We start from the raw sequence: 288,358 nt of genomic DNA, 5'->3' as shown, positions 1-288,358 counted from the left end.
GTATTCCATTGTGCCCCTGACTTATGCCTTGTAGATGGAGACAGGTTTTGGGGAGTCAGGACATGGGTTATGCATTGCAGGATTCCTAGCCTCAAACCTGCTCTTGCAATTCCAGTATTGTATTGTAGCCAATCCAGTTCCATTTCTGATAGTGGGCAATCTCCAGGATGTTGATAGTGGGAGATTCAATGCTCATAATGCAGTTTAATACCCGGAGTGATGATTGAATACCCACTTGTAGGAGATGGAAATTGGTTGGCACTTGTTATCCATGAATATTATTTGCCACTTGTTGGCTTAAAAATGGATATTGTCCAGATTTTGCTGTATTTGGACGTGGACTGCTTCAGTGTCTATGGAGTCATGAATAGCGTTGACCATTGTGCAATTATCAATGAATGTCCCCACTTTTGACCTTTTGGTGGAGGGAAGGTCATTGATGAAACAGCTGAAGATGGTTGGGCCTGGGACACTACCCTGAAGAACGTCTGCAGAGGTGTCCTAGAGTTGAGATGGCTGACCTCCAGAAAATAAACCACCTTCCTTTGTGCCATATATAACTCCAACCAGCAGAGAGTTTTCCCCCAATTCCCATTCATTTTGCTCGGACTTTCTCATACCAAACCAGATCAATTGTGGTCTTGGTATCAAGGACAGTCATTCTCACCTAATCGCTGGAATTTCACTCTTATAGTCCATGTTTGAACCGAGGTTGTCATGAGGTCAGAAACTGAATGGTGCTACTAGAACTCAAAGTGAGCATGAGTAAATAAATTATGAGGGAGGTTCCTGCCTTAAAATCAATGGATTTTCCTGTGTCTGCCTTGTTGATTGTTTCAGGTCCATGCAAATTTGGATGGACCCATTAAGTAGAGAAAGAGTAACCATGTCTGAACACTACTTCATTAGTTCTGTTATCAGTGAAATGACACTCATTCTGTTCAGTTTGGCAACTTATGTTTTGATTGCTTTCATTAAGGGATGTCTGAAGATGAGTGACAGGACCCAAAATGTTGACACTGCTTTTTGTCCACAGATGCTGCCAGACCTGATGAGTTTCGCCAGCTATTTTTGTTTTTCTTTCAGATTTCCTGCATCCACATTTTTTTTTATTCTGGATTAATTTTCTTGAGTGTATATACATATAATGTTTTAGCATCGTTCTTCAGAGTGATGCTGTATTCAGCATTGTGCTTCCCTCATCTGTTGAATCATTCAGGGTGTTTCTGTTCGTGAGTTCTTTATCATCTGTTGTTAAACTGTTTTGACCTTTTGAAAAAAACTTAGGGCAGGATATGTATTTTTGCACAGGGGTGAGATTTCTTATTTGTGAATTAGGCCTACATTCTCCACTATCTGACAGTCCTTGTGTTGAAGAATTGCTTGCAGCACACCTTTAATCTTAAGTGCTAAATTTCCTGGAACATGTGTATATGCATTACTTTGAGAAAGTGAGGACTGCAGATGCTGGAGATCAGAGCTGAAAATGTGTTGCTGGAAAAGTGCAGCAGGACAGGCAGCATCCAAGGAGCAGGAGAATCGACGTTTCGGGCATAAGCCCTTCTTCAGGAATGAGGAGGGTGTGCCAAGCAGGCTAAGATAAAAGGTAGGGAGGAGGGACTTGAGGGAGGGGCGTTGAGAATGCGATAGGTAGAAGGAGGTTAAGGTGAGGGTGATAGGCTGGAGAGGGGATGGGGGCGGAGAGTTCGGGAAGAAGATTGCAGGTCAAGAAGGCGGTGCTGAGCCCGAGGGTTGGGACTGAGATAAGGTGGGGGGAGGGGAAATGAGGAAGCTGGAGAAATCTGCATTCATCCCTTGTGGTTGGAGGGTTCCTAGGCGGAAGATGAGGCGCTCTTCATCCAGGCGTCGTGTTGCTGATGGAGGAGGCCAAGGACCTGCATGTCCTTTGCGGAGTGGGGGGGGAGTTAAAGTGTTCAGCCATGGGACAGTTGGGTTGGTTGGTGCAGGTGTCCCAGAGGTGTTCCCTGAAACATTCCACAAGTAGGCGGCCTGTCTCCCCAGTGTAGAGGAGCTATAATGCTTTGGACAGTATGTTTTCAATCGTGGTTCTGTATCTGATAGTTTAGTAGCCCTGTATTGAGCCTAGAATTAGTGAAATACCCATTGACATAAATATCCTTTTCCAAAAGGTTAGACCTAGATCACCTCTTTCCCGGAAACCCTTTAGGTTTTTCTTCTGCTGGTATGATGTGGAGGTGCTGGTGTTGGACTGGTGTGGACAAAGTTAAAATACCACAGTGCCAGGTTATAATCCATCAGGTTGGGCTATAATTTGGTGTTGTAAGATTTTTAACCTTCTACAGGTATATTAGCCAACCTCAGTAACCTCTTTGTATAGATTGCTGTTTGACTACTTACTTTTCTGTTTCTCTCCTACTTTGGTACATTTCTGAAAGTGATAACTTATGTTACAGACTATTTTACATATTATCACTGAACTGCATCATGAAGAAGAATCATTGGATTCAACACATTTACTCTGTTTTTGTTTTCTCAACAGGTGCTGCCAAAACGCTGAATTCCTCAAGCAACTTCTGTTTTTGTTATAAGCTCAACTATGCACCAACACCATCGTTTTAAAGCAGATCAAATCCAGAGAAATTATTCTTCCATATCAGTTCTTTAGGTTTAATTACATTGCTTCTCCTCAGTTCTGTCCTGTGAACTTTGAATCTTCTTATATGAACACCCAAAAAAATGAAAGCTTCGACTTTCTCAGTCTTTTAAAACTCTGCTGATTTCTAACCAAATACCCTGATCTTTTACACTAAGGTAACTGCGTCTTCCCTGCATTGACCTCTATTTCTTTCCCAGATATAAAGTACATTTGCTTCTAACCTGAAGAGTTTACTTCCAAAAACCTGTCCTAAGAACTTTCACCCTCTGATTTCCAAAGCTATAATTAATCTTTGGTTATTCTAAACCTAAAGCAAGCTAATATTTTTCAATATTTACTCTCCTACTGCAAACCCTATGATTGTAACAATAATATTCTATTAACTCCCCAAGGTTTCTGAGTACCAATTCCCTGATGCACTCTGGATCAGGTCACTGTTCAAAATGAAAACTCTATAACCTTGACTTATTTTTAAAACACTTCACAAATGTAACCAACACCCATATGCCACTAGTTTAAAATCTGAACTCAAAACACTATGTCACAAATCTTTCACCATGTATTATTATATATCGTAAGGCACTTCACAAAAGTGAATAACTGACCATAGAATTCTAGCTGTGTGGAAGAAGGCCATTCAGCCCATCAAGTCTACACTGACACTCCAAAGAGCATATGCATCCCTGGACAGTATGAGCAATTTAACATAACCAATCTACCTAACCTGCACATCTCTGTACTGTGGGAAGAAACCAGAAGAGCACTTGGAGGAAACCCACACATACACAAAGAAAATGTGCAAGCTCCGCACACTGTCAGTTGCCTGAGGGTGGAATCAAACTCAGGTCTCTGGTGCTGTGAGGCAGCAGTGCTAACTATTGAACCACTATACCACCTATGATTGATAGTTTAGAATTTTTCTTGAAATGAATAATGAATGGACCTGATTTTTTAAAAACTGCTTTTAGCACAGTTGCCAGCAGAAGACATGAATTGCAAGTGTGAACCCTTAGTTAAGAAAGAAAAACATGACTGCTAAAGATCTGAAATCAGCACAGAATTATTGGAAATGAGTAGCTGTTCAGAAGTAAATTGGGAAGAGTACAAGCTATATTAATGGGCCAGAGTTTAGAGTTGACCAGCTTTGACTGAAACAAATATGCCCAATAAAGCTGTGACCATTTCCTAATTTTACTTTAAGTCCAAGCTCTAGTCAAGGGAATTTTCATATAGCTAGGAATGGTAATATCATAATGCAGGGTAAGCAGCTAAAACATTTAAATATTCTTATGGACAGAAAACAACAAATGACTTCTACTTTCAATTACATTTTACACAGAAAGAAATAATCGTTTGGGACATATGCATTAAAAATATACAAAACAAAACAAGGTTAAGTAGATCTATCATTAATATATTTGAGAAACGTAACTTTCCACAAGCATACAATTAGGCTCTCTGAGTGAGTAATTTCTCTTAGCAGTAACGATGAACTTACCATTTGGTTAAAAACACAATGACAGCTCAGTTAACAAGGAATAACTTTTTCAAAGATTTGTATGTACAGACAAACTGCATAAAAGGGCTCATTCTCATCAGTTCAGAGATGTTTTAATTGATTACAATCCATAGGGATTTCAAAACCTCACTGCCAGCAACCTCAGGATTTCCACAATTAATCGTCCACATGCACACTCCAAATCTTGCTGTCAACTTGTGGGAAGGAATGACAGCTAATATTGACAACTTCACAAACTTGACTACTGTAAATTCCAGTTCAAGCATTTGAGAAGGATGCTTAAGCAAAATTCAGAATAATGTTTGAATTATTTGTAATTATTATGTAAATTCTGAGATAGTGTCATAGCGATGTACAGCATGGAAATAGAACCTTCGGTCTAATCCGTCCATGCCGACCAGATAATCCAACCCAATCTAATCCCAACTGCCAGCACCCGGCCCATATCCCTCAAAACCCTTCTGATTCATATACCCATCCAAATGCCTTTTAAATGTTGCAATTGTACCAGCCTCCACCACTTCCTCTGGCAGCTCATTCCAAACACATACCACCCTCCGTGTGAAAAAGTTGCCCCTTAGGTCTCTTTTATATCTTTCCCCTCTCACCCTAAACCTATGCCCCCTAGTTCTGGACTCCCCAACCTCAGGAAAAGACTTTGTCTATTTATCTATCTATGCCCCTTATAATTTTGTAAACCTCTATAAGGTCACCCCTCAGCCTCCAACGCTCCAGGGAAAACAGCCCCAGCCTGTTCAGCCTCTTGCTCTAGCTCAAATCCTCCAACCCTGGCAACATCCTTGTAAATCTTTTCTGAACCCTTTCAAGTTTCACAACATCTTTCCGATAGGAAGGAGACAGAATTGCATGCAATATTCCAACAGTGGCCTAACCAATGTCCTGTACAGCCGCAACATGACCTCCTAACTCCTGTACTCAATACTCTGATTAAATTGCCTCGTCAAACTATGCAGTGGTATCCTATGAGAATTTTTGAGTTTCACTTGAACAACATTGGAGGCTGTAGATAGAAAGATTTGTGTTAGAGAGAGACAGAAAATTACAATGGCAAGTGATTAGAAACTCACCTAAGTCGAGATTTTCAGCAAAGGGATGACTCAATTTTCACTTGGCCTTCTGGTGTTTCCCAGAATTCCAAGTCTAGGCATTGACATTTATATTTGTAACTTCAAATTGACTACCTTCTTCCCAAAGAAAGAAAGGAAAGAAAATTTGTTGCTTGCTATCATGTGTCATTAGATTCAAATAGAAAAATAGCAAGAGAAGGAGTTTTACCTATGAATACTTGTAGATTATGTGCTGAGAATAGTGCAACTTCGAAATTCATTAATGAGAGAATGTTGGTAGTCAGGGTAATCTGTATGCAGAAGACAGTGGTGTCAACTACTGCATGCCATGGAGTATTGCCTAAATAATTGATGAAATAATTATTGCAAGGCACTTTCTACTGACTGCCTTTAATTACAATTCAGTTGCATTAATTGAACCTTGCACAAAAAGCTGTCTGCCCACAGGGGTCTGTAACCATTAGATGAAATTTGCCTTAAGGTGCTCCTATAGCACACCAGCCTATTAAAAGTTACCAAGCATTTATGAGCAGTAGCATTTCCTGGTCATTTATATCTAATTTCCCAAACATATCAGCAGCACGGTGGGGGGGGGGGGGTGGTTTACACCTTCATATTCATCGAGAGGAGTGATGACAGCATTAAGAGACTGCAACAAATGTGCGGCCACTTTATAGTGAGTAACAACGTGAAATGTGTCTTAGCTCAGCAAAACATGAGGAGGACTTTATTTCCTTTTTCCCTAAAAGCAGAGTCTCACCTCACACAGACAGGACTGACACTTACATTTTATACACAGTTTATCCTTTGGATTTTTCCCAATAGAGTAATTAGTATCAAAATAGTGGCCAGCAATATAGGTTAGTGTCTGCTACAAAACTGGCTGATTGTGCTGCACAGTGATAGCCCATGAATTCCAAACATTATAACTAGCATGGATTTTTGAGAGATGAGCAGCATGTTGTTTTTACAACAGCTGGCCAGTGGGAACAAAAGGTAAACTTGAATAAATTAATTGCACAACTCATTACCCTATAGGTAATGTGCACTGTTAATTGCGAGTTTAAATTTCCACACAGTGCATTAAGATTGAAAATTACTCATATATTTAGCTATCAAATTTATTCACTTCCTTTAGTCTACAAATTGGAATGTGTAATATTAACACACAAAGCCTAAAGTTTTCATACTGAATTATTTTGTCTGCTGTTTCACCAGAGGTTTGCAGTTGAAGTAATTGTGTTAATGGATTCACTAAAAATAGCACTGAGAATAATAAAAACTTCCAGTGCTGGTTGACTCATCTGTGTCAACTCTTAGTCAGAGGAATCCAAACCAATCATAGTATGCTCCTCTCTTCAGTCTATGCACTCTCATCTTAGGTGTTGATTCATCACATTAGAGGCATGAAGCTTTGACACTAGAGTCACAAGCACTAGGCACAATTTAACATTATCCTATAGGGTAAGAAAGCAGGTAGGAGAAGGGAAATACCTTGGGCACAATACCAGTAGCACAGGTCTAATTAGCGACCGAACCTCGCTTGCTCCCACAGAGATTTTACCTTTGGTCGGAAGGCAATAAGGACTAATCAATTACGGGAAAGGCTGACTTCCAAAGTGGTGAGGGGGTGGGTGTTGTGTCCACCAGGTGAAACCAGCTCAGGTATTGACTAGTCTGGGGAAGGCTAACTCTTTTAGGGCCCTCTCAGTCAATCAAAAGTCTGCCCTAAGGGAATCCCTTCCCTTGGCAAAGTTTTCCCTCACCTCTCACTCTGATGATACTGGTCACCTACCATGCCTTCGCCTGGCAACCTGGTCTGAGCAAGACCCTGATTTACATTCAGCCAGGCTCTCCGTGGCCTTTACCCTTGAGGGAATTGCTATAGGCCTGTCCCCAGTGCCACTGCTGGGACAAAAGAGTGACCTGCACTCGACTGGCCAGCAGTTCTCAGAGGAGATTCTTGATCCCTGATGATGGCAGATGTCCTGCTCATGCCTAATTAATAGCCTGAAAGCTGTTCACTCAATGCAGTGAGTCAGCTCCTTTAGGCTGGAGGGAGGGTGAGAGGTCATCGCACCCCCATGCTAACCTAAACCCACTAAGAGGTAAACAGGGAGGGTAGACAATCGAAATTGACCAGGTTACTCACTTATCCCATTTCTGCCTGCATATCACTAATCCAAATTTTAGACTACTCAATTGAGCAAATAGCAAGGAAATTCACCCAAAGCTAGTTCTTCTGCCTCTTTACTTTTCTCTCATCTTGAATTACTTCAGAGAAGCTTTCAGTTACCTGACCAAATTGCACCTTATGTGACCCACTGTTAAATTTTGTGCCGTGGAATATCTTACTAAGTTAAAAGTAAGATATATTATGTTGTTGATGTTGAGTCTTATATGGCCTCTGATTAGCTTGGGGTTCCATGAAGTAAGCACAGTTTCCACAGGTGCTCAGGCTGGATGACTATAGGAGGATCAAATGGGAGAGGAGGAACAAATGGGTTTAGCAACTTAAAAAGTGGATAAATGTGCAAGCCTGGATGCAATTTTGTTGGTGGAAAAGTAAGGAGATATCTGGGGTACTGGCAATAATTTTCAAATCCTTTTTGGCCATAGGTAAGGTGCCAGAGGATTGGAGGACTGCTAACATTGTCCCATTAATTAAAACAAAAGGAGAGAGATTGGGAAAATACAGACCAGTCAGTCTCTCTGAAGGGCAGAATACATCTGCACTGAGAAAACCATAGGTTAATCAGGGATTGTCAGCATAGATTTGTTAAGAGAAAGTTATCTCTGATAAATTTGATTGAATGTTCTGTGGAGGTAACCTGGAGTGTTGATGAGGCTAATTTAATGTAATTTACATGTACTTTAGCAAGACTTTGATACATTAGCTCATTGCAGATTATTTAAGAAAGTAAGATCTCATGGCATCTAAAGAAAAGTGGCACATCAGATCCAAAGTTGGCTGAATGACAGGAAGCAAAGGTATAAGGTTGTTTCTGAGACAGCACTGCCTTTTTTTAAGATTAGATTCCATGCAGTATGGAAACAGGCCCTTCGGCCCAACAAGTCCATACTGACCCTCCGAGAAGTAACCCACCCAGACCCATTCCACTACCCTACATTTGCCCCGGACTAATGCACCTAACACTGTGGGCAATTTAGCATGGCCAATTCACCTGAACTCTATATCTGTGGATTGTGGGAGGAAACCCACACAGACACAGGGAGAATGTGTAAACACCACACAGACAGTCACCCGAGGTGAGAACCAAACCCAGGTCCCTGATGCTGTGAGGCAGCAGTGCTAACCAGTGAGCCACCGTGCCTCCATACTTTTGTAGTGGTAATTCACAGGACTCAGTACTGGGGCCTTTACTGTAGGCATGTATATGAATATTTTGGACTTAACAATGTGGTGTGTTGGCTATGACCACAAAGTTCAAGAATGACACAAAAGTTGGTTGATTGGCAAGTATTGCGGAGGATAGCTATAAACTGCAGGAAGTTATCAATGGACTGGTTAGATGACAGAGCAATGGAAAATTGAATTCAACTAGCAAAGTATGAGGCATGAACTTGGGGAGTGCTGACAAGCCAAGGAATTACACTGTGCATGCTCGGACCATAGAAAGTATTGGAAATTAGAGGAACTAAAAAGATGTGCATATTCGCAGATCCCTGAAGATAGTAGGGCTGTTAGATTTTTTTATTTGCTCACTGGCTGGCCAGCATTTACAGCCCATCTCGAATTGCTCTTGAGAAGGTGGTGGTGGTGAGCTGCTTTTTCAAACTGCTGCACTTCATCTGCTATGGTGCATTGACCTACAATGCTTTAAGGGAGGGAATTCCAGAAGTCAGAATTCCAGTGGGCAGCATGGTGGCTCAGTGGTTAGCACTGCTGCCTCACAGCCCCAGGGACCAGGGTTCGATTCCAGCCTCGGGCGACTGTCTGTGTGGAGTTTGCACATTCTCCCCATGTCTGTATGGGTTTCCTCTGGGTGCTCCGGTTTCCTCCTACAATCCAAAGATGTGCAGGTTAGGTAAATGGGCCATGTTAAATTACCCATAGTGTTCAGGGATGTGTAGATTAGGGGTAAATGTAGAGTATTAGGGTAGGGGGATGGATGTGGGTGGGTTACTCTTCAGAGGGTCAGTGTGGACTTGTTGTGCTGAAGGGCCTGTTTCCACTCCGTAGGGATTCTATGAAATACTCTATGAAAAAGCATGCTGAGTGGCTTAGAGGAGAACTTGCAGGTGGTGATATTCCTATGTATCTGCTGCCCTTATCCTTCAATGTGGAAATGGTCATGGGTTTGGTAGGTGCTGCCTGAGATGGTAGATAAGAAGGCATATGTGATATATGTTTTTATTAGCTGAGACACAGAATACAAGAGCATGGAGGTTATGCTGGAACTGCATAAAATGCTAGATAGGCAACAACTAGGATACTGCATGCAGTTTTGGTCACCACATTACTTGAAAGACATGTTCAAACTAGAGTTTAACCACAATGCTGTCTGGACTAAAGGGTCGGAGCTAGCAGAAAAGACTGGAGAAACTGGGGATGGTTTCCTTTGTGCAGCTAAGACTGTGATGGGACATGATACAGATGTACAAGATTATGAGGATTATGAGATTATTGATAGTGTGGATAGGAAGGGACTTTTAGTCACAGAGTAATGGAGATGTACAGCACCAAAACAGACCCTTCGGTCCAATTCGTCCATGTCAACCAGATATCCCAATTCAACTTAGTCATACCTGCCAGCACCCGGCCCATATCCCTCCAAACCCTTCCTATTCATATACCCATCCAGATGCCTTTTTAAATGTTGCAGTATTAGTAGAGAAGTCAATAGCTAAGGGGCATAGACTTAAGGTGAAAGGTAGAAAGCTAAGAAGAGAGTTGAGTAAAATTGTTTTTAACTGAGAAAATGGTGGGAGTCTGGAACTCAGTTCCTGAAAGTGTGGTTGAGTCAGAAATTCTCATACTATTTAAACAGCATTTGGGCATTCACCTGTTTTCCATAGCCTCCAGGCCAATGGGTCAACAACTGAACAATGGGATTAGTGCAGTCAGATCTTTATGTTCTGACACAGGCATAATGTACCTCCTGTGCTGTAAATGTCCATGTATCTATGATTCAATGAGTCACACATAGGGCCCACACAACCCCCAATCTGCCCAGTCTATTATGTTGAAGACTATTCAAAAAATGTCCAAGCCAAGGCGTGTGAGCCTGTGTCTGGACAGGATGTTCTCAGCAGGCCTGAGTCCTCTAGTCCTAGCCAATTCTTCCAAGCCAATGGAGCCAGCTATGAAGCAGACTCACTCCATCACAGCTGTAGATGTCAGGACCACACTTAGTGAGAGGGGAAGGATGAAAAACCTACTGTGGGCTCACGGTGATAGTTCATTATAAGGTTTCTTGTAATTTTGTAAATATATATTGACTTGGAATCTTAAAATTCTACTGTGGTTCTTTTGACACTGTCTGACTCGGTGAAGTTGTACCCACATGAGAAAATGCCTTTCTGACATCTCAAGGATGAAAGATGTTGTAATGGCCAGGAACTGTCGACAACATGAGATGCGGTGACTACTGCCAAGCTGTTGTACTTCGATGAGGACAACACTGAATCATGGGATTGTTACAGTGGATAAGGAGACCATTTAGCCCTTGTGCCTGCACTGAGGCTACACGTAATTTTAGATTCCCTACAGATTAGACAGTGTGGAAACAGGATGTGTGTGTGTGTGTGTGTGTGTGTGTGTGTGTGTGTGTGTGTGTGTGTGTGTGTGTGTGTTGGTGGTCGTTATGAGAGTCTGTGAGAGAATGTATGTATGCGTGTATGTGTGTGAGTGTTAAAGGGATATAAGTCTGTGAGAGGGTGTGTGTATGAGTGTGGGAGTGTATGTGTGAGCGTATGAGAGAGGGTCTACATGTGTATACGGGTCTGTAGGAGAGTGTGCTCCCCCCACACATAACCACATGTGTGCACACGCACACGCACATACACGCGTGCGCACACACACACACAAGTTTGTGGAATGAATTTGCACTTGCAGAATTTCATTTTATTTTGCTCAAAAACTGCATGAATCCATGTAAGATTCTGTAAATCTGTTTTTTAGATTAGAATCAGTCTGAACATTGGGGCACAGACAGTCTCACACAGGTCAACTCACACCTTAAATGCATTATCTGGGCCAACATGACACCAATTGTTAAAGTTTATTTGAGAATATAACCTTTAAAAAGTTCTGCAATTTACATATGAAAGAACTGAAACCAACATATTCATTCTAAAAGGTGAGAGACTTAACAAACAACCCAGGTCTTTTTCAATATAGTATATATAATTTCAGTTACATCACACTGTAAACTTTTGCTATAAATTCTGTGTCTGACGATCTTATATTCCACCTGATGAAGAAGCAGTGCTCCAAAACCCAGTGCTTCTAAATAAACCTGTTGGGCTATAACCTGGTGTTGTGTAATTTTTAATTTAGGATTTACACCCTCACCTTAAGAAGGCCAATGGTCTGTTCCACTGTTACTGTGGAGGGAGTGTGGGCAGCACTATATCACCATCCTGAACCAGTCAAAATATTTTGTAAAAACGTCGCCAGTCATGTTGGAAAGGGAAGCAGTCTTCCAGTTTCCATCCCTATATGGCTTAAGGGCCTTAGGAGGGGGGCAGGAACCTAACAGCTGTCCAATATGTACATATCATGAGATATCTGATGATAATCTCCAATCTCTAAAACCTGGCATCATTGCTTACAGACAGGTTGAGCTCTGACAAATCTTTTCAAAAACTCAAAAGGTTGCTCATTGACAGAGTGGAAGCCTTTTCTGTTAATGAGCTCTGCAGGTTGCTGATTGCACATTCTCAAAGCGTACTCTGTATCTGATCGTTTTCATTTTTGCCATTTAAGAACATAAGAACTCAGAGCAAGAGTACATCATTTACACTCTTGATCCTATCATGGCCAATCACCTCAACCTGATTTCCAACTTCCTTGGCATGACCCATACAGCTCAAGGGAACAGAAATTTCCGAGTTTTGCATTTAATATATATGTGTACATATTAAGAACATGGGTTACAGCTATAATCTAGTTCAAGTATTTATTGTATTCTAACATGAATTCCATGTGTTCCTTTGAGCAATTTTTCTTTTTTCTAAATAGCCATTTACTGAACATGGTTTGGAGCTTTCAGATTCACTGAGAAATAATTAGAAGCTGGGAGCAGTTTAGATTAAATCTTCGGTAAATTTCACAGAGCTCTATTGTTATTATGTTGAACAGATGGCAGAGCTAATAGTAGTTTTGTCCAGTTTAACCTTTAAATAATGAAATTACACCCTGATGAGCTACTACCAGGCAGAAATATCAAAAGGGAATGTTTTGTTTTATGATAAATATGAGTCTAGTGTTGGAGTCAGCAGACTTGGATTACATTGCGAATTCCATGGCCTTCACTGACTAGGAGAAAATAACGCTCCATGTGTGTCCATTGTAAAGGACAGATGAAAAAGAGACAAAGAAAAGTGTCAGCTGGTTCATTCAATCTGTCACTTCCAATCCTATTGGAATGACACAACATCATGATCACAATTCCTCATCCGCTCGCAATCATGGATTGTACTGTTGTGAGTGCGATTAAAAATCTTCCTAAAAATATTCAAAGCCAATTCAGGAGAAACAGAAATCTATAAAACCCTCTCTCTCTTGTCTTCTGAAAGTCATCAGAAATGATTCCTAGAAGAATTTTTTAAAATGTTAGTTCTTGGGATGTGGGTATCACTGGTTAGGCCTGCTTTGTTATTGATCCATAATTGCCTTGGAGATGGTAGTGTTAAATTGCAATCCTTGACAGATGGAATCCTTGGAGTATAGGGACTCCCACAGTGCTGTTAAGAAAGAAGTTGTTTGCTATTGTCATTTCCTGTGCCTAGGTCAATGTCAGGAGTTATACCTGGTTTTAGGATGACAGTAAACATAATGTATATCCCCCATCTTATTCTATCTATCTTTTGTGTGCAACTATGCCAGTCTCCTCCAGGAACGTATCCAGTCTCCTAGTGAATGCTTGCGATAAATTCTTGTTCACTGCATGAACTGGTTCATTGTTCCAAAGGTTCATAAGCCTCCAGGGGGAGGTAAACTGCCTGACATCTAACCTGCCTCTGTTCCTGTGTCACTCGCACAAATTACCCTCTGTCATCATAAAACAATCTGCTGGATTTGCTTAAATTTTGATATTGACAAAAAAATGCCATTGAGGTTAGTTCTTTGGGTTTTCAAATTAAATAGAAATGATCGTGTATGAGCGATGTAAGCAGAGCACATTCTGCATGTTTAAAAAATGAACAGAATTTATAAATTAATATATGTGTGACATATAAGTATTTAAAGAAGAATATGAAAAAGAGAACAATGACAGAGTAGCAATGATATTCTAATATGTTGAGCTTTTCCAAAACATATATTATTAATCGTTCAATAATTAAGTTAGATGTGACCTCTGATAACATTATGTTTGTAATACATGATCATCCTTCATGAAAAGTCCCATGGCATATCTTCAAAGGAGTTCTCCTCAATCTCCTGGCCAATATTCATCCTGCATCTGGCATATAATAACAGATTGAATGGTCATATCTCAATGTGCATAAGATGGTGGCAATCTTTCCATCATTAAAGTACTTAATTCATGGTAAAGTGCTTTTGCCTGACTTAAGGTCTTTTCTCTTCTTCTTGAATTCACCTACACCTGCTTTTAATTTGATTTTTTTTGCAGTAAAAATGTTACATAGTTGCTGGTGGATGAGGGATTTTGCTGGTTGTGTTACCCCAGTGCAACAGATTGGAATGAACTAACTCACATTTTGCTTTGTGTTTTGTGTTCCTTTTACTAGGTGATTTCATGAATCTATCCATGAATTTGGTATAAGACAGATTAGTCAAAGAGAAAGCAAGAAATAAAACCTATCTATAGTTTTGACCGTCTTTAAAACACTATTTATAACAAATGAAGGTAGAACACTACAAACATGGTATTCAAAGATATACAGGCACTAATCTTATTGTTATATTAATGAAATACTATTCTATTAATGCTACAGTCAGTACTAGTCAGTCACTCCACAAATATATCTGTAAGTGATTCCAAAATTCACATAACTAGACTTCAGGCCTCTACCTAGCTTGTCATGTGTTTTGCTCTTTCTTCTTGACTCTGCTCACATTGTACTATTTATGCCCACTGAAGAGCAGCTTTATGACATCATCACAAATTTGCTTTTGGCTCCTAGAGTTCTTACACTGCATTTTTTGCCTGTCCATATTTATAAGACAGTACGCATACATGGTGCATTCTTTTTCTGTTGTGAGAAAGGGCCATAGAGTTTGTAGGAGTCAGTGAGGTCTGCAGATGCTGGAGATCAGAGTTGAAAGTGTGTTGCTGGAAAAGCACAGGTCAGGCAATATCCAAGGAGCAAGAAAAACAACATTTCGGGCCAGAGGCTGATGAAGGGCTCTGGCCCATAGAGTTTGTAATACAGCTCAGATCAGCTGACTCCACTGGCTCATATTGAACAAGCAGAAATTACAAAACTGATTAGCAAGCATAATAAGAGCCATTAAAATGTCAATGTTGTAATGATCACAATTTGGATCAAAGAACTAAATTTCTTATGTCCAGGGCATTTGTGATTAAATTTAAATCTGACATAATAACAAAATTATCATCAACTGAGCCAAAATGTCTTATAAATTGCTAATGTAATAATTATTGACTCATTTTATGCTGAGTGGAACAGCAAGGGAATTAATACTCACTCATTGAGCAATTATTCAGATAACAACTTCATGCAACTGCAAATGTTGAGTTAAATGTGTAAATCAAGAAGTTGCTATCCAAGTGCTCCTGCTCCTCTACAAGCTTCTCTACACCTGTACCTTGCCAAGAGACTGGCATTCACTCACTTAAAACCATTAAGTTGTGCTACTTACCAACAGATGCCCATATGCAAGCCAAAGGAAAAGACCTGTCTATTGTAATGTATTTGCAATTTCAATTGTGTGACATAGCTTAATTAATGTCAAAATTATGTTTATGTAGAGTCTCATGCCTTCAAATTTTAATTACTGTTGGAGACTTCAAAAGCCAAAATAGTTAGGGATTTTTTTTTTGTTTTTTTAAATCACTTTGCTGTTCCTTTGTTTTGCTTTGGCTTTGAATTAAGTAGTCTAACTTACACAAAAATCAAAGAAAGAATTGCGGATGCTGAGGACCTGAAGTAAAAGCAGAAATTGCTGGAGAAACTCAGCAATTGTTAATGTTTTGCGTCCAGTGACCCCCTCTTCAGAACTCAAGTTGGTTAAATTTGTTTTCTCTCCACAGATGCTGCGAGATCTGCAAAGTTTATCCAGGAATTTCTGGTTTATTTCAACTCACATGTCCTGGTTTAGTCTCGGTGTGGCTCAGCAAGGATTCTTTAATTTCACTGGTTCAAGAAGCACAGGTTGCAAATCCCCTGTACGTTAACAATCTGCTCCTGAGATTGGAGGACTTTCTTCCAAATCATTATAGCTCACTTAAAGCAATTAAAACATGAATAGGTATAATGTGAGACAATATTTGAAGTAATATGAAGCACTGTATCTGTACCTATATCTATATATACAGAAGAACCTCAATTCTCCGAATATTGGATTATCCGAAGGAAATCTCAAGGTCCCGATAGAAACAATATACCGACCACTGCAGCGGACAGCTGGAACTGACAACCGGAAGCGGCAGATTCAAACCACTATAAATGCCGGAGAAAAGATCACAGAAGCGCTTCACAGGAGGGTCCCAAGCACTGAGGATGTCACCTAGACAGGGGACGAAACGTCTGCTTCACAAATTCCCAGCTCAGCGATCAGAACCACAACAACGAGCACCCGAGCTACAAATCTTTGCACAAACTTCGAAACATTACGTCAAAGAGCTGTTTCAACCCTGATCGTGTCTTTTGTTCACAAGTACAATGATTAAAAACCAACTCGACTCACTGAAATGCTGCCAAGAACAGTCCTGGACAGTCCAGGCACTATTTCTAAATGTCTAACCTCCCGCCTTCTCTCTCTCTCTCTCCCCACACTTTCCTTGGTGTACTATGTAGGGGTGAACTCTAACCCCGACTTCCCCAGATAATCTCTCTAACATTGTCCTGTACAGGGCAGAAATGGAACTTGTCACAAATGTTGGTGTGTGTGTGTGTGTGTGTGTGTGTGTGTGTGTGTCTATGCGCGCTATTTGGCGACTTATCCCACAAAGGTAGCAGCAGTCTTACTGTTGGTGAACAGTGGTGGGGAGGTGTCGGACATGGTGGGAGGCAGGTTGGCCAGGGCGAGGGAGCGGGGGTACAGATGTGGGTGGGGGCGGTGATGTTGGATGGGGTTGGGAGTGGATGGGAGGGTGGTTTTGGACAGGGTTGGGGCTGGAAGGGGTAGCGGTGTTGAGCAAGGTTGGGGGCAGACGGGGTTGGGAGGAGGGCGGGGCATGGATGGGGTTTGGGGGGCTGGGGGTGGGAGCAGACGGGGTTAGGTCGGGCAGATGAGATTGGGGGCAGGCGGTGTTTGAGGGAAAGCGGGGTGTGGGTGCGGTTGGAAGGCGGGCATGGTTTGGGAGCAGACGGGGCGGTGTTGGATCGTGTTGGGGGGGGGTGTCTCCCTCATGGTTTGCAGCTGCCTAGTCTTCTGAACGGGGAGCACATTTAACAGAAAACTCCGAGCCCCAGAGGAAATCAATTAACCAAATAATCAATTATCCGAATGAAATAGTGCCTGCCCATCTCTTTCTGATAATTGAGGTTCCTTTATTATTATTTAAAGGATTGAGGTAACTGTTAATCCCCCAACCTACTAATACCAGTAATTGTTATTCAAGTATAACTCTTGACCATGAGTGTTGGAAGGCTATTCAACTGGAGTGATCTTTAGGATTAACGCTTGGAGGGCAATAATACCTGATAAAAACTGTCCATTGTTTATATAAATTCCCCCTGCTTGTGTTTAAGAATAATTATAACCAGCCATATATGATACAGCATGATTTCACCCTTTGACTGCTGCCAGATGCTGCCATTATTTCTAGGTGACAAGCAGGTAGGATGCTATGTTGATTCTATGATAAGTCTCTGATAGAGTGAAGTATGTAAACTAAGCTGATGATCGAGAGCAGTATTACAGTGTGCTGTACTGTCTGAGGTGAAAAATTGTAACTGCCAGAAGGAGAAGGTTCAGGTAAGGGGTTTCAAGCTGCTCAAAATGCTGACAGCTCAGAAACCAACATGAAACCGCCCACTTCCCATCCACTGGGACACATACTGGAGACGTTTGGGAAATCGCCTTGTATCTTCTGAATAAGTTATTTCAATATTTAAATAGGCAATTAATTGTAGTTTTAACTCACCAGTCAGCAGTCAACAACAGCTAAATGAAAATAACTGTGAACACTGTGACGAGCTATTGGTCAATGGAACTGACAGGCTGGAAAGACTTTAAATAGTGAAACTGCACAGCTGGTGGTTTGCCTGGAGGAAAGGCTTGTACTCACTGCACTTGACATAAAAATCAGAATTCACCACTTCTTGGGTGCTTTACAACTTTTTTGGAACTGATTTCAGTGATTCTTGTCTTAACTCACCTTGATGTTTCAATTAACAGTGTTTCACTGCAGCATGGGAACAGCATACACAGCTCCATTTGGTCATCTCAATGTGTTTATTTACTCACAAAATATGGGCATCACTGGACAGGTAGTGTTTATTGCTTATCTCTAGTTACCCTTGAGAAGGTAGTGGTGAGCTGCTATCTTCAAATTCAAGTTCCCACAAAGCTGCTACATAGGGACTTATAAGATTTTGACCCAATGAGACTGAAGGAACTGTAATATTCTTCTAAGTCTGGATGGTGAGTGCTTTGGAGGGGAGTTTACTGGTGGTGCTGGTGCCATGTATCTCCTGGTGGTGGTTGTGACTTTGAAAGGTGCTGCTAAAGATCCTTGGTGAATTTCTGCAGTACATCTTACAGATGGTACACACTGCTGTTGTTGTGCTTTAGTGGTGGAGAGATGTTTGTGGATATGCTGTGACCTAAACCGTCTGCTTTATCCTTAATGTTTTCAAGGTCCTTGAATGCTGTTGGAGTTGCACTCATCTAGGCAAGCACTGAGTATTCCATCACACATCTGAACTTGTGTCTTGTAGATGGTGGGCAAGTACTTTGGAGACAGAATGTGAGTTAAATACAGCAGAATGCCCGACTGCTGACCTACCCTTGTAGGTATAGTATTTGAATGGTCAATGTAACAGTGCCAACTTGTGGTATCATGCACGTGGATATAAAATAGTGGGTATCTAAATCTAAAAGATTTGACCAGACCACATAAGAGAAAAATTGTCAGCTCAGAATCAAATTCTATATCAGTTATAGATTCAAATTCATAACAGTTGGTTTCTAGTTGAAAATCTTTCTCGATCATCTGGGCATATATTTGGTTTTGCTGAGTTTGCGCCAGGTTTCCAGGATATTGCAAAGTTTTGTATCAGAATGGGCCAGAGATTTTTTTTTGTCCTTCCCAGGCAGTAAGGTTTGACCCATGCAAATTGAACCAGATAGGAATGAAAGCTCTGATTTTTTTTTCACATTGCTGACAGTTGAGACAGAGTTATTTACAGAAATGTCAAGTGAAAAGATCAGGATCAAATACAGAAAGAATGAACAACATTTCATCTATAGATTGCAAATTTACGAATAAATACATTTTAACATTGTCCAACATATTGAGTATTATTAGCTGATTGCTCATTCCACTTAAGTGCAAGGTAGAACATTACCTCAATGATCTAAAAATTATTGTGATTCATTTCAAGTTAGTTTTAGAACAGATAATCCAATGAATAAAATAATTAATGTTGCAAACTGATCATCCACTTTTTTGACTTAAATTGGAATTTCATTATTTCACACTTTCGTATTATAGCGGCAGACGTGATAGTAATGCTCCTGGTACACCACTGGTGTCAGGAGAGATTTAATGCAATATCTTACTAATTTATTGACGACATTGCTCAGAAAGGCGAGTGCCATTCAAAAGTAGCAATTTTTCACTGCCAAAATAAATAAGCAATTAGGCAAACGTAACAGCCTAAAAATGACTAATTCAAAAGCAAAAAAAAACTCCTGCTGATATGGGAAATCTGACATGAGTTGTGATGCTTAACTATTGATTAAAGCTATGGTCTGGATTGCGTGTTGACCAGACAGTCTTTAATCCAATCACTGATGACAGCTGTGCATGGGGTCCCTGCAGAATCCCCATCAGAACAGACTCTGAAGGAATTCCCCAGGAAACTGAATTTTCTGTTATGCAATTCCTCTGCACCAGGAACTCTCAAAGTCTCCATTTAAATTGGACACTTTGGAATGTTCTGCTGAAACTCAGTAAATAGTTAATAAGGAAATGTTAGATTACTAAATGCACAGTCTAACTCCCTGATAAGTATTAAACTGACACCTCACAGCCCAAAATGCATCTTTCCCTTCATCATATTATCCCCATGCCAGGACCCAAATCTTCCCTGCCCAGGGACTCAACACTCAATACCCTGAGAACCCAATGCCACCCTTTCCCTGCTGCCAGCAGTGCCTCCAGGCTCAATGCCCAATCACCCATGTCCCATCCCCAACAATCTCTAAAACCACCACATGCCAGACTAGACACCAACCTACCCCCAACACAACCCAACTTCCTCAGCATAAACTAGACTGGCTTAAACAGTGCAATCCCCACCTGACCCTCATGTCACTTAACATCCGACCCATTTTTCACTTGACATTCTACCTACATGGCATCCTATCACTTACCCAGTTGTCAATCCATCCTGTAGCACCCTATTTACCTGGCAGACTACCCATTACTCATCAGGCATCATTCCCCCATACCCTACTCCTTAACTTAATGGAACCTCACCAACATGATTCCTTACCCATCTGGCACTCGACTTATGCATTATACTCATTAACTGACACCGTTGCCCTCCCCAGCTGGTAGTCTATCCACTTGATAGACCATCCTCCCAGCATCCCAGTGTCACAGTTACCTCATGGAATTATAGTTTGTGAAAGTGGCTGTCAGGACCATTAAACTTCAGAATATAACAATGCTGTGATAGCTTCAAAATTAAGGGGAGAAGATTTAGGACTGCATTGAGAAGGAACTTCTTCACCCAGAGGGTTGTGAATCTACAGAGTTCCTTGTCCAGGGAAGTGGAAGTAAATGTTTTTAAAGCTAAGGTAGTTAATCATTTGTACAGTAAAGGAATTAAGAGTTATGGTGAGAGAGTGGGTAAATGGAGCAGAGGTGATGCAAAGATCAGCCATGTTTTTTATTAAATGGTGGAGCAGGCTCGAAGGGCCAGATGGCCTACCCATGTTCGTAGTTCATATGTTCTTAAAAATGGGCAAGGGTTACCTTTTCTAGTTCTGTGACAGAACTGTCAGAATGGAAGCACTTGAACAGAATCTCCCCTGAGAAATGTGCAGTTTCTTTCTTTCAAAAAAAAGGAGTGGATGACCAATCTATATGAAATTACCATTCCTCAGAAAATGCAGCCCATTAACTATCCTTCTTCCAACATGATATGCATTTCCAACATTTTCTGGTGCTAGCCTAAATATTACTGTTTATGATGTTAGTGTACACAAGCTCAAAATGTTTTGAAGATGTTCATTGCTCAATTATAAGAACAACTAAAGAAAACAGTGTTAATTGATCACAATGCTGAAACCAGAAACAGAAATTCTCAGATTAAAATTTCTTAATTAAGGGATAGCTTGGATTTCTATTGAAAAATTAACTCTCATAAGAATGATAACATTTATCGTTATTGACATGGATCAAAAATGCACAGATATGTGATACTGACCCTTTTATGCATAGTGTTCAACAGAGTAACATGGTACAGAATGGCAAAACATTTGTCCTCACTTTGCAGATGTACCACAGTTAGCTGCAGTGGTGAAACAGTGCAAAATAATGAAATAGGAGTTCTTTCATAATTTAGTAAGCAATGTGTTTCAAAATTAGATGTATCACTTATGTCATTCAACTTTAAACAAATTTTGGAAGTAGGAATATTAGTGTGACTGCACTAATTTTCATAGCTATGTTCCAATGGGAATTGATGATCTTCCAAATTACAAATATCATCTTTGCAGTGCCTGAAAGAGTTTTATTATTTTGAAATACTGATCTTGAAATGCTTGGTCTCCTCTCTTCTGTCATGTTTAACATAAACATATGCAATTTATTAATTGAAACATGGAATGTGTCCCTGTGGAAGCTTTTAGAACTGTCTTTATATTTTGAAATGGCACCAATAAACTGTCATGATGACTGACAAGAGTTAATTGACCTTTGTCTCAACCTTGTGTCAAGCTCCTGCTTAACTAACTATGGCTGGTGTTGTACAAGGGAATAGGGGTTTGAAAGGGTTAATGCTGGGGAATTCATTAAGTATCACCCAAATGAAAATATCATATGGACCTGAGCTGGAAAATAGCTTTGGATGTCAAAAGATTAAGACCTATCTTTGAGATCTCCTGCACAATCTCAGCAACAATGATCATAGTATCAATGCCTAACATGACTTAACATTTTTTCCATTAGAAAATGGCTGCCTGAGTGAAGTCCTAATTAAATGCCTAGAGTTTTTTTCAGGGAGTTCTAGGGTCTATCAAAAGGACCAAGATTACTTACATCTTGACTAAGGAGCAATTCCATGATTCTGCAAAGGCTGCCATTGCTGTTTGCCATGTGTGCAAAAGTAGAGGCAGAAATCAGGAGGCTGGAGTGCAAAGGAATCATTAAACCAGTCCAATTCACAGAGTGGGCAACACTGGCCATATTGCAAAGCCTGATAGGTCATTTCATCTTTCTGGGGATTTCCGACAAACAGCAAACCACTTTTTGCAGCTGGATAAATACCCACTTTCTTGCATGGAGTATTTATACACAAAACTAGTGCAGGGGTCTGTACTTCGTGAAGTTAGACATGAGCCATGCATACCTGGAATTGCGATTAGATGAGGATTCCCAGAAGTATGCTATAATTAATGTCCATAAGGGTTTGTACCAATATCGAGACTCCCTTTTGAGGTATCACCAGCCTATGCCATTATACAATGGATGATGGAGAACACTTTACAAGGTATACCTTAGATCACCATTTATCTGGATGATGTGCTAAGAAACAGGAAGACCAATAAAGAGCATTTGGAGAACTTGGACATAGTACTTAAACATTTTTCCAAAGCGGGGCTACACTTTAGGAGGGAATAATGTGTGTTCGAGGCACCCTAAGTGACGACTTGGGCTTCAGAGTCAAAAAGAGTGGGCTACACCAATTCAAAGATAAAGTGAGGGCAATCAAAGGTGTCCTGGCTCCCACGTCTGTAGGTTTTTCCTTGGGTTGGTGAATTATTATGGCAAATTTATACATAACCTGCTCTCCATTGTGACACCCTAACATTTGCTATTGATAAAGGGTCAGCCTTAGAAATGGTTTTGAAGGCAAGATATAGTCTTTAGGGAAGTGAAGAAGCAGCTATCATTGTCTAAAGTGTTGGTATACTACTATCCCAAGTGAGATGCTGACATGCAATGCCTCCCTGTACAGTCAGGGTATAGTGTTGGCTCCCCGGTGGCCCAATGGAGAGGAACGCCTAATAGCATAAGCTTCTCGGACTTTGTCTGTTGCCAAATGAGTATATTTCCTTCCAGGTAGAGAAGGAAAGTTTGGTGGTCACCTTTGGAGTGGGAAAGTTCTACCAATACATTTACAGATGTAAATTTGTAGTATTAGCTGATCACAAATACCTGCTAGGAGCTACTTAAAGAGGAGACGGACATGTCACCACAGCTTCAGGTCGAATTCAACAGTTGTCTCTTATTCTGAGGATGTCCAATTACAAGTTGGAAACTATCCAGAAAGCCAAGTGGCAACTGTGGATGCATCAACAATATCAACTGTGGGCACAAACAGGTTTCATCTTAGAGGAGAAAATGAGGACTGCAAATGCTTGAGATCAAGGGCTTATGCCTGAAACGTCGATTCTCCTGCTCCTTGGATGCTGCCTGACCTGCTGCGCTTTTCCAGCAACACATTTTTCAGGTTTCATCTTGCCAAAACTAAAACCACTGGTGGTGGTGATGGTGAGGGAAACAAAAGAATCATTGCAACCAGGACCCGGTGAGATCAGATCATCGTAGAGAATGGCATATTATTACGGGGAGTAAGAGTGACTGTCCTGAGCAAAGGTTATTACTACTTACTAGCTGACCTCCATCAGGGTCATCAGGGTTGTGCAAAATAAAGATGGTGGTGAGAATTTATGTCTGGTGGCAAGGATTGAATGCCAACATAGTTGCATCGATGGGGCAGTGTCCAGAGTGCCGATGAGAACAATAATTATTGCCAGCTGCTCCCCCACCTTGGAACCATCGCCCACGCTAGTCCTTTCATGGGCTTTATGTTTTTATTAATTATGGATGTCCATTCAAAGTGGTTGGATATGTATTTGGCCCAAAACATTGATTTTCCTGTTCCTCAGATGCTGCCTAAACTGCTGTGCTTTTCCAACACCACTCGAATCTCTATTGCTTTTGTGAGTCAGCTTTGATTTATGTGCACACGTGAACCTACAAGCTTCTGACTCAGAGCACAGAGTGCAGAAATCTGAGCCATGGCTGACAAATTGATAAGTTTACAGTAGAGCTACAGGACGGAGTAGAAGTCCCAATTCACTGTCACCTCACACAGACAAGGAAACTTAACTTTTAGGTTTTATTGGATGTTCCTTCTAAAAGAACAAGATGGTATTTGGTGAGTCTAATTCTATCCTGCCATGTAAACACATGTTAACTTTACAGCCTCCTCACTGTCTGACTTCATTCCAGTGTCATTGATTCCCTGGATGTAACAATATTTAAAATTCTCTCCTCCATTATCCACAGCCATGCTCTTAATCTTCAAAAGCTCCCTTCGCCACAGAAAATCCCTAAAACATCAAAAATGGTTAAATGATTTGTATACACCTGTTATATATACCTTTTACACATTACTCTGTTTTCACATTGCAACAGCGGCACTGTGGCTCAGTGGTTAGCACTGCTACCTCACAGCACCAGGGTTTCTCCCCATGCCTGCGTGGGTTTGCTCCGGTTTCCTCCCACAGTCCAAAGATGTACAGGTCAGGTGAATTGGCCATGCTAAATTGCCCATAGGTTAGGTGCGTTAGTCAGAGGGAAATGGTTCTGGATGGGTTACTCTTTGGAGGGTCGGTGTGGGCTTGTTGGGCCAAAGGGCGTATTTCGACACTGTAGGGAATCTAAAAAAAATCTAATGTACTGTCAGCAGCTTATTAATCTACACCAAGAACAAGCAACATGGCAGTGTGCTTATATAATACAACATAATGGATGTGACTTGCAGCAATTTTAAGCATGATAAACACCATCCTGGATGCTGTTTTGACTGAATAGATGAGATCCTTAAGGTAAAGAGAGAGAATAGATTGGTCATAAAGGTCTTGGATTTCTGTCTCATTCTGCACCACCATGCTGGGCCAAACAGTAATGATGGAGTTTTTGAGGTGCCTGATATCATCAAATGGGCTCTTTTAAAAAAGTGCTATTAGCTTGGATCAGTGATAACACACTGACCAAGTCACAGAATTTCAGATCCTGAATCTGCCCCAGTACTTCAACATTTATTATGGGCTGGCACTGTTGGGCATAAGATGAGGAATGCTTTATTAATGAAGATGGTATCTGTTCAGGTAAATGATCACCCAGCAAAAAGCAAAGGGAGTTCCTTTGTTATCTTGTATCCTTCACAATGAATAACCAAAACAGATTTACTGGTTATTTGTCTTGTTTGTTGTAAATGGAAACTTCTGATTACATTGGACCTGGGACTGTTCTGGTCTGTAAGTCTCTGCACTTCACTATCTAACAAGTTAAGCCATTGGGAATATTTACCCTAAGAATAAAAAAAAGGAACCTAGATTTTCTGGTAGCAACAATAATGAAACTTTCAGTGCTTATTAACAATGCTTCTCTGACACTGACAGCAGATTCCACACATACATTGTTTGTTGCAAAGGTCTAGAAATTGCAGTAAATGGTTTTGTACTTCTTCAGAGAGTGCACTGTTGATGTCGCTCTCTGACTGTAATCAATTGAATAAATCTGAAATGACAAAGTTTCACTCTTATGATATTATATCAGTCTTCTATAAAAGCCCTCGAAAAAGTTGTTGATTTGTGGTTAAGCAGTTATTCAGTTTTTAGCAAGGTAATGTATGAATATATTGGGATGGGTGATGGCATAGTGGCAATGCCACTGGACTAGTAACCCAGAACTCCAGCATAATGTTCTGGGAACATCAGTTAAACTTTCACTACAGCAGATGATGAAATTTGAATTCAATTATACATTCTGTGTAATCCAAGATGGAGGATGGGAAAAACTTCTGGCTTTAGCAGACTGCTCTTTTTTTTGTGGTATTTTAGGTGTTGGAGGTGATTTCCTCAAATTCCAGGAGCAGTAATTACTGTTTTATATGCTGTTGCATTGTTTTGGAACTTTGGAGAAAAAAAAGCGGTAGTGAGAAAAGAGAAAAGGCTGAGACTGAAATTAAAATCATCAGGTACATGGATAGAGTAAATAGACAAGGTCTTTTCCCTGGGTTGGGGGAGTCCAGAATGAGAGGGCATAGGTTTAGTGTGAGAGGGGAAAAATTTAAAAGGGACCTAAGAGGCAACTTTTTCATACAGAGGGTAGTGTATAGAATGAGCTGCCAGTAGCGGAGGCTGGTACAATTACAACATTTAAAAGGTATCTGGATGAGTATTTGAATCTGAAGAGTTTAGAGGGATATGGGCAAAGTGCTGGCAAATGGGACTAGATTAATTTAGGATATCCATTCAGCATGGACAAGTTGGACCAAAGGGTATGTTTCCGCATTGTATTTCTCAATGACTCTATGGTACAGTTGTTAAAGGGACCAAGTCAAATAGTCAAGGTAGACAAGACTTGGCATAGAATGAGGTAAGAGATAAATCAAACTGCATTGACCTCAATGCAAGAGGCTGACAGGTCAGGAAAATTAACTTAGAGCATGTTTGGGAACATGGGACTGGGAAATCAAGCTATTAGAGAAACGGTGGCTCAGGGATGGACAGGACTGGCAGCTTAATGTTCTGGACGAGAGATGCTATAGGGAGGATAGAAAGGGAGACAAGAGAGGAGGGGGAATGATATTTTTAGTTAGAGATAAGAGTTAGTGTTTTGGGTGGCACAGTGGGTCAGTGGTTAGCACTGTTGCCTCACAGCACCAGGGACCTGGGTTCAATTCCGCCCTCGGCCAACTGTCTGTGTGGAGTTTGCATATTCTCCCTGTGTCTGCATGGGTTTCTCCAGGTGCTAAAGTTTCCTTCCACACTCCAAAGATGTGCAGGTTAGGTAAATTGGCCATGCTAAATTGCCCATAATTCTAGGTACATTAGTCAGGGGCAAATATAGAGTAAAGGAATGGGTCTGGGTGGGTTACTGCTTGGAGGTTCGGTGTTGACTTGTTGGGCTGAAAGGCCTGTTTTCATACTGTAGGGAATCTAATCTAATCTAATAATATTATGGCAGATCTGAGGGAAGATATTCTTAGGAAATTGTCCAGTGAAGTTAAATGGGTGGAATTGAGAAATACGAAGGGGATGATCACCCTATTGGGATTGTATTATAGGTCCCCCAACAGCAGGAAACTGAGAAGCAAATATGTAAGGAGATCTCATAAGATCTCTGTAAGAATAATAGGATGGTAATGGTAAGGGGTTTTAATTTTCCAAACATAGATTAAGACCGTCACCGTGCTAAGGGCTTGGATGGGGAGGATTTTTTTAAGTGTGTACAAAAAAACTTTCTGTTTCAATATGTGGGTGTATTTATTCAAAAAGGAACCATCCATGAACTACTGGTGGGAAAGGCAGTGCTACTGAGTGATGTGTCACTGTTGGTGCACTTTGGGCAAGAGTTCATTATTCTACTAGTTTTAAAATAGTTATGGAAAAGGATAGAACTGATTAAAAAGTTAAAGTTCTATATTGGAGTAAGGCCAATTTTGACAGTATGAGGGCAGCATGGTGACACAGTGGTTAGAACTGTTGTCTTATAGCGCCAGGCACCGGGTTCAATTCTACCCTCAGGTCTGTGTGGCGTTTGCACTTTCTCCCTGTGTCTTTTTGGTTTTTCTGGATGCTTCAGTTTCCTCCTACAGTCCAAAGATGTGTAGGGTAGTTGGATTAGCAATGCTAAGTTGCCCATCGTGTCCAGGAATGTGCAGGTTCAGTGGATTAGCCATGGGAATTGCAGAGGTATAGGGATAAGTTAGGGGGTGTGTCTGGGTGAGAAGCTCTTCAAGGGTCAATGTGGAGTTGATGGACTGAGTGGCCAGCTTCCACACTGTAGGGATTTTATGATTCAGTGAACTTTCCAAAGTTTATTGGAGGAGGCCAATCACACATAAAGAGATGTTTGGGAAGTGGAGGCCTTTAAAAATGAGATAACAAGAGTCCAGAGACAGCATGTTCCTATTAAAGTGAAGGTCAAGACTAGTAGGTATAAGGAATGCTAATGACTAGGGAAATTGAGGTTCTGGTCAAGAAAAAGAAGGAGACATGTATCAGGTTTAGACAGCAAGGATTAAGTGAATCCCTAGAGGGGTATAGGGCAGTAGGAGTATATTTAAGAGGGAAATCAGAAGGGCTAACTTTTAATTCCAGATATTTAGAGTCATAGAGTCAATGAGATATACAACACAGAAACATACCCTTCAGTCCAACTCACCCATGCCGACCAGCTACCCCAACCCAATCTAGTCCCACCTGCCAGCACCCGGCCCATTTCCCTCCAAACCCTTCTTATTCATATACCCATCCAGATGTCTCTTAAATGTTGCAATTGTACTAGCCTCCACCACTTCCTCTGGCAGCTCATTCCATACACGTATCACTCACTGCATGAAAAGGTTGCCCCTTAGGTCTCTTTTACGTCTTTCCCCTCTCACTCTAAACCTATCCCCTCTAGTTCTGGACTCCCCCACTCGTGGGAAAAAACTTTGTTTATTTATCCTATCCATGCCCCTCATGATTTTATAAACCTCTACAAGGTCACCTCTCAGCCTCTGATGCTCCAGGGAAAGTAGCCCCAGCCTACTCAACCTCACCCTATAGCTCAAACCTTCCTACCCTGACAACATCCTTGTAAATCTTTTCTGAAACCTTTCAAGTTTCACAGCATTCTTCCTATAGCAGAGAGACCAGAATTGCCTGCAATATTCCAAAAGTGATTTAACCAATGTCTTGTACAGCCGCATCATGACCTCCCAACTCCTGTACTCAATATGCTGACCAATAAAGGAAAGCATACCAAACACCTTCTTCACTATCCTATCTACCTTTGACTCTACTTTCAAGGAGCTATGAACCTGCAATGTAAGGTCTCTTTGTTCAGCAGCATTGTCGAGGACCTTACCATTAAGTGTATAAGTCCTGCTAAGATTTGCTTTCACAAAATGCAGCACTTTTTCGCAGCAGGGACCGGCGGGAGCTGGGCGGAAGTTCAGGCAGAGCGCAAAGCCTGTCGGGAAGGTAAGTGGGTGCTTGTGTGGAATACTCTACCCCAGAGGGCAGTGGAGGCCCAGTCTCTGGATTCATTTAAGAAAGAGTTGGATAGAGCTCTCAAAGATAGTGGAATCAAGGGATATGGAGAAAAGGCAGGAAGAGGATACTGATTAGGAATGATCAGCCATGATCATATTGAATGGCGGTGCAGGCTCGAAGGGCTGAATGGCCTACTCCTGCACCTATTGTCTATTGTCTATTGTCTCACATTTATCTAAATTAAACTCCATCTGTCACTCCTCAGCCCATTGGCCCATCTGATCAGGATCCATCGTAATCTGAGGTAACCTACTTTACTATCCACTACACCTCTAATTTTGATGTTATCAGCAAACTTACTAAACGTACTTCTTATGCTCACATCCAAATCATTTATATAAATGACAAAAAGTAGAGGACTCAGAACTGATCCTTGTGGCACTCCGCTGGTCACAGGCTTCTAATCTGAAAAACAACTCTCCACCATCATCCGCTATCTTCTACCTTTAAGCCAATTATGTATTGAAATGGATAGTTCTCCCTGTATTCCATGAGATCTAACCTTGCTAACGAGTCTGCCATCCATACTGAAATCCATCCATTACTGAAATCCATATAGATCACATCTACTACTCTGCCCTCAGCAATCCTCTTTGTTACTTCTTCAAAAAACTCAATCAACATTTGTGAGACATGATTTCCCACACACAAAGCCATGTTGGCTATCCCAAATCAGTTCTTCCCTTTCCAAATACATGTACATCCTGTCCCTCAAGATTCCCTCCAACAACTTCCACTCTGTAAGTAGTCTAATCTAAACTTGACTACCACTGACGTCAGGCTCACCAGTCTATAGTTCCCTGGTTTGTCCTTATCCCCCTTCTTAAACAATGGCACCACGTTAGCCATCCTCTAGTCTTCCAAACCTCACTTGTGACTATCGATGATACAAATATCTCAGTTTGGGTCCCAGCAATCACTTTTTCACAGTAAACACTGATGCAAAATACTCATTTAGTATCTCCCCCATCTCCTGCAGCTCCACACAAAGGCCGCCTTGCTGATCTTTGAGGGGTCCTATTCACTCCCTAGTTACCATTTTGTCCTTAATGTATTTGCAAAAACCCTTTGGATTCTCCTTAATTCTATTTGCCAAAGCTATCTCATGTCCCCTTTTTGCCCACATGATTTCCCTCTTAAGTGTACTCCTACTGTCCTTTTCCTTTTGTAAGAATGTGCTCGATCTCTCTTGTCTATACCTGACATATGCTTCCTTCTTTTTCTTAACCAAACCCTCAACTTCTTTAGTCATCCAGCATTCCCTATAGTTACCAGCCTTTCCTTTCACCCCAACAGGGTGTCTCTGGACTCTCATTATCTCATTTCTGAAGGCTTCCCATTTTCCAGCCTTCCCTTTACCTGCAAACATCTGCCCCAATTAACTTTTGAAAGTTCTTGCCTAATACCATCAAAATTAGCCTTCCACCAATTTAGAACTTCAACTTAGAGACCTGGTCTATCCTTTTAGATCACTATTTTAAAACTTATAGAATTATGCTCACTGACCCCAAAGTGCTCCCCCACAGACACTTCAGTCACCTGCCCTGCCTTATTTCCCAAGAGTAGGTCAAGTTTTGCACCTTCCCTAGTAGGTACATCCACATACTGAATCAGAAAATTTTCTTGTACACACTTCACAAATTCCTCTCCATCTAAATCCTTAACAGTATGGCAACGCCAGTCTATGTTTGGAAAGTTAAAATCCCCTACCATAATCACCCTATTATTCTTACAGATAACTGAGACCTCCTTACAAATTTGTTTCCCAATTTCCCTTTGACTATTAAGGGGTCTTTAATATAATCCCAATAAGGTAATCATCCTTTTCTTATTTCTCAGTTCCACCGAAATAACATACCTGGATGTATTTCCGGGAATATCCTCCCTCAGTACAGCTATCCGTTCTCAAAAACGCCACTACCCTTCCTCCCTTTCTGACTTTCCTGTAGCATTTGTATCCTGGAACATTAAGCTGCCAGTCCTGTCCATCCCTGAGCCATGTTTTTGTAATTGCTATGACTGATAAAGGGCTCCTGCCCGAAACGTCGATTTTCCTGCTCCTCAGATGCTGCCTGACCTGCTGTGCATTTCCAGCATCACTCGAATCTTGACTGCCTTCCCTGTTAGGCCTCTTGCATTGAAATAAATGCTGTTTAATTTATCAGTCCTACCTTGTTCTCTGCTTTGTCCCAGCCTGCCCTGACTCGCTTCTTTTCTCAATTGTACCAGTCTCAGATTGATCTCTTTCCTCACTATCTCTCTGGGTTCCACCACCCACTCCACCTCCACAACCCCCCCACCCCCACCCCCCCCCCACCCCCCCCCCCCCCCCCACCTTACTAGTTTAAATCCTCCTCAGCAACACTAGCAAATCTCCCTGCCACTATATTAGTCCCCTTCCAATTCAAGTTCAATCCATCCTTCTTGTGCAGGTTACTTCTACCCCAGAAGAGATTCCAATGATCGAAATATGTGAATCTTTGTCTCATATACCAGCTCCTTAGCCATGCATTCATCTGCTCTGTTCACCTATTCCTGCCCTCACTAGATCGTGGCACCAGGAGTAATCCAGATATAAGTACTCTCAAGAACCTCCTTTTAAATTCCTACCTTACACACTGTAATCTCCCCTCAGAATCTCATCCTTTTCCCTTCCTATGTCATTTGTTCCAATGTGTGCAATGACCTCCTGCTGGCCCCTTGAGAACATTCTGCACCCTCTCTAAGTCATCCTTGATCCTGGCACCAAGGAAGGAACACACCTTTCTGATTATTTGCTTCTGCCGCAGTGACGTCTGTCTGTGCTGCGGGCTAGACAGTTCACTAACACAATTGATCTCCTGGAACCCGACATACCCCTCATTGCATTAGAGCCAGTCTCGATACCAGAAACTTGGCTGTTCATGCTACATTCCCCCGAGAATCCTTCACCCCCTACATTTTCCAAAACAGCATTCTTGTTTGAAATGGGGCTAGCCACAGAAGAATCCTGTACTACCTGCCTACCTCTTTTACCTTTCTTGGCGTTAACCCACCTATATGACTGCACCACCCCCTTTCTAGTTATAGCCTCCCGAGTCACACTAGCCAGTCTCCCTACCTTCCAATTCAGGTGGAACCCTTCCCTCTTAAACAGGTCAATTCTACCCTTAAAGATATTCTAATGGTCCGAAAATGTGAAACCTTGCCCCCGCACCAGTTCCTCAGTCTCGCATTCATCTGTCCTATTCTCCCATTCCTACTCTCACTAGCAGTTGGCACCGGTAATAGTCCAGATATTATTACCCTCAAAGACCTACATTTTATATTCTCTCTGCAGAAATGTATCCCTGTCCTTATCTATATCATTGGTACAATGACTTCCAATTGTTCACTCTCCCCTTTCAGAATACTCTGCACCCTCTCCAAGGCATCTTTTACTCTGGCATCAAGGTGGCAACACACCATGCTGATGTCTCACTGATGGCTTAATCTTAATGGATACATCTTAATCTTTCTTTATCTGTGTGTAAATTTTAAACTCATTCTTCAGTGAAGCAACTCCCAATCCACCTTCTCAAGGACAAGTAGGAATTGGCAATAAATCCTGGCTGAGCAAGTGATGCCCACATCCCCTGAATGAATAACAAAAAAAGTGAGTGAAAGTTTTCAGTGGGTTCTACATCCTGGATTGCAGTCTGTGAGAGTACTGCAATACGATTGGTTATGTTGCTTGGTGATATCATTTTTGCTGATTGCCAGGAGATCTCCTTTGAAATGCCTGATGTATACTGACATCAGAAAAGGGCAAGTCCCTGTCACAGCAACAGCCATATCTTTGTGGGAAGTTTTCATTACTCTAGATCAGCAGAGAGTGCCACTGTTAACCATAAAATCCAAACATTCACATAATTCAATTCACTGTTGGCAGACTGCAGTCTGAATTCAGGAAATGTGGCTACCTTTATCTTTTAGGTTTTTAGACAGTGAGTTACAATGCTGCCATATGGAATGACAGGCACAAACATTAATGCAATTTTGAAAAACAGTCAGTAACATAGCATTATCCAGGATCTTTGGTATTTATACATAAGAAAAAGAATTAAAGCACCAGCTGTTCCTATCTCAGAAAAGAAAATCCAATATTGAAACTTCCCTTTTACCTAATCTTAGACAGAGCAACTTTGCAGATAAAGCTGATATGGACGATTTCAGTCTTAATCCAGTCTGGAAAATATATTGAAATTAAAGGATATGAGCACAGATTAATGTGGATACAAATCAGGAGATCGTACCATGAAGCTACATATTATTGCAGCATCATCCTTGTTTATATTACACAGGATCCAAATGTAATGGTTGGATTATGAGATAAAGAAGGGATTTGAGAGGTGAGGCAAGCAACCAATGGAGCTGAAGGTTTGAAAACAAAACGTAAGTTTAATACGTAAACTATTTTCCAGGCTGCCTTTGGAACATGTGAAAGCGAGGATTAACTTGCACAGGTTTAAATATGACATTTTGAAATAGCAATAAGCTGTCTTATATCAGCTGCAGGATATTTCCAAAGACCTGCTTATATTACTGGTCACACACAAATACTAGCCAGAGATATAAGATGCCTTTTGACAGGGTGGGTATATTTTGACAATTTAAGTGTGTTAACTGGAGCAAGTGGTCCCTCCCAACCTTAAGGAATTCCATGGTCTCGAGGAGACCATCAGGGGACGTTTTGAAACTTGGCTTTGCACTGGAATGTAAAGAACTTGAACACTGTGAGATCACCTATCAGATATGGTTTCAGAACTCTTTTTAATGCAATCTAAGGCAAAATTATCAATCTGACTTGAATTATTGTTAACTTTAAAAATAGAAAACAAAGCATCAATGGCAAAGAAACAGGCCATTTAACCCATCTTGTCCTGTCCACTGTATATTCACGTTTCTTAATGGCACAATTAGGTTAATTTCAGATAGTAAAAGGTTCCAGAATTTTATAGAATTCTGTTGAGAGTTTTTATGCACTTTAAACCACTAATGAAAATCTTTCAGGATTCCAAAAGATTGTCAGAGACTAATTACACTAATAGAACCAACTGCTGAAGATGCAGTTTTCATTTTGGCTGCAGTCAAAGGATTGAAAGTGCTGAATATTGCCAAGAAGAAGCATAATAAATGTTTAGGGATATGAAAAGACAGATTGCTCTCCTGTGTCACAAACTTCTCTACAGTAATGCTAATGTGAATTCAACAACCACTTTAAAATTCATACAGCTCTTGATAAATATTACTTTGTCAAATATCCAAAGTAGTTTCCAAGACATTAGTGCCTGTCTGATCCACAATGGAGATTATAAACAAGATTACTGGACACATTTTATCACATATTTGTGTTTGATATTAAAGAGTGCAATATCACATGGGCTGCAGTAGATTGTGATTGACAATAATATTATTACAAAGTTCCAACCGCCAGTGATAAGATCTTAATTAACCTAGATAATTTAAATATGCTAAACATCTACAGAATGTAAACTAAATAAACAGTGGAACATGCAAAACAAGTTACACGGTCTTCAGTTCTAGGTAATCAACAAATTAACAACCTTGATACCTTGTTGCAATGATCTAAAGGGCTCTTGTGCTGCAGTAGTAGAATCCCTCCCTCTCAGTCAGGTGAGCTGCTCCAGAGATATGTTGTAATATTGCTGAACAGGTTGTTTAAAAAATGTCTTTGCACACTTGTTCTTTGTCCATTAGGACATGCTACAGTAAATAGATTGTTCTAAGCTTTGTGGTTACTCTCACTTGACTTCTAGAATGGTGGTTCTTAAACAACAGTATAAAAACAGGTCAACTTGCAACTGTAAACAGCAATGGAACAACAGCTTTGAAGAAAGTTCATCAACGTGAAATATTAACTTAAAGTCTCTCTGTCTTTACAGCTGCTGACTAAACTGTTCAATATTTGTTGCAGTTTTTGCTTTCAGAGTCATTGTTATACATCATGGAAAAAAACCCCTTCAGTTCAACTCATCCATGCCAACCAGATATCCTAAACTGTTATAGTCCCATTTGCCAGCATTTGGCTCATCTCCCTCCAAACTCTTCCTATTCATGTACCCATCTCGATGCCTTTTAAATGTTGTACTTTTAGCATCACTTCCTCTGGCAGATCGTTTCACATATGAACCACCCCCTGTGTGAAAACATTGACCCCCAGGTCCTTTTTTAAATATTTCCATTCTTATCTTAAACTTATGCCCTCCAGTTTTGGACTCCCACACCCTGGGGAAAAAGACCTTAGCTATTCAACCTATTCATGCCCCTCATGATTTTATATACCTCCATAAGGTCACACCCCAGCCTCCAATGCTCCAGTAAAAAAAGCCCCAGCCTATTCAGCCTATCCCTGTAGTTCAAACTGTCCAATCCTGGTAACATTCTTTTAAGTCTTTTCTAAACCCTTGCAAATTTAAGAACATCTTTCCTATCATAGGGAGACCAGAATTGAATGCAGTATTCCAAAAGTAGCTTAACCAATGTCATGTACAGCTCCATCATGACATCCCAATTCCTATATTCGTTGCACTGACAATGAAGATAAGCATGTCAAATGCCTTCTTCACCACCCTGTCGACCTGCAAGGAGCTATACTTGCACCCCTAGCTTCTCTTTGTTCAGCAACACTCCCCAAATCCCCACAATTAACTGTGTAAGTACTTCCTTGCTTCGCTTTACCAAAATGCACCACCTCCATCTGCTGCTCCTCAGCCCAGTGGCACATCTGATCAAGGTCAAGGTATTTCCTGAGATAACTATCTTCACTGTCCACGACACCACCTCAATAAGATCCTCTCTCATTCTTCTGAACCCCAGTGAGTACAGGTCCAATCTATCCAGTGGATCTTCTCTGGACTGCCTCAATTGCTAGTATATCTTTCATTCGATAAGGGGACTGAAATGTCCACAACATTTCCCTTGAGACCTGACAAGTGCCATGTATTATTCTAGCCAGACTTCCCTATTTTTAAACACCATTCCCTTTGAATAAAAGCCAATTTCTATTTGGCTTCCCTATTACCTGCTGAAATTGGGTGTTGACTTTTTGTGATTTATGCACCAGGACTCCCAAATTCCTGTTGCATCATTCAATGAGATTATGGCTCAATTCCATTTTCAGCTTTTTAGCAATAACCTTGGTTCCCTTTACTGATTAAAAATCTCTCTACCTCAGCATTGACCATATACTTAAAGGCCCAGCCACAGCTGTCCTTCATGGTAAAGAATTTCCCAGATTTCTACAGCCTTTCTCCATTTAAATAATATTCAACTCCTCTCTTCTTTCTGCCAAAATGCATAATGCCACATTTTCCCAAATTATATTTCATCTCACAATGTTTTGCCCACACATTTAAAGAGTTTGCAAATGCACAAAAATCAGGTTACGTCACCTTCAACACTTGCCTTCCCACATTTCTGTTGTCATCTGCAAACGTGGCTCAAATTTTTATCATCCAAGTCATTAATTTATATATTATAAATAATTCTGACCTGTTGCCTGATATCTGTTGCGTTCTGCATCTTGAAAACGTCCCCTCATCCCAACTTCCTGTCGTGCATTAGTTCACCAATTCTCTATTCATGTTAATATGCTACCTCCATCACCATGGGATTTTAACCCTATTAAACAGCCCAATGCATGGTACCTCATCAAAGGGTTTCTGAAGGTCCAAATAAATCCTCTGCTTCCTCTTCATCACTGCTGTCCTTATCTTCTCAAAGAATTCTAATAAATTTGGCAGGTGTTTCCTTTCATGAAGTCATGATGACTGTGTTGATCACATGTACTTCTAAATGCTCCACTATTACTCCTTTATATTAGAATAATATTTTCCTACGAACAGATGCTAAGTAAACTGGCTGAGAAATACCTTTCTTTTGTCTCCTTCCCTTTTTAAATAAACCAATCCTCTGGCACTTTTCCAACGTCTATGATTTTTTTTTGGAAGATTACTCCCAAGCATCCATTATCACCGTAGCAGCTACTTTTATTAATGTATCCAATGTTTGGATCTGTCTTGGGGAGACCTTACAGTACACTCCAGATGGAGTAGCATGCTATGGTCTGCACAACTGAAGCAGGCAAAGAGGGGCTGCGATAGGTAGACTTTGAAGAACTGGGAGAGGAGCATGAATCTTCTGAGTAGGAGGAGGAGGACACTGAGCAGGAAGAACATCACCTTCCACATCATTGAGTTCTGCAGTTTCCGGCACAACAAGTCAAGCAGGACACTATTGATATCTGGTAAATGTGAGTTGGGTATAAACCTATTGTTCCTCAAAAACAATTGGTCCCTATTCATTCCCAGAAACAAATGCAGTTTTTATTACATTCTTATATTTTTTTTTGCTGTTGTTGATTGAAAGCGAATACTTTCAACCATTTGAAGGCTTCCCAGCAGGTAATGGTCCCCTGCTGAACAAGGACAAGATGTACCATTATTCTGGACATTAGGGATAGAGTATTATTCTCTGAGAAAGAGTTCTGGGATGGGATAGCACAAATGGATGAGTATCCTGATTGCTGTAGTCATGGTTACAACAGGCCGATCAGACAGGTGATGATGTAAAATAGCAATACATTTACCAATACCTCTATCAAGTCACCCCTAAACCTTCTTTTCTCCAATGAAAACAGCCCCAAGTGCCTCAGCCTTTCCTCATACGATCGTCCTACCATACCAGGCAAATCCTGGTAAACCTCCTCTGCACCCGTTCCAGTGCCTCCACATCCTTCCTATAGTATGGCGACCAAAACTGCACACAATACTCCAGATGCGGCCGCACCAGAGTCTTATACAACTGCAACATGACCTCAGGACTCCGGAACTCAATTCCTCTACCAATAAAAGCCAGTATGCCATATGCCTTCTTCACTGCACTATTTACCTGGGTGGCAACTTTCAGAGATCTGTGTACATGGACACCAAGATCCCTCTGCTCATCCACACTGCCAAGTATCCGACCATTAGACCAGTACCCCATCTTTTTGTTACTCATACCAAAGTGAATCACCTCACACTTACCCACATTGAACTCCATTTGCCACCTTTCTGCCCAGCTCTGCAGCTTATCTATATCCTGCTGTAACCTGACACATTCTTCCTCACTATCAACAACTCCACCGACTTTTGTATCATCCGCAAACTTGCTCACCCAACCTTCTAGCCCCTCCTCCAGGTTATTTATAAAAATGACAAACTGCAATAGTCCCAAAACAGATCCTTGCGGAACACCGCTAGTAACTGCACTCCAAGATGAATCTTTACCATCAACTACTACCCTCTGTCTTCTTCCAGCCAGCCAATTCCTAATCCAAACCTCCAATGCCATACCTCCGTATTTTTTGCAGTAACCTACCATGGGGAACCTTATCAAAAGCCTTACTAAAATCCATATACACCACATCTACCGCTTTACCCTTGTCCACCTCCTTAGTCACCTTCTCAAAGAATTCAATAAGGTTTGTGAGGCACAACCTGCCCTTCACAAAACTATGCTGACTATCCTTGATCACATTATTCCTATCCAGATGTTCATAAATCCTATCCCTTACAATTCTCTCTAAGACTTTGCCCACAACAGAAGTGAGGCTCACCGGCCTATAGTTACTAGGGTTATCCCTACTCCCCTTCTTGAACAAGGGAACCACATTTGCTATCCTCTAGTCTTCGGGCACTATTCCTGTAGACAACGAGGACATAAAAATCAAGGCCAATGGCTCTGCAATCTCCTTCCTTGCTTCCCAGAGACTCCTAGGATAAATGCCATCAGGCCCAGGGGACTTATCTATTTTCACCCTTTCCAGAATTTCCAACACCTCTTCCCTACATACCTCAAAGCCGTCCATTCTAATTAATTGTGACTCAGTATTCACATCGGCAACAATATCCTGTTCCTGAGTGAATACTGACGAAAAGTATTCATTCAGTGTCTCCCCAATCTCTTCAGCCTCCACATGCAACTTCCCACCACTATCCTTGACTGGACCTATTCCTACCCTAGTCATTCTTTTATTCCTGATATACCTATAGAAAGCCTTTGGGTTTTCCCTAATCCTACCAACTAAGGACCTTTCATGTCCCCTCCTTGCTGCTCTTCGCTCTCTCTTCAGATCCTTCCTGGCTACCTTATAACTCTCAATCGCCTCAAATGAACCTTCACGCCTCATCTTTACATAGGCCGCCCTCTTCCATTTAACAAGGGATTCCAATTCCTTATTAAACCACGGCTCCCTCACACAACCCTTTCCTCCCTGCCTGACAGGTACATACTTATCAAGGACACTCAATAGTTGCTCCTTGAACAAGCTCCACATATCAATTGCACCCTTGCCTTGAAGCCTACTTTTCCAAGCCACGCATCCTAAGTCGTGCCTCACCGCATCATAATTTCCCTGCCCCCAGCTGTAACTCTTGCCCTGCAGTGCACACTTATCCCTCTCCATCACTAAAGTAAAAGTCACCGAATTGTGGTCACTGTCCCCAAAGTGCTCACCTCCCTCCAATTCTAACACCTGGCCTGGTTCGTTATCCAGAACCAAATCCAGTATGGCCTCACCTCTTGTTGGCCTGTCTACATATTGTGTCAGGAAACCTTCCTGCACACATTGGACAAACACCGACCCGTCTAACGAACCCGAGCTATAGCTTTCCCAGTCAATATCAGGAAAGTTAAAGCCCCCATAACAATTACCCTATTACTTTCACTCTTCTCCTGAATCATCCTCGCAATCCTTTGTTATGGTTCTGTTCGCCAAGCTGGGAATTTGTGTTGCAGGCGTTTTTTCCCCTGTCTGGGTGACATCCTCAGTGCTTGGGAACCTTCTGTGATGTTTCCTCTGGCATTTATAGTGGTTTGAATCTGCCGCTTCCGGTTGTCAGTTCCAGCTGTCCGTTGCAGTAGTTGGTATATTGGGTCCAGATCAAGGTGCTTATTGATTGAATCTGTGGATGAGTGCCATGCCTCTAGGAATTCCCTGGCTATTCTCTGAGAACAGACAACCGGAAGCGGCAGAGACAAACCACTATAAATGCTGGAAGAAACATCACAGAAGCGCTTCACAGGAGGCTCCCAAGCACTGAGGATGTCACCTAGACAGGGGACGAAACGTCTGCAACACAAATTCCCAGCTCGGCGAACAGAACCACAAGAAAGAGCACCCGAGCTACAAATCTTCTCACAAACTTTGAGGAGTGAGTACTTCTATCATTGCTGTGCAGAGGATAATACGAGCAGGGCCTCCATAATAGTGTGTGGTACGTAACTAATGACAGCTCATGGTGAGCAACCTTCTGCTAAACTCTCCAAAACTGACACTTGACCAGTTTATGAAAATGTTATGTGCATAAAATCAATCACAATCACTGATAGCAATGCCATTGCCAACCATGGTTGACAGCAGAGTTAAATAATCATATTCAGTATAGCCCAGTGTAGTCCAGACTGGATCACTAGATGTAGCCAGATAAGTTGCTTTCCTCCCTGGTTGCTTTTCTAAATCTTTCATCTCTCAGATTACTACAGCTATAACTAACCTGTGCCTCCATCAGACAAATGAATTTTTTTATATCACTGTCCTCCATCCTAACACTCCTCAATCAACAGCCTTTCCTGTTGTACGGGATTCATCACTTGATTAACTTTCCCTGAGGCATCTTCTTCTGTGAATTGACTATTTAATCCATATCTGGATACATTTTAAATCAATTAATAGAACCAGAGGCTTTAAATGTTGCAATGTTCCATCTATTTTTCCCACTTTTCTTCCCTCCATCTCCTGAGGAAGCAACTCTTGCTGGATGCATTTCCAATCGTTCACACTTCCAGCCCCATCAGTAGTCGATGTGACCATGGAATACCCATTTAATGAGTATTGGTAAGCCTTTCTTTCAAATGGAAAGTCCATCAGTATTTATTGTTGCATTTAAATTGTTTTATGTACCATACACATTGCTTTTTCATATATTAGATCTTGAATTGACCTAAAACAAGCAGATTTTCTCACTAATGTCCAGAAATTTAACTATTTGGTAAATTTGATGTGACACAATGATCAATCAATAATTTGAAAGGTGAACTACCTTGACCAAAGTTTTAGAGCAGATTTTCTCACTAATGTCCAGAAATTTAACTATTTGGTAAATTTGATGTGACACAATGATCAATCAATAATTTGAAAGGTGAACTACCTTGACCAAAGTTTTAGAGCATTGATGTATTTGCTTACTGTAAATATCTACTTCATTCCCTCAAGGACACATTCGTATGTGTGTGTGTGTGTGTGTTTTCAATGAGAAAGCAAAATGCAATATTTCAGAAGGTGTGCACAGAAAATCCTTTCTTGTCATGCAGAAATTCCTTGTCATACAAATTGTCAAAGCAGTTTACCTCCAGAAACATACATTGTTTTAACTGTGACATTGGAATGTCATAGCAGCAGCATATGTAGAGTCTCAATGAATTCATGAGAAGCTGGATAAAATTGATGCCATTTTACAGCAGTCTATGAGTATGAAAGGAGGAGAAAGTGAGTGCTGTAGATGCTGGAGATCAGAGTCAAGAGTGTGGTGCTGGAAAAGCACAGCAGGTCAGGCAGCATCCAACAAGCTGGAGAATCGACATTTCAGACATAAGCCCTTCATCATGAAAGTCTTCTTTCAAATCAGACAACAACAGAATGCAGCCTTAGTAACATTTTATGAATGTCCCCCCAAATAACCTTTTACACCCTGGTTGAATAAAAATCTGTCTAATTCAGTCCTGAATATATTCAATGACCCAGCCTCCACCACCCTCTTGGAGGAGGTTTCACAAGACTGGCTATTCTTTGAAAGAAAAAAGTCCTCAGTATCTCCGTGCTAAAGGACTTGTCAGTGACTCCTCATAGTTTTAAATGCAATGACCAAGACTAGAATTATACCACAGGTTGCATTTATATTCCATCTGGGAAGTGCGAGAAAATGAGACACAATCTATATTCTGTCAGGTGGAAGGCAGCTTTTGCCAGTTGTTTATATGAATGCTCATAGCTCTACTTTTTTGATGGCTTCAGGTGATAGCATCTGCAGCAGCTTCGTTGCAAAATTAAGAAGTGAGGAAACCATGTCCTATCAGTGGTGCTAGACCAAGTAATGCAAAGGAGCCTCCAGAGAGATTCACAAAGCTTGAGAGCATTCAGGTTCAGCTGCCATCTTCACATTGATTCTTCTATGTGGAGGTAACAGTATAACTGACACTTGAAATTGTTTATTCAGTCAGCAGAGGAAGCTGAGTCCTGGATATAAAACCACTAGACTTAGATTTTACTCCCACGTGCACTGGACAATAGAAATACAGGTTTACAGTGAAAAGTGTAAAACATTGCCTTTCTTGGCACCAATTTATAAACAGAAGACAGGATTAAAAACAGAAGCTGAAATAAAAGAAGCATCCGAAAGAAAAAGAAGTCCGGATCACTTCCCCACCATGATTCCTCAGCACCAAAAATAGCCATAAAGTCCGTCTTTCAGTCTGCGAGCGCTCAGCTGCCCCGAGTCCCTGCTCGCTGTCACAACTGGAACGCTACCACCTCTGCCATCAGATACCCAGGCTCAGCCATGTCCTGGATCCACACTGCTGCAGCTGGAGCCATGTTGCCATTTTTTTAGCACCATCCTGACTCGACTGACATCATCGCCACCATCGGTCTGCTGCAGCTGCCGGGTCCTGAAATGGGCTGAAACTCAACACTGGGCCAATCACACCGAAGCAGCCAGGGCCTCGTTCTGACCTACGTTGCTGCCGTTGCCATCTCCTGGCACCGCCATTTCAGCAAAGGAACCCACTGCTGCAGACCTCCCCACTTCCGCCCTGGAAAGAACCCTCTCCTGCTGCTGCTGACTCTCTAGGAAGGGGACCGATGGCACCAGAAAAGGAAAGGAAGAAAAAGCAAGTGCAAAAGTAAAAGAAAGAGAGAGTGAGAAAAAAAGATGGACAGAAGTGAATGAACCCTGGGCTCACATCTGGGGTATGAATGCTCCTACTCCACTGTTGAAATCTTGGAAGCTATTCAATAAATGGTCAGCTGGGAAATCGTATTTCAGTCCAAACATGGGATTGCAAGACGTGTTCTTATAAAATCAGCTCTATCTCTTTTGTTTAATTCAAGCTTGGTTTCATAACATGCCTTGAGTACTCTGTGGAGAAAGTGAGGACTGCAGATGCTGGAGATCAGAGCTGAAAATGTGTTGCTGGAAAAAGCGCAGCAGGTCATGCAGCATCCAAGGAGCAGGAGAATCGACGTTTCAGGTATGAGCCCTTCTTCAGGAATGCTTGAGTACTCTGTCCATGCTGCCTTCTCCCAGCAATTCCGAAGTGAAAGACAGTGACTCAAAAGTAACTGGGGATCAATTTTCACTCAGTACTGTAACAACACTGCAACCAAATTTGGGAACTCAATGTTATGGGAAATAACAATACAAGCCCACCTTTGTTGTATCAGGTTCCAAAAGGGTTAACTTTCATGTTCCATTGTCTCAACCTTCTGTCACACGCAGGCTGTGAGTGGAGACAGAGTGTTCTACCCTCGGTTTTGTAGGGAGCAGATGTATTTATGGCAGTTCAACAATGTCCTAGAATGTGTGCCTAACCAAATCTAATTGTAGTGGTTGCAGTATTACAGGAAGGATATTATTAAATTGGAGAGGCTGCCACAATGATTTACAAAGATATTTCTGGGATTGGACAGTTTGAGTTATAAGGAGAGGCTGGATAGGCTGGGACGTTTTTTACTGGAGCATAGAAGGTTGAGGGATGACCTGATAAAAGTTTATAGAACCACGAGGGGAATGGATAAGGTGAATAGCAAAGGTCCTTTCCCTAGGGTTGGTGAGTTCAAAACTTTAAGCTTTAAGGTGAGAAGAGCAAGATTTAAAAGGGACCTGAGGGGAACCTTTTTTCAAATAAAGGGTAATTTGTATGTGAAATGAACTGCCAGAGAGAGTGGTGGATGAGTTATAGTTAGAACAGTTAACAGGCATTTGGACAGCTACATGGTTAGGAAAGGTTTAAAAGGCTATGGGTCAGGTGCAGGCAAATGGGCCTAATTTAGTTTGGGAAACTTGCTTGGCATGTACAAATTGAACCAACGGATCTGTTTCCATGCTGTATGACTCTATGACTCCATTGTGCAGCGTGGCGGCACGGTGGCTCATTGGTTAGCACTGCTGTCTCACAGCACCAGGGACCCTGGTTCGATTCCAGCCTCGGGCGACTGTCTGTGTGGAGTTTGCACATTCTCCCCGTGTCTCCTCTGAGTGCTCCGGTTTCCTCCCATAGTCCAACGATGTACAGGTTAGGTGAATTGGCCATGGTAAATTGCCCATAGTGCTAGATGCATTAGTCAGAGGGAAATGGGCCTGCTTGGGTTACTCTTCGGAGGGTCGGTGTGGACGTGTTGGGCCGAAGCGCCTGTTTCCACACTCCACTAGGGAATCTAATCAACCTCGTTACCTAAGAACAATGCCACTCTAGAATGGTGTTCCTCTACCATTGATCACAACATAGGCTCTAGATAAAGCAAAAACCTGGGAGGACTATTTAGTAACCTGTACCTAGTCCTAGATACTGGTAGAGGTGGCAAATACCACAGTGCCAGGAGAGACATCTTGGAAAATATCACAATATTCCACTTCATGTTTTGTGATTCAACATAACACAGTTTACCCTGATAACAGATGGCACGCATGTAAGATAAAATACTAATACAGTAGAGCCTCGAGTTACGAACTTAATCCATTCCAGGACTTGGAATTTTTCCCATTGTCTGGATAGCGTAAGAATACTTGGATGTAGCAACAAACGCTGTTCACAGCGCGTGCGCCAAAGACAAACTGAATGAAATCATGCAGGGCCCGAGAGCTTTTGGGTTCAACAAGTGCGTAGCAAAGCAGAACAATGAAACCATGTGGTCACACACAGGCTTTTTTCGTTCGTACCTTGAATTTCGTACGTACGTTGAAGCAAAATTTTAAGTACAATCCTGTTCGTAAACCGATTTGTTCGTGAACGGGGTCGTTCGTATGTCGAGGCGCTACTGTACTATTAAAGGATATTTTCCTGCAGATGGCTTTGTTAGCTGTACTGTTGCCTCTGAGCTATGAGGTTCAAGGTTCAGGTCCCACTTGAGTGATGGCGCCCAGAATAAAGGCTAATGCTCTAACACCAAACCGAGGGAACACGGCACTGCCTGAGGTGCTATTTTATTGGATGTGAATTTAAAACAAGCTGAACCTGACTGCCTGGGTCGATATATAAGATGCCATGACACAATTTCAAAGAACTGCCGGGGGTTATCTGATGTGCTGACTCTCAATCAACATGATGAAAATAGGTTACTGTTATTGTACTGCTGTTTCTGGGAGCTTGCTGTACACAAATTGGCTGCCGCTTCGTTGACCTAACATCAATGACTACATTTCAAAAAAAGCCTGTTTTGCTGTACCACCTGTTATAGTCCTGCTGCTATCCCCTTTTTGATATAGGATGAACAATGATGATGTTGTATTCTCTTCTCTAGGTGCTGTGTTTGAACATAAACTGGCAGCTAAATATTCAGACGTTCAAGATGTAGAAAGGACAGGATAAAATGAAAAGGAGGTGGTGTTGCACAGATAATAAGAGATGGGATTAATAAAGAAAGATCTCAGATCTGAATACTGAAGAATTTGTACGGGTGGGAATGAGAAACAGCAAGGGGCAACAAATATCAGTCACAGTTGTTTATAGGCTCCCAAACAATAGTGATTGTATGAGACATGGTATTAATCAGGAGATTCGAGAAGCATGTAATGTGGATAATATGGTAATCATGGGTGATATCAATCTACATACAGACTTAGCAACCTTAATGCTGTGGAGAGTGAATATGTTTTGGAGTATGTTAGGAATCACTTTCTAGAGCAGTATTTTGAGGAGGTGAGAGCAGTATATTTTAGATCTAGTATGCAGTAAGGAGAAAAGGCTAATTAAAAATCTTGCAAAAGAACATTCAGGGATGAATGACCATAACGTGGTATAATTTAACATTCCATTTGAAAATGAGGTAATTGAATCTGAAGTTAGGGTGTTAAATGATAAATAGTATGAGGGGAAAGAATCTGAGATTGCCAGTAAAATATATTAAAATTTAAGATGGCACTGAAATAATGGATTGCTCTTAAATAAATATTACAACATCCACAGCAAGGTGTGAAAACCAAAAAGGAATGTCAGTCACTCTGACTAGTAAAAGAAATTGAGGATTGTATAAGATCAAGAGAAGATGCCTTTCACACTGGCTGAAGTAATAGTAAACCTGAGGACTGGAAACACTGTAAAATACAGTAAAAGAGGATATAGCAACAGAAGGGAGAATAGAATATGAATGTAAAGCAGATACATGCATAAAAATGTACTACAAGTCAGATAGTCTTATGGTATTGAAATAGCTTTGGCAAATAGGGTTAAGGAGAATCCAAAGAGATTTTATAAATACATTAAGGACAAAAGGATAAACTAGGGAGAGAATAAGACTCCTCAAAGATCAACAAGGTAGCCTATGTGTGGAAACACAGGAGATTGGAGAGATACTAAATGAACATTTTCCATCAGTGTTTACTGTGGAGAAGGACATGGAAGATAGAGAATGTGGAGAAACAGATGTTGACTTCTTAAAATATGTCCACATTACAGAGGCGGAGGTGCTGGATGTGTTAAAGTGATTAAATCCCCAGGACCTGATCAGGTGTACCCTAGAACTCTATGGGATGCTAGGGAAGTGATTACTGGGCCCCTTGCTGATTTGGATAATTGATAGTCACAGAAGACTAGAGATTGGCTAATGTGGTGCCAGTATTTAAGAAAGGTGGTAAGGAAAAGCAAGGGAACTATGGACCGGTGAGCCTGACACTGGTGATTGGCAAGTTGTTGGAGGGAATCCAAAGGGACGGAACTTACATATATTCGGATAAGCAAAGACTGATTAGGGATAGTCAACATAGCTTTGTGGTTGGGAAATCATGTTTCACTAATATGATTGAGTTTTTTGAAAAAGTAACAAAGAGGATTGATGAGGGTCGAACAGTAGATGTGATCTATATGGACTTTACTAAGGCGTTCAACAAGGTTCCTCATGGTAAACTGGTAAGCAAGGTTGGATCACATGGAATACAGTGAGAACTAGCCATTTGAATTCAGAACTGGCTTGAAGACAGAAGACAGAAGGTGGTGGTGGAGGATTGCTTTTTCATACTGGAGGCCTGTGACCAATGGTGTGCCACAAAGATCGGTGCTGGGTCCATTGATTGTTGTGGCTTATATAAATGATTTGAATGTGAACATAGAAGGTATAACTAGTAAGTTTGCAGAGGACACCAAAATTGGAGGTGTTGTGGACAGTGAAGAAGGTTACATCAGAATGCAATGGGATCTTGAACAGATGGGCCAATGGGCTGAGGAGTGACAGATGGAGTTTAATTTAGTTAAATGTGAGGTGCTGTATTTTGGAAAGGAAAGTCAGGGCAGGACTTATACACTTAATGATAAGGTCCTGGGAATTGTTGCTGAACAAATGGACCTTGGAGTGAAGGTTCATAGTTCCTTGAAAGTGGAGTTTCAGATAGATTGGATAGGATAGCGAAAAAGGCATTTAGTATGCTTTCCTTTAATCATCAGAGCATTGAGTATACGAGTAGGAAGATCATGCTGCAGCTGTACAGGGCATTGGTTAGGCCACTTTTTGAATACTGCGTGCAATTCTGGTCTCCGTCTGATCAGAAGGATGTTGTGAAACTTGAAAGAGTTCAGAAAAGATTTACAAGGATGTTGCCAGGGTTGGACGGTTTGAGCTTTAGACAGAGCCTGAATAGGCTGGGACTGTTCTCCTGGAACTTTGGAGTCTAAGGGGTGACCTTATAGAGGTTTTTATATCATGAGGGGCATGGGTAAGGTAAATAGACAAAGTTTCTTTCCCCAGAACAAAAGGGCATAAGCTTAAGGTGAGAGGAGAAAGATTTAAAAGGGACCTAAAGGGCAATTTTCTATGCAAAAAGTGGTGCACGTATAGAATGAGTTGCCAGAGTAAGTGATGGAGGCTGATATACTTACAACATTTAACAGGCATCTGGATGAGTATATGAATAGGAAGGGTTGAAAGGAATATGGGGCAAGTGCTGGCAGATGGGACTAGATTTGTTTAGGATATCTGTTCGGCATGGGCAAGTTGGACTGAAGGGTCTGTTTCTGTGCTATACATCTCTATGGCTCTATGACTCTAAAAACTTCTGTTGGAATGTAAAAAGGAACCATCTGACTGAGACAAATGTGGGTCCATTGTAAGCAGTCAGGAGAACGTGCAATGAAAATAGAGAATTGACAAAGATGCTTGATGATTACTTTGGGCTGAAAGTTATTTTTTTCTTTGACTGAATACAAGTAATATCAAGTTTCTTGGAGATTCACACTGTGAGACCCAGCGAGACTTTTTGTCATTTTCAGAAATGTCACTCATTGATAATCCAAACTACTCCTCTGGCATTCCTCATCTTCAATCTGTCCCCATTTTATTATGTGCTGTTCACCACTCAGCAGTCCTCAGCTGAAGGAGCAGACATCTTGCTGTCAAGTACACTTAATGTGCAGCAAGAAGCAGCCTTCTCTCAATGTCTCAGGGGACTAGGCTCCACAAAATTCCATGGAGATACCCATCAGTCAGGGGATCCTGGCACAGTAAGTTAAGGGCAGCCTGCCACAAAAGTCCAGTTGGGTCTTCTCAGTCAGGGGGTCTGTACTTCTGCCATCCAGGGAATTGTACATGGCTATTCCTTAGCTCCATACCAACAAGAGGGTAGGGCTAATACAGCTGGCAAGATATACAGATATCAGTCATGTACTGACATGGCTGTCTGATTAAGTCGCTCAAGGATGTAGGCTCCTGTCAATCAGTGAGGTCCATACAGAAAAACTAAGGGGTAAGGGCAGGATTTGGTGAGGAGACACATTCTGGAAGAGTCTGTTTTTTAGGGTTGGGGGCTGTATGTTGAAATGATGAAAATATTGAATGAGAGTAATAGTTTCTGAAGGGTGGGGAGGAGGGTAAAGCATGGATTGAAGTGGGATCATGCAGGAGGGGGTTTTGTCCACCATTTGTCCATGATGGTTAGTGTGTGACCAGAACTGGAAAGGAAATGTTATATCTTATCACATCACATGTGGCCATGGGTTGGGGAACAAGACAAACTGCCTGGTTGCACTATTTGGGATGGCAAGGCCAGACAAAGCTTCTGAAAGCATGCAGGTAGGCACTAAGTGAGCAAGCACTAAGAGAGCAAGAGAGCAGCCCTGAGATGCAGCCTGGTCCAATACACGAGCTGGGTGCCTGAAAGACTTTACAGCAGTCTTTCAATGTTCATCGCTGGTGCACTTTGAAATTCAGGAACATGTTTCTCACGTCGTCTGAAAGCGTATCAGAGACGTGTCATGATGGTCTTGAGAGGTTGACAAATGTCTAATGCCATTGTTCAATGATGAGGAATATTTGCAGCCGGTTCCCAGTAATGTTGCGTTGGATGCTGTTTGATCCCGAGCAATTCAGAGGCCCATCCAGGCAGCTGTCGGCGAATTGGCCAGGATTCACTCAGATTTCTAAGTTGATAATTTTGATGACTGGCTTGTATGGCATATTTGGTAAGAGAGCAAGTTGCATATTAATGAGTTAAGTTTCAGTGTTAAATCAGATGTTTTACAAGCTGTAATTCCCCTTAATCGGCAACTCACTGCTACTTAGTGAGAAACTCATCTGGCTCCTTGGAAAAGCATAAAATACCTAGTGCAACGCTCTTGACATTGAGATAACTCTTGTCAGATTTCTCATCCAAATTTTCCACAAATGTCATCATAGTCCATGTGACCCAGACTGCTATAATGTTCCATCCTTTGAGTTCTTCTCACTGAGGATGATATAAGAACTCTCCCAGAATTAGAGATCTAAGGATCTCTACTACAGACTACTATGACCACTAGGACTCATAACAGCACACACAGACTAACAGCCACTCTCAGACAACAACTCACCAGGACAAAGGACCCGATACCCAGCATGAGCAAAACCAATGTAGTGTACAAAATCCCATGCAAGGACTGCACAAAACACTACATAGGACAAACAGGAAGACAGCTAAAAATCCACATCCATGAACACCAACCAGCCACGAAATGACATGACCAGCTATCCTTAGTAGCCACACACACAGATGACAAGCAACATGAGTTTGACTGGGACAACACTACTATTATAGGACAAGCCAAACAGAGAACAGCCAGGGAATTCCTAGAGGCATGGTACTCATCCACTGATTCAATGAACAAGCACATCGACCTGGACCCAATATACCGGCCACTGCAGTGGACAGCTGGAACTTACAACCGGAAGCAGCGGATTCAAACCACTACAAATGCAGGAGGAAAGATCACAGAAGCACTTCATAGAAGGCTCCCAAGCACTGAGGATGTCACCTAGACAGGGGACGAAACGTCTGCAACACAAATTCCCAGCTCAGCGAACAGAACCACAACAGATCTAAGGAACTAGGGAGGATGAGCTGTTGAAGGAAGTTAGAATGAGTAAGAAGATTGTGTTGTGGAAATTAATGGAACAAAATATAGATAATTCTCCAGGTCCTGATATTCTACAACCCAGCGTGTTGAAAGAGCTCTGCATCCATATAATAAATGTGTTGATGATTATGTTCCAAATTTCTGTAGATTGTGGAATGGATCCTGCAAAATGGATGGTAGAAAATGTCACCATACTACTTAAGATGGGACTAAGGGAGAAAACAGGACATTACAGATCTGTTAACCTTACATCATCAGGAGAAGGGTAAGTGCTAAAATCCATTAGAAAGGATGTGATAAATGGGCACTTAGATTGTAATAATCTGATCATGTTTGGTGAACTTGTTGGAGTTCAATGTTACAAAGAGAAATAAAAGCAAATTCATGGACACAGTATACTTGGATCTTCAGAATCCTTTTGATAAAGTTCCCCTCAGGAAGTTATTTAGCAAAAGTAAAACACATGGGATAGACAGAATATACTGATATGGTTTGAGGAACGACTAGCTGAAGGAAAATAGAATGGGGATAAATGTGTCATCTTTGCAATGGGATTTTACCAGGGAGATACCACAAGACTTAGTTACTGAACAACTCTAGTTGTTGAAAACAGGTCTCGATAATTTGGGGTGGGAACTAAATGTAATATGATCACGTTCACAGATGACTCAAAGTTGAGTGGGAACATGTGCTGTGAAGTGCAAAGTGGTTTCAAATAGATTTGGACAGATTCAGAGAATGGGTAAGAAAATGGCATGTGGAATATAATATATAAAGGTTTTATATAATATATGAGGTTTTGGTAAAGAACAGATGTGCAGACAATTTCACAAGTAATAAGAGTTGAGAAAGTGTAGATATATAAACAGGCCTGGAGTCCTTGGCAATAAGTTACTGAAGATTAGGATGGTAATGCAGCAGGAAATTAGGAAGGCAAATAATATGTAAGCCTTTATCTCAAGAGGATTTGAACACAGGAGTAGCAAAGACTTACCAAATTAGATAGAACTTGAGTCACAATGCACCTTGAGTATTGTGTGCAGTTTTGGTCCCTTTATTGTAAGAGAGATATAATTGCCATTGAGGGAGTGTAATAAATGTGCAGCGCCTGGGATGGTGGGACACCCTATGAAGAGAGTTTGGTTAAACTAGACTTGTAGTTCCAGAGTTTCAAAGAATGAGTGGTGACTTCATCAAGAATTACAAAATACTTAAAAGATAAGGCAAGTTCAGGAAAGATGCTTCCCTTGATTGGACAGCTCCGAATCATAAGAAGATAACTTCAAAATAGGAGGGAAGCCACTTAATACTGAGTGGAGGAGACTTTATCTTAATCAGAGGGTGTGAACCTTTGGAATTCTCTGTCCCAGTGGGCTTTGGAAGCTTCATCATTAAACATGTTTAAGGTAGAGATTGATAGATTTCTGACTACCAATAGCGTAAAGGAGTAAGTTGGCAGTGTTGGAAAAAGCTGAAAATGTGTTGCTGGAAAAGCACAGCAGGTCAGGCAGTATCCAAGGAACAGGAGAATCGACGTTTCAGGCATAAGCCCTTCTTGGCATGGAAGTAGGTGATCAACCATTACGATATTAAATGGCAGAGCAGAGTTGATGGGCTGAATGGCTTACTCCTATTCCTACATTCCTATACTTTTAATGGGGATTGATGTCAGATTTCAATAATAATATTCCTTGGGAGAGCACTTTGTGAAATTTTCACAATTGAAGATGCTAAGCTTTTATTATCAGCTCTATCATTACAGCAATACAAATAAATGTTGGCAGAATACAAATGGTTAAATAGTAGAAGTATATTAGACAGACCGAAGGGTTCAGGTACATAATTCTTTGAAGTTAGTGTCACAGACAGACAGGGTGGTTATGAAGATGTTTAGCACGCTTGCCTGCATTGCTCAGGCCTATGATTAAATAAGTTGTGACATCATTTTGTGGTTGTACAGGCCATTAGTGAGGCCTTTTCTGGAGTACTGTGTGCAATTCTGGTTGCCCTGTTATAGAAAGGGTAATATTAAACTGGAGAGGATTCAGAAACGATTTGGGAATGGAGAGCTTGAAATATAAAAAAGGACTGGGACATTTTTCACGGGAGTGTAGGACCTCAAGGGGTGGCCTTATTGAGGTTTATAAAACCATAAAAGGCATAGATAAGGTGAATGATAAGCGTATTTTCCCAAGAGTGGAGTCCAAAACAAGATGGTAGATTGTTAAGATGAGAGGACAAAGATTTAAAGTAGACATAAAGGGCAGTCTTTTTTTTATATACATAGGGTGGTTCATGTATGGAAAGAGCTACCAGCGAAAGTTGGAGATGCAAGGACAGTTACAATATTTACAAGACATTTGCATATGTTCATGAATCGGGAAGGTTCAGATGGTGAAGTGCAGGCAGGTGGGACTGGTTTAGTTTGAGAACACGGTTGGCATGGACTAGTTGGACCAAAGGGTCTGTTTCCATGCTGTATGATTCTATGACTCTATGGCGATAAGCAGAAGATATGAATGCAGGCAGCAGCTGCGTTAAGGAAAAATAAATCACTTATCACTTATGTAAATATGTCAACCGACTGATGCGGATGGTGGCTTCTTACTCAAGAGATAAAAGAAATAAGAAATAACTGGCCTGAAATGGAGTTCTTTAATAAGTTGGGCCTTTACACTGAATATTGCCAGAAAGAATTCTTTCCGAAACCAGTGCCGCTCTTGACATCATATGATTATGCTGAGGTGTGCTGAGCCTCATTGACACAAAAGAAACCATGACCTGAAAATAGCTGAGAGGTGTAAATTAAAATGGAATAATCAAATTTCTCCAGCCAAATGTAAAAGGTATGAGAATTTGCTGACAGAAAAAAAGATTAGTGCATGGATATTCACATTAATTCATCAAAGCCACTGCAGGCTCTTGGATGTGAGTGAATAATAATTTCTATGCTGCCTGCAATTCTAAGTGTGTATCCCATTTTGTAAATATATGAGCTCTTTAGCTTTAAATGCTTTAGCAGAGTCTATTGTAGTGCAAACTTTAATGTTGTCACCCGAATCTTCTGTTTTCTGCCCTTATGCTCCAAGCAGAAATTTGATGTCACCCTATTTTCTGGATTGAAGTGCAGGAAAAAAAGTGCAAGTCAATGCAAACTTGAAAGTTTCATGTATATTATCTCCAGAAAGTAAATTCAGTGACCTTGCATTGCCAGTGAAGAGTCATAGTTGAAGGAAACACACTTGAGAGACTCAATATTGAAGTTATATCATTGAACCATAATTTCTTCGTGAATAGCCTCCAACATTTTTATTGTATTCAGCGGTGAGGATAGGTTTGCATATGGGGGCTGGAGGATGAGGAGCAGCAGACATGACAGAATAGAATAGTAACAGTTGGGAGTAAAGCAGGATGTGCAGAAGATCATACCCATTGCAGGTTCTCAGGGACTTCTACCTCAACATCAAAGCAAGTGATGAAAACCAGACCTTCACCAGTAAGGCTACCACTATAAGCTTTTTTTGCTGCAACATCAGTGGAAATTGTGCACACCAACACTAGGAAATGGACGCTACTGCTGGTAGCTGTTACAATCACTTGTGGCCCTTAGTTTTTATGCCCTGGGCACATATCAGCTGCACTTATCTCTGGAGAGAAGGATGAAGGAAGGTAGCCTGATCGAGGTATACAAGATAATGAGAGGCAGGGATAGAGTCAATAGCCAGAGACTTTTCCCCAGGGCAGGATTGACTGGCACAAGGGGCCATAGTTTTAAGATATTAGGAGAAATGTATAGAGTTTGTAAGAAGGCCTATGGAGTATTATCGTTCATTAGCAGAGGGATTGAATTCAAGAGTCGTGAGGTGATGTTGCAGCTGTACAGGACTTTGGTTAGGCCACATTTGGAGTACTGTGTGCAGTTCTGGTCGCCTCACTTTAGGAAAGATGTGGAAGCTTTGGAGAGGGTGCAGAGAAGATTTACCAGGATGTTGCCTGGAATGGAGAGTAGGTCGTACGAGGATAGGTTGAGAGTTCTCGGCCTTTTCTCGTTGGAACGGCGAAGGATGAGGGGTGACTTGATAGAGGTTTATAAGATGATCAGAGGAATAGATAGAGTAGACAGTCAGAAACTTTTTCCCCGGGTACAACAGAGTGTTACAAGGGGACATAAATTTAAGGTGAAGGGTGGAAGGTATAGGGGAGATGTCAGGGGTGGGTTCTTCACCCAGAGAGTGGTGGGGGCATGGAATGCGCTGCCCGTGGGAGTGGTAGAGTCAGATTCATTGGCGACCTTTAAGCGGCATTTGGATAGGTACATGGATGGGTGCTTAATCTAGGATAGAAGTTCGGCACAACATCGTGGGCCGAAGGGCCTGTTCTGTGCTGTATTGTTCTATGTTCTATGTTCTATGTTCTATGTTCTATGTATAGAGGGGATGTCAGAGGAAGATTCTTTATGTAGAGAGTTGTGAATGCATGGAATGCATTGTCAGGTGGCGGTGGTGGAAGCAGAGTCATCAAGGACATTTAAGTGACTGCTGGGCATGCACGTGGATAGCAGTGAATTATGGGGTGTGTAGGTTAGGTTATTTTATTTTACATTAGGATTAATCCTCAACACAACATCATGGGCCAAAAGGCCTGTTCTGTACTGTACTTTTCTATGTTCTATTTATGTAACACCCCATCTAGCCTCAGGACATCCCACAATGCCATAAAGCCAATGAAGAATAGACATGGTTGCATGTCAGGAAACCAGTATGCCAATTTGTTTAAAACAAGAACACACAAACATAGAAAGCATAGAAACATTAGGAGCAGGATTAGGCCATTTAGCCCTTCAATCTGCTAAATTCTAAAAATTCTGGCCCAGTCAAACCAATTTCCCTTCATACGACAGTCCTGCCATCCCTAGTATTAGACTAGTGAACCTCTGCTGTGCACCCTGTGTGACAAGCGTGTTCATTATTAGGTCAGGATACCAAAACTGCATGTAGCACTCCTAAAGTGTTCTCACCAAGGCCCTGTATTACTGCAGTAAGGCATTCCTACTCATGATTGAAGGGTGACCTTATTAGAAGTTTATAAAATCATGAGGGGCATGGATAGGGTGAATAGCCAACATCCTTTTCCCGGTGTAGGGGAGTCCAAAATTAGATGACAGGGGTTTAAGGCGAGAGGGGAAAGATATAAAAGGTAGTTAAGGGACATCTTTTTCATGCAGAGGGTGTGCGTGTACGTAAAGGGCTGGTAAAGAAAGTGGTGGAGGTTGGCACAATAGAGGTATATGGGCCAAATGCTAGTAAATGAGACTAGATTAATTTAGGCTATCTGGTCAGCATGGACAAGTTGGACTGAAGGGTCTGTTTCCATGTTGTACAACTCTATGACTCTATACTCAAGTTTTCCTGCAATGAAGGCCAATATGCTATTTTCTTCCTTAATTGCTTGCTACACTTACCTGTTTTATTTTCATTGGCTGGTGGACAAGGACACCCCAACCTCTTTGAACATCCACATTTCCCAAGATATTACCATTTCATATAAACACAAATTCAACAACAACTAGATAATGTGTTTTGTGGATTGTCCATGCCATCACGAAAAATTCACTCACTTTTTAAAATAGTGCCATGCAATATTTCACACGAGCAAGAGAAGGCAGGCAGAACTTTGATTCAGTATGTCATTGAAAAAACAGCACCACTACATGATAGAACTCATTCAGTTTTGCATTGAAATATCAGTCTGAAGAATGTGTTTAAGTCAATCTTTCCCAGAGATCCAACTGCCAAGTCAACTTTGGCAAGTGACCATTTTGCAGTCAATTGAATTGAATTTATTGTCATGTGTACTGAGGCACAGTGAAAAGCTTTGTCTTGTGAGCAATACAGGCAGATCATAGAGTTCAGTAGTATAGATAAGTAACTAATAGGTAAACATTGGCAAAAACAAAAACACAGGTAAGGCGAATGTTACAAATTTGTGAGTCCATTCAGTATTCTAACAATAGTAGGATATAAACTGTTTTGAAACAGGCTGGTGAGTGTGTTCAGGTTTCTGTACCTTCTCCCCGATGGTAGAGGTTGTAGAGAAACATTGCCAAAGTGGGATGGATCTTTGAGAATGCTGGCAGCCTTTCCTTGATAGCGTGCCTGGTAGATGGATTTTATAGATGGGACGTTGGCCTTTGTGATTGTCCGGGCCAGGTTCGCCACTCTCTGTAACCGTCTCCGATCTTGAATGGTACAGTTGCCACACCAGGTACTGATACATCCAGACAACATGCTCTCCAGTGCAAATTATAAGGTGAAAATTCTCCTTTTGCTAATTGTAGCCAAGTCATTAACACAGCATTCCCAATCTCTGGTTTGTTATAATTATATGTGACCCAAATTGCCTCAATTAGATTATTTTAAAAAAAGGAAGTAAATGATAAATAGTAAAATGATGAATTGGATCTAATAATAAGTAAATAAATATGTTCATTTCATGACAAGTTCCTGTCTGAAATAAAACAGAAAATTCTGAGAAACAATATGCTTGTTGGTCACCAAGGTTTGTTGAGTGAAATAAAGTTGATGAAGGTCATAAATACCTCATCAGAACTGGACACAAGTATTAAACAAATTATAGATTCAGAGAAAAGGATGGTTTTGAGGTGGGGGTCTTAATGGAGGAAGAGGAAAGAACAGAGGGAAAGGAATTCAAAAGGAAATTTTTAGGTGATCTTTCCTTATTTTTACATTGAACACTACTTTCAAAGTTACAAGTTGTTTATTACTTGTTCATCTTGAATTTATTGTCATGTGTACCGAGGCACAGTGAAAAGCTTTGTAGTTCATCTTGGTAGTTTCTGTTGCTTTCTATCTATTTCAAACCTCAAGACTATACCTTCTATCTCTGTACTGCTGCACCCATGTTGGTATTCTGTAAATCATAATTCCTGCTGCTACCGGAGGTATATTGTCTATAGTTTATTACAGACCCAAGAGAGGGACAAAAGCCAAACTTTGTTTTGAGACAAGACCTCAACACTGTTTTGTCGACAGTCAGCTCATTATGTTGAGCTGCTGATCCTGATGAAGATTTGCTGCCATTATTGTCTGTAAGCATCAGAAACTCCAGGGCCTGTGTGGTCAAGTGCGATTGAGGATACCACTTCCTAGTCGAGCTAGAAAGGTCTCTTGTAGTGAACAAGTTATGATTTATTGAATTTTAGCAACTAGTTAAACATTACAATGATATGACAGACATTGGTTCAGAGAATTTGAGGAAAACATGATGTGAGGTCTCACTACTTTCGGATCGCTTTCTGCACGTTCTGCCCACATCATAGTGGGTGACCTGATGGTATTCCATGGTATTCGACCTCTGTTATGAAGGTGTGCATGTACTGTATCTGTAAGAGAATTAAAAGCTAGCAGTGACAGCACAAAGTGTTCCGAATAAAATACTATGTAACATGTGGTCCAGTTATTGGGATAGCTAGGGTAGCTGGTTGCCTGGAGATTCAAATCACACCAATCAGTTTAAATTATACCCCAAAAAAACCAAATTCCAATCAAGTTTGAATTTAGTTTACTGAAAACTGCCAAGCCAGCATGTAGAGATTGCCTGAAAAATAGATCTCTTAAAGGTACCTTTATCGATAAGTAACCTGTGAAGCAGAATCCCCAAGAAAAAGAAAAGAAGACCAGAATACAGAGCAGAACCAAAAGCTGCCTGGTTTTGAGATAAGAAGTTTTGTTTTGTAAATCTTAATTGAGGGGATTTATCAGATGAGTATTGTAGAAAGGGAAGGTAAAAGATAGGTTAGAGGAAGAAGTTGTAAATAATTGTTAGTTAATCATTATCTGTTATACTTTAAGAAATAAAGTTGTTAACTTTTATTTTAACTAGTTCTTGGCCTATCAAATTTTCACAGATTACTGCCTGGGATAAATCTTTTCTTTGTTGCTGGTTTAAATTAAGCAGGAAAGTTTACCCCATGTTGTAACAGTTTGGAGGCTCATCTGGGATTTGAACTGGCTTAAACAGATTTGAATAGATTTGGAGGTACAAAATTTCCCAGCAGATTTAAACACTTGCAGGTTAGTGTCTGAGATCTTTAAATAAAAGGTAGGTGAGGCAATTTGTTTACTTTTGGTGACTTGTGGTTGATTAACTTAAAAGTGAGAGAAATGGCTCTTAAAATTGCTAAAGAGGTTCTGGGATTTGAAGATGATTCATAAATTTGCCAAGAAAGTTTAGAAGGAAAGAAAAAGGCCATTCTTTTAGAGTTGGCAAGTAAATTACGATTGAGGAAAATGGAGTTAGAAGACAAACAAAGAGAGGGAGAGGAAAGTGAGAGGGAGAGAAAGGAAAAAGAGAGAGAGAGCATGTTCTTGGCTGAGCAAAAAGAGAGAAGAAAGGGAGAGAGAGAGAGAAAAAAGAAAGCGAGAGAAGGTTCAAGTTGCTACTTAGTTAAGATAGAGACCAAAAGAGAACATAGTAACATATATAAATATGTCAAAACCCTGCCACATTTTGACGAGAAAGATGTTGAAGCCTTCATTTAAAAATTGATAAGGCAGAAGGATGGTCAAGGGTTTATTGGTACGACTGGTTCAGACTAAACTGGTAGGCAGAACTAGTGAGGTATTTGCTGCATTGTCAGATGAGGGGTCAAGAGATTATGAAGACGTTAAATGGGCTGTTTTAACTGCTTATGAATTGGTACCAGAAGCATATAGACAGTAGTTCAGAAACACAAAGAAGAACCAGGTCAGACTTATGTTGAGTTCAAAAGGATTAATTGGAGGTGTAGTGGACAGCGAAGATGGTTACCTCACATTACAACAGGATCTGGATCAGATGGGCCAATGGGCTGAGAAGTGGCAGATGGAGTTTAATTCAGATAAATGCGAGGTGCAGCATTTTGGGAAAGCAAATCTTAGCTGGACTTATACGCTTAATGGTAAGGTCCTAGGGAGTGTTGCTGAACAAAGAGACCTTGGAGTGCAGGTTCATAGCTCCTTGAAAGTGGAGTCGCAGGTAGATAGGATAGTGAAGAAGGTGTTTGGTATGCTTTCCTTTATTGGTCAGAGTATTGAGTACAGGAGTTAGGAGGTCATGTTGCAGCTGTACAGGACATTGATTGGGCCACTGTTGGAATATTGCATGCAATTCTGGTCTCCTTCCTATCGGAAAGATGTTGTGAAACTTGAAAGGTTTCAGAAAAAATTTAAAAGGATGTTGCCAGGGTTGGAGGATTTGAGCTACAGGGAAAGGCTGAACAGGCTGGGGCTGTTTTCCTTGGAGCAGAGGAGGCTGAGGGGTGACCTTATAGAGGTTTACAAAATTATGAGGGGCATGGATATGATAAATAGACAAAGACTTTTCCCTGGGATCGGGGAGTCCGGAACTAGGGGGCATAGGTTTAGGGTGAGAGGGGAAAAATATAAAAGAGATTTAAGAGGCAACCTTTTCACGTAGAGGGTGGTACGTGTACGGAATGAGCTGCCAGAGGATGTGGTGGAGACTGGTACAATTACAACATTTAGGAGGCATTTGGATGGGTATATGAATAAGAAGGGTTTGGAGGGATATGGGCCGGGTGCTGGCAGGTGGGACTAGATTGGGTTAAGATATCTGGTCTGCGGCGACAGGTTGGACCGAAGGGTCTGTTTCCATGCTGTACATCTCTATCACTCTATGACTCTAATTAAACGTAGTCATTTTGATCAATGGATGCGTACTTTGAAAATTGCTAAGACATTTGAGGCTCTCAGAGAGATTATTCTGCTGGAGGAGTTTAAAAACTCACTTCCAGAGATGATAAGAATTCACATGGAAGAACACAAATTCAGGAATTGAGAAGGGCAGCAGAATTAGCAGATGAGTACATGTTCCTACATAAGACAAGCTTCCAGCCAGAATTTCGTCCTGTGAGTGATAGAAATTGGAGAAGGGCAGATCCTACACTACTAAACCAAGAGTAGAGAGCACTAGTAAGAATTTACCACAGGATATAAAAGAAGCCCAAGAGGGTGAAAAGGAGGTGAAAGACATCAGGTGCTTCCACTGTGGTAAAATGGGACATGTAAAGTCACAGTGCTGGTCAGTAAAGAAAGGTGCTGTGGGAAAGGATGTGGTAAAAGAAGCTAAGCCAATGGCATTAGTGAAGGTAGTAAAGGAAACCCCAAGAATAACCAAGGAAATGCAGGAGAGTACACAGCCTAGGCAGGGGTTGGGTATGGAGTTAGTACCTGATCTCTACGAAGAATTTACCTCTGTGGGTAAAGTTTACTCAGAAAGAACAGGGATAGAAGGACAAGAAGTTATAATTTTGAGTTATACAGGATCTAACTAGTCGCTGATAGTAAGAGATGTGCGAATATGTACTCTTTCTAATTTGTTACCCAAGAGTGTGGTAATTTGTGGAATAGATGGACAGAAATTTAGCATTGCCCTATGTAAGATCAAGTTGGAGTGCCAACTCAAGACTGGCAAAGTAATGGTGGGAATGATTGACAGTGTCAGTTCCAGGAATTCAGTTTGTCCTTGGGAATGAGTTGGCAGGATCAAAGGTGGGAGTGACACCCTTTGTTGTGGAGAAGCCCAAGGAAGATCAGGAAACTGAGGAATTGAAACAGAAATACCCTGGTATTTTCCAAGTCTGTGTGGTAACCAGATCCCACTATCATATGTCATAGCATGAAATGAAAAGTAAAGAGAAGGATGAAGGACTTGAGGTTCAGTTAGCAGATACCCTGTTCGACATAATGGTGCAGGAAAAACCTGTACAGGCAGAGGGTCAGACAGAGGTGTTTAGCCTGAAAGGCTAAGGGACTTGCAAAAGCAAGACAAGAGAATAAAAGATATGTATATGGATGCGTACTTGAAAAGGAGGCAGAGAATACTCCAGAGGGTTATTACCTGAAAGATAGAATCCTAAGGTGGAAATGGAGACCCTGGCAGGTTAGTTCAGAAGAGAAAAGTGTTGAACTGCTCCAGATTGTGTTGCCGGGAGCATACAGACAGGAGGTTTTTTTTAGATTACTTACAGTGTGGAAACAAGCCCTTCGGCCCAACAAGTCCACACCGCCCCGCCGAAGCGCAACCCACCCATACCCCTACATCTACCCCTTACCTAACACTACAGACAATTTAGCATGGCCAATCCACCTGATCTGCACATCTTTGGACTGTGGGAGGAAACCGGAGCACCCGGAGGAAACCCACGCAGACACGGGGAGAATGTGCAAACTCCACACAGTCAGTCACCTGAGGCAGGAATTGAACCCGGGTCTCTGGTGCTGTGAGGCAGCAGTGCTAACCACTGTGCCACCGTGCCGCCCTGTTACGGGTAACAGTTGAACTACCTGTAAGAGATTGCCTACAGGTACGAAAGACTCAGGCTAAGGTACAAACACATTTTTATTGGCCTAGAAAGTACAAAGATGTGGTTAACTTCCACCGTGTGTGTCATACATACCAAATGGTGGGGAAGCAACAGGCTGTAATAAAACCAACATCTTTGTTGTCAATTCCCACATTTGAAGAACCTTTCACGCGGGTTATAATTGAATGTGTAGGATCCCTCCCGAGAACTAAAAGTGGGAGCCAGTACTTATTAACCATAATTGATGTGTCTACCAGATTTCTGGAGACAATTCCATTCCGGCGTATCAAGGCAAAAAAGGTGGTAGAGGAGTTAATAGCATTCTTCACATGGTATAGGCTACCCAGAGAGATTCAGTCAGACCAAGGGTCAAATTTTACTGCTAGTCTGTTTAAGGAGGATATGGTTAACTTAGGTATACAGCACTTTAAATCCAGTGCACATCATTCTGAATCCCAGGGAGCTTTAGAAAGATGGCATCAGATGTTAAAAACCATGTTGAGAACATACTGTCAGGATTACCCAACTGATTGGGATAAAGGTATCCCAGTCATAATGTTTGCCATTAGAGATGCTGCAAACAAATCTACTCAGCGCACTCCCTTCGAGTTAATATTCAGGCATGAAGTGAGAGGCCCTTTGAAATTAATTAAAGAAACATTGACAGGACCAAAGTCAAAGATCTCACACCTAGATTATGTATTGGAGGTGAGGGAGAGATTAAATAGATTAGATGAGTTAGCTGAACAGCACCTAAAGAGGGCACAGTGTGGAATGAAGCAGGTGGCAGACAAAAGCTCTGAAACTTGCGCGTTTTCCCAAGGGAATGATATGTTAGTACTGTTACCAGTTATAGGAGATCCCTTCAAAGCCAGTTTTAGTAGCACCTTTCAAATAGAGAAAAAGTTGAGTCAGGTAAACTATCTAGTAAAGATGCCAGATAGATAAAAACAAAGGCATCAGGTATGTCATATGAACATGCTAAAACTGTATTATACTAGAGAGAAAGAACTGAAGAAACAGGTGTTAGTTCCTGCCCCGCAGAGTGAGGAATCAAATCCAGATGATGTGGATTTTGATGTGTTTCAAAATAGATTAAAAATGAAGAAGTCCTTGAGGTGTGGGATAGATTAGTATGCTGTCTGTCTCAGGAGCATAGAATGCAGTTGAAAGATTTGTTACTGCAGTATAAGGCCATATGTAAGAATCAGATGGGAAGGACTAATGCTATTGTACATAAAGTACATAAAATACTGCTCCAACAAAACAATATCCCTATTGGCTTCATCCTTTGAAAGCCAGACAATTCCAGATGGAGGTGGAGGCCATGATCGACAAGGACATCATCAAACCAAGCCAGAGCAGGTAGAGTTTGACAATCGTCTTAGTTCCCAAACAAGATGGGACTCAACAATTCTGCGTGGATTATCGGAAGGTCAAAGTCAAAATCAGACTCATATCCAATTCCTAGATTGGAGAACTGTATCGAGAGAGTCGGACAAGACAGTTACATCATCAAGTTGGAGTTACTATGTAAGAATTTCTGTGTTTGTAACCATAAATGGGTTATATCAGTTTAAAGTGATGCCCTTTGGAATGAAGAATGCACCTGCCACATTCCAAAGACTCACGAACAGTGTTATGGCTGGGTTAACAAACTGTGCATTCTATTTGGATGATGTAGTGATCTTTAGTAAGTACTGGAAAGATCATCTGGAACTGTTGGCAGAACTCTTTGAACACCTACGAGAAGCAAAACTGGTGATAAGCTTAAATAAAATGGAATTTGCTATAGCAGAGGTAACATTCTTGGGACATAACATCGGTCATGGAAAGTTGACCCTATGGAATCCAAAGACAAATGCCACAGATGAATTTCCATGACCAACCTCAAAGAAAGAGGTGCTTCAATTCTTTGGACTCAGCGGATTCTCTCAGAAGTTTGTTCCAAACTTCAGCAGTGTAGTGACACCGTTAACTGATTTTCTTAAGAAGAACACAAAAATTTTGTGGACAGAAGGCATTCAACCATTTGAAATCAATATGAACCATCAAACCAGTTTTAGCAACATCAAACTTTCAAAATCTTTTAAAGTCGCCATCGAATGCTAGTGGCATAGGAGTTGGAGCTGTACTCCAACAGGAAGATGAGGATGGAATTGAACTGCCAGTTAGTTACTTTTCGAAGAAGATCAACATCCACCAGGGGAAATACTCCACAATTGAAAAGGAATTATTGCATTTGGTACTGGCCTTACAACGTTTTAATGTCACGAACAATGTGTCGGAGACAGTGGTGTACACGGATCACAATCCGCTTACATTCTTAGAACGTTTTAAAGGCAAGAATATGAGACTATTTCATTGGAGTCTTATGGTACAGACTTTTAACTTAAAAATCATACATGTTGCAGGTTGTAAGAATATAATCACAGATGCATTATTGCAGATTTAACTGATAGTGTTTAGATTAGATTATTTATTTAATGTTATACATATGTAGGTATGTGGGAAGAAGTTGAGGTGAACTTATATTGAAGTTATCTGTATGTTAGGATAATGTGTTTTAAAATATAGAAAAAAAGGAGCCATCTTTTCATTATGATGGTTCATTTTTTTCTTATGGGGGAGATGTTATGAAGGATGTACTGTACCTTTAAGAGAGTTAAAAGCTAGCAATGACAGCACCAAGTGTTCTGACTAACATGCAATGTAACAGGTGCTCCAGCTACTGGGATATCTACGGTAGCTGGTTGCCAGGAGAGAAAAATAGATTTGACTTAGGCCAATCAGTTTGAATTATACCCCCCAAAATACCAAATTCCAATCAAGTTTGAGTTTAGTATATTGACAATCTGATGCTTTGGGGGTAAAAGACCAGGGAAACTTGAACAGATGGGAGAAGAATTGCAAAGCCAACATGTAGAGACTGCCTGAAAAATAGCTCTTTTAAAGGTACCTTTATCAATCAATAACCTGAGAAGCAGAAACCCCAAGAAGAAGAAAAGAAGACAGGAACACAGAGAAGAACTGAAAGCTGCCTGGTTTTGAGATAAGAAGTTTTGTTTTGTAAATCTTAACTGGGGGTGGGGGGGGGGGGGGGGGGGAGGCGGTGAGGGGTGGGGGGTGGAGGGTGCGGGGTGTTATCAGACTAGTATTGTAGAAGGGGAAGGTAAAAGACAGGTTACAGGAAAGAGTTGTTATTAGTTGTTAGTTAATCATTCTCTGTTATACTTTAAGAAGTAAAGCTGTTAATTTTTACTTTAGATAGTTCTTTGCCTCTTGAATTTTCACAGATTACTGCATGGGATAAATCTTTTCTGTGGTGCTGGTTTAAATTAAGCAGGAGAGTTTACATCGTGTTGTAACACCTCTTAGACACAAGTACAACAAAGCCTATTCTAAATATCAATTATTTGCATATATCACTCTGAAATTCCATTTGGTTACCATTCAGGATTGGATTAGGGGTGGGCAGAGTGACAGGTTTGACTTGCCAATATCATCAATGAGAATGCCATGATGGGGTCTTGCAATATTTTTGTTGAATTGGGATGTTTCTGGAGTATTTGCAAACTCTGCTAGTAGCTTCCTATCTTGGTTGGGGCTAAAATCCAACGGGAGAGCCAGAGCATGGGGAAGTTCAAAAGTATAAGAGGAGAAAGAGTTAGTAGAGATTATTGACAAAAAAGGGCATGAAAGACACAAGGTGAATGCAGTTAAGATAATGCTGAAAGCTCAGAAGTTTCATTAATCAAATTGCTTCAAACTGTCTCTTTAACTACTGCTGGTTATTGCCTTCTGTAGTGCAGATATGGTTACTCTAAGCAGATGAAGGCAAACAAATTAGCATTGAGCTGCTAACTGTGACATAGACCCCAAATTCCATCCACCATGTTTCTGCCTAGAGGGCTGGCCAGTTAAGTTGAGGCCTGTGTAAAAGGCCTAGCATGGATAGTCATAGAGAGGTTATTTCATTCCTTTCTTATTGCCTCACGAATGTACCATCCATATTTTTAAAAGAAATAAAGTGGTAGAGAGACAAAAGAGGGGCCCTTGTGACTTGTGTGCTGCAGCTGTACACTGATTATGGAAGCAATTGGTTTGTTGTATCCTTTAGGGAAGGCTACTCTGAACGTCATCTGGCCTGACCTATGCACGATGCCAGCTGTCTACCAGTGAATTGACTCTGAATACCTTCAAGGCAACTGAAAATGAACAAGAAATGCTGTCTTGCTAGAGTCATATCACTATCACAACAAAAAAAACACAGAAATTAAAAGAACACGATCATACTGGATAGCTTTCTTTCCAATTATCAGATCATAACGCACCACACTAACAGAAGAAGCTGGTCCAGTTGCCTTCAAGGTGAGATAACTACAACAACTGAAGACAGGACAAAAATGAATGGAAATGAGAAAATAATTATCACAGCTGTCAGATAGACACAAACACCCAAAACAGAAGTTTGTGTACCACATAGAAATACTGATGAGCTGATGAAAATATTCTCCAAATCTAATTCGAATAAAATCATATGCAAACAATGTAAATATGTAAAAGTGACTGAAGTTACTTCATAATATCAGCCCGTGGTTTGGCATAGTGATATTCTCCCTGCATCTCAGTCAATTGAATCCCATTCCAATGAAGAGCTCTGGCCTCTCAATGCTGGATCATGTGTCTCAGCCACCAAAGGGGATAATTGTACCTGATATGATTCCCTACTGCCAATTCATCACTACCCCCCCACCATGCCCATTTTAGCAAACCAAATTCCCTTGATCAGGTTAACATGTTCATATAAGAAAGGACTGTTATTGTGGAAACAACCCAGAGCACAATGTGAAAGATGGAGAATGAATGAGTTGTCTCATGTGTCATTTGACATGGCAAAAATGAAATAAGCACTATACTGCACTGTGTGAAATTAATTTATATTTAGTTTGAACCAGATAAACTGACATCCAATGGCATTCCCATCACTGAATCTCCCATTGTCAACATCCTGGTGCTTGCGATTGAACAAAAGCTGAGCCAGAAGAGACGCCATCCTACAACTCATCCACTTCATCTTCAACCACATTGTCTTCATCTTCGACAACCAGTTCTTCATCCAGACACATGGAACAGCTATGGAGACCAGAGATGCACCCCAATACATCAACATTTTCATGCACAGATTCATGCAAGACTTCTTTGCTGCAACAAACAAGTTATACACCAGATACATCAACGACATTTTCTTCCTCTGGACTTATGGCGAGAAATCACTGAAATCAATATCAACAAGTTTCAACCTGCAATCATGGACTACACTTTAGAATCAGTCTCATTCTTGGACACACACATCTCTACCAAGGATGGACACTTCAGTACCTCACTCTACCACAAGCTCACGGATAACCTCATGCTGCTACAGTTCTTGAGCTTCCACCTTAAACATGTTAAAGAAGCCATCCCTTAAGGACATATATACAGGGAGAAAGTGAGGACTGCAGATGCTGGAGATCAAAGTTGAAAAGTGTGGCACTAGAAAAGCACAGTAGTCAGACAGCATCCGAGGAGCAGGAGGATCAACGTTTCAGGAATAAGCTCTTCATCAGGAATGAGGGGGTGGCCCAAAGGGGCTAAGAGATAAATAGGAGCAGGGTGGGGCTGGGGGGAAGTATCTGGGAATGCAATAGGTAGATGGAGGTGGGGGATGACAGTGATAGATTAGAAAGGAGGATGGAGTGAATACGTGGGAAGGAAGATAAACAGGTAGGACAGTTCAAGAGGGCAGTGCTGAGTTGGAAATTTGTCTCTAGAATAAGGTGGGGTGGAGGGTAAATGTAGAAACTGGTGAAATCTACATTGATCTATTGTAGTTGGAGGATTACAAGGCGAAAGGTGAGGCATTCTTCCTCTAGGCATCGGATTGCTAGGGTTTAGCCACTTAACTATCTTCCATCTTTATCCCACCCATCTGCTCCACCTTGCTTTCTGACCTATCACGATCATCCCCCACCTCCATCTACCTATCACATTCCCAGCTCCCCTTCCCCAAGCTCCACACCCTTCCCATTTATCTTTCAGACCCCTTGGGCCGTCCCCTCATTCCTGATGAAATGTTTAAGCTTGTACATTGACTCTCCTGCTCCGCGAATGCTGCCTGACCGGCTGTGCTTTTCCAGCACCACACTTTTCAACTGTGTATATATAGGATCTTCTCAGATGGGGAAGAAAGATGCTTAAAGATGCCCTCATAAGAACAGGATACAATACTCAACTCATCGATCACCAGTTGTGACATGCCATTGCAAAGAACCACAATGACCTCCTCAGGTGACAGACACAGGACACAACTAACAGAGTACCCCTTATCATCTAGTACTTTCCCAGACCAGAGAAATTATGCCATTTTCTTTGCAGCCTTCAACTTGTCATTGATGATGACAAACACCTTTGGGCGGCACGGTGGCACAGTGGTTAGCACTGCTGCCTCACAGTGCCAGAGATCTGGGTTCAATTCCCGCCTCAGGCGACTGACTGTGTGGAGTTTGCACATTCTCCCCGTGTCTGCGTGGGTTTCCTCCGAGTGCTCCGGTTTCCTCCCACAGTCCAAAGATGTGCAGGGCAGGTGAATTGGCTATAGTAAATTGTCCGTAGCATTAGGTAAGGGGTAGATGTAGGGGTATGGGTGGGTTGCGCTTCGGCGGGGCGGTGTGGACTTGTTGGGCCGAAGGGCCTGTTTCCACACTGTAAGTAATCTAATCTAAAAAACAAACCTTGCCAAGATCATCTTATTTCTAGCCTTCAAACAACACCAAACTGTGAACAGACTATCGTTCATTGCAAACTACCCAGCCTTCAGGCCAACATCAACTACAACACCCCACAATCCTGTCAGGGAAACCTCTGCAAGACATGTCAGATCCTCAACATGGATATCAACGTTGCACATGGGAACACCATCGACCACGTAAATGGCAAATACTCATGTGACTCAGCCAATGTTGTGTATCTCATAAGCTGCAGGCAAGGATATCCCAAGGCATGGTATATTGGCGAAACCATTGGGACTCTACAGCAACAGATGAATGGACACTGCACAGCAATCCCCGTAAAGAAATGTTCCCTCCTAGTTGGGGAACACTTCAGTGGTCAAGGACATTTAGCCTCCATTCAAGTGTCCTCCAAGGAGGCCTTCAAGGTACGCAACAATACAGAATCGCCGAGCAGAAACTGTTAACCAAGTTCCGTACCCATGAAAACAGCCTCAACTCATCTTGAGTTCATGTTTCACTACATGCAACTCCACCATACTGTTCTGTATCTGTAAAACCTTTCTTACTGTCCTGTTTTAACACCATTTCACTGATAATTTGTTATGATCTCTCTACCTTAATTAGTTTGTACAGTTTTGGATTACTTGTTAGACCCTCAGCATGTGACGCTTATACCCATCATGTTATTCCAGCCATTTGGTTTGTCTCCAGCACGACCTTATTTTTAATTTTCTGTAATTGTCTGTCTGCCTCAATTAATTGGATTATAGGTCATCCCCTTCATTTACTATTAGGCTGATGAAACTTTATTCACACCGTCTGATAATTTTGATCACCTGTAGAGACTTATTACCTGGCCTGTCAACACTCCACTCACACCACTTGTATGATCTTTTGATCTCTCTGCCCATTGATCTCTCTGCCAATAAATTCTGCTAAAAATCGCACAACATCAGTTTATAGTCCAGCAGGTTTATTTGGAAACACTAACTATCAAAGTGCTACTTCTTCATCAGGAAACTAGTGCTTTCAAATAAACCTGTTGGACTATAACCTGATGTTGTGTGATTTTCAACTTTGCCCACTCCAGTCCAACACCGGTATCTCCAAGTTATGAATTCTGTGCCTGTGTGCTTTTCTTCATTTCACTTGATGAAAAGACAGCTCTGTGAAAGCTTGTGATTTCAAACAAACCTGTTGGATATCACCTGGTGTTGTGTGACTTCTGTTCTTGACTACCCCACTCCAATAATGGCACCTCCATATCATATCACAAGGACAGCAGATGCATGGAAACATCATCACCTGCAACTTCTGTGCTAGCCATTCATCATCCTGACTTCCTTTGTTGTTGCTGGGTTCAGTTCCTTGTACCCAGCACCATGGAAGAATGTAGACTGCAGCAATCCAAGGTAAAGATCACCACCCTCTTCTCAAGGGCAATTCAAGATGGGCAACAAATGGTCTCCTAGTTAGTAATACTCTGTAAACGTTTCAAAAGATCATAAGATCTATCCGTGATTTTATGGAGACTTAGCAAATTCCAGTAGGGTTAATTTGTTTGAAGAGGGGCAAACCTGAATGTGTCTCTGCTTGTTATCTGCTTAGAAAATTTGTATAATTATACACTGGGTGTGATGCCCTCAAAGGCTACATTATCGTGCATGATAAGTGCAATCCAGATGAACTGTGCATTGTTAACACCGACAAAACCGATCCCTAGAATCAGGACAATAGGAGAGGAAAGACAATAAAAGGAAAGATTTTTTTAAATTTCAAAAATATACTTTATTCATAAATACTTTGATGATCTATACAACTGGACATGCCATACATATGTAAACATTCCATTTCCTTGCATACCAAAACAGAGTAATCATTCCTATTTACAGGTCTGTACAATTACATTTTTAGCTGAGGCATCAGCAGAGCCCAAATGACTGCGTGGGCCCCCTGTTCTTCTTTAGGCAGGCAGATGTTACACGAAAGATGGAAAAGAAACTCTTAAGTTGAAAGCGTGAGACTGGCTACAAAATACAAGGGAAGTTTTACTGGGGATCCCCTTAGAACCTATCTACAGTAAAGATGATGAAATATTGCAACTTGAGGAGATAGGTTGTAATATGACTTCAAGTCAAAAAGTACTTAATAAAATATAGCGGCAATCATGCAGTGTATTTGATCCACTACTTCATAGGGCAAGTAACTTTAAATGGGGTGTTGATTGTCGCGAAAATGAAAGGGCGGGAAGCCTGAGGCAACATTTCCTAAAACAAAAGCACAGCTGCTGTGTCTGGTTAAATTTAACTGCAACCTCCATCGCTGTCAGAAGTGATCTGTTTACCAGCAGTTATACTGAGCAGAATAACGGGCAAGAGATCGATTTGTGCCAAGGGCTATGCATCCACAGTCAAAGGAACGTTTGATTAGGAACAAGGAATAATCTCCCGAGAGTTTGAAGTTGATTGTAACTTGTTGAAAGATGTCATTGGTATGGTACAGCCACATTGAAAGCACCTTAGTTTAAGACCTGAGCAGAATACATCTTTACAATTAGGAATGCTGGTCAATGAAACTGACTTGTCTATCAAAAATCAAAGGATTTCTAACAAGTGTCAGGCTAGTCTTTAAAACAGGGACACAAGATAAAAAGATATTCGGAATGGTGCTTGTAGTCAAGAATGTAACTGTCCATTGATGAAGTCCCAAATCCTAAAGTAACAATGTATCTGAGGTGCATCAATGCTCCTTCCTACCTGGTGAATTGTATAATCATTGATTGGTTGCAGCACAGAAGGCCATCCCTCTGCAAGAGTAACCCACCTAATCCCACTCCCCTGTCATTTCCCTGTGGCTCTAAAGTGTTTTTATCTTTAGATGATGGTTCAATGCTCCTCAGAAAACCACAGTTGAATTTGCCACCACTCCTAACCTCAGACAGTTCCAGACCAACCACTATGGAAAAGATTTTTTTTCTCATGTTGTCATCGCTTCTTTTGCAAGTCAATCTTTAAATTGATGTCCTGAGGCCATAAAATGTTGCAGAAGTAGATGATTCAACCCGGCCATTCAGTGATTGACCTCATGGCTGACCTAATAATCCACAACTTCAATTTCCTGATTTATCCCCACCTCCTTCAATGACTGATTAAAAATCATGTTATCTCAGCAATGAATAGACACCAACAACCCAGCCTAGATGCCGAGGCAGAAGTGAGGACTGCAGATGCTGGAAACCAGAGTTTAGATCAGAGTGGTGCTAGAAAAGCACATCAGGTCAGATAGCATCTGAGGAGCAGGAAAATCGACGTTTCGGGTAAAAGCCCTTCATCAGGAATAGAGGCAGGAAGCCTCCAGGGTGGAGAAATAAAGTGGGTGGTGGGGGGGGGGAGGTGGTTGGTGTTTGGGAGAAGTTAGCAAAGAGTACAATAGGTGAATGGGGGTGGGGATGGAGGTGATAGGTCAGAGGGGAGGGTGGAGCAGATGAGTGGGAAGGGAGATTGGCATTCAAGATGGCTGCCTGTGGTAAAGAATTCCACAGATTTGCTACATTGTTGAGAGCAAACAAATTGTCTGGTTCTTGATGTTTCTATGAATGGGAACATGTTCCACTCATCTTTTTCTCCAGGCTATATATATTGAAATATACCTCAACTGGCCCTACATCCTCTCAACATCAGCTATTTCCATGTCTATTGGCCTAATACACACTGTACAGAAGCAATGAACATCATAGTGACAGCAGAATGTGAAAAAAAGGCTACTTCAATGTAATCAATGAAAGAAATCAGTCTTTCATTGATAACTTGCCATTATGCTTTCTTAAAAAAAATGAATGTTTGTTACAGCTTAATAAAGTGATAATCATCCCAACTCTTTTAAGTGAAAAAAAAGCTGAAGATGCGAGCACATGAAATCTTGTTCACATAAAGTAAAGCATGTATAATAAAATTTGTGAAATTGACAGCAGGGATCATCAGAGACCTCCAACCTCAGTCAAGCCACATTCAGGTGTTTCAAGTGTGATGGATTTCTGGGTTGTCAAGCAAGCCCGAATAAGTGTTCCTGACTGGATGGGTGAGGGATATAATGGATGAGGGCCAAGATCCATTTTCTTTTAATTGTAGGTAGGAGAAAATCCCATAGCGGATAGGTGGTGCTTTTAAATAGCCTCCCTCTGCACCCAGCAACCCTGACATCCTCTGAACATAGTCCTGGGTCAGAAAGCCTGACTTTGGCCCACATTCTGTTCTAGAATTATGAAACTTCCATGATTGTGAGCAATCGCTCTTCATAGAGACAGGCCAAGCCACAAACTTTCCTGACCCCAGCTACCATCTCAAGGATGAAGATGCAGGCCAATATTGAATTAAGGCTGAACTAATGGTTTATAAAGCTTTAACGTAACCTGCTTACTTTGCACTCCATGCCCCTGTTAATAAAGCTCAGAATCCCCTATGTTTTATTAACGGAAGCAATTATTAAATGAAGCTATCTGATGTGCTAATTTTCAGCCTCATTTTAAAAGAATCCCATGTTGACATCTGTGTGCAGCCATGCATAATTAATTTGATTATCTCCACTGTGTTTGCTTTTTTTCTATAACTGTGCTTCCACTTGTTTTTCGTTAAAATATTCTGAGACATTGGAGAATCCCAGGATTTATGTGGATAAATATCAGCGAGAGGAGAGATCCAGTTTCTGGGGCAAGTGGATGGAATAGTGAATCCAGTATTGGCCTTTCAGCTCTGGGGCCGAAGACCAAGTCTGGCCTAAGCTGACGGCTTAATGGGTCCTTTGTGAAATGAATTTGAATGATCTCAATCTAGTTCTGAGTGGTCTAGGCCTACAGTACAAAACTGATACTAAATGGTTATCATACCCCAAGGCCATGAAATGACCGGTGTGGGAAATGAACGACAGAGAACCTTCACTATAATTGACCTAAAGATGCTTGATGTTAACACTGAGTGACACTTCCAACACAGGAGGGAAAATATCACAATTTGTTTTAGTAAAGTCGCAATCCCATCATATGTTCTCTTCAGAAAATAAAAGAAAATGCTTAACTGTTCCTTCAACGAACCAAAACAAAATCCATTTTATTGCTACGTCACTCTATAGTGTGGGATTTTCTAAGCTTTAAAATGGGTGCTCTACCCACCTACATAATACCAGTTACTACTTTTGTATATGTAGAATGAGCAATATGAATTATGTTATAAAATATTGTAGTTTCTCTATTAAGTTTAGCAAAAGTAATAAACACAAGTATACAATATGAAATACAATTTAATAATCAAAGCTACGTTTTTACCAATGCATGTTAAATCGATCAGAGATTAACAAGTTAATGTGTGGATGATAAAATGTCAATGTAGAATGAGCAGCCTTTGATTTGGTTTAATTTGATTTGTTTTGATTTGTTATTGTCACATGTACCAAGATAAAGTGAAAAGTTTTATTTTTCATGCTAACCAGATAAATTATACCTTACATAGATGTGGTGGCTCAGTGGTAAGCACTGTTGCCTCACAGCGCCAGGGACTTGAGTTCAATTCTAGCCTTGGCCGTCTGTCTGTGTGAAGTTTGCACATTCTCCCCACATCTGGGTGGATTTCCTCCAGGTGCTCTGGTTTCCTCCCACAATCCAAAGATGTGCAAGTTTAATGAATTGGCCATGCTACATTGCCCATAGCATTCAGGGATGTGTAGGTTAGGTGCATTAGTCAGGATAATAGGTGAGGGGAATGGGTCTGGGTGAGTTACTCTTCGGAGGATCAGTGTGGACTTGTTGGGCCAAAGGACCTGTTTCCACACTGTAGGGATTCTATGCTTCAGAAAGGTAGAACAGAATGCAGAATATAGTGTTACAACTATGAAGAAGGTTCAGTGAAAAATCAACTCCGATATATGACAAGTCCGTTCATAAGTCTGATAATAGCAGGCAGGAAGCTGTTTTGAAATCTGTTGGTATGTGCTTTCAAATGTTTATATATTCTGCCCAATAGAAGAGGGTGAAAGAGAGTATTATTAGGGTGGGAGGGGGCTTTTACTATTTTGGTTGCTTTCCTAAGTCAGCAGCAAGTGTAGATAGAGTCATTGGAAGGAAGGTTAGCTTTTGTGATGGATTGGGTTGCATTCACAACTCTCAGTAATTTCTTGTGGTCTTGGGGAGTACAGTTGACATACCACATGGTGATGCATTTGGAGAGGAGATTTTCTATGGTGCATCTATAAAAACTGGCAAGAGTTTATGATGTTTATGCATGAATTGAAACATCTTTCATGCATGTGAAGCTAAGAGTATTATGTATTCACAAATGCTGTTGTATTTCACAGATTTTGGTTCAGCAATAATTCTGTCTTCCATGGAATCTTATTAAGAGAATGCATGCATGGTTTATTTTGAACTTAAAAAAATCTCTGGGTGATTTAAATATGATGATTATGTTGATTGAAATAGTGGATTACATGGATAGATACAAACGTTTTTTTCAACAGTGCTCTCTGGAACAATAAGACACAACATTATGCTTTTGGAATGATATCAGGAAGTATACTCTCTCAAAGTATAGCGAAATCTAATCTAATTATGTGATAGAAAAGGCTCAGGGTGGGTTCAATGCCACTAAAGTGAACGATTTAATCACAGTATCCAAAGATCCCCTCATGACAATCTTTGAAGATAATATGTTGTCATCAGAAAGATGCAATGGAAAATGTTAAATGAAATAACAAAATATGCCTTGCTTATAGATACCAAAGCAATCTAACAGAATCTACTATATACTGTAGTAAGGGACCCCATAGTGATCAGAGCATGGCTTAATAATTCAACCCAATCTTCTATTCTCAGAAAGAAAGCTGTGCATAATTTATTCAGATTCACTAGACAGTGGGGGCCAACCATTGTGTTCACAATACAAAGCCAGCATTTAGTTCAACAAATTTCAACTTGCAGCATAGGATAATACTAATTTGAGCTGAAACTAGAAAAACAAAGTGACAAGCAGGCAAAATGCTTTGCCGGAGGAAGGAAGAAAAATTAGGAATTGGAGTCAATAAAATTGATTACGGGATATTTCTCAATGGGAGGCATCTGTCAGCTGGAAGACAATGCATGTGACAAGATCTGTAGAATATGTGGGAGCAAACGGGGAGGAAATCAATGCTAATTGGCTTAAAATAGCATTTGCACAAAGATATCATTGTGATATTTACCAAAATAAAGATACAACAGAATAATTACAAGATATCTGTTAGATATTGTAGATGGTTGTAATTCTCCAATTTTCATAGTACTGCAATGACTACACCTCAAAAGTAGTCATAGAGACATATAGCATGAAAACAGTCCTTTTGTTCCAAACAGTCCATGCCAACCATAATCCCAAACTAAACTAGTCTCATCTGTCTGCACTTGGCCCATATCCCTCCAAACATTTCTTATTCATGAAATTACCTTAATGTCTTTTAAATGTTGCAACTGTACCTGCATCTACTATTTTCTCTGGAAATTCATTCCACATGTGAAATCATTCTCTGTGTGAAAAAAATTGTCCCATCTGTCTTTTTTAAAATCTTTCTCCTCTCACATTAAAAATATGCCCCTGCTCTTGAAATTCCTCATCCGAGGAAAATGACTTTTGCTATACCTTATCTATACCTCCCATTGATTTTATAAACCTCTATAAGGCCGTCCCTCAAACTCCTATGCTCCAGTGAAAACTGTCCCAGCCTATCCGGTATCTCCTTATAACTCAAACCCTCTATTCCCTGCAATATCCTGGTAAATCTTTTTTTGAAGCTTCTCCACCTTAATAATATCCTTCCAATAACAAAGTGACCAGAACCAGACACAGAGGCCTCACCAATGTCTTGTACAACCTCAACATAACATCCCAACTCCTATACTCAAAAGTCTAAGCAATGAATGCAAGTGTGCTAAATGTCTTCTTAACCACCCTATCTATATGTGAAGCAACCTTCAAAGAATTATGTACCTGAACCCCGAGGTTTCTGTGTTCTATAACATTACCCAAGGCCCTTCTTTTAATTGTGTAAGTCCTGCCCATGTTTGTTTTACCAAAATGCAATATCTTGCACTTATCCAAATTAAACTCCTTTGATCACTCTTCAGCCTATTGATTCAATTGATCAAGACCTCTTTGTAAACTTAGATGACAATAATAATACTAATAATCTCTGATAATCTTCATCTTAGTTTATTGGCAGTGAAGTGTTCTAGAATGCTGTAGGTCATGAAAAGTACATTGTTAATGTAAAATTCTTCCTGTCCTTACTAACATATCCTTTTATTCCCATTAAAGAGACTGGATTGATTATCACAGAGTGGGAGACCTCAGAAACAGAAATGGTAGAATCTTCCCAGGCATGGGATGATGTGAGCAATGGTGAGACATTTGGGAAATTTGCATGAGATTGGCAATGAGGAAGTTGTCAAGCAATGAGGGCTAGTCCTACTTAGCCAGTTTCCAATTGTCCCATGTACCAGATAGAAACAGGATAGTAACGATGCCAGCATGAATGGTAATCTGATGAAGCCTAATCAGACTATCCACACTGGCGTAAAGACCATATCTTTTTTATTTTTTTGTGTTTTTGATTGTGTACTGAAATGGGAAAGGGATTGTGTTTGTTTAAAAAAAAGAATTGTTAAAGGATTGTTATACTTTTTAAAAGCAAGTTACTGAAACTAATTGTAAATTATGTCTATGCTGTTTTGTTCAAGCAGTGGGAAAAGTTGCTTGATGACAGGCTAGCACCTGGTGGGTGTGCACAAAGTCAGATTCAGTTGGCAACAAATAGCTGAGTGTTTTGTGGTGTTGTGACTAGCTGTGGATAACAAAGGCCTTCAGCCTGCCAACAATTTCATGCTTGGCATCTGGGTAGCTCTGTTTCCAGAACCTTGGAATGTTGAGAAGGGAGGAGATGTGTATCTTTGCAGTCAATAGCACCCGAAGCCTGAATAATGCCAGTTATCTTCTCCCAGATGCTGTAAAGGATTATTTTTGACCTATAAGGCAGAGATTTTATTATTTGTGAACCAGTAACCCAACCAGTTACCTCCTCCAAGGAAATGAAAAGTTATGAAGAAGAAAAATTTAAAACAGCCATTCCAGGAAAGCAAAAGTGTCATCTTAGTGAACCCTGTTATTGGGGTAATTGAATCACTTTCCCAGTACTTTTTCCACATGACCCCATTTTTGTTTTGTTTTGTCAATGTCTGTATGTGTGTGTAGGGGGAGTTTTATGAAGGGGTTAGAGTGCTAACTATTCGAACACAATTCATAGATGTTTATCTGGAGCTAATAATGAAGCAACCTTGTAATACATTGTCATCCTTGTTAAGTAGAAAACCATGATCCACGATTTTTTTGTTTGCCAGGGTCAAGTGGGTCTTGATTTCAAGTCCACTACATCAATGAGTTGTGACATTGGGCACCAGGTATCAACATCTCAGTACGTGCTCCCCAAACGACTGCACACGTCCTTAGATCCAAAAGAATCTCTACGTCCACATCAAAAAAGTGGGATGCCAATTTTTCTCTAACAGCTCTAGGGAAATTGACAGGAACTAAACAAAGTAGCTGCAGAGCCCAGCACTTGATTGACTGGGTTTTGAAGATAGTGACGGTACCAAGAATCTTTGGAAGTCCTGTTGGAGAATAAGTCCTGTTGTGACAAGTGAGAGAACATTGATGAGCAGGGTTGGTGCCTAGGTGATGAAGTGAATAGCCTTTGCAGAGAGAAACCATCCATAAGACTCATCAAAGGTGACACATAGCCAATTTGTGGTGAGATTCATTCCAAAAATTTGGATTATAAATAGGAAGCAAACTTGACGAATGTAATGATTTTCAATAGATAAGTTAGAAACTAGTTTCAAATTATTGAATTAGTCTATGGCATGGTGCTCAGGAATACGAGATGACTCAGGAAAGCTATCATGAAAAAATTATTGAATATAAAGTGGGGATCAAATAGTAGGCAACATGAGATCTAAAAATATGTTTCAGATTTAAAAAGGAAACTCAGTTTGGGTTGTAAGTTTTAATGTGGTTATTTTATGAATTGGTACATATTTAGATATTGCTATATACATATATATGATATAGTATAGTATTTAAAAGAAAGGTAACTTTCTGGTAACTGATATATAGTTATATATTGATTATAGCAATAGTCTGGAAACCAAGCAGTTGTGAGCTAAAATTTAACCACAAAAGTGGGAAGCTAAATTCAAGAAATATTTAAATCTGTTTTTGAGCATCAGACAATAAAATGCTGTATTGTCACAAAAACCTTACAGATTCATGAATGTTTTATTTTCAGAAAAGGGAACAGATGACTCCTACATTGTCTGACTCCATGAGACGTTAGTTTACATAATAGGGTTTATACTTAATCTCTATCAAGAAGGACCATCACTTTTCTCATGTAAAAACAAAAGGGGAAACATACATGGCATCACCAATATCAGCACATCATGCCATCAAATTTAAAGAAATCTCATGACACAGAGCTTCATCGATTAGTATTCATGTTGATGGTTTTAATATGTAAAATTACTTGGTAAAATAGACTAGGAAGACTATTGACACAGTATAAATGGGTTAGTGTTTCTTTGCTTGAAAGAAAATGGTGTTAAAATCCATGGAAATGAAAATTGACTGGCATTAACTATGGGGTGGTTGATCTGCATTGCCAACTTTATGCCAGGCAGTACATTAAAAAGCTGCCCCCAGGAGCTTGCCAGGTTAGAGCTATTGGTGAACCCAGCTTCCTACCACACGGAATGTGTTGAACAGAATGTCAGTACATCCCAACTCTAGTGCAATCCTGATATGTACTACTGTTATACAAAGCTGTGTCTCAAGGGCACTAATTTGTAATGTCTAGCTTGCTGTTCCTAATTACAAAATGCAGGCAACTGTAAATTCTTATCTAGGTCAAAAGTAACCTGCAGGGTGTACAATGATGATCGATTTAAATGCCAGTCAGTGGATTAGACACAGGGCAATTTTTTATGACTGAAGAATTAGAATAATTGCTTGAAAATTCAGTTTGTTTATCTAACTTTTATCATTGTTCTGTACAAACTAGCACCAAAAATCAATATTGGTCTATTGTAAATTGCAAGAGGTAATATTCATTTAGCTGCTGAACTAATGCCTTTCCAGTTGAACAATCATTGTTAAACCCAAAATACATGTTTTGATTCACACTTCACAAAAAAATTTAAAATGACAAATAATACTACCTTAATAGCATTATAAACATTAATAATGATAATTTCTAATCTGCATTTTTCACTTTGTTTTTGTAAAGCTCTACAAAACCAATAGTATTTGCTTGAGGGTTGTTCACAGGAATATTGGTGTTCACTGGCTCTACAAGTTAGCTTTGAGTTTCAAACTTACCAGGTGAAGAGAAGGATGTTCACATTTTCCAATGATAGATCAATCACTCAACTGAACTCTAAGCATTGTAATATGGTTCCACCATACCCCACTGCTTCCTAAATGCAGCCTGTTAATGCGTATTATTGAACAGAAAATGAGTGTGAGGGAACAACACTGTTCCTCAAGTCTGGAAACACGACATGGTCACATAAGAAAATCTTGAAAAATGTGATGTTGAACCACTGAAAATGGCAGGTCTCAGTTACACTGAGAAGCTTGGGCTATGACACACAGAAAAAAAAAGTGAGTGGCATTTTGTAGACTACCTCAATCAAGGCAAAATACTACAGATGCTGGCAAACAGCAAACAAGGGAAATAATCAGCTGGTCCACTGACATCTATCCAGAGTGAAACAGAGTTAATATTTCAGGTCAAGAACCTTTCTTCAAGAATGTTTTTTGAACTCCTTTCCTGTTCTAAGTCAGATTGTGACTTTAAACTCTGAAGTACAAATATTACTTCTGATGATAAGGTAATATCATGAACAGATCCTCTGATAGGAAGATTGTCACTGCTGAAGGGTAGACTGGAGTTGTTTGTTGGGGCCATGCAGACTTCCTGATACAACTGACTTGGTGAGAATTGCCCACACAGTTGAAACATTCAATGGGCGAAAGTGAGGACTGCAGATGCTGGAGATCAGAGTCAAGATTAGAGTGGTGTTGGAAAAGCACAACAGGTCAGGCAGCATCCAAGGAGCAGGAAAATCAACATTTAGCACAGAAGTCCTTCATCAGGAATTAGGCTGGGAGCCTCCAGGATGGAGAGATAAATGGGAGGGGATTGGGGCTGGGGAGAAGTTAGCAAAGAGTGCAATATGTGGGTGAGGTGGGGATAAAGGTGATAAGTCAGAGAGGAGGGTGGAGCGGATAGGTGGGAAGGAAGATTGGCAAATGGGGATGGGTCATGAGGACAGTTGCTGAGCTGGAAGGTTGGAACTGGAGTAAGGTGGGGGGAGAGGAAATGAGGAAATGGTGATGTCCAAATTGATGCCTGGGGTTGAAGTTTTCTGAGGCGGAAGATGAGGCATTCTTCCTCTAGGTGTTGGATGGTGAGGGAGTGGTGATGGAGGAGGCCCAGGACCTGCATGTCCTCAGCAGAATGGGAGGGGGAGTTGAAATGTTCAGCCACGGGAAGGTAGGGTTGATTGGTAGGGGTGTCCTGGAAATGTTCCCTAAAGCACTCTGCAAGAAGGCGACCAGTCTTCCCAATGTTGGGGAGACCACATTGGGAGTAACAGATACAGTAAATGACATTTGTGGAAGTGCAGGTGAAACTTTGACAGTGGTGGAAGCCTCCTTTGCGGCCTTGGATGGAAGTGAGGGGGAAGGTGAGGGTGGAGGTTTGGGCGCAGGTCTTGCAATTCCTGTGGTGGCAGGGGAAGGTGCCAGCAGGGGACTGTGGGTTTTTGGGGGGCGTGGACCTGACCAGGTAGTCACGGAGAGAACAGTCTTTGTGGAAAGCAGATCGGGGTAGGGAGGGAAATATATCCCTAGCGGTGGGGTCCGTTTGTAGGTGCCGGAAATGTCGGTGGATGATGCGGTTTATGCTAAGGTTGGTGGGGTGGAAGTGAGGACCAGGGACGGTTTTGTCCTTGTGCAACTGGAGGGGTGGGGTTTGAGGACGTAGGTGCGGGATGTGGATGAGTTGCTTTGGAGGACATCTTCAAGCACGTGGGAGGGGAAATTATGGACTTGAAAGAAGGAGGCCATCTAGTGTGTTCTGTGGTGGAATTGGTCCTCTTGGGAGCAGATATGGTGGAAGCGGAGGAACTGGGAATACGGGATGGCATTTTTGCAGGAGGTAAGGTGGGAAGAGGTGTTATCCAGGTAGCTGTGGGAGTCGGTGGGTTTGTAAAAATGTCAGTGTTGAGTCGGTCGTCATTGATGGAGATGGAGAGGTCCAGGAAGGGGAGGGAGGTGTCAGAGGTGGTTCATGTGAATTTAAGATCAGGGTGGAATTTGTTGGTGAAATTGATGAACTGCTCGACCTTATCGTGGGAGCAAGAGGTGGCGCTGATGTAGTCATCAATGTAGCAGAGGAAGAGGTGGGGAGTGGTGCCGGTGTAACTACAGAAGATGGACTGTTCTACATAGCTAACAAAGAGACAGGAATAGCTGGGGCCCATACCAGTGCCCATGGCTACCCCTTTGGTCTGGAGGAAGTGGGATGATTCAAAGGAGAAATTGTTAAGGGTGAGGCCCAGTTCAGCCAAACGAATGAGAGTGTCAGTGGAAGGTTACTGGTGGGGACGTCAGGTGAGGAAGAAATGGAGGGCTTGGAGACCCTGGTCATGGCGGATGGAAGTGTAGAGGGACTGGATGCCTACGGTGAAGATGAGGCGTTGGGGACCAGGGAAACGGAAGTCTTGGAGGAGGTAGAGGGCATGGGTGGTGTCCCGAATATATGTGGGGAGTTCCTCGATGAGGGGGGAATAGGACAGTATAGAGGTATGGCATGCAGGTCCTGGGCCTCTTCCATCGCCCTCCCTCATCACCCAATGCCCGGAGGACGAACGCCTCATCTTCCACCTCGGAACACTTCAACCCAGGGCACCAATGTGGACTTCACCAGTTTCCTCATTTCCTCTCCCACACGTTACCCCAGTTCCAACCTTCCAACTCAGCACCATCCTCATGACCTGTCCTACCTGCCAATCCATAAATGATATCAGAATAACAGCATACAGCACGCATAAGGCACGTCACTCTTCTCAATTTCTTTCAATCGTCCTGCTATCATGGTTATATTTTATTTTCTCCAGCTGTGTGTTTACATTCCCCTCACAAACCATTCCCAACATTTTATTATTTTGAACAAAACTTTCTAGATTAATCTTTTCTTCAAGCCATGAGATCTATTGATAGCTGAATTTCATACGTTCCTTCTCCAAGCCAGTTAACTCACCATGTGCTGATCACATTGACAGCCCTGAACACCAAGGTACTCAAATACTGGAAGTCTGTTCACCACACATTTCAGTGAAGGACACTTAAATATCTCTGATACAGAAACAGAAATTGATAGACAAGCTCAGCAAATCTGGCAGCATCTTTGGAGAGAAATCAGACTTACCATTTCGGGTCGAGTGCCATTTTCTTGGAATCTCAATAATCTGATTACTGAGGATGCCAGTCCTGTCATGATTACCAGCTTTCCAAGTTTATTCAAAAGAATCATTGTAAAGAAGTGAAGACTTTCATTTCTATTTTCTTTTTTGACAGAATAAAATTATTTTGTGTACCAATATGCCTTATCGCTCATACCACTTTACATTTCTATTCTCCTAATCTTGATACAAAGTATTTGGTGCAAGATTTAAAAAAAGATAATTTGGTTATTTCAGTGAAGGAATTTTTAGCATTTATTTTTAATGGATGAATATTTCCATTAAGTAGCAATCAAAGTCATAAAAGTGCCTACATATATATTCATTGAAGTCAATAATGACAATCACTAGGCTAAGTTCAGTGGATTTTTATTTTTGGAGGGAAAGTGAGATAGCTCTAAAATGAGAAATCCTGGTGAAGTTTCTGCAATACAAAGATTATCTCAGATATAATTAGAAATATAATTGATATTCATGATCTTATCAATCAGGTTTAGATGCCAGATTGTCTACAGAATCCTTCCAGGAAAACAAAACAAGGTAGGGGGTATGTTGTTCCACTTGTGTAAAAATTAAAGCAAAAAATAGAAGCGGAGTTGATTTCCTAACAATTATAACTAAACACATATAATGTTCACCCTTGCTTATGAATAGCAATTTACAGTGTCAAATAGCAATGCTGCAGATCATTAAAAGGAATACGTGCTACAGGGAGGGAAATTACTGTCTTCTCCTCTCCCCACAAATAGTCAGATTTGTATAAAACTTGGAATGATTAAAATAAAACTGTTGTCGCATGTCTCCTGTTTTTCACAAAAAAGGAAATGCCATTTTTAGAAGATAAAATAATTTATCACATTATTGGTACCAAATCAACATTTTTTTCTTCATCAATTAGATTTTAAAAAAAAGGTCTTCAAATATCCCCGGGTCATTGATGCTTTTTAACTTTTTCTTATGATAAAAACATACATTTCAGGATATTGAATTTGTGTTGGATAATTATGTGGATGGCACATATTAGCTAAAAGCAAATGTATAATGCCTTGAACTGTTAGTTTAGTGTAAGATAATTAATAAAAATCTTGGAATTAAATTATAGATATTGTGATCTAGTGTATCCTGTGTAAAGAGAAATCCTGTCTAAATATGCACAACCTATGATTTTCTGTTAAATTAAAGTGACTAGCTCTGTATTGTTAAGGAGCCTTCCCTAGTTAGTGCTTGGGATCAAACTTGTTCCTTAAAAGTGTGATTAGGATTATTGTGGGATTCATTCATTTTGATATAATTGATTAATTACCCTCTTTATCACTGTAGAATGTAAGTCAACAAGGAGGGAACAATTTTTGCTGCATACTGGCTGTAGCTAAATGAAAAAGCCTTGCCTAACTTGCTATCCATGGTCAGAGAGGAACATTAGCACACATTTCACAGACCATTATTCAGGGATTTATCCTCAGTTTCCACATATTTACATCAGCTGCTTCCACTTGCCATCACAACAAATGCTAGTCACCCTCTTGCTTCAGAAGGGTTATTTTATGATGTGGAGGTGCTGGTGTTCAACTGGGGTGCACAAGGTCAGGAGTCACACAATGCCAGGTGAGAGTCCAACAGGTTTATTTGAAATAACAAGCTTTTGGAGCATTTCTCTTTCATCAGTCAACTCCACCTGAAGAAGGAGCAGTGCTCCAAAGGTTTATGATTTCAAGTAAACCTACGGGATTACAATCTGGTGGCATGTGACAAGGATATTTTAGGAGTAGCTTTGTCGATCAAAATTTTTGATTCACATATACTCTACGTAGAGATTGAAGCATCCCAACATGGAAGCAATGTTTCCATTTGTGAGCAATTGCAAAACTAAAAAATTATAAAGATAGAACAGTTGCCAATAAATCCAATAAAGACTTCAGGAGTTCCTTCTTGATGCAGAAGATATTTAACATGTGAAACATGAAACCACATAGTAGTTGAAATATAAAGCAAAGATGTGAAAGCAGATAAATGGCTAATGAATGAAAGGATACATAAAAGACTTAAGAGGTAAGAACATATTCATTTGAACCATAATCGCGAGCACATTCCAGTGGACTGTATGACAGTATTGTTCATTCTGTGTATTTCTAAGAATTGAACAAGCAAGCCAAGCAGTTCAATAGTAGATATGGAAGGTGAGACTAGTATCTTGTCACCAAGCCACCCTTTATTTACTTCTACACTGGCTGTGGCCAGCCAGCTCAGAGTCAGTCATAAAGATGTACAGCACAGAAACAGACCCTTCTGTCCAACCTGTCCATGCCGACCAGATATCTGACCTGACCAGATATCTCAACCCAATCTAGTCGCACCTGCCAGCACTGGCCCATATCCCTTCAAACCCTTCCTATTCATATACCCATCCAAATGTATTTTAAGTGTTGCAATCGTGCCAGCCTCCACCATTTCCTCTGGCAGCTCATGCCGTTCACAAACACCACCCTCTGCATGCAAAGTTTGCTCCTTAGGTGTCATATCTTTCCCCTCTCACCATAAACCTATGCCCTCTAGTTCTGGACTCACCAACGCCAGGAAAAGACTGTCTGTTTACCTTATCCATGCCCCTCATGATTTTATAAACCCTTTAAGGTCACCCCTCAGCCTCCAACGCTCCAGGGAAAACAGCCCCAGCCTATTCAACGTCTCCCTATAGCTCAAATCCTCCAATCCTGGCAACATCCTTGTAAATCTGTTCTGAATGCTTTCAAGGTTCACAACATCCTTCCAATAGGAAAGAGACCAGAATTGCACGCAATATTCCAACAGTGGCCTAATCAATGTCCTGTACAGCCACAACATGACCTCCCAACTCCTGTACTCAGTATTCTGACCAACAAAGGAAACGCCTTTTTCACTATCCTATCTACCTGCAATTCCACTATCAAGGAGCTATGAACTTGCACTCCAAGGTCTCTTTGTTCAGCAACACTCCCTAGGACCTTACCATTAAGTGTCTAAGTCCTGCTAAGATTTGCTTTCCCAAAATGCAGCATCTCACATTTATCTAAATCCAACACCATCTGCTACTTCAGCCCATTGGCCCATCTGATCAAGATCCCATTTTAACCTTCTTCACTATTTACTACACCTCCAATTTTGGTGTCATCTGCAAACTTACTAACTATACCTCATGCTCACATCCAAATCAACTATATATATGACAAAACGTAGTGGACTCAACACCAATCCTTGTGACACTCCACTGGTCACAGGCATCCTGGCTAGTTCTCCCTGTATTCCATGAGATCTAATCTTGCTAACCAGTCTCCCATGGGGAATCTTATCGACCGCCTTACTGAAGTCCATATAGATCACATCTACCACTCTGCCCTCAATCCTCTGTTACTTCAACAATTACAAGCTTGAGACATGATTTCCCATGCAAAGCCATGTTGACTGTCCCTAATCAGTCCTTGATTTTTTTTTTAACTGAGGAGACTCTAAGTCTCCTTTTTTAAAAAATATATGAAACCCCAACACTGCCACCTAACTGTGGTAGTGCTTATATTTTCCCCAGCACCCGTGTTGTGTGTGTGCAGGTTGAGACACAGTGAGAGACACAAGGTGCACGAATCTTTATTCAAATTTCCACAACCAGGAAGAAAGGAAACACCTGAGTGGTCAGTGACAAACAGTGCCCTTCACATCAAAGGGCAATGCTGTGTGATCAAAACAGTGAACGGGGAGGGAAGGGATTAAATCAAAATAGAGTTGGAGGGGGAACGTCCTGGTTATTTTTTTTAACAAGTCCCCCTTTATTTATATGTGGAGAGTCCTTGACACTGATCCAGCTCCCTCAGAGCCAGCTCTCAGAGTGAACAGGATGAGTGAAACTCCTGTTGTTTTTTTTTCATTCTTTTTTTCTTCTACTGCCTAACTGTGGTAGTGCTTATTTTTACCCCACACCCACGGTGTGTGTGTGTGCAGGTGTGAGACACACTAGGTGCACGAATCTTTATTCAATTTCCACCACCAGGAAGAAAAGAAACACCCAAGTGACTAGTGACAAGCAGTGCCCTTCACATCAAAGGGCAATGCTGTGTGATCAAAACAGTGAAGGGGAAAGCAGGAATTAAATCAAAATAGAGTTGGAGGGCGAACGTCCTGGTTATTTTGTTTTTCTCAAGGGTGTTGGTAGACACCACCTGTACCTCTCCTGGTTAAATTTTTTTTTCTGTTTTTTTTTCCTTCTTTTTTCTTTTTTTTCTTTTCTCTTTTTGTTTTTTTTACCCCCCCATACTACCGCCTAACTGCGGTAGTGCTTATTTTTTCCCCAGCACCCATGGTGTGTGCGTGCAGGTGTGAGACACAGTGCAAGACACAAAGTGCACGAATCTTTATTCAATTGCCACCACCAGGAAGACATGAAAAACACCCGAGTGGCCAGTGACAAGCACTGCCCTTCACATCAAAGGGCAATGCTGTGTGATCAAACAGTGAAGGGGAGGGTAGGGATTAAAGCAAAATAGCGTTGGAGGGGAAAGTAAAGTACTCCAATCTCCATGGTGAACACCTCTCCCTGAACAGCTCAAGGGTGTTGGTAGACACCACCTGTACCTCTCCTGGTTAAATTTTTTTTTCTTTTTTTTGAAAGACACAAAGTGCACGAATCTTTATTCAATTTCCACCACCAGGAAGATAGGAAAAACACCCGAGTGGCCAGTGACAAGCACTGCCCTTCAAACCACAGGGCAATGCTGTGTGAGCAAAACAGTGAAGGGGAAAGCAGGGATTAAATCAAAATAGAGTTGGAGGGCGAACGTCCTGGTTATGTGATCAGCCAGGGCTTTCCTGATTGGTGCAGGCTAACAATCTTAATTAAGGATATCATAGTCAACAAGATCCAGCTGGTTCTAATTACTGCAGAAGGCAACAAATTCTGGTCTTGCCAGTCCCTCCCAAATCTTATAACTAAATAAAATTAGCAATGTACCAAGGACTCACATTAACAAATGTTCATTTTTTAAAGTCATTGAGTTCAGTGGAGCAGTTTATATTCAATGGTTTAACTTTTCTGTATTTAATTATGGGAGTCTGGTCACTGGTCTGTGCTTGATTAGTGAAGTCTGTTATGATGTCCTAAAGAAAAGGAAACAGATAAGGTGCGAGAAGTCACTTAAAGAATACAACCATTGTACACAGAGAATGTATCATTTCTACATTATTCTATGATGTACAACATACAACAACATATTTGAATTTATTTCAGATTTGTTTCAGTAAAATAGTTTGTGGGAGGGAATCCTTTAACAGTATTTAAGAGGAAAATCTTTCCAAGTATTCACAACTCCAAAAGCTTAATATTTTTTATTTGATTCATGTCAGATATTTTATTCAGAGGTGTGCATATTCAAAGTGCCTGGAAGATCCTGGAATCCATTGTGAAGGTTGCGATTTCTGAATACTTGGAAGTGTGTGGTAAAATAGGGTAAAGGCAGCGTGGTTTCATCAAGGGGGGGTGGGGGGTCATGCCTGACAAATCTGCTAGCATTCTTTGAGGAAGTAATGAACAGGTTAGACCAAGGAGAGCCAATGGATGTTATAGGGCCCATGGTGTTAGAGGCAAGGTGCTAGCATGGATAGATGCCTATCTGTCTGTCAGGAATTAGAATGTGGAGAAAAAGGGGTCCTTTTCAAGATGGCAGCCAGTGACAAGTGGTGTTTTGCAAGGCTCAGTGTTGGGACCACAGCTAATCATTTTGTACATTAATGATCTAGATGAAGGAACTGAGGCATTCTGGCTAAATTTGCAGATGATACAAAGATAGATAGAGGGACAAGTAGCATTGAGGAGGTGGGGAGGCCGCAGAAGGATTTGGACAGGTTAGGAGAGTCGGCAAAGATGTGGCTGATGGAGTCCAATGTGGGCAAGTGTGGGGTCATGCCCTTTGGTCAGAAGAATAGAGATATGAACTATTTTCTAAATGGGGAGAAAATTCAGAAGTCTGAAGTGCAAAGAGACTTGGGAGTTTTCGTCCAGAATTCGCTCAAGGTAAACTTGCAGGTTGAGACAATAGTTAGGAAGACAAATGCAATGATGGCATTTATTTTGAGAGGACTTGAATATGTACTTCTGAGGCTCTATAAGGCACTAGTCAGGCCATATTTGGAGTACTGTGTGCAGTTTTGGGCCCATATCTCAGGAAGGATGTACTGGCCTTGGAGTATGTTCAGACGAGGCTCACAAGAATGGTATTAGGAATGAAAAGTTTAACATATGAGGAACACTTGAAGACTCTGGGTCAATATTCGATGGAGTTTAGAAGGATACGGGTAGATCTAATTGAAACATACAGAATACTGAATGGCCTGGACAGAGTGGATATTGGGAAGGTGTTTCCATTGGTAGGAAAGACAAGGACATGAGGGCACAGCATTAGAGTAAAGGGAAGACTTTTTAGAACAGAACTATGAAGTAACTTCTTCAGGCAGAGACTCTATGGAATTCATTGCCACAGAAGGCTGTGGAGGCCAGGTCAGTGAATGTATTTAGGACTGAGATAGATAGGTTCTTTATTGTGAAGGGGATCAAGGATTGTGGGAGAATGGGGATGAGAAACTTAACAGCCATGGTTGAATGGCCAAGCAAACTAGATGGGCTGAATGGCCTAATTTCAGCTGCTATGTCTTATGTTCTTCTGGTCTTTAATTATGTTCTGTTTAGTTTGCATTTTGTGCTCAGATTGATTGTTCACACTTAACAATATTTACTAAACTTCATCCATGATAACTTTATCTGGCTTATTTTCCCATTACTTAATGATATTTTTATCTCTTTCTCTTTAACTCAAAATATTGCCATGTATATTGCACAAAACTGATATCTCCACTAGGTTTGCTTTATGTTTTATTCATTTCATTTGCGGTTTTTGTACCCTGGTTCTCTTGCACCATCTAAGTTTGTCTCATTATCCCATATTCTGTAGATCTTGCATTCCAAGTACTCAAAACTTCTCTCAGTTGATTAAAGCTAGTAAAGAAATTTGTCAAGATCACTAAATTCTCACACATTAGTTGATAATTATTTGCTAGCTGTTTCTCTGAGCTAGTTATTTCACAGTGATTTTTCAAAGACTGCCAGGTTTTGGAAATTATCCAAGATGTAATTTGAATGCAGTAGTCCAAGTATACCTGGTTCACTGAACTTTCTTTGCTCCTTCACTTTTATCCCAGTTAAGCACAGTCCATTGGCTAAAATAGGTGCTTTTTATTCAGAATTCAAGGAAAAATGTAACAACCTTCATCTGTTTGTCTGAACTTAAAAAGCCAGCATTGTCAATGGTTCTATCAAATATTTTCAAATAGCAAAAGACTGGTAATATTCAGACATCATCCATTAGCTGTGTTAGGGCAACCGCCGATAAGATGGCAAAATATACAAACCTGTGGGAAGTTGGTTTTGTCTGATGAATGCATAATTACAATTATGTTTCTTTTACATCTTTGCTTGATTGCTAAAATTGTTAACTTCTATCACAGAAAAAGGAAACTTAGGTTACCCAATCATTAACCCGAAAAATTAAGGAGTGATTCTCCTGTGGACATCACACAGTGGTAAAGTGTTAATTCTCAATCCAAATCAGTTATTTCTGTGTTCAGGACATTTATTCAATTGTTCACACACATCCTTGTGTCTTGTTATATTGATCAATTCACAGTATATGTACCACAGGAGAGCATTCCCCCCATCAGACTGTACCAGCTCTTTGTTTTCGGTAGTGAATTCCAGGCTGTTTCAGTCTCCCATGCTTCAACTCTCTTGCCCTCTTTCCTTACTCCACTCCTCCAATGTTCACAGTCAAATCCTGCTACAGAAAACAGACTTTTTTATTGTGTGACAAGATGATTAGATGCATACTTGTGGCATTTTGATACATTCATTGTTTATTTAATCTCCTGAACGATGTGACAGGAAATAAGAGAGGCAGCTATGGGAGTGATTGATCTCCATAAGCCCCTTCTGCTTTTCTCAGCACATTAACACACCTGAGTTAAAAAGGGTTCCTGCAATCTCATCAAGATAAGTCAGGGTACAATTACTCACCTTTCACTCTACAACAGTCCCAGTTGCGTCTTCAAAACAATCATTTTAAGTGAAACAATATTAAGTGAATCAGATTTTCCATGTAAAATCTAAATGAAGTTAAGTTCTCCAGTGATCCCCTCCTCCAATATCAGCCAGTTTCTCAGTCTCTGTTAAATCAATGAACTTTGAATGAATTAAATCCACTTCGATAGGTTTTTGGAAACTAAGGGAATCAAGCAATGTGGGAATAGCATGAGATGGTAGAAAAGCATCCACAATCTTACTGAATGGCAGAGTAAGATCAAGGAGCTAATTGCCTCTCCCTGCTCTAAATTCTATGGTGAAGACACAGTCTGGTTTATAAAAGACACGAGATTCACTGAACCTGAGCCTACATAGTGTGACTAACATCCAGTGTTAGCTATGGCTCAGCTCGGACTGCCCTCATGTCTCTGTGGTATGGCAGGTCCTACTTCAGGGCTTAAACACGATGATCAAGGCTGATACTCAAGTGTTGAACTGAAAGAATGCTATACACTGGCAGATGAAATGTTAAACTAAGGCCTGAGGTGCCTACTTAAGTTTAAGATCCAATAGCATTTATTCAAGAAAGAGCAATGGAGTTATCTCTGTTGTCCTGGTCAATATTTATCCTCAATAAGCTTCACAAAAACAAGTTTATTGGTCATAATTAGTGGTTGTTTGTGAGAAAATTGACTACCATACTTCTCATATTTCAACACTGGCTGCCATAATGATTGTTTGATGATGGTGAACATTTCTATATAAGTACAAGTCTTTCATAGAATCATGGAATGTTACAGTACAGAAGGAGGCCATGTGACCCATCATGTATAGATCAGTTCCCAAAAGAGCTACCCAGCTAATTGGTTAGTTGCTCTCTAGTCTCTTCTAACAACTTAACCACTTTCAAATATATATATAGTCCTCTTTTGAAACCTGCTATGGAAACGTTAGTAGACGTTTCTTCCCTAAAATACATTACAGAGCCAGGTGGGTTTTTACAGCAATTAGCAATGGTTTCAAAGTAACTTTTACATGTTTTTAGAACCATATATATCTCTGCTTAACTCTTCCTACTCTAATTTCACTTTCTCCACTCCATCCAGACAATTGAACCCCCCCCCCATTTCTGGACTCATTCAAATTAATGTCTCCAATTAAAGTTGTTATAGGTATCTGATCAAGTTAGTCAGATAGCCAAGAAAATACATGGGACCTTGGTTCTAAAAATACAGGCAGAGCGTTAAAAACAAAATGCATATGTGGCCAATGTTTATTAGGTGGAAACACGTTCACCGAAGAGAATAACGCAACGGAAAAGAGATACATGATATGATGTCATGATTAACTCGCCTCTGTGACATAACTGTCAGTGGGTTTGGCTGTTAGTAAAAGGGTGGTGTTTCAAGACTATTTTAGGGATTTTTATTGTGCTTAATGAACCAACTTCTGGGCCAGGACGTCTGGATTCAAGTCCCACCTGCTCCAGAGATGTGTACAACATGTCTGAACAGGTTGTTTAAAAATATCAATATTATCATGACAATAATCATAAACTCAATTACTTGTAGTCAAATTGAACTTTTAAACAAGACCTTTTTTCCCTTTTCCTTTTCTTCTTAAGCAGACAACATGTCAAACCTTGGAATTCGCAGACAAATCCCTTCAGGCGTAAAAATGGACAAAAATTGATTTATTCTGGCTGGTAAAATGTAATGCTGTATCAAAAGTTTACATTTGGTAAGTACTCCATATAGATCCAATACTGCAATTAAAAAGTGAACAAATCAAATTAACTATTTCAGTTGAGGTTCTTTACAGCAGGCCCTAATAACGAGGCCTTAAAATCAAATTAACTATTTCAGTTGAGGTTCTTTACAGCAGTCCCTAACAATGAGGACTTATCTTAAATGTTCAGATAGCAACCTCCTTAAAAGAAGGCATTTTAGCACACTTGCTTTCAATACTCAGACTTTTGAGTAAAGGAGTTGGTATGTCATATTGAGGTGATACAGGACGTTGGTGAGGCCTCTTTTGGAGTACTGCGTTGTAGTTCTGGTTACCCTGCTATAAGAAGGATATTATTAAATTGGAGAGGGTTCAGAATAGATTCACATCTATGTTGCCAGGAATGGAGGGTTTGAGTTGTAACAGTAGGCTGAATAGGCATGGACGTTTTACACTGGAGCACAGGTGATTGAGGATTCACCTTATAGAGGTTTATAAAATCATAAGGGACATTAATAAGTTGAATAGCAAAGTTTTTTTTCTGTAGGGTAGGGGAAATCAAAAGTAGGGGATTTTTTTTTAAGGGGAGTGAAGCAAGTTTTAAAAAGGACATGAGGGGCAATTTTTTACACTGAGAGTGGTTCGTGTATGGAATGAACTGTCATAGGAAGTGGTAGGTTTAGATACAGTTGCTTCGCGTAAAAGGCATTTAGAGAAGTACATGAATAAGAAAGCTTTCGAGGGATATGGGCCAAATGCAGGCAAATGGGACTAGCTTAGTTAGGAAAACTTGGTCAGCATGGACTAGTTGGACCAAAGCTCTGTTTACATGCTGTATGACACATTATACTCCAACTGACAACATTTTACTCTTAAAGAAAACATAGCCAGACTCTCTCAGTCAAATTGCAAATCCAACTGTCTTGTATTATGCCTTTTGTAATCTTGAAACACTGAAAAGTTTTATCTAACACACCTAAAAATGGGATAAAGTTAATCAATTTAACTATATATTGACAAACCTTTTGAGACTGAATACAAAAATCTCTTGTCCTGAAAGAAGAAGTCACGTTGGTCAAGTTTAGATATCCTTATCAAAGCATGATTTTTAATGTTGTAAAGATCCAAATTGCAATGACATACATCATACCTGAGCTGAAGCATTGGGATATTGACGGACGTGGAAAAAAGAGGAAGTTTCAATTACATTGTTCAATCAGCTCCTTTATTGAGCAGATGTACTTACAATGCTTTCATTGTAGTTCTTTCAACTCATTAGAGAAGATTGTAATAAAATGTGAATTGAATGATTTCTGTCAGGTCACATCCATTTTATTGAATCATAGTTTAATAAATGTATTCAAAAGCATCTGATCTAAAGTTAATTTCTCATATCCATATAATCTGCTACAACTGAAACTAAAATATCAAGATCTACAATTTCGTGAATAATACAAATATAAGCTTATCGTGCAAAGTAATGAATTGATAACCAATTTAATTTATGGAATTTAATATATCATGTTAAAAGTAATACACTGTTTAAGAGAGTCCCATAAAGCATATTGTTGATGGGGACAGCATCATCTCTCTCTTTCTCTATTGCCTCCACAGCATACATATACTTTGAAAGAACATAAATCAGATGGGATTAATGGAAGCTGTTGAACTATGAAAAGGGCCATTTAGACAGTGAAAATTTAATGAAAACTTGACTAGCAATAAAATAGATCACAAGCAGACAAAATGCATTACAATGAATGGCACTATTCAGTTAAATGTTTGAAATCAGACTGTTCTGATCCTGCAATCTCATGGCAAAATGATGCTGGGATGATTTGATTTATATTTCAACTATGTCATCTAGTTTTATAAACTTGCCCCTTCCTAGTTGCTAAATAGGAATGACAGATGTCAGGTATCCTTAAAATAAATCATATATATCATTGTGCAGTCAGTCAGGGAGGATACTACAGTCTGCAAATCGCATACTTAACAACGTCATTTAGAAAGAAATCTGAATTTTAAACCACAGTGTGGAGATCAGGTCTTCTAGCTTCTATGTATAAGCCACATTACAAACATAAAGAAAATACTTTAATCATTAGTTCTTGCTAGCAAAGTCACTAAATATCTTCTTTTAAAATACTTTGAGTCGGAATATTGGCTTACAGCAGCAGAACAGAATGCACTCCACATGAATTATCAACTCATTCTCAACATTAAGATTTTGCTTTCCATTAATTGAAAAATATCATGAACATTCTTATTGACAAACCCAATAAAATTAACAATGAGACAAGAGAAGATATCTACAAAAATGTTGAACAAACATGCTGTGAACGTCAGTGAAATGAAGATTTTGCCCAACAAAAAATCAGTCATTTCTTCACTGTTGGGAAAGACCAATTTCATGACCTATAATATCTTACCAGAAATAATGAAAACAGGAAATTTGAAGTATTGCAAACAAGTAGCAACTAGAGATCTCACACCTTCATCTGAATATTTAAAAATACTTTCAAGATTAGAAAACAACTCATTTTCAGCTGAAGAATGCTCAAGTACAAAATAGAATAAATATTAGAAGATAATTAAGGACAAACAAAACAATTTCCTCTAATTCTTCTGACAAAGAAGGAAATGCTATTTGTGAGTGCATAGAATTTAAAAACTTTAGTATACAATGCAGAAGAATATAAAGGTCTGGGACTCAGTAAAATTGCAAATGATAATTATCTTCTTAAATCAAAATAAGAAATATTTCCAATAGGCAATAGATGGAAAAACTGAATAATGCATTATTAGAGCCTACTTTATCAAGCCAACTTAAAACTAACATCAACTTCATAATCTCCAGGAGATTTAGGAACTGGTTGAAAGTTTTGTTGAAAACTAATTGTAAACCTTGAAACGACAAGGTAGACACGAGTGTTCACTGCCTGAATAGTAACAGGGTGCAATAGATATTTTCTAACCAACCTGTTCAGAGATGTCATTACACTCCTCTGGAGCAGGTGGGATTTTAATCCGTGCCTCCTGGCTCAAAGGTCTATTACTGACCACAGGGGAGAATTATCTGGTATTTAAATAATTCACCTGTTCTTAATTCTTAATTTCATTGAAACCACTGTAATGAGAATCAATCCAGTTAAATATATTTTCTTTTGCTTTCTTTTTATTTTCTTTTATTTTCCAGTCAATCCAGAAGTACTCATAACACAAAACTGAATGATTTTTTAAAATTCCACATCACCAAATCAACCCTGGTACATTTTTTCCCCATCTATTAACCACCAGCAGCGAATCGTTCGTGTTTTCCAATTACTTAATTTAAGAGCAAAGCCCATTAAGGGCAATGCGGGCCATCAAGTATGAGGAAGAGATAGGGAGAGGAAAAGGGGACTAAATCTAAATGGTGTTGGAAGCATGGATAAAGCACTGTAGTACCTACCTCTCTTTAAAGACATCACAAATATTGATGGACACCGCGTAATCCCTCTATAAGGCGATGCGAGCACAAGCATAGCCATGAAAGATGGGCCGACAGTCAGCAACTATGATCAACCATCAAACCAAGTTATATAATGGATGTGTTACTGACATAAGCTGATTGCTGTCCAGATGGTAAAGTATCCACCACAATAGGGAGGGAACTAAGACAACTGTTGGATAATATTAAATTATAAAGTACAGAACCAAAGGCACCATCTATGCTTTAGATTTGTAGAGGCAGCAGAGGCTACAATTTGATGTTAAAGGTGACTCATTTGAAAATAACTTCAGTGGGGCCTAGCTTTAGCAAGACTGATAAACTTGATATACTTGGACTGAAAAGGTTAAGACAGCCCTAATGAAAATTAAAAGCAAAATACTGTGAAAGTTGCAAAGCTGAAATAGAAACAGGAAGTGCTGAAGAAACTCAACAGGTCTGGCAGGATCTGTGCAGAGAGAAACAGAGATATTTGAGTTCAATGGGTTTTTCAGAATAGAATCTGTTTCAAAGAACAATCGTTGGACTTGAGGAATTAATTTTGTTTCTCTCTGAAGGCTTTTAGGTATAAGAGTGGAATGAAAATTAGATGTGTACCAGCAAGGTACCATATTCTTGGATTCTAAATTCAAGCATAATCTTAATTCATTGATGAGTATTTAGGAACAGCCATGAGGGAAAATAAGGCTAACAGTTTTCTATCATTCCTTTCCACTATTCATACATTCTTTTATAGAAAAATCATTCATTAAAAAGATTCTGAAATACATTATTTATGAAATACAAGCTTTCTCCATTCTGGGAATACCAAATTTTCTAAAGTGATAATTTTCATAAGATCGAAGTCCAATTGTATTTAGTTTTGTTAAAGATTGTCAACATTTAAAATTTGCAATACATTACTCAGAAATTCAAATAACAATTGTTCTGTCTTTTTTGTTTTATCCAAACATTGCCTGTTTCATTCTCCATCCCTACAACCCTCAAATACCTATGCTCTTAATATTGGACTCTTGTACATCACTAATATTCACCACCACCACCATCCCCCACCCCTCCATTGACAAGAAGTGTCTTCAACTAAATTCAACCATCTCCTCCTTGCCCTTTAAATGCTCCTGGCACAGTGGTTAGCACTGCTGCCTCACAGCGCCAGAGACCTGGGTTCAATTCCCACCTCAGGCGACTGTCTGTGTGGAGTTTGCACGTTCTCCCCGTGTCTGCATGGGTTTCCTCCGGGTACTTCGGTTTCCTCCCACAGTCCAAAGATGTGCAGGCCAGGTGAATTGGCCATTCTAAATTGCCCGTAGTGTTAGGTAAGGGGTAAATGTAGGGGTATGAGTGGGTTGCGCTTCGGCGGGGCGGTGTGGACTTGTTGGGCCGAAGGGCCTGTTTCCACACTGTAAGTAATCTAATCTAATAAAATCTCTTGTATTGACTAGGCTTTGTGTCATCTGTCCAAACAGCTACTAATTTGGGTGATACTTGGTACGAAATGTTATTTGATGACACTATCATGAAGCACCTTGGTTTGTTTCACTACATTACAAGTGCTATACAAATGTTTTTGTCATTATCACGTCACAGCGGTTGTGTTCTACACAACACTTCTATTGTTATTCTTCTTCTCAGGAATTCAGAAAATCAACAATTGAATAAAAGAGTCATCTAAGGTGGTAATGTCCATTGAGGTAATATTCTGAACCCATTCATTTGTTGCCATTTTATATAATTCCAGACTTTCTGACATGATCATCCTGATGTATTTTGTAATGGAATGTTCCCTGAGCTTTCATCCAGTGTAGCAGCCATTGAATTTGACATATTGATATCATGGTAAGTATATGTCCCTCCTCAAGTAGGGAAGCCAAAATGTGTGCAATACTCTAAATGCAGTCTCATAAATACCTTCTGAAGTTGTAGCAATAAATGCCAGATTTGCTCGATGAAGCCAATGTTTATGATTCATGTGGAAAAACACCTGTGTCCATTTGAACAGTATGCATTGAAATTACAAACGTGCCAACTGCCATTGAGCCTTCTCTGAATTCATTTGAAAACTGGAGACAAAGTATCTCTTTTGCAGCTTGTCATGTTCAGACTCTGAAAAGAATAAACTACTTCAGTCCAATCCATGTCTTTGCCACAGCCTACAATACCAAGAGAAATGTCAATATTAAAGCTATAGTAACAAAAGCCACTGTTTGAAGTAGCTGTTTCACTCCTCATGTATATTCCAGTGAGATGGAGAAATCAATGCTTTGAGCTGAAATGCTAGCTTATCTCAGTCACTGACAACATAGATGAAGAACACTGGTCCAATTACTCCCCCAAACCCCTACAAAACATTTGGCTGCTGTCCCTCAGGTAGTAAGGCATTGGGAAAATTTTAACTCCCAAAAAAGGTGAAAGTGGGTCAGATGGAAAGTTATCATGTTAAAATGTCATCAATCCACCATCTTGGAACCCTTCCACATTTAACAGAGATGGCAATGAGTCTTCTCTCAGGAAGTAGTTAGGCTTCAAACTTCCATTTTAACATGCTTTAATTACTGTTGGCTGGGCTTCCTAGATGTCAGAAATGAAGGCGGCAAAGTGCAAGTAGGGGAATCTGGATCCATAAGATTAGAGTATTTCTGCCATTGTTAGTGGGTTAGGAGGAGGAAGGTTTTCCTCTAGCAAACTTGCCCAGCACTCTCAAGATTACTTGTCTGATCTCTCAACAAAACTCCATCACAAACTCCACCCTACTGACATCCTTTCTCACTATTCTCCCTCCCTGCCTTACGATCTAATTCCCTCAATTTTTCCTTGTATGATCTGTCGTATGTCATCTGTCAGCCTCTCTCTCCTGAACTCCACTGCACAACCACGAGACCTTAGCCATGGCCTTTAGAATTATAGCGTGGAAACAGGCCATTTGGCCCAACTTTATCAGTCAACTTCCTGGTCCACCAGGTAGCTAAGCCTGCCAATCAAGCTGCCTGTCAGACATAAAGTATGGACCACAATCAACAAAAACAGAAAAAAAAAATCACATGTACCTTGAAGATCCACACCATTTCTCCTCCAGCCTGCAGCTCAAAAACACTGCCTCAGTAATTAACCTGATGATTGCCTCTGCGCTCTTTTGGGAGGAAATGATTGTTGGTGTTTTAACCTGCTCGTCTTCATAATCCCTGCTGAGTTACGGGTAGCTAAAAATCTGTCTTCCCAGTTGACTGTGTCCCATGATAACTTACACAGGTTTGCAGTTATGTTGTCACATCCTTCGTTTCATCTTTATGAAAATTTAATTCCCAAGATGGAAAACAAAATCTCTGAATCTTTTACCAAGTAAAGATGAGATAAAACTATGGGCCTTGTTTCCAACCGGATGATGAGGGATCAGGCAGTTCCCTTATTTTCCCTTTCCTTCTTTGGCCACAACAGGTATTTTAAGATATGATATAAATTGCCAAATCTATGTTTGTTTAAGTGCTTAGATGCTGTGACCATAAAAAACATAGTCAGTCAGGTTTTTTGGAGTTTTATTAAATAGGAAAAAGAGATAATTTATTATACTTTACACCCACATATTATATGTTTTATTTCTTAAAGCTGGGTAAAATTAAAAAGGCATAAAAATCCTGGAAAGTTGGTAAATTGGCTAGTTTCAGGCTGCATGGTCCTAATATTTTGACAAATTATTTATCTGTTCTTCTGGAGTTAGTAGTGTCGGGTCGAATTATTCTAAAATATCTGTGCAGCACCTAAGTAATCAAATTTAGCAGACAGGATTCAACAACTTGTAACTTAGATTAATAGAGCAAGAGAGAGTGAGAGAGGGAGAGAATAGGAAGGAATTCATCCATAGTCTTATTCTTTCAGTGCCTCAAGTGCTTGTTCTGACTTGCAGCGGAAACAGGTGCTTAAACACTTGAAGTTAAATGATAACATGAACTTCTCTCTTCAAATGCCCAGTAACCTAAATATGATCATGGGGTAGAGCATTTCAATGTTAACTTGATTCGATAAACCAGGGTCCGGTTATTCATGGTTAGTCTAATTGTTGTCTGGTCCTTGGATGCTGCCTGAACTGCTGTGCTCTTCCAGCACTAATAATCCAGAATCTGGTTTCCAGCATCTGCAGTCGTTTTTACCTAGTTGTCTACACCCAGTTGAGTATCCAGGATTATCTGGTCACCTTGCTGACAGGTTCGGAAATGGCCCACATTGGTCCACTTTTATGGTTGTTGTTCTAGTTGTGACTTGCCTTATAAGATGTAATAATTTCAATGGCTATTGGAATATAGATGTGTAGCCATCTTTGATTGTACAGTAATCCCTGGTGTCTGGAATGTGACTTCAGTCTATTTTTAAAAGTCCATTAATTGTTTCTTGCCGGTCAATTCAATTTTATATATTTATCAGCATAATTTCAGAACAGATAGAAATGGCAATTCACGCTAACAATACTGTTTGTTGCCTTTTGAATTTTTCCATTCAGGTTAAGATGGAGAGTTTAAATGGGAATTCACCAGAAAAAAGAAAGGAAATATGCAAGTATAGGAAATCAATTTAAATGAAAAGTAAGATTAGATTTTATCAGTTTATTGTTACAAATATGTGACGAAAATAGGCCAAGCACTCACCTTATAAAAATCTTTCAGTTGAAGGAAGAAGAAATATTTTATTTCTTGCACATTGCAATTTTTGAACATTGTTCAATGTATTGTGTGAATAGTGTCAAGTAAAACTTTTGTTGCTACTTCTTTACTCTTTAACACTCATTGTCTTACCACCATAAAATGTACTATTGCCTAACTGTGCTGTGTTGTATACTGCAGCTTTCAACAAGACAATTTTAAAAGATACAATGTCATTGCTGTGTAATTCTGAAATCATAATAAGCTGTAAAATCTGATTTTTCCAGCTAATGGGTGATAAACATCTCACCTGAAAACATCCCTCATCAAGTGATCCTTAGTTTTACACTTCTACAGCTAAAGTCACATTAGATCTGATGAACCAATAAACTCATTGTAGAAATTGATTACTATTAATAACAGATTTATATAAAAAAACAGAACACACTTTCACCAATGGAAATTCATGGAGGGAGAATCTGATATAAACCACATATTAGAGAAAGTTCCATATCAAAGGCCACAGTCTATCACCAAACACTGAAAGTGAGAGGTTTTTGTAATTAGCAAAGACTTGACTGTTAAGAAACTGACACTTCCTGACAAGCATGCATATTTTCCAGATAAAAAAGATTAGGAGGCTATTCAAATTTCTGTGGAATCTAAGACACCTTTTGAAAGAGGCTATCTGGTGTCTTGTGTTGCTGTTTGGTCTGTATCAGAGCTGTCTATCCTAGTGCTGTTTTTCTGCTTTTCCTCATACCCTTCCTCAGGCACTTATCTAATTCACTCCTAAATGTGATTGTCACAGCTTCACCAGTCAGTTCTTCCATATGCTAACAACCATCTGTGTGAAAAATCATCCAAACTCCTTTCATCATTCTATTAGTCATTGTAAATTTATGGACCTTTTTGTCAATGCATCAACCACTGTTAATAATCTTTCAATATTTACTCTGTCAAAGTCTTTCACAATTGTAAACACCTATGTTAAAATCCCCTTGACCTTCTTTGCCTTAGTAAATGCAACTTTATTCATATCTCTCATCATGGCTATATCCTCTTATCATTAATACCATCTTAATGAACTTACAGGTTCTACATGGCTCCACTTTCTATTTAAAGGGGGCAGAATATTACAGCTTGTGGCCTATTCAATGTTTTAGCACAGCTTCTCATCGTCTTGTAGCCATCGTCAATATTGCCATTTTTAATACCACAGAAATGCATTTTTCCTTTAAAAAAGCAAAACATCTTATATTATTGCTATATTTTTTCTGGGAGGCAAATAGTAAAGTTTAATCTCTATTAGTTGAATTACGCGCAGAAATGCAACCTTGATCTCAAAGGAATCTAATTTGTAGGTGCTGTCGTCTTGTATAAAATTATCAGGTGACACTATCTTCAGCACAGTGCCACAAGCGAAGAGTCAAACTTAATAAAGAAACTATAATGTGAATGTTGACACAATTTTTGTACTGTCTAATGTGCAATGGAGTCGTTTGGGCCAAGTATATTCAGTTTCTACTGAGTGATATATCAGTTAACAACGATATAATTAGCCTAAAGAGAGTATGGAATATAAAATTCATCGGGGTTCTAGTTCTAACACAACCCAGTGACCCCTGCTGGTCAGTGTGTGTGTGTCTCATTATATGATCAGGAAATATGAGTTCACGCATGATCCTTCCTGTGTCATAACTTTTCTGTACATCACTTACGCATGTGTGCTTATCCATACTTATGCATTCACACACCCTAGTAAGCACAATCTAATGCTGAGATACACAGACACAGACACACCATTCACATGCGTGCGGTTCATTGTACAGTACTGTGCTACAAATGAAGGACTCTGATTTGGGCAACACACCAAAGGGTTGCTGCCGTTTCATGTCACTGCCTTTGGGTAAACAAAATTGGAGGAAATATATTTCTAACCCGTATAACTAAAGTTCTGAATCACATCTTATTTATGTGTGAGATATTTGACAGAGACAGAGCGGGTGAGAGGGCGACTACTGGTTCTATTGAAGTTTGCTTTTCAGGGTTTTAAAATGTTCATAAAACTCATCACCAGTACAATGAACACGTAATGCTTGAATTGCCGATACTGCTACATTAAATATAAAATCTCTGTATTTGTGTAATATAGAACTCAACAGATTAAAGACAGCACATGCCAACATCATAGTACTTTCTGCATTTTCTTTTTGTTGATAATCATCATTTGGCTATTCCAGGGAAATAACAGCCAAAATGATGCAGCGTTCAATAAAGCTGCAGTATCAGACATTGTTGCTCCTACAAGAACGAAGCACATTTTGTGGATTTATATTGCAACTAGGTGAACTGTTTCCTGTTAGGTGGTAGGAACCATTCTTTCTCGGGGATAATTGAGAAAGACTTGACTGATTTGCATGCAGCTGTTACTGTGAGGGTACTAGCAGCCCACCCTGGATACTTGTTTCCTTTGGTATAGACCATTCGCTGGATAAGTCCCATGCCCCCATGGGGGTGGGCTCTCGGGGTACCAGGACTGGTTTCTCTATTCAAAAACACACAGATGTTACTCCACGCTTCAGATCATTTCGCTGCTGCTGGGCAGTTTCATTCGCTGAGCTGGATTGAAGGAACCGTGGGGTGGCTGGGTTTATGTAGAGCGCTTTTTCATGGGCTGCATTAACTTGGGGGGACTGAAAGCAGCTGCAGGATTAGATACAGAGATGCTTTGAATTCTGCTTCTGTGCTTAAAGAAAGGGATTATGACTGAATGGAAGTCAGCTAACAGCATGTGGTGGGAATCTCAGACCATTCACTCTCCAGACCTGAGGTACCTTATTCTTTTTTCAAAGTCTCTATGATTTGTATACCGTTTATGAGTCTTCTTGTGCAGCTTTAGAACCGTGGTATTAGATGTTTAAGTAAGTCTTTCAGTCAAACGACTGCAGTATATATTGCCACCGATATATTGTATGTATGTGTGTGTGAATGGAGCTCATCGCTAATCCTTAACTCTTTGAAGGGCTTATTTTCTTTCTAAGCAGCAAATGCACCTTCCTTTACGTTGTACAAAATTAACTGTTTGTCAAATCATACTGGACAAAAGACAGGGAAAACGGGACCAAGGAGTATTTCTCAGAGGTATCTTGATGAGAAGCTGATTTGGAATCATTGAGCACTATAATGCAAAATTTACATTTGCAGCTATTAAACTGTTAAAATATCTCTTCCCCCCCCACCACGTTTTTGATAAGGTGCTGAAGCAATTGCTACCGCCAGTATTCCTAGTTATCGCTCTGAATTGCAAAGTTGGAGTGTTCCGAGTATTCTGCTCCCGAGTGAACCGCAGTGTCTTGTTTGGAATGGACGGTAACAGTCTGAAAACAAGAGCTTTCTTTCAGTGTGAGAGCCTTTCAATGAGCTGATTTTAATGGGTAACGAGGGATTTACCAAGGCTTCCTCGTGCTGAAACCACAGATACCCAGATCTCCCGCACCAAATATCTTGAGCATTTTTTTTCTTTCAAGTCTCCTTTTACATAAAAGCTTTTCCCAGTAACGAGTGAAATGAGGTTTAACCTTTTCAGCACCGTTTTGTTTTCCCCCACTGCAACTTTCCAAAATAAATGTTGGATCAATTTGGAAGAAAAAAACTCTGCAGGCACAGGCCACTCAACTGAGTGATGTGAAAACATACTGCTTTCAAAGGTTTGCCTGTATATTTTGATTCAACTCGCTGATTGAACAGTGAATGTGCCCAGTTGCTTTAATCTATCGGCATCATTACCAGATTAAAGCTGTGTTTGAGATACATTACAGTATGAGGTTGCAGAGCATCTGGATGAACTTAATTGCCAGTAGCCAGTACCACAGTTATCAGCTAGTGACCCAGTATATGGCATTTTGCAGTCATTAAGGGCAGCTGTTATCCTATCCCAATTCATGGTTGGATATCCGTTACCTGATTCCGGGATGCTGTTTGCTTTTACTTGCAATTTTCCGTCAATGCCTCACAATGGTTTCCTCTCATCTGTTTAATAATCTACATATAGAGCACTTAAACTGCACATCAGAAGTTGTATTTCCCCGCATTTCTTATGATATATTTTGTGCAACTCATTGCGAAGCCACTGAGTATGGTCTACAGTATATGAAAAAGATTTTTTTTGGCAGTGTGAAAATCAAACGAGCCCACAGCGCACTAACACAAATGTGTGCAGGGTTTCCTTCAAATGAAACTTGTGAAGTGAGTGGGCAAGTAAACGAGGAAAATGTATGGACAAAAATATCCATCAATATTTGATTCTATAAAAAAAACAAATCTAAACTGTCCACTCACAGCAATAGTCACATTGTTGTTGTACAGTATATTATGCTCACTGTTTCTCAATTAGCATTTTGTAATCAACAAATAAACACCATATAAATCTATAATATAAGTGTTTCAGGAGCTGCTGTTATGGGAATTTATTTTAAAAATGCAATAACACTCATCTGGTCATTCAGACCAGACTAGTCTATATTGCATAGCAAAAGTAGAAAAGGGTGAAATATGCAACTTATATGTCATTGGGTGAGCAGTTGTAATCTTATTTAGATGCTTGGTTAGATCTACCTCTGTAACTGATAATAAAAATGGAACTATAACCAATAAAATGAAATTGAAGAGGTGCTCTATTATGGTCTATCTTGAACAGAACTATTAGAGGGAATCTGGACCATTGCCAATTCTTGTCATTGTCAGGGGCTAAACTTCTTTCCAAGATATTGACACATGAAGATTAGTTCTGCTGATTTACTTTTTAATTTACCCTGCTAAGTATTTTACTAGTTGACAGAGAGCACTCATTGTCTTGCAATTAGTGCTGTCACACAGGAAAAGCTGACTGTGGTCTGATGATATTTTTCTATCCTTTTCAATAGAAATTGGATTGTATGAAAATCCCAGTATCAGGCACAACCTGTTATAAATGTTAAATATCGATGGCTGGTTTGATGTCTTGAATGAAGATTTATAAACAGAAAGAAATATCCAAGTAACCTCCAACCATGACTATTAAATCTATTATAATAGTATTGTGCCATTTATTCTAAGAACACACAACAAGCGATTGGGTAAGCCACAAGTTACCACTGATCGGCTTTCTCTATTATTGAAAAGCTGCAACCTCAACTTCATCAGACAGCATATGGTGCAGTATTCTATGCAGCAGCTTATTAATACCAAAACTTATATTAGTTATTATGAATTGTTAAGTCAATTAATTTTGTCAAGCCATGCCTTAAACCTTCACTTGAAGAATATGCTATTGACTCTTCCAACTTGACGCAGCATGTTTCCATTGATTTCCCATTTCACATTAACCCACTCCTAATGCAATCCCCTGTTTAGAGATCTCAGTATCCTGCTACTCCTTTTATCCTCAACAGAATTGAAAAGCAAGACATTCTTACCAGTTTTATTTTGCTCTTCCAGAGGGGGTGATAAATGCTGGGATTCTAGACCCTTGGTGACGAGCACGTCTACCCCGACTATCTCATCCGACTGGCCTCCCTTCACATTTGAGCTGGCAAAATTGTAAATAACAGTGGTGCAACTGGACTGCTAGTACATCAGAGACCCCTTTTATACTGCACTCAGTAAGATTGATAGAGAGAGAAAATATCAGGCATGGTGTAAAATCCACTTGCAAGTCACTATCAGGTTCTTTAATTTTACCAGCTTTGGAAATATTACTAAGTTGCTCAATTGCGGGATGTTCACAGTCCCAGACCAATTTACTACTAAGTCAACAGTGAGATATGCTCAAGTTTCAACGGGTTCACTGGATAGTAAAGAATTGCAGAAACCTCGCCAGTTTTACTCTCCGTGGACCAGAAATGTTGACGTGAATCAGAAAACCTTCATCATGCATAAATATTTAGCCACAGCCATTGACACTATCTGTGATGGGATATAGCTATCCTTTGTTAGCCAAACATTTAGCATTGTTTCTGGAAATATGGAATGAAATTAGAAAATTTAAATTTTTTGGGGGGGGGGATGTGCATGTTGTAGCATTTCATACCACCCCTTTGCCCTTGAGAAGGTGGTGCTGAGCTACCTTTTAGAACAGCTGTGGTTGTTATGATTTAGAAATGCTCTCAATGTCATGTTTGTTATAACACGTTGATATAAGAACCTATATTTCTCATCATTTTTTATGCTATTAGTTGTTTTTTATGACTTTGTTTCTTGAAACTAATGATAAAATAAGAAAATTGCTTTGGTTTCCTTATTCCAACATCTAACTTGTTTTCAGTAAGATTTCAAATGTCCCTGTTTTCTGAGTTATTCCATTGTGTAATTGGGTAAGCTCCCAGGATAGGATATGGTCCAAGCCTGGCTCCATTTATTCTCAATTGATCATAGTGTACTCCATTCTTTATCCTCAGATTTTAAAAAAAACTGTACGTGGATTTGCAAACGAAAATTGTCCTTTGACCCATGTGTCAATCATGGAGATCTCTATCATTTGAACCAGGCGTTAGATGACAATTAAGAGCTCCAGTTTGAACCAGAAACTAAGCTAGGATGTTTCTTTACTCTGACCTCTGCTCTATAATGTCAAAAATGGAATATGTCACGTGTACCTACTGCTGTGTTTGAACATCCCAACTGGTGCAAATGAACCAACCAAGCCAAACAAACTTTTTGACCTCAGCAATCCAATTTTTGATTTTCTGGTGAAGAGCTAGTTATTGGAGGTTTACTCGGCTGATATCTGGGATAGCAAGACTGTCCTATGAGGACAGATTAGTGTAATTGAGCCTAAATTCTTTGCAGCTTAGAAGGTGGAGAAGGAATCCGATTGAGATGCATAAAATTGCAAGATGGCTAGACAGATTAGATGCAGGGATGACATTTTGCCTGGAAATAAGCCAGACAGCCTCAGGATTTGGGATAGATCATTTGGGACTAAGCTATAGCAAGGTTGTTTTCATCAGTGATAGTGAACCTGTGGCATTCTCTACTGCAGAAGCTTGTGGATGCAAACTCATTGAATATATTCAAGAAAACAATGTTTTTTTAGATCTTTTTAAGCACCTCAGTAAGTATGGGGAGAAAGCAGGAATATAACATTGCAACCGAGCATCAGCCGTGATCATACTGAATTGTGGAGCAGGTTCAAAGGGATAAATGGCCTACTCTTGCTCCTAGTTGCTCTGTTTCCATCTGACAACAACCAATATTAAGCAATGTGTCAGTAGTTTTTTTTTAATCTGTTTCTGATGGAACATGTGCAAATTAATGTATCCTTATTATGGAACTTGATGCTGTCATGTCAGGTTAACCAATCCTGGTATTAGCGCAATTATCGGCCATCGTCATAAAAAAACAGCATCTTCCTGTACATTATACCTGCAATTTTTATTGTGTGTTTGTGTGTGTTTTCCTTCAGTGAAGGCATTTCACAAATGGTTCCACCAATCCAGAGTGGCCAAATTTGTGGGGGATAGGAACAAGGAAAGGGTAGTATGTGTCACAGATTTATCAAAATAAAGGTAAAACCAAGGGCAATGAGGAGTCAGTTGGTAAATTCAAGATCCAGCTTGTCATAGTGGAATTCTGATCCAGTAACTATGGACAAAATATGAGATCCTTGTCACATCCCCATTGCTCAGTAACTTTTGCTGCTAGGCATGTCAAATAGAGTGAACATCTACAGTCAGGGTAGCTGAATGCAGCTTCATTACCCGTATTTAAGGGAATTAACTCAGAACAAGATTCTCATTCTTTATCAATAGCCAACCAAATAAAACGCGAAGGGATGATTCTTTGCTCAGTGGGGACTAGTTTTGATCATGCTTCCACCCATAATCAAATACCTTGGCACAATTTGCATTTATATAGTGTTTGTAATTTGACACCAAGGCATATAAAGCAATATTAAGGCAAATAAGAAAGATTTGCATTGATATAACATATTTCGTGACTTCAGGAGGTCCACAGTCATTTTAAAGCAGATAAGTTACTTCTGAGTGTAGTAAATAGTGTAATTTAAGAAACTGGACAATAAATCTGCTCACAAAAACAGCAATATGCTAATAACTAGTTAATTTGATTTTTCAATGTTAATTGAGAGATAAATATTACTCACAACACAAGGGATGACTGTCCTGCTCCTCTGCCGTTGGGATCTTTTGTGTTCACCTTAGAGATCAGATGGGATCTTTGTGAAACACTTCACTCTAAAGCTGGCATCCATGACAGTGTGTCACTGATGTCAGGCTAGAGTTTTGTGCTTAAGTCTCTGAAGTGAGACTTAATCCCACAATTTTCAGATTTATGGGTATGCATACCACAAAGTGAAACAGAAAAAGATAGGCTTTAAGGAACATTGCAAAGGAGGTAGAGAATTGGAGAGCTTGGGAAGGAAATTCCATTGTCTAGGACCTTGGCAGCTGAATGCATAGTTAATATCAGTGGACAAATTTAAATTGGGATTAAAAGGGGAGACATAGCACAGATATCTTGGAGAGTTGTAGAGCTGGAGGAGGAAGAGGAATACAAAGATGAGGGTTGGCAAGTCATAAGGATTGGAAATATGGATCAGAATTTCACAGTCAAGACATTGCAAACCAGAGGATGAATAAGCGCAGAGAGGATAGATGAACAGGATTCTGTGTATATTAGGATATGAGTGACAGTTTTGAATTAGCTTAAATTTAGGGTGGTCAGGGGCTTGGATGTTGGCCAGTAAAACATTAGAAAAGTCAAGTCCATGGTGTGAATTTGCCTCCAATAGGTTGTTGCTACCTGATGTAGCAATGCTAATATTAGTTACCATAATAAAGAATCAGGCCATGAAAATGGGTATTAAAGAACCTGTCAAATATTTGTGAGAACTGACTTCAATGATCAAACATTATATTCCTCAGGCACATGTCCATCCTATTAATAAGCTATTAGTTTGCAACAGAGGAACTACCAGTAGAGTGTCATGCTTCAAGTCATATGACATTTCAATTTGCTCAAGTCACAGCCAAGATACAATGATGATATATTGCATGTTCCTTAAAGATATATTGACCATAAGACATAATGCAACATTCCCCTTTTTCCAGAGATAAAACTTATCCAAATTAGATATACATAGCTATGCAATTACTTGTCAATTCAATAATTGTCCAAATAGAGAAAATATATATTAGAAAGCTACAATTTCAAACTTCAGTTTAATGATTTCAAGGTTTGACAACCCATCCCAATGTGGAGATCACATACCCCTCTGGAGAGATATAAATTGTTCTCATGAAGTACTGCATTTTGGAAAGTCAAATCAGGGCAGTACTAATACACTTAATGGTAAGGTCCTGGGTAGTGTTGCTGAACAAAGAGATCTCGGATTGCAAGTTCATAGTTCTTTGAAAGTGGAGTCGCAAGTAGATAGGATAGTGAAGACGGTGTTTGGTAGGCTCTCCTTTATTGGTCACAGCATTGAATATCGGAGTTGGGAGGCCATGTTGCAGCTGTACAAGACATTGGTGAGGCCACTTTTGCAATATTGTGCGATTCTAGTCTCCCTGCTATAGGAAGAATGTTGTGAAACTTGAAAGGGTGCAGAAAAGATTTACAGGAATGTTGCCAGGGTTAGACGATTTGAGCTATAAGAAGAGCCTGAATAGGCTGGGGCTGTTTCCCTGGAGCATCGAAGGCTGAGGGGTAACCTTATGGAGGTTTATAAAATCATGAGGGGCATGGGTAGGGTAAATAGATAAGATCTTTTCCCTGGGGTAGGGGAGTTCAGAACTCGAGGACATAAGTTTTGGGTGACAGGGGAAAGATTTGAAAAGGACCTAAGGGGCAACTTCTTCATACAAATGGTGTTGGGTGTATGGAATGAGAGGAAGTGGTAGAGGCTGGTAAAATTATAATATTTGAAAGGTGTCTGGATGGGTATATGAATAAGAAGGGTTTACAGGGATATGGGCCAAGTGTTGGCAAATGTGACTAATTTAGGATATCTGGTTGGCATGAATGAGTTAGACAGAAGGGTCTTTTTCCATGCTGTACATCTCTCTGACTTTATGCCTCTTGAGTGACACTTCGGTTGTCTTGCTGCTGGCTGCTATCACTCAACATCAGCAGATAATTAGAATGTTCTTCCACCTTCTCCTCATGCATGACAGGTGTGCTATACATCGATCTGAGCTGGATTCTGGTCCTTTGTGCAGGACCTGGAGTGTAGGGAGGTTAGGAACATGGCATCAATCCCAAAGGAGGGTGCCTGTAAACAGGAAGGTGGCTTGAAGTGTGTATACTTCAATGCGAGAAGTATACGAAATAAGGTAGGTGAACTTGCAGCGTGGGTTGCTACCTGGGATTTCGATGTTGTGGCTATTACGGAGACATGGGTAGAACAGGGACAGGATTGGCTGTTGCAGGTTCCAGGGTTTTAATGTTTTAGTAGGGTCAGAGGTGGGGTAAAAGAGGGGGAGGTGTGGCATTGCTTGTCAAAGATAGTATTACAGTGGTGGAAAGGACGATGGATGAAGACTCGCCATCTGAGGTAGTTTGGGCTGAGGTTAGAAATAGGAAAGGTGAGGTCACCCTGTTAGGAGTTTTCTACAGGCCTCCTAATAGTCCTAGAGATGTAGAAGAAAGGATTGCAAGAATGATTCAGGAGAAGAGTGAAAGTAATAGGGTGGTTGTTATGGGGGACTTTAACTTTCCAGATATTGACTGGGAAAGCTATAACTCAAGTATGTTAGATGGGTCAGTGTTTGTTCAATGTGTGCAGGAGGGTTTCCTGACACAATATGTAGACAGGCCAACAAGCGGTGAGGCCATACTGGATTTGGTTCTGGGTAACGAACCAGGCCAGGTGTTAGAATTGGAGGTAGGTGAGCACTTTGGGGACAGTGACCACAATTCGGTGACTTTTACTCTAGTGATGGAGAGGGATAAGTGTGCACTGCAGGGCAGGAGTCATTGCTGGGGGCAGGGAAATTATGATGCGGTGAGGCATGACTTAGGATGCGTGGCTTGGAAAAGTAGGTTTCAAGGGAAGGGTGCATTCGATATGTGGAGCTTGTTCAAGGAGCAACTATTGAGTGTCCTTGATAAGTATGTGTCTGTCAGGCAGGTCCAGTCAAGGATAGTAGTGGGAAGTTGCGTGTGGAGGCTGAAGAGATTGGGGAAACACTGAATGAATACTTTTTGTCAGTATTCACTCAGGAACAGGACATTGTTGCCGATGTGATATTGAGTCACAATTAATTAGAATGGATGGCTTTGAGGTATGTAGGGAAGAGATGTTAGAAATTCTGGAAAGGGTGAAAATAGATAAGTCCCCTGGGCCTGATGCCATTTATCCTAGGATTCTCTGGGAAGCAAGGGAGGAGATTGCAGCGCCATTGGCCTTGATTTTTATGTCCTCGTTGTCTACAGGAATAGTGCCAGAAAACTGGAGGATAGCAAATGTGGTTCCCTTGTTCAAGAAGGGGAGTAGAGATAACCCTAGTAACTATAGGCCGGTAAGTCTCACTTCTGTTGTGGGCAAAGTCTTAGAGAGAATTGTAAGGGATGGGATTTATGAACATCTGGATAGGAATAATGTGATCAAGGATAGTCAGCATGGTTTTGTGAAGGGCAGGTCGTGCCTCACAAACCTTATTGAATTCTTTGAGAAAGTTACTAAGGAGGTGGACGAGGGTAAAGCGGTAGATGTGGTGTATATGGATTTTAGTAAGGCGTTTGATAAGGTTCCCCATGGTAGGCTACTGCAAAAAGTACGGAGGTATGGCATGGAGGGTGAGTTGGAGGTTTGGATTAGGAATTGGCTGGCTGGAAGAAGACAGAGGGTAGTAGTTGATGGTAAAGGTTCATCTTGGAGTGCATTTACTAGCGGTGTTCTGCAAGGATCTGTTTTGGGACCATTGCTGTTTGTCATTTTTATAAATGACCTAGAGGAGGGGCTAGAAGGTTGGGTGAGCAAGTTTGCAGATGATACGATAGTCGGTGGAGTTGTTGACAGTGAGGAAGGATGTGGCAGGTTACAGTGGGATATAGATAAGCTGCAGAGCTGGGCAGAAAGGTGGCAAATGGAGTTCAATGTAGCCAAGTGTGAAGTGATTCATTTTGGTAAGAGTAACAAGAAGATGGGGTACTGGTCTAATGGTCGGATACTTGGTAGTGTGGATGAGCGGAAGGATCTTGGTGTCTATGTACACAGATCTCTGAAAGTTGCCACCCAGGTAAATAGTGCGGTGAAGAAGGCATATGGCGTACTGGCTTTTATTTGTAGAGGAATTGAGTTCCGGAGTCCTGAGGTCATGTTGCAGTTGTATAAGATTCTGGTGCGGCCGCATCTGGAGTATTGCGTGCAGTTTTGGTCACCATACTATAGGAAGGATGTGGAGGCACTGGAACGGGTGCAGAGGAGGTTTACCAGGATGTTGCCTGGTATGGTAGGAAGATCGTATGGGGAAAGGCTGAGGCACTTGGGGCTGTTTTCATTGGAGAAAAGAAGGTTTAGGGATGACTTGATAGAGGTGTACAAGATGATTAGGGGTTTAGATAGGGTTGACCATTGAGAACCTTTTTCCACGTATGGAGTCAGCTATTACGAGGGGGCATAGCTTTAAATTAAGGGGTGATAGGTATAGGACAGATGTTAAGGGTAGATTCTTTACTCAGCGAGTCGTGAGTTCATGGAATGCCCTGCCAGTAGCAGTGGTGGACTCTCCCTCTTTATGGGCATTTAAATGGGCATTGGATAGGCATATAGAGGATAGTGGGCTAGTGTAGGTTAGGTGGGCTTGGATCAGCGCAACATCGAGGGCCAAAGGGCCTGTACTGCGCTGTATTTTTCTATGTTCTATGTTCTAAGTTCTATGTTCTATGTTCTATGTTCTATGTTCTTTGTAATGCAGCGCCATGATCAGTGATAACTTTGTATGATTTGGGCTGATTGCGTATTTTAGAAACCTTTATGTTATTCAAACATATGTCCTTGTATTTATAATACAAACTTGCATCTTAGTACACAATTTTGGCAGTTTTTTTTAACCTGCTCACTCATCATTGTCTCTTCAATTCTCCTCTGTCTTTGAAAACAAGATGTCCTATATCTCAGAATGTTTAGACAATTAATTAGTGGGTAGGTCATTGGCAGTTGCCTTCTGTGTAGGAATTGTGCTGGTAATGGTTATCAATCCTACAGTGGTGCTGTATTAAAATATAGCAATGCAATGTGAAAATTTTGCTTGCTGCTCATTACTTGATATTCATTGATTTTGCAGTACCAATCATATTTTGCTAGATCGGTAAGTGTGGATGGGTCACTCCAGCGATGACCAGTAAAATGGGTCATTTCCCATTCAATATACATATTTTGAAATTGATTGTCAGTGTACTTTTGGCTATTTGATCAAGGACACAGAATAAATGGAAAATAGCACTTCTCATATAAAATATGATCATTGTGCTAAATTGTTGAATAATGGGAAACGTAGAAAAGTAATCCATCACAAGGATGTAATCTTCCATATGTACTGTGAATAGGTTTATCACTTTCATCCAAGGAATGGCTGGAACATTGTGTGGATGTAGAGGTATTTGTCAAGCCTCACATGTATTCACAGGTCATTAAATATCCTGGTTCTCCCCTGGCCTTCTTGTGCATTCGATATCACGTGCCCCTTGTATAACATGAGAATAATATCTTGTTGTAAAGCTGTTAGTATTAGGACTTCTTTGCCCTTGAAAATGACTTGCTATGACATACAAAGCTTGTCTCTGTATGGTCAAAAAGAACAAATCTTCTCAGGTATTTCTTTAATAAGGTGAGACCATATTTGGATGGTCTTTTGCAACTCTTGTAGTTTATCTTCAGAAGGTGCCAATTGCAACTATTCACACTGACTCTGGCCAACGTGTAACAGATCAACCGTAAAAATCTCTTCAACGTCATAGTCCAGAGAATAAACATGAAAGTCACAAGGAATATCCAACTGGCTTTTGTGTAAATTGGGTAACCTGCTCAGTGTAACACCCTGGTACCTGGCTTATATGTCACTTCAAAGTCATATCCTTGGACCTTGATAAGTAGGTGCTGCAAATATGGTGATACACTCATTAGCAGTTTGGAACCTCTCACTGCCAGTGGCTTACGATCTGTTCAACAGTACATTTCTTGCCAAATAAGTATGTGTGAACCTGCTTGATGCCAAATACCAGAGGTCATGTCTCTCACTATAATGGAACAGTTGGTTTGTGCAGGTGACAGGTATTCAAACCAAAGGCAATAGATTTTTCATCTTGCAAAAGATACACACTTAGGCCTTTTAGCAACGTATCCACATCAAGAATTATGCATATCTTAGAATTGTGATGTTATAGTAAGTAGATGTGGCTGACAGAACCTGCTTGAGGCAATTGAAGGTGTGTTAAGGATCATGCTCACAAACATAGTGGATGTTCTTCTTGAGCAAGTTTCTCAGCAGAGATACCTTGCCCATTAAATCAGGAATCTAAGGTAATAGAAAATTTTAAAATGGAATGTAATGTCACAGATCCTCTTTGTCATCGTGGTTGACATTTTAAAAAATATCTCCAGTCTTTCCAGGATTGGAACAGTTAATCTGCCTGAAATTGACCTGGCACTTGACACTTCACACTGTTAAACCGATCCTTGTCAGAGTTCTACTATCATCAATAGGTGAAGGTTATGCTCATGACCTGCCTTTACCTTACTCAAGACTACAGTATTGTCAGTTATTCAAATGCAGCTAGGTATATTGTCATTAATCCCACCCCTGTATTGCTGACTGAGAATCCAAATGGTAATTTCTGGATAAAGTACTATACAAATGATTCCCTGATTTCTCTTGGTAGTCTTCTGCCAAATGGACAGAAGATAGCCTATGCTTTACACCCAGCTTGGAGAGAATCTTGTTCCTAAAATTTAGGATTTAACTTTTCCAGCATCGGTATTTTGTGTGGGCACCTTTTTAAGTGAGAGGTTGAGGCATCTTAGATCTAGGCACACTCCAGAGTGTCATTTATCCTTAAGACATACATAATAGAGCACTATCAATTTGTGTGATTGTTGACCATCCAAATTATATCATTTCACTTCATCTTGTTCAGTTCCACTGAACACTATTCTTCCCTTGATGATCAGTAAATAGGATTGCATCATTTTTAAGATATAATACTGTATCACCCTTAAAATTGTCAAATACATTTGGATACTGGTAAATTGAGATCATTGACTGATTCAATAGCATCATTTTTGTTTTGTTCTGCCACAGTGAGTATGTTTTGAATTTCATGAATTGTGACTATACTGAGATATGTGCGTACTTGTAGTACAGCCTTTGCTGGACCCTTGATATCTACTAGGTAAAATAGTTTGAAAACCAAGATAAAGTTGCACAATGGCACTGTTGTGTGATTCTGCCAAAGCACAGAATTGGTAATCCCATTAAATGTTGTGAGAAAATCTCTTGTTGGCTGCATCACTGAGTACCTTTGCTCAGGTACATGTCTTTTACAATGTACAGTGGTATTATGTTGGCACTAGTACCTGTGTATATTTTAACTTTTAATGTGTACTGTCCTGTCTTTCAGGTCATAAAATATTAATGGATGTAAAAACTGCTGGTCACTTTATTACCAACAACATGGTGTGTGAGCTTAACAATATGATAAGCTTGGTCATCCTCTGAACTTTGCCTTTCATTTGGTTGACCCTATATGTCATTGATAGTTTTGCATTTGCAAATCTTCTTGACACTTTTCTTGCTGCTAGTCTTGTAGTGTTCATCATCTGGCTTTTATTCTGGGATATGGCTTGGCCTTTAGAACCAGAATGCTTGCATGTGTGTTTCCAATGACCTTGTTGCCACACATTTAACAGACATCAAGAAACGCTGCACAGTTGTTGGGTACATGCAACAAAACCTTGCTCAGTTGCTAAGGCATCAGTCTTCCCAATATTTAATAAAATTAAATTTCTGTTTACTGGGTACTTATTGTTGGATAGGCAGACTAATAATTGAGGAGTTAAATGACATACTGGTGAGGTATAGCTGGGTGTTTTCAATGTGTGTGTAAAAACTGATGTGTTTTCTGATGATATTGTCAAAAGGCAGCATGTCCTTGGTAGATTGAGGTCAAGGTTATACACTTGGATGAAACAGGAGGGAACAATTGTGGGAAGAGGGTCATGTTTGTCTCGCTGTGAAAGGACATATAACAAGGGACATTGAATGCAACATCTCTCAGCTGGACATTGGAGGAGCAGAAGGCACTGTCGTCAACTGGGTTAAAGACTGCAGACAGGATGAGATTGATGAGGAGCAATATTTTCCCACAATCACATGGATGCCATTTGTAACTTTGTTAAGAGCTATTTTGGCAAGGAGAGAAACGATAGGAAGGATTCTAAAACAAAGAAAGAAAAGATATGTGCAATTTAGGAAGATGACAGCACATTCAAACCCAGAAATTATTGATGGCAAAATTAGTGGAAGAGTATACAATTGCTACTCTTGTTTTATCGTGACTGTGTTGATTAACCTCCACTAATAACATACATTGACAATATTTCACTATCCAGCACACATGAAGAAGGGTGACAAGAATGAAGCAGCAGAGTTTGCTGACACCTTTGAAAGCAAATTCCAAGACAAGGATGGAAAGGGAAACAAAACTAGAAGTTAACCTTTAGTTTAACATTTCCATTGCTACTGTCCCTTCTCCAGGGACTTTTGCATGTTTTAAGCCATTTTTTAAGTTAAAAGGGGGAATTATTTGCAGGAATAATTGTAATTACCACCCTATAAATCTTTTCGATTTCTCTACAATTAGTCTTGATTGAGAATTATTGCTCTTTGTCATTCCCTGCCAAGAAAATATCGTAACTAGTTCATCTATTTTTCAAAGCACTTCCTTAAATATTGTGCAACGAAAACTTAAAGATTCTGAAGTAAAATGTTTTAAATGTATAAATGTCTTAAACATCAAAATGCGTGAGCAGTGATGGTTCTGCACATAACAATATTGACAGATAACTGAGATTACTTGATAACATAACAATGTAGAACAAACCAGGCCTCATTGCAATGTTTCATTAGTTTTATATTGTTGGTGAGGAAAGATATTGCTAGCTATCTAATAAGACATATGGGAATACCCTAGTGGGAGTTTGAGCTGTATCTGAACTGAATAAATGACAATATAGAATTCAGCCCAGTCTCATGTTGGCAAAAATAATGCATTGGAGTCTAGAATTCAATCAATGCAGAAAGTCTCAATTGACTGGAGGGAGCAGAGAGCTCACAGGTTGATGTGTGGAGTGTTTTGAAAGAGAGACCATGACAGCACCCAGTGATTCTTTCATTTTCACTTTCTAGAAATGAAGCAATAACTGAAACATCTTTTCTCTCTACTTGTACCGGTTGACATTAATTCTTTGTTTCAGCACTTAAACGTTGTGCATTACTTTTGTCAATTCTGTTCCAAAACACGTACAGTTTATTATCTCAAAAGCTACAATTTTTAATGTAAAATTCATACAGTCCCTACAGTGCAGAAAGAGGCCATTTGGTCCATCAAGTCTACATTGATCTTCCAAAGAGCGTCCCATCCATACAGCCCATAACCTTGCATTTACCATGGCTAAACCACCTAACTTGCACATCCCTGGACTGTATGGGGCAAATTAGCATGGCTAATCCACCCTAACCTGCACATACTGGGCTGTGGGAGGAAAGCAGAGCAGCTGGTGGAAACCCACACAGGTACGGGGAGAGTGTGCAAACTCCACACAGACAGTCACACAAGGCTGGAATTGAACCCAGGTTCCTAGCAATGTGAGGCAGCAGTGCTAACCACTTTGCCATCTTGCAACCTTTTTCTTTCTGTTTGTAATCCCTCCTAGATGCACCGAACAAATTCTGCCTTATCTAAGCCCCTGGCACTAAGGGAGTCCCATTCATTACTGGGGAAATTAAAATCACTCACTCCAACAACCCAGATGGTTTTATATCTTTCCATGATCTGCTTACATATTTATTCCTCTAATTCTAGCTGGCTTTTGGGAGGCCTATAGGCCCAGAGATGGTACTTGAGACTCGACACCCTAAATTCCACTGAAGACCCTAGTTTTCACAACTTAACAGTGGCTTACAGTTAATAATTCAGTTGTTAAACTGTGTATAATGCAATACTTTGTGTTCTTAAACTTGGTAATAGATAACTGATGTAGTAGATAGTGGTAGAAAGACAGCACGGTACCATCAGAGGTGACGGTACCATGAGATACAGTCAGGAGGGAGTTATACTGGAAGTCCTCAACAATGATTCCAAATCCAAACTAACGTTCATGCCAAACAAGTGCAAGGCAAAGATTATCTCCAATGACAAAATCTTCTTTCTTCCCTAGACTTGCAATGGAATTACCATCCTTGAATTCCCCCATTTTCAACATTCTGGACTTACCATTGTTCAGAAGCTGAAATGGGCCAGTCATATGACAGTGTTTTTAAAAGAGCAGGTCAGAGACTGGGAATTCTTTGGTGAGGAATTGACTTCCTGACTCCCCAAAGCCTGTCTACCATCTACAAGAGTCAAGCCAGCAGTATGATTGAATACTGTCCACTTGCCTGAATGAGTCGAATTCTAACTTAGAGGTTCAACACAATCCAAGTTAAAATAGTCCCTTTGGCCTGTACCCCATCCACCAACTCCATCATTAAATCTCTCTGCTAGTGGTGCATCGTGACAACAGTGTGTACCATCTACAGTATGTACTGTGGTATATCACCAAAGCTCTTTCAATAAGTGCTTTCCAATCTTGCTACCTCTTCCACTTAGAAAGACAAAGGCAGCAGATGTATGCCAACACCACCACTTTTAAGCAACATACATGAATTGAAAATATACCATCATTCTTTCATTATTTTTAGGTCACAATCCTGAAATTCCCCATTGGACAACACTGTAGGAACACCCTCACCACAGGGAGAGCAGCTAATGGCTCTTCACTATCTTCAGGATCATTAGCAATTGGCACTAAAAGTTGTCTCTGCGAGTGACATCCACAACAAATGAGAAAAGATCCTAGTACAATGATGTGCGTGGGGTATATCAGTGCAGTACAATGAAGGGTGGGGATATATCTGAGGAGTACATATCACACTGCTACAGTGAGGAGTTTGGAACATACTAGAATGTTACCTGGAGTAGTAGGATATAACCAGGTGATAAATCAAACTGTAACAATGAGGAGTGGAGAGGATTTTAGAGTATTGCAATGAAAAGGGTGTGGTATATGAGTGCAGTGCATATGAGATTGTTATGGACCAGACCAAACTCCCTACAAATATATCAGAGAGATAGCCTAGACTCTAACTTTTATTCTGTTTAAGTGCAAGAGTAAGGTGCTGTGTTTCAGATACAATTTGATTGGTCACACTACTTGGCTTTAAGCAAAACACATTTTATTCTTTCCTCAAATTAAAATGCAAACAGAAGAAAGAAGAATTGGTATAAATTTAATTCTTTTGGAAAACCAACAGAATATTAGATTAATTAACTACAAAACAGCAACTGTTCCAATATAGTAACATCCCATAAACACACCCTTGGCGAAGGAGAAGTCATTAAAACAGATTGCCTCGCATGTGATTTTGGCAGCAGAAAGAGAAGCAAGCTTTTAGCTGTAACATTGAAGAAAGATGTATCAGCTTCCACAGCCAACTTCAAAACTCTAGCAACTACTGAAAGGTAAACTGAAACCCTGGTTCTGTGGGACCCTGACTCCACCCATTCATGCTGCTTCTATTGTACCAACTTTTTAAAAAAATTCAGTGCCTCACCAGCTGTTTATGTTATTGGATTGGAACAGACCACTCAGTAATTCTGTCTCAATTTCTCTTCATTAAAAAAGAGGATACAATGCTCCTTTTTAAAACCATAGCCTTGTCATAAGGGATATGGAGCTTATCCATGTGTAATTGTGTGGAGTGCAGGGTATTATACTGTGTTACAGTGAAAATGTGCTAAATATCAGTGTGGTACAGTTAGCAATGTGTGAGGTAAATAACTCCCCTCTTCAGCCAAAGAGAGAATGGGGCAAAACTGCAGAAACTGTGGGGATTGTGGTTTAGGTGGTAAGAAGTGTCTGAAAAGTCATGGATTTAGGGTTCAGAGAACAGGCAAATGGATATTGCCTTGAGAACGTATGACAATTTGGATTAAATTACCCAGTGGATGCTTATCTTTCATTCACAGAAAAGTTTATCAACAGTAATGAAGTATTTTTTTATGAGACTAGATGGAAAGATCATTTTTAAGAGGTGCTAATGCAAACTATGGAAAAAGTTTGACTCCAAAGTTGGACTTCAAAATTATGCAAAATAAATGTAGCAGCAATTGGAAGGTCAGTAAAGAAGACACTCACAATTCATAACTCAGCACAGATTTAAGCAGGTGAAACATCCTTGATTTTATTAATGGTCTTCAAGTTGAATGATAATCTGATGAAAAGCCTGCTTGTCTTTCTTCAGGAGAACTGCTGGCAGACAAAGAGCAGCTCTGTCTTCCTTCTTCATTCTTTATGGTCACTTAGCAGACCTTTCCGTGACATGACTTTTCTCTAAACATTCCGTACCTCCACCCTCCTGCCTGCCCACCCCAGCATTGCCACTTACCTCCATAGACACTCACATATGTATGATGGTGCAGAAATGATTACAGCTGAGATCCTTGTGGGATGACTACAAATATCACTTCTTCAATCTTGAAGTTATGATTACTTCAAAGCAGGCAGGTAGTGAAAAGCACTGCAAAATCACAAAACACATTATAGTCCTATTACTGTGAAACTCATATTGCCATCACTCGATACAGAATAGAGAGAGCTTCTTCACATTATCCAGGGATGGTTATGTCTTTATGTAGAGTGTTCCTGTGAGTGCCTGAATTGACAAAATAAGAATAAAACAGTCGTGAATGAGTGATTCATTTCCTCCCAATTAAGGAACAATCTGCAAATATTTTACAGTTTCTATTTAATATGTATAGGACCTGCAATCCCTGTGAGTCTTGCGTACATGATAATATCAGTACCTTCACGGCTAAACTCTTCTTCCCCACCCCCCCCCCAACCAGGGCCAATGTTCTAGATCATTCCTCACCAACTCCCTCAGCCTTACTTTCTCTTATTATACCTTCAGCAAGGGATTGAAAGAGTTTAAGGAGCTAGCAACAAATAAGGAATGCAAAGACTTAAATAGACTCAATGCCACCTTCCTAAGGTAATTAAGAATGAGTGATAAATGTGGAATTGGCAGCATCACCCAGTTCTTGAAATTAAATTTACAATGCAGCAGAACCCACTCTTTTATCACGACAAAATGCATTTCTTTCTGACGACAGGCTGAATGCTCAGCGGACTGATCATACATCTTCATCGAAACCATCAAATGTTTCATAATCCTTCAGTTTGCTGCATTTGAAAGTAACATAAATTACTTAAATACAATTGACATATAATACTCCCCCAATAAATGAGCCAGAAACATATGAAAAATATTGCTTCCAGTAGCATTTCAGCTTCTTTGATGCCCTTGTAAGTTATGTAAGTTCTGTGTTATATAAGACCACCTGTCGAGATCAGAGAAGTCATTAAGATGAAGGAGCTGTACTGCATTTTAATTGGCATTCATATACCAACTAGTTTTATGGTTTGCTTTACAATTTATTCTGGAGATGTGAGTAATTTTGGGAAGGTTAGTTTAGGTCTTCTGTCCCCAATTGAGAATTTGCTGGTAAGTTTTTTTTTCTTGACTACTGCAGTCCATACAGCTAAGGTTCCCCACAATACTGTGAGGTAGGACATTGCTGATTTTTAACCTTGTGATAATGGAATAATGGTGATATATGTCAATGTCAGTAGGGTGTGTGCCTTATATATGTTAGTATGAAACTTATATATGGTAGCACTCCATTTTTTGTTTCCTTTGTCCTTCCAGCATTATGGATGTCATGTGTTTGAAGAAGAATTGTGAACTTACTGTCATGTGACTGTTATCTAATCTCCATTAAAACATTAGGGAAATTGTTCGTGCAGTAACCAGTTAAGTCTCAACTTATAAATTGTCCCAACATATGCCAGTGTCTGGCAACAAGTTCAGGAGAGGATGCTGGATACCCACACGATGGAAAGAAATGGGAGCCTCTACACCAGCCATAACTCCAGACTGCAATATTCAGGTAAAAATACATGTTGCCACAGCAACTCAGGATCTTCTGAGAGTGGTGTAGTGGAATATTTGGTTCAGTTAGTTGCAGAGCAGGTGTGGACTAGTTTGGCACCAACAGCACAGATTCAATTAGCTGATCCCTGTGGTATACCCCTAGTCATTAGCTGCCACTTGGAAAGGACCCATTTATTCCTGTTCTTTGTACCTGTCTATGAACCAATTCTCCATCTATGTCAGTATTCTACCTCAATCCCATGAGCTTTAAATTTACATGTTAGTTGTTATGTAAGACCTGATTATAAAGCCTTGTGAAAGTCCAAGTAAAGGACATCCACTGGATGCCCCTTATCAATTACATTCTTGAAAAATTTCAGTAGATTTGTCAAGAATGTTTTCCTTTTCATACATCCATGCTAACTCTGTCCAATCCTATCACTGTTTTCCAAGTGCATTGCTATTTAATCTTTTATAATGGACTCTTGCATTTTTCCTATTACTGATGTTAGTCTAACCAGTTTTTAACTACCTGTTTTCTCTCTACCTCCTTTTTAAATAGTGCGGTTACATTAGCTCCCCTTCAATCCATAGGAACTGTTCCAGATTGTATAGAATCTTGAAAAGTGACCACCAATGTATCCATAATTTCCAGGCCCATTTCCTTAAATACTCTGGGCTGTAGATCATTAGGCTCTTGAGATTGATTGGCCTTTATTCCCATTAAGAATTCCAATGCTACTTCCTTGCTAATGTTGATTTCCTTCAGTTTCTCCCTCTTACAACTTCACCAATATTTTTGGGATGTTATCTGCATCTTCCTTTCTGAAGACAGAACCAAAGTATATATTTAACTGTCCTGTCACCTCTTTGTTCTCCATTATGACCTCCTCTATTTGACCCCTATTGAGATGATTGGAATCAGATTTCACCTTTTTTAAAAGATAAAATGTCAATCAGTGGGAATGCTAACACTGGAGTCAAATCTCAATGAAAAGATTAAAAATTTAACAAGTTGGAAGAGAGACGATTTATGGAGTTAGAAGGATTTTAGAGGGAGTGTTCCATGGATTGCACCTGAGATAGCTAAAGGTTTCACTCCTGTTGGTGAAACAGAGATGGAGGAATACACAGAAGACCAAGAGGTAAAGAGGTTTGCAGTGGAACGATAGGTGAGGCTGTGGCAAACCTATGAAAGAGAAACACTCTAGAGCCTTGAGAATGAGCTAAAGAATTTTGACACTAAATTACTCTGAAGTGTATCATCGGCAAACACAGTAGCCATTTTGTACACTCACCAGATCGCACAAGTATAAGTAAATGAATCACCAGATGATCTGTTTTGACAGTGTTATTTTTGGGAGTTAGCGTGGCCAGACACCAGGAGGATACCTGGCCTTTCTTCAGATAGTGCCATGCTGTTCTTTTTGTCAACTTGAGCAGACAAATGGATGCCTCGGTTTTATATGTGAGCTGAAAGATGGCATCTTCAGCCATGCGACACTCCCCCTGTATAAAATTTATTATCGGGGGGAAAACAGATTCTGAACCTTCTGACTTAGAAGCTTTTGAGGAGAAAGAAAGAAAGGAAGATAAGCGTTATCATAAAAACAAAGCATAAGACAGTAAAAGGATTGTATAATAATGACAAAGCATTGTAAAATGCAGGTTTGTGCAGAATAAATTGAATGGTCGACTATAGTTTGCATTTTATATTAAAGCGCATGAATCATATGTTGACAGATTGAATTTAACACATTCTTAGTGATTTGCGTACTGTTGATGAGTTTTATAAAGCAGTGGATTGAGCTAACTTGTACAGTATTTGGTACATATGTTATTTGTTCTTCTCCTTAATTTCAAAAAACTAGGGTGTGATTTTGAGTTTAGTACGTCGGAGGAAACACAGCCAATGTCAGTCAAGAAGCACAAAAGAAATGGGTAAGAAAGACAAAAGACAATAACAACCTATATTTATGTAGCTGCTTTTGAATGCATTCACAGGATGTTGTTGTCAATGGCTAGACTGAAATTTATTGCCCATTCCCAATTACACTGGAGAAAGTGATAGTGACTTATTGAAAAATTGTAGTCCATTTGATGTTGATATACCCACAATCCAGTTACGAAGTGTGTTGGTGGATTTTGACTGAGCGACAGTGAAATAATGGCAATATATTTCCAAGTCAGGATGGGAAGTGACTTGGAGCGGAACATGGTGGTGATGGTGATCCCATATTTCAGCTGCCCTTGTCCTTTTAGATGATAAAGGTCACAGGTTTGGAACGTGCTGGTGAAGGAACGTTCATGTATTTCTGAAGTGCATCTTGCAGCTGTACATCAGTAATGGAGAAAGTGAATGTTTAAGGTGGTGGATGTGATACCAATCAAGTGGGCTGTTTTGTCCTGGATAATGTCAAGCTTCTTCACAGCAGCACTCATCCAGGAAAATAGATAATATTTCATTCACACTCCTGACTCATACCTTGTAGATGGTTAACAGGTTGTGGGGAGTCAGGGTGTGAGTTACTCACCTGAGAGCCACACTACTGTTTAAATTCACTGTCTTTCGCTAAAAAGACAATTTTAGTGCAGATGAATTTTGTATGTTTCACACTGGTTTCACAAAGCCCATCTCAATCTGCTGCCAGGTCATCATATCGGTAGTTGTCATTTATTGACTAATTATTTTAATTCATGAAGGTACCAGCTAATAAAATCAAATGGCACAAGTTGAATATCAATAATCCATTCTTTAAAAAGTTCTTTCACACGATGAGGGTGTTGCTGTCAAGGTCAGCATTTATTGCCCAGAAGACAGTTAAGATTCAACCACATAGCTGTAGGTCTGAAGTCACATGTAGGCCAGACCAGGTAAGGATTGTAGTTTCCTTCCTCTAAAGGACATTAATAAAGCATATGTGTTTTTTCTAACATGGATTCATGGCCATCATTAGACTCTTAATTCCAGATTATTTTCCAATGGAATTCAAATTCCACCATTTGCTGTGGTGGGATTCGAACCCAACTTGCTAGAACGTTATCTGGGTCTTTGGATTAACAGTCCAGCAATAATACCAAGAGGCCATTACCTCTCCAGTTTACCTTTGTCATAACACCTGGCTCCCAATGGCAGCTGGTGGGAACCAATTTTAAAGCACTAGCATGGCATGCACTTTTATTAAAGATTCAGATTCAGTTGTACATTTACAAATAAGTCAGCAGCAAATGTAAAGTACATGTATTCAGTTTCACACAGCAGTGAGATGGCCTTCCTGGTGGATCAGGAGTGAAGATACGAGCAATGCTTTATGTATGGGAATCTGTTGAACCAGTGAAGACAAGGCAGAACTGCTGCATTAAGCTCAGTTGATGAGAGTACCAGAAGGCCAGGGCATGGCCTTCCAAGGCAAGGAGCATCATAGTGAAGAAGATCATAGTGGGCAGAAAGAGGGAGCTACTCAAGACAGGTAAGAGCAATCTCTACCAACAGCCAAAATGTGTTGGGAGGAGATCAACAGCAATTGAGGATAGGTAAAGGCGGGGCTGGGAAAGTCAAGATTAACTGAGGTGAAGGGGTGATAGAGTGAAGATTGAGCATATAGGTTGGCAGGTCACGAATGCTGAAAGACTGGACGAGGATGCTGAGAAGCTGCTTTCGGTTTACTGAAAAACTCAATCAAAGGGTCACAGAAGGCAAGGATACGATTAGAGATGGAAGATTAAGCTTGATGCAGGAAAGATCATAGATGACAGAAGGAGGGCAGAAGGGTGACAGAGGGTAATAGCTTGCAGCTCCTCTTATCTAAATGTGGCAGGTCTGGAGGAAACACCAAGTTCAGAATCCTGCTTGCAAATAGGCAGAATGATGCTTTTGGCTTGCCACAGATGGTACTTGTCTGGATACCATTTATCTATGAAGGTGCATGTTCGACCACTGTGAGGAAGTTGATGACTATCTCTGTGGCTTTGCTGCACAATTGGCCAAGCCCCTCAACTGTGGCTTGTGGTCAGGTGATTGCTTGTGAGCAACCACCCTACCTCAGAGTGAAGGTCCTGCTGGTTTTACTTTACAATTAGGTCACATAGAAATCTAGCACAAAGATGCAGCAGGTACTCAGAAGGCTAATGGAATGCTGGCCCTTACTTCATGAGGATTGGCATATAAGAGTAAGGAGGTCTTATTGCAACTGTACAATATTGTGGTTGTGGGTGTGTTCACTGAGCTGGGAAGTTGATTTGCAGACGTTTCATCCCCTGTCTCGGTGACATCTTCAGTGCTTTGCAGTCTCCCATGAAGCACTGCTGCACTGTGTTTTTTGGAATTTTTTTGGTTCCGTTTTTGCTGCTTCCTGTTGCTGACTCAGGTGGTTCATTGTACTGACTGGTATATTGGGTCTAGGTCATGCTTGTTGATGGATGAGGGCATGCTTCTAGGAATTCTCTGGATGTCCTCTGTTTGATTTGTTTTATGTTTGGTGTGCTGTCCCAGTCAAATTTGTGGTCCATGTCATCTGTGTGTGTGGCTACTAGTGATAGCTGGTCATGGCGTTTAATGGCTAGTTGGAGTTCATGGATGTGGATTGCTAGACAGGGGATGAAACCTCTGCAAAACAACTTCCCAGATTCTAGATTAGAGTGGTGCTGGAAAAGCACAGCAGTTCAGGCAGCATCAGAGGAACAGGAAAATCGACGTTTTGGGCAAAAGCCCTTCATCAGGAATAGAGGCAGAGAGCCTGCTGGCTTTTGATGCCTGATGAAGGGCTTTTGCCCAAAACGTTGATTTTCCTGTTCCTCGATGCTGCCTGAACTGCTGTGCTTTTCCAGCACCACTCTAATCTAGAATCTGGTTTCCAGAATCTGCAGCCCTTGTTTATACCTAAATAAACTTCCCAGCTCAGCGAACATACCCACAACTATGATAACTGGTACCCAAGCTACAAATCTTTATACAAACTTTGAACTGTACAAGATTCTGGTGGGATCACATCAGGATTACTGTGAGCAGTTCTGGTCCTCTTATTTAAAGAAAGATATAATTTCATCAGAGATAATTCAAAGGAGGTTCACTAAGATAATCCCTGGTATGGAGGAATTGTCTTATCAGCAATAGGTTGAGACTCTATTCACTGAAGTTTAGAAGAATAAGAGGTGATCTCCCTGAGGCATAAGGGATTCTTAAAGGACTTGACAGAGTAAATGCTGAAAGGATGCTTCCCCTTATGGGAGAGTCTAGGACAAGAAGGCATATTTTCCAAACAAAGGGGCACCAATTTAAGACTGAGAGGAAGAGGAATTTCCTCTCCCAGAGGTTGTGAGTTTTTGGAACTCCTTGCCACAGAGAGCTGTGGGGTCAGAACCCTTGTGTACATTTGAGGCTGAGATAGATTCTTGATCACTAGGGGAATCAAGGGTCATGGGGATAGGGCTGGGAAGTGGACAAGAGGAATGTTGGATCAGCCATGATCCTATTGAAAGAAGCAGAGACTTGAGGGGCCAGAGAGCCTGCTCCTTTACCTGTTTTCTTTACAGCCTTATTGCCTTATACCCACCAGAACCATATGAGATGCCTTGGGTTGATCCACCGCCACTAATCCTTCTTATTAATATTGGCTTAAGTAATGATACCAAATAAACAAAGATACACCGAGCAGAAGATAGGTTCAGTCATGATAAACAGAATATGTTTATTGCTTAGTACTTCATAGCTACTTACATTATGTCTGAGATAGATGAGATTCCATGTTAGTCCTTGGGCTATACTTTAGTGTAAATACACATTAACACAACTGAAACACTCTCGTACAACCTAGAAACAACTACTACCCAATAACTATTCCAGGAACAAAGTTAAAAATCACACAACACCAGGTTATAGATCAACAGGCTTATTTGGAAGCACTACTCCTTCATCAGTTGGTTATCCAGGAACAGTTCTGAATCTCCTAATGGTTGGAGCTTATCTCATGATGCAGTTAATGCTTTCACGGGTAACTGTCTTATCCATTATCATTCACTCTCGTCTCTCACTGTAGGGACACATGCCTCTATTTTGACAGGGTTCCCATCAATCTTCAGATAAAAGTTTGACAGCAGATGAGAAGAATTCTGACAAAATTATAGACCCTCATGCTTTGGATAGATAAATTTATTGACATCTCCCTTCTATGGGTCTTCCTGGATCGGACATTATTCTCAGACACCATCTTCTAATGAGTCCTCCTCGGCATTAAATGGAGTTGAGATTAGAGTGGTGCTGGAAAAGCACAGCAGGTCAGGCAGCATCCGAGGAGCAAGAAAATAGACATTTCGGGCAAAAGCCCTTCATCAGGAATCATAAACTAAGTTGGTCAGCAGAATGGAATAGTTCAACAGGGACAAGGACAGTCACAGGAAGCCATAGCAGAACTGAAACTTAGCCTTGATGTACATCAGCAAACATTGATATGGGACCAACTTTACAAAAGCTGACATCGTGAAGTGCTGTGTGACTGCTTTAACCTCAATCTCCTTATAGCAACAGTAGAATATTTCCATTGCTTATACCACATTTTGTTGTATTTCGCACTTTTCTTCTGAGTAGTATTGATTTTATGACAGCATCATATTGTGACCAAGTAGCAAGTGAGAACTAGATTCATGACCAGTGCGACTTGTTTCAAACTGAAATCATTTTATTTCAATTTCTATCTCATCCTGATTAAGTCTCATTGCAACAGCACTGTCATCTGGGAGATTGGCAAACTTCTTCCAATTTCACTTCACATCCTTCATTAGAAGGCAATTGATTCACTCACTGGGAAACATTTGCTTTCATTGCTCAGTGTCTCCTCTACTTCTAAAATTAAAAACTAACTAAATGGGGTAGAAATCGAGGCCTGTGATCTGAATCTGTGACTCTGTAATGCAGAGTACCAGAATGCAAATACTAATGCCATCTAGTTACCAATATTTAGACATTTAAAAACAATTATTTTCATATTCATTTGTAGGCTAATACCCAAGGTAAAAAGGAACACATAGCCAATAGATAGAACAACATATCGTCAGAGTGAATTGCATAGCATGTGTCAAGGCAGGCTTGAAGACTTAAAATCATAGAGTCAGAGATATGTACAGCACAGAAGCAGACCCTTCTCTCCAACTCGTCCATGCTGACCAGATATCCTAACCTAATCTAGTCCCATTTGCCAGCACTTAGCCCCTATCCCTCTAAACCCTTTCTATTCATACACTCATCAGGATACCTTTTAAATGTTGTAAATTTACCAGCATCCACCACTTCCTCCGGCAGCTCATTCCATACATGCACCACCCTCTGAAAAATAAATTGCCCCTTAGATCTCTGTCAAATTTTTCACCTTTGCCCTCAAGTTCTGGACTCCCCAAATCTAGGGAAAAGAGCTTGTGTATTTATCCTATACCTGCCCCTCATGATTTTATAGACCACTTTAAGGTCACCACTCAGCCTCTGACGCTCCAGGGAAAACAGCCCCAGCCTGTTCAGCCTCTCCCTGTAGCTCAAATCCTCCAACCCTGGCAATATCCTTGCAAATCTTTTCTGAACCCTTTCAAGTTTCACATCACCCTTCCGATAGGAGGGAAACCAGACTGCACACAATATTTCAAAAGTGGCTTAACCAATGTCCTGTACAGCCGCAACATGACCTCCCAAGTCCAATACTCAATGCTCTGACCAATAAAGGAAAGCATAGTAAACGCCTTCTTAACTATCCCATCTGCCTGCTACTCCGCTGGTATACTGGATGACAATGGAGATGACATATGATATTCAAACAGCTCCATCTGGAGAATAGTGATGCAGTGGTAATGCACTAGACAAGTAATTCAGCAGCCCACAATAATGCTGTGAGGATGTGTCAGCTAATGAAGTTCAATTCATAAGAATTTGGAACTAACATCCAGCCTGTGCAATAGTGCCATTTAGCTAGCTACATTGTTGTGAAAATCTCTTTTTAAGGAAGAAATTCTGCCATCCTTACCTGGTCTGGCCTGCCTGCATGTGACTTGAGCTACACAGCAATGAGGTTAAAAACCAACCATGACCCCACCCCCCATCACCAAACCATCATCTCCCAGACCATACAGAACCTCATCACCTCAGGAGATCTCCCACCCACAGCTTCCAACCTCATAGTCCGGGAACCCCGCACTGCCCGGTTCTACCTCCTTCCCAAGATCCACAAGCCTGACTACCCTGGCCGACCCATTGTCTCAGCATGCTCCTGCCCCACTGAACTCATTTCTACCTACCTCGACACTGTCCTAGCCCCCCTAGTCCAGGAACAGCCCACATACGTTCGAGCCACCACCCACGCCCTCCACCTCCTCCAAGACTTCCGTTTCCCCGGCCCCCAACGCCTCATCTTCACCATGGATATCCAGTCCCTCTACACCTCCATCCGCCATGACCAGGGCCTCCAAGCCCTCCATTTTTTCCTCTCGCGACGTCCCCAACAGTACCCTTCCACCGACACTCTCATTCGTTTGGGCGAAATGGTCCTCACCCTTAACAATTTCTCCTTCGAATCCTCCCACTTCCTCCAGACCAAAGGGGTAGCCTCCATACCAAAGGGGTAGCCATGGGCACACGTATGGGCCCCAGCTATGCCTGTCTCTTTGTTGGCTACGTAGAACAGTCGATCTTCTGTAATTACACCGGCACCACTCCCCACCTCTTCCTCCGCTACATTGATGACTGCATTGGCGCCACCTCGTGCTCCCACGAGGAGGTTGAGCAATTCATCAACTTCACCAACACATTTCACCCTGACCTTAAATTTACCTGGACCATCTCTGACACCTCCCTCCCCTTCCTGGACCTCTCCATCTCCATTAATGACGACCGACTTGACACTGACATTTTTTACAAACCCACTGACTCCCACAGCTACCTGGATTACACCTCTTCCCACCCTACCTCTTGCAAAAATGCCATTGTGTATTCCCAATTCCTCCGCCTCCGCCGTATCTGCTCCCAGGAGGACCAGTTCCACGACAGAACACACCAGATGGCCTTCTTCTTTAGAGACCGCAATTTCCCTTCCCACGTGGTTAAAGATGCCCTCCAACGCATCTCGTCCACATCCCACACCTCCGCCCTCAGATCCCACCCCTCCAACCGTAACAAGGACAGAACGCCCCTGGTGCTCACCTTCCACCCTACCAACCTTCGCATAAACCAAATCATCTGCCGACATTTCCGCCACCTCCAAAAAGACCCCACCACCAGGGATATATTTCCCTCCCCACTTTCCACCTTCCGCAAAGACCGTTCCCTCCATGACTACCTGGTCATGTCCACGCCCCCCTACAATCCACCGTCCCATCCTGGCACCTTCCCCTGCCACCACAGGAATCGCAAAATCTGCGCCCACACCTCCTCTCTCACCTCTATCCAAGGCCCTAAAGGAGCCTTCCACATCCATCAAAGTTTTACCTGCACATCCATCAATATCATTTATTGTATCTGTTGCTCCCGATGCGGTCTCCTCTGCACTGGGGAGACTGGACGCCTCCTAGCAGAGCGCTTTAAGGAACACCTCCAGGACACCCGCACCAATCAAGTCCTGTGGCCCAACATTTCAACTCCCTCTCCCACTCTGCCGAGGACATGAAGGTCCTGGGCCTCCTTCACCACCGCTTCCTCACCACCAGACGCCTGGAGGAAGAACGCCTCATCTTCTGCCTTGGAACACTTCAACCCCAGGGCATCAATGTGGACTTCAACAGTTTCCTCATTTCCCCTTCCCCCACCTCATCCTAGTTTCAAACTTCCAGCTCAGCACTGTCTCCTTGACTTGTCCAGACTTGTCCTACCTGCCTATCTTCTTTCCCACCTATCCACTCCACCCTCCTCCTTGACCTATCACTTTCATCCCCTCCCCCACTCACCTATCGTACTCTATGCTACTTTCTCCCCACCCCCACCCTCCTCTAGCTTATGTCTCCACCCTTCAGGCTCTCTGCCTTTATTCCTGATGAAGGGCTTTTGCCCGAAACGTCGATTTTACTGCTCCTCGGATACTGCCTGAACTGCTGTGCTCTTCCAGCACAACTAATCCAGAACCTGCACAGCGATGAGGTTACTGTTAACTGCCTTCAGTAATGACTTAGACTGACATTCAGTTCAAGGGCCATTTAGGGATCAACAACAAATTAAGATCTTGTCATTTACACCCACATTCCAGCAAGGAGTATGTAAGTAAGTTGTGTAGGCACAACAATAAACTTTTCTCTTCCACTTCTGAGCACTGAATACTATTAATCTCAATGAGGTAACAACCCACTTTCTCTGCATTGGAGACTGGGTGCTCATACTAGGCTACATATACAAGAGAGATTATTCACTATATATGATTAGTAACAGGAAGGATGAGCTTGCGATCCTGTACAGTTTAAGGGCACTGTTAATCAACATTCTGTAAATTTTGTTTGCGAGCTTCCATGGCTCTTTCTTCAATGATACAAAGATCAACCAATGTCCTGCAGAAAATCAGCTCCTTTGGTCACGAAATTTTTTTTTTAACATTGTGTTGAGTTAAAATTCAAAAAAGAGTAGCATTTTCCTTTGTTAATTTAGTTGATCTCCAAATTCTATCAGCTAAAGCAACTGCATGGTTTTATTTTATAGGTGTGTCAGCATCAGAGACAGACATAATTATCCCACCAACACCTTTTTATAATGAATATGTTTAACGATGACAAGGTGACCATCTTTTATTCTGAAATGATGATTGAGGGTTAGGATTAGCCAGGATAGAGGACATCTCTCTTAGTTTTCTTCAAATTATTGCTTAGGGATCTTTTACATTCACTTGCAACAGGTAGATGGGACTTTGGTTAACAATCTCATCTAAAGCCTGCACTTTGGGAAGTGTGGCTGTTCCTCAATATTTCACTGGAGCAGTAACCTTTGTTTTTATGTACTCAAACCCTGTAGTGGGATTTGAACCAGGTACCTTCTTCTGGTTTAGAAGTGACAGTGCTGCCAGTTGAAACCACAATATATAGCTTATCTTATGTATAGAAATGATGTATATAAATAAAATATATGTTATAATAGCATTTAAAATAAAAAAGACATCTGACGAAGTAAAGTCATCCATGTTAACCTATAGTGGGTTATATGCCCTCTGCAATTTTCAGTACAGGCATGCTATCTGCTTAAAAGCATCTGCACAAAATAATTTCCATGTATTCCTAATCCTTAATATACAATAAAAGTGGAGCTGCCCAGTAGGTCTTCATTAACACTGACTATAATCTTCTTACATATAGTATTTCAATCTGGTAAAATAATGTTGTCTTGCCTCTAAAGGTCAGTTTTGTTCAATGATGTAGACTTTGCAAGCGCACATGCAGATAACATTGTCAAAACAGGCTGCTTTGCTGCAAACCACAAACAAAATCTAGTCCTCCAAGGATTCTGCAGACTACATTAAATTTGTTTCTGCCATATACCACTGGTTTGAGTGTCATGCTGCTGCTGAATCATTAAACAGTGTAGAGAGGCTCAGACAAGTAAACTGAACAGAATGTGAGGCTTGAGAACATTACAAATTGTCCTAATCTTTGACAAGTCCCATCTGTGGACTTAAAACCATTGAGCAGATGCTGGATAAATTATACTGTTGTCTGGGAGGAAGCCTGAGAATACAGCAAAGAGTGAGCAGATTACCCATGACACAAACTGCGGCTTGAGGCCACTGACACGAAGCTGTACTTCACAACAGCTTTTCAGAGTCACTGGCAGAATGGTTACCTCCTTCGGGAGGCATTTAACCCCAGCACCATGCCTAATGTCATGAAACAAAGATGCCATCTCCTAAGTATGAAAGCAGCAATTTAGTGTTCGGGGTGAGCAGGGTTGCAGTGTGGGGGAGGGGTCATTCTGTTTTCATAAATCAAGGCTGATAATGACTAGAGACCGTGCAAACATTGTCACCATTCTGAGGAGAATAAAACCTCAACTTTCCAAATTAATGAGGAAAGTAAATGAACTATTCCACTTCTTTTCTACAAAATAAACAGTACTACAGACCTATCATCGACAGTTTGATATATTTTCATGCAACCTAAGTCCCTACAAAAGCCAGATTAGCAGATGAATTGAAAAAAATTCAGACAGTGCATGGTCTGCTGTGAGACATTTATGCAATTAAAATGTCTCTAATTCAATGATCATTTTGAAAGTCTTATTTGTATCTTAATTTCAAGTTGAAATGATTGAATCAACAAAAAGAATTGGAGATGCAAACATTTTACAGCAGCATCGATCATTCCATATGTTTTGTTGCTTTCAGACCTTCCCACATTTAGATTAGATTAGGTTACTTACAGTGTGGAAATAGGCCCTTCGGCCGAACAAGTCCACACCGACCCTCCGAAGAGCAACCCACCCAGACCCACTCCCCTACATTTACCCCTTCACCTAACACTACGGGCAATTTAGCATGGCCGATTCACCTAACCTGCACATTTTTGGACGGTGGGAGGAAACCGGAGCAAACCCACACAGACACGGGGAGGATGTGTAAATTCCACACAGACAGTTGCCTGAGGCGGGACTCGAACCCGGGTCTCTGGCGCTGTGAGGCAGCAGTGCTAACCACCTTGCCAGATTTCTTGCAAGATTCTGGGAAGAATAATAATTTGGTTGTAATCAGATAATATTCAGAATTTTAATCCAACTGCATTCATTCACTAAACAAGAGTTGTCAATGTCTACTTCTAATCTCATCACATAATCATTAGAGAATTTGACACCGCAGGCAGCATCTTCAATGTACAATCCTTTTACCACAATGGGAACAGTTGGAAGGTGTGTAATAACAACTCAGCAAGGCTGCCCTAGACAGGACTTTGCAAACTTTCAGCCTCTACTATCTAGAAGCATAAGAGTCGCAAATACATGGGAACACTATCTCCTACAAGTTCCCTTCCAAAATACTCACCTGGATCTATATCGACATTCTTTCAAACTTCCTCCTTAACAATGGTTCAGGTAGACAGCTCACCATCACCCACGTAAAGGTTCTGGGAGTGGGCAACAATAGTTGGCCAAGCCAGCAATGCCCACGTCACATGAAAATAAAAGAAATAACACTCAGCCCATGCAAACAAATACGAAGACTATGGAGGAAATTTTACTCACAGAAGAGGCCAGCACTAGGACAGCTGTCCCACTAAGGATAGCAGCTGCCTCTTGAGAGCTGTAATTCCAATCCGCGCATTGTCAGCTTAATAGCCTCGGCAGTGTTACCAATAAAGGTGGCTGTTACTGAAGCTACAGCAAGAACAAGGGGGGGGGCAACATGTTTAGGCACCATCAAAGAGCAGGCCATGGTTTTTAAAATATGCTGATATCTGGAATCTTTAATAACTATCAAAATGACCACTAACTTAGCTTACATTGCCCCAGTTATATCTCCCCCTGATTCCCTAAATCCCCTTACATCGAACTCTGACTGGACAGCCTCCCAACCCTGCTGGGATCCAATATTGCCCTCTCCGGATCTCATAGGTTCTGGTCCATATGTGATATTCCTACATTATAGACTCAATAGCTCCCCCATTCACTCCTTCTTCCCCACCCCTTGTTCTGGGCATCCCTTCCAAACTACCATTCTCCTGGGATCCAAAATCAAAACCCCCGTCTTGAGACCCAACCATCCACCATCACAACTTTTCTTCCAAGACCAAACACCCAACCCATCTGAACTGAACACTACCCCTCCACTCTGGACCAGACCTCAGACTCCTAAATGAATCTGACAACCCCCATCATTCAGTATCTGACGCCACCTCCATACCTCCTGCTGGACTTGAGATCTCCCGCCTAACCCCAACTACCCTGTACATACCATTGCTTAACTGGACCTCTTGCCACATTGTCAACCATGTCCACCTGGCACCTTCACCCTTATACACTTGTCACCATTCCTATCTTGCAACTTACCTCAGCGCATCCTATAAGTGCATTACTCCTACCCACCTGACACTTTATCTACCCACACTGCCCTCCTGTCATCTGAAGCTCACTTACTGTATGTAATTAGATTTGATAGTAGACATCAAAACTGGCCTGCCTGAGCTGCTGGACCTTTCAATTACAGAATAAAGCAACGGAGTGCTAAAGAGGAGGGCATGGTTTGCCTTCCCCCAATTGTTCTATGCTATGGGGCAACCTGTCAGAACGCAATAACAGCTCCACATTTCTGAAGGAGTCCTGGCCAGAATCTCCTGACAGAAATGTGAAGCTGTTTCATGTTAAAATTAAAGGTGCAGAGTGACCATCTGTGTGTGATTGCCACTCCTGGGAAAATCCAATCCGCTCTGTCCATTTCTTGAATTGATAATTCTCAATCCTTTGATCAATCATATTTGGTGGATCATCAAATCAGGTATTCCAATTACTTTGGTATTTAGGTGTGTGTGTTTACGTTCCACAAACTGAATCTTTTTAAAGTTTCTGGCGTGTTTTTTGGAGCTTGTTTAAAGTTTCCAGCTTTTCTCCACCTATACACATCAAACTTTAATTATATCACTGACACTAATTGAGGGAGGTGGGGCTGAGATTGTTAACTTTTCATTTTGACAGGTGTTATTGCTTGTTTTGACATGATTTAGATTTATGTTCATTAATTAATAACAAGTCATAAATTAAAATTGCATGCACCCCTCATCATTTTTCACATCAAGTTTTTCCATTAGCCAATTAATTAAGTTTGCATCTTTAATTCCCTTAATGGTAAGGAGTGAACAGATTCTTCATGTTTGTCACATTCTCCACAATGATGAGTTTGAGAAGGGGACATTCTTATTTAAATAATTATTATTTTACTGCTTGTACTGACTGTCAGACATGACACAGCTACAAGAATGCAAATTATTGTCCATTGTCAACTGAGCGTAACAACCACAAGGATTTCACATTCCACCCTTATCCTGCATGGAGTCTCTTCTGCTCAGTAATGTGCATGAGTTACAAATGGTCTCTGGACTAGCACAAGAGACAAATGGCTTCCTATTGTAAATTCTTATTTAGTATGCATAGAAGTATTGGGCCTAGAAATGGTGCCACTCAATGTCAAATACTTTGCCCATTCTAACAATAATAAATAGTAACTTGGATGAAGTATCGGAAAGTCAAGGCTTGCTGAAAAAATGAAGAAATCTAGGCCAGCAACCATATGCCTTTTACAACTTCAGGACATCTCAGTTTTTGTTTACAGAATGGGTCTTCATCAACCAGGCCCAGCTTTTAGTGCCCATCTTTAATTCCTCGGGAGAAGGAAATGGTGAGCTTCCTTCTTGAACCACCATAATCCAAGATATGTCGGGACATCCATAGTGCTATTCGGGAGGCAGTTTCAGGATTTTGACTTCATGACAATGAAGGAGCAGCAATATTTTTCCAAGTTACGGTGGTATGTGGTTTGCAAGTGGATTTGCAGGTGCTGTATTCCCATTTGTCAGCCGCCCTGGTCCTCCTAGTTGGTAGATGTCAGAAGTTTGGAAGATGCTGCCTAAGGAGCCTTGGTGATTTGTTGAACAAGTGTAGATATTTGAAGTTGGTGGATGAGATGCCAATCAAATTGGCCTGGACAATGGCGTGCTGTTTGACTTTTTTTGCTTTGCAATGGTGCACATTTGAAAGAACTCCAGTTCCTAATGAGCGCAGGGTGAGGTTCCACAAACCAGATACAGGATAATCTGTTTTTGGGCTGGTGTTTGAGGGATAGGAATTGGTCAGAACAGTAATGACAATTCACCCCCACAAATAGTGTAGTGGGATATTAGGCCTGATTGAGCGGAGAGTAGGAGCCAAATTTGGAAAAGCTGACATCCCCATGAAAACCATAGTCTCTCAATGTTGCACTGCAGTATCAGGCTAGATTTTGAATAGGGCTAATGTCATGTCTCTTACGGGAACTGAGGATCACACCATGCTCTTTCACGTTTTCAGATCAACAGACAAAAGATTGCACATTGGTCAACTGTAGTTATTCAAACATAGTGGCATTGTGGTAATATCAGTAGCAATCCAGGCTAATGCTTTGGGAACAGGGTTGCAAATTGCACTACATCAACCAATATTTAATTAATAAAATTCTAGTGACCATAAGTCAATCATTGCATCTTGTAAAATCCTATTAGGTTTGCTAATGTACTTCAGGAAAAGAAATCCACTTCCTCGCCTGGCCTGGCCTACATGTGACTCCAGATCAACAGAAATGCACTTTATTCCTAACTGCCCTCAGTAGGTTAGCAGATTACAGAAGTTTCGGACAATTGGAATGGATAATAAAATCCAATCTTGCCAGCAACTCTCACATCCCATGCAAGAATAAATAAGTTAAAAAAGACTCACAGCGAGCACTGTCCTCTGGTGGTTGCACAAAAATATTGAGTTTGTATTCAGGACACAGAGAAAGAAACAAAGCCAAAACATGTCATATTATTTAGATACCTTTCAATGAATCTATAAGGATAACATGCAGGAGAATTTACAGTCAGTGCAGTGGTATGGTAAGCCACAATTATGTAGCAATGTATTTGAACCCAGTAGTGAGTACTACAGTAAAATCTCAATATATACTAGCTTGTGTGCCTATACATTCAGGAATATATATCAGAAATGTAATATACAGATGTACTGTATATTAAATGTAAGAAATGGTAACATTTGGCATTTTTCTCTGTACTTGCGCTCAACCGCTATTGCACAGACAAAATTCACTATTCAATGAATATCAGTGATGTAAGAGCTGCCCGGTATTGGAATGGGGTGGACACAATTAAAAATCACACAACATCAGGTTATAGTCCAATAGCTTTATTTGGAAGTACAAGCTTTTGGAGCGCTGCTCCTTCATCAGGTAACTAGTCATCTGATGAAGGAGCAGCACTCTGAAAGCTTGTACTTCCAAATAAATCTGTTGGATTATAACCTGGTGTTGTGTAATTTTTACCAATGACTATCAATGCACCCTAAAGCACAATAGTATGTTTCAAAAGGGGAAGTATGTTTCAGTACAAAGGTGTAAGATTAAAGTGCTGGTCTTTTTTTTTCTTCTTATTTACATAGATTGGTAATGTCAGGTTGTACTAAGGTAAATACTTACAGCTTGGGCTGTTTTTCAAGTACAAATTCAAAATAGATCTCTGTTCCTACTCTACCTTACACTTCAACAATGCAACATTGTCCATTGCCCCATGACCCTAATTTTAAAATGAAAGACAGTGAACAGAAGCTTAGGAAATTGGAGTAAATCCAAATGGATCAAGGACTGAGTTTAGCTGGTATGAAATTCTGATCAGGAACAGAATCTGGCCCTGGTATAGTGAATTAACAGTTGAAGTTCATTCTTTAGCTTAGTGTAGACTAAATACCTTGTTATGCTAGGTGAACAATGACCTGATTTTACTATCCAGTTCAAGGCGTTTTTCCAAATAGCCAAAAACAAGACATCTATAAACTAGTTAACCCCAAATACAGATTACTCCGATAATGTTTCATTTAAAATAAAATGAGGATTAGCAATGTTTTTAATTCTCGTGTTAATAATGTTCTTTTGATTCACAATTAGTTTTCAAATTCCAAGATTTTATGTTAACAATAACACTGGGACTAACAGTGTTCACCATTATTGTGGACAGCAGCCTCTGGCTTTTTTATACATGAAAATTGATGAGATGTTATCAGAGATACCCAGTCCTCCACAGGATGCACTATATTAGACCTCACTTATACACTCAGCACTAAAACACATGTAATGTCATCAACATTGGATTCCTATCCACTAGTTATAGAGTCATAGAGTTGTGCAGCACATGAATGGGCCCTTCAGTCCAACTCATCCATGCCGACAAAATATCCGAAGTTAATCTAGTCATGTTTGTCAGCATTTGGCCCATATCTCTCTGAACCCTTCCTATTCATGTAGCCATCCAGATGCCTTTTAAATGTTGTAATTGTACCAGCCTCCACAATTTCCTTCGGCACCTTATTCTATACACGCACCACCATCTGCATGAAAATGTTGCCCCTTTGGTCAGTTTTATATCTTTCCCCTCTCACCTTAAACTTATGCCGTCTACTTTTGGAGTCCCTTATCCTGGGAAAACAAACTTGGCTAGTCACTCTATCCATGCCCCTCATGATTTTATAAACCTCTATAAGGTTACCACTCAGTCCCATGTTCCAGAGAAAATAGCCCCAGCCTATTCAGCTCTCCCTGTAGCTCAAACCCTCCAATACCAGCAAAACCCTTGTCAATATTTTCTGCAGCCTTTCAAGTTGAACAATATCCTTCCCATAGCTGGGAGACCAGAACTGAATGCAGTTTTCCAAAAGTGGCCAAACCAATGTCCTGTACAGTCGCAACATGGCACCCCAACTCCTTTATTCAGTGCACGAACCAATAAAGGCAAAAGTACCAAATGCCTTCTTCACTACCCTATCTACTGTGATTCCACTTTCAAGGAACTATGCACTTGTACACCAAGGTCTCTTTGTTCCGTAACACTCTCCAGGATCTTACCAGTAAGTGTACAAGCCCTGCCTTGATTTACCTTTCTGAATGTCATGGTATGGAGGAGTTGGTGTTGGATTGGGGTTGAAAAAGTTAAAAATCACACAACACCAGGTTATAGTCCAACAGGTTTATTTGGAAGCACAAGCTTTCAGAGTGCTGCTCCTTCATCAGGTGGTTGTGGAGCAATACAATAAGACACAGAATTTATAGCAAAAGATTACAGTGTCATGCTACTGAAATGATATATTGAACAAACCTAGATTATTGTTAAGTTTTTTATCTTTTAGAATGGAAAGCAGGTTTTTTTTCATTAATATGTAAATCCCAGTACTTCTTTTAAGTCACTTTCTCGAGATAACTTAAGGTTTTATAAAAGAAGGTGACAACTCAGCTCAGACAATGCATAAGGTGAGGTTAGAGTCTGTCTGTATCCTAATTTTGAGTCAGACTGGTTCTATTTCCAAAGTGGGATTTACAAAGTATTACATGTATTAACTGCCTGCAATTACTGCCTGCAGATTGTGCATTTTTGAGCAAAATAGAATGTAGCTGCAAATATAGTTCTGCAAATACAAATTCGCCCCATAGACTTATATGTGTGTGCACATGCACGAGAGAGAGAGAGAGAGAGAGAGTGTAAGTGTCTGCATGTGAGTGTGTGCATGTGAGTGTGAGTGCACATGAAAAAAATGTGTTTGTATCTGTGTAAGCTTGGTAAAGTATGTGTGTGAGTGTGGTGGAGTTTAAGACTCTGAGAGGTTGCATGCGTGGGTGTGAGTGTGGGTGGTGTATATGTGTGAGAGGGAACATGTGTATGAGGGTGTGATTATGTAAGTGTGTGTGTGTGTATGTGTCAGAGAGAGTGTATACAGTAGTGGAGTCACCTGTAGTGTGACATAAACCCAAGGTCCCAGTTGAAGCTATCCTCATGGGTACCAAACTTGTCTATCAGCCTCTGCTTGGCCACTTTGCGTTGTTGCCTGTCCCGAAGTCCGCCTTGAAGGATGGTCAACCAAAGATCCAAGGCCAAATGTCAGTGACCACTGAAGTGTTCCCCGACTGGGAGGGAACACCCCTGCCTGGTGATTGTTATGTGGTGTCCATTCATCTACTGTCGTGGTGTCTGCTTGGTCTAGTCAATGTACCATGCCTTGGGGCATCCTTGCCAATAAGCCTGTTGGACTATAACCTGGTGTTGTGTGATTTGTAACTTTTTTCCAGAAGACAGCACCTCACATTTATCTAAATTAAACTCCATCTTCCACTCCTCAGCCCATCTGCCCATCTGATCAAGGTCCCATTATACTCTGAGATAACCTTCTTCACTATCCACTACATCACCAAGTTTGATGCCATCTGCAAACTTACTAACCATTCCTTCTATATCTGTATCCAAAACATTTAGATAAATGACATAAAGTAGTGGATCCATCACTGATCCTTGCGGCAAACCTCTGGTCACAGGCCTCCAGTCTAAAAACAACCCTCCACCACCATCCTCTGTCTCCCATCTTCAAGCCAATTTTGCATCCACATGATTAGCTCTCCCTGGATTCTGTGTGATCTAATCTTGCTAACCAGTTTACCACATGACACCCTGTCAAATGCTTTGCTAAAGTCCATACAGACAATATCCACCACTCTGCCTTCATTAATCTTGTCACTTCTTCAAAAAACTCAATCAGGTCAGTTGGTTAATTTGGCAAGTTAGTTTGATGATGTTATAAATAGTTAGGACTGATATTCAGAAGAAAGTGAAATGTTAACAACATGGTAATTAATAATTATTGCAACATAACTTCATTGTTGCATTTTGTTTGGATGTTGATCAGTGGTGAAGAGACTTCTAAATTCACAAATGGAATGATTTGTTTCTACTTTGTCTATCTCTATTCTCACTCTAGCACATTGCTTTTTTAATCACAATCTTTGTTTAGTTTATAAATTCAGCTTATATATTCACTTTGTATTTTTTGGTTTGGACTCGGAGTGAAGATTCCTCAATTTGCTTGATTGAAGAGACTCACTGCTACTCTCTAACTCACAGATTCCCTGTAAATGGTACAACACTGAATCAAACAACAACTGAAGCACATCTTTGTTCTTAAACCCATGAAATCTGTATTGATAATTGTCAGCAAGGTAAACAGAAAGAGCCATTCCTTCACTACAGCTCACAAAATCCAAGTCATTTTCAATTTCAGATCTCTTCTGTTGTTCATGTGATAAATATACCTCATTCTTCTTGTTTAATTGCACATGTCTTTTTTTAACTTTGAAGAATTTTGAACAGTTAACACACAGTGAAATCTTTGTTTATGTGGCATAATTACTTTGAAGCAAATTGTTAAGTGCCGACTCATGAGATCCCATTGCATGGGTTTATGTTTGTTCAATACCACCAATCTTTGTATTAACAAGAAACACAAATGAAAAGCTCAATCTTTTTTTGAGGAACATTTTCATGATCTGTTTAAGAAACACAGAGCCAGAGTTTCAGAAAAAGTCCTGTGAGAATTCAGCAGAATGAAAACAGAAAAATGAAAAGGCAAAATTGAAAAAAATATAGAAATGATCAAACATACTGGTTTAGAAAAGTAAATTGCTTAGTAGATGACATACTTTTCCGGTCTGACTTTTGTCATAGAAATGGAATGTGTTCATCGGAGAGTTCCAGATAGGTCTCACGCTGATTAAAATATCTTGCAATCGCCATAAAATCTGTACCACTAGCTCAGAATGCCATGACAATTTACAAAAGTTCCTTTGATGCTGGTCAACCTTGAAAGGTGAAACTGAACAATTACTGCAGTGATAGAATATGGAAAAATAAAATTATCTTGCACCTTTCTATTTCTTATTTAATTTATTTCATCAAACATTGTTTTGAATCAATAAAAAGTATACATTTCATTTCAAAGACCAGTGAAAGATGTGATGTCTGCCTAATCCAGTTTAATGAATCGCCGGTTTGAATTATTTAGGGCTGTGCCTTCCATTCACCATAAGCGAATAAATTAGGCAATAAACTAAGGACATGAGAACTTCAGAACATGTCAAATTTATCTTCATTGGCTACATCATTAAACACTGGAAGAGAAAATAAGAAGCAGTTACAGTCCCCCTAAAATAGAAAGTTAAGATCACAGCCTGCCGAGAAAAAGCTGGTCATGCACTATTACCATTGTTTACCTTCACAGGCTTATTCCCAATGCCCTCACCATCATCTCGTTCCTTTGTTGTGTAGATGTTACCCAATGGCTGAATCTACAATCTACCAATGGAAAGAGCACTTTGTGGAATCACTTTCGATGGAAACTGGCAGATAAAGGAGGCATTAATTGACTACTTATTAAAAATCCTCAGCATAATACAAAGCACTTCTTACCAATTCAGACTTTTAGCTTGTCACTGATTCTCCTGACTAATTATTTGACTGCCTTGCTTTTCTTGGCTTTAATAAGTAAATTCGGATCAGTGAAAGTAATTACTGGATTTGTAATATGATTTAGTGGTGCAACAGCAGCAATAGTCAATTTTTTAACAATATTAAATCATGATTATACTTGCCCTTTGCAATTTTATATCATATTTATTAGAAATTGCAATGGACTTTAACATTGCTTTGGAAAAGCAAATAATTTGTTTGCTATACCTTCCAGTGAATCATGTCATCACTGCTTTCTGCATTGATAACATCTCTAAACCATCTTTCAACCTTTAATCAGTGACTCAGAAATTCCAGAAGCAGGGAACCTTACTCACCTTCAAATCCTATTACTCTTGATTAGCAAATTGTTCGAATTACTCATTGACATTGGGGTACTGAGAAAATCAGAGCATCTGGCATCTCTTGAACTCCAACTAGAATGGTCTATCTCTTTAACCTCTGAATTTAAAAGCAGGGAAAGTAGTAGAAGGAAGGGGGAAGACACTAATGAGTGATTCAAAATCAATATAAATGTATAAAGAGAAATAAAGAGAAGAAAATGAACATTGGATTAAGAGAAAGAAACAAACAGGTGAAAGAAAATGTTCCAAAAAAACTCCAGGAAAAAGTCATTACCAGGAGTGAAAATCTAGAGCTTCATTTATTTTCCCTTCCCTTTTCAAAAATGAGTATCATGACAGGATCATAAACTAGGTAATTAGTAAGGTCCTCACAACATCAATTAACAATGCTTAAATGTCTTCAAAAGATTCATTTAAATTTATGGTACAAATACAGCAATTGAGACTCACAGGAGGATGTTGGTGAGCTGCAATTTTTTACAAAGCTGATGTAGGCGTGATGTAAATTGGCCAAAAATGAATGGCAATTGCAACTGAGGCATGACTCTTCTGTACCTGATGTTGCTGATTATTGATATGCATTAGCAATGGGTTTGCATAAACTCTCGACAACATTTCTTGTGCCAGTGTTTCGGGGGGTTGTTTAGCCTAGTTGGTTGCATGGCTGGTTTGTGATGCAGAGCAATGTCGACAGCAAAGACTCAATTCCCATACTGACTGAGGTCTCCATGAAAGGCTTTTCTTCTCAACCTCTCTCCTCACCTTAAGTACATTGACTCTGAAGCTTCTCTTTCTAATGAGAGAACAATCCATAAGGTCTGGTAGGACTATGGCAACTTTACCTTTGATTAATTCAATTTTTATTAATATTAAAGTCACTTTAGTGATACCAAGGTGCAGTCTGAAAGAAAAGATTGTAGATGGTAAAAAAAATCAAGTTAAACCTATCATTTTATTGTCGGATTGGAACTTTTTAAGATGTCATCTGACTCTTCTTTGAATGACAACATTATTATTCACTCATAATCATCCATAGTTACTTACAATAGAAACAATAGTCCCAGTGACATGAAAAGCAATAAAGTGAGCTGACTTGACATTGACTGAAGACACAGAGAAACTACAGTGCTGAATAATATCACAGGAGGATTTAACACATAGACTAATGTATGTTTGAACATGAATAACAGCATATAATTTAATTGAGAGCTTCATAAGATGTTACAAGAGAATTTGTGCTGTTTGTGTTTGTTACAAAATCCAGGCACTGATTTGTACAAACACTTGACTGTGAAATTTATTGTCAATATCATTCAATAAATCTGTAGTAATCTTATTACAAACATTAATCCTTGAGGCTGGACATTGTCATACATCAACTGCATGCAAGTCCCTGGATTCTGGCATCCATCTTAATACAGGAGTCTGACGGAAATAAAAGAGTGAAAATCAAATAAATTAGTCTGACTCCTTGCTCAATATATTCTATAGAATTAATAGATCAGTGGCAATGACTTGCAGGCAGTAATTTCATCTTGAGCTGAATGCTTATTAAAGATAAAAAGAAAGCCTTGCATTTGTACAGTATAGAATGTAATACATCTCTAGGCCACACTACAAAGTATTTCACATGCAGGAACAGAGTTTATGAATTAATACTACAGGTTAGTGCAAGAGAAGAGAAAAATAAACATTTTAGTACTCAGGTTAATACCCAAATTCCCAATATGCGCTTTCATTACATGAAAGTTCTGAGCTAACAATGCAAAATTGTAAAATCTACTCCATAATAAATTATCTTGAAATGCAATAATTGGCTGCCATGTTTCCCATTGTAAGATCCCACAATTAGTAAATTGTGGCAGAATCTTCCCAACTCTTGAACAAAATGGCCATTGGCAAATCATTGGAGAAACTATGGTTAGATCTGCAAAAATGAAATTCTTAACGTAAAGGGGAAAAGGTCAGATTCTCCAACCAATTTGTGAATAATGAAATGAGAATCTTGTTCGTGAGGGGCATTTTTGTGTCCACTTAGATGTATCAGCATGTCAGAATTACCGAACCTCATCTCATTGATGTGCAGTTTTCCCATTCTCATAACTGCTAGATAGAAATGAGATGGTGAAAATCATGAATGTTAAGGAAGATACCTGATGACTGGAGATCACTGTGGCTCCTCCTAGTCTCCATCTTGGTCACCAGTCCTCAACATCTTAGCCCATGGGTAATGACTGCCCTCAACTCCTGTTCACAGATGTTGACATAGGACACATAGGCACATCTCTGAGCCACTTATACCAGTGGATCTGCACAAGTGCACTAGTACCTTTCATTGTAATGCTGCTGCCAGGACATTGTATACAGGGTGAAACACCCCTTTCGTAGATGAGAGCAGTGTGCACCTCAGGCCATCTTATTGACTCTCGTTGTGACTGCTTTAACACTCACAGCACCTCTGTCTTACTTTGTCTTTTTAGATTTTGCCTCTTCAGCCAAAGCTTTAAGGCTCACAGCACATCTGTCTTGTTTCGCAGTTTAGCACAAACACAATGCCAGGCAACTGATTGTGGTTGTCAGCAATGATCAGTCAAAGTGAGTGGACATGTTCCTGTATGGCACCATGCTACATCAAACTCACATCTGCAGCAAGTGCCAACAACACTCCATATGTGTTTCAGACAACAGGTATGTCTCAAAGTCTACAGGAAATAGTTTTCAGTCCGGCTAAGGGAGACAGCCTTCAGTCAGGGTGTCCTGATCTGATCAAGATATTTAAATGATACAACGATTTGAAAGGTTAGGTTTAGGGAAAACGGTGGGTGGCACTGCTGCCTCACAGTGCCAGAGACCTGGGTTCAATTCCTGCAACGGTCTGTGTGAAATTTGCACATTCACCCCATGTCTGTGTGGGTTTCCTCTGGGTGCTCTGGTTTCCTCTCACTGTCCAAAAATGTGTAGGTTAGGTGAATTGGCCATGCTAAATTGCCTGAAGTGTTAGGTGAAGGGGTAAATGTAGGGGAATGGGTCTGGGTGGGTCGGTGTGGATTTGTTGGGCCGATGGGCCTGTTTCCACACTGTAGGAAATCTAATCTAATCTAATTCTTCACTTGGGGAAAGTACAAAGTGAGACAATTTTACTATTAGACTTGTACCGTTCAGAAGGAAAATCATGAAGTCCGTTTTCTACACAAAGTGTAGACAAAACCTGTAGCTCTTTCCCTGGGACTGTGGTGCTGGGTCAGTCAGACCTTTATGATTGAGGTAGATATATTTCTTTTAGCAAGGGTATCTTGATACACACCAAAGTGGGAAAGATACGGTTGAGGTGCAGATCAGTAAAATTCTAACTATATGGTGGAATAAGTTTGAGGAAATGAATGTTGTAAACCTTTCCTTTATGTTCTGAATGCTTCTATTAAAATAAAAGTCAATTCCAAGACATTGGAAGAACCCATCAGTCATGCTGACTTAGCTTTATTTATATAATGTATGCTACCTCAATCTTTTATGAAACTTCTGAGAGAAGATCACAGCTCCTTAATATGCATTTTAAAGTGGTGTTTCCCATTCTTGTTTTGGAATATCAACAATAGGTTTTGAAGTATAGGAATTAAGGATTCATGTTAAAATTGAACTAGTCAATTGACATTAGCACAGGCATTCTATTGATTAAATAGTCCAACTGGCTGTCACAACATAATGCAGTTGTTATTTTCGCAGCTGTAAAGCAGAATTATGAGCAATTTAGGAAATCCAGTATGTATCACATATCTTAGATGGCATAGCTTCAAAAACAATATGCTAAAACTATCAGTTTCCATTTACACTGCTCCTGCTATACAGATTATCAATGCTCTGTGTGAAATATGAGTTCTTGACTCTAACTAGACACAAGGGCACTCATTAACATTTTACTGAGGGCCATATTCACATGTGGTAACTTAATCAAGCTGCTCTTCACAAATCTATGAGAAAGATTTAATTTTATAAATTCAGCCTCAGTGTTAACACAGGTCTCAGTGTTAACACTCAAATATATCCTTGGAGAGAAGGCTCAACAAATTTTACCTTTCTCACCTAATGACTGTTGGAAATTATGGGGTTCACACATTGTTCTGCTGCCTATGGTAAATGAGTTTGAGTTTGTGTCAAACAACTGAAATGGAATGTTTCCGTTCATGTAAAAGTCCTATATAAAGCCAATGGTTTTGATAGTTTTAATATGGAGACATAGATGTACAACATAGATATTGCCTGTTACTTCATGTAAATTGCCACTAGATAGGCAATTCTCTCAATGCTAGACATACTCCTGATCTATGTGCTAATATATATAAAATATAGTATTGACTGAAGGGATTTTTTTTCACTTTATTTTGTAATATTGTAAATATCAATATATTTTTTTCGATTCATTCTTGGGATGAGGGCAACACTGACAAGACCAGCTTTTATCATCCATTCCTAATTGATCTCTGAACAGCTTATTGGTTCAACCGACATTTACAAAATAATGGCAGGTATAAATAGAGTTGATGGTAGTAGTCTTTTTCCCTCGGTTGGGGACTTTCAAGACTGGAGGGAACATTTTTGAGGTGAGAGGAGAGAAATTTATAAAAGATATAAGAGGCAAATTTTTGATACAGAAGGTGGTTCATGTATGGAATAAACTTTCTGAGGAAATGATGGATGCGATTACAACTGCAATGTTTACAAGACTTTTGGCTAGATATATGAATAGAAAAGGTTTGGAGGGATATGGCCCAAGAGCAGGCAGGTGGGAGTAGTTTAGTCTGGGATTATGTTCGGCGTGGACAGGTTGGACCGAAGGACCTGTCTCCATGCTGTATGACTCTATGATACTCTGACTCTATGCGTTAGGAGGGGATGAACTGATTCCCTTCTTTGTCCCACTCCTCCAAATGGTGACAATAAAGTTTGAATTTTAAAAGGGAGATAATATTTCTATCTATCACAGACACACACTCTCTCACACACAGACACACACTCGTGCACATGCGCATCATACATATATACACTGCTTCCCCCAAGCTGGGACTAAACAGTACTGCAGAGTATATCTTTGTCCAAGCATTAGTTAAATTCAGAAAACAAAGTTTACAAATTGATTCAAATGTTGTTCATTGGCCAAAGCCGCATTGTACACAAGCTGTTGAGACAAGGGTGTCATCCTGGATCATTTGTAGCTGGCTGAATTTGTTTTTTCTCAAAACAGTAGTATAGATCTTGAATTTTCCTTGAGTACTCTCCACGTGTGGTGATGAGGTCTTCCAGTTTTTTCAACTCATAAATTTGATGGATGGTGCTTCAGGGAAAGAGAAAGGTAAGGTCCTTTGCTCCTAAATTAAGTTATGACACTGATTTTCTGCATTCACAACCAATATCTTTTTATTGCTCGCAACTGGATCATGTGACTTCCCTCTGAAAGTGTTGTAGATTTAGCATCACAATGTAAGCAGTTTGTTCCTTACAAATGCAATGTTGTTTCTGCTGTAGGTGGCATATTTTGCTTTGCAAAGAATTCTTCCCAAAAAGTTCAAGAGGTGTATAATATATAATGTTTAGTCAATAATGTTAGAAATTAATATTTTGTTTAACACAGTTTTATAGCTATAATGTAGAATGGCTTGGAGTCACATATAAAGCATACAAAGTGAGGACTGCAGATTTCCTTCCCTAAGGACGTTAGCAAACAAGTTGGATTTTTGTGCTAAATTGAATATTGGTTATCAAATTATAGCTGTTATCTGATCAATTTATGTGTCCAAGTTGACTTTCTTTACCCAGCTACAACTAAATGTAATCAGTTAACTTAACAGATGTGGGGATTGTGATATGTGCTTAATCTGCAATAATTTATGGTGAAACAGACAGTGCATCAGATTTGTACAGCCTACTGTTCTAATCTGTAGGAGACAAGGGGAGATGCAGTGTAGCTGGCAACATTGCTGGGTACTTCACGAAAGAATGAAATCTAAGGAATAGTTGATCATGTGAGCAACAGAATGGGAATTACCGATAATCTGCTGTAGGAGACACCGTGTAAGAGCTAGAGGGAAGTAGGTACACCTTTTATCCTCCATGGAGTGATGCAGAGGGACTCTGGAGGCCCTCCAGGCATGTTTTCCAAGAAGATGATGCAGTGCAGGAAGGAACTCAGAGATCCGACAGGTGTTGCCAAAGTGAGTGACTTCATCTTCAAGTAACATATTCTGGACAGAGATGAGGTTTTCTTTGGGTAGCACGGTGGCTCAGTGGTTAGCACTGCTGCCTCACAGCACTAGGGACCCAGGTTCGCTTCCAGCCTTGGGTGACTGTCTGTGTATAGTTTGCGCATTCTCTCCATGTCTGCATGGGTTTCCTCCCACAATCCAAAGATGGCCATGCTAAATTGCCCATAGTGTTAGGTGCATTAGTCAGAGGGAACTGGGTCTGGGTGGATTACTCTTCGGAGGGTTGGTGTGGACTGGTTGGGCCGAAAGGCCTGTTTCCATACTGTGGGAAATTTAATCTAATTTTTTCTTTCCTCTTGGAAGATTGTGAGCCTGTGGAACTCTGTTACCCAGGAAGCAGTGGAGGCAGGGTCATTGAATATTTTGAAGGCAGTGGTAGATAGATTCTTGACTAAACCGAGAGTCATGAAGTATTGGAGGTCAGCAGAAAAGTGGAATTAAGGCCACATTTAGATCAAACATGATCTTATTGAACAGTGGAGCAGACCTGTGAGGTCAATGAGCTTCTTCCTGCTTCTAATCAGTTCTGCAAGAAAAAGGGATCTGTGTAATTGATTGTTGTTCAATATGTTTTAGTGATGTGATTGTCATGTTTGAATAATTGGTACTATGCATGAACATGTGGGTGTAAGGCATGCCGCAGCGCTAAATGCATGAGATAAAATACACGAATGAAGAGGTGCATATTGATTAATAGAGATTGCTGTTACTTGGGTGAGGGGGGCACAATGAATTGAACGATTGACGTGTTAAGTTGTGCAGGTGATGGGTTCTGCCATTTGCTGATAGAGCAGGTTATATGAAATAATTAAACTTCTTCTTAGCACAGCAGCATGTTCTTGGAGCTGCAGCCATGGTACCGGCCTCTGCCCTTTGTGCTTCTCATAGCTTCTTGAGCAGGTGCCTCCTGTCGACATGTGAGTTTTGAATTTCTCTCCTCTCCATCATTTCCATTAACATCGCTAGTGGATTATCTTTACATGTTCTTCCATCCTTCAAAGGATCAGATTCAGCTTCCAAAGCACTCACACTACTTTTTGCACTCACAATGAACTTTCCACTATGAGCTGTAGGGAGCCTTTAATGAGTCAATTACATTATTGGGCCCATTTCTGATTTTTTCAGCCTCAGTGCAGGTAGAGGAATCACCTGCAGCATAGTGTGCACCAACCTTATTGAAGGCCACCTGCCTCATCTATGGCCAAGCCTATGGCTCCAGAATTAGACCATTCAACTACCACAGAACCCACCCCACCCCACCCCCTCTAGACTGGAAGCAAGTCATCCTCCACCCTGAGAGACTGCTAAGGAAGAATAATGTGTATTAAACATCGACAGTGATGCTGATTTTCAGGACATTAACCAATTTGACTCTCTATAGCTGTATAGGAACTGACCCGATTTCCAACAGTAGTTTAAATGGAGGGCAAGTGGATGTGTTTCTTTGCAGCCATGTACTCTGATCTGCCTGACTTATCACTGCATTCACCGCACTGAGAAGATCCTCTGTTCTGTGCATAAGAAAAAAAAATCTCCATTTAAAACACTTCCAACATTTTTTCAGCTGTTTCCTAGTGTCTGAAAATCTATTCTTCTCACCTTTCTGTTTTATCTTCTCACAGAGTATCTGCTTTCCATTTTCTCTGGTTGCTTTGAATGGGTTTTGACTTTCCTTTCTTCCTCATCTGGAGCTCCCATCTGTCTGGTTTCGACGACGGTCTGTTTTTTTTGGTCTGGCTAAAAATTTGCAACATGCAAACCAGACACCAGTTGTCTGATTTTTAAAAATGCAGTTCCTTTTCCTATTGTCACAGGTTATGGTTATTAAAAATGTTTAGTTTTTTAATAATAATTTTCAGCAACAGGACACAAGATTTCAGCGAATAGATTGTTTGATCAGCTGCTAGAAAATTATTGGGAAACTGTTCAGGTCGATAATATGAAGTCTCGCATCTGATTCCTTTACTTTGGATTTTCCATCTAGTTATGCCATTGCATCTGACCCCAATTACATGTTGCAAACTCAGTAAAATCCCAGAAGTCATAAAAAAATTTAAATGAACATATGGTGGAATTTTCCTGCCTTTTGTATCAGGATTGTGCTTTTAGTCTTCAAAGCCCCTTTTTTGAATATAGAGGGGGAGGACCCTGTGTGAAATGGAGCTTTAGTAGCAAAAAGAACCTTTTTAATTATTCTTTGAAATATTTCCCATCCCTATTTGGCACTGTGTTGCATGATCAGAAGGTTTTTGTCAATAATACTTCGATAGTTATTAAGAATATAATGATTTTTTGATGGACAGTTTTAATTTTGTGATTAAATTTGTTGTACATGTTGCTTACAAAAGAGTCCATTGTTGCCCATTGCTAAACGAGAAGTGTTACGTATTTACATGACTACACAGAAACAGAAGCAGATGGAAACATTTTTTCTAATCTTCAATTTCAAGGTAACTGAAAGTATCCCAAGACCTTCCAGGTCCAAGTTGCATAGTTAATTTCTGGACAAGTAATTGACTTCCTTTCTCCTCTACTGTTCCCACAAATCCTCTGAATGCTTTACCCAAATATATGATCAATAAGTTTAAAAGTAAATCTATACGTCGATTAAGTAGCATTTTAATTTTTCCAACAGCTGCCAAACCTTTGACTTTACCTGATCATTGCCCTTTGATCGGTGCCACAAGGGGTAATATTCTAAATCTGCACCAATAGTGAGGAACCTTGCCCGTCATCAGCGCACACTGACAAACTGCCAGTTACAATGTTTTGATGCACCCTGGTGTTGAGGAAGGTTGGATGATACCAACCGAGACAAAGATGATTACTGCCAGTACTCTATTTGTATTTTTTTATGTTTTTGACAATGTTTGTATCCATTTTTTCCAAAGTTTGTGTCACAGCACTTACTTTAAATGTCAAATTATCTCCAAACTTGCCTTTGTATTTTTTTGTTTATTGGTCATTAGTCATCACCACTAGCGATTGGTTCAGTAAAATAGGCCTCTTTCTCATTACGGCCTTTGTTCTGGTCCCCAGTGTTTTGCTGACTAAAACATTTTAAACACTCTGCAAGAAACTGGAAGTTTAAAGGGCTGAAGGGCACCAGAATGTAGGAATTACACCATAGGAGGAGGCCATGCAATCCATTTTGAATGTGGCACCATTAACTGCTCAATAGGCGATACCCAGTGCATCTCACTTCATGCCTTCTATCTTTTATACATATTTTTAATCAACCTGTTTAGAAATATCATGATACACCTTTGAAACAACTTGAATCTGGACCTTTTTTTCTGAGAGGTACAGACACTACCACTGTGCAACGAGACCCATTCCGCCATATGTTTATATTCTTAGTATTACTAAACCTGATCCATATTAAATGCCGTTCTAATGCTTGGCTAAATATCCCTTTGTGATGAAAATGTTTTCATTTAATAACCTTTTATGTACAGATTCCTTTTAGTTTTTGTTTTGATTATGTTCCTTACAGATCAATGCTGATGCACACCCCCTTCCACCCACATTATTATTTGCCAAATATTGGATGCAATTGGTCACTGTTTACCTTCTCAAAGCACTTCAGAAAATCGGAAGCATCCATCATGTGATGGCTTAATCTTTCTTCTTTCAGTGAGAGAAGATTTTTTCTTTCATAACCATAACTCTTCATTATAATTGTGTTGCGTTTTTGTCACTGCTTTTCCATATCTTTAATATCCTTCCTATAATGGGGTCACTCAATGTTAATCAATAATGGCAGTGTTAAACCGAGCAGACATTTCTGGCTCCCACTGTCCCAGTTTTTGACCTAATTTCCAGGTTCCTCAGCTCCCGTTCCTGTTATTGCATTTTCCATACCTATTCTCAACTTCCTGCCCACAATCAGCTAAATTCAATGGTTTTCCAAACTCCTAACATCTGTAACACTGGCACATTTGAGCCACACATAACTAACTTTGACAATATAACATTCTTCAACTGGAGCTATTTTCTTCACCACTTTTTTGAAAAAAAAATCTACTATTCAAAAGGGAATAAAACAGAACACCAAGGAGAAGCTCGATGTAAGTTATGGTAATGTGGAAAAGATATTATCGCACTTCAGTTTGCAAAAGAAAGTCAGTCCTAATTGAAGTGAAGCTGAGAGGCTAAGTGTAGCATGTCTCCCGTGTCCTCTCAGTTACGTACATTTTTGGTTGCAGGATCACTTTGTGCTAAGCAGACAATATTGTGTCTGTTTTTCCGACAGTTGGGATACTTAGTGTTACCCGAGCAGAGGGGCTTCAGTTTCACTGCATGACTCTTAGGGAAATTCAATTTTTCAGAAAAAAAATCAGGGCTTCTTTCTTCAATTCCCTGTGGGTTGACTTTTGGTTGATTTCAGGCTTCACAAATATTTAACTCCTCAGGTTAAGTTTTGTTTGAAATAACCCACTGCTCATATTTTTTTGGGAATGAAGTTAGAAAAGTGGATAATTTGCAAATGTTACTGAGGCAGCCATGCTCAGTCAGTTGCATTCTCATCGCTCAGTGACTTTATTGTGAGTTCATGTCCCATTCCAGAGACTCAACTACTAAATCACAGATCACACACCAATGTTGTACTATTGGAGCGTTGCACTGTGTGAGTTGCTACTTTTTAGATGGCATGCTAAACTGTGGCTCCGTCTCAGGTGGTTGTAAAAGATCCCAGAGAACCATTTGAAGAAGAGTAGCAGAGTCACTTTGGTGTCCTGGCCAAAATCTATTCCTCAAATAACATTATCTAGCCACTATCTCAGAGCTGTTTATGGGAACTTGCTGTGCACAATTTAGTTGCATCCATTAGTTTCCTAAATCACAACAGCTATTACACTTCAAAAGTACTTCATGGTCTGTTAAACATGTGAAAAATACAAATTCCTCATTTTTTAGTATTGCCCATTAAATTTAACCTGATGGAGCCGTTTATATCCCATGGCTTATGAAGGGAGCAGTCAGTCAGGGCCCTGACTTCTACCCACTATCCAGTAATCCCTGGTTGGAAAGTAAAACTGATGAACATTGTTACCCAACATTTAGGGTGCTGATTTCATTGATTGAGTTCATTGTTTGGGGTCAGACTTGGAAGTGACAACTCGGCTATACCACTGAAAAGCACTTGGCATCCATGAAATCATATTGCAAAATGAGAACTTTCAGCAGAGGACAGAAGACAATTGGAAGGAATAGGACTTTTTTCAGAGAAGCATATTATTTTCAATCAGCATGGATTGACGTTGAGTGGAGGTCAATGGAGGTTCTCCATTGTGGAGGAAAAATATAATGTCAGACACCTGGGTTCACTGTTCAATGTTTTTGCTTGCTTGGAATGAAATTTTTGCAACAGGTACACAGCTCATAATCTATGATTCACAGGTAAGTGGTATATTGATACGAGAGATGGAGAAATACTTGTTTATTTGCTCAATCAGACCATTTAGTGGCTCTTATCAGGGGACCCTACTTGACACTAGTGAGCAACCCTGACTGGGATTACTTTTCTCAAATGGGGAGGCCCTGCTTGCCATTGGAAAAATCCAGTGCTGTCTGAATGGGGCTCTTAAATTAGTGTTAATTGCCCACTTAAAGGTCTCAATAGTAGTGGGATGGGAAGGCCATCCACAGACCATGCCACTGATCCCGCCACAGTGGAGAAAACTAAATTAGATTTACAGACATTGACAGCACAGAAGGAGGCCATTCAGCCCACTTACCTGTCATCAAAGATCTAACTACACTAATCCCAATCTCCAGCTTTTTCCCCTCGTCCTGGATGCTACGGCAACACAAATGAATGTCTAAAAGTTACTTAAATGTTAAAAGAATTTCAAACTCAACCACACATTCATGGAGTGAATTCCATACTCTCACCACTTACCATTCCCCCCAACATTTTGTTCTGCTGCAATGACCTCTCAGGTCTGAGTGCAGCAGTGGTTCTCAGAATCAGAAATTGATGCGTTTGCACAGCAACTCTGTGCGTTGGCACTGAGAACAAGGAACCTCTAAATGGCTGCACAGCTACATAGCTTCAAATAAATACTGCCCACCACTCTCTGGTGAAAACATTTCTCCTCACATCTCCTCTTAGCCTTCTATCCCTTACTTTACATCCATGCTCCTTGATTATGGATTCCTTTACTAACAGAAAAAGTGCCTTCCTATCCACCCAATTAAATCACCTCATAATCTTATACCCCTCTTTGTATTCCCAACCTCTGCTGCTCCAAAGAAAATAACGCCAGACTATCTAATGTTTCTGCATAGTTCATACGCTCCAGCCCAAGCAGCATCCTAATAAATCTCCTCTGCATGTTCTCCAATGCAATCAGATCCTTTTCCTACAATATGATGATAGGAACTGCACCCTGTACTTCAGTTGTGGCCTAACCATTATTTTACCATTCTAGCATTTTATTGTATGTAATTCACTTTTGTTGCTGCACATGTATTCTGTGCCCTGGCTAATAAAAATAAGTATTCCACAGGCTTTCTTAACCTACCTACCTGCTACCTTCAAGGATCTGATAAAGTACACACCAAGGTCCTTCTGATCTTCAGTGCTTTCCAGGGGCCGACTCTTCACAGTGTAATCCTTAACTTGTTAGTCCTCCCAAGTGTATTACCTCACACTTTTCCAGACTGGATTCCAAATCATTAATATGCGTCACAAACAGCATGTGTCCCAGCACCAAGCCTTGCTGAACCCACTGGAAACAGACTTCCAGTCACGAAAACATCCCTCTGTCATCCTCCTATGCTTTCAACCAATACTGGATCCAAAGTGCCACTTCACCTTGGATCCCATGGGCTCTTACTTTTTTGACCAGTCAACCTTATCAAAACCATATCAATACTCCTGGTTCCCCCCTCAAAAAATTCAATCAAAGCTGTCAAAAATTTAGCAAATCCAATCTGATTATTCCTGATTAATCCATGTGTCTCCAAATGCAGATATGTTCTATCATTCAGAATTCTTTCTAACCAACTTCCAACTATCAAAGCTAAATTTTGACCTATGACTCTAAATAAAATAGATTTTAATGTCAGTACAGAAAAATCTCATTAGAACTCAAATTACTTATGAGTCACTCGTCAGTAGAGATTCACATTGAGCAAACTAGTTAGAGCACATTGTTTGAAAGTTTGCTGAACAGGCAGCATTTACATTATTAAAAAAATAATTTACCCATCTCTCAAAAACATTCTAACTACAGATGTATTGTGTATTTGAGTTTTTGTAGTAGATCAATTGTTCAGTAAGTAATTCTCTATTGAAAATATAATTGTGTTTGTTTTTGGTCTCCCTGAAGTATTTTTTCACGTGCCATCAATTGTGGTGAAATGTTAAGTCTTAAATATTTGGTCCTTTTTACTAATGTTCTGTTACAACTCAAGATTCTGATGATGTTTTTAATATATTTGCACCTTTTATTTGCTGAAAGATATCCGTGGGGTCCATTTTCTTGTAAGGTTTCGATAGGCAAAATGTTTCCTTAACCTCCATCTGGCCTCTGGGTGTCTGATGAAACATGCATCCGTTCGAGAAACATTTGATCCTTTGACAGTTGCCTTGGCAGCTTTGGCCCTCTTACAAATCAAAAGAAGTGACTGTAGTTATTAATTATTGAACTTCTCTCATTTTTTATGATTTTTTATGTTCGCAGGGGCGATATTAGTCATGGAAAATAGATCATTATGCACCCATGTGTCAAAATCAAATAACCACATTGAATTTTTTAAAAATCGAAAGAACTGTGGAAGCTGGAAATCAGAAACAAAAACAGAAATTGCTAGGAAAACACAGCAAGTCTGGCAACGTCTGTGGAGAGAAATCAGAGTTAACAATTTGGGTCCAATGACCCAGTGACAATAAGGCCTGGAACGTGAACTCTGATTTCTCTCTACGGAAGCTGCCAGACCTGCTGAGTTTTTCCAGCAATTTCTGATTTTTAATCACATTGAATGGTTTGATGTGATGCTTTCTACTCCGTTCCAACAATGTGCTTCAGACAGATTGTCCAGTTCTCCATTGTGATATTTTTCCATTAATCAAACCTGTGTTTCCTAGTGAGATTCACAGTGTGCACATTGACCTGTACTCTCCTGTACCCGTGCAAATATCAGGCAGATAAGACTTTCACCCTGTCTGCCTGAGATAGATTTGAACTAAGATTCTGGAGGTAAAAACACCAGGGGCTAACACAGAATGGCCAATGCCCAACTGGGATTCCATGTAACCTGTGTGGAGGAAAGCCATATTATCTGATGCAAAACATGTTCCAATATGACTGGAGACTCTGCAGTCCTGCATTCCCAATGTAGAGCTTTGGAGGATTAGGGCATGGGTGGTAGATTCATGGTTACAATATTAAAGTCCTGTCTAATAAACGGTCTGATGCTGGCAGTGCAGAATTGGTGAATTGAACTGAAGTAGTGATTATGAGTACAGTAAAACAGGGTGAGACCAATGTGTAGAATATAGGAAATCTAAAATATATTACTTTTAAAAATATATTGCTTTTTAATGAGGCAGTCAAAATTCACACTTGAACAAAAGTGTACCCAAATTAATTTAAAGGTCAGTCAATTTCATTCATTTTATCACATGATCATCAATGCTAGAGTGAATGCAGTAATATTTTACACTACATCTAATAATATACTTTAATTATAGTTTTCATTTTGAGCGCATTGTGAATAAAGAAATGTATATGCTCAGTGATTTGGCCTTATTCTGTTCCTGTGACAGTCAGTCTCCATTTATGTCATTTGTCAGTGAAGAAACAGCAATGAGGAAATATGAAGTCATCTGTTGTATATCATGTTTGAGCATTAGGCAGTTGACAGCAAACTCCAGATCTGAGTCTCAGTCTCAACTGGTATTCACTATTACTTGTCTCAAGAATTAGTGCTGAAAAGATCCCTTATTGAAAGGGAAGAGAAGGAAATTGCCTCATGGAAAACTTGCTCAGTGCTCTGAGCTTGACCTTTCCTGATCTACATAAGAACAATATTACTTCCTGGATTATAATCCTGCCATATGTTTTCAGATGACTATAAATAGCTCTTATGCTCCCAATTCCCTGTTCAAACTATTTCTTTTTCTAAACTTTCTATTACATTTTCTCTATTACCACAGCTAAATCTAAAAGAATGAAGACCCAGATAAGAAGGAATTAATTCTCGAAGGAGCTTTTTGAATAATAAAGATATAACTCAGCCATTATTGAGCAAGTACAGAGCTTGTGGCGCAATGGTTAGCAATACTGCCTCTAAACCAGGAAATTTTATGTTCAAATCCCATGCCAGGGCTAGATGGCTAAGGGAGGTATTTGCATGTTGTTGCTAAACAGGATGAGTATTAGCTTGAATATCCTTTCAACACACACCAATGACAGGCAATTAAAATGGAAGAGTTTCCTGTATAGGAATGTGAAAATTTAAAGCTTCTAAAATCACTGTCTATGGATCCAGACTACAACACATAGAGTGCATGTTCCCAGCAGTTGGCTACAAGGCTAGGTTGGCGATCTGCCTCTGTGTCCAATCTGTGCTTGGAGGCTGCAGTGTCATGGCTAATATATGTCAATATTATGCTTTAAAACTGAGCATGTGGTCAAGTAATTGTGTCAGAGGAGTTAACACTCAAAAACAAGGAGCAATCTCTAACTGTGGAAGTCAAAGCTGGATAAAAAATGGCTTATAAATAGCAACGTCAATCTCAGTTCACAGCCCCAGACGTTACTGAGGCTAGGTTGACTCTCATCACGTCTGAGGTCATGTGGCAGTCTTTTGGAAATGGAAGAATGAGGGGTGATCTATAGATGTATTTACAACTATGAAATGTTTTGGTGGAGTGGATACAGAGAGAATGTTTCCTTTTGTGAAGAAGAGCATAACTAGAAGTCATCAATATAAGACAGTCGCAAAAAATTGCAGTAGGTAATTCAAAAGAAACATCTTTACTAAAATCGGAACTCCCAATTATAGTGCTTGAAACAAATAGTAAAGGTGCATTTAAGAGGATGTTAGGCAAGCATCTGGAAGAGAAGAAAATAAGTGATTACATTAATAACTTAGATCAGGAAAGGCAAGACACTGCTCAAGTAAAGTATAAATACCAGCAACTACATGTTCGGCCAAATGATTTGATTATGTATCACATCCCTATGTGAGTCTAAGTCATTTGTGCAATAGTGTATAAGTATTGATTAAATACAATATGCTCAAGATCCAGCGTGGTGTTGTAATTCACATTGTATTTAACCTCTGTCAAGCTGCACAAATCTGAGCTCTCATGTGCCAATATATGGCCCTGGAATTGGTACTGTCATGTGTCAATTTAGCAAACAATCGATATGCTAAAGCAGAGTACCACTACAGTGGGAACCTGTCTTCTCGGGCACGGAGACATTTTGCCTTTCCAGAGGCACTTTGATTGTAGAACGTGCCCTGTATTGTTGAAAGCAAAGTTACTTGATGCGCCTCTTCTACTCCATATGGGTTATGTATAAAAAGGTTACAAAAGAAATGGAGATGCTTGGGGTTAAATTGGCTGATCCAGTATCTGTGTTCAGGCTCTGCACAGCCTCCCATGACGCAAAGTGGCAGGCCTGAAGCATACCTCCAATCAAGTCAGAGCAGGAAAAATAAGAGATGGCTTTTACCCAGGCATAAACCAAGTAATGTACCATTTATTGCTGTAATGGTGATTTGCTTGCAAGAAATGAAATTTATGCGTTATTGATTTTTTTTAAGAAGTGCCCAACAACATCAATGGAACCAACTCTGGGTACTACTAGACACCCCCCACCTACCCCCTTCCCACCCCAATCCTCTCTATTGCCTTCCCCCTTCCCATTTCTCTTTTTCTGTAAAAAAATTTTATTGGGAAAATGATTTTCCTTTACAAAATTACAAAATCACGACAAAAAGTATAACAATCTTATAATATAATAATAACAGTGAACAAATCACTACTCTTCTCCATAAACCACTGAGGAGAGAAGTAAAATAACCTATGAAAATGACAATTTAATTAATAACTAAAAAAAACTAAATTAAACCAAGTTGAACCAAGGTAAATTAAATTACATTCAGTTAAGTTACCGCACTTAGCACAATCTCACCAAAGCTATCTCACTACCGGTAGGCATCAGTAGACAAGCCCGTATTTGTTTGGAATTCTTCCTCCAGGGCCCCTGGACCGCCAGACACAGCCGTCATGGCTGCACAAAGGCCCTGACCAGTATAGCTGACCAGTCTGCATGTATATAGTTCAGAAAGGGCCGCCACATTCTATGAAACAGTTCAGTTTTCTGGTGCACCATACTCATAAGGACGTCCAGGGGATGTGCTCCATAATGAATCTACATCACCCTGAGAATCCTAGGGGGATTCTCTGATACCCAGCTCATTCAAATGTTTTTCCTGTCTCAGACTGAAAGAATATTAAACAGTTTCTTCTCATGTGCATTCAAAGAAGGTAGATTTAGCAAACTCAAGAAGAAGGATCCCAGATCCACCTTGACCTCAGTTCCCAAAACCCCTTCCAAAACACTTGCTGTGGCACCACAATATCAATGAAGCTTATGGCATGACCATAAACAATGAGTAAGAGTGTCAACGTCTGTCTTACATTTGGGGCACATTGGGGACGCTCCATTCTTAAATTTTGAAAGCTGCTTCGGTGCCAAATGAGCCCTGTGGAGTACCTTCAATTGCATAGCCGTCAAATCGAAATCTTGCTTATGTTCTGCCAAATATCCTCCCATGCCTCTGATGAGATCTCCACACCCAATTCTTGAGTCCAAAGTCCACACAGCCGCTCAATGTTTTTCAAGACATTACCTCCTAACAAATGATAGAGGGTGCTGACTGAGACAGTGCCCATGGACCGAAGCACTCTCCTCTCCATATCTGACTCCAGTACATAAAAGAGGTATAGCCAGTCTATCCGGTCAAAAGCTTTCTCTGCATCCAAAGAGACTACTAAGCCCGAAATTGACCCTTGATGGCATACATGTTTAACACTCTTCTAATATTATTAGCAGACTTACAAGCCTTAATAAAACTTGTCTGATCTTTCTTTACAATGGAGGGCAAAACCCTCTCCAACCTCAATGCCAGCATTTTTGACAGAATTTTAAAATCCATGTTCAGTAACAATATGGGCCTATACAAAGCGCAATCCTCTGTGGCTTTCCCCTTCTTGAGAACAAGAGAAATATTTGCTTCTGTCAGAGAGGATAGGAGGCAGTCCTGACTATACGGGTAGTTGTACATATCCAACATTGGCCCGGCCAGCGTGTCTATAAACTCCTTGTAAAACTCACTTTGAAGTCCATCTGGGCCAGGCGCCTTACCACTCTGGAGTTGCCTCATCACCTTTTGTGTCTCTTGGATTGTCCGAGGGGCATTCAAAAGAGACACTTGCTCTGAAGTTACATCTGGAAGATCCAGGGCCTTAGAAAAGAACTCCATCTTCGCCAATCTGTCCTCACAGCCCTCTTACCAGTTCAGCTCAGAATGGAACTTCCTAAATACTGCATTAATCTTTTTGGCATCACAAGTAAGTGTATCACCACTCTCTCTGATGGATGTGAGAGATTGGGGGCATTCTTCTTTCTGGCCAGGTACGCTAGATATCTACTCAGTTCATCACCATATCAAGTAACCTCTGTTTCACAAAGGAGATTTCCCTCTTTGTTGTCTGGGTGAGCGCAGCATTCAAAGTAGCCCTGAGGGCAGTAATCTGCTGTAACTTAGTTACAGATGGTCTGTCAAAGTATGCTGTCTCAAGCACTGCTGCTATCCCTTCTGCCACTTCCATGTCTCCGAGTAAGAAATAATCAAACCCCTTGCATAGGCTTTGGCAGTCTCCCAGAGCACCAATGGATTACTGTTTGTACCCAAATTAATGGCCCAAAAAATGTCTAAATTCTTGAAAAAACATACACAATAAACTTGCTATCCTTCAAGAGGAAAGGGTCCATGTGCCGTGACCCTGTCCCGTTACCACTGGCCTTGACCTCCATGTACACTGCCGCATGATCAGAAATGGCTATGTTTCCGATTCTGCAAGACAGCATTGAATTCAAAAAGATCAATGGGGCAAAAAAACATGTCAATCCTTGTATAGCACTTATGTGGGTTAGAGAAAAAAGTGAAATCCCTACCCTCAGGGTGAAGACATCTCCACAAATCTACCAATCCCAACTCCCTGCTCAGGTCTACCAACTGCCTGGATTGTGGGGTCATACCCACAAGGTCCCTAGGCATCTTGTCTACTTCAGGGTCAATAAGTTGGTTAAAGCCTCCCCCTATAATTGTATGCTGCATCCCAAGGGCCATCGACCTGGAAAGTGCATGTGTTAAAAATTTGAGGAATGTGCTGGGGGCAATATACATTCCAGATCCCATACTCCTCTCCATGTATTAGAGATTTAAGGATCATAAACCACCCATATTCATCCTTAATTTGGTCTAACAGTTGAAATAGGATATTCTTCTGGATGAGTATAGCATTTCCTCTACTTTTCGAGTTAAAGGATGAGAAAAACACCTGTCCGAACCCTCCCTGCTGTAACTTCAAGTGCTCCTTATTGATTAGATGTGTTTCTTGCAGCAAGGCTACATCGACCCCCTCTTTTTTAAAGCTTGAAAGTATCTTTTTTCTCTTAATTGGTAAATGACGCTCCTTAACATTCCAGGTGCACCATTTAAATAAACGGTTAGCCATAGCCGTCCAAAACAATCCATGACCCCCTGAGAGGAAGAACCCCACTCATAATGCTTGGAGTTAAAACAGCAACCAGTTCATATGAACTTAAAAATACAACTGCCAAAGCTACCAAATCAAAACTTCTAACAACTACTTCTACAACAAATCAACATGTAACACAAATGAAAGGAGACTTTCCCCCCTTGCCCACAGGGGGCATTCATACTACCCACTAACCCCTCCATGGCTCCTTCTAGCTGAAGCCACGCCCCCACCCCAGACAAAACAAAGTAGGAAAAGTTACACGCGTTGTATACCAAGAAAATTAAAAGTGGGCACTCGACCTGTCCTATCCATACGTTAACCCTAGGCACTCCTTGTAGAAAAAAAAATGCAACCCTCCCTCCGCCTCCCCAACCGCTCCCCCACTGTCTCCCATCCCATACAAAAGGAGGGAAATGAAAAGGAAATGAAGAGAAAGAAAAACAAAGGATAACAGAAAGGGAGAGAGAAGGGAGGGGAGAGAGAAAAAGAAATTAACAATTAAGACCCCCACATATTAAAAAAAAACCTGACAACCAATTAAACCAGTCAAACTACAGAGAAATAAAAAGTAAACATTATTGGCCATATTATTTGAGCCAGCCAGTCTGCTTTAAGGTATCCAGGTCCTTTGCCTTTTCCGGTGAGTCAAAGTTAAACACGGACCCTCCGTGGCTGAAACGTAATATTGCCAGATATTTTACGGAGAAGTGAATATTCAAGTCCCTCAGCTGTCTTATTAATTTCATCAAAGGCGTTCCTCTTGCGAATCACGGCCGCAGAAAAGTCTTGGACAAGCATAATTCGTGACCCTTTGTATATCAGAGCCTGTGGATCTTTTCCCAGTGCTCTAGAGGTTTCCGTCACCATCTGCTTATCGCTATAGTGCTAGAGTCGCACTTGCACTGGACGGGGGCGCAGGTCTGACTGGGCCTACACACTGCAACCCAAAGGGTCCGCTCAACCTGTACCCAGCCTGCCTCAACTTCCAGCTTCAAAAACTGCGGGAGCCATTGCTCCAAGAAGCCGATGAGCTGGAATTCCTCCTCCCATTCCGGCAGCCCAACCAGGCGGATATTCTTCCGATGGCCTCGATTTTCAAGGTCGTCGACCTGCTCTTCCAAGGCCCATACCTGCCGCTCCAGGGCCTGGATCCAACCGACGAGATTCCGCCACAGTTTCGGAGACTGCAGTTCATTGTTCCACCTCCACAATGTGCTGTCTGAGATGCTAGATATCCTGGTCGTGCTTCTGCAGCATGCCCAAGATCAGTTCCAGCCTGATCCGGGTCTCCTCCTTTGCTGAATCGATCTTCTCTCGGAGTTTCACGAACTCCGAGACCAGGCTCTGCTCCACAGGTAAGTCCTCTGGGATATTCACAGACGTTGACACCACAGCTGCGGGCGTGTCTGATACTACACAGGAATGCCCTGCTTGTTGCGATCCTCGCAGTTCTTTCCCTTTAATCATTTTTCTAACACACAGTAATTCTGGGCATCGAGAACTAACAACTTCTACTAGAATGGGTAATAAAGGGAGGGTGAGTGCACCACTTTGTCTGGGTCCTGGTGCAGAGCTCAGCAGGGCAGACCCACTGGATCACTGCAATCTTGAATCCCTCCCTCTTCCCATTTCTGATAACTACAACCCTTCAGTGTCCCTCCAAGACTGCAATCGTTAAATCCCCCAATTTAATTACCTGATGCTGCATTCTCCTATAATATGCCTTTAATGTGTTGAGATCTGAAGTCCAATGGTTGGGGCTCTTTCAATGTCCCAATTTGTGGTCAGGGTAATATGTCTGTACTTTAGGGGGATGGGGTAATATGTCCTAAACTAGATGCTCCCTAATCTAGCCAATACATATTCTGTAAGATATTCACCTTCCAAGTATACACTACTGTTTTCAGGTAATAAAGTTCTTGCATTATAAACACGTTTCTTATTAGGTAAATCTATTCTTGTCACACTGTGTATAATATCACACTTGTATTCATTGCATTCTTATCCAATTTCAATGAACTTTGTCTCAGTTAATCTTCATCACTGAAGAAGAAACCGCCACAAGTTTTGTCTTGGTGTTTACTGTTGCCTTGCTTCCAAGATTATTTCCTTCTCGGGGCTGCAGTATTCATGATATGAAGGATGTAGGCTGAGGCTGCACAGTGTATTCATAAAAGGGATAATGGCATTTCCAACTCAGTGATGTGTACAACTTAATTGGGATTAATTAGAGCACCGTCCTTAGATGGAACAATTTAGATTACATTACAGTGTGGAAACAGGCCCTTCGGCCCAACAAGTCCACACCGACCCGCCGAAGCGCAACCCACCCATACCCCTATACCTAACACTACAGGCAATTTAGCATGGCCAATTCACCTGACCTGCACATCTTTGGACTGTGGGAGGAAACCGGAGGAAACCCACACAGACACGGGGAGAACGTGCAAACGCAACATAGTCAGTTGACTGAGGCAGGAATTGAATCTGGGTCTCTGGCGCTGTGAGGCAACAGTGCTAACCATTGTGCCACCGTGCCGCCCACCCAATTTAGTTGGATCAAAACTTATTTTAATCACAAAATTAAGCTTTTGCACCTCAATACTATCTCATAAAAATGAATAATATTTTAGTTATAATTAAATGATTTGGCTGGGGGCTCAGCCTGGCCTTATTATCCACTAGAAATAACTTTCCATTTTTTATGTAATCATGGGTTGGGTCATGAGTGTGTCTTTGACCTTCACTGAATTATTGTATCTTAATTGTAATTGCAAGTTAAGAACTGCAAAGGTAAAACTACTTCTGTGAGATCAAAACAGAGGTGAAAGCAAGGCAGAAACTACTTTGTCAGGACTTTGTCTCTTTTTACATAGGCTAAAAGATTTTCTGTTTCCCCAACTGAGAGGCGAGATGCAAGACCTGTGCTTGCAGTCCAGTTAGATAACAGATTAGATAAAGCTGTCACCTAGCTCACTTCTCCAATCCACTAAGGGCACCCTTCAAAGAACAGTCAAAGAATGCTGCCATTATGTAGGCAGCACACTACCATCTTCGTAAGAGCAGTTAGGAATGTTTATTTAAGTGCTGATGAGTGATGCTCCCATCACAAGAATTAATTTAACAAATTGTAGTTGGTGCCTAGCTCCTGCTGGTAAAAGAAATCCATACCGGTCCCAGTATTGTCCAACTCTGAGAATGCAAAACATTTTCCTTCCCCATTTGTGATCTAACAATATTTAGAAGCCTCAAAGAATGTGTGGCTGTGCTCTACCAATTGTCATAAGGTTTAATTCTAGTTGCCAGAGACTTGTTCACACCAATTGCGTACTTCTCTATTCCTCCTGGTTTCACAGCACTTATGGTATTTTGGAGATGGACCTACGTCAGGGATGCTCCTGAGCTATATGACTCAAGGCAGGAAATTTGATACACTGTTCAGGTGACGCACACTTTCCACTCCTGTATGGTGCAGCCATAGTAGAAATAATTTTAAAAAGTACATATCATAAGTCATGGGATATAAGTCAACCTGATATGTGGGACAAACTCAATTGTCTACCCCTAAAGATCATGTTTTTCGCACATACTTGTCATATATGTTGGCTGCCCTAAGCCATGATGTGGTATACATGCATTAGTTGTCAGCTTCAATATTTCACATCGCAAATAAATGTTTTACTTTCCAATACCTCGGAACTAAGTTCAGAGATCAAGCAGGTGTTAGATACACTTCCGATGTGAAGATGCAGGGACATTCAAAATGGATGTGTGCATTGCACCAGAAGCTGATTACATTTCAAAATGGCAACTACGCACACTGATACTAGTGATTCACTTTTATGGCTGACGTCCATGTTTTGGAAGGATTTTTAAAACCTTTAAAGGTCAACTTAGGCACTGACATCCACCGTAAGGACTTCAATGGTCCATATCAGGCATTGTCCTCCTGTATATAACTGCCCTTGTTGTCAATTAACTACTTCTACATCACTCCTGATAGAAAAGAATAATTTTTTTTTCATTCATGGGACATGGCATTTAATGTCTATCCCTAGTTCCCCTTGAGAAGGTGGTAGGAAGCTGCCTTCATGAACCATTGCACACCACTTCCTGTAGATTGACCCTAAAACACTGGAGAGAGTTCCAGGGTTTTGACTCAGAGTACTGGAGAAAAGACGATGTATTTCCAAATCAATGTGGTGAATTGGCTTGAAGTTGAAATTGCAGGTGGTTGTATTCCCATGTATCTACTGCCCTTTTCATTCTAGATGGAAGTGGTCATGGGTTTGGAAGGTGCTGTGTATGAAACCTTGGTGATTTTCTGCAGTGCATCTTGTAGATTGTACGTGCCGTTGTTAATGAAGGTCAGTAGCAGAGGGATTGAATATTTATCGATGTGATCCAATCAAGTGGGCTGCTATATCTTGAATGATGTCAAGCTTCTTGAGCTGCATCGATCCACGCAAGTGGGGAATATGCCATCATATTCCTGACAGGTTTTAGGAGTCAGGGGGTGATTTACTCACTGTATGTTTCTGAGCATCTGAACTGCTTTGTAACAACTGTGTTTAAATGGCAAGTCAACGTAAACTCCACAAATTGAAAAAGGGCTTCAGTGAATGTCAAGGGGCAATGGTTTAATGTTCTTTTGTTGGTGATGGTCATTTTCTGGCATTTTTATGGTGTGAATGTTAGGTGCCACTTGTTAGCTCAAGCCTGGATGTTGCCCAGATTTTGTTGCATTTGGACATTGTCTGCTTCAGTATAGAATGAATCACAGATAGTGAGTGCTGAACATTTTGTAATCATCAGCAAATATCCCCACTTCAGATGGAGGGAAGGTCATTGTTGAAGCAGCTGAAGATGGTTAGACCTAGGACACTACCCTGAGGAACTCTTTCAGGGATTCCTTTCGTCACACAATGTTTAAAAAAGCCACTGTGCACCCAACCAAAAGCTGACAGTTAGATGGTTCATAGCTTTAGTCCCAGCCATGGCAGATCATGGGGGAATTGGTAAACCACTTTATGGACAGAAAACTGATGGTCAGAATGGTGCAGAGGAGGGATATTCTCTTCCTCCAGGATTGGCAAAGGAAGTCACATAGCAGAAATTGCCAGCCTGGGCTGAGGTCCAGAAAAATACCCAACATTGCCAGATGGATGTCAATGGCCTTCTACATTCCACCAGGGTAAGTCCCAAAATCTTTTCCCTGCTACCTCAGTAACGCTGGATCTCTGCCACTGCATCTACTTTCAACTAAGGCTCAAACCCTACCACTCTCTGTTTTGTATGCAACATAGTTTCTCACTCACTTTTTCCCACTCCAAACCCCCACATTACTAACCCTTCATTGTCGCTGCACCTCCTACTCAGTCACATGACACATCTTACCAACATTTCCCATATTTACCAGCAGAAACAGCAGTGACACACACTTTCCTCTCACTCAGTCCCTCCTTTTCACATATTCCAGGAACAACTGGCCTCAAATATGGCTGATACAGTGAAGACAAATGGTGGGATGTTCATTTTACTTGACTGAATAGTACTCCTCTTCAACTTTGGGACATGGCCATTTCGTTGATATGCAAACCGTATCTTTGCTGGCTAGGTTTCTGGCTCATGCTGTAGGTGTGCCTTTGAGATAGGACAGTGCCATTTAGCAATAGGTCCACCACTTTGACTGATGACTGCTGGCAACCATGACATGCTGCTGGGCTTTGTGTCTGCTCTGAGCGGCAAGCCAAGTCAGAAGTACCATAAACCTTTAAGTCCTGGTAGAGGGGGAAATGCACAGAAAGGCAAGGCAAGACAAGAAATGGCAAGGCAGGGACACAGTAAGCATCAAAGTAGGCACAAAGTGAATGAGTACTGCAACAGCAATCGAGCAACCCTCAGATGAAGCATGAAACAAATAGTGAGCTAGGTGCCTTCTCTTGTTCTCAATATGTCCTTGCAGCAGCATTCCACTGAAAGGTGCCAGTGTCCCCCAAGGTGCAAAGGAAAAGTAGAGAACTGTATTGTCGTTTGATCAGAGATGTGTCACGATGGTGTGGAGAGGTGTGCATTCAATGCCAGTGTTCAGTGGAGCAGCTGTGTGTGAAGTGTGTCCTATGCTACTAGCACCAGGTGTCCAAAGTGGACCTTCAGAGGAGCGAACAGCGAGTTGGACTCACCAGGTATTTAGAGTTGAAAAATGTGGTGCTGGAAAAACATAGGCCAGGCAGCATCTGAGGAGCAGGAGAATCGACGTTTCAGGCATAAGCCCTTCTTCCTGAAGAAGGGCTTATGCCCCAAATGCCGATTCTCGTGCTCCTCGGATGCTGCCTGGCCTGCTGTGTTTTTCCAGCACCACATTTTTCAACTCTGGTGTCCAGCATCTGCAGTCCTCACTTTCTCCTCACCAGGTATTCACTCAGAATTTCATGTTGGGAATTGTCGGCATCTAGTTTCTGTCCGACAGTTGGGAACCTGGGAGATTGCATAACCATGAGGTGAGATTAAGTATTACTGAAGATGATACTGAGTGATAATCCATATGAATAGTCCACTGAGTGCTCACAAGTGACAATCTCTTCTCAACGTGCAGAACCTGGTTGAAAAATGCAAAGGTTTGGTATCAGCATTGAGAAGGGCCTTGCCGGACATCTCACCCAATTTTCCAAAATTTCTCGAATAGCCCTCACCATGAAGAGGCTAGGTAGTTTCCACACGTCAGAATTTTACACAGAATAACAGTGAAATCTACTTGTTTGGAGAGCTGGAACTTCAACCTGAGATTTCCTAGCTATTAGAGGCGAGGATTCCCATTGCTATTCATGTGGTAATTGCGAAAATATGAGGTAATGTGGAAGAGTAATTTGACAAGGTAACTAGTCAGAAATCTCACCCATTCACTTGATTTATAGCAATGTAAGGAATGTTACGATGAGTTGAGCTTCTTGATTGCTTTAGCTATCACTGCCTATGCACAAAGATCAATACTAATCCTCTGATCTGATCAGGCCAGTGTCTAAGGGTTAGTTGTTTCTTATTGATTGGTGAATCAAGGTGAAAGTGCATGACGGATATAGCTATTAAGACACTTATGGAAGTGCTCGTACACATTGTGACTCGTATATTATTTCTAAATGCCTTCATGCTACACATAGCATGTCAACCTGAATCAAAACCAGTCGGTGAGTTAGAAATCAAGACACCTTTCTTTGTGAACAGGGTTTATTAATTACTCAGTCTTACAGCTCCTTCCACACACAAGTCCCAATTATTGCTACTATCTAGGTAGTTCATTAACTAACCACAATTTTCTGCTTAACTATTTGCAATATTAACTTAGCACAGCAATTTATATTGAATTGTTATAAGTGTGGTTTTGTAATGAGTTAAAGAAGGGAGAAACTATGCATGGTAATCATCCTCAAAAGTTTGGATTTCTAAAAATATTGTAAAGTGAGAGGTGGGAAAACCAAATGTTGGCAAATGGACATCCACCTGAGACAAAATTGTTTATTTATTTTTAATCTCCAAATATCCAGTGAATGGTATTCATATGTTCCATCACAGAATGAATAGGAACCATTGATTTTTGTGCACTTCTGGTGGGATGTTGTTATCCAGCACCAAATAATGAGAAGAAGAAGTTAAGAGGAAAACTCATATGGCCAACACAGCATTATTGCTTCATAATTGATGCCGATTAAGACAGTCAAGTTTCACTTAAGTTGGACTTCCATTTCCTTTTGAATAGTTTAGAACTTTTGGAAAATACCAGCAAAATGAAACTAATGAATTGGATTAAGCAACTAGTTCACAATCCCAAGGTGAACAGAACTATAATTCAGGCCCCAAATGCCCCAGGCCTCATGAACAAGGCACTGAAACACTTTCTTAATTCGCTAAGACATTCTTAGTAATGCCATATTCTGGCTCAGTGCAAAAATTATCATTGAATCAAGATCTGTTATATGGCCTCTTCACTGATGAAAGAGCCATAAAGAATTACTGAAAAATAAAGGGTTGACAGGGAGTTATTAAATGGTAATCCAATTGAGCTATTCAGAGGAATTTGCAAATTGAGGTTTATGATCAACAATGGAACTGTGAAGGATTAAATTACTGTTTTGAAGATTTGTTCATTTTATTTGGGGGTTTCTTTCTTTCAGAAATCTTTAAGTAATTTGCAAATAGATGTGAGTTCACAATACAGGAATTACCCTGATTGGGTACTAATTGAAACGAAAGTGTTAATTATTGAATCAGGCCAGTGCAATGATTCATGTTGGGAAATGGAAACATTTACATGAAGCAAAGACATCCATTCTTCATAGAAAACATGGAAAATTGGACATCACTTAAAAGGATAACATTTTACTTTGGCAGCATTGACTGTCCATTATGCATGGTGCCTACTGTTCTTTTCCATTGAAATCAATGATAAGAACATGAAGCAGCTTGGCTAATCCACAAATGAGCTATTGGTCAGCTATCATAATCTTAGCAATTTCTAGTCCAGACTCATCAAATTCCAACATGACAAACCAACAGAAAAGAAACACAACAGCAAACAAAAAAAAATCAGTTTCTGGTTCCAAAGAAGCTGCTTCAGCAAAGCAAAAACGAATGGAAACATGGACTATAAATTTGAAATGCACCTCTCAGGGCTCCATGCTATGGACCATGTAAAAAGGTTAGGTATCCCTTTTCTATATAAGAAGGTTTTTTTTTCACTTTCCAGATAAGTCATCCTTTTGATTACGAATTATCTTGCCTTAGCTTTTTGTTTACAATGAGGTGGCCAGTGAAGGAAACGCAAGCATGCAATGTTGCATATTTGGTTTAAACAATGAAACAGAAGTTGATTATGCAAAATAAGTTAAGAAAATAGAACAAATGAAACCATTTACATGGAACAGAAGTTTAAACATTCTGAATCAAATCGTAAAATACAATACATTAATCCCAACAGGACTCCTTTATGGTGCTCCGACCAGAGAGAAATGTCTTCTCTATCACATCTGTAACATTTAATGTAACAGTGCTTCAGAATCCGATAGCTTCTTCATTGAGTCTCCATTCAGCTAACTCAGAATTTCTCCACTGTAGAACCAGACTTTCTCATGCTCAAATAATCCCTTCAGGAATTTAACCAACCCCTTCCAGTCGAGAACTTACAAAATAAACTTCTTATACTAAAGTAACATAATTATTAATAGTTCTAAACTGTCTCCCCTGTTCAGGAGCAACTGACTTACATATCCATCTCATGAAGATTTCTGCAAACCTGAAACCTAAAGGGCTTTCTTCAGCAATGGTTGTTTTCCTTAAGCCAAAAAACAATTCCAAACATCCTAACAGAGGCCAATTGTAATGTAGGGTTTTTATGAGTTCACTTGTGAAACTCACCCAATGGAAACAAGGCTACATTACTCTCCATTTCTTTCATTCTGTGTTTTACAGGCAATTGCAATGGCTACAGGGTATTTAGAAGTTAATCATTTAAACCCCTTCATAAACTAAGACCAAACCCACATGCCACTAGTTCAAAATTCAAACCCCAAATTAAATTATATTACATACTTTATATCACATTGGGATAATAGCTATATAATGGACAAGAAAGAAATAGTTTCTTAAAGTGCTCAGCTGAACTTTCTGGATCAGTATGGATCCAGTGGCAGTAGGAGAACACTTAAGAGACTTAAGTGATTGTGGTTAAGGCGATCCTGGTTTAGGTTAGTCGGGGAAAAGTACAAGCAACTACCTGGAATGAAATTGGAGATGAGTCAATTTAAGTCAGGTGAAAACAGTTCTTTCTCAGTTATGTTGGAATCAAGTTTTAGTAGCTCCAGTTGGAACAGAACTTTATGCAGCCTTTAAAAAGGAGCCTGTTCAGGTATAGTTAACATGCATTCCCACAAGGGAGCATGTAAGGGCAATCAAAGTCAGAGCTCCCTGAATGGTAAAATAGTTTGAGAATAGAATGAAGCAGGAAAATAGAGGTCTTATGGTCAGTGTCATATTGATGATCCATGAGAAATGATCTGAAAATAAAAGGCTCAAAGTGGAATGAAAAATAGAATGAAAGAGTTTGAAAAGAGCCTGGCAGCTAATATTAAAGAGAACCCAATATTCTTCGATAGGCATATCAATAATACAAGGATAGTGGAAGGAGTGATGGGATTAGTTTGCGACTAAAAACGAATCTACATATGGAGACAGAGGAGCATTGTTCACAAGCTTTGCATCTGTTCTTGTCAAGGAAGAAGATTCTGCCAAAGTCATAGAAGAAAAGCAATTCTTTGAGATGCTTTTATTTGGCTGAAAAGAGATATTTATAAAATGAATGTGTAAAGCTATCTCTGCTTCAAATTGATCAGAGACCAGAACCCAAGACATAATACAAGATGCTAGGCAAAATGAGCACTGAAATTGCAATAGCACTGGTCCTAATTTATTGATCCCCTTTAGATACGGATCGGAGGCAGAGGATTGTCATGATTGCTATACCGTAGTCGAAAAAGAATGTAAGGATAAACCGTAGGTCAGTTAGTTTAACCTTGGTGCTTTTAGAAATGATAATCCAATATATATTTAGTCATCACTTGGGCAACTGTGGATACTGAAGGAAAATCAGGAAGGTAAATTGCATTTAACTCATTTAATTAAATTTACGAGGTAACCAAGAGGAGTGATGGGCACAATTCAGTTAATGTGATGTGGTTATTTTATGACACATAGCTGAGACAGGTAGGACCTTCCTACCTAGAGATAGGGACACTACCACTGCACCACAAGAACCCTTGTTTTCTGTGGTGCATATAATCTTCCTGAAGGTGTTTGATAAAGTGTCTCATAGTAGACTTCCCAACAAAATTGAAATGCATGGAATAAGAGGGAAAATGGCTGTATGGAGACAAAATTGGCTGAGTGATACAAAACAGCAACCAATGGTGAATAGTTACTTTGCAGATTAGAAGAAACCTCAGGGCTCCATGGAATTATTGCTTTTCTGGATATATATTAATGGCTTAGACTTGGATATATTGGGCATAATTCCAAAATTTACAGATAACACATAACTTGTAGGAATTATGAATTATGAGGTTGGATATTGATAGACTTCTGTAAGGCAATCTGGGGGAATAGGCAGACATGTGACAGGTAAAAATTAATACAGATAAGTCTGAAGTGATATATTTGGCAGGAAGACTGACAATGTGCGATGTACAATTATGCACAATTCTACAGGCAATACAGATAAAAGGCTGGGAATTCTGGGGGAGTTAGCTCACCTCTTTAAAGCCTCTCCATCATATACAAGGCACAAGCCAGGAACATTTTGGAATATAACCCAAGATACCCAAATCATTGCAGCTCCAAAGATACTCAAGAAGCACGACAATGCAGCTAGTTTAATTTGTAGTACATCTAAAACGTTCAATATTCACTATCTCCATTATTGACACAGAGTGGTAACCATGTGACCCCTTTACAAGGTACACTGCAAGAAATCACGAAGGATCCTTTGACAATATCTTTCAAACCCAAGTTCTGTGCCATCTGGGATGTGTAGAGACAAGGGAACACCATCACCCACTCGTCCCTCTCCAAGTCATGCACACTCTCTTTGTCATAAAACTCTGGATCTCCCGCTCGAATAGCATTGTGGGCATACTTACAGTGGACTGCAAGGGACTGCAGTGGTTGAAGAATATATGTATATGAGCTAATCATTGAAAGTGGCAGTGCAATTTGAGAAAATGGTTAAAAAGGCTCATGGCATATTAGCCCTTATAAAAAGAGGCACTGAGCACAAAAGCGGGAAAGATGTCATGAACCTTTATAAAAAATAAAGAAAGCCTCAAATGGACTATTGTGTCTTGTTCATGAGGCCACACTTTAGAAATATGGGTGAAGAAAAGATTTATGAGAATTCTTCCAGGAATGAGGGTCTGGATTTATAAGGATATCTTAGAAAAGATATAGTTATTTTGAACAGAAAGAGGTGAGGAAATTTGAAAGCGATGTTCAAAATCCCGAATAGATAGAGACAAATTCTTCCCTTTGGCAGAGGAGTAGAAAAACAGAGGGTAGTGACTTAAGGTAAATGACGAAATAACCAATGGCGGCATGAGGTAACCTATTTTTTAAGATTAGTATTTGCATTGCACTGTCTGAGAATGTGATAGAGGCAGATTCAATTGTGGTTTTAAAAAGCAAATTGACAGGAACATTGAGAGAATAGATTTTCAGGAATTTAGGGAAATGATAAGTAAGTGGAAACAGCTGAGTTGTTTTGCAGAGAGCCAGGAAGGACAGAATGACCACCTTCTGTGTAGTAATCATTCTATGACTCTGATTATAACTGTCAGGGTTGAAGAGGTTCATCTGAATTCCTTACGTGTACTCATGCTGTGAAAGATGCTCTCCATAAGGCTTGGGTTAAGCCATTGCATTGGAACAGAGTAAGGGAGCTTTACTTTGAAGCTCATTATACTTGCCTGGCCTGAGAACACTGCATTCGTGATCCTCTGTTACAAATTGATAAAAGCACTCTGCTTGTAATATTGACGTCCTTCACCCATATGAGCAGAAACTTTGACCTTATATACTGGAAAGTGACACAGATGCTATAACATTGCCTTTAAAAGTCCATTTGAAGCTCTGTTTAAAAAAAAGCTGATTCTTAAATATGTTTCAGAATATTATATACAATATATATACTAATATATTGGTGGTAAATCAGAAAACCTTGTGTAAACAGATACATGGTCTGAATATTAGCAGCAACATAATAATTGAACCATTGAAATTTGATAACATCATAAAACAAATGAACTGTTATTGATGAATAGTTATTGAATGTTATTTTTAGTATTTAAACAAAGTGAAATTTGGCTTTTTAAAATAAATGCTAATGATCATCGGGATTGTACAAAATAGTTAATGGTCCATTATGATGAAAAGAAGTGATACATCACGGAGTCAGGAGCTGAAAAGGAAAGCAACAAAAAAAAAACCAGGAAGGAAAACAAGATATTGTGAATAAAGTGCCTTCCACTGACTGGACTTCAGAGGCCATACAATTGAAGAAAATGTCAATTGTCTTTTTGCCTCATTATAATCTAAATTTATTTTAGACATAACTTGCCATTGTCATGTATTTACACTTCGCAATGTATTCATTTTTAGGACTAAGGCACTACATTTTGGAAAAAAAAGATGCAGATTAAATATACTACCACTACCTTTACTTAAAATAATTTATTAAATATATTTAAATTAATGTACCAACTAAATGCATCAGGAGCAAACACTTCTTAATTAATTTATTGTCACCAATTAAAATAATTGCAAATGACTCTGATGAGCGCAGAGAATTACTTTGGTAAGATGTAAGTTATATTTTTGAGTAGCTGTAATAGAGCAAATGCATTTCCTTTAAGGTAAAAATAATATTTTTTTTAAGCAATTGAAAGCTGAAACAAGATGCTATGAAACTGCTGCTCCACTTCTGAAGTCTTAGGAAATGACACAATAAAAATCGCTGGCCTTGTGATTGTGACAGGTTACTGTAAATAGATTAATCAATATTTACAACATAGTTATTTATATTTGTCACACCACAGTACACAGTTTTACTGCTTGGGGTGACACTAAATGAAGGTTAAGCAGGAAGGGGCAGATAATGTTGCAATAGATGGTAGTTGTTCAATTTGTCACATTCTCCATACTTACCAGCACCTTAATGATCAATCCCAGGCATGACAAAAGACAAAATGTCAACACGAATTTCTCATGTTACACAGTGGCATCAAGTAAATATTTGTGAAATTAACTAAATGAAACTATGAAAAAAGAAAATGAGAAAAATGTATTGTGTTTTAAAAATAAAGTGCTAGAATCTACAAAAATGAAGAAAGTAGAAAGTAATAAATAATTGAAAAACAGGCAGATTATCGTCATTTTCAAATCCTTCCAAGAACCTGACCTACTTAATCTTGACAATCACCTCAAACCTTCCATCCCTTTCAGCTCTCCAACTGTTGTGTTTCATAAGTTTCTTGAGTATGTCTCTCTCGGGGATATAGGAAATGGGATGGGAAAGTAGATTTGAGGTAGAGGCTTCCTCTGACTTTATTGTGGCAGACCTGGGTCAAGGAGTTGAATGGCTTATTTCTGCTCCTCGTTCAGAAGTGATCTTGCAAAATAGTTTTAAATTTCTTTTGCCATAAAAAGTATGGTTGCTGCTGCAAGCAGGACATATCGTTATCCTCTTTACCAATCCATGTCATTTCCCTGGGTGAAAATAGTAGAAAATTCACCCACTCCTTGGCCTGTCATGCTGTTCCTCTGGAACCACATGCAGGAGCAGCAGAGGAGAGTATGAGGTGAAGTCATTCAGCTTGTAATTTCCCCTGTCACTTGATTGAGAAGTACTGGGCATCCTTTAGGAATGGATATTGTCAGGTAAATTACCATCACTGCTATCATATTTGTATGATCCATCTGGTAAATTTGCTGCTGCAATCCTCTTTCCTCATAGGCATCGACTGGGCTTGTTTAGTCTAATGTGGTACAGGAAAACCATTTGGTAATTGAATGAGGAGAGGCATTTATTTTAAACATGATGCAGATTATTGCATGGTACCACCGAGGTAAATGATGGGGATAATATGATGGGGATAACCCTGATGTGGAGGCTCTTACTTCTTCAAGATCTTAAGCTGTTCTTCCACCAATTTTGTACAAAATCACCATAGAAGGTGGCCCTTAAGGCACTTCTCAGTATTAACCCTTCCAGACTCTTACACTGTTGCACAATGAATTAGATTCCAAATGATAAGTCCATGTAGAAGAAAATTAGTCCTTTGACATATCATTTTTGTTAGTGTAATACACATTTATGGGAATGAGTGCAATAATGGATTTATCTTTTTGTTAATGTTTTCAGATATTTTATGCAGTTATCCAAACAGAAATTATACAAATGGGCTGTACTAATGTGTGGTGTATAATTATAATTCAAGTGATGAACATGTGGAAGGACAGTTCCTGGTTGACCTGTACCATAACTGCTTCAAAAGAAAATTCTGATCTAATGAATGTAATTTTTCCTGTTGCACTGTTGAGTATCGCTTCCTCCTCCAGGGCTTTCTCTATTAAAATGAATTACCATTTTCCTGATAGATGATATGTTCACATGATTAATTGATTTCAAAGACAAAATGAGGAATTTAAAGGTCACATTAATGCAAAAGCAATTTCTAGGGGTGAAACTGGTCTCTAGAAGCAGTGCAAGACAAGTTCTTGGTGAACTCCAAGTTGATTTTTCATTACAATAATTTTTATTTTCCACTGATTTGTAGAACATTGCAAAGATTTTTAACTTCAAAGCAAGTAATTTAATGGTAAGACCAGGATATGAGTCTCCAAAAGGGGGTTGAACTGTGGAAAGACTAATTGTGGTGAAAAACCAACCTCAAATTGTCACAGATCCACTCTATGCTGCTGGTGTAGACAATTTCATCCCCTTTATGTTTGTTCTCAGGGCTGAATCTGACAGCTTTTTTGGTGAAATGAAAGCCATGTTGGGTTTGGTGGAATGATTCTCTCTGCAAGGCCGAGCAATTTTTATCACTTTATTTGACCAAACTCATTACATAAATTGGTGCATCAATCCACAAGGCAAGTATCATGCCCGATAATGACTCCATCCCTTATTATGCCTCATTCCCAGAACAATTCACCACTCACAGAAGATCCTGGAATTGACTGGTATTCCTGGCACTGCCAGCAGATTTAAAACGTTATTGCATTCCAGGTCAAGCACTATTAGTCTGGAGCTGCCCTGCATAGTTCCTGACATGAACATGGCAAATAGGGGGAGATCAGCTTTGCAAGCGTGGTCCTGGAACTTCTACTTAGTGAGACAATGCACAGACTTTCTCTTCCCCCCAGCATCAGCAGAGGAGGCCACAATACCAAACCTTGCCAACCTACCTTGAGCTTGTCATCCAACAGTCTCAGTTGCCTAGACATATACACAGCATTGCAGGAAGAAGATCAATGTCCTTTTGCACTCTGCCAGGGTATGGTTTTCCCTCCAGTACCTCACAGTCTCTCTGTCTCTGCCACTAGACCCTTCTCTCACCAAGGCTCATGTTCCACAACCTGCACTAATGTGTGCAACATCTTCCCGACCCTGCCGTCACCCATTTCAATCTGTGACACCACTAACCCTTGTATCTCCTCTGTGTGTTCACTCAGGAAACTCACTCAGGAAACATCCCCACCTGCACTGTTACTAATAGCTGTGCCATCCACTTTTGTCTTCTGTAATACCTCCCTCTCTCTCATTCCAGGACCACTGTAGCCCACAATAGGGCAGAAAGAATCAAGACTGGTGATGTGCTGGTGTCATCTTGATGTGCACCCTTCATCAGCAGAGGATCCTAACTTTGATCACACAGGGCTGGTCTTGAACTGGCATTGGACGTTGCCCTTGGCTTACTGTGTCAGAATTCTCTGTTCACCTGAGGCCTGCTGGCAATTGTGACAAACTGCTGGCTTTGTGTCTGTGCTTGATGGCATGGTTAGATAGCATTAATAACCTGGCAGTTCTGGCTTAGGAGAAAGTGAGGACTGCAGATGCTGGAGATCAGAGTGGTGCTGAAAAAGCACAGCCAGTCAGGCAGCGTCTGAGCAGCAGGAGCGTTGACATTTCGAGCATCAGTTCCTTATCAGGAATGTCACACTTTTTAAGTTCTGGCTGAGAGGGCAGTGTGCAAAAAGATAAGGCAGTGCAATGCATGGCAGGGATGCTGTGAGCATCCAGATAGGCTCAGAGTGAGTGAATACTATGAGAGCAAGTGAAGAACCTGAAATGCAACTTGGTCCAGTTCATGAACTGGGTGTGGATCCCTGAATACAAAGCGCCCATGCTAAAACACTACAATGAGAGTTGCCAATGCAGACCAAAGTACAATATTGAAGTTCAGAAACATTCTATAAGTGGATCATAGAGTGATAGAGATGTACAGTATGGAAACAGATCCTTCAGTCCAACTCGTCCATGCCGACCAGATATCCCACCCCAATCTAGTCCCACCTGGCAGAACCCGCTCCATATCCCTCCAAACCCTTCCTATTCATATACCCATCCAGATGCCTTTTAAATGTTGAAAACATGTGCCGTGAGGGTTCATAAAGAATGGCACATGTTGATGGCCAACATCCATGGATGTCACATGCGTGTGGTGTATGCCTGAGATATTGGTAATTGATGTCCAGTTTGAACCTACCAGGAACCTGCTAAGAACGCTCTCTGATTTCTATATCCGATGGCTAGTTTGTATGGCAAGATTGGTGAGATCACAACCAGTGGAGAGTTGAGAAGTTAACAAGGTATTTAATAAGCAATAATCTGGGTCAAAGGGATCTTTCCAGTTGGGTACTGCTCAAAACTGATTTTTGGTGCTGCCAATTTTCACCTAAAGGTTAACATGGGAATAACCTTTGTTTTATTTTAAGCGCTATTTTGAATAGCAATAAATTTACTGCATGTGTTAAAAGAGATTATTGATGAGGAGGGAAGAAAATTAGGCAGAAACATTTTTTCTTCCTCTGAGGAGCAATCTGAGCACAGTCTGCAAGACTAGTTTTCTGCATGTAATGAAAACCAATGCATCAATCTCGCAAGTTGTCCCTGCACAGTGAGTAAAAAAGCCATTGCACAAATTTACTTTTAGGTACCAGAGTGAAAAGGGCTGGATAATTCTACTCAGCAGCATTTTAACGCGAACACTGAGGTTACCCCTGAAACAAGTTTGAATACAAAACTATGTTGGAGATTTATCCTTGTACAGCAAATCAAATATCCAGCTTGTCTGATGCAAGCATTTGAACAAGCAACATTTGGAGTAAATGTTATTTAAATTTATTTTTAAAATGCCTGTAACCACTGTGAAATTATTATTAACAATTTGTTTTCTTTTCTGTACGATAGTATCTTTGCAATATCCATTCTGAGTGTTGCTTTTGAGAATTCTAATTGCACTCTCTGTGTAGCACTGCACAAATGTATTACCTCTGTGTGTGTCTGTGACTAAATCATTGCTTTAAGTTGATGCTGGAGATTGAAAATTAATATGCATGTGTGAGATGAGCAAAATTGGTCATGCTAGCAATAACATCCAAGATGATCATTCTGTGAAGGTTGGGTTAGCAGTTTGAGTCCAGTTTCCCTGCTGTGTCTAATTCGTTCATAAGCCAAGGTAGTGTGTAGAATTTTTAGCCACTAACCTTTTCCTTTGATACTTGCAGTTTTTGAGACCTGATTTTGTTATTTTCTGCTTGAATTTGTGACCTTTCAACACTCCTGTCCTTGCAGGCAGTAACTCAGGTGATGCTTCTGGTACAGAACTCCTTTGGTAGTTGCCCTAGTTGTCATTTGGACAGTAAGAGTCGACAATGTATTTGACTGTGATTAGCAGCACAGCTGAACCTGAACCTGTTTACACCTGATGTCTGCACACATTCCCTGCCAAGAATCAGTGGAGAGCAATCAGGGATCCTGGCCAATATTGTCTTTTTCTGAGTCTGGTGTTGTTTCAGTCCATTGAGGGATGGGTGGAAGAACAGGGAGAAACTGGGACATTTCCTGGCACCAGAAGTGAGAGAAGCAAAATTCTGCAGCATGATGTTTTGTTCCAGAAGTATGCTGGAATTATGCACAACACCACATTGGTCCAAGTGCCAGATATATATCATGGTAAATGTGAAAATGAGGCTTCTGCATTTTTGCTGAAATCTGTACATGTTTGAAATGTCATTTCCCTAAAAGGGCCACCAAATCATACTTACTGATCAACGTGTTATTACACACTTCAAGGGCAGGTGGAACGTGAATGCAGGTCTCCTGGCTCAGAGTTAGGGGTACCACAAAAGCCCTACAAATTACAGTTAGAACAATTTTCCGAAGTATTTTTACTTAGTATGTGATTGGTCATTAAAGGTTTCTTGATTATTCCACTCGCCACCAGGACAGAACCCCACTGGTCCTCACCTACCACCCCACCAACGTCCATATACATCGTATCATCCGTCGTCATTTCCAACACCTCCAAACGGGCCCTACCACCAGGGATACATTTCCCTCCCCTCCCCTATCAGCGTTCCAAAAAGACCACTCCCTCTGTGACTCCCTCGTCAGGTCCACACCCCCCCGCCAACCCAACCTCCACTCCCGGCACCTTCCCCTGCAACCGCAAGAAATGCAAAACTTGCACCCACACACCTCCCCCCTTACTTCCCTCCAAGGCCCCAAGGGATCCTTCCATATCCGCCACAAATTCACCTGCACCTCCACACACATCATTTACTTCATCCGCTGCACCCGATGTGGCCTCCTCTATATTGGGGAGACAGGCCGCCTACTTGCGGAACGTTTCAGAGAACACCTCTGGGACACCCGGACTAACCAACCAACCACCCCCTAGCTCAACACTTCAACTCCCCCTCCCACTCCACCAAGGACATGCAGGTTCTTGGATTCCTCCATCGCCAGACCATAGCAACACGACGGCTGGAGGAAGAGCGCCTCATCTTCTACCTAGGAACCCTCCAACCACAAGGGATGAACTCAGATTTCTCCAGTTTCCTCATTTCCCCTCCCCCACCTTGTCTCAGTCCCAACCCTCGAACTCAGCACCACCTTTCTAACCTGCAGTCTTCTTCCTGACCTCTCCCCCCCCACCCCTCTCCGGCCTATCACCCTCACCTTAACCTCCTTCCACCTATTGCATTCCCAACGCCCCTCCCCAAGTCCCTCCTCCCTACTTTTTATCTTAGCCTGCTTGGCACACCTTCCTCATTCCTGAAGAAGGACTCATGCCCGTAACGTCGATTCTCCTGCTTATTGGATGCTGCCTGACCTGCTACGCTTTTCCAGCAACACATTTTCAGCTCTGATCTCCAGCATCTGCAGTCCTCACTTTCTCCTTGATTATTTCTGAGCCAAGGTTTGGACAAATGTTGTTCCATTAGATAGTTTTCAGAGTGAGTTTATGGAGGATAAGAAGTGTTTCACAGTGGATTTTCTTGTTCTGATTGGAATTCTGTGGAGCTTATCCTTAAGGCTCTGAAGCTTGGAGGTATAGCAGAAAGACAGGCAGCAAGAGCTGACGCAGGAAGGTGATGGAGACAAGGGTGAAGGAGGCCTCTGCCCAGCTACTAAAGCCCTGTTTCTGAGTTCATTGTCATCCCATTGGAGTTGCATAAGTAAAAGGAAAGAGCTAGGAATTTTCCAACAATGCTGGGATCCCTAATATCGTGGATGATACATATTCTCAACTGGAACCTGTTTGAAACCACAGATAAAACATAGCTATCCAGGCAGTAGCTGTGATATTTTCATATGATTATCCTTGCAGGTTCCCTTCCCATTCCTTGCTTCAGAGTCAAATGTCCAAATGTCAGTTAGCCTTTATGACGCAGGTTCCTTTCATTAGAAACCCTTTTCATGGACAGATCCAACTCTCATCCCATCCACATTCCTGGAAATGGGATGCTTCAATCTCAGTGAATGAGTCTCAATTAAAAACCTGTTCCTCAAACATTTGCGTCCCTGACCCACAAACTGTCCCATTGTTGAGGCAGAGCACAAGTGTTGAAAAGTCTACCTGATGGTTCCATTGTGTGTGTGTCAAGATTAATTGATGTTGACTGTACATTCCACAATTCACAATTCAATTTCACAACTAAGAGGGGAGTTGTCTTTGAGCTTCCTGAGACAAAAGATATGGACCGGAAAAATAATAAAGTGAATAAAAAAGCAAACAATAGAGAAGAGAATACACAGGAATACTGTGACTTGACAGAGGTGGAAGGCAGCAAATTCCAGCAGAGAGACTTTCCTGAACAGTCCCTCTCCAGCCTAGAGTACCATAATTTTCTTTTTCCATTTGATAATAATTCCTAGAATACCTTAACTCAGAACAGCAAAGCATTAAAATATATTTCTACTCAGTCATTCTCAACCTATCAAAGTGATCACTACCTAGCTACACAATGAGTTGACCCTTGGATGTCTGGTCTCTAGAGTTTCTGAGTAAGGACATAGGGCATGCCAAAGCCAATATCAATTCCAAAGTAAACTAAACTAGTTCAGTATGAATTTGGTCTTAGTTCCCTCTCAAAAGCGAAAGAAAAACTGCTCTCAGCGAGGGTCAGATTCAGAAAATGTTTAACTGCTGAGGATAGCATTACATCTCACAAACTCAAACAGATGTGTGATATCTCTACTTATTCTGACACCCTGATGGATAATTGATTTATGTGCTGTCTTGTTAAAGAGCATTTAAAGGGCAGCCCATCAGTTTGAGCAGACTACCATCAATCAAATTTGAACACATCGTGATAACCAATCTGGGCAACCTTCTTTCAAATGTACTCGGTTAACAAATTAGGTGAGGGCTTTGGTTAGTTGCCTCAAGCTGTAAAATAACAAGAAAAGAAAGAGAAACAGAGAAAGTTCAAATAAATTATAAGGGTTAACAAAGGTAAGGTTCCCATTTCCAAACGAGAATATCAGAGATCACAAATATCTCCATTGTTTCCAGAAGTGCAACACTGACTGGCTAGTTGGAAATACACGCTCTATTGAATGTTGATTCCACTTTCACAATGGGGTTTTCTACTGCCTCGCATTGCCTCATCCAATGAATTAAATAATTATTGGCACCCAAATGAACAATCCCAATGTGGCACATGTGGTTTTGATTCAAATGCCAATTGAACATCACTGTTATATTACCCCAAATTATGCAATAACTGGAATTTTCCTCTCCCTGGACACAGAGTAAGTGGTAGTGAAAAGTGAAATAGATACATTTTCTCCAGAGAGAAAATTACATCTCAGCAATTAAATGCTGGGCAGGAAAATTCAACACGGCAACAATTTAAGTCTTTAATTAAATAATTTATAGCAAGCTAAGGACCTCAGCTCACCATCTCCTCAAGCCTCTAGCTCCCTAATGGGGAAGAAATGTGGCTAGTTTCCAAATTTGGAAACCTGCAATGGGGTTAGGGTTAGATTTATGGTGAGGCTTACGGTTAAGATTAGGGTTAGGGTTAGGGTTAAATTTAGTGACCTGCCTAGTTGGGGCGTGGTCCTCATTCTGTTGAGAGCCAGAGGCATGGGTGGCAGGCAAGGCGATGGTGTCTGAAAGCCACAGTCTTCCAATGCCTCCCATCCTCCTGGTCCTCTTGTGAACCTCACCATACAAGAAGAAAAGCAGCTTAACCCTCTCAGCACTGGATCCTCTGATTAGCCAGTAGCTTCTGATGACCTGGTTGAGACGGCAAAGATACTAATCCTTACTCACCCCACAACTCTCAATGAGCTGTTAGGTGGGCAATCTGGTGATTTACCTCATTGATTAAATGTCACCTAAAACACTTGTCCCCAACCTTATGAGAAAGGAAAAATCACATCGAATGGGTCAAAAATTAATGCAACCATGAAAATTTGTCCTTGTCCATTTAAATTATTGGAAACTGCATGGTGCTACAAACATCAAAACAGCATTCCCAATCCACTAGAAATATGGAAATCATATGAAAGGGTTCGTAAGTGGGCATCTCATTAACCAGGGAGCAGGAGAATCAACGTTTCGGGCATGAGCCCTTCTTCAGGAATGAGGAAAGTGTGCTAAGTAGGCTAAGATAAAAGGTAGAGAAGAGGGACTTGGGGGAGGGGCGTTGGAAATGCGATAGGTGGAAGGAGGTTAAGGAGAGGGTGATAGGGCAGAGTGGGGGTGGGGGGCGGAGAGGTCAGGAAGAAGATTGCAGGTTAGGAAGGTGGTGCTGAGTTCAAGGGTTGGGACTGAGACAAGGTGGGGGGGGAGGGGAAATGAGGAAACGAGAAATCTGAGTTCATCCCTTGTGGTTGGAGGGTTCCTAGGCGGAAGATGAGGCGTTCTTCTTCCAGCCATCGTGTTGCTATGGTCTGACGATGGAGGAGTCCAAGGGCCTGCATGTCCTTGGTGGAGTGGGAGGGGGAGTTGAAGAGTTGAGCCACTGGATGGTTAGGTTCGTTGGTCCGGGTGTCCCAGAGGTGTTCTCTGAAACATTCCGCAAGTAGGTGGCCTGTCTCCCTAATATAGAGGAGGCCACATTGGGTGCAGTGGATGCAATAAATGATGTGTGTGGAGGTGTAGGTGAATTCAACTCAACCACCCCGTGGCTCAACACTTAAACTCCCCCTCCCACTCCACCAAGGACATGCAGGTCCTTGGACTCTTCCATCGCCAGACTATAGCAACACAACGGCTGGAGGAAGAGCGCCTCATCTTCCGCCTAGGAACCCTCCAACCACAAGGGATGAACTCAGATTTCTCCAGTTTCCTCATTTCCCCTCCCCCCATCTTGTCTCAGTCCCAACCCTCGAACTCAGAACCACCTTCCTAACCTGCAATCTTCTTCCTGACCTCTCCGCCCCCACCCCCTCTCCGGCCTATCACCCTCACCTTAACCTCTTTCCACCTATCGCATTTCCAATGCCCCTCCCCCAAGTCCCTCCTCCCTACCTTTTACTTTAGCCTGCTTGGCACACTTTCCTCATTCCTGAAGAAGGGCCCATGCCCGAAACGTCGATTCTCCTGCTCCTTGGATGCTGCCTGGCCTGCTGCGCTTTTCCAGCAACACATTTTCAGCTCTGATCTCCAACATCTGCAGTCCTCACTTTCTCCTATCTCATTAACCAACCAACTGAAGAATTGTTAATAGACAGTACAGCGCCTGAATTAGGAAATCAAAATTAGATTGATGCATTCAAACTGGACAAATCCAATATAGAAAATGAAACAAGAAAAAGGAAAAAAGGATCAAATTAAGAGCCAGATATTGTAGATAGAAACAATTATTTTTAAATGTCTTGGATTTCCAATATGAATAGATTGGTCACTATTGAAAGTTTCTTTTAGCTCTAGATAGGTTGTTTAGCAGTATTTAAGGATTATCACATAATTAACAAGGTCACTTACGTAGACAGCTTATCTTTCCATGGCAATTGTAGTCTGGATCTATAATGACAGAATAGGTTATAGGTCACCTCTTTCTATACGAATAGGGAGCATGGGCAAGATGCCATTTTTATATGCTTTACAATGGATTGACTCATCTTGGATAGTCATTTCCAGATTTTCATGCTGAGCTATGCATGAGGGCTTTGCTTACAGGAAGGTGTCTGATTTAAAGAGAAATAACTGAGTACTGTCAGTCCTGTGTTTCACCATTATTATGACAGTAGTGTATGTCCCATTAACCATAGCTCAGGTTCTCAGCAAAATCTACAGCAAAAAAGTAAGGAAATTCTTTGGATGAGAAGTTAAGGGATATTTAAAACTTGTTACAGAAAGATCAAATATCTGTCAGGTTATCATGTTTATTTATATCATGTTTAATCCCCCTGCTTTATGACATTTCAGAATGACTTTAGCTCTTTTAACAGTACATTTGATTGAATACTTTTGAAATACAGCATTTTTCTGGCAGAAGAAAGATGCAAATGATCTCAGTGAAAATAAAACCATCTCTGTAGTACTTCAGAGCCCAAAATAAATGGTTCTGCACATGTGCCAGCGTTTCTGTTATCAAAATAACCCTTGTAGCAAGCTAGAAATTCTGCTTCATCATTGTGGCAGCTATTACCTTGCACAAAAATGCTATTATATTACTTTGCATTAATTATCCCTCCCTCAAACCAGTTCTGATCCATGCAATGCGAATCAAAGCATAGTGATGTGAAGATTTTCAGGTCTTATTAATTTCAATGCATAGACGAGGAATTGAATGTTAGACTTCAATCCAACTCTTAGTTGGTAATCGATCTGCAACTCTCTGGCCCACTTAAATATGTTTCAGTTCCTAACCTGCTCTGTCAGGCAGAAAGACAACAGATGCTTGCAATGATTCTGGGAGGGATGGCAGCTTTTTACGTTGTACAAGGGCCACAAATCTTCCTTTGTATTGTGAAAGCCTAGCTATTTGCACATGCTAAATTGCCAGGAAAATGAAGCAACAGCCAAAACAGATTTGACGGCAAGCTGAGGTAAAGCTGGAAATATGTAATATCAGTTTGGTGACAATCTGGGTTCAGTGGAATAGAGAATGGATAAAAACAAGGGCTGCAGATGCTGGAAACCAGATTCTAGATTAGAGTGGTGCTGGGAAAGCACAGCAGTTCAGGCAGTATCCGAGGAGCAGGAAAATCGACGTTTCGGGCAAAAGCCCTTCATCAGGAATAGAGGCAGAGTGCCTGCAAGGTGTAGAGATAAATGAGAGGAGGGTGGGGGTGGAGAGAAAGTAGCATAGAATACAATAGGTGAGTGGGGGTGGGGATGGAGGTGATAGGTCAGAGAAGAGGGTGGAATGGATAGGTGGAAAGAAAGATAGGCAGGTAGGACAGGTCATGGGGACAGTGCTGAGCTGGAAGTTTGGAGCTGGGGTGAGGTGGGGGAAGGGGAAATGAGGAAACTGGTGAAGTCCACATTGATGCCCTGGGGTTGAAGTATTCCGAGGCAGAAGATGAGGCGTTCTTCCTCCAGGCTTTCCTCACCAGGTGGTGAGGAAACGGCGGTGAAGGAGGCCCAGGACCTGCATGCCCTCGGCAGAGTGAGAGGGGGAGTTGAAATGTTGGGCCACAGGGCGGTGTGGTTGATTGGTGCAGGTATCCCAGAGATGTTCCCTAAAGCTCTCTGCTAGGAGGCGTCCAGTCTCCCCAATGCAGAGGAGACCGCATCGGGAGCAATGGATATAATAAATGATATTGGTGGATGTGCAGGTAAAACTTTGATGGAAGTGGAAGGCTCCTTTGGGGCCTTGGATGGAGGTGAGGGAGGAGGTGTGGGCGCAGGTTTTGCAATTCCTGCAGTGGCAGGGGAAGATGCCAGGATGGGAGGGTGGGTTGTTGCGGGGTGTGGACCTGACCAGGTAGTCACGGAGGGAATGGTCTTTGCGTAAGGCGGAAAGGGGTGGGAAGGGAAATATATCCGTGGTGGTGTGGTCCGTTTGGAGGTGGCAGAAATGTCGTCAGATGATTTGGTTTATGCGAAGGTTGGTAGGATGGAAGGTGATCACCAGGGGGATTCTGTCCTTGTTACGGTTGGTGGGATGGAGTCTGAGGGCGGAGGTGCGGGATGTGGACGAGATGCGTTGGAGGGCATCTTTGATCACGTGGGAATGGAAATTGCGGTCTCTAAAAAGGAGTAGAGAATGGCCATTCTTTCGGAGGGACCCCCATCTCTGACCTCAATTTGCTGTTTTCTCATATTGTAATGCACAGCACACATATCCAATGCCTATTTGAAAGCAAGTTTCTTTTTATAATCATTTACACCAGTTTAAGACATGCTTTTGAAGTGAAATCTTTTCAGTTTCATTACAATCAGGAGATAACAATTCAATGCCAATCTCTGGTGACATGTACCGTCCAATAATCTCACCATAGCAATCAGTGCTATAGTCAGTGATTGACAAATAGCCACTTTGAAACTTCTTTTTTCTCTCAGCACAGATGAGGTAACACAAGCAAATTGATTTAAAGATTGAAGCAATTCCTTTGTTTTAGGACTCCTCGCAGCTGAAGAGAGCCTAACCAGTGGCAGGATGAGAACCTTCTGGGTAGAATGTATTTTTTCCCCAATAGCGTGCAATTAATTATAGTACAATGACTTAATCAAATATATGTCTGAGTCCAATCTTTTGAAAATATTACAGAAATATTTCAGTGAATTGATGCTGGCCTGGAGTACTGTATTTAAGTACAACTGCAGTTACATTCTGTAATTCCCCTTTCAAAAATAAACAAGTCAGTAAATCATCATTGTACGAATAAAACTAATCATCAGAGAGAATCCATTAAAGAATAGTAATAGTAAGAAATGTTTCAGTGTTGATGTTGCTTTAGCATTTTTCAATCTGCTGCAGCTTCTGTTTCCCATGATATCAGTTAAACGCAACTGCAGAGCTCATAGCTCCATAGTCACTTGAAAACAAAACAAGTTGTGTGATTTTAAATGAGTGTTTGTTACTGCAGAATGAATGGTACCTCAGGGAGGTCTTGCAAGTCCTGGTTGACCATTACATGCTGACAATCAGCCAAAAGGAAGCTGCAAAGGGAAATCAGGTGAGGATCAAGGACATCCTTTTGCCCACGTTTTATCAATGTTTCAGACAGACATTTAAATGGACTTGCAATCCAACCCTCCCACCCAAACAGATGGCTGTTTAAATATATAACTCACTATCCACTCTCATCATTGAGTAATTGTCATTGCTGTGGAGAAACGGTTGGAGCATGCAAATCACATTTTTGTCCTACCTTGTCCGATTTTTGAGAGGTAAAGAGCAATGATGAATGATTGGTAAAGTTATCAGGAAAGATCCAAAACATGAAACTTTTCATTTGTTAAAGCAGTTTTGTGAGGCCAAGAATCCATCCTTATTGCTGCAAAATCCACCCATCATACTGCCAGCTTTTCATTGATTCCCTTGAGGATTAACCTGCCTTCAACACCCCGCCTAGTCTGGTAGATATGTACTCATTTACCAGTTTTTAAAGATGAGCTTCAGTGAATTACCCAATTATCTCATTGCAAATATTTAAATTAAGTCCAAATTAAAATACTGCAAGCATAACTTTACCACAAGTCCTTTTCTGAATATTTATTGCAGACCTTTGCTCTGAAAGACCATCTGTATCCCATCCACTGCACTTTCCTACTTCCTCTTTCTGTGATTCTTTGGAAAGGATTCAGTTGTAGAAGTGAGTCTTTTCCTCAAAGCCTTTCTTTCCAGATTCCCTCCAGTATGGAAACAGGCTCTTCGGCCCAACAAGTCCACATCGACCCTCCGGAGAGTAACCCACCTAGACCCATTCCCCTACCCTATATTTACACCTGACTATAGGCAATTTAGCACAGCCAATTCACCTAACCTGCACATCTTTGTGATGTGTGGGAGGAAACCCATGCAGACACAGGGAGAACATGCAAACTCCACACAGACCATCACCCAAGATGGGAATCGAACCCAGGTCCCTAATACTGTGCAGCAGCAGTGATAACCAGTGGGCCACCATGCCACCCAGATAACAGCTATATCTTTCTAAAGCTTTGGCTGTTTTACTTCCTGAAGTTGTACTTATATTTTTCATGAGAATCTTGGCCCAATTTGACGAAAGCGTCTCTTTTACATTGGTGAGACCCAACACAGATTGGATGACCACTTTGTGGAACATCTCCACTCTGTCCATTAGAATGACCCTGGCCAGTTGTTTACCATTTCAATAAACCACCTTGCTCCCATGCTAACCTTTCTGTCCTGGGTCTCCCACAGTGTTCTGACGCAGCCGAACACAATCTGGAGGTATCACATTTTCAACTTTGGCACTTCAAAGTCTTCGGGACTCAACATTTAATTCAATGACCTCAGAGCATGGATATTGACCTTCATTCTTATAACCATCTCCAACCCACCACCACTTAGCCTTTTTTGTGCCATGTTGGCTTTGCTCTCAGCTAAGCTCAGCAATTTTCTTTTTATTCAAATCTACCATTCACATCTATCTTGTATCCTAATCACTTCTCCAACACTCCCTTTTTTTCTTTTGCTTTGGTTACCCTCACCATCTGTTACACCCCCTTCTGTGAAAAGCATAAAACTATCACTTTCCAGCATTTTGCAGTTCTGAACAAGAGTCTTTGGCCTCAGCATGTTAACTGTATTTGTCTATCTACTGATGCTGCTAGACCTGCTGAGTTTCTCCAACACTCTCTGTTTTTACTGCAATTGAAGTGTTGGAAGAATCCCCTTATGAATTGATCAATACTCAGCTCTTAGCTTGAGCGAGATTGGGCCAAGGTTCTAATGGAAAGGATAAGTAGGACTGCAGTAGAAGTAGAACAATTAAAGATTTGGCAAGACGTGGCAATTAACTGAGGAGAGGAAAGAAAGGTTTTGAGGAAAAAGATACATGGACTCTTTTCTGCAACAGAATTATTTCAAAGGAATCACAGGAAGAGTAAGTGGGAAAGCATAGTGGGTGTGATGGTCTTTCAGAGCAAGGGACTGCAAAAAACATTCAGAAAGGGATCTTTTATGTAGGTTTGGTTTCCAGTCACGTAACAAAATGGAACAAAAATGGTTTCATTTCACTTTTACTGATACCAGTATTTTACTTTAGAATTCTTTATCTATTTAAATTTCAAACCAGCATGATGAAATTTAGATCCAGGTTCTTTAGCTTACTAGTGCGCAACATAAGCACAATGCTACTCCACACCAAATTAGGACAACCACTAACAATTCAAATAAAAAAATTAGGATGTGTTTTGTTCTACAGAGTGGTGAGAAGGTGTAATTCAGTGCTATGAGATTTATGTTGACAATAGTGATGCAATTAAGGGGAGGCCTGATGATTGAAATAGAAATAAATGAAACCAGTGAGAGAGATAAAGTTAGAGAAAGAGAAGGCTTATGTTGCTTATAAGGGCTGACAGCATCTAGTTGGGCTAAACAGTCGGTTTGTATGTATGGACGTGATGTAATTCTAGACAAGGTAGGAAATCAAATTCAGTATGTTCTGATATTTACAAGCATAGTGCCTGGAGCATTGCTGGTGTGCCATACCAAGTCTGAACCAAGGCTACTTCAAAATATCAAAGGTCACGGTGATTTATTTTATAATTGAGATTTATACACCTTTTCCTGAATTATTTCAAGTTATGGTTTCCCAGGAAAAAAACAACTCTATTGAGGTGACTTTGCAGATCAATCTGATAAACATTAGACTCCTTGAATAGACATTGGTAAAAGGTCTTCTGCTTTTCCAGCTCTTGGCTTTGTTAATTATTCTTGGCTCCAAGATAAACAGTAGTGTTATCTTTCTTCTCCTTCATTGTTTGATCTTTATTATAAACCCTAGAGGGGGAGGACAAATTAAGATCACGCCACTTCCAAAATGTCAGAAAGGAATTGGCATTCACCTAGTGATTACGAGAAACACTTGACCTGTGTGATTTAGTTTGATTTGTAGAAGACTCAGAATCAATAAAGAACAATAAAGGTGATAGCATTAATGCCATGTAGCTAAAGCAAAATATCAGATAGGAGCACTAGCATTTGTAAGACTCAGTATTATTGTGGCAATAGAAAAATGACATGTGCCATTATTTAATAAGAACTGGTGTCATTTATTTCAGCACAAGGACTTGCGGTTAAGGCTATTAAAAGCTGGAAAGTTTTCTTAATTCATTGTAGATTACCAATTTATTCAAAGGCACATAAAAGTAGTCCATTTATTTAAATGAAATCTGTTTGGATGCCATGGCATTTTGTTAAATATTTTTCTCATGTTACTTTTGACCTCCTTCACAAAACGTCTGTGGGTCTGATGCTAAACTATAGTTTGACGCATGTGCCACAACCACCTTTTTGTAAATTGTCCAGTTAGAAATCCTTTATATCATAATTTTAGTGATCTGGTAATCCATGGACACTGACACCTTGAACAAAAGACTTTAGTGGATAGCGCCAAGGAGTGTAGTCTGTAGTTCATCTTCTTTATCCAAAATCATTTACCTTTCATTTCCCTTATGAAAATCCTTTAGTTCAACAAAACCTTGGAATTGGACATAACAGCTTCTGGCCTGTACTGTGCAAGTCCACAATAAGTGGTATATTGATGCAACTAACCATCAAGGGTAACAAGCTGCCTTTCATTTGAGGCCCTCTGTTGTGTTGCATCTTATAAACTGTCCCACCCCCCTTTGATCCACAGAAGTAACGTCCAACCCATGCTTAACATGAAGCAAGTTCAGTTTCAGCTTCACTTGAACGTAGCTGATGAGCTGTTTGTGCTCCAAGCAGATGCTCCCAAGCAAGCTGGTCACAGGAGTATGGGAAATTAAGTCGCCTCCTACACAGGTCAAAAAATAGAGTTAATGTTTCGGTTCCAATTACCCTTTTTCAGCATGGTTCTAACTTTGTTTCCGATTTTCAACATCCATGGTCCTTTGATTTTATGTTTAACCTATAGGTCAAGCAATGGTAGCTGGTATAGTGACAAAAACAGAAATTACAGAGAAAAATTCAGTAGGCCTGGCAGCCTCTCTGAAGACAAAGCAGAGTTACTGTTTCAAATTCAGTGACCCTTCATTGAAAGGAGGTGTAGTGGGTGGGTGCAGTCAATTCTAAAGGAGGACAGCACCAGCCAGCAGGGGGTTGTAGTAATTCTGATGAAGCCTGAAGGAGCATACTGGATTTTTTGTGGTGTTTATTTTGTATCCTTCACAATATTTGATTTACTAAAGAGATGCCATCAGTATCTAAGAATGTGACATGTTTATTTACAATGATTTAAAACATCCATTTGACCATAAAGTTGCACCCATGCTGATCTCAGCTCAACTCCTTGAACTTTCTTTGTTCACTCAAGATCTGAGTCAGTGCCCAGGCTTAACCAATCAAGCACAGTGAGCATAGATCAGTTACCAAATCAAAACAATCAATTAAACCATTAAATAATATAGAGCATTCCCGTGGAGACTACAAAAATATAGTTAAAAGTTTACGAATCACTGCCAACCTACTTATTATTTGGTACCAATGGATGAGTCCTGCATGCTGCTTGCTCTACCCATTTGAACTTCAAAATTGCAACTGGATTCTTTGGTAATTTTCAACTGCAAAGTATATTTTTCCAGTGAGAAGCAGATGGCTGAAAATCTAAAAATTGACAAAACCACATGAAGGACATGATTTTATGAGGGAGCAAACACATTAAGTGACAACTAATACACTGCTCCACCACCAAGAAAACCTATTGCACTGTGGACCAACCAGCTTATTGAGAGCTCATAGAGAAGTATGGGTTGAGTTTTTCAGCCAGTTACAGGATTCAACACTGGCATTCCGGGTTGCCAGAAATTGCTGGCCAAGAGACGATGGCAGCTTTTGGGCCCTAAGGACTTCTAATGCAGGCCTACTCCTTGGTGAATCCATCAGTGGGAAGACAGTATAGTATTTATACATTTTTTGCATGGCAGGACTCACTGTAGGAGGATGTTTTGGGCACTGTAATCAAGTACAGGGGAAGATTTCCAGATCACCCCTCATACGCACATCCCCTCCCAACCTCATCCATGCCTCTGATTGCACCCGTAATGGTAAAATTGGAGCCCCCAACCCTTCAACCTGGCAGGTCATCCAGGTTTCCCAATGGGGAAGCCAGACACCTTTCTTGTCAACTGGGAAGGCAGATAGTTGAGGAGATGGTAACTTGTGTTCTTTGGTGGCCCTTAATTGAACACTATAGGGCCAAGAAGGTGAGTCAAGGAGTTCACCCAAGGACCTTCCCAAACAGAACTTAATTATTGAGTAGGTGGCTATCTCATCAAGGAAAGTTCACCATATTATTACCCCTAAAATCCCTCCTGGAGAAAAAGAACCTAAGTAAAACATCCATGTATTAATAGACTCAAAAACAATTCACATTTTTATTTCTAGTATTTTATGAATATGTTACAATATGATTCATTATGCAATTGTCAGGAAAAATTGCATGATCATTAAAAAAAATTAATACTTTGACTATGTATTCAGATCACACTTTTAGAAATGTTAATAATGCCTGTCAGAGTTTATGACAAAAGGCAATAATTAGCTGATGTAATATTTTATTTTAATGGCACATGGTTTTGGAGATTTTTTTTCTCATGCTGTGTGTATCATCTACATAATTTAAAACTTTTGGCATTTTTCAGTGTCACAAAGTATTTCTACTTAGTTCAAAATGTTTTGACCAATCAAATGGAGAGGCAAAGTCAAACCCAAAATTAAGAAGTCGTTATATGTTAACAAAGGTTTACTTATGTATCCTGTCCCTGTGTCTAATAACACTGGAGTCAATGAGAATCAAGGGATAAACTCTCCACTAGTTGTAATCATATCTGGCACAAAGGAAGATGTTTGTGGTGGTTGGAGGTCAGTCATCTCTGCTCCAAGATATTTTTACAGGTGTTCCTCAAGTTAGTAACCTAGGCCCAACTGTCTTCAGCTACCTCATCAACAACCTTCCCTCTACCATACAGTCAGAAGTGGGATGATTGCTGATGATTTCATAATGTTCAGCACCATCCATGACTCATCAGAAGCTATCAATAACCAAATACAGCAAGACCTGACAAATACAAGCAAGAAGAAGCAAGCAACATTTGTGCCACACTACCAGGCAATGACTACCTCCAATAAGAGAGAATCTAACCAGCATTCTTGAGATTCAATGTCATTGCCATTGCAGAAAACTCTACTTACTACATCCTGGGGTTTACTATTAACCAGAAACTGAACAGGACCAGCCTTGTACATACTGTGGCTCCAAGCAGGTCAGGGACTAGGAATCCTGCAGCAGGTAACACACCTCCTGAAGACCCAAAGTCTTTCTTCTATCTAAAAGACACTATTCAGGAATGCGATGGAACACTCTACACTTGCCTGGATGATTGCAGCTCCAACAAGATTCAAGAAGCTTGACACCATCCAGGACAAAGCAGCCTGCTTAATTATAACCACATCCACTAACATTCAATCCCTCCATCACCAATCCTCAGTAAAGGCAGTCTGTACCATCTTCAAGATGCACTGCAGAAATTTACCAAAGTGCCCAAGAAGCACCTTCCAAACCCACGACCAGTACCATCTAGAAGGACAAGATTAGCAGATATGTAGAAACACCATCAGATGAGGTTTTCCTCCAAGCCACTTATTATTCTGGCTTGGAAATACATCATCCTCCCATCAGCAATGCTGAGTTAGTATACTGGAAGTTGCTGACAATAGCAAATAGAAGTAGTTCAAGAAGGCAGCTTACTGTAATGAATGAATGAAGAATAATTAGGCATGCATGTGCACTGGGCCCAAAAAAAGTAAAATGAATCATTTGCTACAAATGCTTAGTGTGGTTCATTTAGAAAACTACTCTTTTAAAAATGAGCAAAGTCAAAACCAAAGTGATTCAAAGTGAAAATGAGGTGAATCAAAAAACAATCCAAAAATCTCAGTTTTAAAAGTGAGCAAAATTTCACATGAAGGGTTTCACGTTAGCCCTGGGAACCAAACACTGGTTGCTAGTGGAAGGTTCACTGACGCCAATTTTCCGAATCAGCATGTTATGGCACAGATAGAACTTGCGCCCAGGCCTCCTGGCCCAGAGGTGTGGGCACTATTATTGCTAAACAAGAGCCCCATCAATCTTCCTTCCAAATATGACTGTAGATATAAATTACGTGGCTGGATGGTGAGAGATTATATGGAATGTCACACCTACAGGCAAAAAACAAACTTCAAACAACAGCCTTCAAAGGGAGGAATGGGAGAAAAGAGATTGGGTGTGACCTCTTGTGGTTACAAAGTAACGAGGGATTGATGACAGTAAGCCAACCTTACTGATTATGTTCCAAACAGCAGTCAATAGTCCGACGAGGGAAGGGGCCATATTGGACCTGGTATTGGGGAATGAGGCAAGACAGGTGGTAGAAGTTGTGGTGGGGGATTTCTTTGGGAACAGTGACCACAATTCTGAAAGTTTTAGAATACTCTTAAACAAAGATGAGTGTGGTTCTAAGGGAAGAGTAGTAAACTGGGCCAAGGCCAATTATATCAAAATTAGGCAGGAGCTGGGAAATGTGGATTGGACATCGCTATTTGAAGGGACGTCCACACTTGATATGTGGGAGGCTTTCAAAGATAGGTTAAAGATAGTGCAGGGTAGGCATGTCCCGTTGAAGGCAAAGGATAGGAAGGACAAGATTCGTGAACTATGAATGACAGGAGAAACAGTACAACTAGCCAAGAGGAAAAGGGAAGCGAACATAAGGTCCAGGCAGCTAAGAACAGAATGGGTCCTGGAGGAATATCAGAAGAGTAGGGCCAGTCTTAAACGAGGAATCAAGTGGGCTAAAAGGAGTCATGAAATAGCTTTAGCAAACAGAATTAAGGAGAATCCCAAAGACTTTTATTCTTATGTAAGAAGCAAGTGGGTAACTAGAGAAAGGATTGGTCCACTAAAGGATAATGAAGGAAGGTTATGTGTCAAACCTGAGAGAATGGGTGAGATTCTGAATGATGAGGAACATGATGAATGTTGAGATTAGAGGTAGAAGTTTGATTAGTAGTCTGGATCACATTGACATAAGCAGGGAAGACGTGTTGGCAAGGCTAGAGGTTATTAAGATGGACAAATCCCCAGGACCGGATGTGATCTTGCCCAGGTTGCTGAGGGAGGTGAGAAAGGAAATAGCTGGGGCCCTAACAAATATCTTTGTCGCATCCTTAAACACAGGTGAGGTGCCAGTGGACTGGAAGGTTGCTCATGTTGTCCTCCTATACAGGAAGGGTAGTAGAGATATTCCAGGCAACTACAGACCAGTGAGTCTGATGTCAATGGTGGGAAAGTTGCTAGAGAAGGTACTGAGGGATAAGATCTATTTATATTTAGAAAAGAATGGGCTTATCAGTGATAGGCAACATGGTTTGTGCGGGGTAGATCATGCCTTACCAGCTTAATAGAGTTCTTTGAGGAAGTGACCAAGTTGATAGATGAAGGAAGGGCTGTTGATGTCATATACATGGACTTTCGTAAGGCATTTGATAAGGTTCCCCATCGTAAACTAATAGAGAAGTGAAGTCACATGGTGTGCAGGGTGTTCTAGCTAGGTGGATAAAGAACTGGTTGACCAAAAGAAGACAGTGAGTAGTAATTGAAGGGAGTTTCTCGAAATGGAGAAAGGTGACCAGTGGTGTTCTACAGGGATCAGTGTTGGGGCCACTATTGTTTGTGATATAAATAAATGATCTGGAAGAGGGCACTGTTAGTATGGTCAGCAAGTTTGCAGATGACACGAAGATTGGTGGAGTAGCAGAAAGCATAGGGGACTGTCAAAGAATACAGGAGAATATAGATAGACTAGAGAGTTGGGCGGAAAAGTGGCAGATGGTTTTCAATCCAGAAAAATGTGAGGCGATGCATTTAGGCAAGTCTAATTCTAGAGCGAATTATACAATGAACGGAAGAGCCTTGGGAAAAGTTGACGAGCAGAGAAATGTGGTAGTGCAGGCCCATTGTACCCTGAAGGCATCTGCATAGGTGGATAGAGTGGTCAAGAAGGCATATGGTATGCTTGCCTTCATTGGACAGGGTATTGAATATAAAAGCTGGCAGGTCATGTTAAAATTGTACAAGACATTGGTTCAGCCGCATTTAGAATACTCTGTACAGTTCTGGTTGCCACATTACCAAAAGGATGTGGATGCTTTGGAGAGGGTGCAGAGAAGGTTAACGAGGATGTTGCCTGGTTTGGAAGGTGCTAGCTATGAAGAGATGCAGGCTCTTGAGCAGATTAGGTTTGTTTTCATTGGAAAAAAGGAGATTGAGGGGGGACCTGATTGAGGTCTACAAAATCATGAAGTATATATAGACAGGGTAGACAGAGATAAGCTTTTTCCCAGGGTGATGGACTTAATAAGGAGATCACGCTTTCAAGGTGAGAGATGAAAAGCTTAAGAGGGACACACGTGGCAATTACTTTACTCAGAGGGTGGTGAGTGTCTGAAATGTGTTGCCAGCAGAGGTGGTAGAGCCAGGCATGGTAGATTCATTTAAGACGCACCTGGACAGATAGATGAGTAGGTGGGGAGCAGAGGGAGACAGATGCTTAGGAATCGGGCGACAGGTTTAGACAGTAGATTTGGATCAGCTCAGGCTTGAAGGGTCGAAGGGCTAGGTGGATAAAGCAATTTTCTTTGTTGGTTCTTTGTAGCACACATCTTGTGTTGTTAGAATCTTGTATATTTTGCTCTCAGTCAAGAGGACCAATTTTCCTGCTTCCACACTTCCATTTACACCTTTTTACACCTCTATTTCCCATTTACCACAATGAGAAACCCTACCGTCCTTTGCACTGGGTTCTGCACTCTCAGCTCCCCTAGCTTCTCCTTCTCTATCAAAAATATGAAAAGCATTATTTTTCAATCCCTTTCAGTTCTGAAAAAGAATTATATCAGACTTGAAATGTTAACTGGGTGTGTCTCTCCATAGATGCTGCCAGACTACTGCGTTTCCCAGCATTTTCTGTGTTTGTTTCAGATTTTGTGTCTTTCTTCCTTTGAATAATTCACAAATAAAAAGGTTAAAATGTCAATTTCAACTCTACTGAATTGTGCGAATGATATTAAACATTCTCATGTGTACCAGCCTGCATCTGAGTATTAGTATGCTGCAAAGGTCACAGTCAAAGGATTATTTCCCTGGTCACCCTTAGGTTGCAAGCAAAGAACCTCCTCACTCTGAGTGCTGCAAATCAGTTAAAAAGGGTGAGCCAGACAATATAAGGAGACTGTCTAATTCTGAATGCTGGAATTCAATCGCAGTCATAAAGAATCAAAACTATAGAATTTCAACCAATATCAATGCTATGAGCAACATTCATAGAATCCCTACAATGTGAAAACAGGCCATTTGGCCCAACAAGTCCACACCAACCTCTGAAGAGTAACCCAACAAGACCCATTCTGCTACATTAACCCTTGACTAATGCACCTAACGTACACATCCCTGACTATTATGGGCAACTTAACGTGGCCAATTCACCTAACCTGCACATCTTTGGATTATGGGAGGAAACCAGAGTATACTCATGCAGATGCAAGGGAAACGTGTAAACTCCACACATACAGTCACCCAAGGCTGGAATTGAACCTGGGTCTCTGGTGCTTTAAGAGCTGATCCATTGTCTGGATCAGCTGCCTGCTCTTCATAAACATTTCAGAAACTGATCTGTTTATCTGATTTACTTTTTGTAATTGCTGCTTACTTCTAGTCTATATGTGTATTTGTTAGTTTTGTATTTCTCATGAGTTATAATTAATAAACTCACACATTTTGTTAATTCAGGAAAGTCGGGATAAATTGGCTCCTTTTAAAACCTAAGTATATTTGGATTGGAAAGAAAGGTATGCACAAGGGATGAGATCCTTTTTTAGTTAACATTACTGCAAACAACTGAAGGGGTAGTAAATAAAGACAGAAAATCAGTGGACCTCTCCTCACCCAAGAAGCTTGACATTTTGGGGTATAACATCTGGAGTTGAACTGAATTGGGGATCCTTGCTAGGATCTGGTTATAACAATATTTAACATTAAATGATTCATTAATATTGAAATAATATACTCCATATTTAAAAAAAAAACAATGAGACTTTCCTGACATCATGCAGGAAATATACCTCAAGCAGAGGCATTAGTGGGACTCATCCTTGTGCAGACTCTCCAGAGGGAAGTTTATAAAATGGTTGGACAGTAATCAATGAAAATTTGATACCTGTTGCCAGCTATGGAGCAGAGTTTTACTTGCACCACCACAATCCAATTGCTTTTAAAAGGAGTTACCTTAAATAGTAATGGCAGGCATGCAACATAATTAGATCTTGGTACAGCATAAAAAAGGACACTTTCAAGCTTTGCAGTAGGTATCAGAAGTCAATACCAGTGTACTGAAGCAAGTGAAAGTTTCAGAAAATTAACTATCACTTCACAAAGGATTTTTAGATTAGGGAGAAGAAAAATAAACTTTTGGGAAAGTATTATAAAATGTGTGGTGAGATGAAACATTACAAAAATCTCCATCATTCTCAACACACAGGTGTAAGATAATGAGGGAATGGACAGGAGTGGGGAACTCAATGGAATCCTTGGTTTAGTGCCTTAAATTGAAAATCATTCACAATGAACAAACAAATAATTATCCTGGCATGACCAGTGACCACAAATTAGCTGCTGAAGGATTTCCTTTCATGAGGGCAACATACTAAAATTCCAACGAATGATGCACTCATCATGTTAAATGAAATTTCAGACTGTTTCCATAGTCGCATTGAAAAGTGAGAAGGACACATTTATCACATGGTGTGAAGATTGCCATGTCCATTTGCCAGCCTTTTTTCAAGAAGGCAGCCATCCACTTCCTGGCTTCTAGCGTTGCTGTAAAAACTGCTCTTCAACAAGGCTTGTTTTTTGTTTTAACCAATAAAAAAGAAAAAGCATGTCTGATTCTTAAAAAGAAAGCATTTTGTTCATGAGAGCTGAATATCTTTGGAAAAGTAGGCATTTACCACCCAACAGAAGGCAATGGTGAAGATTCCCTGAATGCAGCAGAGTTGCTTGCTTGGCCATTTCAGGTATGAGTCATTGCTGATCTGGATTCATATATACTGGCCAGATCAGGGAAGGACAGAATTATTTCTTCCCTCACGATATTAACAAACCAAATGGGATTTTACAATCATTTCATGACTGCTATTACCAACACAAGTTTTTTATTCCAGATTCATTTATTTAACTGCGTTTAAATTCTCTAACTGTCAAAAGTGAGATGATGAACACATCTCAAGTCATTAGGCAAATCTTATAGATTTTGAATCCAATAAGATTAATACTAATGAATCACAGAATGACATAGCACAATACTGAACACCAACATGCCTTTCCCCATTGACTAATGACTGCTGACAGCCACGATAGGCTTCATGTCTGTGCTAAACGCTGGTCAAGATAAAAATACTGTAAACGTTATCTGCAGCAGAGTACCAAAAGGCAAAGTAAGGCAGGAATGGTGTGAGGGCCAACGTGGGTGCAAAGTGAACGAGTGCTAAGTGAGAGAGCTTAAGCAGCACTGAGATGCAGCCTGGTCCACACTAAGAGCTGGGTGCCTGCCCCTACATCCTGACATTTCTAATTAAAGATACCAGTTCACTCCAAAGTGCAGCACTGAAACACAGAATGATACAGCAAGTGGATCACAAATATACCAGGGTGATGTGGTGGGGCTGGTAGCAATCATGTAGACAGGTCCACAGATGAGATTGTGCACTGCCCATGGTGCATGCCCTGAGATGTTGATGCCTTGTGTCCAAGATAGAGGTCCAGAGGAGCAAGCAGCAAGTTAGATTTACCAAGTGACTACTCATGTTGGCAATTGTCTAGTTTCAAGTAACTGGATTAGTGGTGCTGGAAGAGCACCACTAATCCAGAATCTGGTTTCCAGCATCTGCACTCATTGTTTTTACCTAGTTTCAAGTAACTGTCTTGTTTCAATCCAATAGAGGGGAGGCTGGGAAACTGGATATTAATGAGGCTAGCTTAGGGAGTAATGAGATGTTAAAAGATGCTATTACATGCAAATACTCCTCACTGCTCATGGATGAGAAAGTCGTCTCGCTATTGAACACATCATTGGAAAATGGGATATTTTCCTCTCAATGTCAAGAAGTTCCTCATTGGCCATCTCATGATTTTCCAAACTTTCTTGCCATGGCCCAGATTGTTCAGAAGCTTGGAAGAGTAGCAGTTGGGAAGTCAAGTTGAGATTGTATAGGACATTGCTGAGGCCACTTCTGGAATACTGTGTCCACTTTGGGATACCTAGTTATGGGATGTTGTCAAGCTGGAGAAGGTTCAGAAGAGATTTACCAGGATGTTGCCAGGGAATGGAATATCTGATTTGTAAAGAAAGACTTGATAGGCTGGGACATCTATCACTCGAGCCTGGAGGTTGAGAGGCAACCTTATAGAAGTTTATAAAATAATGAGACATACAGGTAGAGTTAATGGTAGTAGTCTTTCCCCTAGGATGGGGAGTTTCAAGATGAGGGGGCACATTTTTAAGGTGAGAGGAGAGAGATTTTAAAATAAGAGGCAATTTTTTTTCACAGAAGGTGGTTCTCTTGTAAAAGGAACTTTCTGAGGATGTGGTGGATGCAGATACAATGAGAATATTTAGAAATATTTGGATAGATACATGAACAGGAAAGTTCGGGAGAGTTATGGGCCAGGAGCAGGCAGGGGCAACTAGCTTAGTTTGGGATTATATTCAGCATGGACTCATTGGACCGAAGGGTCTGCTTCTGTGCTACATGGCTCGATGACTCTATTGTGTTTCTCATCAAAGGAAGAACAAGAAAAAATGCCTTTCTTGGATTTTAATGTGTTTTTATTTTGTTTCATTCTCATAAACATACAACACTCATCTTAATGACATTGTCTTCCTTGGGCGATAACATTCAGGATATGTTCTGAGTTTTGACAAATTTAATATGTTGGAATAATTTGTTTTCATGACTGTTTAAAAATGTTAAATTATGTTTTTTACTGTGACATCAACTGTTAATATCAACAACGTTTAATTCTTAATTCTAAATATTTCTTGAAGTGTTTAATCAGTTCATGAAATGATAGTATAGCTTTAGATACATGTCACAAAAACACATTACCTGTGTGCAAATTAAGTTTTTAATTTTGTTTCTTCAATTTAAGGACTTATTGTCAATACTTACAAAGCCATGTTGGTTAGCAATGTAAGCAGTCAGTGATCATTTGATTCAATACTACTACCAAATTGAATAAGACAGAAACAAAATAATTTAGTGAGAATAGACCATCGAGACTCTTCAGTACAAAATAGGCATAGAATAAAACATGGGCCTTGGCCACAGTAAACCAATTAAGATCCAAAAATATACTGTCACTCAACCTTATTGAAAGACTGCTTAGAAATTCAAGAGAGAACGAGGGAGTCTAATTAAAACTTAGGATATTCTCGAGTAGACATCCAATCTTCCTAAAGAGACCTTTGGCTAAATAAACCAGCCTGATCTTTACCTAGTTGAAGCTTCTGATCCAATAAAGCTTCGTAAATATCATGTCTACCTTCTGCAAAGTGATGTACATGCGCGGTAATCTACAACCATTTCATCCATTCCTTAAATATGGTTAAATAATGTCCTTCTGGGTCAGAGGCTGGGGGCTGAATGCTAACATTTGGGATTGAAATAGGGGTGGCAGGCAGCAGTTCAAATGTTGAAAGATTTAGATACAAGTACTTTTTGTGGATTTAAAGACCATAAGCCCACAAGACATAGGAGCAGAAATTAGGCCATTCAGCCCATCAGGTCTGCTCTGCAATTCAATCATGGCCAATAAGTTTCTCAACCTCATTCTCCCACTTTCTCACCGTATTCCTTGATCCCTTGATTCTCAAGAACCTATCTATCTCAGTCTTAAATATACTCAATGACCTGGCCTCCACAGCCTTCTGTGGCAATGAATTCTATAGATTCACCATTCTCTTGCTGAAGAAGATTCTCTTTACATCTGTTCTAAAAGGTCTTTCCTTTACTTTAAGGCTGTGCCCTCGGGTCCTGATCTGTCCTACCAATGGAAACATCTTCCCAACATCTACTCTTGTCCAGGCCATTCAGAATTTATTATGTTTCAATTAGATTCCACCCTCAACATTCTAAATTCCAACGAGTGTAAATCCAGAATCCTCAAGCATTCCTCATGTGTTAAGCTTTTCATTCCTGGGTCCATTCTTGTGAATCTCCTCTGAATATGCTTCAGGGGCCAGTACATCTTTCCTGAGATATAAAGCCCAAAACTGTGCACCATACTCTAACTGTGGCCTGACCAGAACCTTATAGAGTCTCAGAAGTACATCCCTGCTTTGATATTCAAGTCCTTTCAAAATAAATGCCATTATTGCATTTGCATTCCTAATTACTGACTTAATCTGCAAGTTTACCTTGAGAGAATCCTGGACTATAACTCCCAAGTCTCTTTGCACTTCAGACTTCTGAATTTTCTCCTCATTTAGAACATAGTTCATGCCTCTATTCTTCCTACCAAAGTACATGACCTTACACTTTGCCACATTGCACTCCATCTGCCACTTTTTTGCTCACTCTCCTAACCTGTCCAAATCCTTCTGCAGCCTCCCCACCTTCTCAATTCTACCTGTCCCTCTACCTATTGATGATACCTTTGTATTGTCTGCAAACTTATCCAGAATGCCCTCAGCTCCTTCATCCAGATCATTAATGTATAAAGTGAAGAGTTGTAGTCCCAAAACTGAGCTTTGCGGAACACCACTTGTCACTGGCTGCCATCCTGAGAAGGACCCTTCTCTCCCCACTCTCTGCTTACTGCCAGACAGCCAAGTTCTATCCATACTAGCACCTCACCTCTAACACCATGGGCCCTTATCTTACTCAGTAGCCTCCTGTGTGACAACTTGTCAAAGGCCTTCTTGACATCCAGGTAGATAACATCCATTAACTCTCCTTGGTCTAACCTGCTCATTACTTGCTTAAATAATTCTAGCAGATTTGTCAGGCATGACCTTCCCTTGATGAACCATGCTAACTTTTTCTATTTTATCATACACTTCCAAGTATTCAGAAATCTTCACAATGGATTCCAGGATATTACTCACAACCAAGTTTAGGCTAATCATCCTGTAATTTTCCATCTTTTGCCTTACTCCCTTTTTAAACAGGGTGACACATTCGCAAATTTCCAGTCCTCTGGGACCCTCCCTGACCCTAGAGATTCCTAAAAGATCACCACTAATGCCCCGCTATCACTTCAGCTATCTCCCTTAGAACTCTGGGCTGTAGTCCATCTGGTCCAAGTAATTTATCCACCTGCAGGCCACTTAGCTATCCTAGCACCTTCTCCCTGGTGATGGCAACCATACTCAGCTCTGTCCCTTCACTCACTTGAACCTTCGGAGGATGGTAGATGGGGTTCAAATCAATGTGTTTATTGATAGAGTTCCAGTTAGAATACTAGACCTTTAGGAATTCCTGTGCATGTCTCTGTTTAGCCTGCCCTACGATGTATGTGTTCGCCCCATCAAAGTGGTGTCCTTCTTTGTCTGTATGAAAGGATATTAGTGATAGTGGGTCATGTTTTTTGGCGGATAGTTGGTGTTCATGTATCCTGGTGGCTAATTTTCTGCCTGTTCGATGTAGTGTTTGAAACAGTCCTTGCCTATTATTTTGTAATTGTCATTCATTTTGCTGCTTATTTGTTAGGGTCCTTTAAGTTCATTAGCTGCTGTTTAAGTGTCTTGGTAGGTTTGTGGGCTACCATGATGCCAAGGGGTCTGAGTGGTCTGGAAGTCATTTCAGAGATGTCTCTGATGTAAGGTAATGTGACTAGTAAAGAAACTCTTACAGTCTTCCTTTATATTACTGGCGAGTTTACCCTCATATTTAATCTTCTGCCTCTTTTTTTTGTTGTCCTCTGTTGGCCTTTGTAAGCTTCTTAATCCCCTGGTTTCTCACTGCCCTTTGCCACATTACAGAACATAGAAAATAGAACATAGAACAGTACAGCACAGTACAGGCCCTTCGGCCCTCGATGTACTGTCGACCTTTTATCCTACTCTCAGATCAAACTGAACTACATACCCTTCATTTTACAATTATCCATGCACTTGCCCAAGAGTCACTTAAATGCTCCTAATGTATCTGCCTCTGCTACCACCGCTGGCAGTGTATTCCACCCACCCACCATTCTTTGTACGGTGGCACAGTGGTTAGCACTGCTGCCTCACAGCGCCAGAGACCCGGGTTCAACTCCCGCCTCAGACGATTGACTGTGTGGAGTTTGCACATTCTCCCCGTGTCTGCATGGGTTTCCTCCGGGTGCTCCGGTTTCATCCCACAGTCCAAAGATGTGCAGGTCGGGTGAATTGGCCATGCTAAATTGCCCGTAGTGTCAGGTAAGGGGTAGATATAGGGGTTTGGGTGGGTTGCGCTTCGGCGGGGCGGTGTGGACTTGTTGGGCCAAAGGGCCTGTTTCCACACTGTAAGTAATCTAAATAAAATCTAAAAAAACTACCTCTGACATCTCCCCTAAACAGTCCTCCAATCACCCTAAAATTATGCCCCCTCATTGTAGACATTTCTACCCTGGGAAAACATCTCTGGCTATTTACTCCATCCAATGCCTCTTATCATCTTGTTCACCTCTATCAAGTCATCCTTTTTTGCTCCAATGAGAAAGCTCTAGCTATGGCTCAGTGGTTAGCACTGCTGCCTCACAGCATCAGGGTCCCAGGTACAATTCTAGCCTCGGGCAACTGTCTGTGTGGAGTTTGCACATTCTCTCCGTGTCTGCATGGGTTTCCTCTAGGTGCTGTGGTTTCTTCCCACAGTCCAAAGATGTGCAGGTCAGGTGAATTGGCCATGTCAAATTGTCCGTAGTGTTAGTTGCATCAGTCAGAGGGAAATGAGTCTGGGTGGGTTACTCTTCGGAGGGTCGGTGTGGTTCGGTTGGGCTGAAGGGCCTGTTTCTACACTATAGGGAATCCAAAATCTAAAAGAAAATCCATCAACCTTGCTTCATAAGACATGCCCTCCAGTCCAGGCAGCATCCTGGTAAACCTCCTCTGCGCACTCTTGAAAGCTTCCACATCCTTCCTATAATGAGGCAACCAGAATTGAACACAATACTCCAAGTGTGACCTAACCAGGGCTTTATAGAGCTGCTGCATAACCTCACAGCTCTTAAACTCAGTCCCCCTACTAGTGAAAGCCAACACACCATTAGCCTTCTTAACAACCCTATAAATTTGGCTGGCAACTTTGAGGGATTTATGGACATGGACCCCAAGATCCCTCTGTTCCACACTGCCATGAATCCTGCTTTTAGCCCTGTATTCTCTATTCAAATTCAACCTTCCAAAATGAATGATTTCACTTTTCTAGGTTGAACTCCATCTGCCACTTAAAAGCCTAATTCTGCATCCTGGCAATGTCCTGTTGTAACCTACAATAGCTCTCCACATTATCTGCCACTCTACCAACCTTTATGTCATCTGCAAACTTACTAACCTACCCTTCCACTTCCTCATCCAAGTAATTTATAAAAATCACAAAGATCAGAGGTCCCAGAACAGATCCCTATGGAACACCACTGGTCACAGAGCTCCAAGCTGAATACTTTCCATCTACTACCACCTTCTGTATCCAGACAGCCAATTTTCCCTGTAGCCCATGCCTCCTTACTTGTTGAATGAGCCTATTACGTGGAACCTTCTTAAACACCTTGCTAAAATCCAGACACACCACATCCACTGCTCTACCTTCATCAATGCATTTTGTCACATCCTCAAAGAATTCAATAAGGCTTTTGAGGCTTGACCTGCCCCCACAATGCTATGCTGACTATCTCTAATCAAACTATGCTTTTCCAAGTAATCATAAACGCTGTCTGTCAGAATCCTCTCCAATAATTTGCCCACAGCAGATGTACGAGCGACTGGTCCATAATTCCCAGGATTATCCCTATTCCCTTTCTTGAACAAGGAAATATCATTTGCCACTCTCCAATCATGTGGCACTACTCCAGTGGACAGTGAGGACACAAAAATCATCGCCAAAGGTGCAGCAATCTCTTCCCTCACTACCTTGGGTATATCCCATCTGGCCCAGGGGACTTAACTATCTTTATGTTTTTCAAAATTTTCAGCACTTCCTCCTACTTAACATCAACCTGTTCAAGCATATTACTGTCTTTCATGCTGTCCTCACAACGTCAAGGTCCCTCTCAGTGGTGAATAGTGTAGCAAAGTATTCATTGAGGGCCTCCCCTACCTCCTCTGACTCCAGGCACAAGTTCCCTCTACTATCCCTGACTGGCTCTATCCTCACTCTGGCCATCCTTTTGTTCCTCACTTTAGTGTAGAATGCCTTAAGTTTTTCCTTAATCCTTAATCCTGCTTGAGAAAGCTTTTTCATTCCCCCTTCTAGCTCTCCTAAACCCATTCATCAGCTCTTTCCTGGCTACCTTGAAACCCTCCAGAACCCTGTCAGATCTTTACTTCCTCAACCTTAAGTAAGCTCCCTTCTTCCTCTTGACTAGACATTTTACATCCCTTGTCACTTCCTTCACCCTTCCATTCCTTGCCTCAGTGAGACAAACCTATCCAGCACTATTAGTAACTGCTCCCTAAACAACCTCCACATTTCTGATGTGCATTTCCCTGAGAATATCTGCTCCCAATTGAGGTGCCCCAACTCCTATCTTATAGCATTATAATTTCCCCCTCCGCCAATTAAATACTTTCTCATACCATCTGCTCCTACCCCTCTCCATGAGTAAAGGTCAGGGAGTTGTGATCATTGAAATGCTCTCCCACCAAGAGATCTGACATCTGTCTTGATTCATTGCCAAGCACCAAATCCTCTAGGCCTCCCCTCTAGTCAGCCTATCCACATTATATGCTTTCTCTTTTGTTTTTTAAACTATATTTGACTTCCCTTGTCAGCCATGGTTGCCTCATCCTCCCTGTACCATGCTTCTTTTTCTCATGATGAATCTCTGCTCTGCCTCTTGAATTACTCCCAGAGACTCCTACCATTGCTATTTTACTGCCTTTCCTGCTAGGCTCCTCTTCTAGTCAATTCTTCCCAGCTCCTCCCTCATGCTTCTGTACTTGCCTTTTTCAGCTGTAATACCATCACCTCTGATTCTGTCTTCTCCCTTTTGAATTGCAGAGTAAACTCAATCATATTATGAGCATTGCATCCTAAAGGATCCTTTACTTTAAGTTCCCTTATCAACTCTGCCTCATTGCACAACACTAAATTCAGTATTGCCTGTTCTCAGGTGAGCTATACCACAAGCTGCTCCAAAAAGCCATCGTGGGGACATTCCACAAATTCTTTTTCTTGAAACCTACTACTAACCTGATTTTTTCCCAGTCCACCTTTATATTAAAGACCCAATGGTCCCTGAAACTTTGCCTTGCCTACACATCTTTTCTACCTCCTGGTGTATCTTGTGCCCCAGCTCCTATCTACTATTTGGAGGCCTGTACCTAATTCCAACTATGGTTTTTTTCACCTTTGTGGTTCCTCAATTCTACCCACAGATTCTACACCATCTGACAGTGCACCACCGTTATCCATGGACAGATTCCTGACTGTGGGATGCTTTGTCCAAGGGGCTAGGAATGGGCACAGTGCATTTAGAATTGGGCCAGGTATCTTGACTATGAAACACTGCCCACCTGAATGAGTCCATGCTATCTGACACTGACTATCAGGCTGGCTATCGGCCCACATAAAACCAGACTCCTCCTCTTCCTACTGTAAATGAGCAGAGTTCTCTTTACTTTCCTCCCCCAAAAGCTTCACTTCTCTCTGCTACAGTCAGTTGTACAAGGCCAAACAGGTCTTTCTCATTCTGAACAGAACAGTATAAATTGAAGAGTCCCCAGGTCTATTCAGATACATTAATTGTATCCCAATGGCTTACTCAGTGCTCATATGGTTCCTCTTGTACCTTCCATGTGTATCATGTTAACATCCTGACAGTGTAATCAAGTACTGTACATTCTTAGAGGATAACTACTGACCCCAAGACTCTTGTGGTGCAGGACCGAGTATCCTAATCTCTGAACCAGATCATCAGGGTTCAAATCCCAGCTTCCTGGAGGTAAGTCATAACATCTTTGAAGAGGTTATTAAGAACCCCTGACTCTATAAAGGCATTTGTTGACTTAACATGGAGTTACAGATACTTGTGAGAATCTTGACTCACGCAAGATGAAGATATCAGAGCTGTAGCTGCCTGTACATACACTCGCGATAATCATTCAGTGGTTACACCCAGTTGAATATTAACACAGAACATCATTTGATGAATATTAGTTGATCTTAGGGTGTTATGACTGTCACATGACTGTGGCTTCCTGAACATGTAGGAATGTAGCTCGAGCAACAAATTGGTGTGACCTCTCATTCTAACTAACCTCAGCAATAACAAATTGGGTGTAATTGGGTGGCCATGGCATGGGGTACCTGAAGGATTCACTGCTAGGCAGGAATTTGCCAATGTGACCATCAGATTCCTGGAAAGAGCTGGAGCCAAAGAATCTCAAGGCTCTGGTGATCATGACCAGCATTCAAAGTATGTGCCCACCTGATAGATATACTTCCTAAGAGTAAAGGGATCAAAGGGGAGCCAGTGGGAACAGGGTACTGGGTTGGATGGTTAGCCATGGTTTTATTAAATGGGGGAGGAGGCTCAGGGCCGAAAGGCCAATTTTTCTTCCTTTATTTTTGAGATCCATTCTGCAGCTGGACATGTCCCAAATGTCTGCAAATGTCAACAATAGGTTCTTCTGTAATTTAAGCCTCCTGACACATTTCTGCTCAGTCATGTCCAGAAAGTTAATGCTCTGCCTCTGTGCTCAATGGGGAGGATATTGTTTCCTGTCATTCTGTGCTCATCGCCCCCATCGGTGGTCATAGAGCATGTGGTTATAGAGAAGGCTGCTGCTCTTGTTGTTGTGGTTCCTCTTTCTCCTTGTCAGTGAGCTGCATAAGAAGGCTGAAAGCTGGGAAGTTCAGATCAAAGTCAGAAAAGGTCTGGCTTCCACTTGCAAATCTCTTCCAAAACAGCAAAAATGCATTTTCTAAACAAGAGAGGATACACATGTAAGTCTTTCTCCTTTGCAAAGAAACATCTGTCCGACCTCGTTAAGGGTTTTCCTTCCTAGTAATTGCTCAATCCTACCAAATCCAACTATTCCCTTGCTTTAGTCAGACTTATGTGTGCAAGCAGCTTGTATTGGCAGCAAAAGCTTGAATCCAAGGTTAAATATTCAGCCAATTGACTTGCAATATGCTGTTAATCACATTCCCACATGTCTCACTCCACATGTTATAAGAAACATAGAAACTTAAGGCCCCGCTTTATGGACTATTGCCAGTTTCTTGAAACACTGGCCCTTTTTCCTTCTTTAATTTTATGCATGTGTCTATCTAGTAGCTTAAAATTCAAATCCATGGTATTGAGGGTGAAAAATGAAATTGTATACGTCCTTTTATAGTTTCTACTCAAGTGCCACCTGGTACTGAATGGACTTATTATATTTTCACATCAGTTATTTCCAGCTGTATTAGGACATAGTTTCCCTTATACAAATTAGATCCATTTAACTTAGCCTCTGCTATTGTTCCCTACACTGGAAAGTCTTTGTCTGCATTCTCTGTAAATCTTTGACTTAATCCGGATAAATGGAAGGATATTACCTATCAAATGCACAATCACTTTCTTCTTGACCCTGCATTTGGAATACCAATACAGGAGTGATCTCACTAAATCTGTTTTCAAAACTTTACAGATGGATTAAGAGAGAACTTTTGGTGAATTTACCTGAGTCCACTCCAAAGCCAGAAATTAAAGATCTCCACAAAGAGTCCGTTGAACCTCTGTAATGAGGAGAGATTTCATCAACCATATTATTTTCGTGCAAAATGTGGTAAAATTTAACTTGAGGAGTATATCCTGTGGTGCAGGCCTGTGATTACTTTGCTCTTGATCTCAGCTTGCTGAGTCCCTCAAACAAGTGAGTCATTATAATTCCTCTCAAACTGCGTTAGTTCCCATTTTTGTTGGAACTGTAACATTCAAATTCCTGTTTTAAAAAAATCCCACTCTAGAAGAAACAACAATGAAACCAAAAGAGAAAATGCTGGAAAATCTCAGCAGGTCTGACAGCATCTGTAAGGAGAGAAAAGAGCTAACATTTCGAGTCTAACTGACCCTTTGTCAAAGCTAAATAAAGGGAGAAATAGGGAGGTGTTTATACTAGGCTGAGAGAAGGTGAGTTATGGCTCCAGAAGCAACAATGAAAGGTGATTATGATGGGTCTAGTTTTCCTCTGAAGTTGCTCTTGTTAGACAGGCCAGATTTGAAATTATTATGGCAATATTACGCTGATGACACTATCAATGACAACTTCTATTACTTTGCTGATAATTGAGAGTAGACTGATGAGGTGGTAATTGGCTGGGTCATTATACTCAAAATGTTAATTCTGTTTCTTTCTCTACAGATTCTGCCAGACCAGTTGTGTTTCTCCAGATCTTTCTGTGTCTGATTTGTAATTGGCTGCATTGAATTTCTCCTTTTTGTGTACTGGACATTCATGGGCCACTTTCACATTGTTATGAAGATAACAGTGTTGAAACTATATTAGAACAGGTATGGGTGTGGTCAATTCTGGAGCTGAAATGTTTAGTACTATTGCAATATTGTTGTCAGATCCATAGTCATTGGTCGACACAGTGCTTTATGCCTATTCTTAATATCATGTGGAATGCATGAAAGTGGCTGACAACAGACATCTGTGATGCTGGGTGTTTCAGTAGGAAGCCAAGATGAAACACTCACTTGATGTTCTGGCTAAAGGTTGTTGCATCTGCTTCAATCTTGTATTTTGCACTGATATTTTTGGCTCCCTTATCATTGAGAAAAAAGGTATTTGTGGAGTCTCCTCCTCCTATTACTTGTTTTAATATGAAGGGACCTTCCTGGTTGGATGTGGCAGAACTGCAGAGCTTAAATCTGATCCTTTGGTCAATGTGGGATTATTTGGCTTTGCTTATTCCTTGGCATTCAGATAGTCCTGTGTTCTAACATCATCAGCATTGTTTCCTTCAGAGTAGGTGGCACAGTGGCTCAGTGGCTAGTACTGCCTGACAGCACCAGGTTCCCAGGTTCAATTCCAGCCTCAGGCAACTGTCTGTGTGGAGTTTGCACATTCACCCCGTGTCTGTGTAGGTTTCCTCTGGGTGCTCTGGTTTCCTCCCACAGTCCAAAGATGTACAGGTCAGGTGAATTGGCCATGTTAAATTGCCCATAGTGTTAGGTACATTAGTCAGAGGGGGGTGGGTTGCTCTTCGGAGGATCAGTGTGGACTTGTTGGGCCGAAGGGCCTGTTTCCACACTGTAGGAAATCTAATCTAAACTTGGATGATTCTCTGGAAATAATTTATTTAAGTTAGATGTTTAAGTAAGACCTCTGAAGGATCTCTCAATAAGATTCAATCTTTTCAAATACACTTTTAAATATCATTCAAATTTACAGTTTGAAAAATATTGATAATATACAAAAATACAACATACACCACAAGCAAAATCAAATATAAGCAAACTAACAGAAAGTATGTTTTATGAAGATTTGCTCATCTTAGTGGTTTTCAGAAATATTGTCTATTTGGTGAGATTTTGTCAAATGTAAGTGCTAGATTCATAGTGAACTTATTCAAATTTTAAAGCCTCTTTGCCATAAATGCTGATTGATTCATGAGCAATTTATACCAACACACCAACCTGATTTGGGAATCTAATAGACCAGCATTGTTTTTCTTTTATTAAACTCAAGTCAGAAAATTCAGCCATTGCAAAAGATGTCAGTGGTCAGTTCAGTAAACCGATCACATTGAATAAAATTCTTTTTGCATTGATATTTGTAGTATCCAAGTTTGGAAAGCCAAATTGGACTTACAATTGAATAACAATAATATTAATAGCAATTACACTTGCAATTTCCATTGTACCTTGCCATTTATTACTTTAAAGTTTTATAGACAGTAGATTATTTTTTGAAGTGCAGTCATTGTAAAAGACAGAACTTCCATCTTTCATTTCTTACTATTGCTGTTTAATCACAATTACAAAGCCAGAAAGCACAACATCCAATTGACACTCAGCAAGGTCCAACTAAATAAAGGTTATGATATAGTCACTACAGGCTGCTTGCATGTTCTACAGAGACAGTTGGTGGTGGTATGACCTGAAGGTCACCATATCTCAGGGGTGGCGAGAGATTGAAAAGGAAAGTCCTTCATGCTAACCTTAGCCAGTTTAGGAATTGAACCCAGGCTGTTGGTATCAGTCTGCATCGCAAATGTGCTGTCCAGCCAACCAAGCTAAAAACAAACCTGAAGTAAATATATAACCTTTTCAGTCTATGTAGCGAACATTGCCCAAGTGAGAAAGTTGAAACCATGTGAGCACCATCAAATCACCAAAATAGAAACTTTGTTTTTCCCTGAAACCAAAGTTGAAATTGGTATTTGTTGAAAATCATTGGCTACCATTAAATACCCAACATATACAAATTGCCCCAAACACGTGACAATTGACTCACACACCATCTTCCACTGATGTAGCTCAACTCAAACTTTTGGTATATTGCATTAGAAGGAAATAGAGTGTTAGGTTCAGCACTACAATTCCAGGGGATCCAAAAATACTATTCAAAATACTATCCAAAAATACAAAAAACTCTATTCCAGCAAAGACCTCCTGTTCGTTTCTCTGAAAATATATTTTTAGTCCTGTTGCATGTAACCCATGTCCAGTTTAGATTCCCTACAGTGTGGAAACAGGCTCTTCAGCCCAACCAGTCCACACTGACCCTCCAAAGAGTAACCCACCCAGACCCATCTCCCTCTGACTAATGCACCTAAGACTATAGGCAATTTAGCATAGCCAATTCATCCGACTTGCACATCTTTGGATTGTGGGAGGAAACCAGAGCATCCGGAGGAAACCCATGCAGAGAATGTGCAAACTCCGCACAGACAGTTGCCCAAGGCTGGAATTAAACCTGGAATCCTAGTGCTATGAGGCTGCAGTGCTAACCACTGAGCCAGTTCTGGAATAATGTTCTGTGTTGCCAGATTTATTTCCTTACAGTTCAAAACCTACTGAACAACAAGTGTGTCAGTCAAACCAAATAATCCATAATATAATAACTGTGTAATTCTCCCTAATATTAATGGCATTTTGATTATTAAATACTTCGTGTAAACAATTTGGAAGTTAATTCGAAATGACAAAATACAAGAGAGGCAAGGAAAATGCAATTATTTTGTAAACCTCAGTAATTCTAATAATTAGATTCAATTTGTTTCTCATTTAATAGTTTTCTGTGCATTGTATATTTTGTCAACGTGCATGCCAATTTTTTTATAATGTACCATGAAAATGAATTTTTTAATTTCATCTGTTGGAAATCAAACAGATTGTCAGTATCAAATTTTCCATTTTTCTGCTCTCATGTTTCACGTGCGTCAATCAGTTTTTACTTCTAATAATGCCAGTCCTTGAAATGGAACTCCCCAGCAGTTCAAATGACTATTCACATGGTCTAGTAATGTGCTGATGGACCAGGAAAGGTGGGAGATTCAAGCTGCACTCCTGTTTGCATTGCTTGCTATAGCAGATGTGCCTTTAACTCAATTCGCAGTACACGCGCACAAGGCAAAAGGTTACAAGTTCAATCCATGACTCAAACACATAATCCAGACTGTATTTTGCCCTGTACATGGCATTGTTAGAGGTATTTCAGTTGAGCTGTAAAACTGAAGCAATATCCACATGATCTGCAGATGTAAGATTTACCATGGTACTATGTTACATAGTGCAAATGTTCATTCTTCCAACTAAAACAGATTCCTTCATATTAAATCTTCTGATGTTTGTGAGGCCCTTGCTAAAGGTAAATCTGCTGACCTTTGGGTCTGCATAGCAGCAGTGACTACATCTCAATTGCTGTGAAAGGTTTTGGGCTATCCTGACAATGTGAAAGGTGCAGAATAAATGCAAGTTTGCTCTTTTTCAGCCGAGTTACTACTTTCTTCAGAGCAAGAGAAAGAAAATCATGTGTGCTCCTCATTCCTGTACTGTGGCTGAGAAGACTGCCTGTGGCACAATTGCCTGAGGACAAGATCAGATTCACAATTGATGACATCTGCAATTAACTAATCTGCAGAAACACAATGAGGCAGAGAGACAGGAGGTTCTACCCTCCATTCATTTCTTTCTTCCAATTGGCTGCTTTGCACTCCTGCCCAAGATTAGTTTATAGGTAAAAATAAGGGCTGCAGATGCTGGAAACCAGATTCTAGGTTAGAGTGGTGCTGGAAAAGCACAGCAGTTCAGGCAGCATCCGAGGAGCAGGAAAATTGACATTTCAGGCAAAAGCCCTTCATCAGGAATTTTCCTGCTCCTCAGATGCTGCCTGAACTGCTGTGCTTTTCCAGCACCACTTCAATCTAGAACAAGATTAATTTATAAGCAATTGCACATATTCACAAGTGAAAATTAGTAACTATGGACAAGGCCAAAGCATTGTCACACATGGCATCATACTTCAGACACAATGGGGTAGACTATCAATTTGTTGTGGAATTGGGTCACTTTCTAGAGACCATACAGTGGCTATCTCATAAATGTCTTCAAAAGAATGGGGATAAGAACTTTAAAAAATATAACAATGTATGAGTAGGATTATTCTCCTGGCTATCCGTGCTTGAGGTAATCAAATCAAGTGATGAAACTGATGATTTCTAACTGATGATAATCAATTTGAGCATCTTATCTTAAGCAGCTATGCTACCTTTAAATTGCTACCAAGTTTTATTATTTCCAGCAAAATGTGCTGACCTTCCATTTCTTGCCCTTGCATTGTTTCTTGGACTTGATGTGAAGGTTTTGTGCCTGTGATGTAGTGCAATATGTCTAACGGTATCCTTGCTTTTATGAACCAGGGAATTAGGTTAGGTTGGATCACATGGCAGATTCTGTTTTTCCACAGTGTAATTTGTCTTGCGAAAGGCATTTCCCACTGTTTGGGACAGCACACAGTACTTCAGTCTGAATGCTTTCCAAAATTCCATGATTTCCAAAGCAGCATGCTTTATGGGCTCAGCTGTGCTTTCAAAGTGAAACATTAGCTGAATTATTAGAGCTTTCTAACACTGGAGGAAAGTTATAGAAACACACGCAAAAGGCTCTGTTTGTGTAGCCCCTTGTGGCCTGTTAAGGTATGGCATCGAGAGGAAAATAAGAGAAATGTCAGTCATCCATAGTGGTTAGAAAGGGGCAGAAACACTTCAAAGGAAAGGAAGTAAGAAACTCCTGAAATTATATCCCATAGAATTTAAAGCATGAACAGCACTTCCAATGCAAAGTATCTATGCCAGTGTTTATGTTCTCACCCTATCAACATACACTTCAATTTCTTTTTTCTCTAGTTTATCTAGCTTCCCCTGAAATGTTTCTATTCTATTCATGTGGTCGTGAGATTCACATCCTAGCCACCCTTTCCAGGATAATTCTATTGTAATTTCTATTGGATTTATTAGTTATTATGATCCCTAATTCTAGTTCTCTCTACACATGGAGGCATCTTCTCTATTCCTACTCTATCAAAACCCTACATAATCTTTAACAGCTCTGTCAGTACTTCCATTAGTCTTCAATTTATGTTTCCTGATAAGTATAACCTCTCTGTTCTGGCAACATTATATTGAATCTTTATCTTCATTAATCCTATTGAGACCAGATACATATGGGTGATTCTATCTCTTTCTGAATTATTTTAATTTATGCAGATGCAATCCACCTACCGGGGTTATGTTCTCTCAATGTTTGACTAATTTATTTATTTTGTCTCCCCATCTAATTTCAACGTTATTACAATATTTTTATCTTTTTCTGTAATACCGTGTTGATGTTAGTCTCCTTGCTAAATACAGAAGGAAGGCAATTATTTAAAAATTCTGCCATTGTGCTGTCATTGCTTGTGAATTTATTGCATTTATATCTACTTTCCATATCTTGACATTTCTTTTTCTTACTTACTTACCTGTAGAATCTTTTACTTTTCATTTTAATATTCCTGATCAATTTTGTTTCACGATAATTTTTGTTCTACTCAATTGCACTTGCAGACATGAATCTGGTGTCGCATTTTTCATTTGTTGAGATGTCTTTGCTGCAGTCACAAGTTCCTTACCTGAGCCACTGAAAGGTTGTACACAAGACGTTTCTGATAGGGTGAGCATTAATAAGGAAAAAATAGCACAATGCTGCATTGCAACCAACAGATGTGGAGGACATGGATTGAATTTGTTATCTCCCAATTACTGATCTAAATTGCCGACTTGTGAGGATGTACCTGTTCCCTGTCTGTGGCTGAGCTGAGAATATTGATATGACATTCTTCCTCATGGCACTTTCACAAATCTACTGGTCAAAAGCTCAATATGTAATGGCAGAAACCAGAGAGAGAGCGAGAAAGAGAAAGTAAACAAATGAAAACAAATTAAATTTTGTAATTTTACATTTTAAAAAAACATCTCTACGAAAAAAATCAAACCATAAATGTGTATGCAAGAGAGCTTAATTGGGTGTAATTCCCAATGATCTTCCAATGCAAAGTATCTATGCCAGTGTTTATGTTCTCACCCTATCAACATACACTTCAATTTCTTTTCGATTAAAAGGCTGATAAAATACTAGCCATAAATTCTGTGGTAATTTTAGTTCAACATACAAATACAAATGCCATTCAATGGTTACTCAGACAACAAAATGCTGACTTTACAAAATGAATGATGAAGTGATACTGCCTGAACATAACTTTTTGTTAATTATGGTTGAACTGCTCATCACCTGAAGCTGTTCAACCAAGTACACACAAAATACAGCAAGTGCAGTTAGCTTCACCGTGATGCTGACAGCAAGATTTGGTCCAATTTTCTTATCACAAAGCTTCAGTACAGTCATAGAGTCATGGCAATCTATAGCACTGAAAAAGGCCCTTCAATCTATCAAGTCTACACTGGTCAAAAACAAGAGCCTAATTACTCTAATCCAATTTTCCAGCATTAGGGTCATAGCATTGTATGCCTTGGCATCACAAGTGCACATCTGTATACTTTATTAAATATTGTAAGAGGTTCTGCCTCTACCACCCATACAGGCAGTGAGTTTCGGATTCCCACTATCTTCTGGGTGAAAAATATTTCCTGTCATATCCTCTAAATCTCCCCCATCCCTCACCTTAAATCTTTGTCCCTTGGCCATTTATCCCTCCATCAAGGGGAATCATTTTTCCTTGTCTACTCTGTCTATGCCGCCCGTAATTTTATATATCTCAATTATGACCCCCTTAATCTCTTCTGTTCCAAGGAAAATGAGTCCAGTCTACCTAATCTCTCTTCAGAATTAAAACTCTTCAGCCCAGGCAACATCCTGATAAATACCTTCTGCACCCTCCTCAGTCCAGTCACATCCCTCCTATAATTCGAATCCCAGAACTGCAAACAAAACTCTAAATGTGGCCTAAAAAACTTAACCTCCACAGCAGCACAACCTCCCTGCTCTTAAACTCTACGCCAAGGCTAATAAACGCAAGTAACCCATAAGCCTTCTTAACCACTGTATCTACCTCTCCCACTACCTTAAGAGGTAGTTGGACATGCATCGGTGCTTCCCACAGTTCTACTGTTGGTAATGTATTCCCTTGCCTTGTTTGTCCTGCATAAGTGCATCACCTCACACATTATATTGTGAGAAATTTCAGGCTAACTATAAATACTGGAAGTCTGAATATCTAAAGGTACTTCATTGCTGCAGGGAATCGGTTCTGCTTTTTTAATTAAAAGCAAATTACATTCGTTGAGTTATTACTGCAGTTAAAATGGTATAAAGGGAGACATCTGTACATTTATTGGTTCTCATTTTTCTTTTGTTCCTGTGATTTATTTTCTAATTCTGTTAGTTAGAGGCTATGCAGGAACAGAAAGCATATGTATGCATAAGTTGCTCTTGATGGATTGAAACTTCTCACGGGCATTAGGAACCACATGTCAGGATCTTAAAATTGAGACCATTTCCAAGTTCTGAGTGAACAATCTTTGATCACAACTACTGGCCTTATTGTTACAGGAGGCAACTAATTAATAGGCTGCCTCTGTCATTGCCTATTAGAGACAGCAGTTGATCTGATCATAGGATTGCTTTGATACACCCTATTTCAGCATCAGTTTGGCAGGAAAACCAAATATCTTTAGCCTTTTTTGCAAGGTTACCAACAATATCAGTCTTATAGTACATAGAAATCACACCATGTCTCCTGACCTGTGTAGTAGACCATTGGTAGAACATCATTGGCCAATTTCTCAAGGAAGGTTTTGAGGAAAAAGAGCTGACTTGACTGTTGCATTTAAAGTCCAATCATTTTTTAAATGTAGAAACACAAGGCTAAATTTCACAAAGAGCAGGAAGATAACTGACCAGATAATAAGATTTTTTTGATGTTGCTTCAGATAAAAATATTAGTCAGGAATGAAGCAGAACTCCCCTTTGAGAAAATGCCGTGGATCGTTTACACCTATCTTTCTCAGTAATTGTCCATGGAATGTGGGCATCACTGGCTACGTCAGCTGTTGTTGCCCATCCTAGAACTGAATGGCTTACTAGGCAGTTTCAGAGGGCAGTTAAGAGTCAACCATGGTGCTGTGGGTCTGATGTCACATTTAGGGCAGGCCAAGTAAGGACAGCCTATAACTATTAGCGAACTAGATGGGTTTTTATGATAATCAGTGACAGCTTCATGGCACCATTTTCAATTCCTTATTTATTAATTAATTGAATTGAAATTCCATCAGCTGCTCTGGTGAAATTTAAAGCCATGTCCTCATAGCATAACCCTGGGTCTCTGAACACTAGTCCAGTGACACTGCCGTAGAATCACCATCTTCCTCATCCAGGAGGTGGGGAGGTGCAAATAGGGTTTTGGTTCAGCATCCACCCAAAAGACACCTCTTAGAGCTGAGAATTCGTTAACATGGGGTGTTAGTTAACTCAGTTGGCTGGATGGTTTGTTTATACTGAAGAGTAATGCCAACAGTATGGGTTCAATTTCCTGCATTGATTGACATTACAATGAAGTACTCTTCTTCTCCAATCTCTCCCCTCACAATGTGTGGCCACCCTCAAGTTGCTATCTCTAATGAGAGAGCAGCCCTATGGTTTGATAGGAGGGAATCGAGAGAGAGATTCAGGCATCACAGTTCCTCATCAGATCTTTAGATCTTGTCTATATCTATTTCCAATAATGTGCTCACATTGGAAACCTCTCTTGTTTAAATGGGCTGAAAAACTCATTGTCCTATGCCATTCCCCATAATTTATACAGCAAAGTAATTTATAAGACGGTATTGAAGGCCAAGAAATCCAAGAGCTAGAGATGATACTGCTAGGAATTATATTGCTGATGCATTACAAATACTCACAGTGTTTAAATTCAATCTAATTGCCAGTGGCAATACAGGGTCTGCAACTCTCTTGAGACCTGCTGTGCTGAAGCTAAAACAAAAATGAAATTTGTATGTGAGAAGTACAAATAAGTGCATTTGATCTCACCAACATATATCATTTATGATGCAATTTTAAATGTACTTTGGGACTCTGGGAGAAAATGAAGTGTTGGACCAAAATCAAATGAATGTTTAATTCTCTACATTTTGTCTTGGATGTCAAGCTGTTCTCTTATCTGTTTTGTGGTTTGGGACTGTTAACTAAAAGCTTTTGCATCATATTAATTATATGGATATGTTGTATAAGCCTGTTTGTAAAGGTTTTAATAATTTCTGTGATGTCCATTAGTTTATTCTTTACTAAATCAGCACACACAAAAAATAATTATTTTGTCAAGATTAAACAAAGTGATAAAACTTTGAAATTGTATTTTCACAAGAGAAACACATTCTTCTGTGATTCTGCAATCATTGTTTGGCATTAGTATCTGTTTTGCACTTCCTGAAGAAGGGCTTATGCCTGAAACATCGATTCTCCTGCTCCTCGGATGCTGCCTGGCCTGCTGTGTTTTTCCAGCACCACATTTTTCAACGCAGGGAGTGTATTGCCAACTGTGCTGTATTGGACTGATACAATGTAAAGATACATTCTTTACCAATGCTTCATCTTGAATTGTTTTCTTTGGTAATGCCTTGCCATGGCTTCCAGTCTCAGTGGGAGGTCAAGGAGGCCCACCTTTACTGCAGCCAGAACAGGAATCATATTTGAGCCACTACTCTTATTCTGAGCATATGTTATTTTAGACTTGCCCTGTATCGAATGTATTGGAATTCATTATTTTAGAAGGGTTATGGGGAATGAATTTTATGTTCCTTCGAGTGAGGAGATTAATTCTGGGGAAGAAAAAATATTTTGTCATCTTGCACCAAAAATCTAAATCAACACTGATAGGTTTATATGGATCATAAATTCGAGCACCTCTGTTTTGTGCCAAAATGTACCTCAATGCAACGTTGAACAAGCAGCTTTGCAGGATATAACATTTATTGGCTTTAATTGTCATTGAGTTTGGTGCCTTGTCATCCTACTTTAATGTCTTATAATATATTTTTACAGAGATAAAAGCATTTGTCATTTAAATGAATCATGTTGGAATGTATTTGTGAGTGATTCTTGTCTTTAGCCCTTCCATTCTTGGTATCATTCATGGAATCTTAATTGTAACATATAACATGAAAACATCAAATTCACAAAATGAATATTTCCTTACATCAGAATCAGAAGTTCCACACTTAGAAAACTAACATTAATCCTACTTTTTACAAAGCTGTCAAGAACACAGAATAACAGATACTCAAATTTTAATATTGCATTGTGAATGATTATTAATGACAGAGTAATATCTACTCAAAGTTGCCACAAAATTAATAAATAAGCATGTTTTAAATTCTTTATGAGTGATCTTGTTGATAAGATCTTTTCTGTTTATTTCAAAATTAATTTGTAACAGGAGCCTTGATGAACCCAAAACATTTATTATTCAAATTTGAGAGATCTAAGATCACTTCTCTCTTTTTTCCCCCTCCATTTTTCTCTATTTTTTTGACTAGAGATGTTGAATCTTATGCCTGGATCTGTGCCCAAATGATTATCCTTCATGTGTGGGGAAAGAAGCAACTCCTGGCAAAGTACAGAAGCTATAAAAGCATTGAACTAAGACTTCATCCTTTACTCACCAGCTCTCAAAACATGGAGAACATGTGGTAGGTGGGAATGGATATCGATTCTGAACCAGTTTTCCCTTTGATGGTTAAGACCATAAGAGTATAAGAAAGAGGAACAGGAGTAGGCCATCCAGCCTCTTGAACTTGCTCTACTTTTCAATAGGATTGCGGCTAATCTGACATTCCTCACGTCCAATTTCCTGCATTTTCTCCATAACCCTTGACTGTCCTACTGATCAAAAATCTATCTACCTCAGCCTTAAAAATATAGACCAGGACCCTGCTTTCACAGCTCATTGCAGCAAAGAATTCTAATGAAACATAACCCTCTCAGAAAATAAATTCCTCCTCATCTCAGTCTTAAATTGGTACCCCTTTGCTCTGAGATTGTGCCTTCTGGTCCTAGACTCTCCCAAAGTAGTGGAAGTGAAACATCCTGTCAACATTTACTCTGTCAGGTCCTTTAAGAATCATATATGCCTTACTGAGATCACCCCTCATTCTTCAAAACTCCGGTGAGTAGAGTCCCAACTTGGTTAACCTACTATCACAAGACAATCCTTCCAATCCTGGGATCATCTTAGTTCCTGGTTATTGAGGCCATTTACAGAATCATTACCACTGGTTGGCTTACTATGCTTGTCACACACCACAGATCTGGCATAGTTTTCCATGGTTTGTATTGCTCGATTTCTGAGTTTGCATGAATTGAAATGTCACTACCGTTACCATGTTGCATTTCTCTTCTTCTTGTGCTTTTTAAAAACTAAGTATTGAGGTACCGATCATGCATAAGGATCAGTTAACACAAAAAAATCCATGATTCATTTATTGAGTGGAGAAGTTACTAATAGTATGACAAAGTTGGAGAATTTAAACTTATTTCTGAACTTCTTTGGGTCTCACAGCATATTGAACTTGAATCACGTTAACACATTACATCTTTTCCCCTCTAGTATTGTACTTACACAACATAACCACATCCATTTATAGGTGTTCCATAACACATATTACTGTGGATGGTGAGTGTTCCCACTGAAAGAGAGATGTTGTGAAAAATCAGTTCAGTGAGCAATCATTCCAGATTTGGCTATAATCTCTTGTGACCATGCTTCTTAAAAATGAAATCTGCTTTTAGTTTCATAACTATTTCGTGATTACAAATTGGAACTGATGTGAGCAATCTGAAAGTCCTTTCTGATTATCACAAAATATGCTGGCTGATTGCTTCTACGATTTATTTTTCAAGGATTTTCTCACACAGTTATAATTTGGTAGTGACCTGTATGACATTGCTTTATTGGAAATTTGCCCCCCTATCACTTGTGAAGGACATGGACAGATAATAGAAGATAAGGGTTACAATTCGTAAGAGAAGCAAGAGCATGCCTACCTACATGTGCATAGATGATTGAAAGTGGTATTACAAGTGGAGATAGCAGTTAATAAGGCAATTTCATCAGCTTTCTTAATAAGGAAATAGAGTGCAAAAACAAGGAAATTATTCTGAGTTTTCTACAAAGACAATTGTTAGACCACAGTTTGTTTTAATTCATTTGTGCAACAAGGACATTGCTGGCTGGGCCAGCATATGTTGCCCATCCCTAGTTGCCCTTGAGTAGGTGGTATTGAACCAATGCAGTTCACCTGCTGTGGGTTGACCCTCAATACTGTTAGGGAGGGAATTTCCCGGATTTTGACCCAGCGACATTGAAGAAACTGCAACATATTTCCAAGTCAGGATGGTGAGTGACTTGGAGGGGAACTTGAAGGATGTCCTGTTCCTATGTATCTGCTGCCCTTGTCCTTTCAGATAGAAGTGGGCATCAGTTTGGAAGGTGCTGTCTGAGGATCTTTGGTGAATTTCTGCAGGTCATCATGTAAATAGTACACACTACTTTGCCTGAGAATTGATGGTGGAGGGAGTGGATGCTTGTAGTTATAGTGCCAATCAAGTGGGCTGCTTTGTCCTGGATGGTGTCAAGCTTCTTAAGTATTGTTGGGGTTGCACTGATCCAGGCAAGTGGGGAGTATTCCATCACACTCCTGACTTGTGCCTTGTAGATGCTGGACAGGTTAAATATAGTGTACAATTTGGGGCATTACACAATAGGAAGGATATGTGAATGCATTGGAGGAAGTGCAGAAGAGGTTTACAAGAAGGAGCCCAGGGATGAGAGACTTCAGGAATGAGAAAAAATTGGAAAAGTTGGGATTGATTTCCTTGGACAGGAAAAGACAAAGAGGAGATGTGAGAGATGTTTTCAAAGGCATAAAAGGTGTCCACAAAGAAGATAGGAAGGAAGTAATTCTGCTTATAGAAGGATTGAGAAAAAGAACACAGATTTGAAATAATTTGCAAACACCAAATGTCAGATTAGAAAAAGGTTTTTTACACAAAGAGTGGTTCCGATTTGGAATGCACTGTCTGCAAATAAAATGGAGGCAGGTTCAACTGAGGCACTTGAGCGGGCATTCCGTGATTATTTAAACAGAGACGATGTGCAAGGTATGAGGAAAGGGCAGGAAAAAGGCACCATGATAATGCACATTTGAAGAGCCGGTGCTGGTACTATGGGCCAAATGGTCTCCTTTTTCACCATAACATTTCCATGATTCGGTGAAATGTTAGAGGACAAAGAGATGTATCTCAACAAGCTTTACCATTTCTTTTGAATTAATTTTGTTTTTAGCCATTTATATATAGTGACAGAAAGAAAAGTGGAAAAGAGCAGAATCCAGATCAAAATGTCCCCTATCACTTATTAGAAATAAATAGAGGACCCTTACTCCCAGTTAAAACATTTTTTATCTCTGTATTGATGTTTTTGAATGTTTTGATAGTCTCAATGACTGGTTTAGTTCGGCTGATTCATATATTCTTTGCATCTTCTCTAAGTATTGTTTGTGCTAATATTGTGTAAACATGTGTGTGTATGCCTATTTGTGTTTGTGTGTCTCCAGTCTCAGAGAAGTGCCTCCATGATGTTCACCATCTTCGCAACAAAACAAAAGAAATAGTAGAACCATCGAGGATAGATAACAACTTAATGGATGTTAAGGCTGTGATTCAATTCTGCACTGAATTGGTGACAACATATATTGTTAAAATTCCCTATTGATATCACATGAGATATTATCACTTCAGGAACCACAGCAGTTCAAGAAAAAGACCCACACCACTACTCAAGCAGATAAATGCAGCTTTTATCAATATTTTCCATGTGCCAAGACAGAATTAGAAAAAAAGATTTTGAATTGCATTGAATTTTCATAGACAAATGTTTGTGTTTGTCCTGATTCATCGAGCAAAAAGAAAATTGATCTCCATGCATTCTGAGATTTGCATGTGTTTACGCTGTGATCTATTTTCTGTTCTTAGGGAAATGTAAAAACATGTTTTCTTTTTTACAATTGGTTACCTGAAAAACAGAAATGTTTGGACCTTTCATGTATGGTAGTTACATTGTAATATGAAACACAAAGTGTTATTTGCAAGAAAATGCACAATAGAGGAATGTCAAAAAAACTTTAGATTCAGATTGACAATTATAGGTACTTCCAAAATAAGCGGAAAGCAGACAAGATGATACTTAGCTTGTCAATTCTGGTGGGACAAAATCCCAGAGGATTCTATCAAATGATCTCCCACTTCCAACCGTCCAACCAGCACATTCCTGCCATTGGTCTTCTGCCACATTTATCCTCACAGCACAACAACTCTTCATGCTATCTGGATTCCAACAGACTCTTTCCCTACCTGACTGGATAATTTCTGACTGTCAGCAAAGCATCTCTTTTCCATTTTCCTATGTTTATATTATATCCAATGTTTAGTCACGTACATCACAGTCTTCAAGAATCAATTCAAAGATCCCAATCAATACAATTTAATGGATTTTTAAATTTCAGGCATTGAAATGTTCTGCACTGGATGGCTAAAATTAGTCGATGGGAAGTCACATGGAGCACATCCCTTTATTTCCATTGCATTTCCCTGGTGTACAAAGCTATCTACTGCTATCAGTCCTCAAAGCAATACAGACAAAAACTTGTCCCTCTCTGCCTGACAGCCCTCACACTCTCTAGTTCCACAAGTGCCAATTTTCAGAGTTGATGCTAAATTATGTAAATTTAAGAACATAAAATGTTACAGTTATCAAATGTTACTCTCAGAGATAATCTTTCACAAAGTGAACCTGACTTGTTTAATCACCTCGGTAAAAAAATTGATCCCACATGTGCGACCAAAGACTGCTGCTTCATCATTGGTTGCACTCACTTGACATCCACCATCTATTTAAGCATGTCACTGCTTAACTACTCCTCCAACAACTCTAATGTTGTTAACTAAAATCAGGAACTGACACTAGCAATGTCAAAAATTGACAACGTTTTAAACATGTAGCCAAGGCATGTGAAATATGTGAATTTGTAAATAATACTGCAAGATCTCCAACCTAGCATGCTTGGGACAAGGTCACTTCAAGACAAATTTCAAAACTTTCTGGATAATAAATTAATGTTAGATTGCCTAACTACAAGAATGTGAACTGGAAAATCCCATGCACCATCCCATATATCAACTTGATGATTTTCACATTTTAATTTTAATTTTGCCACATTTTCAGCTTCTCTTGTTCAAATTTGGATCACCATAATGCTGAATAATTACCCTCCTCCTACTCCTCCCATCAGCCACCCATCCCTTTCTCTGTTGTTCTGTGTTTAAGGCTCTCAATAATGCCTTTTTCCACCTGATTTTAGACCTTACATATCTCCTTTTTCCTGGCAGCCGTATATGCATCAGCCAACTCACCTAATTTCCCCTCCCTCCCCGCAATAAATGACCATACCATTTCAATCTCTTCTTGGCTATTTTCTTTGATGCTCCCACAATCCTTGCTAATCCCCTGATGTGCTGGTTCCTGACCTTGTCACTTTCCCACACATCCATCTCAGCAGCCACATCTCAGTTGTTGTCCATCTCTTCATGTTGTTGGCCAAATTTCCACACCCGTATAACAAGGCTAGTCTCAAAATTGTCTTGTCAACTCTATTCAGTTTTAACGATACATTTCTATCAGTTAACACTTGATTGTTGACCCCTTAGCGGGCAGGCCAACGCAGATCATTGCCAGTCCCAAGACCAAATTCAATGAGATAGTTAGGGCAGGAATGACATCGGGCCTTAATCAGACAAAATAGAAGCAGGAATAGGCCATTTGGCCTGTTGAGCCTGCTCTGTCTTTCAGTGTGATCATGACTGATCAGTACTTTGTTCCTGCTTTCTGCGTATACTCTTTCGTCACTTCAGCTCTAAGAACTATATTTAATTCTATTATGAAAAAGCTTTGGTCTCAACCACTTTCTATGGCAGAGAAAACAACTACTCTCTGAGTGAAGAAATTCTGTCTATCGTTTGAATATTTTTGCTGCATGCTCAGTGTTGGCACAATTTTTTAAAAATCAGGTCCTTTTGCAACCTGACTCTGATGCAATTTGACTTGATTATCTCCTGAGAATTTGAGTGTGGCACCGCAAGGAAGATAAATGCAATAAGGCAATGTAAAGCCTGTGTCACACAATGCTTAGGAGCCCACCTGATGTTGAGTTAACTATGTCACCTGCGTAGACTCTGCACATTAAAGTTTTAACTGGTGCAGGAAGGATTCTGCACATACATTGATGCACTCTGCAGGTTGATTGAAGTTCCAGTCGGTAAATGTAAAGAGAACCCTGCCTTCCTGAAGTCTAGTGAAAGCAAAACCAACCTCCGTCAATATGTTTCTTTGGTTTTGTAACAAACATCTTAGTTTCCTCACCCCAGATTCTAAATATCCTCCTGATCCTGTGTTTTGTACTTGCACAGGGAGCAGAGATGTTCATGTAGTTGTTAGTGTCCGCAGTATGTAATAATTCTGCTTGTGGAGCACAATCAGTTTTGAAGAAAAGAATGTGCAGTATTACCCAGCAGTGCCTGTGACTGTAGTTGAAGCTAGCTGTGTGTTACTGATGTAGACACACAAGAGTGACTCACGTTTATTGCTAACTTTGGCAGCCGTACAAAAAGCTTATTATGGCAAAGCACAAATTGCAGAACGGGTGCATTTTTTGATGTGGTGAGTGACCTATGTGCAATTTGTATTATAGGAAAGGGGCCAAGGTATTTCAGAACATCATTGTGATAGGGCAGAGTGTATTCATTTGGTTCCAAAAAATCCAAAATGAAATCCTTTCATTATCCCATTTGTTCTATTCATGGTGCTATATAATTCACCTGCCAATTCCCCATATTTTTCCGTTCAATTCAATCCAATTCCCTTTTGATGGGTACAGCTGAACCTCCTTTTTCTCACTTTGTAAGGAGCGCTTTCTGGGTTGTAACAATTTTTTTTAGATTACAGTATGGAAACAGGCCATTTGGCCCAACAAGTCCACACTGACCCTCTGAAGAGTAACCCACCTGGACCCATTCCCAATATTTACCCCTGACTAATGCACCTAACAATTTAGCATGGCCAATTCACCTGACCTACACATCTTTGGATTGTGGGAGGAAACCGGAGCACCTGGAGGAAACCCACACAGACACGGGGAGAATGTGCAAACCCCACACAGACAGTCACCCGAAGAGGAAATCGAACCTGGATCCCTAGTACTGTGAGGCAGCAGTGCTAAACACTCAGCTACCATGCCGCCAACTTGTTGAGCAATAAAAAACACTTTCCTCAGTTTGTTTCTGGTGCTTGAAGCAATTACCAATTGAAAAGTAAAATTTGATTTGCATGGCTGCCATGCATACACAGATGCAGCCTGTGGTATTAGCTGGCTCTGAGGAGATAGGCTGCAGAAAGCATCTATGCATGTGCCGTTGATGACTTGTGCAGTTGATGTTATCATCAGAGCATGTGGTGCTGACAAAGGGCTCGGAAAGCGAGGCCTGAACAATTATAATGAATACTGTTTCAGAGTCTCAGTAATGGGGGTTAGATTAAAATTTTAAAAGACACAGATCAGAGAGAAGGATATGAAAAATGGTTTATGATCATGTTATCCTCATGAGATAGCAAGATGTGACCAGCAGGTTGGAGTTGTTCTCACTTTGTGTGTATTTTGGGTGTAAAAAGAAGGAAAACAAATGCTGGGCCAGTAATTGTTGGGCATCGAGTCAATTTGAGATGGGTCAGAAGGAGAATTCAAGAATGTAATTGTTTACCATAATCTTTTGTGATAATCTGCAGTGAGCAGGTGCAATCGTATATAGGCCAGGCCTTTAGATTTGCTTACAAATGGACCTAGCACTGTTTTCAGTTGGATGGCCAGAGGACACTGGGGTATTCTCACGAACTAGGTATACAGTGCAGAACAATTATGTGACAGTTGGATGCTTCAGCTTCTGTTGTTACCCCCTTAGAGCAAGTGCTATGTCATCCAATTTTTAAACCAAGGTATTCAAGGAAATATTGCAGCATAGTCAAGATATAAGGGAGTAACATAAGGAAATTATAAGGGTGATTAACAGGTTTCAGTTTTAAATTGTATTTCAAGATTCGTGAATTAGCGGTCAAAGATTTGCTGAGTTGTAACTTAAAATATATTCTAGGGTTTGCTATGTGTTCGTTACAAATCATCAGAACAAACAAGAAGTAATTTAATATTTGAAATATGATCAGAATACATTGTGTGCCCAGTAATGATTGATCTTGTGTATAAGTTGACCCCTGAATTTAGCTAAAAATCCAAACACTTTCCACTTACCACCCACTCACCACCAAAGTCAAACTCATTATAGAGCTATAGAGTCATACAGCATGGAAACAGACCCTTCAGTCCAAACAGTCCATGCCAACCATAATGCCAAACTAAACTAGTTCCACTTGCTGCACTAGGCCCACATCACTCCAAATATATCTAATTCATGTACTTACAAAATGCCTCTTAAATGTTATAACTGTACCCGCATCCACCACTTCCTCTGGACATTCATTCCATGCACGAACAACTCTCTGTGTAAAACATTTGCCTCCCATGTCTTTTTAAAATTGTTCTTCATTCACCTTAAAAATATGACCCCTTCTTGATACAAGTCTGCTAATTCACAGAATCAAAACATAGCACACTATCAAAGATAATTGTTCAGGTCCTCATGTCTGTGATCATCAACTCATGGCATTACAGTGACTAACTCACTTCACACTCTGATCCTTTCAATTCCACTCTATAATACAACAATGCAGTATGAAAGAGAGATATCATATACGAACCCATTTCTAACTTAACTTCACTGAGATTGCAGAGCATTCAAATTTTTATGGATGAGCTACAGAAATCAAAATTCAGATAGGAATGTTTGAGATTGGAAGAAGCTGTGTACACGGCTTTGGCAGATCTTTCGAATAAATATACAGATAGAGGGAAACCTAGGTTGTGGCTACAGTTCAAATTATGTAATAGCGAAGTGCATTAATAAAAATCACCAGAATAGACTCACAAGCCTGGATTTTTTTAATCACAAGACAAAGCCTCTCTATCACAGTAAAAATCACAGAAAATGTGAAGTCCAATCCACTGAACTTGTCATTTCAAATTTTTGCAAAGGAGGATTTGGAAACACCCCTGTCTTCACACGTGTTTTTGCAAAGAAACTTGGCCAGATAATTATCAGCTGCCCTCATTTAAGCTCCATTTTGTGTCGCCACTGTTTGAAACCCAAAGCGTAGAGAGCAGATCAAGTTAAAACAGATCAAAACAGGTCAATCACAATGTATTTATTTTGGATTGCCCAGATACTGATTTGGAGAGTTGAGGTAATCTTGTGTCTGTGGGTCAAGGGCATCTTTGATGGAAAGGAGGGGGATATGGAGTAGCAAGTGTGCTTGAAGGTATCAGGTACCTTTTAGGAGTCAAGTACACTCTGTTAGGGCAAAGTGGATGATAACATACACTTTGTGATTCGTAAAAGGAGACAAAATTATGCCTGAAAAGTGTTTAAACCCATTGCAACTGTTAATATGTAAAAGGCCAGACAAACTATCAAACGTCTTTCAAATTCTTTAACTGTCAAAGAGCTGTCAGAAAAATGTGTGGAGTTAAAAAAATTAACTTTTTTTTAAATGCACCTGTTCTGCAAGCCATTAAAGGATTCTGCTGCATGACGGATTTCCCAGTCTATCATTTTCCTAATGGAGTGCTTGACAAGAACACAATTTGATTCACAACTCTTAACTATTTATAGAATAAGATTTTTGTTTTATTTTCCTGAGAGATTATGTATTTAAATGAAATGTTTGTTTTCATAAGGGATTAGTTAAAGGAATTTCAATATATTTGATAATTATTTTGTGTCAATGGCTTTTTTTAAAAATAGTGACAACATGAGGAAACACATAACTACATTTTATGCCAGCATGGCTCCTTAGGTTTGTCCCTGGTGAATAGTCGATAAATTGGTATGGAGAGGGAATGGCAATGGTGGTGAAGGGGGACACGCGTTGGTAGTAAGTTGGCAAAAACACTGTACAGGGCTATTGGGCAGGTAAAGGGCTTAGGACAGTATTCAGGCTATGGGTTGGCATTGATGGGTGGTAGGGAGTATATGGGGAAGGAGACATGAAGGTTGATGGGTATAGAGTGATTTTTGGTTTCTTTGATTGGCAGACCTTGTACCCAGCCTTCATCAACAGAGAATGGCATCAGCTGTCATTCTGGGGTCATCCAGTCTGCTTACCAGGGAACCTTGCTACCCCAGAATGAAAATCTCACATTCCAGGCTAGTTTTCCTTTGGGTTATGTTTGCGAGGCCAGGAAATCTTCCATCTCCATTCCCCTGATCAAGAAACGAAAGTTGGGGATTCTGTTTTTGGTGAATCTATCTGAATTTACATCCAGAAAGAAGAAAAACGATGTGTGCATTGTAAATTTCAAAGTCAGTCTTGGAGGGTGTACTGCGTGTGCGAAGAAAACCAATTTTTTATTGTGACAGAAGATTAAGATCTTACCTAATTTGAAATAACAATTTAATAATCAAACTATCATTTGGCTCTCTTTGCATGGTTTCTTGTGGCAGAGTTGGCCTGAACAGGTTCTGAACCACAAACCCGACAACAGCGAGATGATAGGAGAAGGTTGATTTCAACACTTATAGTCATAAAGATGTACAGCACAGAAGCAGACCCTTTCGTCCAACCCGTCCATGCCAACCAGATATCCCAACCCAATTTAGTTCCACCTACCAACACCAGGCCCATATCCCTCCATACCCTTCCTATTCATACACCCCAGATGCCTTTTAAATGTTGCAATTGAACTAGCCTCCGCCACTTCCTCTGGCAGCTCATTCCACATAGGCACCAACCTCTGCGTGAAAAAGTTGCCCCTTTGATCTCTTTACCAACCATCTATTTCTTTGCTAAATGTTTAGTCTTAGAAACTTGACTTTTATACAGCTACAAACAGTAATCTTATCATTGTTTCTAAATGGTCAATGTGTCAAACTTGCACTTTATTGCTTTGTACTAGCCTGACATATGTATGATATAATTGATTGTATATGATAATGTCATGGTGATATGTAGCAAGGCATTATGGGATATCAGCAGCTATGTGCAACAGGTTGAATAAAGGGTAGAACTGTTTACACTAGTAGGAGATATACTTACAGAGCAGTATTATACACAATAATGGAAAACAAGAGTTGCAGAAGCCTAGCAGAGTCAGACAGCAGTCACTTGTAGGTAAGGAAAAACTATGAGAAGCTACAAACTATCAGAAGAGACAAGAATAGTCATTTCTTCATTGTGCAGAATAGAACACTTAAACCTTGTCACAACAAAAAATAATATGCTTGATGATTTTCTTCATACACTAGGATATGTGAGGAAATGCTTGGGACTAGATTCTTATTAGAACATGTTTGAGAGGCATTTATACACCCAGCACTGCAAAGCACTTCATATTACTGTTGATAGTGGTGGAGCCTACCAAAGGTTAACTTAACATTTGCATTCTACTCAATAAGCTGCTTATCCAGCACACATTTCAGTGACAATAATGTGTATCACATTGTAGTGATTGTAATGAGCTCAGCCAGCTGGATCACATAGAATATGAGTTCCCTGATTGAGGGTGTTAATCTGTTCCAATCAGGGAGCCCTGACTGACAGATAAGAACAAGAGGGCAGAGGTGGGTACTGCAGATGCTGGAGATTAGAGTCAAGATTAGAGTGGTGCTGAAAAAGCACAGCAGGTGAGGCAGCATCCGAGGAGCAGGAAAATTGATGTTTCGGGCAAAAGCCCTTTATCAGGAAAGATAAAAACAGGAGTGTCAGACATCCTGTTCACTCTGAGAGCTGGCTCTGAGGAATCTGGATCAGTGTCAAGGAATCTCTACATGTAATTAAAGGGTGACTTGGTGATGGGATGCTGGCCTCTGTGGAGTCGTTTCACACACCACTGCACAAAATTAAATGATAGGTTTTGAATATCATTCAAAAATACAACCTGACCAGTCAATAATATGAAAAAGTTTGTGCAATAGATCTGCCAACCCTGTGCATCATTTTTTTAAAAGTAGAATAGCATTGACTGTTTTCCAGGGGTAAAAACAATGACTGCAGATGCTGGAAACCAGATTCTGGATTAGTGGTGCTGGAAGAGCACAGCAGTTCAGGCAGCATCCAAGTAGCTTCGAAATCGACGTTTCGGGCAAAAGCCCTTCATCAGGTATTATCACATCTGTCACAAAGAAACATTTCATAAATAGTTCTGCATTGATTTGCACTGAAACGATGTCATTCCACATTCAGTACACTTCTCTGAATTACTTTATTGCCATTTTTAGCGACAGTTAGGGTTCAGATGTGGATTGACACATACAGACATCCATTTATGATTAGCACTTGCATCAATTCTTTTGACTCATCTAATGCCTGCCTGAGTCACTGAAAGTCCCAACAACAAAAACACTAGTGTCACCTCTAAGAAGCACAGGCCATTGTTGAAAGAATACACAGAAATGGAGTGCTGTAGTGCATTTTTAATTTAGCTCTTTGGATATGCCAGCACATCCATTAGTTTGGGCAAAGAAAAGGCAAGGCTCAATGAAGTACATAATGAAGAAATTGGAACTCTTTGAATTGTTTGCTCTGTTTGCTTGGGAGAAGGTGCCTCTTTCTGGGTAGATTTTTATGTGACCTTAGACTGTTGCTATGGTGACGAGCACAGCTAACTCTTTTAGCCAAAGTTGCATAAAGAGTCATTTTTGGCAGGATGAAAAGTAATATGCCATCATTTACTTCATAGGCACGGAAGTTGAATGTGGCCACATAATCCAGTTTTAGCTCACAAGTCACGGAAAGAACTTGCTTATGTCACATCTTTGGACAAAATTCCTGCAGCAGCCATTTCATCAGGCACAGGTGACAGACTACTCTGTTAGCTGCTGAAAATTACCTGAACTAATAGAAGATTAAGGAAAGAAAGTTATGTTCTTAAGAGGTTTCCTTTGAGCATCATTGAGAGTTCCAGCCTATTCTCTAGTCTCAAGTGATAAATGTACAATTTGAATAAAATGACCCTTGGGGAGGAAGAGACAGAATTTCTCCGTGCACTGTATCTAATGAAGTTGCAAAATCACTTATATAAGAGCTGAATTGTAATTGCATCACAGAGTGTAGGGAGAAACTTTTACCCACAGGTTGAGGAATAATTTGAATGCATAACTCCTGATGTTTTAGTGAGCTATTATCATTTCTGATTTGTGAGGGCCTCAGGGAATATGGGAAAGGCAGTGCGAGTTTGGACACTGAATGAGGACAGGTTTGATGATTGACTATTGCTGGGACATTTGAGGAGAGACAGTTATACAGTAATAATGTCACTGGACTAATAATCCAGAATCCCAAGATACTGTTCTGGGGTCATGGGTTTGAATTCCACCATAACAAATGGTGAAATTTGAAATCAACAAATAAAAAACTAGCCTGGCAAGCATGTTACCACTGTGGATTCTTGTGAAAACCCTTTTGCCACGTTCTTTAGAAAAGGAAATCTGTCATCCTTACCAATGATGGTCTACATGTGATTCACCAGACCCACAGCAATGTGGTTAACCCTTAAGTTCCCTCTGAGAAGTTAGGGATGGGCAATAAATATGGCTCAGCAAGTGACATGCATTTCTCAATTTTACATGACTCTCATAGTAGAATCCCTACAGTGCAGAAACAGACCATTCAGACCATCAATTCTGCACTGACCCTCCAACAAACATCACACTTCCCCATCCCTGTGACCCTGCATTTCCCATGGCTAATCAACCTAGCTGCACATCCCTGGACACCTAGCATGGCCAACCCACCTAACCTGCACAGCTTTGGATTGCGGGAAGAAACCAGAGAACCTGAAGGAAACCCATGCAGAAACAAGAAGAACATGCAAAGTCTACATAGACAGTCACCCAAAGCTAGAATCGAGCTCAGGTCCTAGTGTTGTAAGGCAGCAGTGCTAACCACTGAGCCATTGTGCCATACACCCACGAGCAGGTTTTAAGAAATCACTGTTTTAAGTCTTTCCATGAAGGAGGAGACTAGCCTTCAATGCAATTCACTGGCAAGATCAATAAGGAATGAAATCAGCAAGTTTAGCAGTTGTTAACAGCTGCTGGTTATCCTTGAAGCAGAGGGGATGGGGAGGGGAGTGACATTACAAATTCATCTTTTAGTGGTGATCTTTTGCCTTTCACAGTAAGTAGGTAATTCGCTGTGTTTGACATTGAGTAAGTCTTCAAGAATGGACGACTGCTTGTTATATAGGTAAAAACAAGGACTGCAGATGCTGGAAACCCGAGTCTGGATTAGAGTGGTGCTGGAAAAGCACAGCAGGTCAGGCAGCATCCAAGGAGCAGGAAAATTGACGTTTCAGGAATAGAGGCAAGGAGCCTGCAGGGTGGAGAGATAAAATGTTATATATCCAATTCCAAACCAAGGATATTTTGCTTGATTTATGTCCCACATTCACCACCATCAAAATGTTGCTGTGGGGGTGTCTGTGTTTCATACCACTGGGGAAACTTACAGCTAATAATAGATGTTTGCAAATCTGCTGTTCCAGAACATTAGGAAAAGGACCTAACTGAAGCTGGATAGATTGAGTTCACGTATTCTCTGAGCAGGTGCTGTTTGTAGGCCATCATTATCAATAATAAAATGTAATTTCCAAATTTCAGATCTGCTCCCAAACATTTTTCAGATTCAACATTATTAATCAATCCAGTCAGTGGTTCCCATGTCACTTTACTGAGTAATGTCTACTCCTAAATAGCATGACCAAGAAACAAGTTACATTTAATATTGTAGAAATATTCAAAGGTACTTCACAGAAATATAATCAGACAAAATTTGTTACTCATCCAATTAAAGCAAGGAGCTGAGGCAGAGATGGGCGAAATGTGACCCAGGACCAGAACAGTAAAGGTCCTTTATTAAATAAAATGGTACAATAATCTCACATTTGTGTTTCCTAACCTTTTTAAAGATAGACTAATTCCATTTCAATGAGGTAAGTCCAAAAACAAGTCATGGAATCATACGGACAGAGGCCATTCAGCCCAAAGTTTTTTGCCAGTTTGTTGAAAGGTGTTCAGTTAGCCCCTTTTCCCTGACTGTCATCAAATCAACATCAATGAATTGGTTTGCTTGGTGATTTTTAAGAGCATACAATGAAATTTCCGTTATATCCCAATGAGCTCCTCCCCGGTTCTAGCAGATAAAATGCTGCTAAGACCTTATTCACAGGCTAAAGATCTGCTTTTCTTCTCAGCCATTTCTCGGAATCTGGCAGAATCTACATTCAGGGAACAAGACTCAGTCCTGGTCTGGTTGGGTTTCTTTCTCACAGCACACCTCCTGAATAGACATCGGGCTGTGTGTTTGTCATGATTGATCTTCACTGGGAAGTTTGACCCTGTCTGTCTCCAGGCTGGCCAAGAGGACTGTCTGTGAAGCTGGTTACTATGCTTCTAGGTGGAAGGTCCCTTAGAAAATATCTCCTGCTGTTCGCAAATTAATAACATCATTCAGACATAATGAGCAATGATAGCTTAGAGAAAAGAAGTTAAATCAGCATAATCACCCAATCTCTTATCTAGAATGAGTTAATGATCCTACTTTCTCAGAGAGCAATGACACATAAGTACCATTGCTCCACACACTGGTTCTCTTAGCTTTCCATGCATACATCTCAGCCTTCCTGTACAGGACATTAACTATTTAAGAACAAATATACACTTAGGAGTAATATTCTAATCAAAACAAAACATGCAGTTTCAATCTTGTCTGACAGTTAGGTCCTTTCATAATTGCTAATATTTAGTGTGGTCTTTACCATACAAGGGTAAGACCAGAGCTGAGAAATTCTAATTATCTGGGAGCTGCTCTCTTCAGAAAAGACAAAGTGATGATCTTATAGATATCCTTAGAATTATGAAACAATTTCATACGTAAACATAGCTTCCACATGTGGGAGAGATCAGAATTCAGGGGTCACAAATATTAGGTAGTTATTATCAAGTGCTATAAGGATTTGAAGACCAACTAGTGATTCTTTTTTGTATGTGGAATTGTTTGTGATGCAGACCATTTCCAGTATTCTGTGACAATCTAACTGAACAAGCAACTCCAAAAATCAACAGATGGCAACATTCAATGGGAGGGTATTACAAGTTTTTTCAGCTAGGACACTCAGGACAGTTAGGGTTCAGAGGAGACAGAGGTGGGCTGAAGGCTAATACGTCTGTGAAAGAGTGAGCTCTAGAGTCCATTTTAGGAATGCAATTGAGTTCTATTACTGGGAAGGCAGCTGACAAACACAGATACTGAGTAGGGGGACTCAGTGAGGAGTCAAAAGCAGCTAAGTGGTTCTATAATGTTAAAATGACACCATTGAAAAGTCCAAGGAATTAATACGAATTATAGATAGGAATTGGAAACAGGACTCAGTGGAGTTCCTGGGGAGCTGAGAAAGTTGAAAAATCATTCTGGGTTCGGTAAAACATAAGGGCTTGAAATTAATACAACATTAATACCTCAATGCAATGAGAGAATGTGGTTTGAAAGCTGACAAACAGTATTTTCTTGATGTAACTGAGCAAGATTAAAGCCCAAGGTCAGGACTGTCTCAGTGCAACTAATTTTTGGTGACGAGTAGGAGGAGGTGATGGCCTAACGTTATTATTGCTGCACTGTTAATCCAGTGACCCAGGAATGTTCTGGGGATCTGAGGTCAATTCCCTCCATGACAATCCACTAAAAGATCATCTGGAATTAAGAGTCAATGATAATCATCAATCCATTGTCGATTGTCAGGAAAATCCATCTGGTTCACTAAACGTCCTTTAGAGAAGGAAGTCTGTCATCCTAACCTGGTCTGGGCTACATGTGATTCCAGACACTGGAATTGACTTTTAAGTGCCCTCTGGGCAATTGCAAATGGGCAATAAATGCTGGCCTAGCCTGTGACACCCTCATCCTGTGAATGAATAAAATGAAAATTATGCTCATGAATAACTTCTGAGCAGTTTCAGAGTCTGCAGAATGTGAATTCAGGACAGAAGGATGATTCGCCAGAAAAGGAGTAATTATTGAATCGGTCCTTGACAGAAGAGTTCCCAACCTGAAGTTTAAAAACCAGGCTAACAGAAGTGAAAAATTGTAACCCTTTGTGAATTTAACTGAGATTTGATGACTCATCATGTATTAACTTCTGCAATGATTGCTGAGAAATCCATGGGACTTGTGTGGATCACATTTCACGTTTAGTGTGTGCCATGAGGAGTTTGATCATAGTATATTACACATAGTGTCATAGAATCGTACAGCATGGAAACAGACCCTTCAATCCAACTAGTCCATGCCGAACATAATTCCAAACTAAACTCATCTCACCTGCCTGCCCCTGGCTCATATCCCACCAAACCTCTCCTGTTCATATACTTATCCAAACAACTTTTAAACATTGTAATTGTGCTCAAATTCCCCACTTCCACAGAAAGTTCATTCCACACATAAACAACCCTCTGTATAAACAGTGTGCCCCTCATGTCTTTTTTAGATCTCTCTGCCCTCACCTTAAAAATGTGTCCCCTTGTCTTGAACTTGCCCAGCCTCTGGAAAATATATGATCACCTCTCAACCTCCTATGCTGCAGTGCAAAAAGACCCAGACCATGCAGCCTTTCTTTATAACTTAAACCTTCCATACCCAGCAATATCCTGATAAATCTCTTTTGAACCCTGTTCAGCTTAATAATATCCTTCCTATAACTGGGAGACCAGAATTGGACACAATATTTCAGAAGAGACTTCACCAATATCTTGCACAACCTCAATGTGACTTCCCAACTCCCATACTCAAAGGACTGAACAATGAAGGCAATGTTTACCACATATTATTTCTGGGTGTTAGAACTAAATTTAACAAACGTTGCACTGTATTCATAATTCAAATTTAAAGTAAAGATTTACTGTTTATTCAAAGCAGTGGAATATTGTGGCTTATTGAGGTCCTGGATCTGAACTTTTGTCTACTTTAAAAAAAGTGATTACAATCCCTTACCAGATTGTTACATAATTTGGAGAGCTCATCAGGGATTGCAATATAAATTTGTCCCTCCTGTGATTATAATAAATGACATGAGGTAGTTGGGACCAAAGCACAGGTGGGTTTAAAGCGAAGGTAAAAACAATGACTGCAGATGCTGGAAACCAGATTCTGGATTAGTAGTGCTGGAAGAGCACAACAGTTCAGGCAGCATCCAAGGGTTTAAAGCGAAGCTAAGTAACTACATGAGGCTGAGAGAAATAATAAAATTAAGTTAACTGAAGTAAAATTGGAATGGGGATTGATACAGAGAATAAACAATGCCATTTTTCTTTTGGACTAAGTAACCTGTTTCAGTAAATTGCCTTGATATAATATTACATGACCATCTGAATGCCTCTGTGGTAAAAATGGTTTGAAATAACAAAACTTAGAAGCTTCCCCACAGTTTGACAGCTTTCCAATGATCATTGGCCTTGTTTGCACCAGCAAAGTCAGACTCAATCAACAAGCCATTCAACTTTGATTGAGCTCTTCTGCCTATTGGCTCAATATTCAAGCAACACAGAAAAAGCTGCATTGCTTAATGTAACCATGGTAAACATGATCTCTCTTGGAAGATAATAGATCTCAGCAGAGTGGAGCGACATGATATTGTGAAGCATGATTTTAAAAATTACTTAATATCATTTGAAATGAAAGTGTTGATTTTCTGACAAGGCACACCTGGTGAAGAGGCTTAATTATGGAGAGGAAGCATGTATCCCGAATGATTGGGAACTAATGGGTATCACAGATCTGAATTTGAATAGCCCCAGCAGGCAAGACTCCCTGCCAACTGCTGTGTCGGGAAATGTACCTTGAAGTTTCTCTGTAAAACTACAAGACTAATCTTCACAGTACAACAGAAATAACATCTAGCGTGGTAGAGCTTTTATTACAGTCTTTAAGCCAGATTTCTGTGTCTGGCTCCTCCAGGAATTGTAAAAGAAAACTTGCTTTTATAACCAAACAAACCCAGTGAGATGACAATCTCTCTTTAACACCTTAAAATTACCTCCTCATTAAAACAAAGTCAAAGTCAATTAAAACCATTACTCACAATGCACAAACTAATTATAAGGGAACCTTATTATGGCAAAACCTGTCACACACACGCATTTCCCAAGTACCAAACATTTCCTGAGTTCTTGCTGTAAACAGTGGATAGATTTCAATTTCAATAAAGCTGATTAAGAATGCTTTACCAGTTCCCAGAGCTAACAATAATCTAATTTCAGTGTGATGTAGCAAATAATATAAATGACTTCTTATTAGCTGGTGTCACCTTGGTCTCACTGCAGAAACAGATAAACACAAGAGTGCTGCTTTGTCAGAGGAACTTAAAATGTTAAACCCATCTACCAGTTCTATTGATTCAGATGGAAATGAAAGGTTCCATTAACTTCAATTCCCTTAATAGCACCACAGAAACAACATGTGATTTCATCAGAAGTCAACCATAAAGCCCTACGAGCCTTCACCATCATTCAGTCAGATTCTGCTGATCTTTTACCTCAAATCTTATCCCTTGATTCTCTTGGTATCTAAACATTTGAGGATGGTTATATAATACAAATTCATTTTCTCACCAGCAATTTGTACAAAAAATTGAATCCAGTCACAGTAGAATTTGTTCTTTCATGTTATGTTTGAGGCTCTCACTGAACTCGAGATGCTGTCATTTCTCATTACAACAAAGTTTGAAGGACCTCAGAACAATACATGCAATAAAGCATTTTTCAGAGGATTATGAGAGGTTTGAAGGGCTAACCTTCTTCTCTTCTGACCATAACTCAGATTAGTAATAACAGCTTCTTTCCCGAACTGTGGAAATGACACAGCACAGAAGGGGGCCTCATGGCCAATCTTATCTACTTTCTGGGCGGAGGGGGGGGAAGCCATAGCAAAGTGGTAACATCATTAAACTCACAATGCAGGGGTTGAGCACAATGTCTGGCATCATGTTTTAAAACAAATAAGGAAAGCAGTTGGTGAAATTAAATTCACAGACAAAAATCCAGGATTGAGAGCTAGTCTTGTTCATGAATGGTCTTCAGAGAAAGCAGTCTTCCACCTAGCCCAATCCAGCCAACATGTAGCTCCAGGCTCACAGCAGTGTGGTTGACTTTTACCTGTCCTCAGAAATAGTCCGAGCAAACCATTCAGTCCAAGCTGCAATTTAAAATGATTGGGTGTAATATAGAACCAGATGGCAGAGTTTAAAGTGTTCTGCAAAAGGAGCAAATGTAAGGTGAGAAAACCCTTTGTTGTATGGTTCTGAAATGCACAACCTTGAAGTGTGATGGAGGCAGGTTCAATTGAGGATTCAAGATGGCATTGGCTAATTATTTAAGTAGAAGCAATGTAATGGGAAAATGCAGGCGTTTGGCATTAAGTCAAAATGCTCTGACAGTTGGTATAGACATGATGGGCCAAATGGCCTTGTTGTGTACCATAACAATTTTGTGATTCTACAATAAAGTGTATGTTTAATTTATTTATATATCAATCATTACAGATGAGATAAGATACAAACAGAACCAGTCAGCTGTTGAAATAGTATATTGCTAACATATCTCTATGCACAGATTAAACATTGCACTCTAGTGTATACCTCAGTGTATAAACTATAAAGTTATCAATCTAGAATGTAGAATTACACAACATGAAATGAAACTATTTATTTTATTTGTGTACTGTGGAAACTACTTACTTCTGTAGATGAATAATGTGATCCCATAGAGCATTTGCTTCTATGCTCTCTGTAAACTATGATGTGAGAGGCTTAGCTAATTGTGGGAATTGAAGAGGGCTAGGAGTCAGAGTAATTCATGCATTCATAGATTCATATAGTGCAGAAAAGACCCTTTGGCCCATCGAATCTGCACTAACATAACTACCATTAAAAGTGCACCAATCCCAATTTCCTGCACTGGTCCCACATCCTTGAATGTTATAGATGAGCTGAAAAGGTTCCTGCTCACAGAAATGTTGCTTCAGAATCGAACTGACTCACCTTTTAATGATTCTGAAAGCTGCGCTAACGCCAGGGCCCACGGTTTCTCACTGTGGATTTTTCCTTAATCAACCTTATCAAATGTCTGGAGCAGATGGGACTGAATCCAGATCTTCGGGCCCAGAGATAGGTGCACTCGTACTGTGTCACAAGAGCCCTTAGTTTCTTAATATATCTTAACATATAGCATAACATTTCTTAACCCATCAAAGGGACCCTATCTACCACATCTGAAAAAGGGGCGAATCCCAAGCCCACTTTCCATCATTCCTCACCCATTCATTTTAATGTCTAGAGAATCCCTAAATGCCCTCTCACTTGGGGATGCTCCACATCTGGGATGACCACCTGAGAAGTTACCTTGTGTGATTTATTAAGTTAATGGCAGCTCTAGGCTGAAGTTCACTTGTGATTTATATTTCCCCTGACCCTTTGCAAATTCTACACAAGATAATCTTCAATAACCTCAAGAGTACCCTGCATTAATTTCCATGAATTGAATTTGTTTGGATTGAACTTCAAACAACCAGTAGAAGAGTTGATTATTACTATCTGAAAACAAAAACAACTCAGCACCATATCATATTTATTTTCATGAATATTACTGAAATATTCACATTTTGTTGGCACTCTTTATCTCCCAGTCATCAGGATAATTTGTAAAAATACCAATCCAAGGGGAAAGCAGCATTTCTGCTGAATGAGAGGAGAGCATTCCTTGGTAGAGACATTGTGATAGAGAATGTAATAGTTAATGATGATTGATACTCAACAGCCATTGTCTAAAATTTAAACCAAATTGGTTAACTCTGATTAGTCAGTGCATGGCCCTGAGAAAAAAAAGAACAAATTGCTATTACGGATTTTTTTTGAGTTGGAATAGGTGCAGAATGTGCAGTACGTATGTAACAAATATCCTCACTATTTCTCTACGAGAGTTATGGGTTTAGCTGTATCCCATGAACTGCAACAGTTCAGGAAGGCATTTCTTCATCACTGCAGTACGTGCATATGTTCTTTCTTTTTGCACATAATAGGGCCCTGTGTATATATATATAGTTTCCCATATACAGTACATGTAGTTTCCAGTTAATGCAAGTGTGACATAATGTGATCCCAAGTGACAATCCTACAGTGGCTGTCAATGTAATTCTTTGCACACTCAGTATTATGCAGCAATTATTGGCTAATTGCAGAATTACATCCTGTAGAGTCACAGAGTCATGCAGCACAGAAACAGACCCTTTGATCCAACTTAGTTTCCCAAACTAGTGCCATTTGACTCATATTCCTCTAAACCTTGTACCTAGTGCCTTTTAAATGTTATAATTGTACCAGCATCTACCACTTCCTCTGCCATTTCAATTCCATATGCATACCACCCTGTACATGAAAATGTTGCCCCTCAGAAAGTTTTTAAATCTTTCCCCTTTCACCTCAAAACTATGCCCTCTAGTTTTGAATTCCCCTACCCTAAGATAAAAACCTTGGCTATTCACTTTACCTATGCCCCTCATGATTACATAAACTTCTATAAAGTCACACCTCAACCTCTATGCTCCAGGGAATGAAGTCCCAGCCTATCCAGCCTCTCCTTGGAAACTGTTGCAAGTGTTGCCAGTGCAGGCTGCTTCAGTACATTTGATAACTTGCTTGTTGCAAGCAGCAAAAGGAACATACCATTTGCTAAGATCAGCCAGTATTAGGGATTAGAATCTGGCATCACAATGGAAAAGAAATTGGCACACATCATTACTAATTTATTTGATAGGAAGTATTTTTGGTAGAAAGTTATTATCCTCTTAGTGGTGAATAGCAGTCACATTGCTACTGCATAATAGCTGTGTGGAACAGTTAACTTCAACTGTTGCTCAAATGTTTGACATGCCTTATCCATCAAGGGTAATCTGAGGTGGACTAGCCACTTTTCAAGGCCAGTGAGAAATTTACAGTGAGAAATGGCATGATCAGATTAACCATTATCACCCAGGATGGTTCTGGTTTGCTCTATTTCAATATCTACTTAGCACTTTCTGAAGTGTGAGCTGATAATTGCATGGCAAGGTCAAAGAGATCTCTGGGATTTCAATGAATGGTGGTGTATCATTGACTAGCATGAGTTCATGGTTGAGAAGTTAACAGGGGAACAACTGAGATAAAGTGTGAATTGAATCGGGTGAAATAAATTCAACTAGGAGAAAGTGAGGACTGAAGATGCTGGAGATCAGAGTCAAAGAGTGTGGTGCTGGAAAAGCACATCCAGTCAGGCAGCACCCAAGGATCAGGAGGATCGACGTTTCTTGTATAAGCTCTTCATCAGGAATGAGGAATGTCATGAAATGCAACAGTTTCCAGTACACACTCTTTGACTAAAATAAACACAAGGTAGGTATGGAAATAGAAATCAAGAAAGAAGAAAGGTTGAATTAAGAGAATGAGACTGAAAGAAAGAAGCAAAAGTGAGAACTTCTAAAAGATTATTATTATTCCAGCAGAAGCAGGCATACAGTGCTGAAAACCATACAGCCGGACTAAGACAAGTAATTCGAGAACACATTTGTTCGTCTGAGTACTCCAAATAATCAGCGTGTTCTCATCAAGCAGTAGAATTAAAATAGTATCCAATAATATTGCTTGCTCTTGGCTTTGAAAGAGTGAAAAATCATATTTTTGCTTTTAAAAACCTGTCAGATTTAGTTCAGTTGCTGAGTGCTGATGCCATGTGTGTTGTAACAGTGATGACTCAGTGATATGTGAAAATGTAATGTTTAGACAATCAGAGCATTGTACTCAACCCTGACTGATTGAGTTTGAAATGTTTTATTGGCAACAGAGTCAGAAATGAAAAGGTCTGCGCATTGAATGTAATTTCTTATCTGAATGAAGATGATATTTGCTAAGCTCTGATGACAACAGGTACAGTGCACATTCATTTAAGAGATGTAACATATTTTACATTGGTTCACTAGTCTATTGTATTCTAAATCTTCTAATAAACATTAAATCATAAATAAATCAAAACAGAAAATTCTGGAAATGCTCGGCAGCTCTGACCGTGTCCATCTGGAGGGAGAAAAAATATAGTTAATGTGTAAGGTCAATGTTCTGTTATCAGGACTCTGCTAACCTTGTTTCCTTCTCAACAAACCTGCTGAGTAATTCCAACATTTTCTGTTGCTATTTTAAAGTTCCAACATCTACAATATTTTGCCTCTGCATCATGTTGTACAAACTATCTATATGTTATGATGTGGAGGTGTCGGTGTTGGACTGAGGTGGACAAAGTTAGAAATGATACGACATCAGGTTACAGTCCAACAGGTTTATTTGAAAGTACAAGCTTTCAGAGGCTAGTTCCTTCAGCAGGTAGCTACCTGACAAAGGAGCAGTCCTCCGAAAGCTTGTATTTTCAAATAAACGTGTTAGACTATAATCTGGTGTTGTATCATTTTTAACTTTGTCTGTTTGTTAGTTCACTCAAACACTTTTGAAAATAACATGCAGGTACTCTTTTTCAATTAGTTCTTTATAATCATGTCCAGAAAACCCAAAATTGATATGCATGAAACTCATCATCTTCTAATACTTGAGAATATTGATTCTTTAAGACACACACCCTCCTGAGTTATTTCTGTCCTGATTTTGATTTGGAATTAGTCCAGGTTGAGATTTCATCTTTACTTTCCTACACCCACCACCCCTTACATGCAGACACACACATTCTTCTAAGCTCACCCCATCCTTCTAAGGTATTTTTGCCCAAATGGGCACAGAATGAAGAGGACAACAGAGCATTCATGCCCTAAAATTCCATCACTGTTTCTTTAAAGTGAGCTCTGGAAGTGCACACAGCAGTTCTTGCTCTGATCAACTTGCTTCTAACAGCACTGTTGGAACCAATGATGCAGCAACATATAGGTGGAAGATTAAGCCCCAGCTTTTCCTCAGATGCACTGCACTATCATTGTTTGTCCCAAAGGCAATACCTCACCTCTATGAAATAGGGACTGCTGTAATTGTAGTAGTCTTCCATCAAATTGAAGCAGGAATGTCATGTGTAACTTCTGTAGAGTATTATGAACTCTGTTTTCCATTGAATGTACTGTAGCCCTAAACATTTTGGGATTTGTGGTAGGTGATGAAGGAATGTAGGACCAACCTTGGAGATGCCGAAGAGACGGGACATCCTCGCAATTGTATTGATTGTTTTACCCTGGACTCTGCTTATTACAGTTTGGCACCAAAACGCCATCTCACCCTTGCTAGCCCTGAGAAAGGGTAAGTGATGACAACTTTACAAGTTACCCAAACTATTCATTGTTTGTAAAATGATTCTTGAAAGGAACACGATTTTCTACAATTGTCCTCTAAATATAGAAACATCAGGGTGGGAAAAATATAATCCATTGATGAAATACGAGAATTCAAAAAGATACCTTGTCCATGTAATATTTCTGCAAGGTGTTAATAAGCTAATAAATGCATATAAGCTAATAAGTGTTCTGTAAATGCCAATATTGTGATGCCATTTCCAGGCAATTGAAAAGTGTCAACAGCTATCATTTTTCACTTAGATGAAAATTTGAAATAGTTGATGAAATATTTCTGAACTGAAAGTTATAGAAATTTCATTAAACTTTGTTTGGGTTCTTTGCTTTCAGTCATTTGTTTTCTCAATTATTTAAAATTATCTTCCTATACACATTCTAGTTGTGCAGATTTTTGTCTCTATTGTGTGGCTGATAAAATGTAGTGATAAAATTTGACCGCCTCCCATGAACATTTTCCTTCTGCTTAGATTTTAGAAGAAATGTTAGACAGTTCCAGTAACAAGTGAGAGATCCTGACTTTTGGACTTTCCTCTACATGCTTCAGGATGGTGAAAGTATGAGGCAGATGATTGTCTAATTGAAAGGAGAGTTTGAATTGAATATGAACAGTAATTAAATGTGAAAAAGGAAGTACTAAATGTAACTGAATACATTGGAAAATAAATAACAGATCATCAGTGTGAGGCACAGTTAATTAGAAAATTAATCTACACCAGTCAACAACTGAATGAAACAAGACAGCAGTGCAGCAAAAATTCTGGTAGATGAAAGAAGATTGGAGCATAGAAAGACAAAAAGGACAAGCTGGGCCGACAATCTGTCCTATCCTGTCATACAACGGAACTTCAGTTCACCATCATCCCTATCCATCCATATCCCCTCAACAACCAGGTAATCTCCCTTGAGGGCCAAGTCATCAGAGATAATTAAGAGAGTTGAAGCAAATGATTGAGGAAACTCCTGTGGAAATTCAACTGCAGTGTTCTGGGTAAGGTCAGACTGAAGCCTTGTACATTAAGGAAATATATTTCCTGAATTATCTTGAAAGTATTTTCTAATATCTCACTTGCCTTTTCAATAGCCTCATGAAATCCCAAATCTATTAATCCGATAGAACTAAAGACTATTTAACAGTTTTAAATTAATGAATATTAACCACCTTGAGGTGTATAGAAGAATTGTGCATTGATTGCAATTAATCCACTAATTTAATTAACTCTTAAGGTAACACTGAGTATGCTTTGTACAGTATTTCAAGGTTAATAATTTGCATAACATTTTCAGGCCATCCTTTTGCTGTTCAATTGTGGCCAGTTGATGGTCTGGCTTGCTGATGTTGTGTCTATTCGATATGCTCCTCCTCAGCCATTGGTAGATCCTTGACTCATTGTCTGCTGATGCTCTATCTTGAGCTGGTTTTGTCAATGGTGACTTATCATTGCCCTCCACTCTCAGGGGCAGGGCCAGGAGGCAGGTCCCAAATCTATATTGATCAGACCAGGAACTGAACCTTTACTGTTGGATTTATTCTAATCATGTTAGCCATCTAGGCAACTGAGGTACCCAACTCAAATCTAATAAATAAATTATATTTAATTTGTCATTAAATCTCAGGCTCTCTTGTCTCAGGCTGTCTTATCTAAATTATGTGCAATTTAGTTAACGAGTTCACACAAAAATATTTTGAAGCTGACTGACTTCCACCTTGCTGTAAATTAGAGTGGTGCTGGAAAAGCACAGCAGTTCAGGCAGCATCTGAGGAGCAATAAAATTGACGTTTCGGGCAAAAGCCCTTCATCAGGAATACAGGCAGACAGCCTGAAGGGTGGAGAGATAAATGAGAGGAGGGTGGGGGTGGGGAGAAAGTAGCACAGAGTACAATAGGTGAGTGGGAAAGGGGTTAAGGGTGACAGGTTGGGGGGTGGTGGGTGGAGTGGATAGGTGGAAAAGAAGATAGGCAGATAGGACAAGTCATGGGGACAGTGCTGAGCTGAAAGTTTGGAAATGGGGTGAGGTGGGGGACGGGGAAATGAGGAAACTGTTGAAGTCCACATTGATGCCCTGGGTTTTAAGTGTTCCGAGGCGGAAGATGAGGCATTCTTCCTCCAGGCGTCTGGTGGTGAGGGAGTGGTGGTGAAGGAGGCCCAGGACCTCCATGTCCTCGGCAGAGTGGGAGGGGGAGTTGAAATGTTGGGCCACAGGGCGGTGTGGTTAATTGGTGCGGGTGTTCCAGAGATGTTCCCTAAAGCACTCTGCTAGGAAGTGTCCAGTCTCCCCAATGTAGAGGAGACCGCATCGGGAGCAACGGATACAATAACTGATGTTGGTAGATGTGCAGGTAAAACTTTGATGAATGTGGAAGGCTCCTTTAGGGCCTTGGATGGAGGTGAGGGAGGAGGTGTGGGCGCAGGTTTTGCAATTCCTGTGGTGGCAGGGGAAGGTGCCAGGATGGGAGGGTGGGTTGTAGGGGCAGTGTGGACCTGACCAGGTAGTCACGGAGGGAATGGACTTTGCTGAAGGTGAAAGGGGTGGAGAAAGAAATACATCCCTGGTGGTGGGGTCCGTTTGGAGGTGGCGGAAATGTTGGCGGATGATTTGGTTTATGCGAAGCTTGGTAGGGTGGAAGGTGAGCACCAGGGGCATTCTGTCCTTGTTATGGTTGGAGGGGTGGGGTCTGAGGGTGGAGGTTCGGGATGTGGACCTTTTTTCCTCCAAATGGCCACTGAAACTGCCAGCTTTCTCTTTAAATTTCTGCCAACTTGTTATTGACCCTGCAACTAAAGAAAACAGCTGCTTCCTATCACCCTGTCTGTAATGACAATCTATACAACCCGTAATCTTATACACCTCAGTCAAATCCTCTCTCAGCCTTCTCCACTCTGAAGAAAAACAACTGAAGCTTATTCACCCTCTCTTCATAGCTAAACTGCAGCGTCCCAGGCTATATCCTAGTGAATCCGGTCAGCATCCCCTCCAATGCACCTCAATCCTTCCAAGAGTGTGGTGACCAGGACTGCACATAGCATTCCAGCTGTGGCCTAACCAACATGTTTCTTATCAGCTCCCTGCTTTTATAATCTATGTCATGATTGATAAAGGCAAGTATGCCTTCTTAACTATCCCTTGACCTATCCTGTCACCTTCAGGGATCTGTGGACAAGCACTCAAGATCCATTGCTTCCTCTGAGATTCTTATTGATCTGCCATTCATTGAGAAGTTCCTTCTCTTGCTACCTCTTCCAAAGTGCACCACCTCACACTTATCAGGATTAAATTTTGTTTGCCACTGACCTGCCCACCTGATCTCTCCATCTAGATCCGCCTGTAACCTAAGACCTTTTTCCTCACTGTCAATCATCTTAACAGTGGGGGCATTAAGGCAAAGTCCAATCAGTTTAGAGTTGTTTGAAGAGGTAAGCTCAATGTCTTAATATTGCCTGATTGTAATTAGAACAAGTGACAAGTTTGTGTCCTGAGTTTACATAGAACATAGAACATTACAGTGCAGTACAGGCCCTTCAGTCCGCGAAGATGCGCCAACCTGTGACATTAAGGTTGATATTAAAGATCCTATTCTATTACTAAGAAGATGGAGTTCTCCTGATATACAAGTCAATATCACCCAATTAAAGTGCTGTTCATCCCCTTGTCCAGAATAGCTACTGCTATTAGTAATAAAATAAAGAAGTGCAGGAGAAATTCAGCAAGTCTGGTGCTACTTGTCAAAAGAAAAGAAGCAATTAATATTTTGACTCCAATATGAATCTTCTTGAGACCTGCTGAGTTTCTCCAATACTTTATCTTTTTCAGATATCCAGACCAACAATAATTTTACTATTACTGCTTTTAGAATTGCATTTAAAAAATAATTCCTTTGCTGAAGTGGTTTGATTTATTTTGATCTGATAATATGCAACATAAGTGCAAGTGTAATCATGATATATCATATTGCACAGAAATATGATACATATGACACAACTAATGGATGGCGTAATGTGGAGTGCCATCTAGTGGTAGAGTCTGAGTTCAGGTTTTGCTGTGAACAAAATACATAGATGAATTATCAAAAACTCATGTATTCAGTCATTTTAAAGTTTACAAAAACATAACCATGAATTACCTTTTTCAGATGATGGGAGTGAGAATGGCAACCGCAGAGATCTTGGTCAATCATCAGGTTCCAAGGAATATTGTCCGTCAGATAAGGATATTGTGGAGGTGATTAGGACAGAGTATGTTTACACACGGCCTCCTCCCTGGTCGGATATCCTCCCCACAATTCATGTCATCACTCCAACTTATAGCAGGCCTGTACAGAAAGCAGAACTGACAAGGGTTGCTAACACCCTACTTCATGTGCCTAATCTCCACTGGATAGTGGTGGAGGATGCACAGAGAAGAACAACACTGGTGACCCAACTCCTCAAGGAGACGGGCCTTAACTACACACACTTGAATGTAGAGACACCACGCAGTTACAAGCTGAGAGGAGATATTCGAGATCCTCGTTTCCCACGTGGCACAATGCAAAGAAACCTGGCACTGAGATGGCTTCGGGAAATGTTCAATTTAAACAACACGCAGCAAGGGATCATATATTTCGCAGACGATGACAACACTTACAGTTTAGAGTTGTTTGAAGAGGTAAGCTCAATGTCTTAATATTGCCTGATTGTAATTAGAACAAGTGACAAGTTTGTGTCCTGAGTTTACATAGAACATAGAACGTTACAGTGCAGTACAGGCCCTTCAGCCCGCGAAGATGCGCCAACCTGTGACATTAGTCTAATACCCATCTAATCTACACCATTCCATTATTATTCATATGTATGTCCAACGCCCATTTAAATGCCCTTAACGTCGGCGAGTCTATTACGGTCACAGGCAGGCCATTCCCTGCCTATTGCTATTGTAAATATAACCAAATTATGGTCACTATCGCCAAAGTGCTCACCTACCTCCAAATCTAACACCTTGCCGGGTTCATTCACCAGTACCAAATCCAATCGCCCCTTGTTGGCCTGTCTACATATTGTGTCAGAAAACCCTCCTGCACATGCTGAACAAAAACTGACCCATCTAAACTACTTGAACTATAGTATTCCCAGTCAATATTGGGGAAGTTAAAGTCCCCATAACAATTACCCTGTTACTCTCGCTCCTATCGAGGATCATGTTTAGATTCTGATTAAGTCCCAAGCCTTGGCAGAAATTAAGTTGTTTAAAAACATCATCTGAACCCCCAGTTAAATATTCCTGTCTGTTGTGCAACACATACTGTATCCATTTCCAGTCTTTATTTGTTCATGTTCTCCCTCAGCTGCAAACAATCGCTATACACCTGGCATGTGTCTGTTGTGTAAATTAGATGATAATCCTCTATAAGCTGCATTCTCTAGTGTACACACTCTGAGGAGTAATTTTCTATGCACACAATAATGGCAGAAAACCTTGTCATCTCTATGACTCTATAACTGGAGAAGGGTTCTGTACCAACTGTACATATTTATAAAATATCTCCCATTTTACACTTATGCCATTGTTATGTGTCTTCCCACATTTGCCCATTGGTTTAAAAATACATTACACATCAGTATCTAGTAAATGTAGTTTACTTAAATTTTCAAAGGCATTCAGTGAAGTTTCACATGTGAGACTAGTAAGGATTGTCAATGAGTATTAGCAAATTCCACTTTATCCAGAGATAGAGTCTATTGATGAAGGGACAAAATAACTAAGGAACATTAACAAACTTGCCCTGAGTTTTCTGACCAAATTATTAGTAAATTATATGGAGTAGGATATGGGTGAAATAGTTTAACTAAGTTTGGAGATGATACGAAGCTGTAGGGATGGTTAAGAAGGGGAAAGTTTATTGATTCTCTTCAGAGAGTCTTGGTTCAATTACACTGAAGGACTAAAATAATGTGGACACATGTAGACAATGCTTAGGCATTGCCAGAAAGTGAGTATTTTACTGGACTATTTGTCCAGAGATGAGATTTCAAATGCCACATGGCAGCTAGGGAATTTAAGTTTGGTTAATTAAATAGATCTGGGATAAAAATGTTAGTATCATGACTCTAAAACAACTAAATGATTTGAAAGAAACATCATCTAATTCATTAATTACCTAAGGGAGAGGAAACATGCTGTCCTTATCTGTTTGACCTATATGTCACTCTGGTCATCAATAGATTCCCACTTACTCTGCAGTAAGCCATTAAATTGTATCAAGCTGCTTTCTGTAGTTCAAGAAGTTGGCTTACTACCAGTTTCTCAAGGGCAATTGAGGATAGTCAATAAATACTGGCCTTGTTGTTGATATCCACATCCAATAAATGAATAAAAAAATTAAATGTATGCAACATGAAAGAGTAGTTGAACACAGAAAATATCCTATCAGTATGAATCCATTGATAAACTCAAATTACAACTGGTTGCATCTGCAAACCATTGGATCTCAATCTGAACCAGGTAATATAATTTTGTGTATGTATGTGCTGCATTCTGGAGAATGGTAGGTAGATCAAGTTCAAGACATTCAATTCACATTTTCCTGGAGAAAAGGCTGAAAGGAAACATGATGTAGTCTTCAAAATAGTGGAACTTAAGAATGAATTATGAACGTTAATAATGAACAAAGGGCCACAGGAGAGAATAAAACATCTATAGGCTGAATTTGAGAAAGTATCTTCTGCCTGCCCTTGCCCTTACAACCCTGCCATAAGCTATAGGACAAATGATACATGCAAGGGTATCCAAGATCAGGTTGCTAATTCAGCGTTGATTTCTAAGAGGGTCAAGAGTGATATCTGTAGGAAAGGAAACATATGGTCACAGAAATGTTAGCACCAATACTTGATTTGTCTCAAGGGAGGCAGCAGTATGAACTTAACATTGCTTACAGTCATGTGATAGTGGGTCATGTTAGAATAATGCTATTTGATGCCTAGATGGAAAGCTCTGCTGGGCCAAATAACCTCTAGTTAATCAGAATAGCTTACATGTTCATTCAAAATGTCTGTCATTTTGATTTTATTCATTTGGACAGAGAAACAATAAATAACAATACTTGCTAGATAGTATGAAGTTCAACATAGTGGATATCCAAAGAAACCTGGGAGTTTTGATGCATAGATGCATTTAAAATACCATGAACAGAAAATAATCAAAACAGCTAATGGAAAGCTGGCCTTTACATCTAGAGGATACAAGTATAAGAATGCAACCCCTGGTTAGACCCCACCTGGAATGGTCTGAATAGATCTAGGCATCACACCGTTAAGAACGATAGCCAGAAGAGAAAATGCTGGAAAATCTCAGCAGGTCTCGCAGCATCTGTAAGGAGAGAAAAGAGCTGACGTTTCGAGTCTAACTGACCCTTTGTTAAAAACGATATATTGGCCTTAGAGGGAGTACAATATAGGTTTACAAGAATGATATCTGGACTTCAGTGGTTGAGTTATGAGGAGAGATTATACAAATTAAGAAGGTTAAGAGGTGATTTTGATTAAAGTTTTCAAAATATTAACAGGAAAAGACAAGAGTCAATAAAGATGAACTATTTCCATGGGGTAAGGATTCTAGAACTAGGGGACATTGTCTGAGAATTGAGATGAGACCATTCTGGAAAAGGCAGAACTTCTACACACAAAGGGTGGTAGACATACGGAACTCTCTTTCACAAAAGACAGTGGATGCTGGATCAAATTTTAAATCTGAGCAAATAAATGTTTGTTAAGCAAAGACATGAAAGGATATGGACCAAAGGCAGGGATATGGGGTTCGACCACAGATCAGCCATGATCTCAGTGCATGGGGGAACAGGTTCAAGGGGCTGAATGTTCTACTCTTGTTCCTATGTTCCTATGATTTTGCTATTTCAACAAAAGTGGGCTTATTAGTGCATCAACATGACATGAAACATTCCGGTTGATCCAGGATTGGCTTGGTAACATATTTAATTTCTGACTGTTTTCATTAAATGTACAGCCGACCTTTATGATGCCACTTCTTAATGTCTCCTCATTCATCCATTAACATTCCAATCTTTTTTTAAAGCTTGTACCTGTTACATCAGCTTATCTCTCTTTTCCTAGACTGTAACAACGATACATTGGAATCATTTTTACATCTGCCTAGATAATGTGGTGTCACCACCCAGTGATTAGTTGTCATCGCAAATTCCCCAAATAATACGTCTAAGAAAATTAAAAAACACACGATTATAAACTAAATAGAGAGCCTATTCCCAAGTATATATTACAAACTTTGTTACAAACTTAAGCATTTTAAAACATAGCTATGTCTTTGAATAAAAGCTTTTTTTCCCTTAAAACATATTTCCTATGTTTAGCCTGGCTTTATATTAGTTTGAGTCATCAAACGGCAACTATAAAACAATAAACTAATATCCTTACTTTTGATCTGTCCATATAGCTTCTTCCCTCCAGAACCTGTTTTATAACCAGCCATAATTAAGCAAAATATAATTTAATTCCTCACTTGCTTTTTCAGTTCAGAGGTACCAATTACTGAAAATAACTTAATTTTACACAGCTTTTATAATAATCTACTTAGAGTTGTGATACCTCCCTTGACTTTGATGTTAAATGAATGCATTTGCTATACTTTTCTGCTAAATATTAAGAAACTGTTCTTTTCCAGTGACAGTCATTAAGATTTATTATTTTCAAGCTAGACATAAACTATAATTTATTTCTTGATTTACCTTGCTATCTCAACTCTTTCTTTTATCATTGTTAATGCCCTCTACTTTGCCATTGTTATTCCTTTAGATTTCTCAATAAAAGAACAAAATGCATTTTTCCAACAATAGCAAAGTGCAGTCTACATATAAGGACATTATGGAAAATCCCATGGGAGCATTAACTTGAATGCAATTCCTGATTGGTGCTTTAAGCACACACAACTACATAAAACTGATCTTCTGGGTCCACTTTACGATTCCAGTATCCGCCATCGATATCAACATTTGAAAGTTAGAAGCCCTTTGATATATTTTCTGAAGCTTGGATGTGCGTTGACCCATTACAGATGATTTTTACTTTATGATGACATGCAGTTTTTACGTCAAAACAATAGCCAAGTCAGGAATAATGTTGTAAGGCTAGCTTTCACAAGCTCATCTACACTTTGAGCAGGACATGCACCATTATGCCTCAACTTGAAAAACAATGTTCAACCCATTAGGATCATAACAATATGTAATGTAGTTTGCATAAATCACAATGCTTTATGGTCCACAATGCCAGGATAATGATAAATATGGTAATGAGACAGTGACAAATGTATCATATTCTCATCATTTGTTTTTCACTAATATTGCACCTAACTTTGCATCTTTGATAGTTATCATGCTCTTTCATGAGAGTCTGGTCATCAAAGCTGAACCTATTGACTCTTCTCATTTATATTTTGACAATATACCTTCAATAATGTAAGGATTCCTCAAAACAACAAAATAGATAATCTTCGGGCCTGATGTTAACTCCGTGTAAGTGAATGGATTTTCATTGAGTTGGAGTAGCACCCCTTTAGCTGCAGTACCTTACACTGGATAACTAGACTGTGAAACTCTAATCAACTGGATCAAGATCTTGACGCAGAATATCCCTTAGTTGGTTAAGATGAAAACTTGACCAGAAAGCAAGTTGTTGTTATGAAGGTGAAGGAGGTGAATTATTTACACACAACAAATTTCACAAACAGAAAATGAAATGGAAGTTTTGGTGTTTTGAACTGAGGAGAGAATGCTAGTCAGATCACGTGGAGAATTCTGAGCTCTTCTGCTGTGTACAGCCGGAGCAGATCCTCATTAAGAGGGATAACAGAAACAAAATTGCTCTTGGTTACCATGTGCAAGGTCAAAAACATGTCAACAACACATTGTATACCTTGTAATTTTATTTTCCACAAACTGTAATGAAGGGAAAAGCCGCTATTCTGTGCGGTTTCATCCCCAAAGCATTAAACATTGTGGCTAACCCTGAGATTGTCAATTAAGATGAAATGCTCAAATCTTGATTTGTGACTTTCATGTTTTGTATCGCCTCAGATTGTTAGTATGACTGACCCATGCGCAGTTTGCCAGTATCCATTGCACAGAATGTTGGTTTGGTCATTTCAGGTTTTTGTGCCATTCAAGGAATAGATTTTAGATTGGGCACCTCTTCCAAGCCCAGAAATCATGAGGGTCGATGGAAAATCTTCCTCAGATACAAGCACATGTGGGTAGACCTGCAATGCTGGTTAGGCATCCACTAGAATGCGTTGCAGCAAAGACATCGACATTGAGTCACCTGCCACAACTCGGCAGAATTAGGCCTGTCTCCAGCTTTTGTTTTAGGAAGTGGGCTTACTTCAACTTTACCAGCCACAGGACAGAAATCCTGTGCCCTCTGAATGCACTTTCATAAAATATAAAACCATTTTCTTACACCTTTTGTGTTTTATGTTTAAATTAAAATTCTTCAAGACTCAGATAGACAGATTTTTAATCAGTAATTGAAGATTCTTCAAGAATGAGTCTCAACAGCTCTCTGAGGTAGAAAATTCCAAAGAATTCACTCCCCTTTGTGAAAACAAAAATATTCCTTATGTCTGTCTTAGATGGGCAATCCCTTACTCTAAGATTATGCTCTCAGGTCAATTGCTGCCATATTGTTACAGATTCCTATATAAGATTCAGCAAAGGAAATAAATTCTGTGATTTAATGTTTCAAGATTGAGGTAGAGCAGTGCTGAGTGAACTCAAGGAAGGGCAAAATGCCTATGTTACAGATACATAAAAACAAATAAATAGGATAATAAAAAATACAATGTTGACTGCATCACATTGCAACTTAATGTATATGTGTAAGTATTTTCTACAATTATTTTCATACCAACACTGTTATCTTAAGTAGTCATTTTGCACTCAAATCCCATCATGGCAGATTTTAAATTCAACTGATATGTGTGTATGTAAAGCTATGCTCAATAATGGTGTCATGAAACCACCATCAATTATCTGAAAAAGTAACCTGATAATTTATATTTTATTCAGGGAAGGAAATCGACAATGTTCACCTGATCTGTGCTACATGCAGTTCCAGACTGAGAATAATGTGGTTCACTTTGTACTGACCTCTGAAAAGGCTCTTTCAGTTCGAGGGCAATTAGGAATGGGCAACACATGCTGGCCTTTCCAGTGATACCCGTATTGCATATGGATTTTAAAAAGTTCATAAATACAATGAATTATTGTCATCTGGATAACTGTAAATGTGAAAATCTTTACTGATATTACATGGTTTGTGACATTAAAGAGAAGATAAAACATATCCAAAATGAAAGTATTCTGATCTTGAGTCACATCTTCCAATCATGCTAACTAAATAGAGATTCATTTTGATTGAAGTTTTGAGTGCATATTACATGCTATTAAAATATATAAAGGACTAACCTTTTAAATACATTTTGATGGTAATTCTGTTGACTTGATTTCCATGAACAGAACATGTCACCACTTTGTTTTCCCTCACTTTCCATTAGATGCGTGCCACAAGGAAAGTCTCAGTCTGGCCTGTTGCCTTTGTGGGTGGACTCCGTTATGAATCTCCAAAAGTGAATGCAATGGGAAAAGTTTATGGATGGAAAACAGTGTTTGATCCACACAGACCATTTGCCATTGATATGGCAGGGTTTGCAATAAACCTTCGATTAATCCTGCAGAGACCTCAAGCTTACTTCAAGCTGCGTGGAGTAAAGGGTGGCTATCAAGAAAGTAGTCTTCTACGAGAATTAGTGACACTAAATGACCTGGAACCTAAAGCAGCCAATTGCACTAAGGTAGATCCTATATATATATAAACCACACCTACTGTTGAGGTTGTAGAAAAGAATGTATATTTGCAAAGGAAGACTTTAGCACCATTTTTGCCCAAAGGACATCCAAAGCATTTTACAAACAAGTGATTATTTATTGAAATATAGTCACTGTTGTTTTGTAGGCAAACACAGCAGCCAGTTGGCACACAATGAAGGTCTTCAAACAGCAATATGATAATAGGGAAGTTAATTTAACTTTTAAAGTAATATCTGAATGATAAATATTGGACAGGACACTGGCAGAGCCCACCTGCTATTTTTAAAATATTGGCATGTGATTTTCCTATTTCATTTTTTATTCATGGGACATGGGTATCACTGACTGGGCCAGCATTTATTGTCCATTTCTAATTGCTCAGAGGGCAGTTAAGAGACAACCACATTGCTGTGGGTCAGGAGTCACATATAAGCCAGGGCAGATGAAGGATGATAGATTCTCTTCTCGAGGACACTAGTGACATTAGTTTTAATGATAATGAAGAGGTCACATGGTCACTGTTAGGTTAGCTTTTTTTAATTCTGTATTTTTAATGTATTCAAATGTCACCACCTGCAAAGGTGGTATTCAAACCCATTTGGTCTCAGAACATTAGATGTCTTTCTGGCCTCCTAGATCAGTTACATGACCTTCATCCCACCACTTCCCCAAATTCACCTGAGAGTGCAGCTTGACCTTTGGTTTAACAAGTGTATTTGTCAGTGAGGACTGGGTAATGAACACAATCAATAATCTGGCTCAAAATGTGGCCAAAATTGCAGTGCTTTTGATAAGAGCTTTTCTTAAATTCTCTCACATTTCCACTCAAACTCATTTGCTTATCATCAGACTTAAAATGTGCCAAGAAGCAGCATAATCAAGTAAATTATTAGTACACATTTTTCTTTCTAAGTTTTGCTTTAATGAATATTTCCTGATATGTAAGGTCTTGGCTCAATTAGGTACTTCTAATCCCAGTGTCTAGAAAACAGCATATATGTAATTTGGCATCAAGCACCTGAAAGTACTGCAATTTTGGCCACATTTTGAGCCAGATTATTAATTGTGTTCTAAAGTGAAACATTACCCAGTCCTGAGTGACAAATACACTTGTTAAACCAAGGGTCAAGCTGCAGTCTCAGGTGGATTTGGGGAAGTGATGGGGTAGTGGTCATATAACTGGTCTAGGAAGCCAGAACGATATCAAACTACTTAAAATAGAAAAGAAGTGCAGAACCATTTGGTGTTATTTTGGTATTCATAGTCACACAATCATAGAAAAGTTATAGAATCATAGAATCATAGTCAGTGTCTTTACATCCCCTTGCCCCCAAACGAATCAGCTTTGGACTGAAGGGTCTGTTTCTGTGCTGTACAGCTCTCTGACTCTAAAAGCCTCCTCAAGGGCCCAGATGAGTTTGACTAATGGGAATATATCATGGTGATTGTGATCAGGAGGTGGGGGTAGTGGTCAGTTGTGTGGGTAGGGTCATATTGCATTTTTTTAAGTTAGTGCGAAAATAGCAAAAACCTCAGTTTACAACAGCTGTAATTTGTGCTTACAATTCTGCAATCCTTGATGAAGTTTGGCAAATTTTAGGTGGACTGTGCAGAAACGTGTAGCACTACATAATGGATAGTCCTGGCCAGCACATTGAATAATATAGTAGTCCCTGAATACAATGCTGAGACATTGGAGTGAGATTTGAACTTATGATCATGTGATTAGGTAAGAATGAACTAAAGCTAAATCAATTATATATTCATCTCCACACTCAAAGCAATGCTGTTCAGTCCAACTGTGTCTCGAAAATGTAGTATTAATTTGTGCTATCATGAGGGGTTTATAGAGTTAGCAATTATTATTATTGGTCCATAAGTTAACAAGTGTGTTATAATTGGTTAGCAATTAATGTACCTCAGATACCTCATACCATTTTTAATAGTGTCAGAATATTTCCTCAGCGATTTATCTCATAAAATCTTAAATCAATTTATAGTTAATCTCATGTAATACTAAAAAGTCATCAATGCAAAGTAATCTAAAGAATTTTAACTTCCAAAATACTAACACACACCATGCATGTGGCTACAAAAAGCTATTTTTAGGTCGGCTCAAAAACAGCAGCATTATTTTCTATACTGAAAATCCATAACTGAGAATGTTTGCTTTATTAAAGTTCATGATCTTCCCTTTTCTAGGTTAGCTGCTAGATGGATGGTCACAGGAAGAAATATGAGATGGTTCATATTCTGATTCTTTCCTTCCTAATGAAATAATGGACTGGTCTCAGTGATGACATATTTACTTTGTTTGGAAAAATGGAAGAGTCAAAGCGCAGGCTTTCAGTTTTTTCATGATTTATTGCCAAACACTCCATAAGAGCATAAAGAAAAATGGAATGATATATTTGTGGCAATTTGATATATGCAACTACATTAAAATTTAGTTGACCATACAGGCTGCTGAAATGATGCAGCAAACCACTTAGTTCAAGGGCAATTAGGGATGGGTAACAAATGCTAGTTCTGCCTGTAATACCTACAGAAAGAATGAAGAGGAAAATGATAGAGGAAGGGGTTTCATTAACACAGTGCTAATTTAAGTTACGAGCATTCCTTGAATAAACTATAAGGATCAAATAATGATGCTGACAAGCTACAGATGTTTGGAAGGTGAGAGCATCAATTTTGACAGTACAATCTCACAACACTTCGTAGGGCATAAAGGAAAATATAATTTTTCAGAAAGTGCAGGAGATAAATGGGTGCTTATAAATCAGTAATTAGAATGCCTGTCAATTTTTCTATCATTTACCTGAAACAAAGGAGATGATTGCAGCCAAACACTGGGTTGCTTTAAACTTCTGCAGAAAATTACATGGTTTATTCTCTTCACTGTGCCATTGTCTTCTCTGAAAACTCCTATTGCTGCCATACGGGCTGCTGTCAAGTCAAGCTCAAGTTTAATTGTTCATAACATTTTATTCCCTGCAGAAATTTCTTACAGCTTCTCATAGAATCATTGACTCCCTACAATACATTCAGCCCATCGAGTCCACACCATCCCTCTGAAGAGCATCCCACTTAGACCCACTCCCACTGTACTCTATCCCTGTAACCCTGCATTTCCCGTGGCTGGCCTGCACATCCCTAGACAATATAGCAATATAGCAATTGGCCAATCCACCTAACCTTATATCCTGCTATATCTGTTGGCATGTTTCTGTTTGCTCACTTGGTTGAATGAAGTTGTGGTCAAACACTTGTACCTCACTGAATTGACAGTCTGCTCTAAATGTTCATTGTATTTATATTTGTGGATATCTGATAAAATATGCAGCAACCCTGATATTATACCAATCCAATCAGTTCTAACAGGGAAGGGTAACCCGTAAGGCTCAACATAAGTATGAGAAATGACATCCGCTCAGCAACTGAGCAAACAGAGAAAACCTTGGAAGTAGAAGAGATCAGCTCGTGGCTCAGCTTATGAAGCAGTGTTTCAGGCATGTTCACAAGGACACTCAACTATTTCCAAGTGGAAGATTCTTACTCATAATGAGCCATCTGAATGAACAGTCAAGATGCATAGTACAGAAGAAGATAGGAAATAGATCTTTTTTTATGCTGTTTATCAACACTGAGACAGTTATATCAAATAAATGCTGGTACGCTCAATCATGCAAAGATGCACTAAGATTGCACATTTTGTTTCATGTGAAAATGCAGTATTAGAAGCACAGAAAATAAATGATCTCTAATCTCCATTTGGAGAGTTATCTTTCATACTAAAAGATGTTCCAATTCAGACATAATGCTTTAGTTTTGTTATGTTACTGGCAGATTGATTATACATGCAGAGGTTCCAAAAGAAGCTAGTGTCCATCACAGAGAAAGTCAATAATTGTGAACATTCCAGATAATAACTTTGCACTCACACATTGCCTGTGGCTACAACACCCATTAGGTGTTGCCTCTGTGAAAATATTTGGAGCACTTTCCTAGCTAAGGCAGTAAATAACGGAGCTGCTCAGAGGAGGTAGGTTGTGTGTCTGTGTTACCTGATCTCATCTGTCAATGCCAGTAAGGCAACAATTGGCTCCAGTGTTTACGGATAGGAAGGTTGAGTCAGATTTCCATTGCCAATTGCCAAAATCAATTGATGGAAGTGCACCTTTGAGAATACCAATAGAGATTGAGCACTGTTGCCTCCTATAGGCAAGCAGATGTAGGTTCAGAAATAAAGAATAGCATTTTGGATGACTCCAGTACAAAATGAGTAGCCTTGAGAGAGAGAGGGAAAAAAATGAGGGGAAAATAGCATACTGGAAAGGAAATTTTGCATACTGGTTCCACAATGCCATATACCTGTAACATTACTTATTCATCAAAAGATGGACTGCTATTCCTCTCACTCTCTACATAGTCAGTTCAGCCAATAAGTTGCCTTTCTCTGACGTTTGTACTAATTTAATTCTAGCTTGTCTCTCCAATCTCAATACAGACAGAATCATTGCAGAGAAGAAAAAAGATTATGGTGACTTTGGGAAAGATGATGTGTGGAAAATAAGTTAGTGATTTTAAAGATTTATATCAAATGCTGTTCTTTAATTTATTCTTTTACTGTTCACATGCATGATGTAACTTCAGCAGAATACTACAGTGATTCATTCTGCCACTTTAAAGCATGACATACACAGTATAAATCAGAGCAACATGGCCTCAGTATCATCAACCATCTCTTTGGTATCAAACATCACCTTTCCCCTTGCTCACCTTTCCACTGCAACAAATACTTTAAAGTTTGTGTCATATTTATTCCAATTCTGTGTTCAAAGCACCAACCTCCTGGGTTTAGGAGCCTGGGAACATTCATTTTCCTCACATTATAATTTGTCAAAGTGAAATTGTCCAGACTGTGGTGGCACATACACTGTGAATAAGAAACAAATTACTTTGTATGTCCCTGGTGAATACAAAGCCATTTAGCTCAGTTAAAATCTAGTGGCATTAATACATTCTAAAATTGGCATTATTCATGTCTACTCTCTTTCTACAATATCACATTCCTGGTTTCCTTTTTATCTGCTGTAAGATTTAGTATTCGAAATCATTTTCCAAATGAACTTTAATTCTATTTCCAGAACACTGTGTACCCCAACAGCATATAGGAGAAAGATACCTGTTTTGCAGGGCTCTTTTACTTGAACATTCTGTGAAAGGATTCTCCACAAATTTGTCAATTTCGTCATCCTGATTAACCTGTCCTATGTTTATAGTCTTTGAAACATTTTTTAAAAAATAAAACACATTCACTTTTTTTCACTTTCAATGGCTTTTATCCAATAAAAGAAATCAGACTAATGCACGGATAAATTTATAACTCATTCCTGTGGGAGGTAAGAGTAAACCAGAGATACAGGCTAATATTATCAGGACCAGTATTTGAATCCCACCTTGTCAGAGTTTGAATTCAATAAAAATATGGAATAAAAAGTTAGCCTAATAGTGACCATGCAATAATTGTTTAAAAAAACATTATTTCACTAATATCCTTTAGGGAAGTAAACTGCTATTCTTACTCTGTCTGGCCTACATGTGACTCCAGATCCATACCAATGTGGTTGACTAGCAACTGCCTTCTTGTAGTTAGGGATTGGCAATGAGTGCTGGACCAGTTAGTGACATCCCATTTAAAAAAAAGTGAATATATAGAATGTTCAAGTCCTAATATTGTGCAAGAGATTATCTTAATTTATGGTCATAGAATCAGAGATTTACAGCACTGAAACAGACCCTTTGGTCCAATTCACCCATGCCAACCAGATATCCAAGATAAAACTAGTCTCATTTGCCAGCATTTGGCCCGTATCCCTCTCAACCTTTCCTATTCATATACCCATCCAGATACCTTTTACATGTTGTAATTGTACCAGCTTCCATCACTCCCTTTGGCAACTCACTCAATATATGCACAACACTCTGCATGAAGAAGGTGCCCCTTAGGCCCCTTTTAAATCTTCCCTCCTCATCCTAAACCTATACTCTCCAGTTTTGGACTCCCCATCCTTGGGTAAAGACCTTGTCTATTTACCCTATCCATGGTCCTCATAATTTTATAAACCTCTTATCAGGTCACCACTGAGCCTCCAACACTCCAGGGAAAACAACCCCAGCGTTTTCACTCTCTCCCTATAGATCAAACCCTTCAACCCAAATAACATCCTTGTGAACCTTTTTAGAATCCTTTCAGGTTTCACCACATCCTTCCTTTAGCAGGGAATTTAGATTTACATTTTTTTCTAAACATAATCTTGCAGATTGTTACAGATGCAGTGACTTTGTGTATTTTTTTCTCTCTTCAACCTTTTATCCTTTTACAGTATGATCCTGTGACATGATGTCACACACATTTCCCATAATTGTATAATTTTAGTAATTTACTTTTCTTCCGTGTTCAGTTTAGTTCAAGCCAGAATAGCCCTGCTACAACAAGTCCAAATACACCCTAAAACACCCCAAAACATCATTGACATTCAAATGAAAGATGTGTGACAGTGACTTTAAGTGATAGAAAGAAAGAGTAATAGCCATCAATTTGTGCAAAGCAAACTCATACAAAAAGGGATATGACAAAGACCAAATAATCAGTTTCACTGAGGTTAATTGAGGGATAGATAATAGCCAAGACACTAAGGATTACAAATGTGGTCATCTTCAAAATAATATTATGGGATCGACTCAGCTGAAAGTCTTGTTTAAAAGATGGGGTAGCTTAGTTACCGTATTGATATATTGGATGCAAATCTTTAATAATTCATTTGCATTAGGCTATTGATGACGGGGCTGTATATTTTCTTTTGATAGCAAAGGCTAAGAGCTGCTGAATGGTCATGCATATGTTGTTTCAAAACAAAACTTAAGTTTTTTTTTATTAGATTACAGAGTTGCTGCAATGAAAACAAAAATGACATTTTCCCAGAGAAAAAGAATTGACAATCTCCAATAGCTTTTACATGTGGCCTTTTGTTACTGTATGCTCAAAGTTTCTTGGTTTTGAGTATCTATGTCTTCAGGGGCGCAGAGGAAAAGATTTGCCTGCACATAATTCCTCCTTTGGGTGTCCAGGCAATTACAAGAACCCGTAATCTATCACTGTATGGCAAATCACGTTGGTACAGCAGGTTGTTGTGTCAAACCATTGATATATGGAAGACAATGTACCTTATTGGATCTCACTAAGTAATGCTGGTGACCTAATAATGTCAAATTATTCCACAAATTGCTTACTATTAATGCATCATAACGTTGTTAACCAAAGGAAACAGTTGGAAGATAATTGGCAATTGGGAAGAATGAGCTAAAAAATAAATTATGCAGTGAGTTGTTATGATCTAGAATGCATTGCCTGAAGGGGTTGTGGAAACATCTTGAGTGATAACTTCCAAAAGGGAATTGGATTCACACTTGCAAAGGAAAAATTGTCACGGCTATGAGAAAAGAGTAGAGAAGTGAGACTAATTGGAAAGCTCTCTCAAAGAGCTGTCACAGAAACAATGGGTTGTATGATTTTAGGACTGTATTGCCTTTGCTTTTTCAGAAGACAAATGAAGCTTCATTTTAAATGGATCCCTCATGTCCAGAAACCTGCACAATGTTTCAAAGAGAAAATACACAACTTAGTTTTTGCAACCCACACTGTTGGCACACTTCAACACTTCTACACGATTTTGAATAGGAGCAGGCATCAAACTCAGTGCTTCAAAGCAAGATTTTCTATTGGGCTTTGTGTTAACATGAAGTCTATTCTGACCTCCATATTGTTTTCTTCCCATAGATTCTAGTTTGGCACACAAGGACTGAGAAACCTGTACTGGTGAATGAAGGCAAAAAAGGCTTCACAGATCCAAACGTGGAAATATAAATGCACAGGTAAAAATTTGCAAATCCTTGAAAAAGGCTAAGCAAGTTGGTAAAACTAATGAAAAGAACACAAAAGTTGGAGTTGTAGTGGTACAGTGAAAACATGAACAAGGAAGCCATTCATGCTTAGTCTTTAAATTCGCTGCTTAGCTCTGAGCAGGAGAACTCTGGACAATTCTGAAACCATACTTTACAAAGAATGACAAAGCCAGGAAGAGCTTTACCAGATGATGCCAGGGATGTAGAAATTCAATGGCAGCCAGAGATTGGAGCATCTGAAAATGTTCTCTTTACAATTTTGGAGAAAATTTGTAGCTCATGTTGTGGATCAGGTTGTAAGTTTGCTCACTGAGCTGGTGTGTTTGTTCTCAGACATTTCACCACCAGGTTAGGTAACATCATCAGTGAGCCTCCAGTGAAGCACTGGTGTTCTGTCACACTTACTATTTATCTGTCTCACCTCGTTGTGGTGGGTGATGTCACCTCCTGTTCTTTTTCTGAGAGGTTGGTAAATGAGGTCCAAATCAATATGCTTGTTAATTGAATTCCGGTTTGAATGCCAGGCCTCTAGGAATTCCTGTGCGTGTCTTTGTTTAGCCTGTCCCAGGATGGATGCATTGTCCCAGTCGAACTGGTGTTCCTCTTCATCTGTGTGCATGGATACCAGTGATAGTTGGTCATATCTTTTGCTTACTAGTTGGTGCTCATGTATATTAGTGGCGCATTTCCTGCCCATCTGTCCAATGTAATGTTTGTTGCAGTCCTTGCAGGATATTTTGTATATGATGTTTGTTCTGCTGGTTGTTGGTACAGGATCCTTTAAATCCTTTAAACAGGAGCTGTTTCAGTGGGGTGTTAGGTTTGTGAGCTACCATGATGCCTGGGGACCAGAGTAGTCTATTCATCATGTCCAAGATGTCTTTAACGTATGCCAGGATGGCTAGAGTCTCTGGGAATGCTGTGTCTTCCTGTTTAGGTTTGTTGTGTAGGAATTGGCAGACCACTTATCAGGCACCCATTGTTCCTGAATACATTGTACAGGTGTTTTTTTCTCAGCTTCTCTTAGTTCCTGGGCGCTGCAGTGTGTTGTGGCTTGTTTAAATAATGTCCTGATGCAGCTCCATTTGTGGATATTGGGGTGATTGCTCCTGTAGTTGAATATCAGTCACTAGTATCCATACACACAAACAAAGAGGGAAACCAGTTCAACTGGACAATACATCCATCCTGGGACAGGCTAAACAAAGACATGCATGGCATTCAAACCGGAACTCCATTAACAAACATATTGTTTCGGACCTCATTTACCAACCTCTCAGAAAAAGAACCAGAAATGATATGACCCACCACAATGAAGCGAGACAGATAAATAGTAAGTGATACAGAACATCAGCGCTTCACTGGAGGCTCACTGATGATGTTACCTAGCCTGGTGGTGAAACATCTGAGAACAAATCTACTAGCTCAGCGAGCAACTTTACAACCTGATTGTTCTCTTTAGCATGGAGATAATTAAAGGAAGACATAACAGAGTTATCCAAAATTATAATGAGTCTTCCAATAATTAGAAATAAACTAATTCCTCATTTATAAATGTCTTGCCAATACAGAAACAGGAAAGCCATAAAAATAATACAGCAAATGCTGGTAATCTGAAATAAAAGCAGAAAGTGCTGTTGAAGTTCAGTGGTCTGGCAGCATCTGTGGAGAGAGAAGCAGAATTAATGCTTTGAGACTGTTATGACTGGAGGGAGATTGAAAGCAATGAAGGGGAACAAGCTGGAGGATTTAAACGGAAATCCCGTCAGAGGGAAGACCAGAATCTCATCAAGGTCGACATACCAAGAAGAGTAGTGGCACTGAATTAAACACCCAAATAAAAATTGAATATGTGGATGCTGGAAATATAAAGAAGAGTTTTTCCACAGATGCTGCCAGACCTGATGAATTTCTCTGTTTGTTCCATGTATGAAAGCATTTTGAGAGAAGGATAGAATACATTTACAAAAGGATAGAGATACCTCAAATAAATGGGTAAAACATTGATAGATAGGCTATAAAGTAAGAAAATGTGATTTGTCCACTTTGGCAGGAAGAATAGAAAAGCAGGATCTTATTTAAAAGGAAAGAGATTACAGAATTCTGTAGCAGAGAAGGGATTTGGATGTATTTGCACATAGAATCGTAGTCATAGAGATGTATAGCACAGAAACACACTCTTCAGTCTAACTATTCCATGGTGACCAGATATCCTAATTAATTTAGTCCCATTTCCCAGCATTTGGCCCATATCCCTCTAAAGTCTTCCTATTCATATACCCATCCAGAGATCTTTTAAATATTGGAATTGTACAAGCCTCTATCACTTCCTCTGGCAGCTCATTCCATACATGCACAGCCTCTGCATGAAAAGTTTTCCCTTAGGTCCCTTTTAAATCTTTTCCCTCTCACCCTAAAGCTATGCCCTCTTGTTTTGGACTCCCCTATCCTGGGGAAAAGACCTTGGCTATTCACCCCATCCATGCTCCTCATGATTTTATAAACCTCTTTCAGGTCACCCCTCAGCCTCCAATCTATAGCTCAAACCTTCCAACCCTGGCAACATCCTTGTAAATCTTTTCTGAAATCCAGCAAGTTTCACAATGTCTTTCCTATAGCAGGGAGACCAAAATTACATGCAGTATTCCAAAAGTGGTCTAACCAATGTCCTGTACAGCTGCAACATGAGCTCCCAACTCCCATATTCAGTGCACTGACCAATAAAGGCAAGCATACCAAACACCTTCTTCACTATTCTACCTACCTGCAACTCCACTTTCAAGGAACTATGAACCCTCACTGAAGCAGAAATGATTAGCTCACAAGTGATCAGAAAAAAAAACAAATAGGATGCTGACCTTTTTTGCAAGGGAATTGGAGGACAAAAGTAAAGACATCTTGCTCCGATATAAAGGATATTGGTGAGAGCACACCTAGATTACTGCATCCAGTTTTCATTTCCATGTTCAAGGAGGCATGGACTTGCATTGGAGGCAGTTCTGGGAAGGTTCCCTCAGCTGATTCCTGTGACAAAGGAGTTATCTTCCAAGGAAAAAGCTGAGCAGGTTACCCAGCATTCTTTGCAATTTAGAAGAAAAAGATAATGTTAAAGGTTTTAAAGGTAATTGTATTGAAAAAGTTTGAGGTAACTTGACAAGGTAGATGCTGAGAGAATGTGATAATCTAGAACTAAGGTGCACAGTTTAAGAGTGAGGGATATTCCATTTGAGATGGAGGTGAGAGAAGTATTTCTTCTTTCAGATAGTCATTATCCTTTGGGATTCTCTATCCCAGGGAGCAATGGAGATTGGATTCTTAATTTATATGAGATTAGGTTAGACCGACTTTTGATCTACAAGGGATCAAGAGTTATGGATAAGGCAAAAAAGTGAAGTCCTGGAGTCAGGTTAATATAACTTTACTGATTGGCGAAGCAGGCTTGAGGATCCATGTGGCACTCACCTGCTCTTAATTCTAAGGTCCTCAGACAAGTGCTTCAGTAATCACAGAAGTTATAGTTTAAAATAATTTATCAAAGATCGAGAAGCAAAATGAAAAGACTCTCCACAGAGAGATCTTTAATGAATAGAAGCTGTGATGGAAATACAGAGGACAATCACAAGTAATCAACAAAGAATTTATAGCAGAGAGGGCAGACTGCCAATCAAGAATGATGATATTGAGGCAGTTGACCAAAGCCATTGTTGAAGAAATAGATTTGGAAAGTCTTGTAAAAGAAAACCATGGTAGTGATGTTTAGCTAGGTGATTTCCAAGATTTGGAACTTAAAAGTTTATGGATGAAAAAAGTACAGGCAAGTGGAATATAGGTGGAAGTATTCAAAAAATAGTGAAACAAGCCCATAAAGTGGGATTAAAATGTTTTAAACTTGATGCACTGGAAGAAGTATGTATCAGTGAGGACAGGGTTCATGGGAGAGTGGGACTCTGAGGATAGGATGCACAATAATAGATTATTTTTTGTTGTCTTCTTCCAAAAATTCTCTATTTCTGTGACATATTTCAATGTGCCTCAGAAATTAAAATTTTTGCTCAGTTACTTTATTACACATGTTAAAGAGAGGTGAATCAATCACACAGTTGGCCACAACACAGGTTTAAGTTCACCTTAGCACGCTTGTGTTCCTTTCTCCAGTAAGAGTGTAGTTATCTAATTTTTACTGTAACATGAAAGAACCAATTACAAAGTTTTCTTGAAATTTTAAAATAGCAAGTTTATTGCCAGATGACGTGGAAGAAATTAAAAATGTGACAAGCTTTGCCAATCACTCTCACTCATGTACACAGGTACAAATTGACAGGTATTAAAGGAAGATAAAATAACAGAATTTACAGTATTTTTGTCTGTCCTTGAGGTGCAAGGACTTAATCTGAGGCCATGAGTGGTTAATTAATTTCTGGGGCAGTCAGCAGTACAGAGTCTTAGTTATCATTCAAGTACTTGGTGTTCAGGTGTTTCAATTACGATTGTCATTGGGCTCATTTTCTTTTTGACAGGCAGGGGCAGAGTCATCAGTCTTTTGTGCTGCGTCCTATTGGTTCATTTTTCTTGTCTGACAAAGGTTTTTAGAATAGAACTTTATTTGTTTATTCCCTTAATTCAGCAGTTATGTTTTTAGGCTTTCTAGTTGTCAGTGAGGTTTCATCACCAACATGAACATTCTGTTGAAGATGTAACATGAGGTAGAGATGAAGGCCTTTTGTTGGCTGATTTCATTGCCTTTACATAAATTGTTAATCTCAGTTTGGCTGTCTCGTGTCTAATCAACGCCGATTTCCTGAAATGGAGCCACTTGAGTGGTCAGGTAATATCTGTAATCATTTTAAGCCAGTGTTTTTAGTTCCTTTTCAAAACCATCGCAATGCAAGTCCCACGTAATAAATCATATGATGGAATTTTAACATTGCTAATACACATTTTATATAATTGTAACAAGATTTACTTGGTGAGAACTAACATTAACCTTTTTGTCATGATTTGGAGATGCCGGTGTTGGACTGGGGTGTACAAAGTTAAAAATCACACGACACCAGGTTATAGTCCAACAGGTTTAATTGGAAGGACTAGCTTTTGGAGCGATGCTCCTTCATCAGGTCGTTGACCTTCATTAAGTGACAACCACCTGATGAAGGAGCAAAGCTCTGAAAGCAAGTGCTTCCAATTAAACCTATTGGATTATACCCTGGTGTTGTGTGATTTTTAACTTCATTAACTTTTTCATTCAACATATTAATTAATATTTGAAGCAAATTCATGGGTATTTGCTTTCAACCTCTCTGACATTTTCTTTCTTGCAGAGAAATTGACCTTAAACCTGGCTACAAGTTGATTGCTCCATTCTCTCACCACACGTACAATGGATAAAATGGTAGTGGTTCTACTTTTTGGAAAAGCAACAATGTAGATTGTGTACTTATGTGACAAGACAAAGGACAGGTCGTGTCACCAGATAATTAAATGGACAAAGCACAGAAGAGATTTCTGACAAATGAACTACAATAATTAGAGAATGTGTTCTGTGACGTCATTTAACAAGGCTCTGTGACTTATGATAAGGATAGGTTCCTTTGTATGTGTGAGTAAGGTGGCTCCATTGCAATGCATTCTGTTGCATGGGAAAAGGAAGATGCATGCACTCAGTGTGAATACCAAACCAGAAATAAATACTGGCCTTAAAAAGCTCTCTACAAAAGATATAGAGAAGCAGTGAAGAGGATTGGGCCGTAATTGTGAGGTGCTGCAATGAACCTTTTCTACCATTTACCTGAAAAGACCTAAGGAATGGAATGTTCTGGTTTACATACCTCGTGAGCCTGCACCTATTTGTTTATTCTTTAAGTGTATGAATAATGTACTCCATCTTCATTTAGACACATGGACATTGACTCGACTTTACCACGAAGTGTGTAACACTCTGTCAATTTGTAGTGTTCATCCTTTTTTGCAAGGGCTCTTTCATCAGGTGGTCCACCTTAAGCTTGGTTCCAATAATACATGTTCATAGTTGTAAGATCAATGCAGTATGGGAGGTACTTAGCCAGTTTATCCCACTGGACCAGGTTAGTAAAATAACAGTTTACGAATGAGATTTTTTTTTCAGCCCAGCTGAGTCATCTACATTTAAAAGGAATGCATCAAAGATTTTATTGACAAAGGCCATATTTACTAAATGTGATACATGTAGACAGGTAGAGCAATGCTTTTTATTAAGTGGACCTAACTATTGTTGGATGACTTCATTTTTACTGCCATTTGTGAGTGATCAAAAATTATGGAAGACACAGATTTAGGTACGCAAGCCAAGATTTCAGAAGATTAAGGTTTAGTTAGATTGTATCTGCTGCACATATGGAAAGATGGCTGATGGGAACTGCCTAGGTCACCTTGCTCAGTGCAAAAGGATCCTAATTTAAGGTTATTGCATAATTATAGCACAGAGAAGGACTTCGAATACATCCAAGCCAAGACGAACAATAAATAAAGAAAATGTGCTGAAAGTAGTAATGTGATCATTAGCAGGAAGAGAAGCTTCGAGTATAATGCAGTTTTGGAACTGATTTCAGATCTAATGAAGAGTCCCACCTACAGTGTTAACTCTTTAAATTCTCCTTACACACTGGCTACCTGCTATCTCAAGTTTTTGATATTCATAGATGTTCCATTTGTCTCTGACTTGTGACATACTTAACTTTCAGTTCAGGATACTCATACCAGAATTGTTTCATTCATCCAACATTGGTTCCTTCATATTCATGAGTTCAAATTCCTTGACATTTTGTTATGTTCATTTCAAAGTTGAATTCCTTTCCTAGTACTTTGCATGGAGAACATCTCATTCAATGTACTCTTGAGGTTGCAATGTCATTATAACTGTGTAATAATATTGCCTAGATCAGCAGAACTAGCTCAGAAAAACATAGATCAGAAAGTTCACCATGAGCACCTCAGAATCTTTAATACTGTCGGTGTGTAGCAGAATTTTTGTGTGCCTTTGTTCAGTTAAAATTAGTGAATGGAACCATACAAAAGATGCCCTGTAATGAGTGTAGCAAATGGGTTCGAGGTTGGAATTGCTGCAAATTTGTTTGCTTCAAATACTTTTGTGAATATTTAAATTGAGGCTCTAAAGTTGTTAATGCCCATGGAGATCTGCAAAATGGATTCTGAATGAAGAAAGAAATTCTGGTCACATGATGAGATAAGGATTTTCAGATTTCTAAGTTGATAATTAGTAATAAACATATCAGCTCATGTGCTAAATTCTTTTGTCCTATATCATAAAGAGGTTGATAATTTGATAACAATTATGACAGTGTGATTTCAGTTCCATCACGACTTATTAATTGTATGTGGTTTGCTTATGTGACCATGAATTAAGTGGCTTTCTCCCTGTTCATTCTGAAATTCATCCAGTTCCAGTAATCCTCGAGCACTGATTATGGTTAGTCTAGCTGAAAGTTATGGGCCGAATGGCCTAACTTCCACTCCTATGTCTTATATGAGGAAAATTCCTCCATCAGGATATCTTCGAATGAATGCAGCAGCTTCTCTGCATGAAGCCAGTATCCAGGTGAAGCATTCTCAGTATCTATGTGTAAAAGATAAAGCATAAAAAATGCAGAATCAATCAGTTCAGATGTAAAAATGTTTCAAATCACATATCCATGTGTTTATGCATTATTTTCAGCAGAGAGAAGCCAAAGACATCTTGTAATGTTAGCTTGGCTTAGTGGTGGCATCCTTGATTGTGAGTTGAACTGGTATGTTGAAACACCACCTATGGAGCAAAGCACTTAAGATTGTAGACACTCCTTTGCAATACTGAAGGAGTCTTGCACTGTTGAAGGTTCTGGGTTGGTGAGACTTTCATTCAGTGCCTTTTCTTCCTGGTGCAGTGATTCAGATGGATGTTAATACACCATGTGATGCATTTCATTTCTGCTTGCCCCTTCTTGCTTTGTTTGCTGACTGAGTGAACTAGTGATCGATGTAACAACAATTGTGCTTCAAAATAATTCCTAGTGTTTGAATATGGTCTTAAGGATGTTGACTGTGCCTATGGTGGTCTGGAATTGGGGAGAGGATCTCTGAGTGAAAGGTAGGCCATTTAGGATTGAGATGAGAAGGAATTTACTCAGAGGGTCATGAATCTTTGGAATTTTCTACCCTAGAGGACTATGGAGGCTCAGCCATTGCGTATATATGAGATAGATCAATAGATTTCTAGACCTAAAATAATAGGGATATGGGGATAATGTAGGAAAATGGTGTTAGTGCAGAAAAATGTTGTTGAATTAGAAGATCAGCCATGATGTTGTTAATTAGTGGAATAGATTCGAGGGGCTTAGTGATGTACTCCTATTCCTATTTCCTGTATTCTTAAGGAATGTTGACCAGGAGCTGTACATCAAAAGGTTTCTTTCAAGTTCTTCTTTTTAATGGACAGTTGTAAAGTGCATTTACGAGATACTTTCAATGTTGTGCTGCCAAATGGAACCTGACCTGATGATAGGCCCTATGAGAAGTAAGTTCATAGTATTCATACCATTGACTTCAATCATTAGAAAATCAAATTCCACATCCGCTTATAGCTCCAAACCAGACTCTTGGCAGGCCAGGATGCCCACTGGGAATTAGAGTTCGAAAACCATCTGTTACGCTGTCACTATAAACCAGTCCTTCCCTCAAGTATTGCAAAACTTGTGCATTGCCTAACCTGTGTTAGTCAAGCTTTCAGCTTCAGTGCGAAATCTCTGGTCATACTTGAAAAGAAGGTTGCACTCGATTTTGATTGCAACTTATGTTAGTGCAGGCTGTTTACTCGAACTAAAACCTTCTTTTCTAGTCAGCAGAACCCCATTCATAAAGGATCTTCTTCCTCATCATATTGTTGTGTTAAAACAGAACACTTTAACATATTAGTGGAACGTAACTCATTTGAACTGTACTGCCCAGAGGCAATATAAGGCCAATAGCACATAAAAATATTTCATCATAACTAATGCTTCAGAAATACATCAACAACAGCCCATTTTCAAGTTCAAAGATTATTTTCCTGAACGAAAACGAGGAATCTCAGTCCATTCAGTCAAAATAATAAACAATAAGGAAGGGCACAATAAATCCTTGAATCACAGATTGCTTTACTACAATTTTCTAACTTCTAGTTTCTCAGCTATCCAAATGTACCTTTACAAGATCAGCGACAGCAATGCCCTTTTGTTGTATCATAACTGAGTGCCCTCCAATAAAAAGGTTATATGGATTATCAAACAGTCATAAACAATACCCATTCTACAAGGAAGACTTATATTGTACTTGATTATCATCGTGTTAAATGAAGTAGGTCTTATCAAGGTTCACAAGTTTATATTCAGACTCTTACATTTAAGCAATAATGGATGAGGTAAAGTCTTTATGGCAATACATTCTTTTGTGGAGTATTTGCTGCCATCTCTCTGTTTCAGAATTTCTTCACTTTTTAAACCATAGCTTTTTCACAAGATTTTTACTAACTTAGAGAGAATAAGCTTTCGCGTGGAAAGAAATATATTACATTACCGCAAAGCTTATATTCCCAGGAAGTTGAAAATTGTTTAAAAAATAGCTATCCCTCCTGCCTCCACCAGCTGATGAGTCAATCAATAAATTCTCTGACTTTAAGCCATGTTGACCAGGAAAGATGTTGATTAGAGTCATGCTATGTCATTTAATCTCTGTCGGAATAGCAATGTCAGTATTACAATTGACTTCAGGCCTTCGGCCAAAGGGCAATAAAAACCAAATTCAACCAGAATTTCTATTCTGTATCACTACTTAACAATCTGGTGGGTGCTCATTGATAGCTGAGTTGCTTTTCAAATCGAGTCCACATGCATGGGCAACTGACATTTGGTCAAGGTAGCAAAGAGTTGATAACTTTGAAATGATATCCCAGCAGGAAATCATTTCTTCAGGACACAAGGAACATTGGCAGAAAATCAGAAGGAAATTTTTAAGAGAAAGTAGTATCTGTGGAAAAGGTAATTCAGATTAGCAGCATTAATTCAGAAGAAATTGATTGTAATATCTTTACCATTATAATAGCTCAATGAGGATTGGTTCATCCTGCATTATGAATCCATCCTCACCTCATCTGAACTGAGTGTTAATCCATTCCCACAATAATGTGACTGATATTTTATTGCCTTTTACTGCCTTCCAACTAAACTATTCAGTTGGCTTGCCACGACCTTCTCATAGTAACAAGAAATGGGTAATAAATGCCTACCCTGCCAGCAATATCCACATTACAAGTTTTCTTCTAAAGACTGTATTACCCACTGGAACCATATATTATAAAATTGGTTGACTGTCATTCTAAATGCTCTATCTTAAAAACAAAAATTCTTTATAGGATACAATATAAAGAACAAGCAAACAAATCACTAATAGTAAACAATTTTTCTTAAAGTGATATTTCACATCCATTCATCAAGATAGAGCCATTCTTGGCCAGCAAATAATTACTTGTGCCAAATAATCCCTAGTTGTGTGTATCATTCTGAGGAACAATTACACAGTGCATAGGTTTATTACGATGACCAAAAGGTGCTGTGTGTGATAGGAAATCAAATACTTTGGACTGCATGGTCTTTGAATTGTGCAAGTAATTAAGATAGGCAAACATCTTGTGTCCTAAATGAATCTGTATGTGGGTAGAGCCTCAGGATGAAATTACAATAACTGATGTTTACACACCTCCTGGGGAGTTAGAGCAGCGTCTGGACAAACATAATATGCTACAGACAATGCTGTGTCATTAAATTTGAAAATGTGAAGCACAATTTTATTAATGTAATCCTCAGCACTTGACAAGTTACAGCTTTTTCTTCTATCCTCTTCGTAAAACTGATCGATTTATTCTTGTTTTACATGCTTACTGAAGAATTAACTAAAGTTATCTAACACACTACTGTTTGCTAATATCTGCTGTTTAATTTATTTCTATTTATAATTTAAGAAAATGGTTTAATGAAATCCTTCTTTTGTTTAAAAAAGAAAAATTTCTTGGTTAACACCATATGTTACCCTGTAATTCATACATACTGGAATATATATGCAGCCCCTGTGACAGGGCAGAAATGATTAAGTTACTAAACATGTTATTGCCATTGTATCGACAAATTCCAGAGAAAGTGAAGCATGTATAATTAAGACATGTACCAAAGCCAACAATTAGCTACTCTCCTTCATAGTTTCAATACCACTGACAAAAAATGGGGCCTGAAGTAATCCACAGCACAGAAGAAGACATCACTGAACAATCATTCTCCAAAAGCAAGGTTCAGTACTACTCTATAGCTCTCAATAACTCTCAAGGTATAGGAGATATCCAGAGGAAGAATCTGCAAACACATTAATGGTTTCATTTTTGTGTCTGAAAGAAATGTTATTTTCATTAAGGAAATCTGCTTAATTTCCAATCCTTCCACAACAGTATATATTTAAAATCATTCTTCTAGTTTGTGATTGTTTTCTTGCTAACAAGTTGATTGTCTTATTAAAGACACCAAAATAGTTGCACTGTATTTTTAATGTATTAATAGCGAAAGTACTGTTACTTTTACCAGAAACAAAAGTGACCCAGTAATAGTGCACACATTAGCACCAGTGACATTGAGGACTGGTTAGATGCTCCAAATAACATTAATGCTAGTTTGCCAATCAATTTTACTCAATGAAGACACTTCTGTTGCTTAGTTCAGAATGGCTCAATGTAATTATGTAATGGCCCGGTATGTCCTGTTATCCTTTGACTAACATGATCAGACATAGTTATGTTACAAATAAAAGCAGGTTAGAACATAAAAAAGACAGAATCTTAACAATTAATAAATTGTATCCAGTAGCAAAAGTGAAAAAGGAAGAGACTACAGAGAATTCAGTGGCAGTGACATTTTCTTGTTACCAACAAGACTAATAGCTGGACAGGACTTGATCATTAATTGTAAAACATTATCTTAACTCTGCAAAGCATTGGCAAGATTTACACTTTGAATGCTGTGTGCAGTTCTGGATGCTCCACCTTTGAAGTTTAGAAAAGAGCTGAACATAGAGCTCGGATTTAAGAGGAGAGTGTCACGGAACTGGATTTAATATTCAAATGAAAGAACACTGTGAGGAAGTCTAATAAAAATGCCACAAAACATTATTACAGTCAAAGTAAATAGTTATTTGCTTGTGATTGTAGAATGGGATGGGAGAGGGTAAAACAAGTAGAAAAGCAATGAAACTTGATATGGGTCCAATGGCCTGAAGAATATTTCTCCACATTGAATGATGGATGTGACTGATAGACTCCCAGCTGAATAAGAACATAATAAAAGGAAAGGAAAAGCTATTTACTCTGTTGAAACTCATCTCTTTCAATTCTGTGTTGAGAACCACCTTGCAAATAGCTCAATATAGAAGGGCTAGAATTATATAATTTACACCATAGATGAAAGGATTTTGCAGATCTCATGTATACCCATTACTGACTCTTGAATACAAGTTTTCTACTTCGATCGCATCTCCTTACTTTTGCCCCTACAGACACAAATACACTCTGGACATGATGCTGTCGGGATCAGTGAGATAAATGCAGAATACCACTGAGCAAAGTTTTGAGAGTTGTGAGGCTGGATTAATATTCTGTGTGATTATTTTTAAAGGTCAGTGAGTTATTTCAATCTAAGCCATTTACAGGATTCCCTACAGTTCATGTGTCTCTGTTGATGATTGTTTATGATCCCTGGCAGAACAAATGCCAGGTGGCATGTGGAGAAAATGGGTTTGAAAATTATCCTGAGTGGCATTTTATTGAACTCATTTTCTGTACAGACCAGGCCAGAGATTGATCTGCAGGTCACAGATTCTCCATTTAATATAGTGTTAATGTCTTTTGTCATCTGTCTCAACCTTGCATACTACAGAAATCTCATTTGATATAAAAAAAGGAAACGCTGCAGGTGCATGACAAATCCACCTTCTGATATGTTACTATCTGAATAAGAGTTTCATTAAGGATGCTCAATCTCAACAATGTTCAAGGTAGATGGATTAAATTCTTAAATGCAGCAGAAGCCAGTTAGCGTGGTTAGGGATTGTGATTCACCAACACACAGTATACAACATGCAGCTTAATTATCCTCAGTGCTCACAAGGTTATAGCTGGATGATTCAAATGGCCAATTCCTACACAGTACCAATACTGTTCTCCTTTCCATAAAACACACAATGGCTGCATTTCTGTTTACAGTTTGCACAAGTGCAAGATTGCATTCACATCCTTCTTCAAAAGCAGCTCAGGCAATTGATGTTGCATGCCTGAATCCAATAGCTGAGACTGATTTGTGTAAACTTGCCCCTTCCAGCTGGCAAATTAGAAACAGGATTTATTGTTGCTGATGCAAAACCAGATTTGGCATTAGAATTACTCGGATACTTGCATCAATTACAGCCAGAAAAAGTTCTTCTTGATGCCATTCTGAACACGTATAGTGCAAACAATTCAAACCAATTCCAACATTCTATTTTTTGTAGTCGGTGAGCTATGACAATGAGAACAAGTGCAGGAGTGAGGAAGAACAACAGCTCCCTCAACCTGTGACAGAAAAGTAATTCTTCAGGAGAAATATCACAGATAGAATGTATTCAGACACTCAAATAAACAGGTATTTATATCACCTGTCCAAACCCCAGAAAGTACACATTACATGACAATTACCTCTGCCATATCTGGGGAGGGCTTTCTGGTAGCTTTCTCAAAATCCTAAATGAGATGTAAAGCTTAAAATACAGATTTTGTGTTATCCACTTTCTCCTTCAACAAAGTTCTCAACCAACTTAACACTTATGTATTAGATCGTGAACTTTAATTTGCGTGTCATATTTGCAACATGCACTGTATACTTTACATAACCCATACAACAACACCTTGTTTTGGAGTCCCAGAGTAAGACACTCAGCTGTAACTAGGTGAATTCATGACAATGACCCATGCAGGATGTGTCTCTCCTCTATAATGCTTCTGCAATAAAAGAACTCTCCAGTAATATATTCATTTTCCCCTTTCTAAAACTTTAGGGTGACATTAAGAAAACTCCCATCTTATATCTTGAAGTATTTGAAGTTAATAATCAAAACTTGTTACAGTCAGAAGGTTATTCCAAATGCATTCTTTATCAGCCCCTTTCTTTGCAAGAGCTTCAAATTGTTCTATTTGAATTGACTGTTTTACTTTACACCATCTTTTCCTTTTAAACCTAGTGCGACGTTCTGCAGTACTATGATTAAGAACCTATGAAATATGAGGAGTGGGCTTTTTGGCACTTCGAGCAAAGTCAAGAATTCGATGAGGTCACGGCTGATCTGCTACCTCAGCCTCATTTCCCTAATTTCCCCAAACTCTATTTACCTCTGTCTTGAGTATACTGAATGACTCAGCATCCTCAAACTAACTGGGTAGAGAACTCCAAATATACACAATCCTCTGAGTGAAGAACATTCTCATCTCCATCCTTGACAGTCGATTCCTCAAAGCAGTGACCCATTTTTCCAGATTCCTCAAGCAGAGAATTCTCAGCATCTGTTCGATCAATTACCTTAAGAATTTTAAATGTTTCAATTGAGTCAACTTGAATTTCATTCATCTAAATTCTAGGAATATATAAGGTTAGTTTATTCAATCTCTCCTTGTGCAACAAATTCCCCAGCCTGGGTGCCAGTCTCGTGTATCTTTGTAACATTCATTTTAGCGCAGGTGAAACCACTCCTTAGACAAGGAGACCAAAACTGCACACAATACTCCAAGAGTGGCCTCACAAATTGCCTGGTGTGGTTAATACAGCAATAAAAACAAACAAAATACACACTGCATTTCTGGTGGACTTGTCTGATTTTAATGCTAGTAATTTATTTTTGCTGAAGGCTTTGCTATATAAAAAAAAACACTGTTTACTTGATTTAGTGTTTGTTTTGTACCTCGGATAGGCTTGATGTTATTACAAGGGATGAAGAAAGGAGACTGCAACTTTATAAAACTACTAGGTGGCAGAGTAGGAATGCATATTCATTAGACAGGACAAAAATTATGCACAGAAGACCAGGATTAAAAAAAAAATGATCAGACCATAACACGGTAACATCAAGATTTAACTAGTCAGTGCAGGCTTAACTTTAGTTTTACATTCAGATGCCGAAGTCAGAAATTGATTGCTCTCCTTCGTGACAGCATCGAGACTGCTGCTGATAAATAGTTCAGATTAGTTTGACTCAGACTACCAAATCTGCTTTCCCTAAACAATCTTAAACTCATTAAGACAATCCTAAGAAGGTTGTCCTAACATTGGAATGATTTTTCTTTCACACTGTGTAATAAATGTATTTGATTTTTTTTTACATAGATCGTAACATTTTCAGTCCCTGTGACAGTTGCACTTTTTGTTTTTTGCATGTTAATGTACTGTTGATTGCACACAATCCCTCAATGTCATTTTAGCAAGAGAGAATCCCAAATAAAAAAAAGTTGAAAGTCTAGTTGTCTCGCGTGATTGTTGATAAAGACTGGTGCTGTGTCCTGCTTTGCCCTGAAAACATGTTTGAAAACATTACGTGAGAGGAAGAGCTGGAAGTCTTGGAAAATATAAAGGTGGATAAATCTCTGGGATTTAGTGGAAGAGTTCAGAAAAGATTTACAAGTATATGGCCAGGGTAGGAGGGTTTGAGCTACAGAGAAAGGCTAAATA

At 39.9% G+C, this 288,358-nt stretch overlaps 1 protein-coding gene across 5 annotated transcripts; it reads left to right on the top strand.

Annotated features, from left to right (window-relative positions):
* The first annotated feature begins 104,001 nt into the window (after nucleotides 1-104,001).
* LOC140494124 (galactosylgalactosylxylosylprotein 3-beta-glucuronosyltransferase 1-like) lies at nucleotides 104,002-288,147 on the top strand. 5 transcript variants are annotated; one of them, XM_072593140.1, is made up of 8 exons: nucleotides 104,002-104,306; nucleotides 216,956-217,104; nucleotides 227,634-227,786; nucleotides 252,535-252,677; nucleotides 256,860-257,374; nucleotides 264,290-264,586; nucleotides 272,443-272,537; nucleotides 277,886-288,147. In XM_072593140.1, exons 4-7 carry the CDS (start codon nucleotides 252,566-252,568, stop codon nucleotides 272,527-272,529), a joined length of 1,011 nt encoding a protein of 336 aa, XP_072449241.1. In that variant the 5' UTR covers nucleotides 104,002-104,306; nucleotides 216,956-217,104; nucleotides 227,634-227,786; nucleotides 252,535-252,565; the 3' UTR covers nucleotides 272,530-272,537; nucleotides 277,886-288,147. The 5 variants fall into 5 exon arrangements, with proteins under 5 accessions (XP_072449241.1, XP_072449243.1, XP_072449242.1 ...); XM_072593142.1 differs by lacking the exon at nucleotides 216,956-217,104 and having other exon boundaries at nucleotides 227,636-227,786; XM_072593141.1 differs by lacking the exon at nucleotides 227,634-227,786.
* The last annotated feature ends 211 nt before the right edge of the window (nucleotides 288,148-288,358 follow it).

Source organism: Chiloscyllium punctatum, chromosome 23 (assembly GCF_047496795.1).
Source record: "Chiloscyllium punctatum isolate Juve2018m chromosome 23, sChiPun1.3, whole genome shotgun sequence".
NCBI lineage: Eukaryota > Metazoa > Chordata > Chondrichthyes > Orectolobiformes > Hemiscylliidae > Chiloscyllium > Chiloscyllium punctatum.
This window is presented reverse-complemented; position numbering and strand designations above follow the sequence as displayed.

What these genes read in the sequence shown, in the direction of transcription:
- LOC140494124 (XM_072593139.1), top strand. Translation starts at nt 252,566, where the DNA reads ATGCCGAAGAGACGGGACATCCTCGCAATTGTATTGATTGTTTTACCC. An exon ending in CTTGCTAGCCCTGAGAAAGG is followed by an intron (nt 252,678 to 256,859) that starts GTAAGTGATGAC and finishes TACCTTTTTCAG; the next exon opens with ATGATGGGAGTGAGAATGGC. An exon ending in AAGCAGCCAATTGCACTAAG is followed by an intron (nt 264,587 to 272,442) that starts GTAGATCCTATA and finishes TTCTTCCCATAG; the next exon opens with ATTCTAGTTTGGCACACAAG.